Source organism: Lissotriton helveticus, chromosome 9, assembly GCF_964261635.1.
Source record: "Lissotriton helveticus chromosome 9, aLisHel1.1, whole genome shotgun sequence".
Taxonomy (NCBI): domain Eukaryota; kingdom Metazoa; phylum Chordata; class Amphibia; order Caudata; family Salamandridae; genus Lissotriton; species Lissotriton helveticus.
Window position 1 is genome coordinate 492917357 of NC_136070.1, and position 288358 is coordinate 493205714.

The following is a 288358-nucleotide window of genomic DNA, read 5'->3' on the forward strand; positions in this document are numbered from 1 at the left end:
AGTGATAATGATTGATTTGGTATACATATAAAGTTGAAATTTCTATTTGGCAAAAGGCCGAAGAAACTGTGTTAGGTGACACAAGGTCGAAGAAATTGTGTTAGCTGGAAAAACACATTGGTGTAAGACGTAAGGTCGAAGAAAAGCTGTTAGAAAGTAGGGTTTTATTTAAACAGGGGGGTGTGTATATTTAGAAATTTTTATTTTTTATTTTTTTTATTTTTTTTGTAAGGCTCTTGTTTCAAAGTAAAGATGCCTTCTACTAATAGCAATTCAAGATGTTCTATCTGAAGAAGATGTTGTAAAATGTCTTCTATTTGTGTAATTCTATTAATCTTGGTCTGGTTAATTTTAGCTGTCATTTTTCCTTTTTGGAGTTGACAAGGAGTTGTACAAAGCTAATATGACAAGTAAAGTTGTGGCTAAACAAGATAACCATGGTGCAGTAGGCAAAACTAACAGAGTTATTGATCACAAGCCAGAGATCCACCAAGATAGATCTGTTGGTGATTTTTCTAGTAATACTTTCTCAAGACTTTTATCTGAATATGTTAAAGTGATGAATTTGAAAGATTGTTACATTTGTGTGAAATTACCTGCTTCCGTTTCGAAAGGGGTTACATATAACATGCTTCCTCTTACTTATGTAGTGTAATAGCTAGTTTATTTTATCGGACAGGTCGTTTAGAGTATTATTATTCTAATTACGACAAGATTTTTGCTAATCTTAAAGTGGACAACAGCCTGAATAAACTGAAACATGCTAAACAGATGAGGGAATTTTTCATAGTAACTAATAAACTTACTTATGAGTATGCTTTTAGAAACAATTTTACATGCAAGTTGAGGTCGGAAGAGAAATCTTTCTTAAACATGGTTGAAGAGAGAAGGGCAATTTATAAATTAAACGAAATGCTGAAACAAACCAAATCTAAGTTTTGGCAGATTGAGGATGAAAAGCTCAATGGTAGAACAGAGAATGTTGCTATTCACATAGATAAACCTGTAAGTGGAAAGCTTTGTATTAGAAGAGACAATACGCTTTTTTACAATTACTTTGTAGGTGCTAGTCAATGCGAAGATACTTATCAAATCTTAGGTGGATGGGGATTCAAAGGTGGTAAATATCCAATTTTTCCTGGAATTTATTTTGTGTGTGGGGATAAAGCTTATTATAATCTCACTGACCACTGGTACGGGACTTGTTTTGTTGGTTTAGTTTTTCCAAAAATGTTTCATGTAGGATTCATTTGAAATTAGCAATCATCTGAGCAGATTCAGAAGGGAAGGCTTTTCAGAAATTGTAGGTGACATATTTGGTGCAGTAATACCTATGGTGGGTATAACCCTGAATGCAGTTAAAATCAGAAAAATGTCTACAATTGTTGATAGATTGTCAACTGACACTGCTAGTGGTTTCCAATTAGTTAATACAGAACTTATTGCCATGAGATCGATGGTAATGCAGAACCGTCTTGCTCTTGACATTCTGCTAGCTAAAGAGGGAGGAGTCTGTGGAATTTTGCATGTTCAGCATTGCTGCACATATATCCCAGACAAAAGCCAGAACATTGAGTTATATATTAAGAATATTACAGAATTACATGCTGAAATAGAACCTTTGGAAGATAAAGATTTTTCAGAACGTTTGAGCAAAAGATTTGCAGCAATCAAAAAGTGGTTTCAAGAGATTGGTAGGTAAATTCTAGGCAAAATACTGTGTCCTTTATTAGTTATAGTCTTTGTGATACTTTTGTTAAAAATTTGTTGCATGTTACACAAGAGAAAGAAATACCTAAGGGAAAAGAAAAGAATTTACAAACTTAGAAAAGAACAGGAAAAAGAAATAGAATTGGAAGAGTTTTGTAGATCCCAATATGAGAGTTACAAGCAAACAGCAGAATTAAAAGTTTAGAAACACTAATACTGTGAATGTCCAAAACATGTTCAAGGGTTAAAATTTTTGCTAACATTTTTTGCGTGTAGTTTGGTGATTTTGAAATCACCAGATGAGGGAGTTGATGGAGCGAGATGCAGAGTGAAATTTCATTCAGACTCGCAAAGTTAAACTTCCATAAAAACTGTAACCGTGTTAACAAGTTTGTGATGAAAAGTACTAATCAACCTAGTTTTAAAATGCATTTACACAACACGAGGGACTAACTTATCTGCTCAATGTTGCAACTGCAAGTTCGTGGAAAATAGTAAACTAATCTTGTCTATTGTCTTTGTCAGTATTAAACACAGCTGTTTAATTAATGGCATGTGCTTATTTGTGTGCTTATGTTATGTCTTTTCGTAACAAAAACGCATAAAAGAGTTCCAGCAGTTCCTGAAGAAGAAGGTAGATATAAAATTCAGCTTTGTGTGCACAGCTAGGTAATATCAATTAAGGGGTTAATAATTAGCAAAGGGGGTGGGTAACAGAATGGGTCTCAGTTCTCTAATTAATTAATGTTTTGTGTTTGTTTAAATAACAGTTTCCAAGGGAGAGGCCTAAGGCCTGTATAGTTGGCGTTTAGAATCCTGTCGAGAAGAGCGTTGCACAAGAAGTGGAAACTTTTACCACATCAACTTTGTCAGAAAAACATTGTTAAATAAACTCTGCTAAACGTGCTCTTGGAGAGACAGATTCAAGGACAGGAAGCGGCAAGTTTGCCAAGCTAAGGAAGTAACGGACTGTAACTCGTGAAATGTTTCATTTTCGAGGAAGCCAAAAGTCATGAAAAATAATGGACAATAGAGTCAAAGAAAAGGCTCGATTTTGGTATGGAAACATGATGACACTTAATGAACTGACATCAGTCAGCCAATGAGGATCCTGGATGGCAAAGAAAAATTTACTTTTTAGTGGAGATTAGCTAGTTAGAAAGGTATAAAACCTAGCCCCATGGGCAGGAGGGCGCTTCTCGCTTTTGGATTCCTGAAGGGCGTGACGTGCTGTTGGACTCTTTGGAGCACGTAAGGACAGCAGTCTTTAATGACTATTCTTTTAGGTTGAGCGAGTTTTAGACAAGGAAATAGAACTTAGGGAATGGAAGCTGTTTATTTTACTTAATTCATGCTAACTGATTTGCCTTATAAGTGTCAGTCTAATATGCCTTTTCCTCAATAAAATGCTGCTTATATTTTGCTAATAAAATAAAGATTTAATCGAAAATGCTCTTTCTTTGAATAATAAAGTTAATAAATAAGATTTTGAAACGACAAGCTGGTCTTGTTTATTCATGGTCTTGTTACCATCAGTTGATCCATTTGCCTTAGTGACTTAATTAAGATGATATATATTTAAAACCATGGTAAGAAACGTTATACTGCAGTTTTATATAAATGTGTAAATAGTTTTGTGAATTTTTCTGATTAATTAGGTCACATGATTCAGTCGCTCAAAAATTGTCTTAGTTTATGGGCCTTGGTAAGTGATTCATGATTAATGGTGAGTATTGTGGAGATAGGTAGCGTTGGTGAGACAGTTTTTCATTAGGAGCGCTGGATCACCCCAAATGTCCTGCCAATGGCACATCTTGAACCAGCCCCAGTAGGAAGGCTCTGAAACTCTAGGGTACCACCAGCACATGGGCTTACCCAGGCTCAGCAACCTTAGGCTCTGAATACAGAGAGAGAGAGAGAATGACTTAGTAGTACATTACATTAGTTTTAAAAATAGCAAAGAAAGTTATGAAATAGCTGTAGGGATGAATTTGAAGCAGAGAGTCACACTCATAGAAGTTCACAAAATTAAGTTATTTAAAAGATAAGGAGAAGTGAAGAGGAAAGGATACTGTAACTGTATGTTGTAGTTGTAGTGTTCCTGGTCAAATTGGGAAGTTGCATGAATCCAGCCATTCCTCTTATTCGCGGTACTCCTCCATTCCATCGGGCGCTCCGTCGATCAATCTTGGTGACCACTCTGTAGACTGCCTGCCTGGCGGATGCGGAATTGAGGATTGCTATGGTAAGCCTGAGTTAATGTTTTTCCCATCGCACAGGGTAAGTGCCAGCCTGTAATTGTCGATGGAAAAACAGAAAGGGATATTAAAACACCCCATAGGAAAAATATAATGTACGGCGTGTAGTGCAAAAATAACACTTTCACTTTCAGAGGCGACAGTATTATATACATGCATCATTTCTAAAATGCCTACTCTGAGTCTCTGTTTCCAGGATATTAATTAGCACACAGCAGGCCAGGGCCATGCAAATGGTCAAGGCAGGCACCACTGAGTGAACCAACCTCCATGTAGCATACCTCTTTGACACAGACAGACAAAGCAGATCTAATTTTATACAGCAAGCCACATAGCCTAAATTTCACATGAACCGCTGTCTGGACTATGGCATGACACTACACTGGCTTGACCACTCCATACCACGACTAGACAGACATGTAGTTCTGCTGTGGTTGTTGTTGACTTGTTTACCTGTTTGCCACTCACAAAATGGCCATAGTTCTTCTGTAAATCGACGATGATGATCCATCCATCCCAGAGAATGACTGTAAAGATATTATGTAACTTTGGTCATCATGACTCATCATCATCATGGTGTTGGCAAACTCAATGTTGTTCATGTAGTCACAGTCTACACACAGTGAGTCCAAGGACATTTTCCATATTAAAAAATGCAACGTAGTGGCCCCTGCAGTAGAAGTACAATTTGTATTAAACAAGGTAAACAAAGTAGACTTGAGTTACATTTAGTGTGTAAAAGATTAAATAATAACAGAACACATAGGATTCATTTCATGCACAACAAACAAACAGCAATTGCTTTCATCAGAGCTAGACAGCCAGTGTTGTCCACTGCATGCCATCTCAGCATTCATTACCTGTTCCACTGTTTGTCAGCATCTTATTCTTAAGTGAAGGGCCACAGGGCAGCCTCTCGTGTCAATTTCAGAAGTAACAGTCAGCATAGTCAGTCATTCCAGTCCCACTTCTTTTGAGGGGACTCGTCTACAAAGCGACAGTTTCTTGATTCTGCGTAATCTGCCTTGAGGGAAATGGATAGGGGGAGTCTGGAGGAGGAGGATAGAGGAGCATTCCTGAGTTGTGAACTTGTGAACTTCAGGAATGCAGACAGCGGCACCTTCAATATGGAAATAAGACAAAGACAGTGCTGCTGATGGATTTGTTGTGATTAGAGTTTTGTTGTGCTAAAAGTTGCAAAACAAAGAAAGACACACAGAAATAAAAGTGAATATGGACGAAAAAAAAAAGTAAGTATTTCAAGCCGAGGTGTCAGGGAAGTAGAGCTCGTCCTCAAACTCTGTGAATTGAAACGGGAGTAGGTTAACTAACAGAGAATAACTTCCGTCACCTAAGTCGGTGTCCTCTTCTTCCTGCGTGGATTCACGTATTTTGTAATCTGGTGGTATAAAGTGCTGATTCATCTTGTTCATTGTTAACCTCTCCACATTTTTGGGCGAGAGGCGGGTCCTTTTTGAAGTTAAAATGGCACCAGCAGAACTGAAAACACGTTCAGAAGACACGCTTGCGAGTGGGCAAGCCAAATAATTTGTAGCCAGCTTGGTGATCAGTGGCCATTGAGTCCTTTTCCCATACCAATACACGAATGGGTTCTGATCAAAGAAGACCTCTGTTGGGTCATCCAGATGGACCTGCACCATCCACTCAAGGTCCTCCAGGGGTGCTCCACTTTGCGTACCATCTGTTGCCTTTGCATCAACACTGGAACGAGCAAACCCTTGATGAGTTATCCAATCTGCTTCCGACAATATTTTGGCTGGGCCTGATGCAGGTGATGATGATACAGTTGCTGGTGTCTGTAACAGCTCTGAGGGAAAGTGACTGCCTTCGGCCACAGAAGTGGACATTGACACCGGATGGCCTGCTGCTTCAGTAATACTTGTGGTGGTTCCTTCAATTTCCTGCCGCTCTTTTTCGAACCGAGTGGCTGACAGAGTTAGCCAATGTTTAACTTGGAAACATCTGCTTCAGAAAAAGGAATGAATGTATTGCTGGCCAGTGCCTTTTTGTACCGTGGATCCAGAATAGTGGCACAAATGTAATGTTGTTCTGAATGTATTGATTTAAGCCTTGCATTGTCAACTAGGCCGCTTTATAAGCTCTACCCCAACTGATATGCGTCTTGTTTTTCAGCATCAACTCAGAACGTTGAAGACACTGCCTTCAGTTGGTGCTCTAGCATGCACAACAATGGGATAGCTTTGCCCAAAGGACAGTCCTCCCTGCTGACTTCACGCGTGAAGACCTCAAAAGGACGAAGCATGTCTGTCAGGCTTTTAACTCGGTCCCATTCCTCCACCTCTAGCCTCATGTCTTTCATAGAAGCACCCCGTGCGTGAAAGACATACTCATTGATTACCAAGTACTGCTCAAACAGACGTCAAGCATGTAGAAGGTTGAGTTCCAACGTGATGCCACCTCCTGGATGAGTCCTCTGACTGGCACTCTACGGTCACGTTGAATGATCCTCAGCTGCTTCCGGGCCTTAAAAGAATGGCTGAATTGTGTGCAGATTCTTCGGCAGGTGGTCAGTAACTTGCTGACTGTGTTTTCTTTTTTCAAGAAATCTTGAACAATAATGTTAATACTGTGCGCCAAACACTGCACTCTGAAATAGCCACCATCAGCCATGGCCTTAACTATATTACTGCCATTATCCGTGGAAAAATAACCAATCATGTGCCTTCGTGGCTGCAGCCATTCAAAGGTCTTACTGTTAAACTCCTCCAAAATGTTTACTGCAGTATGAGATTTCTCCATGGCAAACATGGCTACTGTTGCCTGTTTGCGAGTAGCTTGAAAAATTGTGACACTGTCAACACCTGCAGCTATCTTCTCTCTAACCCCCGCAAAACAGACCCAGTGTGCAGTGATGCACATGTAATCAACAGCTTGGCAACTGGTCCACATGTCTGTTGTCAGGTGGATAGTGTGAACAGCACTCTTCTGCAAAGCTGCCCCAATCACGTCCAGCACATCTTGATGTAGTGCTGGAACAACAACTCTGGCAAAATAGGACCGGCTAGGAACCTTCCATTTAGGGGAGACTGTTGCCACAAATTCTAGAAAACCCACCCCTTCCACGAAAGAAAAAGGGAGAAGGTCCAGCGCTAACATTTTAGCCAGCATTGCATTATACAGACGTGCCGTTGGGTGGTTGCGTTCGAATGGCGCCTCCGACCAAAACATGCTTTTAATGGTGGTCTGGACCGTTTTCATATGTGATGATGATCCAGACTTCTTCAACCCAGTTAGGCTCATTGATGTACTTTTTCGCATTGGTGTCTCTACCAGACTCTTACTGTGCCACCTAGAAGTTGCTGGGGTAGAGGGTGTGGGCGCTACCACTGCAGTGCTGCTGCTAGGGGTACTGTGTGTACCAGAAAAAATGTCTCTCGCTTCTTCACCTCCTCCCTGCACGATCAGCTCCTCGTCATCAGATGCAATATCAATGGCTACATTTGGATTTCTACTTTTGGCTTTCCGGATGTTACTTCGGTGCGCCTCCCAGTGGATGCTGTGGTGTTTTTGGAGATAACCGCTCTGGCCTCCAGTACCATAGTTGGTACCAAGCCTACCCCGAGTAACTACTTGTTTAAGAATCGAACAAATAACTTGGTTTTCTGCCTTTTTGCTAATACTAAAGAAGTCCCAAACTGGGGAGTTGAGATTTCTGATGGTGGTGGTGGAGGTGCCACTTTCAATGCCAGATGAAGTGGAGGATGGGCGTGGCGGAATTTGACACTGTTGTGCACTTAAAGCACCACTACTTGAGATAATGGAGGTCGAGCTGGATGGAGGTCCCTGCCGGCACTACTAAAGAGAAAATATGAAAGCTGTAGGTCGTGTTGGTGAAGTAGTTACCTGTGTTATAATATTAATAATAATAATAATAATACATTTTATAAAGCGCATGGTTATGCCATCTCGGCCTGTCCCCGCGCTAGGTGAGAGAACATCTGCAGAACAACAACAAGTGCTGTGGACTAACCTGAGAGCAGGTGGGTTTTCAACAGATTTCGGAACTTAATTTCAGAACATTCCAACCTCAGGGGGGTCGGGAGTCTGTTCCAGTTCTGAGCAGCTAGACACCGTAAAGAGCGACCACCCATCTTAGCCTTCTTTATCTCTGGGATTGCCAGCTGCCCCATCCCACTGGATCTGAGGCATCTACTGGGAACATACTTGGTCACTAAATCTTTCAGATAAGCCGGGCCCTTGTCATGGACAATCCGATGGCAGATAACAAACATTTTAAACAGTACTCTTTTTTTGACTGGGAGCCAGTGCAACGAGTCAAGTGCCTTTTTTGAAGCCACTCTCCTAGGCTGCATAGGAGTCAGCCTAGCGGCGGCATTCTGCAAAATTTGCAGTCTCCCAAGGCCCTTTGCAGATGCTCCCAGATAAAGTACGTTCCCAGAGTCCAGGCGAGACGTGATTCCTGCGTGTATCAACGTCTTCCTGGCCCCTAATGGGAGAAGATCCCGCGTTTTTCGTAGTTTTGTTAATACGCCAAAGCATTTCCCCACAACTCATCGAATGTGACCCTCACACGAGAGGGTAGGACCCACCCAAATCCCCAGGTTTTTTGCCACAGTACAAGGGGTAGGACCCAAACTCAGAGGCCACCATTCTGAGGTCCAGCTAGAGTTGTTACCTCCCACCACAAGCACCTCCGTCTTGTTTCCATTCAATTTCAGGCAGTTTTTATCCATCCAGGAGGAAAGCTCCTGCATGCAGGCTCTGAAATTGGAAGCCGCCACGTCAGGTGCCTAAGATAGGGAAATCAATAGCTGGGTGTCATCAGCATAAGAGACTACATCTACTCCGAAGCCCTGTACAATCTCCGCCAACGGAGACAAGATAAATTGAACAGGGAGAGACTGAGGGCAGAGCCCTGAGGGACTCCCTGCTCCAATCTCATATCTGCGGAGTAGTGTACACCCTGCCTGACCTGGAAACTGCCCCCATTTCAGGGACACACCTGAGACGCCTCCCTTGTTCAGACACTGTAGCAAGGTGTAGTGTGCCACCGTGTCGAACGTGGCACTGAGATCAAGCATGATCAGTGCCATGGTGTGTCCCACGTCTGCCCCTTAGCTAAGGGTTTCCGTAGCGCGTAGTAATGCAGTTTCTGTGGAATGGCCTGCCCGAAAACCGGACTGTGAAGGGTGAAGGAGACAAGCAGCTTCCAAATGTGCCACCAGTTGATGATTGACCACCTTCTCCGCCACTTTAGCCATATAGGGCAAGAGGGAAATCGGACGCAGATTCTCTAATATGTCCAGGCTTATATTCAGTTTCTTCCTGATGGGAGGACCACCGCTCGCTTAAAACTGTCATGCAACGTATGCTGCATAAATGAAATATTCAGTACGTGCCTGATGAATGGGTCAAGGGCGTCCAGGCTGGCCCCCATCACTTTGGGTGGAGCGGGGTCTCTTGGGGATCCAGATTTTACGCTTAAACAGATGCTCTTTAAGGACTCAGGTGGGGGGACCACAAAGTTATTCAGTCTCAACCCAGAACTACCGTCCTGCATCTGTTCATAAAAATCGGCCCCACTAACTATGCTTCCTGAGAAGGATGAATAGATTTTTTCCACCTTCTCCGAAAAATACTCTGCTATCCGATTGCATTCTCCAACAGATCAGCCGCTCGGTGCTGTAGCCAGGGACGATATTTCTTTAAAAATTTTAACCCCTTCCATGCTCATGACCGAACGGTTCCGTCATCAGCGTCGGTGCTCCGGTGCTGATGACGGAACATTTCCGTCATGAGCCAATATGATTTATAACCCTTCAGCACTGCAGCGAAATTCGCGCAGCACTGAAGAGGTTAAAAAGTTCTTTGGTAGAATTCTCAGCCACCCCAATTCTATCTTTGTAATGAGTGGTTTTAGCCCGTCTGAGCATATTTTGATAGCTCCTCTGCTCCAACCTGTATAGCCGTCTGTCCTGGATTTAAAAACCTTTCCTCCACTGCCTATCCAGGTGCTTTACAGGCCGCTTTGGCCTCCTTTAGGGCGGGAGTGAACCAGGGAGAGGTTTTGCGCCCTCTGCCCCCTATTTTACTCGGAAGCAGAGGTGCCACCTCATTGAGGGCCAAATTAATGCGCCTCTCCAGGTTCTCACATGCCGTGTTAATATCAGACACTCCCGGCGGGCCCCCCCTCGTCAGTTCGTTGTTGAAGTTATCCTGTGCAAAATGTTTCCACTTTCTACACTGGTTACCGCTAGAATTCCCCTCCTGTCCGACATTCGTGGGCAGCGATATTATAAACGGGACCAGAAAGTGGTCAGACCAGGGGATGGGGAGAGGAGTCAACACCTCAACTTCCTCCCAGCTAGCAAACACCGGGTCAAGTAAATGACCTAGATGATGTGTTGGACAACAGGATTTTAAGTCCAAGTGTAGAGAATGTAAGTCATGACGCAGTTCGACTGCCTCCTTAAGTAAGGGGCTCTCCAAATGTAAATTAAAGTCCCCTAAGACTAAGAGTTTACTGTGTCTTATCACTAGATGGGCAATACTCTCAAGCAAACTCGGCCTAAAACGGATACTCTAAAGCAAACTCGGCCTAAAACGGATAGAGGAACCTCGCGGCCTATATAACAAAATCCCAGTCACCGAACAGTTGGAATTAATCTTTAATGTAAAAAGACCCACCTTACTGTCCCATATAGAAATAGGCTCCATAATGCACTCCAAGGGAGGTCTGGTAATGATTGCAATCCCACCCCCTCTGCCTATTGCTCTATCAATTCTGGTCATGGAATACCCCGGTGGAAGTGCCTCTATGATATCCGGATTGGAATCATTTCCCACCCACGTTTCTGTGAGGAACAGAAGGTCTAAATTCGCGTCCATGAGTAAATCCAAAATCTCAATTTTGTGCTTGGTGGTGGTATCAGTGCCACGCCGCCCACATCTCACGCAGCATTTCGGGATAGGGCAAAAATGTCTGTCTGCTGCATGCCCGCTGGGGCTGGAGTGACGACTGTGATGACTGGGTTGCCATCGTCAGACTCTTCATCAGCAGCAGAATACACCACTTCTACTTCTTCTTCGTCATCATCACCCATAACTGAAAGCCTTGCGGGAACCTTCCTTTTACCTAGCTTTGTCGGCTCATGGCGTGTCTCCCTCTCAGACTGAATTGGCGGGTGCCAATCAAGATCTAGATCATCAGAAGGAAGGGGGCTTGAAGAAGAAGTTGTACTAGCCCTCCTTGACCTTTTCCTTGCTGGGGATCTGGAAGACAATGGATCATCAGGAGTGGTTGCTCGGCTGATACCTCTGCATGAATCTCGATTTCCTGATATGCCACCACTTGGAGGAACAAGTATTGTGGGCAGTTGTGCCTCTCCTTGTGCCTCTCCTTGTGCCTCTCCTTGTGCCTCTCCTTGCGCCTCTCCTTGTGCCTCTCTTTGCGCCTCTCCTTGCGCCTCTCCTTGCGCCTCTCCTTGCGCCTCTCCTTGTTGCACCTGTGGTTGTCGTTGCGGCTGTGGTTGAACACTAGTCAGATGAGTTACACCCTGCGTTGATTGGATGCTACTTTGCGATGAGTTAACGCCAACATCACTGGTCGATGGTGAAAGAGCAATTAAAGCGGCTGCCTCTGCGGCACTCATGGGATTGGGCTTAACTTGGCGTAGTGGCACTGAGACCAATGAAGCAGAGGTGCTGCTCCCAGCTTGGTCCCCGGCGGACACCGCTGCTGCAGGCATAGTTTTTTTTTCCCAAAAAAAGTGGCGGTTGGCACACCAGTCTCCTTGGTAAGTGGCGCCACTTGCTTCTTCTGCTCCTTCTTACTGGCAGTGGCACTGGCAAGTTTCTTGGTAGATGAGCTACGGCCACCTTTCTTTGGGCCCATCTTCTTCAGATGTCAGAACAGCAGGACCACACGTGACGTCACGTGACATTGTGCACACACCGCAGCAGGACTTCTTCCTGGCACTACAACAAGTGATGATGATGAGGATGATTTCAGGTTCTCAGTCTTTGTGCACCTAAAAGCAAAGAAGCCGGATGAACATCAGTTAAATAAATGTTGCATATGTCTTGTTTCAATTAATACTATTGCAACTAGGCATTTATTATTATTAACACAACACACCCAAAAATGGAAAGACCCAAAATAAAAATTGCAATTCTAATCAAAAATGGATGTTTATATTAATAGAAGAGAGACCACAAAGAGAGAGTTGTTTCATGCACCCATTCATAAACCTAGGCCTACTGGCCCGCAAGCTTGCCGGCCTATGGCAAAAACTGCCTGACCTCAATATGCCCCCCACCCACATGGCCAGGCCCTGGACCAGGCCCCAACAACACCCAAAAAATCGAAATACACACAAAAACACCCCAATCCAATGCCATCCATGCCCTAAATGATGTTTAAATTCAAGAGACCCCACAGAAAGACTTGGTCAATGCACCACTGAGTACCCCTGGGCATAATGGATACAAGCAGGGCAGACTGGTCACAGGCCTATGGCACAAACCACACTGCCTGGCCTCAAAATGGCCCCTAGACCCCCACCCACATGGCCAGGCCCTGGACCAGGCCTCAGAAGGGCCCCCCACCCAGATGGCCAGGCCCTGGACCAGGCCCCAACAACACCCAAAAAAATCAAAATACACACAAAAATCAACCCAATCCAATGCCATCCATGCCCTAAATCATGTTTAAACTCAAGAGACCCCAAAGAAAGACTTGGTCCATGCACCTCTGAGTACCCCTGGGCATAATGGATGAAAGCAAGGCAGACTGGGTGCAGGCCTATGGCACAAAGCACACTGCCTGGCTTTAAAATGGCCCCTAGACCCCCACCCACATGGCCAGGCCCTGGATCAGGGCTCAAAATGGCCCCCACCCACATTGCCAGGCCCTGGGCCAGGCTCCAACAGCACCCAAAAAATCGAAATACACACAAAAATAACACCAATTCAATGCCATTTATGCCCTAAATGATGTTTAAATTCAAGAGACCCCACAGAAAGACTTGGTCCATGCACCACTGATTACCCCTGGGCATAATGGATGAAAGCAAGGCAGACTGGGTGCAGGCCTATGCACAAAGCACACTGCCTGGCTTCAAAGTGGCCCCTAGACCCCCCACTCACATGGCCAGGCCCTGGACCAGGCCTCAAAATGGCCCACACCCACATGGCCAGGCCCTGGACCAAGCCCCAACAACTCCCAAAAAATCGAAATACACACAAAAATCACCTCAATCCAATGCTATCCAAGCCCTAAATGATGTTTAAATTCAGGAGACACCACAGAAAGACTTGGTCCATGCACCACTGACTACCACTGGGCCTACTGGCTAGTGTGGCTTTAACACACACCCCAAAATTAAAAAGAACTTCCCCATATAACAGTGAGCTATTCAATTCCATGCCATCCATGCCGTAAATGATATTTAAGTTCAACAAAACTCACAGAAACAGTTGTATCATGCACCCATGACTAACCCTGTGCCTACTGGATACTGTGGCTACCCACAATATATATTTTTTTTAAGTTGTGAAAAAGTTTATAAATTGTAGTTGCAGCAACTGCATGCCCCAAACAAACAACACCAACTTACTTGTAAAATCTCAAATCCAAAAGTCCTCCAAACAAAAAGTCCTCAAATACAAATATCCAGCAGCAGCCACAAAGAGTAATCCTTCCAGCTCCAGATCCAAATGAAAAGTGACCGGGACATGGACAAAGCACTGGGAGGAGCCTGCTGGACGGTACCAGGAAGCTGGAGACTCTGTGGCACTTCCTTCCTCCCAGCCCCCCCAAAAATGGACTCCTTGCAAAAAAAAGTGCAGCCAAATGTCAATCGGAGGAGTTATTCTGATCCAAATCATCATTTTCAGAAGGTTTATGCTGCCAGCGATAGATTTTTTTGTGCAGAATTGCAATTTTTGCGACTTCGAGAAAGCGAGCTGTTCAAATCTCCCACCGGATGTCAGCTGCGCGTCGCATCTACGTATTCGCTAGTGTTCACTCCCGCGATACGTGATCGCGGGCTCTTATGACGTATTCGCGTTCTCAAAGTCTCGCAGTGCAAGATGGCGTGACTCCATGACGTACTCGCGGTCTCAAAGTCTTGCGCAATCACGCGGCCAGATCCAAAATGGCGCAGCGCACGCAAACCGGGAGGAAAACAACTCGGCGAACTCAGAGTCACGGTAAGTCAATGCCGCGCGCGCAAGATTGTATTTTTGAAGCGCGACCGAGCAAAAAAAATTAACCAAATTGCGAATTGTTTGGCAATTTCGCGCAATTCGCGGATTGCGAAATTGCCAAAAATGTGCTAATTCCGCGAGCAGAACGAATTTTCAGCCCATGCTTAGCTCATAACTCTTTTCCAATGACTATCGTGTTCCTTGAAGAGAGGTTCCTGTTATTTTCTTTCACATGTACTGTCTATTGCCTAGAGTGTATAAGGGTGAGAACATTGATAGCTGTATGTTTAAAAGGTCCAAAATAGTAATTGCACGTTCTTCTATTTCCAGATCTCCCTCCCTGCTGTTCCCTTTCTATCCTTCCCTTGCTTGATCAAAAATCTGTGCTATTATAGGCGATGGAATTGAGACGATCAAGAGATGGACCCAATTGGGCATCGCTCCAATCCCGCGGTACAGGACTGCACATGACAGAATAATCTGCACACGGTATATAGACCTCCTGGTTGGGTCGATGACAAGATGGTCACTTTAGAATATATAATGTCAGCATTAGCACTAGTACAGACAGAATTAGCAGCTTCAAAAGCTGAGATAGCTTCCTTACAGGAGAAAGTTGAACTCATAAAAAGGAATCCTTTTGACGCTGCAGGGAGCAGAACCAATGGGGGGTTCTCATAGCCTGGGGGTGCCACATCCTTTTTGTATCCACCTATGACGGTGGTAATCCCCACCCCATTCCGTTGGCTGTGCCAGAGCGCTTTCATGGGGAAGTCAGTAAAGTACAGGTCTTTATGACAGATTTTGCTACAGTTCACGTGTCGCCCCAAAGTATTCAATACTAACCAAGCCAGGGTAGTTTTTTTGATCTCCTACTTAGCAGGGGATGCAGTGCAATGGGCTGTTCCCATAATGAGAAGATCCTGCTTTATATGATTGGGAAGGGTTTAGAGAGGCGTTTGAATATATGTTTGATTGTAGGGCCCAGTCTTTTTTGATCGATTGAGAGTTATTGGAGCTAAAACAAGGCAATAAGAACTTATTGGTATATGTAAACAACTTTCAACGATTTTGGTCAGAAACGAACTGGCCAGAAGACAAGCAGGCAGCTATTTTTTATTATGGTCTCAAGAGTGAGCTAAAAGATGTAATAGCACAGATCGGCCCCCAGCCTAAGACTTGTGTAGATCTCATCAATCGAACAATGAGAATAGACTATACGTTGAACAAACATAAGGGGACCGTAGGAAATACGAACGTCTGCCTAAACGCTACGATAAACCCTGTACTACCTTTGGGAGAACAGGGTCTGGGAAAGAACCTATGGAAATACAATCTGTAATATCCTCTTTAACATCAGAGGAGAGGGAACAACGGACAAAAACAAGGCTTGTGTATGTACTGTGGCAAGAAAGGGCACTTTGTAAGGGAATCCCTGGCTAAACCAAGGAGAATATGTTTGGTAAGGCGACCACTCCATATGTTACGAAACCGGAAAACTAAAATGCCCTGACATTAATGAAGGTGATACCATGGACTTAGTTGATATTCCTTCTACAAATGGGAATCATGAACATTTTAACATTGAGATTCAACTAGTAGTAGATGCCATCTCACACAATGTGAAGCCTTTGATAGACTCAGGGGCCACTGGTATATTTATAGATGTTGGCTTGGTGAGCAAACTAGGCATTCCACAAATCGCAAAGAAAAAGCCTGAATTGGTGTTAACGGTAGATGGGAGATATTATCTTCTGGTCCCATCTGCTTCAAAACAACCTACTTAGAGGTAATAAGCTAAAAGGATCACGTAGAAATTATGGTATTCAACAGTATTAAAGACCCACAATATGGTTTTATACTGGGATTACCTTGGTTAACTATCCATAACGCACTATTGCGTGGGTGAATAAGAAGGTGGTATTCGATTCATTTTATTGTGTGTCTACGTGTTGTTCTCTAGCTATGAGTCTTGTACAATCCCTAACGTTGGGACATTCCATAGTTACAACTACAGAAAAAGACATTGAACTCTCTGATATCTACATGGAGTTTACGGATGTCTTTAGTGAAAGACAGGCAGAAATCCTACCACCACATAGACAGTACGACTGCCAAATTGATCTGGTACCCGGAGTGGTTGTTCCCTGTGGAAGAGTGTATGCTTTATCAGTGCATGAAAATGAACACCTTCGAGATTATCTAGAGAAATCTCAAACCAATGGGTTTATCAGCCCCTCCAAATCCCCGGCAGCGTTGCCACTCTTTTTCATTTCCAAACCGAATGGCAAATAAGGACTTGTATAGACTTTAGAGCATTAAACAAGGTAACAGTGAAGAATTGATATCCGCTTCCTTTGATTCCTGTTTTAATAGATCAAGATCAGAAGGCAGTGATCTTCACTAAGTTGGATTTGAAAGGAGCATACCACTTGGTGCAAATGAGGCAGGGCGATGAGTGGAAGATAACCTTTCGAACCCAGTACCGGGTGTTTGAATACCTGGTTATGCCTTTCGGGCTATGCAATGCACCTGCAGCCTTTCAGTACTTTTTGAATGACGTTCTAAGAGAATACTTGTATATATTCATTATAGTATACATCAATGACATTCTGGTGTATTCTGCCACGCATCAAGAATACAGTCAACATGTGGGGAAGGTATTAACTACTTTGAGGAAGAACCACCTTTACTGTAAACTCAGTAACTGCGAGTTTCATGTGGACAGGGTGCAGTTCATAGGGGTAATGTTATCAGTCCAAGGTCAGGAGATGGCAGAAAGGTAGGTAATGGCTGTTCAGAATTGACCTACCCCCATTAACGTTTGAGACATACAGTGCTTTCTGAGATTTTCAAACTTTTAATGCCAATTCATCAACCAGTTCTCAAATGGTGTTGCTCCCATCACTAAGCTATTAAGAAAAATAATCCAGTTCTGCTGGACTAACGAAGCAGACCAAGCCTTTAACAAATTGATGAAAGGCTTTACGTCCGTTCCTGTTTTGGTTCATCCTGATCCTGACAAACCCTATCTGGTGCAAGCAGAAACGGTGTTGCTCCCATCACTAAGCTATTAAGGAAAATAATCCAGTTCTGCTGGACTAACGAAGCAGACCAAGCCTTTAACAAATTGATGAAAGGCTTTACGTCCGTTCCTGTTTTGGTTCATCCTGATCCTGACAAACCCTATCTGGTGCAAGCAGATGCTTCTGAGATAGCAATAGCAGCAGTCTTATCACAACGTGATTCTGATAATGTTCTTTTACACCCTATTGCATATATGTCCCAAAAACGTAACGAGACAGAGGTAAACTACACAATAGCGGAGAAGGAACTATTGGCAATAAGAAACCCCTTTAAGGAATGGAGGCATTGCCTCAGAGATTGAAACATATAACTACTGTATATACTGATCATAGGAACCTCCAGTTCATGAAATTCGCTCATTTTTTATCACCTAGACAGTTGAGGTGGATGTTGTTCTTCGAGGAATTTAATTTCATCCTCACTTATAGACCAGGGAGAGAGAATAAAAAAGCAGTCACCTTCACCAGACAGGAATCAGTGCACGTTTCCCATGACACAACAAAACAAGTAATCTTGTTATCAGCACCTTACAAACCGAACTATTTTTAGATAAAGTAGCTTGTGCGATAAGAAGCCCTAAATGGAAGGCATGGTTTTCCAATCAAGAAGACTGGAAGGTCAAGGAAGGCTTACCCATCAGGGGAACACAACTGTTAGTACCTATGAGGGAGTTGCAACATGAAGTGTTATAGTGGTGCGTCTCAGTGCCTATCGCAGGACATAATGGGTTAGCAAAAACCAAAGAGAGAGTGCTCAGGCAATTTTGGTGGCCTTCTATGACTCTTGATATTCAAAACTGGATCCATAAATGCGAAGTATGCATGCAAGTAAAGGCCAGTAGAGGACGTCCTTATAGGTTATTAAGGCCTTTACCCACTCCAGAGGTACAGTGGGAACATATTTCCTTAGACCTCATTGTGGGGTTACCAAAGGATCAAGGCTGTATCACGATACTGGTAGTGGTAGACAGCTTTACTAAGATGGGACACTTCATCGCATGCTCACAAACCCCCAACATCAGGACAGGTCGCTCAGCTATTACTTAAAGACATTGTAAGATTACTTGCGCTTCCGAAGGTATCTGACAGGGAGACGCAGTTCATGGCACAGTTTTAGAAGCTGTGGTGTTCTGCCCTACAGATATCAGGTTTATCCACAAGCTTTCATCCCCAAACAGATGGGCAGACTGAGCACTTAAATCAGACTCTTAAGAAGTATTTAAGATGTTATGTGGACAGAAACACTAAGGAGTGGGTGGAATGGCTGTGGATTGCTGAAGTGGCGTCCAATAGCTCGCAGCATAGTACCATTAAGTTTGCTCCTTACTTTAGCACCTATGGGTTCCATTCTCGATTCCTTCCTTTAATGCATCCTGGAGCAGGACAAAAGATGCCTGCAGTACAAACAAGAGGTAAACACATTCAGGAACTCAAAAGCACTCAACAGAACATACAAGAAATACACAGATTTACATAGATGACAAGAAACCTCATACCAGGTAGGAGATGGGGTCTGGTTATCCACAAGAAACATACGTGTACGTAAGTATAGTGTGTTTAATCCACGCTACACCGGACTGTATCAGATCATCAAGATAGTGAACCCAGTTACGGTAAAACTTGCTTTGCCCAAACACATGAAAATACACCCAGATTTCCACAGTTCACTGGTTAAAGCTTCATCCAACTCAGTGAAAAGACTGTCCTCTCCGGTGTAGGTGGATCAAGAACCTGAATGTGAAGTATAAGCAATTGTGGATTCCAAAAAGAGAGGGAGCAGGTTATGGGATTTGATTGCATGGAAAGGCTATGGTCCTGAGGAGAATTTGTGGGATCCTGCTACAGGGGTTCATGCTCCCCGTTTGGTAAAAAGTTTCCATCTACAGAACCTGTCCAAGCCTAAACCCTGACACCATACCTTGGACGGGGTGTGCTGTTAAGACTCCCCCCTTGCGTCCGCTGTCAGATGCTAGAAGCATCATGCGGAACTACAAGTCCTGGCATGCTTCAGCCCTTCCGGGACATGCAAAGAGCTTTCGGGTAGGGCGGAGAAAAGGACAGCCGATGCGCTGGCTGGGCGCAGATTATTCTTGGTCATGGAGGGAGACGCCGGGTACAGGAACCAGCCGGGCCAGTTGAAGTTTATGCCTTTTCCTTCTGGAAGTCTATAAGGATGAAGGAACCCTTATATTGAATATCATTTTTGCTCTGGTGCCTGTGCTCATTTTCTGGGATTTCTGATTTGACAATTAAGGCACAGACAATCTATTTTGTGGTGATTATAATAATGACAGTGACAACATTTGGGCATATACTCTTTTACCACTCATTGAGGCAGTAGCCTACAACATTAAATTCCTTGTGAATGCTTTCATAAACTGCTCATGTTCCACTCAGTTATTACTTGGAATGTTCTTGAAACTGGCGGAAATTACCAAAAGCAAGTATGATGTTAAAAGTACAAGTACAACTAAAACCAATGTGATATACTTGTCAAACCTTGGCTTCATTACGTTTATTATTTATATGTTTCATGCCTAGCGATTTAACAGGGGCATCCTAGGAGTGAAGTCCACACCCTGTGATGAGTGTAAAGGCAATTCATATGGTATGTAGGGAAACCAACCAAACTGTTTTGTGACCATGGTAAATAACTATTTGGGAGTAACACTATATCTGTTCCATAGATGCAATGCACTGTGCAGTTCTGCCGGATATAGAACAACGATGTTCATAACTCTTTTCCAATGACCATTGTGTTCCTTGAAGAGAGGTTCCTGTTATTTTCTTTTACATGTACTGCATATTGCCAAGAGTGTATAAGGGTGAGAAGAACATTGATAGCTGTATGTTTAAAAGGTCCAAAATAGTAATTGCACGTTCTTCTATTTCCAGACCTCCCTCCCTGCTGTTCCCTTCCTATGCTTCCCTTGCTTGATCATATCAAAATTCTGTGCTATTATAGCAGAAGATCAAGAGGTGGACACAATTGTACATTGCTCCAATCCCGGGATACAGGACCGCAGATGATAGAAATAATGCCTCTAGATCTGTATGAATATATAATTTACATTGATGGATCTGCGCAACCGTCCATGGGGAGTAAACAGCAATACAGCGCTGCGTGTGCTATCGTTAAAGGAAGCATGTGGGATGGAAAGTTTCATCCGAAGTGTACAAAAACACAGTCTCTCTCATCTCTCATCCACCCTCACCATACTACATAGAGCAGTCAGCGCTCTAGTTGTCTCGGGATGGTTGAGGATTTAGCTCTGCCGCCCGAAGTATTCTATGTCCACTACCCGGAACACGAAGACGCCAGACTCACACACCGCCACTGGAGCCCAGGTTAGTTTGGGTTCCTTGAGATTCCACGCCTGACCCTGCATCGCTTCACCCCGAGGAGTTTGATTCCTTCCCCTCAATTTCCCTCTTATTCTCCTCAGATCTCCGCTTTGGACGGACCCGTCCCCCAGGCTACTTTATACATTCACCTGGTCTACACCGAACCGGGACCAGTTTGGAACTTTGCGGTGAGTACATCATTTCACTCCAGGCTCTATTATATTTTATATCTTTTACATGTGCGGCACACACTGACCTCCATAATCTTTCACCCCACACAGAACCACCTGATCCCATCTCAACCACCTTCAGGTAGGATTGGCAGCGTACTTTTCAGTTCCCCACCACAAACTGTTTTCCATACGTACTTGTATTCTGTCTCTCTTCTCTTTCTCATTCTTTTTTATTTCTATTCTGTCGTCTTAGGCACTCGATTTATCATTTGATGGTATTTACTTTGTTTTTACTGGACCATTTTGGCTCTTGCTTAAATTTGACTTTATTTACGCATTGATTTGATATACATACTCGCCCTATGTTAAACTTCAGCAGGGCACCTCTCATTGGTTCTAGCATCACTCCGAGCGCTTTTTGAATGTTCCATCGTGTCAATTGACCACATATATTGTACTCATGTAAAACACTTAAGCCATACTGGTCTTTTTCTCCTAGTTATAGACACACTCATTCATAATTAATATGGACCCACTTCTCCTTTTTTTCTCTCATATGTCCTTCGAGATTTTGATCATTCTACTGCACTGCAATTTCTGATTGACTTACCGCTTTGACGATGTTTTCATCGGCAAGGGAACACTTTTCTCTCGCAATTCAGTATCAATCATGTTAATATATACAAATAATTTTCCCTATATCTCTGTTTTGTACTTTACCCATTCGCTACAATGCATAATATCTTTGTCTGAATTTACAGAATGTAAGTATATAATTTACAGTCGTGTATACACATTTTAGCGCTACTCATCCATTCTATTTTGTGTTTTTCTAAATATGCTTATCACCTGATCTTTTTATGAATTTTATTGTCACTATCCACACACGGTGCATTCAGTACAGTCTTTGCCCAGTTTGTCACAACAATACTGTACTTTTGGACACTTAGGGTCTCCACATGTGCAATGGTGTTTCTAATTTTAGTCACTTCATTCACCCGAGTTATTTCTGTTTCTTTGCTTTTTGTTTTATTGTTTTGCATTGCTCTGGCATCTCTGCCTCGCTTTGTTTTCAGTTGTTTTCCATTTTGTCCTTCCCAGCCCTGAAGAGTCACATCTAGGCATGGTGTGACGAAACACGTGTCGGATGATTTAATTTGTGTTGTACTGATCAAGTTGAATATATTGCTTTTTACATGAAACAATTGATGTCGACCTCCATCATTTTCTGAGAATATGAACAGTGAAAAAGACGTTTCGTTCATCTTTTGACCCTCATTACACTATATACGTGTGCACAGGACTTTGAACAATTTCATTTGTATGGGTTCGACCCACACTATGGCAGGGGTTGTTTTTTCCTTTGAGTTTGTTTCCCCTGACCTGTCTGCACCGTAGCCTCGATACATGGTGTTCTTTTGACTCATGTATGCACATGCTAGAGCGCCATTTCTTCCTGCACCCAATTCAAACCCATTACATTGACAAACCTTGTGTCTTCAGGAAGGGCAGCTGCACATACAAGTGCACACCGACGCACTAACCTTCACCCTGCATTTTGTTAACCTGTCCTGAGTACTACTTAGGCACTTGATACTGATATGGATAGAGATAAGGTCGCTTCAGAGCTTTTTGACAATCTGGCAAAAGATACCCCACTGATCAGTAAAACTAGTACTAGTGGTACACAACGTAAGGAAGGATTAAAAGAAACATTTATCAAATTGGAAAAACTAAGAAAGACCGAAAACTCACGCTGGTGGGACAGCGCTACTCTCAAACAATATCTAAGGCTAAACAGGGTACCCAGAGGGTTACGCTCACAGATATTTCCCACTTTTGATGACCTCCTTGGCAAATGGGAGGAAACACTAACCACTAATTCCAACACTTTAATAAAAATACTAATAGAAAACGCAGAGAGAAAGGTAACTAAGCTACAATTAGAAATCACCACCCTAGAAAAAGAAATAGAGGAACTCAATCTCAAGGACACAACAGAGAAAAACTACACCATTTTGAAGGAAATACTTGCCAAAGACCAGAATGACATTAAAGAAAGAAAAACGAGACAACTAAAAAGAGACGAGGCAGATTACAAAGAAGGCCGTGTTCACATTCGCCCGAAAATACGACCGACTAGTTCAGAATACAACTAAGCCAAACACTACGGATAGAGTCGAGACAGCCTCTGTCTCCTCCAGCACTTCATCTCTGAACATGATACAAACAAGTGACAACGATTCTGACATTCAAGCACAATCCAACTCCAGAACAACGTCTTCCAATTTTTTACGAGAGGTACAGACAATCAGAAGAGAAAACAGAACGCAGCAACGACAAGGTACGGGAGACACAAGACCCGTAGAGGGAAATGAGCTGGAAAAAGAACAATACAAGAAGAAACTGAGATCCGGGAACAGGAAACAATGAGAACCAACACAGAAGAGGTCCAAGTCATCAATATGTCATCTACACCTCTAACCAATGACATGATCTCCCTATTAATCAATATATCATCTGCACCTCTAACCAATGACATGATCTCCCTATTATGTAAAGGGCTGAGCTTCAATCCCTATGAAACAGGTGACCTGTGCAGTACCGAAATTGATCTGTTCAAATTTATAAGAAACCTCAAATTGAGAAAACACTTTGCCAACAACACTGTTACCATCATAGATAGCACCATCAACGTATTTGACACTAATATATCAAGTGTACAGACTATTAACAACATCAAGGAGACACATCTCCTTTTATCCATAACGGATACTGACGATCCCCCATGTAGCATAGACCTTCTATTACAGGACCTGGATATAGATTCTAACTCTACTACCCCAAGCGGACTTAGGAGCAAGTCCAAGTGGACACCCACACTCGCAGGTGGTAGTGCCATTGATATCTTCCACAATCTTGTGTTGGATGACCTAGACAAAAACGAAACCATATCCCTTACGAGGAACCGCCGAGGCAAAGACAACATGACAAGAGGTGAAAGACAAGCACTGAACTCACTCAGCAAAGTCAGTAACATTATTATAAAAGAGGCGGAAAAAGGGTGTAACGTGGTTATCATGAACCGTCTAGATTACCACAACGAAATTATGAGCCAACTAGAGGACGAATCTTGCTACGAACGTCTCAAAGGTAACCCTATGGGTCCACTTACCATCCTGATCAATGAGAACCTTTGGAACTGGCATTCACTAGGCTTGTTGAATGAAGAAGAGGCACTGTACATGAAAATTGTTAGACCCACCTACCCTTGTCTTTATACTCTTTCTAGGGTGCATAAACAAGCGCCTTTCCCACCTGGTGGGCCTTTCATCTCTGGCATAGGGGGACCGAAAAAAAGATTATCCCAATTTGTGGATTTATTTCTCAACCCGATGGTGAAGAACTTACCTTCACACATCCAAGATACCAAGCATATGCTCGGAATTTTGGCAGATGTTGGGTGGCAACCCAATATGGGGAGAGGAGTTGGCCTAATGGCTAAGGCGCTCGACCTCGGAACTGGGGATCTGGGTTCGAGTCTCGGTAACGACGCCAAAAACCTCCTGTGATTCTGGGCAAATCACTTAATCTCTCCGTGCCTAAAATGAATGCGTGTCCTCATGTAACGTAACTGGTGCTATGTAAAGCGCTCTGATACCTGATTCAGTTCGGGTCTAGTTCGCGCTATATAAAAACTCTGCAAAAAAAAAATATATATGATAATGACCACCCTTGACGTGGTGTCATTATATACCTCTATAAAACCGGATCTAGGTCTCAAAGTAATCACACATTTCCTCCATAACAACCTGTCACACTATGGTCCCACACCAATATGATCATTGCCATGATAGAGATCATTTTGACTAACTATTGCTTTATCAACAACCATCATTGGTACAAGCAAACAAGGGGAGTAGCCATGGGCTCTAAGTTCTCGCCGTCGTTTGCGAATTTATATATGGGCGCACTGGAAACAGAATGGATATGGGGAAAAAGAGGCTCACAATGGATGGAATATATCATCTACTGGGGGAGATATATTGATGATTGTCTCCTCCTGTGGTCCGGTACACAGGACCAACTTGACTCTTTCTGCGCACATTTGAACTCAAACGATATGGATATGAGATTCACCTGTCACAACAGCTCCTCGTGTATATGGTTCTTAGATGTTGAACTGTACATCAAGGATATCATTTACTCAACAAACTCTATCGAAAAGAGACGTCATGCAATGCTGTACTGCATGCTGAAAGCTCGCACCCCCTCCATCAGATACTGTCAATTCCATATGGGGAATTCACCAGGGCCAGGAGGAATTGCAGTGAGGAGGGTGAATTTGACAATGTCCGTGTGACATGAAAAAGAGATTTGCGAAAAGAGGCTACAAACACGGAACCATAAACAAAGCAGCAAACAGGATTGGCAAAGTCAAAAGATAGAAGACATTACTGACCAAGAGCAAAGAGACTCGATCCAAACAGTCTGTTAGACTCATCACCAACTACAATGAAGCCAGTGTCATAATGAGACAAAGCTTCAATAAACACTGGAAGACCTTACTCGCAGACAAAACACTTAACGAATACATAACTACACGATCGCAAATCACATTCAGGAGGGGAAAAACCTTAAGAAACAGACCCAGTCCCACAATCCCAGCGCCTACGGTTGCACCATCCTGGCTTACCACCCAGACAATAGGCTTTCACAAATGTGGCTGCTGCGGAGCTTGCAAATGGGCTCTCACTGGAACCAAAGAATTCAGAGACTGGAAAGGACACAAATACAAAATCAAGAAACATCAATTGCAACACCAAATATGTCATATAAAGACTGGAATGCACATGTAAAAAATACTATGTGGGAAGCACTATCCGAGCTCCGAAGGATCGCATCTTGGAACACATCAGGGCAATGAGAAATGGAGATGCAAGGTCCTCGATGGCCTCACATATAGTCACATGCCCCACACAAGGACTGACCAAAAAACTGTTCTCCTTTGGTATAGATGTCACTGAACCAAATGCCAGAGGAGGGAACCGCGAACTGGGACTCAGAAAAATGGAAGCAACTTGGATTTTGTGTCTCCAGTCTGTCAAACACGGTCTCAACATCAACCATGAACTGCAGTATTTCTTGGGATCCTGATCTTTCTCTTTAACCTGCTATTCGCATTAGGTTACTTTGCACTCCTGATGTATATGTGCCTGATTCCCTCTGCACACACATAGAGTGTTACCACGCAGGCCTCCACCTTTTAGATTTGTTGGAATTCTGGCCGCAAATAGGACTTGTGATTATGTTTAGACCAAATAATATTGTTTACCATCTGTAGACAAAACAGCATTACTTTCATCTTGTATTGTATTATATGTTATTCAATTTTGATGAACTTGGAAAGTTGGCAGTTGATGGCCTTCTTGATGACCTTTGCTGGAAAGAGAAGAAGCGAGATGGATCTGAAGTTGTTGAGGTCCTTTGGGTTGGCTGAGGGTTTCTTCAGCAAAGGGTTAATCTCTGCGTGTTTCCAGTCTTCCAGGAAGGTGGCGGAGTTGATGGAGCCATTGTTGGTGCAGCAGAGTTTGGGGGTGATGGTGATGCCTACTCTGTTGAAGATGTGATACGGGCAGGGATCTGAGCATGCTCCAGAGTGAATGCTCTTCATGATCTTAAGGGTGTCCTCCCTTGTGAGAGGGGTCCAGCTGAGTAGGTCTGTTGGGGTCCTGGCTTTCTTGGAGTGTTGATTGTTTTGGGCTTTCTTCAGGGGAGCCAAAGTGTCGGTGCAGTCTGAGATCCGTCAGTGGAGGTTGCGTGTTGTGGTGTTGGCATCTGTACATGTCTGTGGAGGGGTTTTGCTAAGGGCAGTGATTAGCTGTTCTTCAGTGACCTTGTTCCAGCTTCACGAGGGTAGTAGTGGGCATGGGTTTGGTGAAGGCGAAGGGGACACATGGCTAGTTAGTCCACTGGAGCCCCTTGGTGTGGCTGAAGGTGATGTTGTTGCTGGCGGAGAAGACAATGTTAATCGTGTGTCCTGCTGAGTGGGTTGGGAAGCAACCAGTTGTGTGAGTATGATGGTGATGAGGTTCTACTGCAAGAACTAGGTGTTTTTGTCACTGGAGTTGTCCAGGTGAAAGTTGAGGTCGCCGGGGAGGATGTAGTCTGTGGAAGTGAGAACGTGGGGTGTGATGAAGTCTGTGATGGAATCGTTGAAGGGTGGGCGGGTCCAAGGGTGGCGTTCAGGTTGGTCTGGACCTGGAAGTGGAGATGCTCCATGTTGGCTGAGAGGCTGTCTGCGTGGGTGTTTAAGTCTTATTTGCAGCTGTTTACAAGGAGTCAGCTGCATATGCAATAAAGCAAGGCAGGTGTTTTGCAGAAACATGATTTATTTTAATCCACTAATAGGTATTTAAAATTTAAAAGCAAGTCTTACAATCAATATGCATCCTTTAAGAAGTGTTTTTATTGTATTCTCCAAAAACAATAATTACTTCTTCATGCATGGAATATCATATACATCTGCTTTGCTTGCTGCATTTTTATATGTACGATGTTTACAACACCCCTTGCAAGATTCTTTAGAGAAGATCAATGCAATCTTGGGAGATGGGGTTCCAGGGAGAGTAGCAGTTAGAAGAAAGGCAATGAGAGCTTGCAATGAGGTATCTAGGCTTCACAGCATTTATAGGGTACACAAAGCCATGGATCCAGCAGTACAGGAATAGTCAGGTCCTCCACCCATGGACCCAGCCTGTGGAAGGCAGAGGTAAAGCATAGTGCTAGAAGAGAAAACCCGGTGAGGGCAACAATTTAAAGAAACTACATCTCCTCATTGTAGGAGATCTAGGTCTGATCCCAACTTGCTCAGTGCCCTTTCAGGCAAGATGCATTAGAAGCTTTAGGATCAGCATCGACCACAACATGTAAAGATGCACAAATTAACAATCTAGCCAATATCAAATCACTAAGTTGACACATGTTCAGCTTATAGGGTAAACATGTAGGTTGTGTGTGCCTGGAGTGAGTGAGTCACTCTTGTATATAAATGCTTTTTTCTTTCTAACTGTAGCTTTATGACTCTGTGAGACTTGACGTCACTACTGGGGCCAAATGTGTACCTTCCCCAACTGGGGCATATTTTCAAAGAATTGCATAAAGGTAGCAACGCGCGTCATTTGGTTTCACTGCCCTGCCAATTCAAAAGGGCAGGAATGCACTGTATTTACAAGATACAATTCATTCCTGTCCTTTTATCCAGCGCCGTCGGACAATTAGCAGCCGTCCATCAACGCAGGCACTCTTGCACCATGGTGCAAGGGTGCTTGTGTGTTGGCATGATTGTTTTTGTGCAGGAAGAGACACCTTCCTGCACAAAAACAACCATTGGATGTGTTTACCCCTTTCCATGTGTGCTGCAGCATACAGCACACATGGAAAGAGGAAACAACAAGGAGTAATACAAGTATTTCTCCTCGCTACACCACTGCTGGGGAGGCGCACATTTTTAATGCATTCCCAGATTTACCCCATGTTGTAAATCTGGGAATGTGTCAAAACCTATGAACTTTGCATGGGAACACACACTGCAATGCCCATAGCAGGGCTCTCTGATGCAGTGTGAGGCAACGCAGCGACTTGTGCTGCATTGCCTTCCTCCATATCTACAAGGCCGTAAAAAGCCACGCAGGGTGGCTTTACATGGCCTTGTTCATACGGATGAGCCCTTTACGCCACCAGAACGTCACAAAAAGGCAGGGCTTGTAAATAAACCCCCTGGTCTATAGGCACAATGTCCCAGGGCGATGTGGCAAAGTCTCAGAAAATTCACCTACTACTAGCCAGAGACCATAGAGGGCGGAAAGAACAAGAACACAGAAAATTTCCCAAGTGAAGATCTGGTAGTCATATCAAAGCATGTGCAGTAGAAAAGAGGCCATTTTCAGCTGAGGTGTACTGACCTAAATGATTAATTAGAGGGTTTTTAGAGCAGACTCCCAGCTAACAAAAGGGTAGTAGCATTGGGTTAAAGTCAGTTCTGTATGGCAGAGACTTCCAATATGTGACTTACTCTGTCTTAGGCCTCCTAACATTTTAGAAGCACTAATATGCCAGTACCCTCAAAACCTATTGGACAGTCACTGTCAGGGTTAAACAAAAATTCAGAATACAAGTGCCAATGCATACAACTTCTTTGATACCCCAGACCTCTCTATCTACAAACCTGATATGCTTCACACTTTATCGACAGAAATTTAAGGAAAGAGATCAAAAGACCTTTTTTACGCTTTCTCCATCACTATCCCTTGTCCACAGGTGTCTGGTTTTGTGACTCTTAAATCATTCCTCATCCATGAGTGACAAAATAATTGTGGCATCTGCTGGTTCATAACATGTAACTTTATAATGCTAAGGGGCAGTGGGCAGTGGGCAGTGAGCAGGAGAAATAAATAAATAGTCATGTACTTCACTATAATGGAGACATTTATTTTATATTTCTATCGATTCCCTCATGGTAGTTTGTCATATCACCACACTCCCCACAACAACATTTCAGGAGCATAATCTCTCAGGATATATTTACTAATTCCTAATGCACTTAGTGAGAATGGATGTGTGGTTCAGGTGAAGATATGTACCAGGAGCTGGATGGATCAATCTACTTTCTCGATTTCAGATGGAAATAAATGGGGAAATTAAAGTAGAACTAAGAAAATGTAATTGTTTTAATGGCTTGGTGTAATTCTTGCCACTAATCTCAAGGTCATACGCTGGCAACACCATTTCTCCTCTCACCGTTCCAAGGAGGAGGAGCTTGGGGTACTAGGCCAGTTATAAACAATGACTTCTACTTAATGTTGCTCTTTCCCCCTCGCAAAGGAAAGAGAATTGTCGGCGATATTCTCTGAGTCCAACCCAACTAGTGTCTAGTGGGATCTGGTGGATGTCTGTTTGTGAGTGACATGGACCGTAGACCATTCGGACGGTCTACATAAGGCTGCTCCAAGGTTAAATTTAATCAGTGCAGCTGGAGAACAGTATTATTAAACTGCCAGACTCTCACTCAGAGCAAGGACTATCCTCTGATTATATTGCATGAAACTGCCTTACAGTAGACAAGCTCCAGGGGGGCTGAGTGTATGGAATCCATGCTGGCTGCTGTCCTGGATGGCCAGTGCTTTATTCAAGACTCTAGTTACGCACACTCTGGTTAGGTCCACTGCAATCAATTGATTCAGATTCATAGCCTAGCGATGGAAGTTATTTTAGGGCCACTTTCCCCATCCTATTTAGGTCTCCATTCTTTACCTACCGTGTTTTCTAAGTACTGTCCTACCGCTCATACAGTCAAGGATCTTTATTTGATCTTGCAGTTTCAGAAACTTTCCCTATGCAAGCAATGTGCACATTACTATGAAACTTGCTAAACGTGACCTGTACCCTCCCTTTCCATTATGAATATCGTTCTGCCTTACAATGGAAAATGTGCAAAATTATCCCAAACTGAACTCTGACAAAACTGAGATTTTGCACATACTGGATGAGGAGGGAGATAGCAATTGCTGATTTTGAAAGGTATCTTTTGGTCTTCCTCCTAACCTAGACAAAAATATGAAGAACCAACTCTTATTTTCGGATAATAACTACCCAGGTCAATATGGGTGTTTCCTCCTGCTTCCATCAGCAATTTTTCCCAAAGAAACTTTTTCCCATTACTTTTGCCTGGTGTATACGTGCTGCTTGCTAGTCAGTGATGTATATTTTCATGATGCTTTACCTAGACCTCAGAGTCTTGGGAAAAGTTGCAAAACGGTATTCTGGTAATATCTGTTACCTGGGTGATAGACATGCTGTCAGAGAAGGTAAGTGGCATAATAGGACCTTGGGTATTTTGTACACATAACCAAGTCTGGTACCCTGAGTGATGCCTGAGTCAATAAGCACGGTGAACACACGTTTGCTCTCCCCAGTGGGGAACAGACCAACCAATTCAGACTCCCTTGATCTCTTGATGTGCATCTCTTTGACAAAAGTGCTTCCACTGGGGCAGCGGATGGAATTTCAGCACAACTGACAAGTAGGTCACAAAATGGTTCTTTTTTTTCAGACACAGACCCCCAAATCAAGGGGTTGGCTCTGAAAAACAAAAAATAACAACCTCCATGTGCAGCGAGTTATTTTCCTTGCAGGTGGGTGCCAATGATGATTTTCCCTGTCTGGCATTGCAAACCCTGGCGAGGCTTTGCATCAGGTAGCTCACCTAAAATCAGACATCCTAAGGTACTAACACCAGTAGCCATGTGACGGGTAGACCACCACCTAGGATTGTGTGCAACTCCCACAATCAGTGGTTGTTGTTCTTCTTTAAGCCATTGATTAAGGCTATGTAATTCCGATGGGGCCAGTAATCTATGGGTGAAAAAAGAACTAGGGAATTAGGTTTTCAATGACCAATTTTTCATTAATTCTTCATTTTTAAGAGTCCCATTTGTAGTAATCTTTACGTTCGTTATCCAGAGTTGCAAGGACAGCTGATAGTGACTGGTTTGGCAGAACAAGCGTTTCTCCAATTTATGATAAGGCTGCTCGCTTTGAAAAACTATAAATGATCACCTTTTTATGGATAGATTTTATTTGCATGTGCACATCCCTTACAAACATACTCCTTTGTATTAATGTCAGCGAGGGGCACATACAAACAGCTCCAAACATCAATTTTGAAAATCAAAATAATAATAAATATTATTTTTATTGTGAATATAAACACAATTCGGTTTTTCGTCCCTCACTATTCCTTAAAGGGCTGTCCTGTAACATTTCACTACACCACGACGTGAGCCAGACAGGTCTACAGAAGGTCTTCTAATTGTTACATTGATCAGCAGTGGACTTTAGTTAATGCACTGAACGCTCTTCTCTGATAACCGGAGGCTCACCACAGAAATTGCACAACTCTTCAGCAAGATAGGGCTCGCCAAGCTCACAACATTTAAACAGCAAACCTTTTGATATTTCATTGTTGCTGCTACTCATATTAACAGTGTGTCAACAAACAATAATGAAAGTTACTTTAGTATAACTAAACACAGAGAAAACGGAGCCGTTATATAACCTGCATTTCACTGAAGCGTGCTTAAGGTGCAGTCAGAATGAATAAAAGCTGCGGCCTCGTCGCCAAGTGTGGTGCAGAGTTCAGAAGCAGAAATAGCTCGCATTTCCTCTCCACTCAATTACTGTCTTTCACAGCCCCTGCTTCCTGTGCCAAGAAGCACTGCGACGCCCCAACGTAAATTTACATGTCACGAGCCTGTTGGTAAGTTTGACTGGAAGTCATAACAATATATATGACGAGGCTCTTTAAGGGAGAAGGAAGCACAGCACTTCAGAAAAATGACATTGAGGGACATATTTACAAGGGGATATCGCCACCAGAACGTCACTTTTAGCAACCTTCTGGTGGCATTAGCCTCTTCTCCTTAACCCCTTCGGGGCTGATGACGAGCTCAGCTCGTCATGGGCGTAACCTGCGCTACGCTGATGACGAGCTGAGCTCGTCACGTAACGCGGGTTTTTGTAAATCGCAGCGCGCAGCGGGAAAACCGCTAGCGCGCATGCGGTTAAGTACAAAGCAGTGTTAAACCACATAACGTGTTAACACCACCTTGTAAATTAGGCCCCTTTTCATGCTTCACTTTGCGTGAAAGGGGCGTGAAACGGCTGTTGCAGTGTGCGTTCTGCCGCAACACCCATTGCTTTTGCCGCTGCCCCATATTTACAAGGTTGTGGCAGCACCAAAAACTAAGACCAGGGAATACTTGGTCTTAGACTGGCGATATGAGGAGAAATTATTAATTTCTCCTAGTTTTTTAATCTTTCCATTTGTGCTGCAGATGTATTCTGAAGCACACATGGAAAGAGCAAATGGCCTTTCAAGATTGTTTATGTGCAGGAAGGTGTTCCTCCCTGCACATAAACAATTGCCCCTTTATCACAGGCCCGTGTGCAACATGACGCAAGGGTGCATGCACTTCTGCTAGGCAGCTTTATTAGCGCCATCACTAGGGGAAACACAAGGGTGCGCCATATTTTTGTAAATACAGCACCTCCCTGCAATATAAAAACGTTGGAGCGCGGCGTTACCAATATTGAAGTAACACCCCACTCTGACATTTTGTTGTAAATATTTCCCCATGTATGTTTTCTATTGGAATGACCTTTTATACGCAGTTAGAAAGTCAAGGGTACCAAAAGTATATTTGAAAAGCTAGATGTATTTCCTGCATGAATGATAAGATATACCCATAGTAGTTCATTTGTCTAGGGCGGACAAAAACTTTAAGAATTCATTTATTACATTTCGTGTGAAGTATTTTGAAGTACAGAAACGGTTTCAGTTTTTTAAACAATCATTATGCTTAAAACCATTGAGGCCTTCAGGTATGAAAATAATATCTTGAAGCAATAATTACTGATTAGTGAGATAAGTGAAAACGTTTTATCTTTAGTGGTGCCTAGTGGATGCTCTGGATCTACCAGTTTGCACATGAATGTATTGTACGGTTAGCCAGATCAAGGGCAGTAGGCTAGAGTTATACAACAACGTTAACAAACCTTTAGAAACAGTTTGAAGGGTGAATATCAAAGTAACTTTTCAAATAAGAGGGTTTGCTTTTGAAGGGAGTTTATTTTAAGGTTGTGTAATTGGAGGAATGGCGTAATGGCAAAATTGGGGACATTTTCAAACAATCATAGCGCATAATTCCCCAAATTACACAAAATGATGCCTGACGAAAAGAAATTCCACCTGGGCCTAGTTTACTCCGCTTTTAGATGTATACCTACCTATGTAACTAAGCACCTTGTACCTAACTACCTCAAATATTACTTTGTATATACTCCTTATTACTTTGTATTTTTATCCCCGTGTCCTTGTAAAGCGCTCTGATATCTGCAAAGATCTTGTTCGCGCTATATAAAACTTTCAAAATAAATAATATGATGTACAGAAATATAGGTTGCCAGAAATATTGTGTGCGAAATATCTTTTAGAAAAATGCTGTCCTGTTGTCAATAGATTTTCTATTATTTACTCCAATGAGGCAATCTTTTTGTAATTGATATTTAGGACACAAAATGTATGCCAATCGACACTCTATATATTTTGGAACAATACTACGCTCCTATCCACGCTACAGCTGAGGTCAGTAGTTCATTGTGTCCTAGTATTTCGCACCATGGGAACACTGAACTTTTGCTCCTGGGTGTTCCCTGCATGTTCCTTTTAAACCAGAATCTTGTGTGCTCACAGATGAAGTGCGCCCATACTTTAGTGAGTTGCAGAGAACAGAGGTAATTATGTACTACATAGCATCTTCCCTAAACAGTGCTTAATTTGTAAATGTTTCTTCAGTAGCCTGCCACCTGTGTTAGAGAAGGTCAGGGTGCCGAATTCCAAGTATGTGTGGTCCTGATTGCACCTCGTGCCTCTTTCATTCACCACCAGAACTCCCTGCACTTTTATTTCACACTTGCAGGTTATTTTTCATACGTGCATTCTCTTGCTGCCCCTGTTTTTCCGTCTTTCACTTCCACTTTATTTCTCCCATGTTTGCCTTTCTCTTTTTTTGAGACTCCTGAAGAATAAGTTCCAGTTTCTAACAATTAGTGATAGTGGGCCCCACTTTCTGCCACCAGGTAAAATTAAGCACTGGCTTTACCCCTATCGCCTGCACTTATGTGCTCGATTTCAGCAGGCTCTGAAAATAAATTCTGGAGTTGAATCTTTCATAGAGCGACCTGGGGTTCACATGGGTTATAAAGAGCACTATATAAACCCATGTAACATATGACTTCTAAAAGTACAGCTTTACCATTTCAAATGATTGTATTTAACAAACAAGGAAAGGCGCTCAGAGTGTAACTACAATGGAAATAAGATACATAAGAATTCAGATAGCTAGCTTTGGTGAATACCTCCATTTTATTCCTGGGAGACGTCTTTTTTTCTGCTTCTTTTGGCCATCACATCCCTCTTTGCATAAGGTCTTCTGTCTTGCGTATTTTCCACTGATAGCCTGAGTGACAGCTCAATGAACCACGGGCACCCATTGACATATCTGTATACGGTAACAGCACGACCAAAATTCCCCATTGTGAGACTCGAGCGTTGTATTAATTTCACAAATCAATTGATGCATTATCCCGAAAATATTAACCTCCCATTAAAATGAATGGTCCATTGGGGCTAAGTTGATAAAAAGAAAAGGAAAAATTGACATGCGTCTTTCCTTTTGGTGCCGCCCTGACCAGGCTGCATATTCATGCCCCCAGGGGTCACATTGTGCGCAGACGAGCACCCTGGATGGTTATTCTTAGCAGCAATGAAATATGTTAGACTGCCCATTTCTATAGTACCCACCATCAAAAAAACTGTTTCTTGCTGCTTAATAATGAATGTTACTTTTCCCGTCCAGTGATGCTCATTTTATGAACCAGCACAAAAGGCTAAAACCCCTAGGTCGAACAGCAGTCTCATTTTTCACATTTTATTCTTGTTCCAAAGTTTTGAGAAATAAGCAAGTGCATCTTGTTCCGGCCAGGTATTACCTCAAAATTCTCTGCCAGCAAAATGATGCCACAAACACCAGATTAATTAGCACAAATTAGGGAGAGGTGTTCGGTCCTGCCAGTGCGCCTTCCCTTAAATACCGGAAATGTGTGTAATGTTGACGAGGGAAAAAATAATGTGACAATTCAATTCAATTATTTATTATGATTTGTAACTTCGAAGAGTTCCACATAAAAACATATATCAAAGTTATCAATACAACCAACACTTAGAAAAGAAAGATTATTTTTTCTTAAAATAATAAAAGATTAATCATTACACAATAAAAACAAGGAGAAGCAATGAAGGCACAGAATCAGTACAGAGTCCTTTCAAATACAAGACTATCAGGGGAGGATTGAGAATTAAAATTTTGGTTTCAGAGGTCAGTTTGCAATAACTATCAGCATACAGGGATTCTACACATATACAGAACTATGCACAGGAAAACACGACCTCAGTGAATAGGGATGTACCAACCTACCACATTAGTCCCCAAAATCCCAAACCGACTAGCTATAGTGTCTCAATCTTTTTCCGTTTACAGCGAAGCTACCAATGATTAGACAACGCAGAACACGTCACTCTATCTTGAGAATTGTGGGAGCCAGACACTCTTTCGCTCACTCACTCGTACTTGCCCAAAATGCAAGTAATCTGAACGCAGTATATATTAAAATGTTTATTTCAACTAACGCACTCTATGATGCAGCAGACGCACCAATACTAGCAGCAAAATGTATAAACACAATATAGTCAGCATTGTTACAATACCATAGAATACAAACGGGGATATACATTTATAAAAATCAGGGAAAAAGGACTTAACCACCCTCCCCGTGGTAAGAGATAGTTTATTATAAAGAAGAAGACCTCGGGCTTTGTCAGCAGATCCCCATACCTCAAGGCCTAGATGCAATGTTCACATCTCAGAACAAGCACAGCTCCTCTCTCTGGAAAAGAGTCTCTCCAAGTGTGTGAAAACATGTTGCGCTTGCAATATTAAAGCACACGATTTCCAGTAGTGCAGCAGTGGGTAGCATGTTCTCTCTAGGTGTGAGGGACTGACCAGAACGGAATAACAAGGGGCATTGTTGTTTAACAATAAACTGCATGTGCAGACTAATCCTCAGAGCACAGCAGAGAACATGCAAGGTAGACAGTTTTTGTGTGAATGGGGCACATACAGGGTCTTACAAAATATATGCATGCAGTGTTGTGCGCAAAGGCAGTCTCATGGCAGCGAAGCTCATGCTAAATTAGCAAATATCGACAATGGACCTATAAGGCATACTACACCCACCCCTGGTAAGTCCATCGTAAGTAGGCATAGAAGATAACAGAGTGCAAAAAGCGGGAGCAGATATTTTTGAAATGTTATTCAAGTTCCAAAGTTTTGAGAAATAAGCAAGTGCATCTTGTTCCGGCCAGGTATTACCTCAAAATTCTCTGGCAGCAAAATGATGCCACAAACAACGCTTAATTAGCACAAATTAAGGAGGGGTGTTTGGTCCTGCCAGCGTGCCTTCCCCTAAATACCGGAAATGTTTGTAATGTTGACGAGGGAAAAAAACTATGTGGCAATTCAATTCAATTATTTATTATGATTTGTAACTCCGAAGAGTTCCACATAAAAATATATATCCAAGTTATCAATACAACCAAAACTTAGAAAAGAAAGATTCTTTTTTCTTAAATAATAAAAGATTCGTCAGTACACAATAAAAACAAGGAGAAGCAATGTAGGCACAGAATCAGTTACAGAGTCCTTTCAAATACAAGGCTAACAGAGGAGGATTGAGAATTAAAATTTTGGTTCCAGAGGTCAGTTTGCAATAACTAGCAGCATACAGGGATTCTACACATATACAGAACTATGCACAGGAAAACACGACCTCAGTGAATAGGGTTGTACCAACCTACCACATTAGTACCCAAAATCCCAAACTGACTAGCTATAGTGTCTCATTCATTCTCTGTCTACAGCTAAGCTACCAATGATTAGACAACGCAGAACACGTCACTCTATCTTGGGAATTGTGGGAGCCAGACACTCTTTCGCTCACTCACTCGTACTTGCCCAGAATGCACGTAATCTGAGACGCAGTATATATTAAAATGTTTATTTCAACGAAAGCACTCTATGATGCAGTAGATGTGCCAATACTAGCATCAAAATCCATAAACACAATATAGTCAGCATTGTTACAATACCATAGAATACAAACGGGGATAACATTTTATAAAAATCAGGGAAAAAGGACTTAACCACCCTCCCCGTGGTAAGAGATAGTTTATTATAAAAAGAAGACCTCGGGCTTTGTCAGCAGACCCCCCATACCTCAAGGCCTAGATGCAATGTTCACATCTCAGGACAAGCACAGCTCCACTCTCTGGAAAAGTGTCTCTCTAAGGCCCAGATGTAGGTAGAACTTATTTACCGATTCTTAATTACCGAATTTTACCGATTCGGTAATTAAGAATCGGTAAATAAGAAGGGGGGGTATGTAGGAACATCCAGATGTTCCATTTACCGAATCGGTAAATATCTGTATTTACCGATTCGGTAAATACCGACCGGTAATGCTCCATTCATTCCTATGGGCTTTGAAGCCCATAGGAATGAATGGGGCATTACCGGTCGGTATTTACCGAATCGGTAAATACAGATTTTGACAAGGGTGCAGGGGGTGTCACTTTGACACCCTCTAGCACCCCCAAAAAAGGTTCGGGGGCCATGTGGCAGGCATACCTGCCCTAAGGGCAGGTCTGCCTGTCATATGGCACAGGTGTGCATGCACACATGCGCATGCACACCTGAATCGGTATTTTACCATCAAATTGAATTTGATGGTAAAATACCGAATTTGTAGGGCTTGTGGGACTCAGAAGAGTCCCACCTACATCTCAATTTTACCGATTCTGTAAAAATACCGGTCGGTAAATTTACCGACCGGTATATTTACCGAATCGGTACAATTACCGAAATGCCCTGTTGCAATCCCCCTACATGTCGAAAGCCAAATACCGGTCGGTCACGGCCGAATTCGGCCGTTACCGACCGGTATTTGGCTACCTACATCTGGCCCTAAGTGTGTTAAAACATGTTGCGCTTGCAATATTAAAGCACACACGATTTCCAGTAGTGCAGCAGTGGGTAGCATGATATCTCTAGGTGCCAAGGACTGACCAGAATGGAATAACAAGGGGCATTGTTGTTTAACAATGAACAGCATGTGCAGACTAAACCTCAGAGCACAGCAGAGAACGTGCAAGGTAGACAGTTCTCGTGTGAAAGGGGCACAAACAGGGTTTTACGAAATATATGCATGCAGTGTTGTGCGCAAAAGCAGTCTCATGGCAGCGAAGCTCATGCTAAATTAGCAAATGTAGACAATGGACCTTTAAGTCATACTACACCCTCCCCCTGGTGAGTCCATCGTATGTAGGCATAGAAGATAACAGAGTTCAAAAAGCGTGAGCAGATATTAATAGGCGTGTCCATAAATTTGGAAAAAGCAAAGACTAAAGTCTTTATAAAAAAAGAAGTTCTGGAAGATGCAGGGAAGAAGATCAAAAATGTAGTGGGAAAAAAGGCATCCGAAACGCAAAGGATGCCAGCTGGCCATGTTCATGATTAATCCATCAAGATGTAGGTGCAAAAGAATGCAATAACCTCCAAAAGGACATCATTTTTGTCTGTGGAAAAAAGAAATGCCATCCAATTTAGAAAGCTGAGGGAACAAGAGTGTTCTTCATAGTCTCATGCCTCTATTAGCATTGCAGGATAACTTGCGTGATATTCAATGTAACTCTGAAGTAGGAGATTCTAGGTAGCTTCAGAGATATCCCATTGTGCCAAAATTCCAGGTGCAGCAGCACGAGCCATTAAGGCAATCCCAGAACAGTCCTGCTCATGAGTAACTAAGGAGCTCATCAGGTGGTCGAAATCTGGGTCCGGGCATGACGTATTGAAAGGCATACATACAATGCCCAAGTAAATTGACAGTGGAGGCATAAAAATACGGGTTGCACACAAGTGAAATATGCAAAACAGAAGGATAGTCCATAAGACACGCTGAGTGTTGGAAGTGACAGTGTACTGAAGCATGCATGCATCCGGTCATGAAGCAATTGCAGCCGGCCTGGTCTGTGCAGCACCACAAGAGGAGCAGCCATTGCGTAGCAGGCACAGCAGAAGCACAATTCCAGCCCCTAATGCCCATATTAAGGGAAAACCCAAGACGCTGGAAAAGATAGAATGAATAAATGCAGGTATTACACAAAATATAGTCTGAAAAGAAGGCACGAGGCCAAAACACACAGCCTTAAAAAACATGTGCTTGGCCTTGAGTAGTCGACGCATTGAAAATGCGATGTATTAACTCCCCAAAATGTGGTGGGAGGTTTGTATTTAAAAGTGTTTGAATATCAGTGGCCGTGCTAGCCACCTGGAGATTGAAGGTTTCTTGTGCGGAGGTCAGTGCATCTTCTTGTTGCGTTAAAAGTGCTGGTAAACTGCTCAGCTTTTTGAAATCTGCTTTCAAAGTTGGTATCAAAGGCCAAACTGAACTATCCAGTGGCCCACGCGGGGGTGGAAAAAGCACATTATTGCAACAAATCACGCGCTGGGAAACCGTTACAATGTATGCCATGCCAACAAGCAAGCTGCAGCATTCCTGGTTATTTAAAATAAGATAGCTACAGTTAGCAAGCAAAGTGAACATGGGAATGATTTCGGGCACTGGTTTACCTTTCAAAACACATGTGAGGCTCGGAGCTGACAGATTACATGCTCCATGCAGTTGTATGTTTTGGCGTACTAGGGAATGCTCTACTGTGGAATCAAAATCCTCCCCGCTAAGGTAAACTTCTGTATCTTCCCTTAAACATCGATACGTAAAAGGCAAGGATCACAGTTCATGTAGAAAAGCACTTCCAATGGGTTCAAAGTGGCCTACAAGGTAATGTTTCATACAGGAGTTAAATTGAAACATAGAGAAAGGTAAATATATCACCCCATGGATTAACCAAACACCAGAGTTAGATTCTGCTACAGAAAAAGGTAAAGGGTCTATTTTTTCAAGGTGCAGAAGCGTGTAGGATGCATCTTTCATGGACATGAATTGCTATTTGTCTGTTAAATTAAACAGAGAAAACAAAGCAGTTGCATTCAATTAATACCACAGTACTTTTCCCAGTTTGCAAAGTCCATGCAAATTGCATTACAGAACGCAATTGATTCTGACCATGATATAACAGAGGCACATCTTCTGGTAAAATGTCAATAGCAGAGGAAACCATATTATCTACTGTACTACTGTAATACTGTTGTCGACAACAGCCAGAACTTTTTCTAAGTTTGCCTGGTCTATTTCCCGCAAATGAGATGCTGCTTCCATTTGAGAATGTTTCCAAATTTCATTGTATGCAGCGTATATCCATCATTTTGTTCTAGGAGCTCTATGTCCTAAGACAAAATCGGCCAAATTAATATTGTAGGACAAAAAAGACACGTGTTGTTTAACGGACGAGAATGTAAAGTGCTGCACCCACTGTTGAGACAATTTACCCACAGAATAGATTGTGACAGTATGAGAATCAGAAAATCTAGGGTCGGGTTTCTCTTACATAAAACCTAAACTAGAGTAAAGCAAGCAAAGTTGGCATGCATTCAAACTAGTTTGCCAAACTAGCCAATCTAGGGGGTCCATGGTAGATTCATTAAATAATTATTTTGAAATAAACTTTGTAAAGCTTCAATGGTATAATTAGTATTTGCACGCCAATCAATATATTCAGCTAATGGTGGAATGGCCGGGGCATTCATTTTCATAGCAGTAGCCAAACCAAAGCATGTGGTTTGGTATATTGTATTATTTAAAAATACAATTTGTGTTGGGATGAGGCAGGCACAATGTAGGGCTTCAGAGCCTAGCACCTGCCAATCCTCAGAACCCCAAATTGATTTTAGATCAATGGTCATAACCCTTTATGAATCAACCAGACAACAGTTAAACAGAGGGTCCAAGGGATGTATGGTTTAGAGACCCACACCTGATTAAATCCCCAGCAACTACTCAATTAATAACACACAAAAAACAGGGGGTCTATCAGCTAAATTCTAAAGCTAAACTGTCAAACGAGTCCACATATCACTAAGGACAGCGTATTTCAGAACGAAGAGGAAGAAGGGTGAACACTAATTGCATCAAGTAGACCGTCACATCAATGGGTGATTCGTACATGGCCAACTAGTCCGAAACAATTTGAAAAAGGTTTTCCATCAAATTGACTTAATGATCAGTCATATCATTTGGCCAAACCCGGGTGCATAATGGGCCAGTCCCCTGATCATTGGGACGTCAAACACCGCACCTTATTGCTGTTTTAAGGATTTGGTCCACCAGAATGTACAAACCGTCCATGACGACTGATCTTTTGATGGTAAAGATAACAAGTGCAACAGAAAAATAGTGAGTTAAAATAGGATGGAATGTCCTCCTTCTGACAACTTTATTCTGTGGACAAGACACGCCTCCTAATTAAAAACCAGAACAGTACAAGAGAGACAGTAACAAATATCCGTCTAGAAATGGGCCAACATGTTTCTGCCTAGTGGGTATTTAAATCCCTTGGCATTCGTCAGGGCCTCTGCTCTTCTAATGGTTGCACTCCTAGTAGTGGAACAAAACAATCACCACCATCACCAGAGAATTAAAGTATAATAAGGTATAATAAAACTAGTTGAATACGGTACAACCTGTATCAACCGTGGACATTACCCCTCCATATCACTGTAGCTACCGTGAATTCTGTGGAGGAAAATGTTGCATCATTAATGCTGTATTTGATATGTCAGTCAATCATGCATAGTGTATCTCCCAAACAGATTTATATAAAAAGAAGTAAATGAATAAATTGCTCACCCTTATTGGTAAGGGAATGGACCTCACCTCACCTGGACCATGCTCAGGTTAAAAGAGGCCCGCACTACAAAGACAAAGGGAGGACAACAGAAATGTTGCACAAAAAAGCAGTAGAGTATGAGCTTATTAATAATGCCATTCCTGTATACAGTTTCCCTGTGTCTAGAGGTACACATTTGAGGAAGGACGAACTAAGCCTAAGTGGGATAGACCTCAAACAACTCAGAAAGATTAACTCTGACACCAAACAATCATGGGTGCACAATTTACTATGTCACCCAGTTTAAAACCACTAGAATTGTACACCAAAACTAACAAATTAAAATCTATATGGTATTCATACTGTGTAATAGCCTATTAGCTCACCTTTCCGTCGGTACCTCAAGCTATCTTCTGAGGCTTTGGGGAGGCACCGACGTATAGGAGATCTCCCTATTCATAGTCTTGAGGGGGTTTATTAGTCTGGTAACCCTCCACCTCCTTGATCTATACTGACACCATGTATTGCCAAATTACTATGTCTTAAGTCCTCCCATCCTTGATATTATAAGTAAAGGCAGGGGAATATCGAAAGATCTGCTTTAAAAAAAACTTGAAAAGTTTGTTTTAATCAGGATACAAAGCGCACTACTTTGCGCTAGAAAAAGCGCGAGATCACGCGCTGAAAACTCCTCAGTGACGTCATCGCGGCCATTTTGGTAGTTCAGAACCGCCGCCCTGTATTCTTGTTCAACCGAAGGTCACACTCCACTACTGTTTTGAAAAAACAGGGTATTTGTGAAATATCCCAAAGGTCTCACTTGCAGGACTATCATGAATCTTAAAAAAAGGTCGTGTTGTTACACGCTCGAAATAGCGCAAGACTTGCCCCTTATAACTACCAAGTGAGGTCATAGCGGCCATCTTAGCAGTTCAACACTCAGTCTGGTACTAGTGCAGCCCCTAGGACTGGCTACGTTAATTCAATGGCATAATTTCTATAAGAGGAAATGTATAGGTTGTTCATGGTGACAAGAGCGCTTTACAGGGCAGCTACTCTCAGAAAAGACAACTCTCAAAAAGACAACTGCTCTCAAAAAGAGAAAGTCACCCATATTTACAGGTTGGGTTTCAGAATTACAAGATCTTAAGGGGACAACCATGCTTTTGGTTATTTCCTATGTGGTATTATAGAGCCTGTGTGTACACATAGTGTAATGCAGAGTAACAGTGTTTGTGTGCACAACCCTAAACTCAGTTGGAATGCAATAGTGATAGTCATACTAGGGCAACCAGAGTACTTAGTATTGAGTAATAACATAGAACTACGCTTGTCACTCCAAACATGACCATCGGGGCCATGTAGGGTAGGGCTATGTTAATACTTTAACAGAACACTATAAAAGAGTCCAAGGAATATCATCATGTAATCCCCATTTGTCAGACTGAAGCTTGTAAATCCACTTCTGTTCCTTGGAGAAGAGGTATCCCGACACATCACTGATGTGGCCTGGTATATGCGGCTTCTCCAAAACGGTCCATTGGAAATCCGTTTCTAGATGTGCCTGTTCCAAGAAGTGTCTGGTAAGTTTGGTGTGACTTTTTTTACACCGGAAAGAGCTCTTATGCTCTAACATTCTTGTACGGATTTCCGAGTGGTCATACCCACATATCGTGTGGAGCAAGGGCATGTCAGCATGTAAATTAAGTTGGTACTATTACAGTTGCTGAAATTTCGCTGTAGCCACGGTCTGTTAGTACCTATGTCTATCTCCCTTGTATGTTTAGTCCTTAGTGATATGTACACTACGAGATCCGGTGGACTCGTTTGACATTTTAGCTTTAGAATTTAGCTGATAGACCCCCTGGCATAACCCTTTATGGACAGAACCTGTTGCAAAGAATTGGAATATATTAATTTACTATGGGTTAACATGACTTTCTGAGAGGAAGGGCTACTTAATTTGAAATAATATGACTCAGGCTTTGCTTTATCAAAATCTGTAAAGTTGAAAACTTTTTCTTAAGTGTTTTTGAGTTGCCTTTTAATGGTGTAGGGATATTTTCCCAATGAGTGGAATTTACGACAGGAGGTAATATATTGGTCCTGTGTTTGAAATGATGCCCATAATGTTGATAACAGAAGAGTTCGGCATCATTTGCAGAATTCATATACAAGTCTTCAGCATCAAAGGCAGCATAATATTTTAAATCTGAAAATAAGACATGTTTTGCATGCATATCCCAATCATCAGAACTTATGTTTTGTGTCACCACATCACCCATAGAGACACGAAAGATGTATCGCACATTAATGAACTCTGTCGGACCATGAACTTTGAAACCCAATTTATCCCAAACGATACCATCAGAAACTGGGAATGCAGAGATGTTAACAAGAGTCTGGTCACACTTCATGATGTGGAAAGATGAATGGGGATCCAAAATACCATTAACAGAGTTCACAGCAGAGCGTTCAGGCAAATAGTGACCATTGATGAGTAAGAAAAAAACAGTTACAAATCCAACTGACATAAAAAGAAAAATCATAATTAGTATCAACCACATGTATGTCCACGGAGAAACAAAATAAGTGTGCTAAAAGCAGGATACAAAAATTGACAATTTTGTCTTGTTCCTAGAGGAGGTGGCGAATGATTCAAAAAGAAATTGTCATGGTTCAAAGGACTATCCGGCAAATCATGTAAAGACCCACTTGTGGGATATGTGTATACAGCCTCCACGTTGCAGGAGGAGGCTGGGGGAACAGAAGAATGGTCAACAACAGGGTCCATCTCGATGACAGTGTTGTGTGGCATATTGGATGGCGTTCCAATTCCACGAGTCCTCGAAATTGTGTGACACAACACAGCAGGTCTCACACAATTCAGGATCAGTCAGATGTTGTAGCTTGACATTGTCTACTGAGATGTATCTGTTGCCTTTGCGACCAGGAAGAGGATGTAAAATGACTGTTCAAGTACCCTTTAGTCCATGCACTGGAACCGGTGCACTATAAGAGGAACCAAATTCTTTTTTGTTCTTCACCTTTTCTCGGACCAGATCTCTAACTTTAGGAAGCCAGCCGACCACCAGATACTGGAGTGCTGCTTCAGCTGCTGAGGACAAATGTTCAGAAGCAAGGCTGGCACAACTATGTTGTAGGTTCTGTAACATAGTAAAATGATTATCTATGTCAAATGTTGCAGCAGCCGCCTCAACGTCTAGACCATCAAGGTCTGGCACAAACATTTTGATGCCAAAGAGCATCTTGTATGGGGTCCGCCCACCCAGAGGCCTTCTAGGGAGATTATTAAGTGCACGTTGGATGTCATACAAATGGGCTAAACAGTTCCTGCCAGTACCTAAGACTCTAGCTGTCAAGGATTGCTTTAAGTCACGGTTCATTCGCTCCACTATTGAGTTGCCCTCAGGCCTGTATGGAGACGAAAACTGCACCAGTACCCCCATAGACCTCATCGCATCCCTGAAAGCCTTAGAGGCGAACGGTGGACATTGGTCCGAATGAAAGGTGCCATAGGCAAAAATCCCTACAAAGACACGCAAATTCTCTGATGACAGTTTGAGCTTCAGCACTGCGCTGTGGCCATACCCAAAGGAATCTAGTGCACGAATCCACCGCAACTAAAATATATTTATATGCAGTATCTGAACAAAAGGGACAGCAGTGATCAAGATACACATAAGCAAAAGGGTGATTAGCAATGCAAAGCGGTGTTTGTGGTGGACATGTTACCGCAGAAGGCTTGATTTGTTGACAGATGTCACAAGAAAGTACATAATTACGGGTCTTTTTATATAAACCACGCCACCAATAACATTGCTGCACGATAGAAGAAGTCGCAGACACACCGGCATGTGCCGAAGCCATGCCTTCATGTGAGGTTTTGATTAAAGTGCAACTGCGGTCCGCATTGGGTATCAGCCTATCTCCAACGTCTGGTATTCTAGCAAAAGGAACTTGTGTGGGAGTTAACTGATAAGAATATTTAAAAGGGAAACCTTGTGAGTAATTGAGGCCTTCCTTAGTGGCAGCTATTGCTGCCAAAATGTCATTATCATCTTTGTTTTGGATCTAGTAACGGCTGGTACGGAACACGTGGCTACTGCAGATTTGGCTGCTTCATCAGCCAAACAATTCCCAAGAGCATGTGCTCTCACACACAGGTGTCAAAAGTATGTATAACATGTGTGAGCCGCAGACACTTTTTAAGATCTGCTACTCGAGCCCAAAGTGTTTTATGCTTAATTGTGCTGCCTTTAGAATCTCAATAATCATTTTATGACCAAAAGAATAAGTTGTCATTGAAGGACTGAACACAGTAAGAAGAGTTGCTGACAATGAGAGTTGAAACATTTCGATCAGCAAACTCGAAAGCAAGACCAGAGCGCGCAGCTCAGCCAATTGTGCAGTACAGTCTCCCAGTGCTGAGTATGCACAATGGAAGATTTGAACCCTCCATTCACCATTGTACCTGCTACAGTGGCACAAGCCGCTGAGCAAGCATGTTTAGAATCCGTGCCGGTTGCGCCAAACCATCGGTGTAAATGATGCATGCCTACTCCTCCAAAGGAAGCAAAAACAGGGGAGGTGGATGAACGTGTTCATGCTGCAAAAACTCCTGCGTCTGAAGAGAGGGGTCAAAGATAAAGGTGACATCCGGAGACATCAAGGAAGTATCCCACTGTATCCAGCAGGGATGCAAAGCCTTTGAGTTTGACACACTAGCCTTTGTCACTGCTTCTAAAGCAGGGTAAGGTGTAACCACCAAAATGTGTTTCGCTGTGCCAGTGTGCATTCAATTAGGACCGCCATTTGCACAACTGTCAAAACTTTTTCAACAGTCGAAAACCTCATCTAGGCTGATGTGTACAAATGTGATTTGTATGCAATAGATACTGTGTCTCCTTCATTGTACGTCAAGTAAGTGAAACCCACTGTGCCTGGCATAATTCGTATCACCTGGTTAGTGTGGTTATCACACGTCAACAAGTACTTAGATTCAAGCACATCAGATTGCAAAGAAAGTAAAATGGCAGAAGGTTCCGGTAACCAGCTGGCTTTTGAAAATTTAGGTTGTATCAAGGCATAAAGCGGCTTGATGTGCTGGGCATATTCGGGAATATAATAATGACCAAAATTCGAAAATCCCAGCAAAGACTGAAGTTTTTTAAGGGTAGTTGGAGACTGCAAACGTGCTCATTTCTCCAGAAATTGGGGCACCAAGCCCCGACCTTCATTGTTGAGCTCATAGCCCAAAAAGAGCACCGCATGACAAGTGATGTGAGATTTGGCAAAATTGAATTTGTAGCTGTAGTTCACAAATTCCAGAATTATGCGGTCAACGCGGCACAGATGTGGCCATAATTCGTCGTCTGTGAGATAGCTATCATCCACATACGAGTATGCATCTGGGTCTATGCTGTCTAACGGAGAGACAACATGTGCATCCCCATAGTCAAACGCCGGTATTTTTTCTGTTTTCCACAGGCCGTGAATGCGGTACATTGACTACATTCAGGGGACCGGTTGTGGCTATAAAAACCATTGGAAATATCAAGTGTTGTTTTATATTTTTTACGAACTATGCTGTCTACTAAAGCAGAGCTACGGGTATTCTGTACCGCAAAGTTCCGACAATGAGAATTCAAATGCCGTTAATCAAAAACTATGAGGTAAGACCCATCGGGTTTAGATACAGTAAAAAGCGAATTATTCATTGGTGACAGACAAGTTTCAAACATTCCTTGATACTCTAACTGGGTGAGAATATCAGCATCGGGACCTTTGGCTTCCCGCGTATGGGATGTTGGGGCTGTGGTTGAGGCATTGACAGCAATGTAATATCAAGTGGCAGTGAACCTTTATCCCAACCAACTTGATTACGGTACAGTTCCGGTGCCAGGGCCAAACCCATCTCAGCTGCAAAGGCCTCTGCATGCTCTTTGGGGACTTAACTTGAAAATCTCTGAAGTATCACATCCTCCCGTGAGCCGCGAGTGGAAGAAAATATGGGGGCCAATCTGCCTCCGCTGGCAAAATGTCATAGGAAGCTCTTAGATTCTCCAAAAAAATCCCTGTGATTACACGCTCAACGTCACCCTCTATACGAAAAACCATATTGTACAGTTGATCCGGGGGGGGGCAATCCAGGTGTCAGCTGTCTCCACAGTAATGAAAGTATCAATTGCTCTAGCCCACAGACTTGAAAGCTTACTAAATGGCCCTTGAAATTGGCAAAGATCATATCAGCCACCACGTCGAGCACTCCCACCAGACGCATCCACAGTTCCACAGCCGCTTCAGCACCATGCTCATCTTGAACACGCTTAATCACGGAGGGGAGGCCTGTCATGGAGGGAGTGCGGAAACAATTTGAATACACTGCTGCAAACACTTTGCCTGGGGTGTTACAATCAGGTAATTTGGGAATCAAGTCTTTAGGCAAACTGATAGTCAAAATTCTGTGTTTTTCTACAGGAGAGGTATTAGGAAAAACAGCTTCAAGCTGTCCAAATTTCTCGGCAAGCCAATAAGGCAAATCGTCCTTATTTGTTGGGTGCTTGCCCATTGCCAAATTAACCATAACGGGACTGATAGTCACCCCACCATTCCCCGTAGGTTGTGCAACAACTTCAGGTGGAGCCACCTGGAAATTAAATGACACAAACTGAATAACAGCTCTATGTACTTGAATCAGAAAAGTATGCAACACGCGTAGCTCTTGTAGTGTAGCTGTCGTTAACCCATGTGGATTAGGTGCATACCCAGCCAACACCGAACATGTGGCCCCCTCAATTGATAAAGGACCTAAGTGGACCAGCATGAAAGTGTGAGGAAGGGTGCCATGAAACCAAATTAGATGTTGCCAAGCTGTTAGCGGAACCTCAAGGGTCCGTTAGGGTTGATACGCAATCGGAACAGCCGCGGCGGTGTATTTATGAAACAGATATGTCGTCACCTTTTAACGCCGAAAAGGTGACCCAAGAGTAAAATACCTCGAATGGGTACGCAGGATCTGCTTCCACTACAAAAATCAGATCAACAACAGCTTCAGGGACACCATATGTTCTCAAGTAATCCCTGAGCGGAGCGCAATGGTGAATAGCAATAATACGCCCCATCACAAAAGAATATAGTACAACTTAAAAGTCCACAGCACAATAAGGACAAATAAGAGAGAGAGAAACCCTTTTTTTTTAAAACTTCAAGCTTGAAACAACCTATTAAAATGTCAATATAGGAGGTTGCACCATTACAGCCCGAGGCAGAAGTCAGGGTATTGTGAACAAGCACAAGCACTACTCAAGCATCTCGCAGATAAGAACCAGACCAAACGTTGGTGGGATTCTGCACATACACAAAACTATGCACAGGAAAACAGGACCTCAGTGAATAGGGGTGTACCAACCCACCACATTAGTACCCAAAATGCCAAACCGACTAGCTATAGTGTCTCATTCGTTTTCTGGCTACAGGGAAGCTACCAATGATCAGACAACCCAGAACACGTCACTCTATCTTGGGAATCGTGGGAACCAGACACTCTTTCGCTCACTCACTCGTACTAGCCCACAATGCGAGTAATCTGAGATGCTGTATAGTTGAAAATGTTTATTTCAACTAACGCGCTCTAAGATGCAGTACACGTTCCAATACTAGAAGCAAAATGCATAAACACAATACAGTCAGTCCTGCTCACCCCCTTAGTAGGTTGGCATGAGCAGCCAGGCATATCTCCAAGGCACTAGTGTACAGTATATGCAACCACACTCACAGCAACCCAATGATGTCAGCACAAATCGACTCCACACAAGTTTTGATAAAATAATAATAAGAAGTTATATAATATGACCACACGATACAAAATGAACATATAAAAATGGGTATTATTCTTTCAGGTGGTAGGTTCTAATCCCAACCACCCCTTCTAACCAACAATTAAGCTCACTTCTAACCATTTCCAAAAGGTTAGGCCAGTCGTATTGCTAGAATCACACATGTTGCAAAAAAAACCAAATACTGCAATGTGTAACGATATTCTCTTGTACTGTGCAACAGAGAAACAATGCCAAACGTAGCGCCACAGTCGTGTACTTTGCAATAGAAGGAATAATGCAAGGCGTATCACTACCAGGAAGACACAAAGCAATGTGTCACACTGCAATCCTGTACTGTGCAAGGAAGAAATAATGCACTGTGTCATGTTATAATCAGATACTGTGCAATGAAGAAATAATACAATGCACCACATTACAATCAGGTAATCTGCAAGGGAACAATAATGCAGTGTGTAGCACACCAAGCATGTAGTTTGTCAGGCACAAAGAAGGTCAGGCATCATACAACAGTTTGATAGTTTGTTAGCAGCAATAATACAAAGTGTAATACGACAGTTGCGGTGCTCTGTTAACAGTGCCCCCAGTATGGATCAATGATAACACAAAAGTACTGCTTCTCACTCCGGCCCCAGTACGGCCCCTCCATGGGTGAGCACAGGCCGAGATCCGAGCCGAAGCAACAGGCTTGCATAGCTGACAGAAGCAATTGGCTGAGAGAGTCTCCTCTCCGACTTCAGTGACTTGGGCCTTGATCCAGGACTCCATCACGGGGTGCGGCGAACTCAGGCCGGTTCCTCAGCTCCTCCGGGGCTGCCGGTCTGGGCCACTGCTCTTTTACTCCTAGGGCCCAATGACTTGGCTCTCCTTCCAGCAGTCCCGGTGAATACCGAGAACTGCCCTCAGCCTCAAATTCGGTGCACACCCTACCCAGGCACTCCTCACCAGCTCTTCAGGTTACACCTCGACACACACACTGCGCATCCGAGACTCGCCTCTTCTCTGGTGCTCACGATGACCCGGGGCTCTTCACCAGCGCCTCTGCTTGCACCTCGACAGGCACCCTGCACATCCGAGTCTCTCCTCTTCTCCTGGTGCACATGATGTCCAGGTGCTCTTCACCAACGGTCTGGCTGCACCACGACATGCACTCTGTGCGTCCGAGCATCACCTCTTCTCCCGGTGCACACGATGACCAGGCGCTCCTCACCACCATCGCCTTGGCTGCACCCTGACACACACTCTGCTCGTCTGAGACTCACTTCTTCTTTTGGTGCGCACAATGACCAGGCGCTCCTCCCCAACTCCCTGGCCTGCACCTTGATATGCACTCTGCTCGTCTGAGACCCACTTCTTCTTTTGGAGCACACAAAGACCAGGCGCTCCTCCCCAACTCCCAGGCCTGAACCACGACACGCACTCTGCGCATCCGAGTCTCACTTCGTCTCCCCATGCACACCACGACCAGGCACTCCTCACCAACACCTTGGCCTACACCACAACATGCACCCAGCTCGTACGAGACTCAGCTTACTCCTGTATGCCCACGATCACAAGGCACAACTTCTGAGGGTCTCAAGCTGCAAAAGCACATGCACACCACGTTGCTTTGGACTTCTCCAGAAACTTTTATGATCATGTATTTTCAAACAGAGAGCCCGCTCACCTTGGGCCCTTGGGTTTACAAGACACAGCACAGTCTTCTTCAATCAGGGGCATCCAGCGCCTCCAAGCACAATCCCAACAGCCACTCCCTTGGTTAAAACAGTAAGCTGCAGACCAGCCCCAGACCACAAAGCAAGGATTGGCCTTTCCACTGCCTTTCCACTGCAGTCTCTTCAGTTGGTCCTTCTTTAGCAAAGGTTCCTCTTGACCACAGAATGGGTCCAAGCCTTTTCAGTCTAAATCTATTTCTGTTTCATTCCAATGTTCAAGGGTTTCAGCTCTCATAGTTATACCCCTTACTGTAGTTGAAGTTCATTAGTGCTCAGGGGTCCCTGACCCCTCCCTAAATCAGTGTTGGGTGTCTCCCTCCAAGTGTCACCTCTCTCCCTTTGATACTGGGGGTCTAGATCCTTAATCACTCAGCAGGAGATGGGTCAATTGGTTTATAGCAACAGCCCAGGCCTTTTCACCTCCCGGGCTTCTTCTCCCCCTACTCGCCAGATGCAGGGCAGCCTGGTGCCATCTCAACCCCTCCCTGGGTCAAGACCTCTCCCAGCTCCTCTCACCTTTCAGATCTAGACAGACAATCCACCTTTCAGCAGAGACACACATAAATGCCTAAAGCATAAAACTCCACTTTCTAAAAGAGTCTAAAAGAGTGGTTTTTGAACACACAGTGACAAAACCACCTTCATAGAAATATGTTGTATGACACTGTGAGTTCATACATGCTAAACCTAACCTCTCCTTTATAAACTTACAGGAAACTAGGCTAACAAGCACAACACCCAGCCTCCACATTCTGTCCTATGGGCAGGATGGTCAGTCAACAGTGAAAATCGAAATGGAGTGTTTTTTACTGTCAGGCCATAACACCTTAGTATATGTACTGCCTTTTACCTACACTGCACCCTGCCCAGGGATTACACGGGACCTACCACAGGGGTGCTCAATGTGTATGCAAAAGGGAAAGTCAGGCCTGACAAGTGGTTGCACTTGTCAGGACAACATGGTAACTTAGCAAACTGCACGCAGGCCCTACACTGCAGGACTCAGTTCCTTTTTCCGCGCGCCTTTGCATTACTAGCCCTGGCACACACAGTGCACATCACTAGGGACTTTACTAGTAAGGCAAACATACCAATCATGGCCAACCAATTACCATTACATTTTACATAGGGAACACTATGTCAGGAAAACGGTCTAGGGGGAAAGCAAAAGGTTTAGGGAACTTTAGCCAAAAAGGCCAAGTCCTACACAATCCCCTCCCAGCCAAAAGCCACGGTAGACCAATCATTACTCAAAGTCACGAGATGATTGTGTTGCCGATTCCATTGCATTGTTAAATCATTTGGCTGATGGAGGACATAAGGTGTCACCAGAGAAATTAAACTTTTGTCAAAAAAGAGGTAAATATTTGGGACATCAATTAGAAAGAGGACTGAGAAAAGTGACACCTGAAAGAATAAGAATAAAACAAATGCAGTTACCGAAAACCCAGAGAGTAATCAGAATGTTTCTGGGAGTGGTAGGGTATTGTAGGCAATGGATTGTAGTATTTTCCTTGCTGGTCAAACCACTCATACAAATGACAAAAAAACGAGCAAGAGACCCTGTAGAATGGGATGATGAAAGCATGGAGGCATTTGTAAAATTACAGAATTGTTTGTGCTAAGCTCCTGCTCTTGGTATGCAAGACTATATAATTTGCACTATTTTGTTGTGAACTAGATAATTGTGCTTTATCAGTACTAACTCAGCGATATGGTTTGATGCGACGTCCGGTGGCATATTTTTCTGCTACTTTGGACCCTGTAGCATCAGCCTTACCTGGTTGTTTGAAAGCAGTGGCTGCTGCTTGTACGAGTTTGGAACAAAGTGAGTTGGCCGTAATGGGACATTCTGTAAAAGTTGATGTCCCATATTCAGTAGAAATTCATTTAACCAGAACAGGAACCCAATACCTTACTCCAAGTCGAATGACTAAATATGAAAGAATCATATTGGGTGCAGAAAACGTGACAGTAATCAGATGCACAATCCTAAACCCAGCTACCCTATTACCTGATGTACATGGAGAAGAAGTGAGAGTTGCCATTGAGCATGATTGTCAAGAAGTTACTGAATATTACACTCAACCTTGCCCAGACATACAGGAAGAGCCTTTGAAAGAATGTGTAACAAGCTTTTTGTAGATGGCTCGTACATGAGGCATGAGGAAGGAGGGTTAGGTGCTTCTTATGCTGTCTGTACATCGGCTGGAATAGTCGAAGCATCCGATTTACCAGGAGTCAAGTCTGCACAAGTAGCCAAATTGATAGCCTTGATTAAGTCATGTAAAATTGGGAAACATTGGAGAGTATCCATTTACACTGACAGTCAGTATGGTTACGGGGTTGTGCATGACTTTGGTGAACTCTGGATGCAAAGGGATTTCTTTACTTCTTCAGGACCTCTTATAAAAAATCGAAATTTTGTGAAAGAGCTTTTAGAAGCAGTACAATTACCAAAAGAAGTGGCAGTGGTCAAGTGTGCTGCACATCAGTCTGGAAATGACTATGTGACTGCTGGTAATTGATATGCTGACCAAGTTGCCCAGTACTGTGCAAAAACCAAATTGGCAGTAAACAAGAAAATTGAAATAAGTGGAATCAGATGCCAATTTATGTTAATATCAGCATTAGAAACATGGGATGAAGTACAGCATTTGCAAGATGAGGTAGAAGTGAGTGAAAAGGAAGGTTGGATAAAGACAGGGTGTTACAGGAGAGCAGAAAATGATGTCTGAATTTATCCAGATGGTAGACCGGTCATGCCAGACTGTTTGCTCTCACAAATGGCCAGGATGTATCATGGAGATACTCATATCAGAAGAGATGCTATGATCGGACTCTTTAGACGGGATTGGAATAATCCGAAATTTATGACTGTTGCAGAGTCTTTGCCAGAGATGTTTAATTTGTCAACAGAATAACCCAGGCAGGAAAACTGTGGTCAGTTGGGGAAGGATTAGAAAGGCAGAGGGACCATTTGTTAGGTTGATTTTAGTCAGTTACCACCATGTAGAGGATTGAAGTACATTCTTTTCATAGTATGCTTATTCTCATGATGGGTGGAGGCACATCCTACTAAAGGAAATGACAGCATAACAGTTGCCAAATTACTTTTAAGAGTACTGATTCCACGTTTTGGTATTCTAGTAACTGTGGAAGCAGATAGAGGATCTCACTTTAATAATGAAATAATTTGTTTGCTATGTGAAGCATTTAAAATTGAACAAAAATTGACTGTGCTCACCATCCAGAGGCTTTTTGAGTGGTAGAACAATTGAATGGCACAATAAATTCAAGATTGGCAAAGGTGTGCGCATCTACATCCCTGTGTTGGCCAGATGCACTACCTCTTGTTCTGATGGGACTCAGAAACAATCCTGAAAGAAACACAGGATTGAGTCCCCATGAAATACTCATGGGAAGAACAATTATATTAGCCTTTATACCAGGACATAAACTGTTAAGAATAACTGATGATCTGGTATTAGACTATTGTAAAAGATTGGCTGACCTAGTGCGTTCTGTCTTTCATCAGGTTGGAGAAGACGCAGTTGCCAGGTAGCCGGATCAAGCACATTATCTCAATCCTGGAGATTGGGTGGTGGTGAAGAATCACACCCGAGAGACGTGCCTAGCACCAAGGTGAGATAAACCAAAACAGGTCATACTGGTTACAACAACAGCAGTGAAATGTGCAGGTTTGCCCAACTGGATACATGCTAGTCATACCAAAAGGGTACCAGCTCCTGATGAAGCAAACCAACAATTGATACCGATAGTTGGGGGTGCTGAAGGTTGTGAAGCTGAAGAGCCTAGAATAACAGGCCCTGCAGTAGCTGACCAAGAACAACCAAGCACAGGTCAGGAAGATTAGATACCAGTGATTGACGTACCTGATGAAAATATCAAAAGAAGAAGTAGAACAAAGATTAGAAAAGCAAGAAACTAGAGAGGACCAGACAGGTATAGAAGAACAAGTTCAGAATTTGAGATTGTTGGAGACCCTGAGCAGGAACAGATAAGGAAAGATAAAAATACTCTTATAGAGGTGAACCAAAATATTCACAAATCTGTGTAAGGACAGATAGGCTTAGAAGAACACAGTCAGGCTGCAAGAAACGTGCAGTAAGACCTCAGCAGGACCAGTTAGGAGAAGAAGAACAAGTTGGGGAAGAAGAAGAAAAAGTTAAAGCAACACCTGAACAGGATCAGATAGGAGAAGCAGAACACGTTCAGGTGAATTGTTCTACATAAATAAGCCCTGAACCAGGACAGATAGAGGGACTCCAAAGAAATTTAAATTGAGCTCTTGAGAGCGATGGGGATAGTGAAAGTACAGTGCACGGTAAAAGGGTAAGAAAAGGTGATTACTAGCCAAGTAATGTCAAAAGATTAAAATATCACCTAAAGACAATAAATGAAGAACCTGAACAAGTGAATGAAGGCACAAGTCAGTCAGGACCATCAATTGAGAAACCAAGGCGAAGACATCATGAGACTAAGAATACTAAATAATAAATTCAAGGGCCCTGAATGGACCTAGGTGATTCTTGAAGAATTTGAAAATTTAGATTTAAATGACGAAAGTGATGAAGAACTAATTGCTGAACAGATTGACGAAGGAGAAGTGAGACCCCATTGAACTAAAGGAAAATTTAAATTTTCAAGATAAAGTAAAAGAAAGAAGAGAAATGTTCTCAAAATGGCTGGAGACAAAGTTGCTGAAAGACCGAAATCAAATTGCTTTAAAAAGTGCTGTAGAATATGTATATGTAGCATAGTATTAGTAATGGTAGTATGGTTATTTTTAACTATAGCAATACCTTACTTGATGAAAGAAGCGAAAAAGAATAATAGAGACACTAATGGGAAGTTAGCTAACATGAAAGGAGATAGAGTAGGATTAGAAGCATCAGATGAGTCAGAAATACACCACACAGTAACAGATAATAACAGTGCTTTAAATGTATTTACCAAGTTATTGGTCCAATACGTAGACACTATGGAAATTAGTGATTGTTATGTATGCATGAAATTACCAGCTTCAGTAGCAGAAGGTGGTACATATCAACATTTACCATTAACATATGGCATATCATGTAACGTATTAACAATTCTATTTTGGTACATGCCTTTAAGAAAGTATAATTGGTAAAGTTAGTTAGAATAGGAGTCCGGTGGTGCTGCTAAACGCTGAGAGACCGAGATGCTGTCTGAATGATGATCGAATACCTGAAGAAGCAGACTTAGAATTTCAGAGCAAAATAGAAATTAGAAGAAGATTGTGGTTGAATAGAGGAGGAAGTTAGTGTCAGAGAGGGGTGAGACGCAGGCGTCAAATCCAGAAGAGGTCATCTATCCTGTCCTATCCCGTCCTGAAGTACCTGTCACCTGAACTTTAAGGGGCCCGTTAACTCTTGGTCAGGGGGGTCTGATTTTCACACCATCCTAGGTAAATATAATCTGTGCTTGTGTCAATATACTTCTCTTTCTCTCTACCCTCTCTCTCCTGGGTATTTGTCATTGTGAAATCTCATTTAATAGAATATTAAAAATTAATATAATGAACGCGTTTCCTCAGGATATGATGGAGTTGACACTGTAATTTGTTTTGCACATATGAAACAATTAGATAAACATTTTAAAACTTCCAGAGTCTGTTATTATTTAGAATTAATAGGGTAAACAAATTTAGCTCATATCATCAATTACTTCTCAACTAAAACAAAGATCCATTGATTAAAGGGAGGGTTTCGGATCAGTAATAGAATACGGAATTGATAAACCTTTTTATCAATTCCTCATTTTTCCCTCCCCCCAGCGGTGTTGACCAGCCTATGTGAGTCAGTGTGTTGTTGGGCCCAGATGATTATATGGTATTTGATTAAGGCAGGTTGGTAACCCCCTGGATCACCTCTTCTCCTGGTGCACACGATGACCAGGCACTCCTCACCAATGCCCTGGCTGCACCACGACACGCACTCTGCACGTCTGAGACTCACTTCTTTCAGTGCACATGATGTCCAGGCGCTCTTTATCAATGCCCGGGCTGCACCAGTACACACACTCTGCACGTCTGAGACTCACTTGTTCTTTCAGTGCACACGATGTCCAGGCGCTCTTTATCAATGCCCTGGCTGCACCACGACACGCACTCTGCGCATCCGAGTCTCACTTCTTCTCCCAGTGCACACAATGACCAGGCACTCCTCACCAATGCCCTGGCTGTACCCAGACAGGCACTCTGTGCGTCTGAGACTCACTTCTTCTTTTGGTGCACACAACAACCAGGCGCTCCTCCCCAACACCCTGGCCTGCACCACAACACGCACTCTGCGCGTCCAAGTCTCACTTTGTCTCCACGTGCACACCACGCCCAGGCGCTCCTCACCAAAGCCTTGGCCTGCACCACAACATGCACCCAACGCGTCCGAGACTCAGCTTACTCCTGCATGTCCATGATCACAAAACACAACTTCTGAGGGTCTCAAGCTGCAAAAGCACACACACACCACGTTGCTGGGACTTCTCTGGACATTTTTATGATCCTGTATTTCCAAACAGAGAGCCAGCTCAGTTCGGGCCCTTGGGGTTACAAGACACAGCACATAGCACAGTCTTCTTCAAGCAAGGAGCGCCACCAAGCACACTCCCAACAGCCTCTCCCTTGGGTAAAACAGCGAACTGTGACCAACCCCAGATCGCGAAGCAAGGATTGGTATTTCCACCACAGTCTCTGCAGTTGGTCCTTCTTTAGCAGAGGTTCCTCTTGACCACAGAATGGGTCCAGGCCTTTTCAGTCTCAATCCATTTCTGATTCATTCCAACGTTCATGGGATTCAGCTCTCATAGTTATACCCCTTACTGTCTTTTAAGTTCATTTGTGCTCAGGAGTCCCTGGCCCCTCCCTAAATCCGTTCTGGGTGTCTCCCTCCCAATGTCATCGCTCTCCCTTTGATAATGGGGGTCTGGATCCTTAATCGCTCAGCAGGAGATGGATCAATTGGTTTATAGCACCAGTCCAGGCCTTTTCACCACCCAGGCTTCTCCTCCCCCTACTCTCCAGATGCAGGGCAGCCTGGTGCCATCTCAACCCCTCTCTGGGTCAAGACCTCTTCCAGCTCCTCTCGCCTTTCAGATCCAGAACAACATGCTTACTTAGCAAACTGCACGCAAGCCCTATACTGCAAGCCTCAGTTCACTTCTCCGCGCGCCTTTGCATTACTAGCCCTGGCACACACAGTGCACATCACTAGGGACTTTACTAGTAAGGCAAACATACCAATCATGGGCAAACAATTACCATTACATTTTACATAGGACACACTTGTACTTTGACACTGATCAGCGGTGGCAAAGTACCCAAAGTTTCGAAATTGGCAACTCTGGGGCAGATTTACAAGCCACTGGCGCCACTTTTGTGTCACTTTTAACATGGGAAAAGTGATGCAAAGGTGGGCGCAAGGGGCTTGTAAATCTGCCCCTCTATGTCAGAAAAACGGACGAGGGGGAAAGCAAAAGGTTTAGGGAACTTAAGCCAAAAAGATCAAGTGCTACACATAGAATACAAACAGGGATATCATTTTATACAAATCAGTAGAAAAGGACTTAACAACCTAACCACCCACCCCATTGTAAGAGATAGTTTATTATGAAAAAGAAGACCTCTGGGCTTTGTCAGCAGACCCCCATACCTCACGGCCTAGATGCAATGTTCACATCTAAGGACAAGGATAGCTCTATGCCCCTGCAATATTAAAGTACACGATTTCCAGTAGTGCAGCTGCGGGTAGCATGTTATGTCTAGGTGCGAGGGACTGACCAAACCGGAACAACAAGGGGCATTGTTTGTTAACCTTGAACAGCGTGTACAGACTAAACCTCAGAGCACAGCAGAGAGCGTGCAATGTAGATAGTTCTCGTGTGAAAGGAGCACAAACAGGGTCTTGCGAAATATACGCATGCAGTGTTGTGCGCAAAACCAGCCTCATGGCAGTGAAGCTAATGCTAAATTAGCAAATGTCTACAACGGACCTATAGGCCATACTATAGTGCAAGTGCTCAGATATCAAAATCTTGAATTGATAGATATACAATTGTAGTTGACGGTAGAAGTAAACAAAGGATGAAAGTGCAAGGATGCAACAATAGCACGCAATAGCATACAGGGAAACAAGAAAGTGCAATTGCTCAAATATCCAAATCTTGGATTAATAGATATGCAATTGTGCATGATGGTAGCAGCATACGAGAAAAAAAACCTTTTCAGATGTAATCATGACAAGATTAATAACAAACATTATAGCAAACACTTTAACAATTATAACCCTGTGTTAAAAGCTGGGCAGAACACTGCCTATAAAATTTACTAAGATTAGCACTAAAGAGAACCTAAACGGCATACTACGGCTAAGCGAGACAAGCCAGTTGCTACGCTCGTATATATTTAAGAATTGTTTAAAAACAAATAAATTTTTTAAAACAGACCAGTTCGGAGGAGGGGTGATCAGAACACAGTTACGGGCCCCCTCGGCTATGACAATGTTGTACTTTAGGGAAAGGTCTTAAATATCTACGACGTAAAAGTTTTAGTGTCAGACAGACAAATAGGACATGATTCAAGTCATGTACACAAGTACCACATAAGTGACAAAGCCTTTCCTGCCTAGGAAGAACCCTCCCGAGCTCCTGTTACAATTTATAAGGGAAGTAAAGTCAACCGGCGCAGCAGGATTATTCTGCGCACTCCGTGTTGGAGATTCCATATAACGTAAGGTTGCGGCTTTTTATAAATTCTACTCCCCACTATAAGGTCGTTATTACGATGCTCTGCACACAGTGCTGTATCTCTTTTACGTGATACGCTGTAAATTGATTTTATTAATTCTGAATTTCAAAACTTGTTTAGGAAGAGCCCCCGTACTAACAAACTCAAAACTGTACAATTTTAAGGCTTTCTGGTATTTACAAAAAAATTTCCACACACTTTGCTACCCGTAAGGGATTCTCAAAACTGTTCAGTAGTACATTGCTCCATCTTATGCAGGCGGCCATAGAGAACACCTAAGTGGAAAGAAGCCCAAATTAGTTCCGAATCGCCGCTATGGGAGCTGCACGATTCAAATTTCACATTTGGCACCAAATACGCCCCTCTACTCTCTCGAAAACATCCCAATGCTTGGCATCTACCATTTCATAGGAATAACTCAATGCTGGAGGTATTTTAAATTTATAAACTGATAAAACATATGTGAAATGCCTTTTCCCACAAAGCTTATAAAGTTTGTTAATTGCGGAAGCCTCAGAGATTGCCTTACCTCTGCATTGGTTAATGTGTTTGCTACTGGAGCAAGTGTTTGTGAAAATTCTCCCTAAATATGGGTATAACTTCACAGCAGAAAGTTTATCATTCCCCAAGAGCCAATGAATATTTTTCCTGGCTCGGCATCCCCGATATCTAACAACCATCAGTTAGCTTTTTGAGATATTTATTTAAAAAATAATAATCTTCTAAATACTTTAATAACTTAGTGAGTCGTCTTTGGAGTCCAATTGGCATTAAGCCTAATAAAATTACATCATCCGCATATAGCAGGCAGCTCAACTTCATGGTTTCGGGGGGTCCGCTTTACAAAGCCCTACCCTACTCGGCAGATCATTAATGTAAAGAGAGAATAGAAGCGAGGCCAGTAGGTACTCTTGCTTCAGCCCATTATGGGTCTCTATTTTACTTGACAAGCCCTGAGTTCCACCCAATAGAACCTGAGACCAAGTGGAGGAATGCAATGTGTTAATTGTTCTAAGCAGATTCATGGGTATCCCCACAGTGGCCAATTTTCTCCATAATGTCCCATGGTCTTCCTGGTTGAAAGCCATGGAGAAATCTATAAAAGCCACGTATAACGGCATACCCCTGCTCATTGGGTATTTTTTCAATTATTGTTTGCAGGGCGGTGATATTATCAATGGTACCACTATGCTTACGGAACATGGCTTGCTCCACAGGGACAAAACCGTTTCCTAAAACCCAGTCTTGGAGGTGTGTATGTATGTTCTTGGCAAACAGTTTTCCAGTCGCAACCAGTAATGCAATCTGTCTGAAGCTAGCAGGGGAATTTTTTGGTCCCTTTTTATTTATATAGATGGACCACAATACTACCCTTCCAACGGAATGGGCCCATGTGTATTGCAGTAAACGAATACCGGACACAAGAAATGTGCCCATGCTGCGTCGTCCTGTTTAACTATAGTTATTGGTACATCATCAGGACCCATTGCACCTTTATATCTTGCCCATTTAATGTAGCTCCCTATTTCGGTACATGTTGCTGAGACATAATTGCTCCCCACCGGGGAGTTGGGGTCAATGTATGGATTCCACCCGACCACGGGATTTGGTGCATATAACTGCAAAATGTATATGGTCCATTCTACATCAGATATCAAAATGGGTTTTGCCTTAGATCTGCTGTCAAAAAAGGTGACTATTAAAGCCTATTATTAGCGAGTATCACCAGACTATGCAACCTCTCTTCATTTTAACCAATTTGCATCTTCCACCCCTCTATGCTCCGATGCCAATGTTCTTTTTCTTGCCTGTTTCATTAATTTCCCTTTGTCTAGACATTGACGACTGCTTGAATTCTTCCCTGATTATGGTGTTAATCTCCCATGATTTGGCCAACAAAGGATTAGTGCTACGGACTTGCTTTTTGTTTCTGCACAGTCTAATTAGGGCCAATATCCTCTAAAACCTGGAAATGGTGTTTTTCTGACCTAGGCAGGATACGCATTTTCAGCAAGCCTTCAAAAACAAGGGAGGTTTTTATTGGATCAGAAGGTTTGCCCATTAGTTCTACTATATGTAATACTTGCATCCCTTCGATTCCAAGGTTCCAGCAACTCTAATTCCATGTTAACATCTATGGACAGAATTCCATGATCGCTCATGTTTGTAGGCAGTACCTTAAATTGCATGCATGCACCAAAGAACTGGTAAGATACTATGATATAGTCAATCAGTGAGTTCCCCTGTGAGCCATGAAAGGTGAAAGAGGCAGAAAAATCATCTGGTATTCTCCCATTCAGCAGAACAAGATCACGGCATCTCAGGTTATGCAAGAGAGATAAACCTCACCTATCTGATCTGACAAGGCCAAGAACCAAGGATTCAGGGATGGGCCATACGTCCTTCAACTCAGGGTTAGAAAAAACCATAGAGAAGCAATTCGAGATGTTAGCATTAAAATCACCCACCATCAGTATCAGAGTGCACTCTTCAGAGATACTGATAATATGCACAATGGAAAAATTTATTCAACCAGTGAGTCAGATGCTCTCCCTGGTGGAAGGTATACATTTACCAGAAGAAGTGATGCAGTCTGGCCACATGTACCTTTATCTAACATAAATTTCATGCCCAGTCAAAGCTTGGAAGAATGGAGAAAAACCACAGCATTCCAGTTTATAGTGCAGCTAAGTAAAATTGCTAGGCCGCCACTAGCGCAACCTTTAGTTGAAGGAGCAAAACAATTCTCAAAATTATAATCCTTGCACCTCCATGTTTCCTAGAGACAAAATATTTTGGGGTTGTGTGCTAGTAAGGAGTTTAACTTAAGATTAGAATTTCCAACACCCTCTAGGTTCCAAGACAAGATTTTTCCCAAGGGGCTACCTCCAATGCATGGGGAGTTTTGTGTTTTCTTTAGAGCCATTCAGCGAGCCAGCTACCCAACTCCAGTTGGCCATCGCTTCATCCCCTATGAATTTGTTTGATCTTTGGACATCAGGACCTATAATATTGATCTCTCTTTTTCCTGAAGAACTACCCACCGAAATGTTGATAACTTTTGGAATTATGGAATCCCTAGTGTTGAGAATCCTACTACCTGGATCCTGGCAGTACATCCTGTGAGATTCAAACGGTGCCACCAAGGGGTCCACATATGGGAATACATCTTTCCCTTTTTTACTGAAGGAATCAGCATTAGCCAACAGTAGCATTGTAATTATCCCTGAGCTAAATGTGACTCTGGTATTTGGGGGACCGCTACTGAAATCTAGATAGACCAGCTCAATATCTTTGCTTATTACTAATCTTAAATCCTCTATTTCTGCAAGCAGCTGCAGCAAAGATCATCTACTGATTAAAGCTTCTTCGGTATCAAACAGGAAACCGAAGATCAAAATATTAGTTGGTTGCCTAGTTCTGTGTTCAGCATATGTCGTATCACTCATCCCTGGGTTGGACCCCAGTTTAGACAACAGCCCAGTGCAAGAGGCAAGGTCGGGACCCCCCTCGATAAGCCTCCCCTGGCTGGGAGCAGTCCGTACTGGACCAGTACCCGGGCCAGGGTGGATGGAGGGGGCATTAACCATGCCTAACCAAATTCTGTATCAACTGCATTGGTTTGTGTTATTATATTCCCTGAGTTGTGGGCTTTAATAATTCCTCGGTACACTAAATCTGTGTTAGAATGTATTTTAAAATTCTCTCGTGAATTTTCTACTCCACCTCATTAGATGTTGGAATTTCTCGACCTTCCTGCCCTTCCAGCTCCCCTAATTCCTTCAAGAGGGGCCAACTAGGGAAAAGATATAAATTGTACATGCTCCGTCAGACGCGCAGCGGACGTGCGCAGCGAGCGCGCCGCCGGCGCGTCGGAGGCACACCAAAGGCAAGCCCATCTGCGCCCGTCCGCACCCCGGGAGTGCCCAGTGCCAGTCATGCTGCTGGTTTGAGACCTGCTGTTTTGGCTGGCAGGTGTCACTATAGCCGTGATGAACTGCTGACTCTAGACTCACTTTCCTGCGCTGGTAACAAACATTGGGCCGTCCTGCACAATCTTTCTAGTATGTGCCCTGTTTGAAACTTTTGTTTTAAATTTAAATGGCCCTGCCCAGGTCCTCAAGCTGATAGTGGGCATAGAGTTTTTGCGGCTCTTATCAATGCTCGATCTATGTCTAAACATGCTCTTAACATCTATGAGCTTATTATGGACAACAAGTTAGATGCTCTTTTCATTACTGAAACCTGGCTAAGTTAGTCATGTGCGCCTGTGGTTGAGCTCGCTGTCCCTCAGGGTTATCGTATTGCCCGCGTCGACCGCACTTCCGGGAGAGGGGGTCGCACTGCAGTGGTATTCAGGGAGGCTTGGGCTTTCACATGTGAAACTGCTAAGGAGCTGGTGGAGGGGGAGGCCCTGGACTTCACATTCATCCTCTCACCCCATTTTATGTTGGGGGTACGTTGGTGTATCGCCATCCCGGCCCTCCTGGAGCTTTCCTGAGGTCACTAGATGAGGCTATCGCCCCACGTGCTCTTCGCTTTCCCAAGTTTCTTCTCCTGGGTGACTTTAATATCCATCTAGATTCACCAGCAGCTCCAGATTCCGTAGTTCTGCTGGATCTATTCGACCTGTCTCAGTTGACTCAGTGGGTCAAGCTGCCGTCACATACCAGGGGGCACCTGATCGATCTGGTGTGTTCTAACTTTGACATCTCTGTCATGGATGCACTTCCAGTTACATGGACTGATCATTTTCTGATAAGGTTTTCATGGGACTCGGGAAAACCCTCTTCCTCTTTGGCTGTTACTCAGGGCCCCCTTCCCAGAAAATCTAAATTCCCGCGATATCTGAGGCTCTATTACACACTCATCTGGCTCCCGCTTATGATCTCGGACAGGCAGTGGATTGTTTTAATGCCTGGGTTTGCCAGGGGGTCGATTCTTCTTCTCAACCTCATGCTTACAAGAATCTCCGGTCCTCTCCTTCCAGCCCTTGGTTTTTGACAACTTTGAAAGAGTTGAACTGGACTGTAAAAAACTGGAACGCCAATGGCGGGCGGAGTATTGTCCTATTGCTAAATCTGCACTTCGCTTGGCTCAGAGAGATTACCAAGCAGAAGTTAGGAAAGCTAAGAGCGACTTTTATGCTGATCGAATTGTGAAAGCCAACAACAATAGTAAGGAGATTTTCTCTATTGTTAGAAGTTTTATGTCTCCCAGTGCGGAAAAAAGACTCTCCCAGTTTCCACCCAATGGTGTGAAAAGCTATTCTCCTTTTTTATTATTAAAATACAGTCCATCCTGGACAGCTTGGGACCTCCCTCGGTAGACCAGAGGTTCTCCTCATCCACAACCCCCCTGCCATGCAAGCTTTCCAGTCTCACATTTACTTAGTTTTTGCCAGCTGAGGACTCTGACATTCTAGCTATTCTTGAATCTCTTAAATCGAGGTACCCATGAGACCCATGCTCTGCAAGAATCTTAGCTGAGGTGGCATAGAATGTCTATTCGGAAGCTGCTGCCATTATCAATCTTTCCCTTCAGTCTGCTTAGCAGCTTAGCAGCTCTTCAAATTATCCAGAAGGGCTTCGCACCCACGCACAATAAAGGCCATCTGTTAGATGCTGTGCTCAGCAACGATCATAAGCTTCACGTAGGTCCCCCAATTCCTCTTCCCTGGACCCACCATCTACTGGTGCCATTAGACTGGGAAAACTTAAATCCTCCTCCGGTTCCAACCCCAGCCTCGCTGATGGGGAGGAACTGGTCGAAGGTTTCCGCCAGCCAATGGGCGCGTTCCCTCACAACCACCGACTCACCGACAGGTGACGACCTGGACTCGAATAACAGGAATTTCAATGCATGGATTCAGACCTCACTGGAATCAGTAGCCCCCCTGAAAACCCTACACAAAAAAACCAAGTCTAAAGAAGCACCATGGTACACCTCTAAGTTGAGAGAGCTTAAACAAAGGTGCAGGAAGCTCGAGAGGGATTGGAGGCAGACACCAGGGATAGAAAGTAGAACTAACTATAGAGAAGCAATAAGGAAGTATAAGGTGGAAATAATATTGGTGCAATCCTTGTTTTATGAGCAAAAGATAAGGACGGCAGCCAATACCCCGAGGGAAATCTTCTAGATCGCTAAAACTTTTATTAAAACTCCACTAAATCTCCCCTACCCCAAAGAAGCCCAAAATCGATGCAACAAACAGGCGAAATACTTTTTCCCAAAAATTCTGAGTATTTCCCTTTCTTTCACCTTAACAATGAACGAATCCAACCCCCTGGGGGGCGAAAACTCCCCCGCAATTACAAACTATCATCTAAAGGAATTCCCACTGCTTAGTGAGGATGCACTGAACGCTTTGATGTTAAAAGTGTCATCTGGCTCTCCTACTGACCCCGCCCCTCCGCGCCACCTGCTTCTAGTTGCTGATATAATCAGACCAATTATTCTGAACATCCTGAATGCTTCGATTACCACAGGAACAGTACCATTGGCATGGAAATGTGCCCAGGCCAGAGCACTACTAAAAAAAACAACCTCGACCTGGCAATTATGGCTAATTACTGCCCTATCTCCCTTTTGCCATGGCTGAGCAAGCTGTTAGAGAAGCATATCAATTCCACTCTGGTCAACCATCTGGAGTCTAACAACCAACTCCATGACTCTCAAGCAGGCTTCCGCCCGAAGCTCGGGACGGAGGTTGCCCTGTTGGCAGTAACTGAATCAGCTCGGAGGCACATTGACCAAGGCAGCACTACAGCAATTATTTTGCTGGACCTCAGTGCCGCCTTTGACACAGTAGATCACAACATCTTGCTCTCACGCATAAGACACCTCGGAGTTACAGGTATAGCCCTCACCTGGCTGCAATCCTTCGTAGAAGGCCGGGTGTTTCAGGTCTCGGAGGGTGCCACTCAATCCAAACCTTGGTCTCTCAACTGTGGGGTCCCCCAGGGCTCTTCCCTGACCCCAACCCTTTTTAATATCTATATGGAGCCCTTAGCAGAGATAGTGCGCTCCTTCGGTATTGAAATCATCACTTACGCAGACGATACCCAACTGGTGGTAGCACTCAACCATCCCGAGGGCGCGTCTAGCACTCTGGGCAGCTGCCTGGAAGCAGTATCCAACTGGATGGCACTCTCACATCTGAAACTAAATGGGGACAAAACGGAATTGATGTTCTTGGGAAAGACTCCATCGCCAAGAGCTACCATTGACTGGCCGACCTGTATGGGCATTCCACCAGAACCCAAAGACCAGATCAAAAGTCTAGGAGTATGGCTTGACAACACCTTAGGCTTCTATCAGCAAGCCACCAAACTCTCTGCTACCTGCTTCGGCCTGATGAAGATGTTGAGGAAAATTCTGCCCCTCCTCCCCTTTCAGGCTCGGAGGATCATGGTGCAGGCTATCATCCTGTCCCGCCTCGACTACGGAAATGCCCTGTACTTGGGCGCTCCGGGGAGTTCCATCAAAAAACTTCAGGTCACCCAGAACGCGGCTGCCCGACTACTACTCGCATTGCCTCGGAGACAATCGGGGTCAGCGGCCCTGAGGAAAGTCCATTGGCTGCCAATACAGGCCAGGATCCAATTCAAGGTGATGTGCATAGCCCATAAAGCTATGTGGCAGAAAGGCCCTGCTATGATCTGTTCCCTAGTCACCCCATACCACCCCCCGAGATCGCTTCGCTCCAGCTCAACCTTTCTGGCATCAACTAGGAAAATTAAACAAGCTAGATGGGGGGCCGTTCATTCTCTTGGAACGCTGCCTCCAACTGGAACTCCCTGACCCTCACCCTACGCAGCGAACCAGATCTACTCAAATTTCACAAACGTCTGAAAACCTACCTCTTCCAGTAACATCTCAGCTGACGGCAGCCTTTCCCCCCCCCCATCCTCAGCTCTACGAGGCCTCCGGATAGAAGTGCGCTTTATAAAACTCCATTTCGTTTAATTTCATTTCTGCTACGGTTCCGGCGCAATGGAAACAGGCCAAACTTCTTCCTCTTCTCAAAAAACCCACTGCAGACCCCTCGGTACCCTCTACCTAACCGCCCGATTTCCTTGTTGCCAGCATTGGCCAAAGTGTGCGAAAAGGTGGTCTTCCGCCAGCTTGATACCTTTGTCGAAACCTCGGGGCCCTTCATCCAGCCCAATCGGGGTTTAGATCAGCCTACAGCACTGAAACCATGCTGGTCGAAATGGTGGAGGCAATCAGAGAGTGCCTGGACGGGGGCAGAAGAGCGGCTCTGATTTTGTTGGACCTCTCTGCCGCTTTCGATATAGTGCCTCACCAGCTCCTTCTCGCCCGGCTCTCCTCCATTGGCATTGCTGGTTCTGTGTGGGCTTGGCTAAAATCCTTTCTGGACGAGCGCACCCAGCAGGTCTGGATGCCTCCCTTTTCATCCTGCGATAGGAAGTTATTGACCGGAGTCCCTCAAGGCTCGACCTTGAGTCCTTTGCTTTTTAATGTCTATCTGACCCCCTTGATCTTCCTGGCAGAGGAGCTGGGTGCGAAAATCATGGCATACGCCGATGACACCCAGCTACTATTCACTTGGAAAGGACCCGATTTAGACACAGACATTGCCCAGAGGTGCCTTTTAGCTCTTTTTACATGGCTGCCACGGGCCCAACTCAAGTGCAACAAGGAGAAATCCGAGGTATTGCTGTATGGCCAGTCTCCCCCCCACTATAGAGAAGCCTTATGGCCTCCGGATTTTCCATGCCCTTGCTCTGAGAGTGGCCCAGCGAAGAACCTAGGGGTATGGTTCGGCGACGATCCCAGGTTCTCAGAGCCCATAAAAAAGCTTACAGGTGTTTGTTTTGGCACTCTCAAGACCCTGAGAAGGTTCTTCCCTATGCTTCCAAGGCCAACTAAGCAAATGGTCGCTCGGGCCCTTATCCTCTCCCGGCTCGACTACGCCAATGCTTTATTCATCGGTATTCCCGGCTATCTGATGAATAAACCTCTGATTCAGAATGCGGTGGCCAGACTCATATTTAATATCTTTAAGAGATCGAGTGTGAGGTCACACCTGTGTGATCTGCACTGGCTTCCTGTGGCCCAGTTGGTTCAGTTTAAGGTTCTCACCCTGGCTCATAGGGCCCTGCATGACTTGGGGCCTTCTTACATAAAGAAGCGCTTCGCTTTCTATAATCCCATGTTAAATATTGCAGGGATTTGTTAGCATGATCTGAAAGCCATTTTGTATTTTGGCAGCCATTTTAGTTAGCCATGTGCTCGCCATGTCCTGTTTCCCTCTTCAGAGCCTTGCACATGCTCAGAAGGGCCTAGCTAGTAGAATGCACCTGCTCTTCCTTTACAACTGTCAGGCTATCATCAGAGAAGTGGCTATCTAATGGAGTGATCTTGTCAGGAGACAGAAATCTACTGAGGAGGACAGGACAGGACTCTACTAAGGAAGGTGGAGAAGTGTGGCTCAGGGGTTAGAGGCGGCAGACCCGGAAGCTGAGATCGGTCCTGGACCAGGGTTCAATTCCCCACCTCGCCGGGTCTTGGGCTCAAAAATTCCACGGACTCGATAATTCTCGTTCCGGTGCCTACTCGACTCACGGGTTCACACTCTGCGACTCTGGGCAATAGCTTGCTTAATCTCCACTACGGCCCCTCGCGGCGGGATGCCTGGCTTTCACCTTGTGGATACCCTGCTGGGGTTATCTCACAGGGGAATACCAGGACGGGTTCCCAAGGCAAGCGCCTTGATGCCTTCGGGTGATACGTGCGCTATATAAATCGCAATACATTTACATTTACATTACTCTGTGCACGGAGATTCTGGGGATTCTCTGTCTCTGCAACCCTGTATATTTCTGGTCTTCCTGATTTTGATCCTCCACATGATGTTTACCGCTCCTGACTGAGAACCTTTTTGGCGTGAGTATTCTCAAAAAAGACCGTTAGGTCATTCAGAACTTGGCAGTTAGAATTTGGACACCATTTGATTGGTAAGAGTCGTTCTGCGGCACTTGCTGTTGGTTTTTGATGCCTTGGATTGGTAAGGTAGTTTAGTAACGGTTACTGTGGCTTTTGATTTGTATGATTTGCCAATATTTGGATTTGGATTTGTAATATTTGAATTGCAATTTGTATAGGCAGGTAATGAGGAGACTTTTCTCTGTTTTGAATTGATTTGAATGGCACATAGTACAAGAGTACCTTAAGTGCTACTTTGATTAGAATATTTGCATATGTTGCAATATTTTTGGCATGCCTGTTTCAAGCACACATTGAAGAATGTGTTGCTTTTTGGAGGTACCATAGTGAGATGTGAATTAAATTAGCCGGGTCCCCATAGGTTTAGGTATAAAAACATATTTCTTCCTTGGTGACTTTGTATCCCCATGGAATTAAAATATGACAATAATACAAACAAGTATCCGTTTCTGCGCACTTTTAAAAATGGAGATGAGCAGAGCGATTTTTTTAATGTTCTGTCAGACAAAGCTAGTGACTTGAGTGTATTTTGGCTACTTGAAAATGAAACAGTCTGTTGGGATGTTTTTTGCAGTCTTTTGGAATACTACTGAGAAGGTCTTCTTGCAAATATGACTTACAACTAGTATTTACAAATGGTTTGGTTTAAGTACAGTCTGTGGGCTGTCCTTTGTTTCTGTCCTAAGTGTTGATCTGTGGGTTAATGTGTGTTTAAATGTCTGTGGTTTGTGGTTTTCCCATTAGTGATACTTCTGTGAGTAAATAGCGATTGCGCTCTTTGTGTAAGGATTGCTAACCTTAAGCGCGCTGTATCATGTGTTCTGAGTGTATGACCCCTTCTGTATATGTCTGGAATGAGCTCAATTTGTTTGTTTGTGTTTTTTTGTTGTCATCAGTTTGTTATGCAAAATGTCATTTAATTTATATTAAATAAAAAATTAAATACACATCCAGAAATGAACCATATGATATGCTAAATAACTGCTTGTTACTATTAAATTTATAGAGAAAGCAACTATGCTCATGTACAAATTGCCAATGCTTGAAAGATAAAATTAGAATTCACATTGAATAGGAATAAAATAGGCCTCAAAAATGAAATTGTGTGTTTTGCAATAAATAAACAATTATAAAATGTTACAACATTTTCCTTAGATACATTGTGTTAGATATAAACAGGCAAACACTGAGTACATTTTTGCTGAACTAAAACACATATTATAGAACATGCTTTGAAATGCCTCCGTTTTAAATAGACTGTCACTGTGCTTACATTTCAACACTAAAAAAAGCTTTCCAACAGCTGTGTTTTACTGCCCCTGAGCAGCAGCTGTCATTTTTATTGTAGGCCATGGAAAGACAGGAATGTTGATTCACCTAGGATTTTGTCAGTTAAACACGGGGTAAAATCCTGCATTTCAGACTGCTTTTTTAAAAAGTTACAAAAATGAGGTTCATTATTTTGGATAACAGGAAAACATTTAAAGTAAGGAGTTCCTTTCTTAAAGCCCTTTTTATAAGCATATTCGTGGTTCTGATGTTAAATAATTGTCCTTTTAGAAAGTGGCGCAAAATTTTTCATGTTTCAAGTTAGGTTTCTGTGCTTAGGCTTATGAATGAATGTGTCTAAATATGATAGGCATGGGATGCAGCTTGCTTTTCATGTGTGGAATTATAAAAAATGATTGGTTTTATTAAAAAAGAAATTATGATTTAAAAAAAAAAATACGTGCTTTTAAATTTGTTTTTTAATATTTAAAAAGCTTAATACTCATACTGTGACCTCCCAGCGTTAAAATTCAATTTAAGTTGTGTTGTACCACATAATGAGGAAATTTGCATATGAAATATCACTCTGTGCAGGCATAAAAAACTCATTTTTATAAGGGTTTACATGAGATATTTCTGATGCCCTCTGGAATTTGTAGAGAACATTCTGAGGATGACTATTATGCAAAACAATGATAGTATATTAATTTTTAAGTGCCCCAAATATCAAAGTCGAAATTGGGCAAAATTCACTAATTTAAAAACAAATTCTGCAATTCAGAGCAGCTTTTAAAATGCCTTATGCTTCAGTAAATGCATGCATTTAGGTATAATACAAATAGCTGACTTCTATATAGTTAGACAAGTATAGTGCACACTGCTTATAATTGAAAAATGTATAAAACCAGCAGCAGTTATTAATGACAAATAGGGGTGACTTTGAATTGGGCAAGCCACATGAAAACCATTGCACACAGAATAGGACAGCTGGGAAGGGTTAAATATCAGTTCTATATTTAGAAGCATGGCAGGGCTCCCAGAGCAAAGTCTGCTTTGACATTTTGACCTCTGAAACTTTTTGAAAGACGACATGGGAGAGAAGGAGAAGTTTGACTTTTTTTGGCAAAAGCAAGCACATTATGGACTCATATGATAGAAAACTATATAATGGTATATGTGAACTTTGATTAACAGATTAGCTTTGCCATATATATATATGCAGCACTAATGCTTTTAGTTTGGCGCTTACTAGGGCTGAGGCAATTAAATTTAATTTGACTTCATTCGCCCTCATGTTACACTTGTACATTTGCTAAAAAGATTGGGAGTTGAGTATTTATATTCTTTACCTCCTCCAAAGTGCTATGTACCTCCTATAACTTTGTTTATGCCCAATTGCTACAAATAGGGGTTGATAGTGTTGGCAGAAATGAAACCTGTTTCAGGTTTCCTACTGTGAAATCGGGGGAAGGAGGCTAGCTCCTCTACACATTAAGGCTAGGTAAAATGTATGTTGCTCTCTCTTTTTCTCAATTTTTTTAGCCTGTCTAAGCTGTCTGTGAAATAGCAATGAGACATTTAATTGGCAATTCAGTAATACTGTTTTAAACATTGTTAGCATTAATAAAATGAATAGGAATATATGTTATATTACTGCCCATCCTGTTTGATGAAATTATTACAGGATCAGTAGTCTAGATTGTTGTTCCCTTATTTTGATCTTTAAGGGGAACTGGATGTGGGTAGTTTTTGTTCTACAAGTCTTAGGTCATAGCACCATTATTGTATGTTATTCCCATGCTACATAGTTTTGCAAGGGCATTGCTAGCTTTTATTAGCTAGTCTGTGTAAATAAACTGACAGTCCTTATTAGAGCTGATGTTGCAAAGTTTCGATCATGAAAAGAAGAACGCAGGGAAGATGTCCATGTGATCCTTAGCAAAACATATTTTGAAGGAAATATTGTTTTATAGATAAGAACTCCTGTTAAATTAGCAGTTTTAGATGTTCCTGTTGTTCCTATAACATGAGAGAATGGCCCTAAGCATACAATGTAGGTGCTTTTATTAAGAAGAATCCTTTTAGAAGTGTCTGCAGTCCTGTACAAGTAATGTAAAGTTTATGAGCAAAAGTGTAGAACATTTCTTTTTTTGAGGGTTTTCAGATTAGTACACAGGAATACACCAATGTGAGGATTTAGGGTATGTCTGTGTTGTTTTTCTCTTTTCCTCACAATTTAGTAAATGAACAGACTTCCTTGGCTGCTTGGGGTTGGGTGATGTATTACTCTTGTCAGTTCACCAAAGAGTTCCTTTTATACTTGCCAATAGGTCCAGGCTGTTGTTTTTTTTTTTAACTCTCACATTGATAAATGAAGTGGTACTTGGGTGCCTTGCTAATATATGGGGCGTCCCAAGACTAGGAAGTATTCTGAGACTATCCTCTCTGTTGATAGATTGTTTCTGTGCCTTGTCTAAAGATCTTTTGTTCTGTCCACCAATAGATATTTGCTGCTTTACAACCATTGCCAGAGGGGCCCGGACATCAGATTCAGCCTGGGGAGTCAGTGTCAGTACCAGCCCAGCTTGAAGCCAAAGTGAAGATAACCAGCACATGCATTGCTGGCAACTAGGACCTCAGTGACGGCCAAAGCCCTGAGATTAATTGTGTACCCCTGCCACTGTCTTGGGCGAAAGACGGGGTCACAAATCAGAAAGGAGAAATCGTGGATCACCTTTTGATGTCCAGCTGAGAGTCACAGATCGACCAGAATGGTGAGGTGAGGAGAATGGTGAGGAGGCTTTGCTTGAGGTTGCTTCAGATATCCTAGCATCAGGCCTCTGAATCCTGGTCCTGCATTGAATGCAAGTTTGCTCCTTTGTTTTTTGGTCAGGAGATACCTGAGCACACTGGATGCAATGTGTGGCCCAACTAATGAGCAGTGCGCCACCAGAGCAATACAGGTGTTAGGGAAGGACTTGAGTTTAGGGTACAGGTGCTGTGTCTCTGGTGCCTGTTAGATTGAAGTGAAGAAAACTGGCGCACTGACTGAGACACTGGACAGGATCACTGAGAGCATTTGCCCTGGTGGGTGACTGCCCTATCCTGAAAGAAGAGACTTTTTCCTTGAAACTGGGCTGTGATTATTGAGTTGCGAGTTGTGCAGCTCCACCGTGGAAACAACAAGAGCCTGCCTGTGAGGCTCAAACGGACACAGGGAGAAGACTCCCCTCTGGTTGGTTGTACAGCAGCTTCAATTTCTCTAAGGACTTCTTCTTTTTCTATTAATAATGTACCCCTTTAGTCATCCCGTTTTTGAGGAGGAGTAGCCCTTTGCAGCTCTTTGTCCCTTGGAGATAGTATTGTTTTTGTAATAATCTGTTTAGTTGCTTTAATATTTGCATTAGTTATATTTATTATGCACGAAAAACATTTTTCTGAGCAATTGAAAAATGTGACTTTGCCCTTTCCTTGACTGTATTAAATTGATGTTCTAGCCCTCATAAAAGGAAATTGGACAAGTAGCCCTGAAAATGTTTACTAGATGATTTTAGGATTTGCTTTTGCTTAGGACTAGGAAAAATGATAATTCTGTTTGTAATAGTGGTCATTACTCTCTCCCGCAATCTGAATGCTAATTATGACCCGATGCTTTGTTCCCTTTGTTTTCCTGCTTATACCTCATATATACCCGCTTAATGAAATGTTTAGAATGGAAAATGCCCACCTAGCAATGAATTAGGATATTAATAAAATGAGGCAAATTAATGTGCAAATATTTTCTATGTTCCTACTGGATCATAGGAATGTCTTTAGCTCATGCTAAAAGGACTATCTTTTAAATATTGCAGGGACTTGTTAGCATGAGCTGAAAGCCATTTTGTATTTTGGCAGCCATTTTAGTTAGCCATGTGCTCGCCATGTGCTGTTTCCCTCTTCAGAGCCTTGCACATGCTCAGTAGGGCCTAGCTAGTTGAATGCACCTGCTCTTCCTTTACAACTGTCAGGCTATTTTTGCTGCTGTATGGAGAAGTTGCTCTCCTCCCACTTTGTTGAGCAAGCAGATCTTCTATGCCCATATTAGGCATTTTGCATGCTTACATGAGCCAGGACTGCCCCTTGGTCTTATGCTGACTGTATAACCCTAAGCATATATAAGGTCCCAGTTTTCTGTACTCCTTAGACTGCCTCATTCATTTGGGAAGGCTTCTGTGTGATGTAGTCTCCCTCATTTAAGGTTATTAAAGATGTTACTTTTATATTTCAGCTTTTGTGCCAATTTATTCCTTGTTGGTTTAAAAGGACCAAGTATCAGTGAGACCCCTGAGAAGGTTTCTCTGTCCTTCACCCAGTCGTTCTCTGTGCTCGGCCTCTCATCGCCGGATGTCTGCTCCCCGATTCTGTCGCACCAGGATGGGGGGCCTGTCTCTTTCGGTTAAAGTACCCACTCTATGGAACAATCTCCCTGACAGGCTGTGGCATACACAGGACTTCCGCATTTTTAAGAAAATGCTTAAAACGCATCTCTTCAACCAGCCCTCCTAATTAATCTTTATTCTCATAGCCACAGTCTGCCTACGTGCCAGGACACTCCAGAGTATTAGTGTGTGCTATAAATCATCTATGACATAACATAACTACTATACAGTAGAGTGTGGGGGATTTGTCTCTGATGATCCTAAATTTTGTCCGTCCTCAAAGATTGGGGGTGTAATATCCTTCCTACTTTGTGATGAAATTGGACTGACTAGCACCTGAGGTGCCAAAGAAAACTGCAATTTTTGTGCTTCCATTTAGGAATGCGCAGAATCCTATTCTTCTTCCCCCTCCGACCTTTTAGACCATTTCTTTCTTCCAGTGGGGCAGCCTTGTTATGTTATGTTGTTATGTTATTTATTTCTTCTATAGCGCACGGCTACTCCAAAGGAGCATCCCGGCGCTTTAGCGAAGGAAACTTATGCAGAGTAACAAACATAACAACTAAAAGCTGAAAGAAGAGAAGGAACCAAAAAAGAAAAAAAAAACCCTATACAGAAAAGAGCCAGGTCTTTAATTCTTTTCTGAAAACAAGAAGATTACTTGCCCTTCTTAAAGCCAAAGGGAGCTCATTCCAGCCTCGCGAGTCCAGGTAACGAAAAGCCCGGCCTCCAGTTCTGGAGCGTTTAATGACCGGCACAGCCACTTTGGCTAATGAAGCGGAATGTAGAGCCCTGCTAGGCTGGTAGAAGGAAAAACGTTTCCCGATATACTTGGGGCCAATACCATGAAGGGCTTTGAAAACAAGAGTGAGGCTTTTAAAGAGGATCCTCTTAGAGATGGGCAACCAATGCAAAGCTCTTAATAGCTCAGCAGCGTTGGCCCGTCTCGGAAGTCCAAGAATAGCTCGGGCCGCAGAATTCTGCACCACTTGCAGGCGGGTCAAAAGATATTTGGGTAGACCCAAATAGAGGGCGTTCGCATAATCTAAACGCGACCCTATTAATGCCTGCACGATGGTTCTTTTGTGGTGAAGTGACAGCAAAGGAAGAAATTTCCTAAGCATTCTAAGAATGCCAAAGCATTTCCCTGAGAGCCCAAAGACATGGGGCCGAAAGGATAGGTCACAATCAATCAGAATTCCTAAATTGTTAGCCTTCACAGAGGCAGTGTCCGGAGGAAACAAGTCCTGTGGCCACCAGGCCTTCCAGTTGGAAACAGGAGTGCAGCCAAAGAAAAGCAACTCCGATTTGTCGGAGTTGCATTTAAGACCCTGACGGCGGAACCACTCGAAAACCGCCTCGAGACAGTCCCTAATCCGTACGCCATCGAAGACCCTGCCTCTGTCACATGTGAACAGAAGCTGGGTATCGTCAGCATAGGATATGATCTGGGCACCGAAAGATTCCGCAACCGCCGCCAGAGGGGCCAAAAAGATGTTAAACAGCATGGGGCTAAGAATGGAACCATGAGGTACCCCTACCTCTAGCGGCGGCATATCAGCGGAAAAAGGGGGCGCCCAGATCATTTGCCGGCGGCCGGTCAGAAAGGATTTAAACCAACTCAACACCGTCCCCCTTAGGCCAATTTCCCAGAGTCTTAACAGGAGGCCTTCATGGGGGACGGTGTCAAATGCCGCCGACAAATCAAGCATGACCAACACGGCCTTACCACCAGAGTCTAAAACCTCCCTGATGGCATCGGTGACCTCGAGAAGGGCAGTTTCCGTGCTGAAATTCGCACGGAAACCAGATTGAGACATATGAAGAAGGTCGTTCTCTTCGATGAAATTGGAGACCGACCGATGTACATGCTTCTCGGTTACTTTAGCCAATGCCGGGAGGAGAGAGATCGGCCTGTAGTTGGCATGAATGAGAGGGTCAAGGTTTGGCTTTTTGATCAATGGTAGGATCAAGGCACGTTTCCATGGCTGAGGGACCACACCGGTGGACAGAGAGGAGTTAAGAAGTGGGTTCAGCAAGATGTTGACAGCTGGCGCCACTCTCCCCAGACACTTCGCCGGACAAGGGTCCAGCGGTGAGCCCGATTTCAAGCTGGACAGAAAGTACAAAGAATTACTAAGGGTCATAGGAGGAAATTCAGACATAGTAGGCCCATGACCATCCAAGAAAGGCAGGGACAAGCCACAACTAACAGCTGATAAAGAGCCATCAGGACGGAGGGAGTCCTGGATAGATTTAATTTTATCCACAAAGAACTCGGCCAATTGCTTAATCCAAGTTTCTGAGTGCGTGTGAGAGGGGGTATATAAGGAGGGAGAAGTAAAGTCCTTAACAATTAAAAAAATCTCCCTACTCACATTGTCGGCCTCATCTATTCTACGCTCCAGAAACTCCTTTTTCCCGACCCAGATTTGCCTGTGGTATGATCTTGTCACCACTCTATATCGCAGTCTCTCAGCTGAATCGTAGCCTCGCCGCCAGGCCCTTTCCGCCTTCTTGCACTCCTGACGTTGGGCTTTTAGATGCGGGGTAAACCAGGGAGCGGAACTGCGTCTGTCAGTAGATTTGGTCTTCTTCTCCGGAGCTAATACCTCCAATCTGTCCGAAAACCAGTTTTGGAAGAGAGCAAGATCCTCCTCCACATTGCCAGAAAATTGGCAGGGGGAACTGAGAAGAGCTTCGGATAGCATATCGGCAGAAATCAGATGGAAAGGCCGCGAGGTCCTCACGATGTTTATAGAAGGCCTCGTCCGAAATATGGTGGTAGAGAGCAGCGCAAATCTAATTAAAAAATGATCAGACCACAGGACAGGCTGCGGGGGAGACATGTTTATAGATTTTGTAGAAAAGACTTGGTCCAAAGTGTGACCTTTGTTGTGAGTCGGCCCCAGAACAAAAGGTGCCAGCCCCAACGAAGCCGTAATATCAACAAGCTTTAAAACCTCAGGGTCTAAGTTGTTGTCCATATGCAGGTTAAGATCACCTAGCAGAATACACTGCTCGGATCTAAGACATGGCACCGAGAGTGCTGCTTGCAGATCATCAAAAAAGGATCCGAGGGGTCCCGGTGTTCTGTAAAGAAGAATCCCGGTACAGGCTTGGGAGGGGGAAAGATGCAGGGTAAAACCTAAAGCTTCACAACCTTGAATATTATTTACAGGAAAGGTCGTGCAACGGAAGCGATTGTCCACAATCAAGGCCACGCCTCCTCCTCGACCAGTCACTCTGTCCCTCCTAAAGATGTTATAATTAGGAGGTAAGGCAGTCGCCAGATCCGGGGCGGAGCCTTCCCCCAACCAGGTCTCGGTAAGGAAAAAACAAGATGGATTTGTTTCATTCAGGAGATTCCAAATGTTGAGGGAATGACAGCTTAGTGATCTGGTATTGAGAAGGAGACAGTGGTAGTGGCACAGAGGAGTAAGCGGCAAGGAAGCACGCAAAACTGGGGGACGCCAACCGCACTCCGTACATCCCTTCCTGAAAGCTCATCTCCCGGGAAAGATGTAGTGACAGGAACCTCGAGGGTTCCGTAAGGAAAGAAGATCCGCCGGGGAATAAGAGAGCATACTTGCTGTGGCAGTAGTGACAACAAGCCAGGTCCTGCCGTCGTGCCCCGACCGCCTCCGAGACGCGGACGGGCGCAGACGGGCAGGACTCTGGCACGACTCAGGCGCAGGGAAGGCGCGACCGCTGCGCGTCACCGCTGCGCGTCACCGCTGCGCGCTAGAGGAGAGGTTTAAGTAGGGCGGGCGAAGGAGGTCCGCGAGACTGGAGCGCTCGATCCAGCGCTTCCAGAGCGGGACATCCACAACCAAAATGGCGGCCACAAAAACGGACAGGGAGCAAAAGCCCACGGACCCGGACCCGCTAAGTAGCGGTGAATACAACAATTAAAGTGCAAGTAGGGGCCAGAAACCCTGATAAAAACAGGGGAGAAGAAAATTATTTTTAACCTAAATAAAAAACGGGCGTTTTTAAAAGCGCGAAAGCGCTAGCGTGTAGTTCTTCGTGCAGGTCACCAGCAATAAGGATTTCCAGTTTTCCAGTTGTTAATTCAAGCTGCCCCGCTAGAGGCCAGCCTTAAGTAGGGCGGGCGAAGGAGGTCCGTGAGACTGGAGCGCTCGATCCAGCGCTTCCAGAGCGGGACATCCACAACCAAAATGGCGGCCACAAAAACGGACAGGGAGCAAAAGCCCACGGACCCGGACCCGCTAAGTAGCGGTGAATACAACAATTAAAGTGCAAGTAGGGGCCAGAAACCCTGATAAAACAGGGGAGAAGAAAATTATTTTTAACCTAAATAAAAAACGGGCGTTTTTAAAAGTGCGAAAACGCTAGCGTGTAGTTCTTCGTGCAGGTCACCAGCAATAAGGATTTCCAGTTTTCCAGTTGATAATTCATCTGCCCCGCTAGAGGCCAGCCTTAAGTAGGGCGGGCGAAGGAGGTCCGCGAGACTGGAGCGCTCGATACAGCGCTTCCAGAGCGGGACATCCACAACCAAAATGGCGGCCACAAAAACGGACAGGGAGCAAAAGCCCACGGACCCGGACCCGCTAAGTAGCGGTGAATGCAACAATTAAAGTGGAAGTAGGGGCCAGAAACCCTGATAAAAACAGGGGAGAAGAAAATTATTTTTAACCTAAATAAAAAACGGGCGTTTTTAAAAGCGCGAAAGCGCTAGCGTGTAGTTCTTCGTGCAGGTCACCAGCAATAAGGATTTCCAGTTTTCCAGTTGTTAATTCAAGCTGCCCCGCTAGAGGCCAGCCTTAAGTAGGGCGGGCGAAGGAGGTCCGCGAGACTGGAGCGCTCGATCCAGCGCTTCCAGAGCGGGACATCCACAACCAAAATGGCGGCCACAAAAACGGACAGGGAGCAAAAGCCCACGGACCCGGACCCGCTAAGTAGCGGTGAGTACAACAATTAAAGTGCAAGTAGGGGCCAGAAACCCTGATAAAAACAGGGGAGAAGAAAATTATTTTTAACCTAAATAAAAAACGGGCGTTTTTAAAAGCGTGAAAGCGCTAGCGTGTAGTTCTTCGTGCAGGTCACCAGCAATAAGGATTTCCAGTTTTCCAGTTGTTAATTCAAGCTGCCCCGCTAGAGGCCAGCCTTAAGTAGGGCGGGCGAAGGAGGTCCGCGAGACTGGAGCGCTCGATCCAGCGCTTCCAGAGCGGGACATCCACAACCAAAATGGCGGCCACAAAAACGGACAGGGAGCAAAAGCCCACGGACCCGGACCCGCTAAGTAGCGGTGAATACAACAATTAAAGTGCAAGTAGGGGCCAGAAACCCTGATAAAAACAGGGGAGAAGAAAATTATTTTTAACCTAAATAAAAAACGGGCGTTTTTAAAAGCGCGAAAGCGCTAGCGTGTAGTTCTTCGTGCAGGTCACCAGCAATAAGGATTTCCAGTTTTCCAGTTGTTAATTCCAGGGGCAACAGCATCAGAACTGTAAATGGACTGTTTAACCTGAACGGGGTTGGTTAATAATTCAGTAGTGCACAATACTTTTGTGTGCCTTTTTTAAAAAATTGGGTACACCTTTAATGGATGCATAAGTGCAATTGCATTTGTATTGCCCCCAGGACTGATGTACAAAGTATCCCATGTGCATTGTTTTTTAGGGGACTACCTGTGAGTGGAGAGATGGGGACCACCTTATCTTCCAGAACCTCCACCTGAATTCCCAAACTTAACACCCCAATACACATCTGGCATGCCTGGGATTTTACTTCAATGCCCTTTCAGACTTGCTTATACTGGGATTGGCAGAGTTGAAGATCTGTACCCCTATTAAAATTGGTGAAAGGACATCCCGTATATGATCGGAATTCATAGTTGTTTTCTCCAATAAGGATAACATTGACGAGAGAAGCCTCTCTAACACATCTAATATCTCAAGATTACCCCTCCCCCAATCTATTATCTGCTACATTTAATACATGCAGAAAATCGTGTGCCCCTTTATCTGGGTACACCTCTGACACCTCCAGATTAGACAAATCTAATGGATTCATACGAGACACCCTGAAAGGGGGAAGTACTGGACAGTGTTAGCATAAGAGAACAACTGGCATGAGTGTCCGATGACAGTCTCTACACCCTCTCCCTGATACTTGGCTTTTTCAAGTTGACCTCAAAACATTGTTTTTTTCCAACGGTAGGGCAATTTCCGACAGGGTATAATCCTCCAGACCCCCAAGTTCAAGGCTGCAGTCTACAGTTTGTGGCATTTGTTGACCAGAACTCCTGCTCAATATTACTCATGGGGCCTCAATTTACCAATCAAGGCAATCCTGCTAATGAGGATAACCCCTTTCCAGTGGAATTTGTTTCGGAAGAAACTTCAACATTTTCTAGAGGCATATCCATTTCCATCTCGGTATCTTCCGCCATTATCGGTATAACAGTTCCAATATGACCTCAACCTGATGAACTACACTGGAGGCCAATCCCTGGGCCTTGAGCTTTGCCAAAGTGCCTCTTAATGAACTCCTCACGTAGTTCTTGAGCATTGACATCACAGAGGGATAGGATTTCAGGTGTAAGAGGTGACTCCGGGGTTTCCTGCACCTGATGGTCTTAAATAAATTGAGAGGACTGGTATGATCGGAAGTGCGACTCGCTGGCCGTAGGTGGAACCCTGGCGATCCCAATGTGGGCTTACAACCAAAGAAAGAATGCTGCAGCACCAAACAAGACTGACAAACTAGTTGAGCTCAGCTGGATTTACTGGTTGTGCTGATTAAACTTGATTAAACTTGTCTCAGCTTGCCAGATCAACCTCTGCCACCGAGTGGGAGACACACCGGTTCTACTCACAAGCCACCCCCAGACCTAGCTGGACCACTTCCGCGAAGAGCCTGGGCTGATACTTCCCGGTACGGGCATAGAGCCCCCAACAATTGGTATGATCTCAGCTCACCTATTAGGAGGTAGCTCTTCTTTTTTATGAACAAAAATATGCCGAATTCCTGGTGACCAAAGCTGTATCTACACCAGGAATGTCACCTGGTATGCTGCTTTACTGTTTCTCACCTTTGACGCCCTTACCGGTAGTGGAGCATTAGAATCCTGGTGCTGGTGCTGAGCACCACGGCCACAACCCTCTGAGGCCTGTGGCCTTTGTGGACTTCGGGGCCTCTTCAATGGCCTTTTATAATCCCAATCCAAAATGAGATGTACGATGTGCGGCAGTATAATCTAAACTGATGGAAACTTCATTCACTCAAGCTCGTGATCCGGGCTTCCTCTGAATTGCTCTGAATTTCAGTGAATGGCAGCAGGGATCTTAGGCAGGAACTTGCCATACCCCAATCCCCCTCTTACTCCAGCTCTGACCCTGGGTCCGAATCTGTGGCAAGGGATGGCAGGTAAATAGTGTCAGTGAGGGGGGCAGTGAGGTGGGCAGTGGGCTGAGGTTTTTTTCAGGTGAGACACCGGGTCCCTTACTCACCTTACTCCCTTTTCACACTGGACACTGGTGAAAAGAAGAGCAGAAGGTGTCTCCAGTTTCCACATGTGACAAAATGGGCGCTCACAGACAGATCCAGGCGAAGGAGCGCTTCACCACCCGCCCGTCTGCCCGCTGCCTGCAACTCAGAGCAGCCGGCAGGCTGCTAGCGGGAAAATCTGGGAGAGCCGGTAAAGAGGGAAAACACTGCGGTACAGAGCCGAGCTCCTCTGTGGATCCTCCATGGCTCCTCCTCCTCTGCTGCACATTCACATGCTTGCTCTTGTCACTCTCGCCTGACACTCTTGTGGCAATTCGATTATTAGAAATTAAACACTTGGGGCACATTTCCAAAGTTTAATGCAATGTCCCTATAGATACAGACAGGTAAATGACCTTCCCAGTGGAGGGCCAAATCTAAAAGAGTACTTTTTATTGGACAGTCCTTTACAGTGTACTCCTCAGTGATTTGTGGCCAAGATGTTGAGATTTCATAGGAACCCTGTCAAATCAGTAGTGCACAAAAAAGAGAGCAATCTAAGATTACTGTCTATATTCTTCACTCCTATCTTGACTTTGGTCTTTTTTTATTTCATTTTGTTATTGAAAAGTTTCATATAGCGCTGGCTAGACCCGGAGGTATCAGAGCACTTTCCATGAGGATGAGCATTATTTCAGAGCATAGTTACAAGATACATAGTTACAAGTTACACAGTTTCAGAGCACAGTTACAAGTTGCTGGAGCGTAGTTACATGCGTTAAAAACATGTACATAGGGGGCGTGGCCAAGATGGCGGCGGAGTAGGACGTGTTTTCAGTCCCCTCCGGCGCCGGGCCTTTCATAGCATTGTCCAGCACCTATCCCCGGACTCCTGTATGGCTTTTTGGACGGCCTTGCGACCCCTGGGGGTCGTGTCTGATGACTGGCCCCGAGCGAGCGGGGGAAGTGCCTGAGAGCGGCGCCGAGACTGGAGCGGCCGGGCTGAGAGGCCGATCGGTGGCACTGAGAGGCTGTGGGGAGCTCCGGCCGCGCTGAGAGGAGCGGTGGGCTGCGGCGGGCCTGGAGAGCTGACCGGGACCAGCGGACGGCGAGGTACCCCCCATCGGCAGGGACCATCGCAGCAGCGGCCTCCAGCGTCGGAGCGGAGGCGGAGCTTTGGCGGCGCGGAGAGGGCGACTCCCGGCCTCCGGCCTGCAACCTACGCTTGCTGGGGTCGATGCGGCGGGGCCCTACCTGAGCCTATTCGGTGATCCCTAGAGGAGTGAAAGTGGCACGGACCGCAGCGGAGGGATCCTCGACACCCGGCCTCGCGACCTGCCCGGGCGGGTGCACGGCGCCCCGGTTGCCGCATGGGGGGAGGACCATGCCCCGACAATAGCCGTGGCCCTGGGCTCCCTGCACCGCCAGCGTTTTGGTGGCACTGACTGATCGAGGAACCCGCACGGCACACAGAAGTGGGGCACTTATAGGCACGGGGGTCCCCTGACGATCCCGGGACCACGTGGTAGGCCGCCGGGGACCGGGCGAGGAGCCTTACCGGGCACGCGGAGGTGGAACAGCTAGGGATGTGCGTGCCCCCCAGGACCCGGATCATGTGCTGAGCGGCCGGGGAGCGGTCGGCCTCCGGGGGTAAGTCGTGTCCCCCCCAGCTGAAGGAGGAGAACTGGTTTGAGCGTGGAGGCACTACGCTTGGGGGAAACAATCAGAGTGTCACCGCGGTGTCCAGCAAGAGGCGATTGGGGAGATGCAAGGTCGAGTCCCATTCCCAACGGAGGATTAGCCTGAGCCGATAGCCCGAGTGGACCGGAGGCTCTCTGACCATCGCATAACTCCCTGCTTCGGAGCTTTGTGGCCGCCTGGTTGGAGGTGTGGCTAAGCCCGGGGATCCATGTCTGACTAAGGTGGTCTGCCTTCTCGGGGATCCGACCTGTCTACATACTGAAGCTACGGAGTGGTGACGACACATACCGCCTGGATCTTCCACGTCCATTGAAGGGTCATTGGATTAACTTGTGGACACTGGTGCAGCGTCCCCGCTTACGACAGTCTGCGGTCATACCGACGGGGTTCCGCTTTATTGCGCAGTGGTTCCCGCCTTGCTTTCCTGACGGAGAAGAGCGGCAGCAATGGCCTCCTCGCAGCGCAAAGGGAAGCTTGGTAAAGAGGGACCGTCCAAAGGCTCCCAGCCACCAGCGTCTCCTGGCCCTAGTGCCTCGCCCGGGCGGAAAGATGATGAGGCCCCGGCAACCAAGGCTTTCATGACGGAACTCTTCACTTCGATAAAGGAGGATATCTCCGAGCTTCGCTCTCAACTGGCATCAGATCTCCGCGAGGTGCGGAGGGATGTCGACGGACTTGGAGAGCGGGTGGCTACATTGGAGGATCACGCCTTGAGCATGGCCAACGATGTCCACCAACTGCAGCAGGACGTGCTTCGGCTTATGGAGCAGAACATAGACCTACAGGCCCACGCGGAAGATCTGGAAAACCGTTCCCGTAGGAACAACATCCGTATACGGGCGGTGCCGTGGGACGGCGAAGCGGGAGACCTCCGAGGCTATGTACAGGCGCTTTTCCTGCAAATACTGGACGAAGAGGACCTGCAAGACATCAGGATGGATAGGGTCCACAGGGTGGGGCTGCCCAGGCGTGGTGGTGGACTGCCCCCGGACATACTAGCCTGCGTGCATGACTTCCAGCTAAAGGAGCGAATCCTGAGAAAAGCACGGGACATTCCATCCTTGCAATTCCGCGAACATCGTCCTCAGCTTTACCAGGATCTGGCTGCCACGACACTCCAAAAGAGGCGCGAGTTCAGACCGGTAACCGCCTATCTGCGAGAACATAACATTTCCTACTCGTGGGGTCATCCCTTTCGCATTGTCTTTCGGTGGCAAAATAGGCTGGCGCAGATTTGTTCTCTCCAGGAGGCGAAGGAGCTTCTGGGTATTGACGACACAACTCCTGCGCCTGAAGCTGGCAGCCCTTCGTCGCGGAGGTGGCGACGATCCTCATCATGGCACAGAGTGGGCTCAGAGGCGGGTCGCTGCGGTGGCGTCCGTGGCTTCCGTGACGTTGACGTCTTCCCAGCAGAGCTCCGGGGCAGCCTGATCTTCAGGCTGCTAGCCTACGGTGCCGGAGGGGCACGTGAAATCAGGTACCGAGGGTATATTTGTACTTTTTGAGAAGACACCCCGGTTCTCGGCCTTGGGGGACCCTTTGTGGGGTTCCAGACCCCGGCCCATGGGAAGTCCTACGGACTATTACACTCAGGGTTTGTTTCCTCTGGGACTGTTTTGTTTTGTTCTATGGGTTTCTGGGGTGTTGGGGTGGAGGGAGGGGAGTGGGCCTGAGGGGGGGGGCTGAAGGGAGGGGTTGTTGGGGTGGGCGGTGGGGAGGGCTGTGTGGTGGTGGTGACTGCTGGATACTGGCTGCGAGTCGTACCTTTCCTGGAGGAACGGCTCATTGGCGTTTGAATAATGTGCTGTTTACGCATTGCGCTCTAAGGTGTGGCACTCCGATTGAGAACTCCCCCTATTTGCTGTGGGTCCGGATCTGGTGGACACGAGTGACTGGGAGCGGGAGCGGACGACGGGAGGGGGTGGGGCTGGTCAGGTGTGTGCGACAAGAACCTGTGGAGGGAGGGGGGGATTGGATGTATGTGGTATGGGAGGGACGGAGGTGTGTTGCTCTAGCGGCTATGAAGCGGTGGGGTCTGAAGTTTCCTCATGCCTCTTAGCATTGACACGTGGAACGTGAAAGGTCTCAACTCCCCGCAGAAATGCCAAAAGATATGGAAATACTTGTTAGACCATCACCTGGATGTGGTGGGCCTCCGGGAGACCCACCTAGCTCGCAGGGATGAGCTCCGGCTCCGACACAGGCAATTCCCCCTCATCTATAGATCTTCTGCCTCTACCAAGCACAGGGGGGTGGCTCTTCTTTTCCGGGTGTGCCTCCAATTCCAACCTCTGGGAGTGAGTTGTGATAAGGACGGCAGATGGTTGATGGTTAAGGGGTTGCTGTATGGCCGTTTGTGTACGTTTGTGGTGGTGTATGTCCCCAATGTTCAGCAGAACAGCTTCCTTCAGGGTCTGTTAGATAAAGTGGGGGACTTTGTGGAGGGACATTTGTTTGCCTTGGGGATTTCAATATGGTGTGGGACAAAACCTTAGACAGCTCCCGTGCCCAGAGGATGGACTCTGGCGTCTTCTCCACTGCGACGAAAGATCAAGTGGGCGAACTGGGGCTGATAGATGGCTGGCGCACCGTACACACCCAGGCCCGAGATTATACATTCTTCTCCCACGTGCACCACACCTACTCCCGCATAGACCATATTTTTTTGAGCCAGGCACTCAAGGGGGATGTCCGTGATTCCAAGGTTTTTCCGCTCTCTGTCTCAGATCATAGCCTACTGGTACTCCTGCTGCAGTGGTCGGTGAGGGGGGATGGCTATAGGAAATGGTACTTCCCGGCGGCACTAGTCAGGGATGATACCTCTTGTCGGGAGCTTCGAAAGGCCATCAGGGAGTTCCTGACTCTCAACCCGGCTTCGGACACGTCTGTCTTCAATGCTTGGGACGCTTGCAAGGCCTCACTGAGGGGCACTTGCATAGCCCTCAATGCGAACCTTAATGGATTGAGGAGGGAGGAACGGGAGAAATTGGAGGCAGAACTCGACGGCCTAGAACGGGCGCACAAGTTGAACCCCTCTCGAGCGACGCTCCAACCGCTGACGGCTGTCAGGGGGAAATTGAAGGCCCATTACACCAATCGTGCTGAGTTCACCCTCCTGAGATTGCGACGCGTATCATACTCGCAGGGGAACAAGGTGAGAAGGCATTTGGCCCGTCAACTCCGTGAAAAAAGAGAGAAAGAATATATAGGGGGGATCCAGGACCCGGGGGGATCCGTGCGACATCGGGACGAGGATAAGGCGGACATCTTTGGCAGGTTCTATGCAGCACTATATGAGGGTGAATCCCTGGATCGCGACGCTCAGGACGCGTTCCTGACTGGCCTCCCCATTCCGCAGGTCTCTGGAGAGTGGAACGAACGGCTGACGGCCCCCTTTTCCAGTGCAGAGGTACTAGAGGCGATTAAGGCCCTGAAGCCTAACAAGGCTCCTGGGCCGGACGGCTATGATGCTCTTTTCTACCAAACGTTTGCGAATGAATTGGTTGACTGCCTGGTCTCCCTTTTCAACAAAGTGGCATCCACCGGGGAGACCTCTGGAACTATGGCCGAGGCCCTGATCACCGTGATCCCCAAACAGGGGAAGGACCCCTCCTAATGCGCGTCGTACCGCCCGATAGCCCTCCTGAATGTGAATGCTAAATTGTACTCCTCTTTCATTGCCCGCCGGCTCCAAGATCTGATGCCGGCCATTATACACACGGACCAGTCCGGATTCATTAAGGGGCGGCAAACGCATGACAACTTGCGACGTGTGTTGCACTTGATAGAGAAGGCCACCAGATTTCGCATTCCGGCGATCCTGGTGGGACTAGATGCGGAGAAGGCGTTCGACCGTGTCGATTGGGGGTTCCTGTTTCGCACCCTGACCGCCTTTGGCTTTTCGCGCCAGCTCCTCACGATGATCCGAGCCAATTACAACAGCCCTAACTCGAGGGTGCTGGCTAACGGACATCGGTCTGCTTGCTTCCCTCACACCCGTGGTACGAGGCAGGGCTGTCCCCTCTCCCCTCTCCTCTTTGCCTTGAGTATCGAGCCCCTGGCGCTTGCGATACGGGAGAGGGAACAGATCAAGGGCCTTCCCTTTACGGTGGAGCAGTATAAAATATCCCTCTTTGCGAACGATGTGCTATTGTCGCTGGGGGACCCGGCTCACTCCTTGCCGCATGTTCGTGTGGTGCTCTCCCAATTTGAGGCAGTGGCGGGGTTCAAGGTCAATTTTGACAAGTCATACATACTAAACCTGACTCTCCCCCCGGCGGAAGTGGAGCGTGTATGCTTGCTCACGGCTTTACCGTGGGCGTCTGCCTCTTTATTATACCTGGGAGTACGCCTGACACCTACTGTTGGGTCCTTATTCGCGGCTAACTTCCCCCCAATGCTGGCTACGGTACGAGCAGACCTGGACCGGTGGAAACCGAAATTCCTTTCATGGCTCGGCAGGATCCATGCCCTTAAGATGGTCCTCCTGTTTAAGTTCCTTTATCTCTTCCAGGCCCTCCCCGTTCCTATAGAGATGGACTTCTTTCGACGCTTAAGAACTTTGATGCTGAAATTTGTCTGGCAGGGTGGACGGGCCCGTATCCCCTTCACGACGCTGCGACGACCGAGAAAGGAAGGTGGAGTGGGGTTCCCTGACATGCTTTTATATTATAATTCAGAAAAGGGGGTGGTGATGAACAGAGTGCCTGAATTAAGCAGACCACTCTTACCCAGTCCAAAGATCAGGGCTTGATCCATCACCGTTTTTTAGCTCACTGCACCATCCCAGCTCAGAACTTGGCTATATGCAAATTAGTCTGTTCCTGTCCCAGTGCATGATGGGAACAGGGCAAACCAAACTACTAAGCCAATTCTTGTACTGGGAAGGAAACAAGCTTCCGGGGACCGGTTTCTGCCATTTCAGACGTCGTCGGCCCAGCTTGCTTGAATCCTGATGGTGCAATGAGCAAGGGACTCACATCTGAGTATACCCTTCCACGCTTATGGTGGACAAAATGATTCAGAAAAGGGGGTGGTGATGAACAGAGTGCCTGAATTAAGCAGACCACTCTTACCCAGTCCAAAGATCAGGGCTTGATCCATCACCGTTTTTTAGCTCACTGCACCATCCCAGCTCAGAACTTGGCTATATGCAAATTAGTCTGTTCCTGTCCCAGTGCATGATGGGAACAGGGCAAACCAAACTACCAAGCCAATTCTTGTACTGGGAAGGAAACAAGCTTCCGGGGACCGGTTTCTGCCATTTCAGGCGTCGTCGGCCCGGCTTGCTTGAATCCTGATGGTGCAATGAGCAAGGGGCTCACATCTGAGTATACCCTTCCACGCTTATGGTGGACAAAATGATTCAGAAAAGGGGGTGGTGATGAACAGAGTGCCTGAATTAAGCAGACCACTCTTACCCAGTCCAAAGATCAGGGCTTGATCCATCGCCGTTTTTTAGCTCACTGCACCATCCCAGCTCAGAACTTGGCTATATGCAAATTAGTCTGTTCCTGTCCCAGTGCATGATGGGAACAGGGCAAACCAAACTACCAAGCCAATTCTTGTACTGGGAAGGAAACAAGCTTCCGGGGACCGGTTTCTGTCATTTCAGGCGTCGTCGGCCCGGCTTGCTTGAAACCTGATGGTGCAATGAGAAAGGGACTCACATCTGAGTATACCCTTCCACGCTTATGGTGGACAAAATGATTCAGAAAAGGGGGTGGTGATGAACAGAGTGCCTGAATTAAGCAGACCACTCTTACCCAGTCCAAAGATCAGGGCTTGATCCATCACCGTTATTTAGCTCACTGCCCCATCCCAGCTCAGAACCTGGCTATATGCAAATTAGTCTGTCCCTGGCCCAGTGCATCATGGGAACAGGTAGCAAAAGAGGTTGTACAAAGTTCCCCTAGAATTGAGTCTGTAATAGAGTCTCTCTCTCAGAAGAAGAAGTGGAGGAAAAGGGAGTTTGGGAAGTCAGCAAGTTCCTTGTCGGAACTAAGAAGCCTCATACAACTAATGGGCTGGATGACATGTTTCGTTCAGCCTTTTGTGATGTTGTTTGCATCATCGGCTTCCTGCTCCTATGTCAAGCCAGCGCTGCAATGCCTGACGGGTAACAACGCGTGTTACTCTTTTACGGAGATCTTTTGTTTCTTGCCGTGATTTTCTAGCGTATGAGGTATGAGGACCAAAATAACCATTAGTATGGCCTCATTTCAACCCTCAGACATGGTCAACATGTTTCATGTCCTAAAGGCAATTCTTCAGGACCAGATAGTGCTCATAAACTCATTGGGTGCCCAAAGGTGAGCTCAGGAGTATGATTTATACAACCTGGTTGGTCTATGACTGGAGCAAGCTAAAAGTACTGCCACACCGTCAGACCTAAGGATTAAAAACAGAGAACATAAACATTGTATGCCAAAAACGCTTATATGTTGTGCGTCAAAAGTATCCCAAGTTTCAATGAAGCACCCAGGCATCAATTATTCACTCTGTGCTGAAACCATTATTTACATGTGACTTCGACAGACTAATTTGCATATAGCCAGGTTCTGAGCTGGGATGGGGCAGTGAGCTAAATAACGGTGATGGATCAAGCCCTGATCTTTGGACTGGGTAAGAGTGGTCTGCTTAATTCAGACACTCTGTTCATCACCACCCCCTTTTCTGAATCATTTTGTCCACCATAAGCGTGGAAGGGTATACTCAGACATGAGTCCCTTGCTCACTGCTCCATCAGGATTCAAGCAAGCCGGGCCGACGACGCCTGAAATGGCAGAAACCGGTTCCCGGAAGCTTGTCTCCTTTCTGGTGAAGAATTGGCTTGGTAGTTTGGTCTGCCCTGTTCCCATGATGCACTGGGCCGGGGACAGACTAATTTGCATATAGCCAGGTTCTGAGCTGGGATGGGGCAGAGAGCTAATTAACGGTGATGGATCAAGCCCTGATCTTTGGACTGGGTAAGAGTGGTCTGCTTAATTCAGACACTCTGTTCATCACCACCCCCTTTTCTGAATCATTTTGTTCACCATAAGCGTGGAAGGGTATACTCAGACATGAGTCCCTTGCTCACTGCTCCATCAGGATTCAAGCAAGCCGGGCCGACGACGCCTGAAATGGCAGAAACCGGTCCCCGGAAGCTTGTCTCCTTTCTGGTGAAGAATTGGCTTGGTAGTTTGGTCTGCCCTGTTCCCATGATGCACTGGGCCAGGGACAGACTAATTTGCATATAGCCAGGTTCTGAGCTGGGATGGGGCAGTGAGCTAAATAACGGTGATGGATCAAGCCCTGATCTTTGGACTGGGTAAGAGTGGTCTGCTTAATTCAGACACTCTGTTCATCACCACCCCCTTTTCTGAATCTTTATATTATAAGGCGGCGCAGCTACGTGTGATAGTGGAATGGTCCCAGCAGCTTTCAGAGAAACACTGGCTGCATATGGATAGGAGCGTGTCTGGGAGGTTGATCTGGGACCTGATCTGGAAACCCAAAGTAAACCGGCCTAAGAATGCCTACATTAGCACTCCTACTAGCACAGTCTTGAAGGTATGGGACACAGTCACTGGCGATGACCGCTGGACCACGTTTCCATCCCCCTTCAGCCCCATTCACTTCAACCCGGACTTTCCGCCGGCGTTGCAGGAGGGACCCTTCAGGCTGTGGAGGGAGGGTGGCTGTAGGGCGCTGACACATTTGTTCCATGGGATGGCTCCACTCACGTTCCACAACTGCATGCGTGACTATGGGGTTCCGATCACTGAGCGCTTTCGACATAACCAACTTCTCCACTGGGCTACATCAGCGGGGGTGAGTGGGGCCGCTACCCGACCGCTTTCCCCATTCGAGTCCTTTCTTCTCCGCACCTCTACTATGAAGGGGACGATCTCCTTCTTATACGGGCTGCTTCTGGCCACTGCGGTCTCTCCTCGCCCCCGCTACATGGAACACAGGGAGGTCCTTCTGGGCGGTGACGTTACTGACGACGCATGGAAGCATCTTTGGAATGACGTCATGACGCACAATCACTCGGTGAACCTTAGGGAAGCCCACTTGAAGACCATGCATGACTGGTATCTTTACCCGTCGAAGCTCCACCGAATATTTCCAGCTTCTTCGGATAGGTGCTGGAGGGGTTGTGTCCTACTGGGGGATTTCCGCCACATCTGGTGGGATTGCCCGATCATCCGCCCTTTTTGGGCTGAAATTCTGTCCCACATCAAGGATATCTTGGGGTATCCGATCTCGGACTCCATGGCTCATGTCCTGTTGGGACTCCGTGATCCGATGTTGGAACATCAAACTAAAGCGGATAAATGCATCTTGTGGCTTTGCTTGGGGGCCGCTAAGCTTACGTTGGCGGCGGCATGGAAGAAACCACATGCCCCGGCCTCATCTCTGTGGCATGCGAGACTCTGGGGTTTGCTGAGCATGGAGAGAATGGCGGACATCTTCCTGGGCAACTTTAAAAACTTTCTGTTCCGTTGGGGTCCTCTGGTCCGTTTCTTGTCACGTGGCCTACCGTCTGCGGTCTGCCCACCTACGTTCCGCGCGCTCCACCTATTCCAAGTTTAATCAGATTGCATGCTTGTGAAGCTTTGTATGGCACGAGAGTGTTACTGTTGCCACCACCAGGGGGGGGGAGGGGGGAACTAGTTGGGAACGGGGTTTGTTAATTGTTGCGACGCTACTTAGCCTCTGGGGGTGTTGGACTCCTGAATCATTTGCTGCGCTCTTCCTCTGCCGGCCATCGGGCCGCGCTTGTATTTCCGCCTACGAACTCCTTGGCATGCACTGGACTTACAAACTGAACTCTGTTATCATGTCATGCCAACCCACCCTGCAACCTCCCGTTTATGTATTTGAATGCTCGTTGCAGCTTCCCCTGTGAGGGACTTTTGGCAGAATTGTCGCTTGTATGACTCTTTTTTCTTTCTTTCACTTTCCTCTCTTTCCTTTTCCTGCAAAAATTTTAATAAAAATAAATTTTACAAAAAAACATGTACATAAGGGATAAGCAGGTAAGGGGAGAGATTCAGGGGAGAGGGAATGGGATCAGGGGAGGTAGACAAAGAATGAAAGAGGGAAAGAGGTAGGGGAGGGTGAAAGAAACAACCGGCAGATGAGGAAAACAGTGTCCAACGTCCGGTGGGCTGTGATCCAAGTGGAAATTGTGTCATTCCTTTAACTCCACTGTATGTGGCTCCCTTTACGCTGTGGACTCTCTCTGAGGGGTCTCTGAGACTACAGTGCATACATACTGGATCCCTCCCCAACAAGGGTTGAGGTAGTGCTTTGGCAAGGAGCGCCATTCCCACACCTCCGCTAGAGATGCTCCTTTCCATTTAGTGCCAGTGCTTTCTGTGCTATTTTGATCTCAACACCTGCGTCTCTGGTTAGTTTGTATCTTTAGTTCTATTTTAGTCTTTACCTGACTTTTGTCTATGTAATGACCACCTCTTCTTAATTTAAGCGATCGTTGCAGGATTGGACTGGCCTGTAGAGCAATCTGGTAGTGCAAGAAGAACTGGTCTGACAGTACAGTTTGTGGATCGTGTTTTTGGCTGTATGCAGGCCTGTTTAATAGAATGGCGGCCCATTTTTTTATGTTGGTTTTCCCAATATTACCACAATCATTGCATGTAGCAAGCACAAATGCTTGCAGTCTCCCATACCTTCCAAAACACCTATACAGGGGTTACCTTACGAGTTAGAAACTGCCCAGATTTGCAACTGTAGAGCACTTTTTTAAACTACATCATTCACTATTTGAGGCAACTTTTATTTTGGTACCAGTCCTACTCTGAATCTTTGCTTTCGTTGCTCTGTGATGTCGAGAGATATCCGTCTCAATTAAATGTCTGGGTGCCGGTGTGTGATTGTGTGATAGGATAAATCAGTGGTCCTTTTACAACCTGTCAAACTAGAGAGAGTGATTGTGAAAAAGGTTTTCCAAGGGGATCACTGACATAATATCGAGTACCAAAATATAGACTTAGCAAAATGTCGGTGACAAAATATAGAATGCAAAAATATCGAATTCCTATCTACAAACAAGTAAGTACAAAAATATCGAATCAAAAATATCATTAAAAAAAATTAGAGTTAGTCAAAATATCGAATTTTGTTAAATTTCTTAAAAGTAATTTAAAATTAATGAAATAATAAATATAATTAACTAAAACATACTTAAAAATACTTACATAACCTTAACCTCATCGCTGCTTGCGATATTCCCCTGCTGTGCTGGACAGCAATACAAATGGGTGTGGTCATGACGGGAGGGTCACAATTACTATTCCCACTCCAGAGAGTGCAACAGTAGGGAAGGCGTTGGATAGCAGGGGTAACAATTACTATTCCCACTCCGGAAAGTGCAACAGTAGGGAAAGCGTTGGATAGTGTAGGGTTAAAAATTACTATTCCCACTCCAGAGAGTGCAACAGTAGGGAAAACGTTGGATAGCGTAGGGGTACAAATTACTATTCCCACTCCAATGAGTGCAAAAGTAGGGAAAGCGTTGGATAGCGGGAGGGTAAAAATTATTATTCCCACTCCAGAGAGTGCAGCAGTAGAGAAAACGTTGGATAGAGTAGGGGTCAAAATTACTATTCCCACTCCAGTGAGTTTAACAGTAGGGAAAGTAATGATTTAATATATTAATAAAAATAAATTAAATATACCAATAAAACATTAATCAAAATGAATTACCCATGTAATATTATGTAATAATTAATTATTTAGACTTACAAATCAATATTAGTTATTAAAAATTAATTACCTATTCATAATTAATTAACAACTAATTAATTTGCAATAACAAAAACTAATTAATAATAAAAATTAGTACCCATTAATAATTAATTAGCGGTAAATTAATTATCAATGCAAAAAAATATTTTTAATATGTAATTAATTACAATTAAATTACTTCCCTCCCTATTCCCTTATAAACCCACAATCCACTACAGAAAATAAATTAATTCAATTACCGTAATTATCAATTAATCAATGAATACAAATTAAATACCAAATAATAAAAATTAATTACCAATTCAAAATTAATAAGCAATAAATTCAAAATGAATACCAATAAATAAATAAAAATATTCAATTAATTACAATTAAATTACTTCCCACCCTATTCCCCTATAAACCCACAACCCGCTACAGAACTAAAACGCAAAAATAAATTAAAATTAATTAGTAATTTCTAAACATTAATATTTAATGTAATATAGTGAAATTACTTCCCACCCTTTTCCCTTATAAACCCAAAACCCACTACACAATTAAATTACGCAATAATTAAATAACATATAATTAATTACTTAAAATAAATTACAAAATTAATATACACTTTTCACACATATACTAACATATGAAACACTTTAAAAAATTTGATATTATTACAAATTCGATATATTTTAATACCTATATTATATACTTCGATATTTTGACTTTCTTTATTTTGAAAATTGATATTATATTATTTACCTTCAATTCGATATTTTTCACCACTATATTGTGTCCATTCCATATTTTGTCCATTCTATATTTTTACTTCGATATTATGGCTATTCTATATTTTGAATTCGATATTATGTCTAGTTACCGTTCCAAGGTACAGTGAGGTCCATTAGGATGGGGACGGACAAAGTTCGTCCGCCATCCTGTCGGGGGCCGGTACCGTCCGCCACAAGGGCGGAGGAACCGTGCCCCCAATTAGGATGCATCCGCCACAGTGGCGGGTGCATCCCGCATTTTTTACATTGCGGCGGACGGTGCTTGAAGCACCGGCCGCCGCAATGCAAAAAATGCACATTGTACAATTCAATGCACAACATGACAGGCACTGTGCGGTGCCTGTCATGGTGTACATTGAAATGCTGGGGGGTACCATAGGTACCCCCCATGTGCCCCCCCATCCCCCTCACCCTGGGGGCCCGCAACGGACCCCCAAAGCAAAGACCGTATGCCTTTCTGTGGCGGCAATGCCGCCACGGAAAGGCATTCCTCACCGGCCATCCTAATATGGCTGGTGGTGACTGATAGACACCGCCACCATATCAGGCATTTTCCGCCGCGGTCGCAAGCCGACCGCGGCGGAAAAGCGGCGGACGGTCTTCCCCTCCACCACGGTCCCCCCGCCATCGTAATATGGCGGGGGAAGAAAGGTGCGTGACAGACAGGGATGGCGGACGGATCGCCACCGCCTGCAAGGCGGTGGCGATCCGTCCGCCATCCTAATGGACCCAGTGAACAGTAAAAGACTACAAAGAATTTTTTTTCATCTAGGTTGTGGAAACCTAGATAGAGAGTGAAATAAAGGATGAATGAATATAACAGAAAAAGTGAGACGATAAGCAGAAGTGAAACGCAGATAAGAGAATGAATGAATGAGAGGGAAATAACTAGGGAGAAAAAATTGAAAAGAAATAAGATGCTGATTAAGGAGCAAGAGAAACTGCATAAAGGGCCAGATGTACGGCCCACATTCTTTGCAACTCGCAAATTTCGAGTTGCAAACAATGATGTACAACAGTGTCTGAGACACTTTTTGTGATTCACAAATGGTTCACAAATGACATGCCTCATTAATATTCATTAAGGCAGGTCGCATTTTGAGACCCTTTGGGCATGACCAGCACTCCCAGGAAAGTTGCCTGATGGGGTCAGCAGACTACCATGTCTGTGACTGCTTTTTCAATAAAGCCATTTTTTTGGTCGAGCCTGTAGCGGCAGCGCGCATGTGCTGCTTGCTTTGCGAGGCATGCAGTATTCAGTGCAGAGTGGAAGCTCTGTAGAATCTCTGCCCACTCTCCGCCCATGTTTTTAATTGGCTTGCTACAAACCAACACGAGCACCACTATTGCCTACCTATTTCAACTAGGATCCTTAATGATCACTCGAATTACTGAAGAAAACAGTAACTCTCATAGAGAACCAATGGGTTTTTCATGACGTCGAATCACCAGTGGAATAAAAGTATTTCCATATTCATCCTTAAATAAATGTCAATAAATAAAAAAATATTGCATTTCTATCGGCCTGTTGGGAGTGGATTTGGAATGTCTCCTGAGAGTTACTGTTTTCTTCAGTAATTCGAGTGATCATTAAGGATCCTAGTTGAAATAGGTAGGCAATATTGGTGCTCGTGTGGTTTGTAGCTATACATTGTGAGGCTTGTCCTTATTGCCAGTGAGCCCAGACCCTGTTTTAATTGGCTTGCGTCATTGTCTTTCGTAAATGTGCCATCTGATTGATTATGAGGCTTATTAGTCCCTCCTTATTAAGGCCATTTCATTTGTACCCTCCCATGGCTACTGGCCCCTTTCATTTGAGTGTAATACAGTACGGTATGTTTTGTTTAGACTGAGCACTATTTTTTTCACCCCTGCCCGCACTCCCATTGTCCCTGCCTTCTTTCCCCCTTCATCCCCCTCCCTGTCTGCACTCCTGTTGTCTGTGCTTCCCCCCCTCCAGTTGTCCGTAATGCAAAGCATTAGGTCTCACGCAAATGAGAGTCCTAATGCATTGCAAATGCTTTTCTTTTAAATGCAGCCCATTTTCCTTAAAGGAAAATGGGATGCATTTAAAAAATAAAAATGAAATGTTTCTGTTAATTTTTCAAGAGCAGGCAATGTTCTGTGGGACCACTGCCTGCTATTAAAAAAAATGCTGCCAATCAAAAAGAGGAAGGGGTCCCCTGGGGACCTCTTCTCTTTTATGACTGGCTTATAGTGAATGTAGTAGTGAAATTGGTGGTAAACGTGATTGCTTTGCAACCACATTTGTGCTCCCAAAACAATCTTACATCCCGTGCGACTCGCTATTAGGAAGGGATGCTCTTGGCATACGTCTTCCTGATAGCAACCCGCAAAACCTATTTTGCGAATTGGTAACAGGTTACCAACTCACAAAAGAGGTTTGGTACACGCTACAACCCTTTTAGTGGTCACAAATGGGCTGATTTCCTGCTTGCGACTGCTAAAAACGGTTGTACATGTGGCCCAAAGTGCAATGGGTTTAAATTAATCATACTATATTTACGTAGACCATCCTTCAAAAGGCAAGTCCTAAATCTTTATTGCCCTTTTTCAAAATTGGCATGTTTTTAGTGTTCCTGGAAGAATTTTCAGAGTGATGGTGCTGCCATCAAGATTTCATGACTGAAGGATTGTGAAGTATCCAAGCATGAAACACACAAGTATAGCTAATGAGCCAGTGGTGTAAAGAAACTTGAGGGGGATCACCCGCAAAGTGCAGGGAGGGCCTCCCTCCAGACTCAGTCAAGAGATCTCAAGTCTGGCTCCTATGCTGAAGGTGCCCTCTGGAACTCGGGACCCCCGCACAATGGGGACTGCAGGGGCCTCTGCCACTGAAATGAGCCACTTCCATTCCACAGTAGAGTACCAGTGGTGTACTATGTAACTGGCGGTGCCTTTTGGAGCACATTGTTGTTAGTAAAGACAGGAGTGGTAGTGCCATTTACAAACAGAACATTTTAATTTATTTTTATTGTTATTTTATTCAACAACAGAGAAAATTGCAGTTCAGTACAATGTAAAACATCACCCCAGCCAACCCGTACCACACAACATTGCTTTTGTTAAATGTTCACATGTACAGCCGTATAGATTCTTCCATTCATTTACACCAGGGCCAGGCACTTAATCAGTATTGTCTTCAGTTTCAGTGTCTCTTTCCCATAAGTATTTGGTTACCGGCCCACAAATGTCTTTCGGCCTAGACATTGTTGGAAGTTCTTCTGCATATGTGGCCAATGTCCCTTTACAGTATACCAGGTCTTTTACCCATTGTGCCATTTTGGGAACAGATCTTCTTCCCCAGTTCATTGCCACACGTCTCATGGCCATTAATAACGCTATTGCTAGAGGAGGAGCTTCGCGGGCATCCAAGATGGTCGCGTGAGTGAGGAGCTCCCGAGACCCGTGCCGCCCTTCGCATCTATCCTTTCTAAATCCTGATTTTACCGATGGGCTTTTGAAGGCAGACTCCGGCTGACTTCAACATTCTTCGAAAAATCGAAATCGGACGCTTGGGTCCATTTCTACATCGTCTGGACCTTTCTCGGCCCGCTCCGAGGCGACACCGGAGGCACAGTTGATTTGCTGGCCGGGGAGTAATTGAACAACATCGGCCGAAGGGGTTCTCCCCCTGGACGGCCTCTGTCTAACTTTCGGTTTCACTTCCTACTCCCGGCGCGGATTGCCTGGACTGTGGCTCAGATTGACTCCTGCCACAGCCTGGTCTAGCAGCTGTCTCTGGCCTTCCATTTGACCACCGTGTCCTCTACATTGTTGACATTTGCGCCCATTTGCGCCCATTTGGCCCAGTTTCGTGGTCTTTTGGCCTCATCGCATTCGGCCATTTTCACCAGGTCGCGCGGGCCCCTCCGGGGTCCCTATTCCATTATGGCCGCTAGACACGAGCCGGAGAAACGTAAGACCAAGGCACCGCTTCGTGGGGGCCCATCCCAGACGAATATTATGGATCATTATTCTCAATTAAAGGGATCCCCCGGCAGTGCTGGCCGTTCGCCTGATGATCCTAAGGCGGTACCTGCCTCGACGGAGATATCGTTGCAGGATGTCATGGGCGCCATCACCGGCCTTCAGACCTCCATGGGACAGCAATATGAGGCGCTTGCCTCCAAGATAGACACGGTGGCTGTGGATGTTACGTTAATCAGAGCTGACTTGGCAAAGACCAATGAGAGGGTCAAGGAGTTAAATTTGAAGACTTCCAGTCTGACTGCTGATGTTAATGAGATCCAAACGGAGATCGGGAACCTGCGTTCCTCTAAGGACATGATGGCCCGTCGTCTGGAGGATTACGAAAATCGGTCCCGTCGCAATAACGTGCGCATTATTGGTGTTCCAGAGACTCCCGAACCCTCTGCTACTGACCTCCTAGTGGAAGATCTGGTCTCGAATTATCTTGCTCCCCCCGGGCTTACCAAATTCTTCGCGGTTGAGCGAGCTCACAGGGTTCCGGGGGGGAAGGCTCAGCCCGGGGCTCCCCCGAGACCTATTGTTGCCAGATTGTTCCACTTTAGGGACGCTATCCTGCAGACTTCCCGGGACAAGGGCCCGGTGATGTTCGAAAATTCTACTGTGAACTTTTATCCCGACTTTACTCCATTTGTTCAGCGGCAGAGGATGGGGTTTCAGGGAGTTAAGAGACGGTTGCGGGACCTGGGACTCAAATATGCCATGTTGTTTCCAGCCAGACTTTGTGTGGAACGTGGTGAATGAACGTTTTTCTTTGATCGCCCGGACAGTGTCAGTGACTGGCTTGACTCTTTGCCCAAAAGTGATGATCGAACTGAGCACCCTGGTGGTGCAGAAGGTGGCTTGTCCGAGCAGGAATGATGCTGTGGGCCCTGGCGTCTGAACTTCTCTACTTTCTCGGCTGAGTCTGGTTTTTGGTTCTTTTGTTTTTATTTTATAGCTTCGGCCTGAGGGTGGCGGGGGTTACTGGGGACTCTTTCTCCTCCTTGGTTCTTTGTGTAGAGTAGTTTCACTATGGGGCGACAGGCACACTGCAAGTTGGGGTGGCTTCTGAGTCATACGCAGGGGTGCAGGGTGGGGGGCGTTGTAACGGGTTTCTGTTGGGGGGTGGTGGGGGGGACTGTGTGTGTTTTTTTCTTGTCACAAGGCTTCATATTGATTTTCCTTTCTGCTCGTGTCATTTGGGTTCGTGTGTGGGGTGCCCTGCTTCGTTCTCGGGGATGGGGGGTGGTGAGGTGAGACTGTTGTCCTGGAATGTTAATGGGTTGGGAGACAGAATAAAGCGGGGGTGGTCTTGCAGTTCCTCAGACGCCATTCTCCCGATGTTGTTCTCCTACAGGAGACGCATCTGATTGGTAACGTCTGTCAAGCCCTGAATAGGCGTGGTTATCGCTTAGTCGCTCACTCTGGTTTCACTTCTGGCTCCCGGGGGTGGGCATTCTCATCAGGTCGTCTCTCCCTTTCGAGATCGATGAGGAGATACTTGAAGATAGGGGGCGCTATGCTGCCCTCACGGGTAGATGGGAAGGGAAGACTCTCTCCATTCTCTCGATCTATGTCCCTCCGGGCCTACAGGCCCCTACTTATGCCGATGTGGGTAGGGTTATGCTGGAGTTACCCGAGGGTCTTCTTATCCTTGGTGGGGATTTTAACTCTGTTGTCTCTGGTACTGCTGACCGTTTTCCACCCCGGTAGTTGGTCAGATCTCAGATGTGGCTAAGTGATTTGCTGGAAACCTTTGGGTTCATTGATAGCTGGAGACTGATGCATCCCACACAGCTTCAGTACACCTTCCACTCTGGAGCGCGTGGTAGTCTCTCCAGGCTAGATTATTTCCTGATGCCCTCAGCCCAATCTTCCCTCATCGCTGAGGTTTGTCACCTTCCCTGGGGTATATCGGACCATTCTCCTTTGTGGCTTCGGTTTCGGGTTGGAGCTGGCAGTGCGGGTAGAATGGCCCCCATCAACCCTTGGTATTTCCGTAATCCTACGACCCGTTCTGAAATTGTTAAAGCTATTGACCACTACTTCAAGGACAATGTGGGGTCTGTTTCTTCTTCTGTTTCGCTGTTTCCTCTGTTTTTATATGGCATAGTCAGGGTTTCCAGCTTCACCCGTGGTAGCTTCCCAGCCCATATTAATCTAAGCAGATAAGAGCGCATACTTTGGAACATCACTCCTGGAAGGGGTATAGGCATGTTTGTAAATAGATACAAAAACCTCGGGAGTATTATCATTTTTATCAGTGCTATTCTGTCTGCCAGCGATAACTGCATTTTTATCCATCCTTCCACCCTGTTTCCCAGTTTGGTGAGTGCTCTGCCACAATTTTCCCATATAAATATCTCTTGGTCCCTTGCACCCATATTCCTAGGTATTTCACAGGTTGTGTTGACCAGTATAGTTGGTATTCGAGTTCAAATGATGTTGTGCGCACCGTGATTGGTATTATGGTTCATTTTTCCCAGTTCATACTCAGCCCTGAGAACCGCTCTAATCTAACGTATTCTCGCAGCACTCCTGCCAGGTATGTTTTAGTCTCTTGCACGTAGAGCAACATATTGCCCATCTACTGGGATATATTGATTGGTCTTTGACTAAAATGTAGCACCGAGTTTTGATGCCGTTACCTTATTGTGCATGCCAATGGTTCAATCATCAGAGAGAACAGTAACGAGGACAGTGGGCACCCCTATCAAGTGGCCCTGTTTATTTTAATCAGGTCTGAAGTATACCCCTCCATCCGCACACTTGCCACTGGAGCCCTGTATAACAGGCGTATCCACATCAAAAAATCCCTGAGAAGTCCCATTCTTTGAAGTATCTGGAACATATACCCCATTCAATTGAATCAAGTGGCATTGGTCCGGGAGCACTATCAGAGTCATGAGGGGTTGTAACCTGATGGCCAGACCTGAGCCAGAATCTTGGCATCTATATTAATTAGAGAGAGCGGCCTGAATGAGTCGCACTTCGTTGCAGGTTTATCTTGCATGAGCAGGGTTATTATTAGGTTATTAGGGCTTCTCGCAATGATCCCAGTAAAATACCTTTGTCGTATGCTTCCCTATACATCTCCAACATGTGCGGGATTAGCAGGTCTACATATCTTTTGTAAAATTCACTACTTAATCCATCTGGCCCAGGTGTCCTGCCATTAGGTAATGCTTGTATCATCTCCTTCTGTTCTGCTTCTTCTATGGGCTGGCTCAGATATTCCCTCTGACCGTCCGACAGCCATGGGAGTGCTATGTTGGATAAGTAATTTACCAGCTTGTCAGATTGGACCTGCCTGTGCCACGCATATAGGCTCTTGTAAAAACGTTTAAATTGCCCCATTATTCCTTCTGAGTCATAGTGACTGTTCCATTCCTTGTCAGTGATCGGCGTAATGGGGTGATGATTTTTATTAATTGCTATTTTGGAAACTAGGTTATGGCCTGGCCTCCCTTCCTCACCGTATACCTTCACTACATGCCTTTTTGTCATGTAACTCACCTCAGTTTGAGCCGGGTCATTGTATTCTGTAACTCACTCTCTGATATCGGCTAAGGTGGCCTGATTCAGGTTTATTTCATATTCCTGCTCTAAATAAGCTAGGGTCTTTTCTGTGTGCTGCACTTGTGTTCGAATATCTTTCAGTATGCCCGCATTAGTGCTCATGTATACCCCCCTGATAGTGACTTTGAGTGCCTCCCATAGGGAGGAGGCCTCAGCAACCGAGCCCTTATTGCTTGTGAAAGTGTTCGTTATTGCTCTTTCAACCGTTTCTTTAAATACCGGGTCCAGAAGAGCCTTGCTCTGAAACGCCATGTGTACTGTCGTGCAGTACTTTCAGGGATCTACAGGTTGATCCTGACCCTGTTATGGTCTGAGAGCGTCCTTGTTAAGTGTTCTGCTTCCTCCACCCATGCATTAAATCCAGCTGTCACCAGCCAGGATCCAACCTGGACGATGATCCATTAGCCATCAAGGCATGTGATCCTTCAAAGCAGTCTGGGTATCGGATCCTCCATGGATCTAGCAGCCCTATCTCTTCCATCCCCTCCCTGATGGCTTTCGATACCCTAGGGTTTTGCCCCCCGTGTTGGCTTGCTTTGTCCTTACTGGGATCTAAAGGTGTGTTCAGATTTCCCCTCATAGTATCTCTGATTGTGGCAGCAAATGCAGCATATTAAATATATCTATATAGAAAGCTGGATCATCTACATTTGGCCCATATACGTTAACCAGCGTTATCAATTTCCCATGCAGACTACCCTGCAGTATAGCATATCGTCCAGCCACCTCCGTGATAGAGTGTGTTTCCTTAAACGGCGTTCCCTTTCTCACCAGCATTAGCACTCCCCTCGCCTTTGAGGAATACAAGGAGTCTAATCTAGCCCCAGCCCAAGTGTTTCCCACCCTGGCCTCCGTGTGCTTTGTTAAATGCATTTCTTGCAAGAATGCTACTTGCATGCCATGGCTTGGGAGATAAGCTAGAAGCTGCCTTATCTTCATAGGGTTGTTCAGCCCTCTGACGTTCCACATTATGCATGCTATTTTGACACTGCCTGCATTGCTAGCTATTGCCATCTAAGCGGTGGGGGTTAGTTACAGTATTGTACACGCTACTACATGTTCGTACCTTGTGTGTACCTTGTGTGTTTTGTGGTGATGCGGAATTGGAACTCACTTCCCAATGCCCTGCCCCCCTCCTACTTCAGCATACCAAACATGCAAAATACACTTTTCTATTAACTCCCTATTATAACTATTTGTGGAACAATAACAAAGTACTTATCAGTCCGTTGGGTGCTCCTGCATGGAGGTCTGACAGGAGGTTGTACACCCTTCGGACTTGGAGGGGGGCCAGGTGTTCAGATGGTCCATTCTGCGCTGTCTGCAACATGACCAGAAGTTCCATTGGTGTGTATGTACCGCCTCCGGCAAGCGTCTCCGGTGGTGGTTGTTTATAATGACTCCTTCTGCCCCTTGGAATATTAATCTGTATCATCTGTGTCCTGCGTGCATGGGTTGCGCCTCCTTCTCATGATGGATCTTAAGATCTCCTGTGCAGCTTTCAGGGTTGTGCATACTGTCTGCTTCCCAACATGATCGATGCGCAGCCGGGCAGGGTACAACATGGAGTAAGGTATTCCTTTTTTCTGCAGCTGCTTTTTAATAGCCTGAAATTCCCGCCGTGCAACTTGAGCTGTTGCAGTGAAATATGCGTACACAGCAACCCGGTATACTTGGTAGTTTAGCTCCTGTTTCTCTCTTGGCAGCCATATTATCATGTCCCGATCCCAGTGGTTGAGTATATTCACTATTATGGCCTTGATGATGCCCCAGACAGGGGTTTTGGCATCAATGACCTGTGCGCTCGCTTAACCACCATTATGGGGGAAAATTCTACCGGGCCAAAGAGCTCCTTGAACATTTGTTCCACAGAGATTTCCATCTTTGCGGTATTCGCTGATTCTGGTCCTCCTGTAATGCACACATTATTGTGCCTTGATCGATCCTCAATATCTTCATTTTTCGCTTGGATTACGGTCAGGAGTTTTTCTATGTCAGTACACTTAGTCGTTGTTATCTGAATTGCGGCTTCTGCCGATGAAATTCTTTGCTCTGCCTCTGTAATTCTGGAGGCCTGCTTATCAAGCTTGGTTGTGAAATTGTCTATACGCATATTTAAGGTGTCTATTTTGCTGTTGATAGATAGAAGGCTCTGTTGCATGGCCTGTAGGGTCAGTTCTAGTTCCGAAGCCCCTTGTGTTTCTGGTTCTGGCTCCAATTCCCTTAACTCATCTGACATTGTTTTGGTGGTTCTCGTTGCCTCAAACGTGAGGCTGGGCTGATTCTTGTCCGTTTTCCCCATAGTGCCAAGCCTTTGTGTCACTAGGCCTTCTGCTGGCAGCTTTCCTTCATCCAGCAGTGCACCTTGCCTCTCTAATCCGCCGCAGTTATTCCACGTGGTAGTAGAGCACAGGTTTGACCTCTGCCTGCTACCTTTTTGCTGTGCTTTTGCACCCTGCACACTAGGGACCAGGCCTTTGCTGTACAGCCGAGTTTGAAAAGGGCCCTCTCCCTAATGGGCAACCAATGCAAGTTCTTCAATACAGAGGTGGCATGATGGAATTTAGGGAGGCCATAAATGAGGCGGGCCGCTTGATTCTGAACCAGCTGTAGGCGTCGAAGGGCGTAAGCCGGGACGCCGTTGTATAGGATGTTACCGTAGTCCAGCCGTGATAAAAACATTGCCATCATGATAAGTTTGAGGGCGGGAAGGGAGAAGAATCTAGAGATTTTCCTGATAGTACGAAGAGTGAAGAAGCAAGAAGACACCACCATACTAATCTGAGAGTGCAAAGTAAGATTTTGGTTTAACGTGATCCCGAGTGTTTTAACAGAATAAGAAGGTGAAGGAGAGGAACCAAGTGAAAGCGGCCAAAACGTAGAGGTCCAGGGACTGGATGCACCACCAGTCAAAACCAGCTCAGTTTTGTCTGGGTTGAGTTTGAGGTGGTTAAAGTTCATCCAGTCCCTGATGAAAATCATGGTTGATTGGAAATTAGAGATAGATTCAGGAGAGTGTGAGAGATTGAAGATCAACTGGAGGTCATCTGCATAATTGAAGACAGTGACCTCCAGTTGTTGTAGAGCAGAAATTAGAGGGAAAATATAAAGATTAAATAGAAGAGGAGAGAGGGAAGAACCTTGGGGGACACCGCACTGCACCTTGCGTGGGGGAGAAGAGAACCCTTCTAAATGGACGGCCTGGGTACGGTCCCTCAGGAAGGAAGTGAGCCAAGCCAGGGGAGGCCCCCTGATGCCCGCTGCCCTGACACGGGTGAGAAGGATGGAATGATCAACCGTGTCAAAGGCAGCGGACAAATCTAGGAGGACCAAAGCCTGAGGGCGGCCCCCATCCATTCCCTCCCTGAGGCTGTCCAGGACCGAGAACACGACCTTCTCGGTAGAGTGGCGGGGGCGAAATCCAGCCTGACAGGAGGCCAGGTAGCCACTGTCCTCCACAAAGGAACTGAGGATAGAGGTGACGTGGCATTCCAGAATTTTCCCCAAGTAAGGAAGAAGGGAAATGGGACGATAGTTAATCAGGGAAGCAGGGTCAGCACCAGGTTTTTTCAGAAGGGGGATGATTATGGCTGATTTGTGAAGGTTTGGAACTGTACCATTCCCGAGTGAATCGTTCAGGAATGCCAAGGGAGGGGAAGGGCAAGCCCGAAAGATTTCCCTCAGGATGGGCGCTGGGCAAACATCTGAAGGGGAGCCTAGTCTCATTTACATATGTAAATTTGAGCACTATGACATCTGTCAAAGTGTTACCTCCTGTCTAGTTCATGGGGATTTCCTGGGTTATCTTTCTTGTGGTAAAAGGAGTGATTGCTCTTCTAGTTGCAGAAGGACACCGGAACAGAAGAACATTAGGCACTTGATGTTAAATTGGCTGGAACCTTCTATATGCACCCTCTCTCAAAAATCCACGCAATAGATGGCAGGGAACCAATTCACAACGGAAATGCATCTTCAGTTTGAACAGAGGAGTTGTGAAGGGCTGCTGCATCTAATCTTCTTCCTGGTACCAAATTCTTCAAGGAACAAGGCAAGGGAGTCAGAAGGCTGTATTCCCTTTCTTCGTGTCATACCTGGATAGAGGTGATTTGGAAGGTGACCCATTATATGCCCGGCGTCAGCATTCATGTACCACAAATACCTTACTTGCCATGTGGCTTCTGCAGATCATGTTGCCTTAGGGTCTGCGATAACTTTGTGGACAGTGAGACTTAAGGGTGCTTCAAGCTGAATACCCTTGATGACATGTGAGTAGTGAGGGTCTGGGTGAAGAGATGTTTCCCAAATACATTTGAAAATCCCTTAAGGGGTTAGAATGCCGTAAGCGGCTCTATCCTTGATAGTCCTAATAAACTCAGAAAAGCGAGATTTCGGGTGGATGATATTTCTTAATGCCACCAACAATCCCTTGAATGGTATGCCTCCATGTAAAAAATGTACCTTTGATAGCCCTGATATCAAAGAGAAAGCTTCACTTGTTGACACAACTGAAAATCAAGGTACACAGTAAGAACAGAAACAATTAAAACCTTAATACGGAAAATACAAACTGAAATATTTTCAATGGTAGACATATTTCTGAAACAGCCAAGGTCTTTTTACAGAAATTGGCAATCGTTCTTTTCATTAGGTTTAGGATCAGCGCTAGGGGTCCTAAATGTAGAAGACCCTTTATTGAACTTTCACAGCCATGTACTAAAAGTATTCCGTTCTTTCCTCTCTCGTCAAACTCAGCAATGCGGCGCACCACAAGCTCAATTTGGGATTTCACCATGCTCAATTTGTGTATCTCAAAACTCGCAGCTCACTAATGATGGACTGTAGTGTCACCACATACCAGTAGGCAAATGACGCTCCTCTAGGTGCAGGCCTCAACCCACAAGTACATTCTCGCCCTCGAATTTTGTGTCACAAAAACTCAACAATGGTTGTCAGAATATGTTACCATATTTAACACCCATAAACCAAACGTTATCCTTATCACATCCAAAATAATAACATATTTGATCCAACCCTATTGATTAGTATATCTGGAAGGTTTTCCTCCCCTCACGCCTCAGCAGTGAAATCCCTGGGTTTCACTTTCGAAAACACCTTAACTTCATCACCCAACATCAGCAGGACTGCACAATCTTCCAATTTTTTCTTCTCTTTCTTATGAAGATTAGGCACCTTTGGACAGCTGAACAAATGATTATTTCCTTACTGTTAGTGGCAATTACATTTTGGTGGTACTTAAGCAAATCCCTCACCCTGATTAATGGTTTTTTTATGACACAATCTGCCTTATCCTCCGACGGGAAACATTGAACACATCTTGCCACTACTCAAGAATCTTCACGGGCTACCAACTGCGTTCAGGATCAAATTATACATGTTCTGCCTTCCCTGTAAAGCTCTTCACGAAGGAGGTTTGCTCTATCTAATCAAACTCGTGGCCATTTGTGGGAGACAACTCGTCCACAGGAGATAAAAAAAACATGTCTTGAAACTCCAAAATCAAAAACAACACATGCATTTCATCAATCATTACTGGGAGCTGCATCCATGCTCTGGAACTCACCTCCATTGACTGCGGTACCTAACCTGAAACTATTCTCCTTCAGAAACAAAGGCTGAAATCTCATCTCTCACAACCATACCTGAAAAACAACCCTGAGCAGCATATTCTTCACCTTATCCCTTTAGCTCTATCTTGGATTTCTCTCACTTGCTTGTCTTAGTTTCAACATCCATCACCCCGCATTCATTTGTTGCCCAATCTGTGCTTTCCATCTCACTTCATTAGTTTGATTCAACTGTAGTTGCTTGAGACCATAGTTCACTTTATATGGTACTTGTCTTTATTTTCCACGAGGTGCATTAATGTCTGTTGCCACAGCTTATACTAAAAACACGCTAAATAAAAATAAAAAATATAAATAGGAGTATAAGGGCTAGAGTTAATTTTAGATTTAGCATGCAGCTTAGAGCCTAACATTAGGATTTGGTTCAGTTCAAGGGGCTGAGTTATGGATTTAAGATTAGTGCTGGGTGTAGATTCAGGGCTCAGGTGAGTGTAAGGATTAGGTTGGGCATTGGTTCATTAAACTTGTATTTTAAAATGTGATGTACTTCCGGTTTACTTTTTCGTGACTGTGATTTGTTGTAATCAATTCAGGTTTTTAATTTTTGGGTAAATAGCTTACAATATGATTTTTTGAAGTAGAAATGTTTTTATTGTGTATTTTTATATAGCATATATCAGGTCCAGGATGGCTAGCAGAGTGCTTCACATAGAAAAGTGAAGATGATCAATTACATAATTTTTCGCATGATACGCGGGGCACTATATACATCAGTACAAAAAGATAGACAATAAAAGAGAACAATAAGGTACAAGGTGCTGCTTCAAACAATGGTATACATCCAGTAGCAGGGAGAATCAAAGCAGAGGAGCAACATCAACAAGACACTTGGGGCTCCATTAGGATATCGGGCGGATTGCCTCCGCCAGGGTGGCGGTGGCCACCGCCACCCTGGCGGAGGCAATCCGCCCGACAACCACTCTCGTTTACCCCTCCGCCAGATTAGGATGGCGGAGGGGACAGCGGCGGACGGAAAGACCGTCTGCCACTTTACCGCCGCGGTCGCCTTGCGACCGCGGTGGTAATAGATGTATATGGTGGCGGTGTCCATTGGACACCGGCAGCCATATTACAATGGCAAAATGTGTGGGCCTTTCCGGCATGCGGTGATTGCTGTGGGGGCCCCCTGCAAGGCCCCCAGGTTGGTGCCACTGTCGTGGGGGCACATGGGGGGTACCTAATGTACCCCCCCACATGTACATATGCTAAGCGGCAGGCACCGCGCGGTGCCTGCCGCATTGCATGTCTGAATGCTGCAACTTATGTTTTGCATGGTGGCGGGCGGTGCAGAGAGCACCGCCCGCCACAATGTAAGACTTATGGGATGTGCCCGCCACTGTGGCGGGCACATCCTAATACCCACAACGGGACCCCCGCCCTTATGGCGGGCGGTCCCGAGCTCCGTTAGGGTGGCGGGCGGACAAAGTCCGCCCGCCATCCTAATGGACCCCATACTGTTGTTTGAAGTGCATATATGCTTTGAGCAAGCCATATATCCCCACCACAAAAACACTGTTGGCACATTTGTTAGGGGAGTTAAAGATGGCAGTGCAGTTGAAATAAAAGATTCATCAGCTCCTCTTCGAAAACTTCAAAGCCGGGATTTTTCTGACTGACAAGTGAAAATCACATCGGTATTGTGATGCCAGCGAATGGACTGCCAGTAGGCAAAAATGTCTCCTATAAACCGCTTTCTGCTCTGCCAGTGTCCTGCGAGACATTTTCCACCTGATCCAGTCCACTGTTCCCAAACATTGTGAGATATTCACATTTTGCTAATTTTAAATAACACACATTTTGCAAACATCGCAAGTGTGATAAAAACAGTCATGGACAATTCAAAGTCAGTTTTGGGATCCATGGAGATGGAAGAAAATGCCAGAGCAAAAGTAGTTTGCAAATCAGTATGGCGTGAAGAACTGTTGAAGAAGTGGAAAGTGGAAAGAGGACCCAAACTAGGAGAAATGTAAAGATTTCTCCTCGTTACGCCTGCTATGGGGAGGCATACATTTTTGGCGCTGCCCCAGGTTTAAGTGATGTTGTAAATCTGGGACAGTGTCAAAATCCATCGTTGCAGAGCGGGTACACTCACAGCAACACCCATGGAACACCTCCTTGATGTAGAGTAAGGCAAGGCAGTGCTTTGCGCTGCATTTCCTTACTCCATATATATGAGGCCATGTAAAGGCTTAGCTTTGTGTTGCCTTATAGATATGATTGAGATGCCTGGGCAGGTCTCTTGTAAATGAGGGCCTAAGTCTTAGGAAAAGTAGGAGCACAGAAGTAGTCAGGGAAAAACAAGACTGTACTGACAAACATTGTTAGGCTGTGTCACAGCTGTTCACTAGGTGAGTTAATTCACCTGGAGAATTATTTAGGTCTTTAGGTCCTAGCAATTGCTTCATCAAAAGCAGCTTTAGATTACTGCTTGAGCCATTTAGTTTATAGAGCATGCCTGCCAGCAAAATTACCTCCGGTGAAGCTATTACTTTGATGCCTTCCGTGTAGAGTTCCTTAAATTTCCGCCTGCACAGCACAGAAAAAGCAGTTACATGGCATTAGCACAAATAGAACAGCAGAAGACAGTCTTTAAGAAATGCAACAAAACTGCACATTTTTTAAAATTGTTAGAAGTCGAAGTTCCAGCATATATTTTAGCTAGTTTTCTTTTCTGATTTTAGTAAACATAAAAATCATTTGAACAAAGCAGAAAAGCCAAGGCAGAGACAGACAAATTGATTGGATTACTGCACACACAGGAGAAACAGCCTTTACAACACATTATTTGCCACACATTGATTTACAATGCAATGCCTTTATTATGCATACCTTTACCGTGTAAGGTAGTGTATTTAAAATAGGTACGTGTGTGTATATATATATATGTGTGTGTATATGTGTGTTTGTATGTCTATATCCATATATCTATATATATATATTCACTGGAAAAAACAAAGGTTACTGGGATGTTATAGTTAGGCTCAGATTATACATGAACACAACCATAGAAATCCAGCTAACTATAACTTAGGCCCCCGCAATGCACTGCTTATGACCTCACATATACATCACTCATGACATGGTCAGTGACATCAATGATGACATTTCAAATGACATCACTGAAGACATCACTCATGACATAATCCACAGAAGCCCTCACACACCAAGTCACACACACACAATCACTCTTACACCCTCTCACACACCCATACAACCACTCACACACCCACTCACTCATCCAAAGAGCCACTCACGCACCTACTCACTCACCCATAGATCCACTCACTTAACCATACACCGACTCACACAGCTACTCACTCACCCATACAGTCACTCACCCAGCCACTCACTAACCAATATGTGTGTGTAATCTGAGCCTAACTATAACATCCCTGTAACCTTTGTTTTTTCAGTGAAGGTCAAAGGTTTTTAAAATTCTATTTTCAAAGTAGTAGGTGCCTGTAATGTTTGTTTCTTTTAGTTAATTTCTAAAGTTTATGTTTAGTACTAAGTATACTACAATTTATGTTGCTTTTTAATGTAGTACTATTTATGTTAACTGTAGACTTTTTTTAAATAAATATAATTTGTTAGAAATGGGGGTCTCTAGTTGGCAGGGGGAGGTACCTTTATCCAAGTAGGGACCCTGATTCACAGTCAGGGTAAGCGGGATACACTTCTAAAATAACCCCTGCTCACCCTCTTGGGAGCTTGACAGTAGCCGACAGGCTTATCTCAGAGGCAGTGTGTAAAGTATTTGTGACAGTACTCAATTTGAGATTGTGGTTTTCAGTGCTCAGCACCAGCACTTAATTGCCAACACCGGCACACTTATGACAGTCTGCCACATTATGGCACTGTAGATCTAATTCAGAGATTAGCACAACAGCAGTTGTTTATTCATTTAATATACAATAGTAAACATGACATACCTGCCTCCCAAGCCATTCTCATAGCTTTGGAGGCACGAAATAGTGTCAGTTGACACATTTGTAGGTGTTTGATGGCAGCAGTTGTGTTTGTACTGTCATTGGCAGCGCTGACAAGGGCAATGGGTTTGTGCAAACTGCAGTGATCTCTTCTCGAGGGCCCCAGCACTAATGCTTTTTTTACAAATTAAATACTGGGTACTCTGAACTTGAAAACCTGGAAGTGAGCACAAGTACCATTGCAGCTGTGATTTATTGTGTTGCAGTTCAATACTTGGACGGGATAGATTTACAATAAATAAGTGTACATTGTAGAGACAATATACTAGAATACCTGCTTGTTTTGAAGGTGCCTTGCAACCAATGAGCAAGGCAATAATGTTATAAAAAACATTAGCGGCTAATTGCATTGTGGCGCCACCACACACCTGTTCAAAGGCCCACAACACTGCGTGGTAAGACAGCTTGGATGCTTCTATTTATTCCCTGACTAGCTGTGTTCACACTACACACACCAATTACTGTTGTGTCTTGGCACTGAATGCAATATCTCCTGGCCTCTTTTTGTTATCCTTTTAGATAGATGATACCACCCTGAACATGATTTATTGAACTATAAAGACCTTCTGCTAGATGATAGATGGAGTCTTTATTCTTGTTCATGTTGCCACTGTTGGCCCACCCCCGAGGTGGTGCTTTAATTGGACAGTGTCTAAAGTGTGCTCTCTGCAGAGGCACACATTTAACATGTGGTGCCTATACATCACTGCTGCAATAAAACAAGCAACGGCAATGCCAATCATGCTGGCATTTGTATAGGGAAAAGATGTTAGCAAGCTTGAATAATACACAGAAGAGGTTGCACGAGGTTAGCAGAAGTCGATAATAATTTCACACTAAAAGAAAATCTTGTTCGGCACCTCTACATGCTTGCTCTGTTTTCTGTGTATGAGGCCTTGTTTTCCATGTATGTGAAAGCACACACTGCTGCCACCTATCCTGTATTTTTTGTTAGCTGTTGTTTTACTGTACATCTGTTGTATGTTAGTAAAGTGTTTGCCACTCCTAGGGGACAGGGAGAGATTTTAAGATGTAAGCGATGCAAAGGGTGGAAGGGTGGTGGGCAATTGCAAGGTGAAGTGCTTGTGAAAAGGTGAGGACAATATAGTTACAAGAGAGGGAAGGCACACAGAATTGGGGGGACAAATGTGCAAGAGCCATTGTGTACCGTTGGCAAAGGTAAGGTATGCAGAGGTCAAAGGGGAATAATACAGGATGCAAGGGGCAGGTGTAAGGGTTGCTGTGGAAGTAAGTGGTGAAGATGAGAAGACAGGGTACCAGCAGGTAGGGAAGGGTGCAAGTTTCACTTGCAAACACAGAGAGGATATAGCACATAAATCAGCTTAGGAATCAGCCCCAAAGTCTCCCACTGAACACACAGAGCAGGTTTTGCACAGGCAGCAGACGTGAATTCTTCTCCCACATAAGCAACAAGTATAACACAGGAGGTTTCAGTTCATGCTTCTCACACACACTCTCACACATGCACACCTGTACACAAAACCACACACACACACACACACACACACACACACACACACAACAACAACACATTAATATGCACACATAAAGAGGAAGTGTAGTCCGGGCAACAGCACTGCAATACTCTCACACATTTTCAAAGTACAGCACAGAAAATGGCATTGCAAGCATTCCACACACATAACAGGAGCAGCATAAGCAGAATCAGTACAGATTTAATACACAGATTTCGCCTTCCTGACGGAGACCTGGATGAACCCCTTCTCTGCACCCGACATTGCCATCATGAACAGACATGGGACAGTTACACAGCCCACAAGAACACCACCCGCAGACACCATCACCTCATCATATCCGCCAAAAGGTCCTCCTTCAAAGACTGCCTAGACAACAATGCACACAACAGCAAAGAACTCTTCAACATTGTGAAGGCACTCTCCAACCCCAGATGCAACAGCAACGACATCCCACCATCGTAAGACCTGTGTGACTCCCTTGCCACCTTCTTCCATCCCAAGATCGCAGACATCCATGACAGCTTCAACACCATGACCGCCCCGACAGCCACTGAGACCTCCGGCCCCAGGGCCACCATCCGCACCAATCCCCTGCTCACCTGGACCAACATAAATGACCACAACACCATCAAAATCATGAACACCATCCACTCCGGCTCTCCGTCAGACCCATGCCCACACCACATCTTCAACAAAGCCAGCACCACCATCGCACCCCATCTCTGCAAAGCCGTCAACATCTCCTTTGAGACAGCGACCTTCCCGGAGAAGCATGCCGAGATCAACGCCTTACTCAAAAAACCCAAGGCTGACCCTAAGGACCTCAAGAACTTCCGACCCATCTCCCTTCTCCCGTTCCTGGGCAAGGTCATCGAGAAGACCGTCAACAGACAACTGACCCACTACCTCGAGGAGAACAGCAACCTGGACCCATCCCAGTCCAGGTTCCGCAGCAACCACAGCACCGAAACCGCCCTCATCGCCACCACCGATGAAATCAGGGTCCTGCTGGACTACTGAGAAACCATGGCCCTCATCCTCCTGGACCTGTCAGCTGCCATCGATACCGTCTGCCACCGCACCCTACGCACATGCCTCCACGATAATGGGATCTGAGACAAGGCTCTGGAATGGACCACCTCCTTCCTCTCCGGCAGAACCCAAAGCGTCCGCCTCCCCCCTTTTCTGCTCCGAAGCTACGGGATCATCTGCGGCGTACCACAGGGCTCATCCCTCAGCCAGACATTGTTCAACATCTACATGGCACCGCCCGCCCACGTCCCCTGACTGGGCAACCTCACCATCATCTCCTATGCTGACGAGACCCAGCTGATCCTCTCCCTCACCAAGAACCCCCTCACCGCCAAAACCAACCTCCATGAAGGAATGAAAGCCGTTGCCGAGTGGATGAAGAACAGCTGCCTGAAGCTGAACTCGGACAAGACAGAAGTCCTCATCCTCATGTCCCCCGACTGCACAACCTCACCATCATCTCCTACGCTGATGACACCCAGCTGATCCTCTCCCTCACCAAGAACCCCCTCACCGCCAAAACCAACCTCCATGAAGGAATGAAAGCCGTTGCCGAGTGGATGAAGAACAGCTGCCTGAAGCTGAACTCGGACAAGACAGAAGTCCTCATCCTCGGCCCCACCCCCTCGGCTTGGGATGACTCCTGGTGGCCAACCACACTGGGAACAGCACCAACACCCACTGACCACGGACGCAACCTGGGGTTCATCCTTAACTCTACTCTCTCCATGACAAAACAGGTCAATGCCATCTCGTCCTCCTGCTTCAAACACCCTTCGCATGCTCCGCAAGATCTACAGATGGATCCCCACCGAAACAAGAAGAACGGTCACCCAGGCCCTCGTCAACAGCAGGTTGGACTACAGTAACGCCCTCTATGCAGGAGCCTTGGCCAAACTCCTGAAACGACTACAACACATACAGAATGCCTCTGCATGCTTGATCCTCGACATCCCTTGCCGCAGTCACATCACACACCACCTTTGAGACCTGCACTGGCTTCCCGTCAACAAGAGGATCACCTTCAAGCTCCTTACCCATGCACACAAGGCATTCCACAACACCGGACCAGCATACCTCAACAGACGTCTCACCTTCTACACCCCCAGCCACCAGCTCCGTCTTGCCAACCTCGCCCTCACCACCGTCCCCCAAATCCGAAGAGCGACCTCAGGCGGCAGATTGTTCTCTCACCTCGCTGCCAAGACCTGGAACACCCTCCCCCTCCTCCTACGACAGACCCAGGAGGACCTGCTAACCTTCAGGAGACTACTCAAGACCTGGCTATTTGAGCAGTAGCAGCATCCCCCCCAGCGCCTTGAGACTCTCACGGGTAAGTAGTGCGCTTTACAAATGTTTGATTGATTCATTTGATTGACACACACACACACACAAAGAAACACACTTAAAAGTTACCACTTGGCCATTTACAGAGCAAGCTCCCATTACACTCACCCAACAAGTACCACTTCAGCATCAACAGTGCAAGTCAGGTAGAACAGAAACTTACCTCACACACATCATACATGAGCCGGTGACTAACATGACAGAAGCAACAATGGTGTTTACTTGAGCCAGCCTCAAAGAAAACACGACAGCTGTAGGTCAAAATCTGCCTTCCACCGATGATGCATGCAAAAGAAACAATTGATGGACCGAAATGCAGGACAATGCAAACATTCATCCCCAGTCACAAGGATCTGGTTTTAATCCATCATTCTTTTGCTCACCACACCATGCCAGTTTGGACCCAGCCATATGCAAATCAGTCTTGACCCTGCTCCTTGTGGGAACAGTACAGCCAGAACTGCCTAGCCAGGTCCTCCCTGGACCGGAAAAAAGCATCCTGGGACCGGTTTCAGGGCATCACCCTTCATCAGCCAGGCTAGCTTGAATCCAGTGATGTGGTGAGCACGGGACCCATGCCTGGGCATACCCTTCCCACTTAGGGTGACAGGGGGAGAATGTCTGAATCATAGAGCATTCCGTCCATCACTTGTTGCAGATACACTTTTCGCCCTAAGTGGGATGGGTATGTCCAGATGTCGGTCCCTTGCTCACCGTGCCACTGGATTCAAGTTAGCCTGGCTGATGAAGGGTGACATATCCTGAACCCGCTCCCAGGATGCTTGTTTCTGGTCCAGGGAGAACCTGGCTTGGCAGTTGTTCAGTCTGGACTGTTCCCATGAGGCACAGGGTCAGGACTTTTTTGCATACGGCTGGGTTCAAACTGGGGTGGCGTTGTGGGCAAAAGAACGATGGATTTAGCCCAGATCTCTTGACTGGGGGAGAATGTCTGAATCATAGAGCATTCCATCCATCCTTTCCTACAGATACACTTGTTGCCCTAAGTGGGATGGGTATGCCCAGACATGGGTCCCTTGCTCACTGTGCCACTGGATTCAACTAGTCTGGCTGATGAAGGGTGACATACCCTGAAACAGGTCCCAGGATGCGTGTTTCCTGTCCAGGGAGGACCTAGCTTGGCAGTTCGGTCTGGACTGTTCCCATGAGGCACAGGGTCAAGACTGATTTGCATATGGCTGGGTCCAAACTTGCGTTGCGCAGTGGGCAAAAGAACAATGGATTTAACCCAGATCTCTTGACTGGGTGAGAATGTCTGAATCATTCCACATTCTGTCCATCATTTGTTGCAGATACAGTTTTCACCCGAAGTGGGATGGGTATGCCCAGACTTTGGTCCCTTGGTCACTGTGCCACTGGATTCAAGCTAGCCTGGTGATAAAATGTGGCATACCCTGAAACCGGTCCCAGGAAGCTTATTTCCGGTCCAGGGAGGACCTGGCTTGGCAGTTCGGTCTGGACTGTTCCCATGAGGCACAGGGTCAAGGCTCATTTGCATATGGCTGCGTCCAAACTGGGGTGGCATAGTGGGCAAAAGAACGATGGATTTAACCCAGATCTCTTGACTGGGGGAGAATGTCTGAATCATTCAGCATTCCTTCCATCATTTGTTGCAGATACACATTCCACCTACCATGAGCAGACACTGCTCTTCACAGTATCAGTGGAGGGTAGAGTTCAGCACAATTCATCCTCACATTCCCCATCACAGTGGGTATTCGCCTTTCATCAGTTGTGCCAATCAGTTCTTTTCTCTTTTATTTTTCTCAAAGCCACATTCCAAACCCAATGTGGTGTAAGAAGAATGCCAGGGACAAGCTAATGACATCTCTTAACTATTGGTTCACTGCCGATTGGCTCCTAAGAGACAGCAGTCCTTAGAAAAAAACAAATCTTTTACTTTGGTGGCCATGCCAGCTTTAATGGCATTGGCATATGACTTTGTACAATGTTAAAAGGGGGAAATCAGCTGTTGGGCCGTGGAGTAGGACGCTTAGATCAAGCAACATTTTGTTTCGATGGTACCACAATTTCAGTATAAAATCTTTTTGGTGAATTAATTTACAGCTTGGCACAAATTCCGTGACACTTGTTGCTGCAGCTATTTTGAAGTCGACTAGTTACAGAGGAATGATGTCAAAGGTCTGAATCAAATGTACAAAACTGTTTTTCATGGAAATCTGAATAAGACTACTAGTCACATTGATATTTTTATTGACAGCAATGGGAAAAACAATAAAATGAAACCATAAATTGAGTAAGTCTTGTGCATCAATCTTTTGGTTGGGTGGACGTTTGCTCACCATGAAGTTTATTGAGACACATAACAGAACCATCAGAAGGGGGTGTTATTTATAGATCTCTTTGTACTATGACACGTGATCCTTTGCTTTGCGACAACCCACCATCAATGTTTCGTGTATTGTTCCACTATGTGTCCTCTTCCTATTTCTTTCCTTGCAGTCTAGTAAGCAAGAAAAGAGCGTCCCAAATCACTGATGTGCACATTTATCAATCAGTTTATTTCGGTTAATAATTAACTATAAAAACACAAATTCAAAATTGCTTTAGTTAATATAATCATAGCATCCAGCTTCTTAAATTTTAGCAAACATTAAGCGTTACAATATTTTAAAAAAACTATAGTAAAGTTAATTTAATGTATGTCTATAATTTTGACGGCTGCACATGAAAAAACAGTGATTGTATAACTAACAGGTGGGATACCTAGCTGTTGTAAAAAAAAAGCTGGTCTTCAACTTCTAAAATTCGTGCGCTTGGGGAACGATATAAGAAATTTGATGCACATAACTTTATAATGGCAGTAGAATGGCAAAAGGTACTCTGAAAGGAATTATTATATCAGGGAAAAAAGCGGGGTGTTTCAGAAAATGATCATCACCTAAGAAAGGACAGCGTCTAATTCACTATCTTCAGCCTAAGATTTCTTTTGTGCAAGGAGGAGACTCAGTATAAGTAAGGGTTCATTGTAAAGGCCATTTATTTTAAACTGCTATCTAACTGAGGTTTTACTAAGCTTACTTACTTCCTCTGTAATTCACTTTTGATTAAAATGAAAAAAGCTCTTTTGGCCCACTTTGTATCGCCTTTCTGAGTAACTAAGGAAGTATCACACATTTCTGGACATACTAATTCAACACAGGCACTATTCACATTATTAAACCACTGAATTTATCCTGTGGCTTTTATATTCAAAGAAACCTTAATGGGTTTTTCCTGCAACTGCCTAGGTGCCCTTTCAAACTGGACCTGACCTGTACCATGCTGCTGACATCTGCTGGATTGAGTAATGGCCCCCAAATGCAAGTTCCTTTATCCTTGGCTGGTGTGAAAGTGTATTCCTTCTAGCTTTTCCTGAAAACTAGGACTTAGAAATGTTTCCCCAACTTTCTGTCCTGAGAACCAACAGGGGACCAAGACCAACCTGTCAAGACGATCTGAAGAAGGCTCATCGTCCCTCGGCCAAGGATTCAGGTTGCTTTCTCTATGTTCCTCTGAAACAGGGCCTCACTGAGAAGGTGTCCAACCACGTGGAGGTCTCTTCATCTACAGCCTGAAGACTTGCCCTGTGGGTAGAATCCAAAATCAAAAAACCTGTCTGAGTCTGAAGGTGGAATTCTTCATCAGGCAGAGGCACGAAAAGTATTCCGCCACTGAGGAACTTTCTCTGGGTGTGAAATTCAAATTTTTCCTGCATCAAGCTTTTCCGCCAAAAGTCAATAGCTTCACCAAGACCTTGTCCAGTGGATATTAAATGAAGTGGAAGCATCTTCCTGCTTTTCCTCACTGAGGATTTTTTGCTTCCACTCCAGAAACGAAGTCCAACAGTGAAACATTTCACCGGGTAGAACCTGGTCCCAGAATCTGACCACCGTTCCATCGCAGTCAGCCTTAAACCTCACCCTTGTACCAGACAAACACAAGTAGATGAGTGTGGTTGGCACTTAATGCATTTTGGCAGTCTTTAAACCGCAAAGTTTAAAATGACTGATTGAATTTTTGTTGTTTTTCATTTTAATTATAAAAATGTACTCTCTTTTTCTAAAAAAAACTCTTTATTACTGTTTGAGTAGTGTATAAATGTTTTCCACATTGACTATAAGCTAAGCCTGACTACTTTGATGGCAAACTACCACATGCCTAAGCGCTGGTTTATTTGGCGACTTTTGTAGTTCAGACTGACAATGATTGTGGTTCATATTTGAGGTGGTTTCTTAGCCTACTGCGCTAATACCCCAATTTCATACAGTTAATGAACGCTTCTACATGTTGGCGCCAAAGGATCACATGCTTTGAAAGCTCCTGTGGCAGGCAACCATTTACCCCTCTCTTAAATGGTAAAGTGTGCAGCTTTTCAACTACTTAAAACACCAATCAGCCAAAAACTGTGGCAGGGAATGTGTCTTAACTTAGCGCTACCGATGCCCACTTTAAGCAAGACTTTCCTGTGTCTTAAAATAGAAGCTCATAGTGCTCATTTTCTGTGATATAGCCTTTGGTTTATTATAAAGTATTATAAAGTATCATAGTATAAAGTATATATTATAAAGTATAAGTATAAAGTATAGTTTTTAATGGCAAGGGTGTTGGCAGATCTGCTGGCGCAAGTGGTTCCGGAACTGGTCCATGCAGACCAGAATGGCTTTGTGCCCGCTCGCAGTACCTCCCGCAATCTGCGATGGTTCTACAGGGTGGCCGAGAGCGTGGTGTCTCTAGCTGGACCTAGAAAAGAGTGGCCCTACCTGTTTTCAGTGCTGGAGAAATTCGGTCTTGGCCCAACTTTTATACAACTAACGCGTCTTCTTTATACTGATCAAACTGTCAGAGTGAAAGTAGGCCACTGCATTTCCGATCCCTTCCCCATACAGAGAGGTACATGTCAGGGATGCCGTTTATCCCCACTTCTGTTTACGCTCATCGTGGAGCTCTTGGCGGAGTTGCTGCGCACCCAATTGGGGGATGGAATACCCTTGGGAGACGCTACCCATCAGGTTTCGCTATATGCGGATGATCTCCTCATCTATGTCAGGGACATCACACCCGTTCCTGCCCAACTGACCCAACTACTGGAGAGGTTTGCCGCACTCTCCGGTTTGAAAGTAAATGTGGAAAAATCCTGCCTTTACCCATTCAAAGATGGACTCACTGACTCAGTATTCACCATGGGTGGCAAACTAGTGCAGTGGAAGCCTGATACGTTCCGCTACCTAGGGATCCAGATCTACTGCCAACCAAACAACCTTTTTGATGGAAACCTAGAGAGGGCGGTGACATCCTTTAAGTCGCAAATGCGATACTGGAGTGCGCTGCCGCTGGCTGTGGCAGGTAGAATAGCACTTGCCAAAATGGTGATACTCCCACGGCTCCTATACTACTTCACGATCTTGCCACTCTACGTGCCGGCCTCCTTCTTCACCACCCTTGAGAGACAGCTCAGAGACTTCATTTGGGGCAATACCAAACATAGGTTGGCACTTAGCATACTGTACCTGCCGTCGGACCAAGGTGGACTGGTGGCCCCCTGCCTTGGACACTACTATTTAGCCTCCCAATTACAATGGATTGCGCGATGGTTGTCGAACTGTCACTGTGCAGATACTGCATCTACACAGCCACCCTACCTTCAGGAGCATATTGGCATGCTTTTCCACACGGGATCACGCCCGTGTCCACCAGAACCTTTGATACTTGCTGTGGCCACAAATGCTTCCCCAGGAGCTTATATATAACACATAATGTGATCCCTTATGCACTGGCGATACCACTGGAGGGCACTCTAGCTGGGCAGGTGGTTCTAACAACACTTGCACTCAGGGAGTGGCAGGAAAAGGGCGTCCACACTCTTGGAGACCTGTATCATGAGGGGGCGCTTATGCCATACACAGTGCTTGTGGATGAGGTAGGATTCGCGCCTGGACAGTTTCTCACTCACCGCGCACTGGTGGCCTCAACCATGGCAAAATGGGGGGATTTCAGTACAGAGCTGCAGACACACCTCACTGTACAATACCTGCATGTCATGGGTCAAGGTAGACACCTGATACATTGGTTTGCAATTTCGGTCAGGGCCCAAGCAGCAATCAGCCTTGATACACTACGCCGTAAATGGGAACAAGTTCTGGGTCATCAGTTCACTGATAAAGAGTGGGTCCAAATACCTGAAAGTCCGACCCGCATCCCCAAGAACATTCGCTTCCGTCAGATACAGTTGTATATCATACACACGGCATGCCTCACACATGCAAAAATTAATCAATACTTTAATCATGGTGATACTGCATGCCCAAGATGTGAGGAGCCAGGGGCTGACCTGCTTCACATGTTCTGGGGCTGTCATAGAGTGGGCACATATTGGAGTGAGGTAACAGCATTGCTACACACTTGCACCGGTCGGGAGTTGCCATTTGAGTGGCCTGCATACTTATTACACAAGTTCCGTAGGACACCCACCACGAAAGTCACGGCCAGGTTCCTAGATCTGGGATTAATAGTGGCCAAGAGGCTGATCAGTAGAAGGTGGAAATCACCTGACCCTCCTCACATGCGCGCTTGGCGTAATACCATACTTGCATGGGCCAAAGTGGAAAGCTTTGCTATTAAATGCAAAGAAACCCTGGGGCTACATAAGATCCCTATTGCCACATACTGGGACACTATATGTACTGAGTTACAATATAATGCAGACACACCACCAACAGATCTGTCCAACACCCAAGCTGTAGGCCACTAATACATACACTGGTCGACGCAGCATGTACAGCACACCACTTTCTTTGCAATATGCACATACTGGTTGACCCAACATCTGTATGCACATCTAGGAAACTGGGTAGCAGTTGACAATTGTGAATTACATCGACCTCATAAGCCACTGTCCATGCAACTGTATGGGGGTTGCAGGTCATATGTTCTATATGTTCTATGCTTTGTTGCACGCATTTCTTGTGTAGTTAACTGTGAATCTTATATTGTCACTTATCTGTGCACGAGCGCTAATGCAACCAAAAGACCCTGCATGGTCACATATGCACACACATGCTAAGGCAAGCATGAACTAGTACCCAAGTTCCATTGGACACTTAAGACTTAGAGATGTAGCTGGACTACCAAACTCTTATGTCCCCTTTTCCCTCCTCTCCCTTCCTTTACCTATATATTGGGGATATATTGGAAATTATCCTATTGACTCTGTTATTCCAGATTCTCTAAGTTGCTACGAGACATGTACTGATACTATGCAAACATATATATGTGCCGTGATTTGTACCAACTGTAATGCCCGACAGGGGGTCCTCATACCAGGAATTGCCGAGATTAAGCTAACATCTTCCAGGCTCCCAGGCGTGGTGCTGCTGGAGGCGGAGCCCCTGTGGGTGTACCGCGCCGGTCTCCCTCTGCGGTTGTTCGAGGAGCAGCCGCCGAGAGGGGGGGAGCGAGAGGGTTAGAAAAACTACCCTTCCCAGCTGCCCCGTGACGCGGAAGAGACCGCGGGACGAGAGACCGCGCCTGCTGGCGCATAAAACAGAGCAGCCCCATCGGTGGAGCGGGGTCCTCATACCATGTTGGTCCTGGCAGGCGATGCGGCATCCAGTGTTGATGGCAAGGAGGGTGCTGGCATCGTTGTGGTGGAGTGGTCGAGAGGAAGGTTCCTTGGTGCTGAGCGCGGTCCAGGGGCAAACAGACGCAGACGGGCTTGCCTATGGCTTAGCTTTGGCACAGGAGACGTCCATTACAACACAGGCATTACATCGTAATGCCTGTACAATGCAACTTCAACAATGCAGGTGCCTTCACATCGCATGCCATTCCAACGCATTGTGAGGTTAGTAAGGGAGATTTTTAAGTTTCTGGGGTCGGAGATGAAATTTGAGGTGTATTATGGAGTCAAATATGACATTTTGGGTGTGTTTTTGAGTCAAATATGAATTTTAGGGTGTGCTTTTGGGGTCAGAGATGAATTTCAGGGTGTGTTTTGGGGGGTCAAAGATTATTTTTAGGGTTCAGGGTGTGTTTTGGGGTGCAAGGTGTAGTTTTAGGGTTGCACTCACTGAAGTGGGAATAGTAATTTTTTCATCTCCGCTATCCAGCTCTTTCCCTACTCAGCCACGGCCGGTAGTGGGAGTACCGGCAGGGCGGTGATGTGGGGAGGGGGAGGGGCAGGGCAGGGGGTAGTAATGTATGGAATCTGAACCTTAACAGGTAAGTAACCATAAAAATAAAGAAAATGAATTTCGCTGCGCGCACTGCATCAGATTTGGCGATGCAGTGTGCACAACAAAATTTGTTTTATTCATTTTTATATTCACCAGCCTGGGTATAGTAGTCACCGCAAAGTCCACTGGAGAACCTCCTGATGCAGGTGATGCAGCAGGGCCTCCTTAGGCATTAAGTTGCAGCGCTCCCGCCACACAAGTTCAGTGCAGCTCAGGGGCATCACCCTCCATAGCTTCCTGCCAGTGCTACTTCATCCGGCCTGTGAAGCAGAGAGGCGCCGCCCACCATTGGTAATCCCCTCCGTGCACCCCGGTGTAGCGGTGGATCGTAGTATGCAATGCAGACCTCCCTACGTTGGTGCGCAGGAGCATCTCTACCATTCACTACTACAAGGAGCTCAAGGTGGTCTTCTCACACAGGTCTGCAACATGTCTCCATGCGACCTGTCACACTTCACCATCAGGTAAGGGCAATCGCCGTGCCTCAATGTCTACTGACACAGCTCATCGACTCCACAGCACCTCCGCATCCCACTCCAGGCTCCAGATGTCAGACCATCGAGGTATCCAGGCTCCAAACGTGGGACCAGCGAGGCATCAAGGCTCTAGATGCAGGACCAGCGAGGCATCCATGCTCCAGATGCAGGACCAGCGAGGCCTCCGGGCCCCGGGGACTGTCTGCGCTTCCAAGGTTTTGGATGCCATGGTGCTGTGAATAGTGCGCAATGAGAAGTGAAGCATCACTGATGTTGCACCACGATGCGCCTCTTTACATGGATGTAGCCCTGCATTTCCTCTTCCCCTGTGACTCTAGCTGGTCATCCTGGATGTTGGCGGGCTTGAGGGGGTTGTTGATCTGTGCTGCACTTGGCCCTGGCTGCTCCATTCTGCATTCCATTCTTATTCGCCTTTTTTCGTTGGAGGTCAACTGATAGGCTATTTTTGCCTATAGAGGCCAAAAAAACTCACGTTGGGAGGACTAGCATGCGTTTTTTTGCTGCTAAAGGGCCTTTCATTAGTTTTTGCCTGCTAACGCCGGGATTCCTATCCCAATCACACTAATGTTACCGGCAGTTTTCACCACTGATCCCTGACACTTTCGCCAAGTAGCGACGTCTTGTAAATACGTAGCTAACAAGGCGATAGTTTTCAGGGGTACACGGCGGTGAGAAAACTGCCGCTAACTAGTGTTAGTGGTAGTTATCACCAGTCCTTGTACAAATGGTCCCTAATGCTTTATTTTCAAATAGCACAGCTCGAAAACAAAAACAGTCAAGCTTTTCTAACTGTTTCCAAGCTGTATTGTCTGAAAATGAAGGACTAACTTAGACAAACATAGGTTTAACTGAATTTCCTTTTTTGTTTTGCAATTTTATGTAGCACATACTTTGTACAAGGGAATTTAAAGCACTTTACATTACACACTGTTAGAGTAAATATTTTGTATTAAGCATGAAGAGATTAAGGAATGTTCCCATATTCGTGGGATGTTGAGCAGACTCTGTGATATGAGCCTAGTGTTGTATTTCTCTGTATGTATAACTTTGGGCGAGTGCTTGTTTCTAACATCTATGCTCAGAAAAGGGGCACATAAACTGAGATTATTGTTGCGGTAGTGGAGGGGCCAGACACTGACTATTCGCAGGATCTGGTGTTATACTTTTGTCGTCAAATCGATATCCAAAGAAGCATATTTCCTCCTTAAGGAACTCACATTTCTCCCTGTGGAGAGTGAGCCCATTGTCTTTTATCAAGGTGAAGACAGCTCATAGCCTTTGGAGGTGCCCTTCCAGGGTAGGGGCATGTACGAGGACATTGTCATTATCATTCAGTATAATCGGGAGGCCTCCGAACACCCCTCTTATTATGTCCTAGAATCAGTGGCGGCTCGCATAGGGTGTGCTGCAGGCGGGGAGGGGTAGGGTGGGGGGTTGGTAAACCCGGACATACGACGGAACCCAAATTGGGGAATTCCCTCCCCTTACAAATCAAAACCTCTGACACCCTGTTAAGCTTCCGAAAGAGCTTAAAGACCTGGCTCTTCTCGAACTCCCTCTAACCCATGGTCTTCACCTTCAATCTCAATCACAGCGCCAGGAAACCTCCGGTGTCAGTGTGCTTTATAAATGTAGCTTAAGATAAGATAAGATAAGTAATTATTACATTCCTCCGGTCCGTCGTTTGTCTGAGTTTACTACCCCCACCATGCCCCTCTCCCGCCCGCCCCCCCCCCAGGAAATATGGCAGCGTTTTCAAACTTGTGGGGTCTTTTCCCCTAGCCCCTCTGGCAGCACACCTTCTGGTGCTAGTGTATGTGCGCCTTGGAGTCCCCAAAAGCAACGTTTCAACTGACATATGCCAAAAAATATGAATTTCTCAAGAAGTATCTTCCTATACCCTGGGCAAAGCTTTGACAGTCTTCATCATACCTTTGTAAAGATAATTGCTACGTTCATTGAATCAAGTTTTGTTTTCTAAAAATTGCAATTTCTTTGTTGCATCATTTTCTGGTTTAGATGGCTCAATAATGAAAAAGATAACCTAATTTGTTTATAATCCTAGTTTTAAGCAAAGAAGCTGGCATGGTACAATGTACTTGTGTGTCTACTTTTTTTTGTTAAACTAACACATTGGGCCTGATTAACAAAAGTAAACTTATAGGTTTGTGTATTCACAAAACTGCAATTTAATAGTAAGTTTATGCCTGGGGAGACTGCAGTCAGGGCGGAGAACTCTGCACATAAAAAGATATGGCAGACCTATATTTTTTTGTGCAGAGTTCTTCTCCTCAACTGTTCAGTCTCTGCAGATGTAAACATACTAGTAAAATGCTGTATAGTGACTATTGAAAAAGAATAAACTTACACAAAAGTGTAAGTTTACTTTTCTAAATAGGCTCATTGCCTTTTGTCAATTACCTGCTTCAAGGAGGTTTTAACGTTTGATGCAAAGTCCAGTCTGGCTCTCTTAGTAGATTGTGATTTGCATCAAAACCTATCAGTATGAGCGCTGATCCACCCAAGTATCATCCTCTTTATGTAACAAGACATAAAGCAGCAAAAAGAGGGGATCGTGCTGAGAAAAAGGCACCTTTTTCATCGTAAAATGTGCTGGATATTAAAGGCCCTTGTGAGAATCTGGGTTTTTCCATTCTAGCACTGCCTATGTAATACATTGAACTTTTGCAATTACTGATTGGAAAAACTCAGCACATCATTCTCTTTAAATGTGTCATATTTGTAAAGTTAGTGGAGTTCCAGTTTTTTCTCGCCCAACGGTAAGTTGGCGAGCGCGAGCAAGGAAAATCCAATGCTAGCCCACTTCCCTGCGAGATTTTTCAACATGGACGGTCGCAGATGGGTGCTACTGCTTGCGTTGAGAAACCTTCTGTTCGCATTAAGTAAGCTGCCGCTCGAGTAGAAGTCCTATTCGAGCAGCAGCAGAAAGAAGCAGCACCCTCCTGTACTGTGTGAGATGACGTTGGAGCTTATTTACAGTGTGGAACTTCGCTTAGCTTGGCAGAGTTTTTTTGTCACTTCATTGAGTACACACAGAACTCTGTGAACTCCAACCAGGCTTGCATATTTGTTATGAATCAGATTTTTTGCTGTCTCTGGGAGGGATATTGTTTCTAGAAAAGAATCATGTGTCTTATTCACATAGGTAAACTTACATCTTTGTATAAGTTTACGATTGTTCTGAAATTCACAAAACTGCATTTTAATAGTAAGTTTACCAGTGCACCGAGTCCCAGAGGGGAAAGAGAAATCGCAAATAAAAAGATAAAATAGACCTATCTTTTTATGTGCTGAGTTCTCTGCCCTAATTGTGGAGTCTACTCACTCACATCCTTACTAATAAAATGCAGTTGGGGAATTCCAAAGCAAATGTACACTTACACAAAACAGTACGTTTACTTTTGTGAATCAGGCCCACAATATTTTGTGATTTTTACTAGAAACCTTTTAGCAATAACATAACACCAATATGCAGAAGAAATGCTATGAGCCTGATTCACAAACTGCATTTTGTAGTATGTAAAGCAGTACTGCAATAGTACTACTTAACACCAAATAATATTCAAAAACCTTCACCGCTCATATTTTTTCAATGGTGAGATTCTCACAGATGTAAGTTCAATACTTAGGGGCGCATTACGATGCAGTTTGGAAGGCCTCCTAACGCCATTTGTTCCATCCTGATTGAATTGGGAACGTGTCTTTCCGACCAAATCAGAAAGATTGCTGACTCACCAAATACGATGCGAGTTAGGCGTTAGGAATATCCTAATCTGAACCTGACGGCATTTGGAATGACCAAGCCTTATGGAGCAGACTCGAACGTCTGTACGGGCCAGGTTTCCGAATGACCAATTACGGTGCTGGATTCAGACAGCCTTTCCAAATCTTGCCATCTGACTCGAATCATCAGTCGGAATCAGACTTTGGTGGCCCATAGCGGGCCCTCCTACACCCAGAGCCACTCAATCAGGACCGTGAAGGTACCCATGGGTACCCACTTACCAGCCATGCACAGTGGGGCGGCACCAGGGGGTGGCCACCAAAGGGTGCCAAATTTTCCCCTGCCACCCCTTTCTTCAATGGGAGCCTATGCATTCGGTCTGAACATAGGGTCCCATTGATGTCAATAAGAGTCCGACCGACTCCTATCTGGAAGCATCCAGATGCATCGTAATCGTTCTGTCGGACTTTACCAATCCGAGTCAGTCGGAAACCATTCCCAGACCGATTCGGCCTGAATGATTTCTGAACTGCCTCGTAATCGGGCCCTCAGTATAAATGTTGAGGGACATGGTAGAGTGGCTGGAAAAAGGGTCATATTTACTACCAAATGAAACAGGTTTAGGAAGGAGTAAGGAGGGGTTTAGGAAAGATTAGGGAAGGGTTTAATGATGCACCCACCCACAAAAGAGTAAGCCCATTCATATCTACAGATTACAGGTCTAGAGTAACTACAGCCAAGAAAGCACTCAAAACAGTATTAAATGGACTCAAGGTCAGAGCTGGGGTACATTTTACAAGACACATGGCCAAGCACAGTAAGTACAACACTTCCATATGAATGAATTTCTTTATTCAATTATAAATATATACAATCATAAAAGAGAAAAACTGGATAAAAAAATGCTCTTTTGGGATATTATATATAATTACAATAAAAAGTTTTTAAAACCAACATTAAAAGTAGAAAAATGAAGTTTTCTCATAACCCTCTTTGAGTTCTGGTACATGATCTTGTATTATCAATATATACATGTATTAATTTATTGTTGTCTTGTATCCAGTGAGGGACTCCACCATTTGGTTTGGTTTAATATATGGCACTCATAGGAACAATCTGCTACCTCTTCTGTTTTAGACTATATAAGATGCTGGCAAATACTTTCTGTGTTTTCCTTTTTTTCTTCCTTTCCTTTCTTTCTTTAACTATCAAGGTATAGAGGTTAGTCTTAGTAGTGATATAATGGCGTCAAAACCTCAATTTCTGTTTTATATTCTTGAATTGTTTATTTTATATGTATACGGCATGCTAACCTTGATATGTTATTTATCTTTTTGGAGTGTTCACTTCTTTTTCCAAAAAATGTCAATAAAGTATTTGAAAAAATAAAAATTAGAAAAATGAAAGAAGAGATAAAAAAGAAATAATGGATAAAAAAATAGCCAAACATCATATCATTGCCCTTTAGCAAAAATCCTGCAACACAGCATGTGACTCAACGCAGGCATATGTCCGATAACAGATGAAGAGCTTCAATATAACATATGAACCCCCAAAAAAATTGACAAAAGATTTTAAAAAGGGAGTCTATAGGAAAAGAGACTTTCACCAGTAGAGAGAGCACGTTTTAAAAAGGCTCCCACAAAATAGCATACATAGTGGTCAGGGGGCATTCGGAGGTAATAAAGTTTACGCTTGTATTGATAATACTCCCCAATTTAGGACAATTGGGACAAAAAATTGATGGCTTGACATTTGGTAACATTTTTTTTTAATTATCAAAGGTTTGGGAGAGGATTCATCACAGGGGCAAAGTAAGATAGACTTAGAATCAATTGGCCCATGCCAATAGGTAAGCATATACAGCATCCTATGGCCCCCCAAGCTAAATTTTATTAGGGGTAAACCTGGGTGGAGATCGCGGAGTTCCACTAACTCTGCAAAGTGACCCTAAAAACTCCACTGTGCAACGCAGAGTCTTGCAAGGGCCGATGTGCACTTGGTCATGCCTGTTCGCTTTGTTTTTCAGCATCAGGTGTTTGTCCTGTACTTGAAAATCAACTTGAATGCCACCATGCATAGCGCAAGAGGGCTCTGCTTCTTTTCAGCCACTCAAGTAGATTTTCTACTTGAACTGCAACGTTCTCAATCCGAAAAGAAGGTTTCTCAATGGAAGCAGTCGCGACCACCCATGACCACCCGCATTGAGAAATCCGACTGCCCGTGTTGAGAAATCTCCGGGAAGGTGGATTTTTCTTTCTCCCACTCGTTAACTTGAAATTGGGGAGCAAGGAAACATCTCAACCGGGAGGTGGATTTCCTTCGCTCGCGCTCGCAAACTTGTTGTTGGGGAGTGCGAGTGAGGAGAAACACTCTGTAGGCGGAGATTTTCGGAACTCTGCATGGTCCACTGAGGGCGGAGTGCATAAAATTCTGCGAAAAGACCGGAGTTCACAGCCCAGGCTTAGTTAGGGGTGTCCTTTCTCAAACATCATTTACATATGAGAGATAAGGCTTAAGATCTTTGACAGTTTGGAATCTAATCAAATTTCCCTAATGGTGGGCTTCATAATCTCCCTGCCTTTTCTATTTGCCTGCTGCCCTGCACAGATATAATTCTTTAATCTTTCCTAGTTCCCCCTTTAGGATAGCACAAGATTTGGTGAACATATCTGGTCTGCCCAGATGTTCCATAGTTTTCCATATATAATTAAGCCATGGGATCCTAATCCCGCAGTCGCCAGCCAGACAACCATCAACGATTTCTCGATTTAAAATTGCATCAGGGTTACTTTAAATGGAAACCGAGAGCGACAATGGTGCAAGACCCACAAGAACATTTGTATAAATCAAGCCCAATTCTTCATGTCAAAAATACTGGGAGCTACCTGGGCCTATGCCTAAGAGATGCCAGACGCCTGCAGAAGCGGTTCTCTTCCCTCTGAAGGCTGATGCAATTTTGAAATCCCCATATACCAACCCCATATATAAGCACCGGTAGGCACTTTAGTTTGTAGATTTCCAGTAAGGGTAGTATGGGATTGCTGTCAAGTTTAACAGGGTCCCAGTAGCATGGTTAAAGCAGGAACAGTGATTGGTGATAGCGGGCTAGAAACTTTTGAGGGTGTTGGATGTCACACTTCAATAAGAGAATTCTTTGACCTGAGTAATGTTCTTGCCCTGAATAGTGATGGGTCGAACTTTGCTATGCTGGGATACACATTCCATGCAATGTGTCTTGGTGATATTAGTGTCTAGGTTCAGGTTGTCCATAAATAATACTAAGTTCTCAATCAGTACCCGTAAGCCATTAGATGTCCGGGAGAGCAAAAACGCACATCCGCGTATAAAAATGCTGGTGCGGAGTTGGAATTCATCACTGGTACATCTTTGCATTTAGTAATAAGAAATTAATCTAGGTTGGTTGTGTACAGAAGAAACAGAATCAGGGCCAAGACATGCCCTTGGGCAGATGCCATGAGACATGGGAAAAAGAGATGAGCATTCCCCATCTATGCCATATCTCAGCTCAGAGCTGGAGTAAATCTAGCTAAATACACAGCCTAGCACCAGAAGTGCAACACTCTCTCATATGAAATAATGGAGGTAGGGACTTAAACTAAAATCCCATAGGAAATAGTATTAGCTTAATTAACTAATTAAAATTATAAATAAATGTGTTGGGATGTTAAAATATATAAAAAAGAAACTTTGTTATTTTATTTTAAAATACTTTAACCACCTTTCATAACGTAAAAATGAATGTAACATTATTTTCTATTAAACTTGGAATAACTTACTTTTAATGAATTCTATACATCACTTTTAATAATTATTAATTATTTTTTTAGTTTAGCTGTTTATTAAATTTAAACTTCAGAAAAATATTTTTATTTATTATAGTCAAAATTAATACATTTAAATTGAAATTAAGTAATAGTGCTACTGCATTTTTATATTTTGTTCTATATTTAAATAAATATTTAAAATTACGTTTCATTGATATGTAACATAAAAGTAACATTGATATTTAACATAAAAGTAATTTACACATTTTTTTAATGTTCAATAAACATTTTTACTTTTCCCTACACACCAAATCCTTTTTTATTTATCGCACCATTGGCATGTTCCTACAACTAAAGGCAAGGGCTCTGTCCCACAAACAAAGAAAGGTCAACAGTGCGGGAACTCCCTCAGTTTTTGAGGCTTGAGTATATGCTATCAGACACTGTGACCCCTTACAACTCGCCAAGATTTACATTTATCCTTGGAGTTCGGCCTAATCTTGGAGAGTCTTACAGTATATCTAGAATTCCTGTTCTCGCTAGACTTAAGCAATCACATGATACCAGCAATCATCTTGACGACCTCTCAGTATGAAAACAACACCCATTCTTAGAAACCTTGACAGTTTTGGAGAACTATGAGAGGCAGAAGACCCATCTCATCTGAGTCTTGGTTGCAAAAGAGTACCTACCTCTTTTCAGCAGTTGCAGTGCAGCCTGAGCTACAAGTTTGGCTCATCTTCTCCTCACCTTGGATGAAAGTCACTGTTTCTTCATCAGAACAAATAAATGCTTTTTTCCCCCTCTGTGGCTCCCCGGTGTCTGATCAGTTTCAAATGATTCAGAGCTGCCCTGCCCTACTGAGGTTTTGGCGTACTGTCACTTCTAAACTCTGCCATTCTACTAGTTGAGAGGTTGGCACGCTTGGCCGTTTAAGTGTACTAAAAAATAATCTGGTTGTGTGTTTTTTAGATCTCTCCCTACTGCTAGCAAAGCACGCTATAACGCAAAACTGCTAGCTATTCCCCAATGACATCCATCTGGCGGCATTCAGTGAGAAAATTAGCTTATGATGATAGTAGGGCACCGAGAAATTAAGTAGCTCAAGGCCTCAAAAAGCACCCTTTGTCAAATATTTTGGATGACCTATTGTTCAGTTTCAAAACCAGTGCAAAGATTATGTCTTCCCAGCATAGACATGCCACCAGCCAAACACAGTACCGCCACCTGAGGGAAATGGCCCAATTAGGATCATCCAGGTCACTAATGATCACCTCTCAGCCTTCCATACAAAATGAAGAGTCGGTCATACAGTAGAGAATACAAACCAATAACTGTTTATTCAAAGTACACTCAGAGCAAAGCCCCGTCTGCCCAATCGCTAAGAGTGCTGCAGAGGGACTGACATCAGCAAGCATAAAGAAACATTATGTGCATTTCAGAACCAATGAAGGAACGCCCACCATGGAATTTTCCAAGCAGGTGCAGCAAAACAGTGAAGTACAAAGAGTAATTTTCGATTCTGAGGCCGGGCAAACATTATCTACTGCTCAAAGTCGTTCTGCCCGTCCCTGCCACTAGACAAGTGGGAGAAGGCCTCTATCTAGTGGGAAAGGTATGCGCTAATAGGAACAGTGTATTCATTAGTAAAGCAAAACTCAACCTTGGAGAAACGCAACTCACTGGAGGCCTTTTTTCAGAAATAGCAAAGGATTGGTTTTAATCATGATTCAAAATGGTGCCTAAATAGAAAATGGTGCTGCGAATGCTAACCTACATGGAACAATGCACAAACATGAATTTTCCTATTCTAACACACCTACAGCCTCAAATCACAATAAGCACAATGTGTTTAGGTTAAGGCTGGCAACATGTTGCTGTAATTTCCTTAATAGACATCTACGGATGTACTTGCTATGATTTAAGGATAAATGTAACATACCAACCAGGTTCGGTTGCCAACACTAATGTGGTGGGAGGGGCAAATGGGTGGTGGGTGGGTGACTGCTTTGTCATCTTGTTTGGCTGCCTTTTGCAGGTGGCAGACAGTCCCAGGGGTTCCCTGTGCCCACGATCACGAATGCTGCTATGTCTCTGTGTGTGATCTTGTTCCTCTTGCAGGTGGCAGGCAGTCCCCAGGGATCTGTGCTATCTGCTCCTCTGTCAAGGATGCTTCTTTGTCCCTCTCTGTAATCTTGTTCCTCTTGCTATAGACTGGCAATCCAAGGGCCTGCCTATTCCCTCGGTCCCTAATGCTGCTGTGTCTAGCCATGTGCTTTTGTGACTCTGCCTGTTGCTGGTTGCAGTGTTAGGGTTTCCTTTTGTTCACAGCCTACCCAGGTGCTGATCAACGCTGCCTTCTCTTAGCACAACAACACTGTCAGCCTGTTATCTGGAGAACATCTGAAGCACTGGGCAGGGCTGGATGTGACCTCAGCCCCTTGAACTGGCAGCACGGTGCCAGAAAAAGAGAGCCCTTACTTAATCCGAGAAAGTCCTAAAGTGCTTCCCTCCTTGCGGACCAGGAAATGTGCCTTGTGCAGAGAGCTAGGATAGGCTCTGAGAGTAGGGAATGCACCAACGTTTGTGGCTTGGCAATGCATCCATACAATACTTGTTCTTATACAGTACTTTTATGTTAATCCTTTATACACATTAAATAAAGAAAATAGGCACATACCTGCATAAACATCCTCCCTGCTCTGGTCCGGCAGTTTTCTTCTCATCTCTGGCTCCAGAGCGGGATCCTCAACAACTCCCCTTACCAATACTGGTGCTGCTCTCAGGCTGTTAACCAGCATGAGTGCAGCACCAGGATTGGAAGGAGTGGCCTCTCTCAGTGCTCTTGAGGGCACTGGAGGCCTGGGCTTGGTCTAACCCAGCAATCTTAAAAGAGCTGGCTTAGAGCTTTCAAAGAGCGCACATATGGCTGGCCTTTGCAAGTCGGCCGGCTAAAGGGACTTGCGCACTTTGTACTGTAGTGTCCAGGCATCTCACCCCCCTCTCAGCTGCTTTCCCTCAGCAGGTCCCGCCCCGTCTTGATACTCAGTTCGGTATGGGTGGATGAATAATAACTTGGTAATTAATTAACTTTATTACCATTTTAGCTTTCATCTCTGGGTTTTTTTTGGGTATTTTGGCTGGTGGGGTGATGTTTCTCTGCTCAAACTGAGGAAAAGTTATGTTTAAGCATATAATTTGAGGAGGTCGAAGTGAGTTCCCCTTTGGAGAAGTCTACCATGAAAATCTTCCCTCAGTTTAAGACGGGTAGAATGGGGGGTGCCAGAGAAATTGAGAAAATCAGGGGCCATACCAAGCAAAGGGGAGGGGGAGGCGTTAATCTCTCCTTTTACTCAGGTGCACTCCCCCACATTGTCAGGGAAGGGAGGGCGGAAAGTAGGTAAGAGGGATAGTCTAGCTTCAAAACACAAGGGGGAAAATATGAAAAAAGGAATATAAAAAAGCAAGACAATTTTCCAAACGGAAAGTGTCAAAATTGCACTTTTCCTGGATTTTGGAAAGCCAGAGAGATACCCATTTAATAATGGAGAAGAGAGGCCCTAAAACAACGTTAGCAGATGGAAACCCAAGAGAATCCCTTAGAGCACCCATGGCATCGACTGGGAGTCTGTAGGACTCTGGACCGGGAGTATTCCCTCTAACCTGGTTGTTGCAGTCACTCCATCTCTCCTCTAATGAGTTAGTGGATCCATCCAGAGGGCAAATGCAAATGGGCTATGGGGTCCCACCGTTACAGATAGGGACTGGGGCCATTCACTCCTCTGATCCCAGGGTGGACAGTAACCTAGAGGGAGGGCCTCAAGCTCCAGTTATTTTGCAGGTTGGGCCGAATAGATCCCATATAGGGACCTTATCTCCGTCCGATGGAAATATTGTGGCCCCATCTCCCAATACTGTTACATATTCTAATATCCAACACCATGGTGGTACACAAGTTGCCAGATTTATAGTCCCTTTATGGATTCCCTGGAGACACGCTCCAAAGAAAACTAGCCGGGTACAGACCAGTCTATCTCCCATGGTGGATTTTTTCTGGTTATTCAATTATGAATCCACTCCGGTAAACCGAGGATACATTCTCAGCTTATTCTCAGAACTAGAGGCATTAAAGCTGATAGCAAGCAAGGATATTTTAAATGTGATGATTAATGTACATGACACCGTTCCATATTCTAGGATCACTTTTTTCTCCCTGATAGTGGCTAATTTGGTTTTTATAGAAGAATTGTGAGCAGTTTTTGAAACGAGGGCTTGATTTAACATCTGTTAATGAATATGAGGAATACCAAACTGCGGGTCCCAAAACCCATCATTTGAAAGTTTCTAGGGCTACTAATTCAGTGGTGCTAGATGCATTGGGCCCTGATACTGAGTATTCTGTGGGCAATTCTAAAGATATAGTGTGATCTGTGGACTGGAGGGGGCGTTCAATAAATGTTGTGCCCAGTGTGGCAGTTGCCCCTAAGACGCAGGACATAGAAGATGAATTTGCCCAGTGGAGTTGGGTTGCAAAAGCTTTAAAAAACATGCATCCGGCAGCAGTAAGGAGTGCTCCATCGAGGTAGCCGGGGTGGGCTACTCTTGTCTTTGAATATGACCGGTCTGGGACCCAATGAAACAAAATTGAATTCCCTGAAAATGATGAATCCTTTAATTATATGCTTACAAGAAACGTGGTCCTGTAAAGAGTTTGAATGTGATGGCTATTTTGTTTACTCTTGCTATGCCAAGCATTCGGAAAGGGGAAACGCTAGTGGGGGGCTCTCTATTTTGCTTGAAAACTCCATTAACTGGAATCAGATTGTTTTTGCCACCCCTCAAACCTCTGCATCTGTGTGAAGTTGGCATGTCTAGGAGATTCGGGCAGGTCCACTTCTTTCCTTGTGGCAAACTTGTATATCCCCCCTGGGAAAAATGTTGATCCTCTTTTGCATGCATTAGTCTCTTTTATTCAGGATATAGCTCCCTAGTGACATTAGTGGGGGACTAAAATGCTAAAATCTCGAACTATGCTTCACGGATTTATGCCAATACTGACAAAGAGGAAATTTGGCACATACCCGAGATTTTACTACCAAATAAATCAAAAACAGATAAGCAGGGGTTTCTTTTGCTTGATAGCATCGGAAACCTAGATCTTGTTATTCTAAATGGGAGAGTGCCCACTGATAGAATAGCACATTTTACCTTTAACTCCCAACACACTCAGACCCTTTTAGACTATGTGATTGTTTCTTACCAAATGTTTGGGGCTTGTAATAGCCTCTTTGTCTGCCCGTCGATATGGAGCGACCATAGTATAGTGGGTATCACAGTAGTTTTTTATCTACCCACATTGGAGTCGGGGAATGCTGGTCAGGGCATGGCCAATTTTAACAAAGCGAATGGTCGGACCTTTTGGACGGAAAAAAACATCTTTGAAGTAGGCTTGAGTATGAAGATGGCTCATGTAGAAAAGCAGGGTATTACTCCAAAATGACACCCTTTTTTCAGGCTCAAATGGAGAAGATTTGTAATTTAGCCTCTTCCGTGCTCATGACTGCCCTCGGCCGTCATGAGTCACGGTGGGTGTGTGCGCACTACGGCCGGAAGCTGTCCAAGCCACTCCCAAGATTGGAATGTCCCAGCACAGTGGCAGAATTCGCGCCGCAGCAAAGCGGTTAAGCTCTACATCTTCTGAACCTCGTCTGTATAACCAGGAAACATCCCATCTGACATCTTCAAAACAGGCAATCAACCATCTTGCCCGAAAACAGCATATACATTTCCTCACTGGTCCGCAGCAGGAAATCAATTGCCTTAAGCGAGTGAGAAGACCCTTTATGCTCATTGAAAAAAGAAGGGAGCTTGATGCTAAGTGGATTGGGCTGAGGGAAGCTGCAAGGGCCAAAGACTCAAGAAAGTATTGGCACTTGATCGTGGAATACTGCGATTCAAGGCAGAGGGCTCTACCCATACCGATTCCGGAAAAGGACTGGGTGAATTACATTTCCCTATTATATGGAAATAATAGTCCAGTTTCTCTCGTGCTGACGGATGGGGTTAAACCTGCATTCACTGAATTTACTGAATTTGGCCCCCCGTCGGGAGAGGAAGTGGTAAGTTATATGAAGAGTGCTAGAACCTCCGGCGCACAAGGGCCGGATGGAATCACAATTGCACTAATCAAAAAGGAGCAAGAAGCGTGGGGTGATTTTTTAGAGCCACTTTTTAAATATAATTTTTTTTATGAATAAAATCCCACCCCTCCCCACTTGGAAGGGGAGCATTATAGTCCCCGTGTATAAAAAAGGACCAGAAATGGTGCAGTCTAGTTTTAGACAGATTGCCCTCTTGGATACCTCAGGCAAACTATTTGCAAAAAGCATATTTTGTCATCTACAACAACGGGTTTATGATCTGAATATTCTTCCACCGGAACAAGCTGGTTTTAGAAAGAACCATGTCACCCTGGATAACATATCGGTTGTTCAGACAATCGTAGAGAAATATGTTTTCTCCCGAGGTGTGCCAATATATTCAGCTTTTATTAATTTCTTCACGGCGTTTGACAAAGTGGACCGCCAGACGCTGTAGAAAAAGCTTGTCCTCCTTGGCATACCATATCATCTTTTGGGTCTAATTATAGAATTGCATACAGACACCTGGTGCCAGGTTCTCATGGGAGGTTCGCGGGGGTTATCTTGTGAAATTAGAACGCATAATGGGCTTAAGCAGGGTTGTCTATTAGCACCACTTTTATTTTCTTTGTATATTGCTGATCTCCCCGGCGCTCTGAATTCTGTAAGGGGTTTGCCTCCAAAATTGGTACATTGCCTGTTGGCTCTCTATTATATGCAGATGATGTTGCAATATTCGATCTAATGCCTATTGGCCTGCAACATCGGCTGGATGCCCTAAGTAAATATGCAGAGGCTCACTTCTTGAAAATTAATATTTCAAAAAGAAAGATGTTGGTTTTTCGTAAAAAGGGGCTGAGAATAAAGAGATGTTGAAAATGGATGCTTGGCTCTGAAAAACTGGAACTGGTTGACCTGTACCTCTATCTAGGGAAGGTTGTTTCTAAAACAGGCAGAGATTTGGAAACTTATTAAACACTGTGTTAGTAAAGCTGTCCCCCAGGCAAGTACATTAAACAGATTCTATAAAACTTGCGGGAGATGTCATTTTGGACATGTTTTATCTATTTTTAAGGTCAAAATCCCTCCCTCTTTAATATATGCTGCCGAGGTGTTGGACATGAATTATTGGCTCTCTTTCAATTAGGTGGAAGGACGAATCCTGCGCCAAATTAAACTCTTTGGCCGCCCCACATGTATTGCGCCTTGAATTTGGATTAGTCTTGTCTTTCATTTTATCCCTGGCAGCGGTTCTTAGGTGGGGTAACTCCCTCTTTTGGGGTGAGGAGGGTACACTCAGGTCTGCCCTGAGAATAGAAATTATTGGCACTCTAAAAGAACTGTCAGGCTCCACTGTATGATCCTCAGGATGGTGTTGATGTAGTATAAGGAGCCCACCTCTAGATCGCCCCAAATCTGGCTTGAGATAACAACACAGACTTAGAGGAAATCGAGCGAGGGGCAGGAAAGGGAGGGAACAGCGGGGAGGGAGACAAAAGTCAGTAAGTGCCTAAGTACGTTCAACATATGATACACAGCATAAACAGTGCTACAAGGGCTTTCGTTTTCCCCTCACCTGAAAAGCAAAATATGATGAACTTAGGCCATAGAAGAGAGAGGAGGGCAGTGGTAAGGCTGTTTCACACACCATTGTGGCCCCCAGAGTTTCCCAACCCTGGCCAGCCGGTAAAAACAGATCGTAACTTGGGGGTCATATTTGATTGTAACCTCTCCCTGGAGGCGCACGTGGGGAAGGTGGTGAGCTGCTGCCTGGCGCTTATTCGCTCTTTAAAAAAGATGTTTCCTCTTTTACCCCATCAAGCCCGCGTCCTGATAGCATGGAGTACAATACTTAGTCGGGCGGATTATTGTAATGCCCTGCTCCTTGAATCCCCTAAATTCCTACTAGACAGGCTACAGCGGATGCAATCTGCCGCTGCTAAACTGGTACTAGGATGGTCAAGGAGGTCCTCCGCCTCTGGAGCATTGGTGGAGTTGCACTGGCTCCCTGTGACACAAAGAATTAAATTCAAATCCTTGTGTCTAGTATTTAAAACCACTTGGAGTCAAGCTAGCCGGGCTGAAGAGAGGTGTTACCTCGAAACCGGTCCGGTCCTCGGATGCTTGATTCCGTTCTGGGAAGGACATGGCTTTTGTAGTTCGGACTGGACTGTTCCCATGGGGCAACAGGGTCAGAGCTGATTTGCATATCGCCATTGTCTAACCCAGGGTGGTGTGGAGTGCAAAAAAACGATGGATTTGGGCCCAGATCTTTTGACTGGGGGAGTGTGTGACATTGATCCACATTCAGTCCATCACTTGTTGTTTTTGCAATTGCCGCCCTAAGTGCGCTGGGGATGCCCAGACGTGGGTCCCAGGCACTCCACACCACTTGGAGTCAAGCTAGCCGGGCTGAAGAGAGGTGTTACCTCGAAACCGGTCCGGTCCTCGGATGCTTGATTCCGTTCTGGGAAGGACATGGCTTTTGTAGTTCGGACTGGACTGTTCCCATGGGGCAACAGGGTCAGAGCTGATTTGCATATCGCCATTGTCTAACCCAGGGTGGTGTGGAGTGCAAAAAAACGATGGATTTGGGCCCAGATCTTTTGACTGGGGGAGTGTGTGACATTGATCCACATTCAGTCCATCACTTGTTGTTTTTGCAATTGCCGCCCTAAGTGCGCTGGGGATGCCCAGACGTGGGTCCCAGGCACTCCACACCACTTGGAGTCAAGCTAGCCGGGCTGAAGAGAGGTGTTACCTCGAAACCGGTCCGGTCCTCGGATGCTTGATTCCGTTCTGGGAAGGACATGGCTTTTGTAGTTCGTACTGGACTGTTCCCATGGGGCAACAGGGTCAGAGCTGATTTGCATATCGCCATTGTCTAACCCAGGGTGGTGTGGAGTGCAAAAAAACGATGGATTTGGGCCCAGATCTTTAGACTGGGGGAGTGTGTGACAGTGATCCACATTCAGTCCATCACTTGTTGTTTTTGCAATTGCCGCCCTAAGTGCGCTGGGGATGCCCAGACGTGGGTCCCAGGCACTCCACACCACTTGGAGTCAAGCTAGCCGGGCTGAAGAGAGGTGTTACCTCGAAACCGGTCCGGTCCTCGGATGCTTGATTCCGTTCTGGGAAGGACATGGCTTTTGTAGTTTGGACTGGACTGTTCCCATGGGGCAACAGGGTCAGAGCTGATTTGCATATCGCCATTGTCTAACCCAGGGTGGTGTGGAGTGCAAAAAAACGATGGATTTGGGCCCAGATCTTTTGACTGGGGGAGTGTGTGACATTGATCCACATTCAGTCCATCACTTGTTGTTTTTGCAATTGCCGCCCTAAGTGCGCTGGGGATGCCCAGACGTGGGTCCCAGGCACTCCACACCACTTGGAGTCAAGCTAGCCGGGCTGAAGAGAGGTGTTACCTCGAAACCGGTCCGGTCCTCGGATGCTTGATTCCGTTCTGGGAAGGACATGGCTTTTGTAGTTCGGACTGGACTGTTCCCATGGGGCAACAGGGTCAGAGCTGATTTGCATATCGCCATTGTCTAACCCAGGGTGGTGTGGAGTGCAAAGAAACGATGGATTTGGGCCCAGATCTTTTGACTGGGGGAGTGTGTGACATTGATCCACATTCAGTCCATCACTTGTTGTTTTTGCAATTGCCGCCCTAAGTGCGCTGGGGATGCCCAGACGTGGGTCCCAGGCACTCCACACCACTTGGAGTCAAGCTAGCCGGGCTGAAGAGAGGTGTTACCTCGAAACCGGTCCGGTCCTCGGATGCTTGATTCCGTTCTGGGAAGGACATGGCTTTTGTAGTTCGGACTGGACTGTTCCCATGGGGCAACAGGGTCAGAGCTGATTTGCATATCGCCATTGTCTAACCCAGGGTGGTGTGGAGTGCAAAAAAACGATGGATTTGGGCCCAGATCTTTTGACTGGGGGAGTGTGTGACATTGATCCACATTCAGTCCATCACTTGTTGTTTTTGCAATTGCCGCCCTAAGTGCGCTGGGGATGCCCAGACGTGGGTCCCAGGCACTCCACACCACTTGGAGTCAAGCTAGCCGGGCTGAAGAGAGGTGTTACCTCGAAACCGGTCCGGTCCTCGGATGCTTGATTCCGTTCTGGGAAGGACATGGCTTTTGTAGTTCGGACTGGACTGTTCCCATGGGGCAACAGGGTCAGAGCTGATTTGCATATCGCCATTGTCTAACCCAGGGTGGTGTGGAGTGCAAAAAAACGATGGATTTGGGCCCAGATCTTTTGACTGGGGGAGTGTGTGACATTGATCCACATTCAGTCCATCACTTGTTGTTTTTGCAATTGCCGCCCTAAGTGCGCTGGGGATGCCCAGACGTGGGTCCCAGGCACTCCACACCACTTGGAGTCAAACTAGCCGGGCTGAAGAGAGGTGTTACCTCGAAACCGGTCCGGTCCTCGGATGCTTGATTCCGTTCTGGGAAGGACATGGCTTTTGTAGTTCGGACTGGACTGTTCCCATGGGGCAACAGGGTCAGAGCTGATTTGCATATCGCCATTGTCTAACCCAGGGTGGTGTGGAGTGCAAAAAAACGATGGATTTGGGCCCAGATCTTTTGACTGGGGGAGTGTGTGACATTGATCCACATTCAGTCCATCACTTGTTGTTTTTGCAATTGCCGCCCTAAGTGCGCTGGGGATGCCCAGACGTGGGTCCCAGGCACTCCACACCACTTGGAGTCAAGCTAGCCGGGCTGAAGAGAGGTGTTACCTCGAAACCGGTCCGGTCCTCGGATGCTTGATTCCGTTCTGGGAAGGACATGGCTTTTGTAGTTCGGACTGGACTGTTCCCATGGGGCAACAGGGTCAGAGCTGATTTGCATATCGCCATTGTCTAACCCAGGGTGGTGTGGAGTGCAAAAAAACGATGGATTTGGGCCCAGATCTTTTGACTGGGGGAGTGTGTGACATTGATCCACATTCAGTCCATCACTTGTTGTTTTTGCAATTGCCGCCCTAAGTGCGCTGGGGATGCCCAGACGTGGGTCCCAGGCACTCCACACCACTTGGAGTCAAGCTAGCCGGGCTGAAGAGAGGTGTTACCTCGAAACCGGTCCGGTCCTCGGATGCTTGATTCCGTTCTGGGAAGGACATGGCTTTTGTAGTTCGGACTGGACTGTTCCCATGGGGCAACAGGGTCAGAGCTGATTTGCATATCGCCATTGTCTAACCCAGGGTGGTGTGGAGTGCAAAAAAACGATGGATTTGGGCCCAGATCTTTTGACTGGGGGAGTGTGTGACATTGATTCACATTCAGTCCATCACTTGTTGTTTTTGCAATTGCCGCCCTAAGTGCGCTGGGGATGCCCAGACGTGGGTCCCAGGCACTCCACACCACTTGGAGTCAAGCTAGCCGGGCTGAAGAGAGGTGTTACCTCGAAACCGGTCCGGTCCTCGGATGCTTGATTCCGTTCTGGGAAGGACATGGCTTTTGTAGTTCGGACTGGACTGTTCCCATGGGGCAACAGGGTCAGAGCTGATTTGCATATCGCCATTGTCTAACCCAGGGTGGTGTGGAGTGCAAAAAAACGATGGATTTGGGCCCAGATCTTTTGACTGGGGGAGTGTGTGACATTGATCCACATTCAGTCCATCACTTGTTGTTTTTGCAATTGCCGCCCTAAGTGCGCTGGGGATGCCCAGACGTGGGTCCCAGGCACTCCACACCACTTGGAGTCAAGCTAGCCGGGCTGAAGAGAGGTGTTACCTCGAAACCGGTCCGGTCCTCGGATGCTTGATTCCGTTCTGGGAAGGACATGGCTTTTGTAGTTTGGACTGGACTGTTCCCATGGGGCAACAGGGTCAGAGCTGATTTGCATATCGCCATTGTCTAACCCAGGGTGGTGTGGAGTGCAAAAAAACGATGGATTTGGGCCCAGATCTTTTGACTGGGGGAGTGTGTGACATTGATCCACATTCAGTCCATCACTTGTTGTTTTTGCAATTGCCGCCCTAAGTGCGCTGGGGATGCCCAGACGTGGGTCCCAGGCACTCCACACCACTTGGAGTCAAGCTAGCCGGGCTGAAGAGAGGTGTTACCTCGAAACCGGTCCGGTCCTCGGATGCTTGATTCCGTTCTGGGAAGGACATGGCTTTTGTAGTTCGGACTGGACTGTTCCCATGGGGCAACAGGGTCAGAGCTGATTTGCATATCGCCATTGTCTAACCCAGGGTGGTGTGGAGTGCAAAGAAACGATGGATTTGGGCCCAGATCTTTTGACTGGGGGAGTGTGTGACATTGATCCACATTCAGTCCATCACTTGTTGTTTTTGCAATTGCCGCCCTAAGTGCGCTGGGGATGCCCAGACGTGGGTCCCAGGCACTCCACACCACTTGGAGTCAAGCTAGCCGGGCTGAAGAGAGGTGTTACCTCGAAACCGGTCCGGTCCTCGGATGCTTGATTCCGTTCTGGGAAGGACATGGCTTTTGTAGTTCGGACTGGACTGTTCCCATGGGGCAACAGGGTCAGAGCTGATTTGCATATCGCCATTGTCTAACCCAGGGTGGTGTGGAGTGCAAAAAAACGATGGATTTGGGCCCAGATCTTTTGACTGGGGGAGTGTGTGACATTGATCCACATTCAGTCCATCACTTGTTGTTTTTGCAATTGCCGCCCTAAGTGCGCTGGGGATGCCCAGACGTGGGTCCCAGGCACTCCACACCACTTGGAGTCAAGCTAGCCGGGCTGAAGAGAGGTGTTACCTCGAAACCGGTCCGGTCCTCGGATGCTTGATTCCGTTCTGGGAAGGACATGGCTTTTGTAGTTCGGACTGGACTGTTCCCATGGGGCAACAGGGTCAGAGCTGATTTGCATATCGCCATTGTCTAACCCAGGGTGGTGTGGAGTGCAAAAAAACGATGGATTTGGGCCCAGATCTTTTGACTGGGGGAGTGTGTGACATTGATCCACATTCAGTCCATCACTTGTTGTTTTTGCAATTGCCGCCCTAAGTGCGCTGGGGATGCCCAGACGTGGGTCCCAGGCACTCCACACCACTTGGAGTCAAACTAGCCGGGCTGAAGAGAGGTGTTACCTCGAAACCGGTCCGGTCCTCGGATGCTTGATTCCGTTCTGGGAAGGACATGGCTTTTGTAGTTCGGACTGGACTGTTCCCATGGGGCAACAGGGTCAGAGCTGATTTGCATATCGCCATTGTCTAACCCAGGGTGGTGTGGAGTGCAAAAAAACGATGGATTTGGGCCCAGATCTTTTGACTGGGGGAGTGTGTGACATTGATCCACATTCAGTCCATCACTTGTTGTTTTTGCAATTGCCGCCCTAAGTGCGCTGGGGATGCCCAGACGTGGGTCCCAGGCACTCCACACCACTTGGAGTCAAGCTAGCCGGGCTGAAGAGAGGTGTTACCTCGAAACCGGTCCGGTCCTCGGATGCTTGATTCCGTTCTGGGAAGGACATGGCTTTTGTAGTTCGGACTGGACTGTTCCCATGGGGCAACAGGGTCAGAGCTGATTTGCATATCGCCATTGTCTAACCCAGGGTGGTGTGGAGTGCAAAAAAACGATGGATTTGGGCCCAGATCTTTTGACTGGGGGAGTGTGTGACATTGATCCACATTCAGTCCATCACTTGTTGTTTTTGCAATTGCCGCCCTAAGTGCGCTGGGGATGCCCAGACGTGGGTCCCAGGCACTCCACACCACTTGGAGTCAAGCTAGCCGGGCTGAAGAGAGGTGTTACCTCGAAACCGGTCCGGTCCTCGGATGCTTGATTCCGTTCTGGGAAGGACATGGCTTTTGTAGTTCGGACTGGACTGTTCCCATGGGGCAACAGGGTCAGAGCTGATTTGCATATCGCCATTGTCTAACCCAGGGTGGTGTGGAGTGCAAAAAAACGATGGATTTGGGCCCAGATCTTTTGACTGGGGGAGTGTGTGACATTGATTCACATTCAGTCCATCACTTGTTGTTTTTGCAATTGCCGCCCTAAGTGCGCTGGGGATGCCCAGACGTGGGTCCCAGGCACTCCACACCACTTGGAGTCAAGCTAGCCGGGCTGAAGAGAGGTGTTACCTCGAAACCGGTCCGGTCCTCGGATGCTTGATTCCGTTCTGGGAAGGACATGGCTTTTGTAGTTCGGACTGGACTGTTCCCATGGGGCAACAGGGTCAGAGCTGATTTGCATATCGCCATTGTCTAACCCAGGGTGGTGTGGAGTGCAAAAAAACGATGGATTTGGGCCCAGATCTTTTGACTGGGGGAGTGTGTGACATTGATCCACATTCAGTCCATCACTTGTTGTTTTTGCAATTGCCGCCCTAAGTGCGCTGGGGATGCCCAGACGTGGGTCCCAGGCACTCCACACCACTTGGAGTCAAGCTAGCCGGGCTGAAGAGAGGTGTTACCTCGAAACCGGTCCGGTCCTCGGATGCTTGATTCCGTTCTGGGAAGGACATGGCTTTTGTAGTTCGGACTGGACTGTTCCCATGGGGCAACAGGGTCAGAGCTGATTTGCATATCGCCATTGTCTAACCCAGGGTGGTGTGGAGTGCAAAAAAACGATGGATTTGGGCCCAGATCTTTTGACTGGGGGAGTGTGTGACATTGATCCACATTCAGTCCATCACTTGTTGTTTTTGCAATTGCCGCCCTAAGTGCGCTGAGGATGCCCAGACGTGGGTCCCAGGCACTCCACACCACTTGGAGTCAAGCTAGCCGGGCTGAAGAGAGGTGTTACCTCGAAACCGGTCCGGTCCTCGGATGCTTGATTCCGTTCTGGGAAGGACATGGCTTTTGTAGTTCGGACTGGACTGTTCCCATGGGGCAACAGGGTCAGAGCTGATTTGCATATCGCCATTGTCTAACCCAGGGTGGTGTGGAGTGCAAAAAAACGATGGATTTGGGCCCAGATCTTTTGACTGGGGGAGTGTGTGACATTGATCCACATTCAGTCCATCACTTGTTGTTTTAGTATTTAAAACCCTACACGGAAAAGGACCCGTCTCTTTCCAGCAAAAATTTGAATGGTACGTTCCGGGCAGAACGCTCCGCTCCTCTGGAGGCAAGTTAATAAAAGTCCCACGTTTAAAAAAAGTTAGAGCTGGTGGTAGATCATTTGGGGTGGCTGCGGCCAGGCTGTGGAACACTCTACCTACTGAACTGAGACAACACAAGGATCTTCTAGCATTCAGAAAGAACCTTAAAACGTGGTTATTCCCTAAGAACTAGGCCTGTGCTTTAGCCCCCTTCTGTGTTGACATGGTCTTTGAGTTACTAGCGCCAAGATGCCTGTCGGGTGATAGTGCGCTTTAGAAATTGTATAAATAAATGTATAAATAAATTTGCAACCAAAAGACCAAGGAACACAACGTCACCTATGTACATTCATACAGAAAAAGTACATCACATTTCCTACGATAAGAGGTTAGAGCATACCAATATAATTGCCTCGAAGTTTGTCAACCATAGGCTCCCGTGGGTACTTGCCCCCTATACTCTCTCCTGAAATTAGAAGCAAAGAAAATACTGAGGTAATAATTCAAGAGCCTCCTGAAAAGTTGAGTTCACGCCACAAGTATAAAACACCCCTAGTTATCGCCACTAGGTATGTAATTGGCGACCCTCTGTGCTGGCAATGTTAGGGTGAGGATCGTTCTTATCCATATAGTTTATCCCACTCTTTCTGCTGTTGCCATTGCCAGGAAAAGTACTTTGCAAATAAACCCCAATGTGCCTCTCTGCACGAAACTGCTGCGGTGCAATCTCTTCCAACAGAGAAGCCAAGATCTGGAATAACGATTTGAATCAAAATATAGATTTCCTCTGCATGAGAACACAGTCTCATCCAACAGAGGAACAGTCCTGTAAATCGGACTTCAAGAGAGCGTAATACCGCTCACTGACAGTCTCGGAACAGCTCGATAAATACCGAATCCTAGTTACCTCAAGATTGGCGATCCGTAGAGCGGTGTAAGTGCACCCTTACCGCCTCAAGAAGAATGTTTGTAGAGCCTCCGGCAAGGAAGTCCGTAACACAGAATTATCGGCGCTTTCTCATCCGGTCGCCGCCATTATATCGCGGCATCGGAATCGACGCAGGACACGTGACCCGCAAAGGTTCTGGGAAATGTAGTTTGCAGTGTTTTCCCTTCCGTACTCTGTGCCATAGCGCGGCAGGCAGTGATTACCGGTTTACGGCACACATGACAAGAACAATCAACGTTTTTTAGGTCTTTTGTATGTGCAAGTGATACATTCGGTCTTAGTCTGAACCCCGCTTCTCCTATGCCTAAATCTGTACTGAAACAGCTTTTAAAGAAGTCTAGATCCCCTATTAGTTTGGCGAGAGACGCTGCCTGAAGTCATTCCAGGTCCAGTAATTAGGCGGTCAGTGGGAGTGCTTTGGGGAATAAACCACGGCCTCATTTAACTTGGAATATCCCACATGAGATTAGAAGGCTGATAAGCCTACTGAGATTTAATTTGCTGCCTCTAAGAGAAGTCACTGGTAGCTGGGATTAAACACCAAGAGAGAAGAGAAATTGTTTTTAAAGTCACTTTTGATTAAATTTAATATTCCCTCTGCCCAGGAGGCACAATCTCTGGTTTTGTCCCCTCCTAATGAAATGTTTTGTTTTTAGATATATCAATTTTTGAAATATTTCTGTCTATTTACTAAGACATTTTTTAACAGTAATTCTATTTTCATGACATAATATTGATTGGTTATTTGATTGCTTTGTGTATTTATAGCACAAATTGCACATTTCTCAGTATGTTTGATATAATAATTTTTACAGCAGTGTATGAAGGAATAATTTTGTATTGTACGTTAAGTTTGTCTTTTTTTAATCTGTTGGTGTGTTTTTGTGGACCTCAGTAGGAGTTCCATATCAAAATAAATAAATAAATTGGAATTGGAGGAGCCGCTCCTGATACCAATGTAAACATCAACCCTATTACACTTAATGCTATAAATATGTAATTGATCTGGCAGTTCATAACAAAGTATAACTTGAGTCAGTAACACTTTCCAAGGTTTAAATCAAGGTTTTTTGTTTTTTCAGTCCTGAGAAAGGCCAGAATAGAATTTTGCCAAACTAAACATTAGCAGACTCTAAAAATCCATTTAACGGCAGGGGGTGGCACAGAGCAATACCTGAGATCAAGATTGGGCTTTAATTTCTCTCTCATGTCCATTTTACTTTTAACCACTTGGCAGTGTGTGACTGTGCTGTGGTCCAGGACTCAATTGTTGAGTGGAGGCATGCAAGTGCATTCGTCATTTCTGCCTGGAGCATTAATTTGGTAGGTTGGCAGGAAAAGTCCCTTGCATTTTAACAGCTGCCCTGAGTTTCCCAACTGCAACAATGACTGTCTCCCTGGTGCTGGTTTTTGTAGTCATGGCGAACATGGATTGTGTGTGTGTGCGCCAATACAATGGACAGACTCATGGATTGTACTCTTGTAGGACCAGGAGGGGCATCCAAATCACTACCTCATAGAGATAAAAGGTTACTGTTTTGCCAGGAATTGAGTAGCACAAGCACGGTAGTGGCAGCATACTGGGTAATGAACAGTAGATGTGTACAGCCCTTTTTACCTTTGTTCCTACAGTGATGCCTACAGGCTCACTGATGTAAAGTGTTGCTCCAGTGTGCTTAACCCACCCTTGGCCTACATCAAGTTAGTATGTAGTTCTGTGCAGTATGTGTGGGTTATATGCATATGTTGGCTGGATGTGGGCCTGTGGATGGTACAATACATGGAGGATGATGGGTTCCATTTTGGGATATCCAGGGCAGACTGAAGAGGAATTCCCCCAGGCAGATCTGTTGACTACTGTATTCCTGTGAGCGGGGTGGAACAAGGGAGGAAGGAGAGCCAGGTCCTCCAGCGCACTTCTAATTGTGCTATTTGATTCAGTGAGAAGTCACTGGATAGGGGCCTAGGCACATTTCAGGAAGGAGATGGGGCTGATAAGTGAATCATACAGGGTAAGGTCAGGGCTCTGAGTTAACCTTTTGATACACCTATCACTGTGTTTGACATTCAGGTGTGAACCTCTAGTCACTCTGATGGCTTGGTTGTGGGGCTATCAGATGTGGAGTCACTCCTGCTGTGACAGACTGCTTTCTGGAGGAAAGCCATGACAGAGGAGAGAGCACTTCAAAAGGAAGCAGACCCTCAACACAGAATTCAGAGACTCAGACCCTAAATCGCATATGTTGTCTGGAAATGGACTATAAGAAGGGGAGTTTGGGGACCCCTAAATTGTCAACTGTCAAGCAGCCAGACGGGCTGTGCAATGTGGAAAAGCTCTGCAAGACGTTTGCCTATAAACTGGGTTAGAGGCTAAGGTCACCTTCCCCTGGAGCCTGGAGCATAAGTACCTTCCTTATTGCTAAGACCAGTGTGCCCTGTGAAAAAGAGGAGAGGACTGGAAGGGAGAGAGGCCCAGTGGATGATACTGGCCGGTGGATGCCTGAAGTGAGGTGTAAGGATAAGGCTGCTGCACCAATCCGGTTATTGCCCGTGCTCAGGTTTAAGTCAGTGACCCTGTATGCTAGAGGGGGCTGCTGCAAAGTTAGCCATGGTCATCTGCACAGCTGTACTGATCAGGCCATCGCCTGTGTGTGGTGTGTAAGTCACTGACCCTGTATGCTAGAGGGGGGCACCACGAAGCGGAACCTGCTGCTGTGCCGATCAGGTTGCACGATTGTGGATCAGGTGTGGTAAATGTATATGCCAGAGGATGCAACCGGAGCAAAACAAGTATTGAAGCCTAGGGGATGTCATTGTGGTGAGGAAAGGCCACTGTTTTGATTTGTGAGAACAGAGACCCGACTGAGGACAGGAACCAGAAGCCATCAAAATTGCCCCCTCCACCTTCTTTGAGTGGAAGAGCAAAGGAAACTTAAAGTTGCATCAGAGGAGTGGCAAGGACAACCATACGCAGCCCCTGAAGAACAGCATGTGTGATAATATCCAGAGAATCATATTATCCTTTGGGAGAATTCAATGAAACACGTTTGTTCCATTATCATTAAATGCCTATTGAATAAAAAACGCATACATTTTCACACTTTCATGACCCTTTTCTTGTAATAGCAACGAAAAGACCAGAGTTCAAAAGGAAAACATTGAAAAACTAGGTAGTTTAAACAAACGGTAATACCAGAGTCAAATAGCACAACAAGTACCCAGGATAACCTTGTGCTCAAGGTTCTTAAAAAAATTCCAATGTTGGCAGTTGAGCATTTAGAACTAAGCTCCTATAACAAAACACATCCGCTCCAGGATCATGCCAAGAAAGATGGTGCTTCGGAACTGAGCGGTTCATTTTCCATAGTCATTTAACACGCAGAGAAAGGGATTATGTGACATCCTGCAGTGCGTTTCAGTGTTTAGTTATGTCTAAGGTAGAGACAATGCTTTGCTATATTTCTTTCGTTGTCAACAGCAAAAAGCGTTAAGGTTTATTTCATGCTTGAAGGAAGTGTGTGACTGCAATATGAAAAAACTTTAAACATGTCATGGGCGATCTATCTCCACCATCTTTGAACTTGAGTTGACCTCTGTTACTTTCCTCTGGCCTGACTATAACTTGCATCCTGATTGAAGGTGTAATGTGTGGGCGTTGTTGTCTAATTATCTCAGCAGAGCAGCTTGTAGAATATGTTCAGTAATGACCAGACAGATGGCAAATTTATTGTTTAAAATATTACTTTTGTTTTAACTTTAGCATTGCAGCACAGCGTCTCTTCACACTAAGATTGTGCTATTTGCCTTTTAATTGAATTGAATATGATGTATGCAATGCTTTTGAAATCCTTAATTACATTATGGTACTTCGAATTCAGATTGTTAGCTAGATGTTATGTATGCAACAGCATGTCTAAACCCATGGCAGAGCTAACTTGGGGCCTTAATAAGGGGAGGGCAGTCAGGGATCTTGGCATGGTCCTCTGCATTTTGGGGCCCTTCTCTCCTGTTACATCTTTCTAAATATTAACAGAAAAGGCCTTACCTCGCCCTTAGGAACACTATGGGCCCAATTAAGACGCAGGTGGAAACTGCTCTGCCGGTTGGTCGGAGCCTTTCCAACCGTATCTTAATATGGCAATCGGATTCCTTTCTGGTCACCTAATTACGATGGATGCGGTCGGAAAGGAATCCTATCGGTCAATCCGACTGGGTTCCGACGGGCTCAGAGAGCCCATCAGCCAGTCAGAATGTGTCCAGTAACCCTAGGGCGGCTCTTTCAGCCTGAGGGATTATGATGTCGGGTTTTGACAGCCTTTCTGTGCTCGACTTTCAGACACAGAACTCAACATTGAGGGGCCCCAAGCAGGGCCCCCATGGTGCATGGCCTCCGCTTGGAGGCCGACTGTTGATTCCTGCACCCTGTGGCAGGCACCTTGAAGTGCCTACCATGGGGTGCAAGGGTGAACTGCACCTCTTATTTTACAATGGGAGCATGTATTCCGGCCGGGATACACGCTCTTATTGTAAAGTATAGGCATGCGACCGAACAGTGTTCAGTCACATCCTAATTAGTCGGTCGGGATCGCCGACTGGGTGGCGGTTTGTCCCTTGACCGAGATGTCGGGCAGAGGAAACTCCACCCGACATCATAATGAGACCCTAAAAACTGTGTCTTCTCTTTCCCAAGAGTTCATGTCTACTTAATTATGAGCCGATCCTTAGTTCAGCAATTAAAGAGAGAAATTCCCCAAAAATGTGTCCTCTTGGCCTCCACGGGGTGCCTGCCACAGGGTGCAGGGATGAACTTCACCTCTTATTTCATAATGGGAGCATGTATTCTGGCCGGTATACACGCTCTCATTGTAAAGTACAGGCATGCAACCGAACAGTGTTCAGTCGCATCCTAATTTGTCGGTCGGGACTGCTCACTGGGTGTCGGTTTGTCCCTCGACCGAGATGATGTCGGGTGGAGGAAACTCCACCGACATCCTAATGAGGCCCTAAATACTATGTCTTCTCTTTCCCAAGAGTTCATGTCTTCTTAATTATGAGCCGATCCTTAGCTCAGCATCTAAAGAGAGAGAGCCCCCAATAATGTGTCCTCTTGGCCTCACAAAAGCTAGTGATATGCCTGAGCTAACTTGAAATTTACCACTTTACATACCAATGGGGTAAAACCTATAGACCATAGCACCTGAGTACTGTGCAATAAAAAAAGGAGTGGTTCTAATGGGTGATCTAGAAATATATAGCAATTCAATTAGCCCATCCTGACTCTAAACTAGTCATCGAATGACCCCAATCCAAGTGACAGGGAAACATTACTAAGTAGCGGAAAGAGTATACCACAATTACAACACGAAAACACAAACACTCAATTGAGATTAATTCAAAATTGAATTGACATTAAATACATATATATCTGCATTATTATTGTATAGAGGCTCCTCCATAATGTGTAAAGCAAGTGCTAGAACGAAGTGCTCATGCATAAGTGAAAAGAAATCAGAAAGAATACAATACAGTTACAACAAATTGAAACCACATAAAAGTTGCATCCTAACCTGTCTGACACCCTTTGTCTTTCGGTTAAAAAACTTTCCATCCAGAATGTACAGGTACAGTGAACAAATCAGTACTGACCCTCTATGGATAGTTAAGTCAGTCCAGGCTATAGAAATGAAGATGTTGACGGTTCGACCCAAGATAGCGAAAGGTCAATTAAAACCTTAATAGTGGGTCTTCATCAGGACTGTTGGGAGCAACCTAGAAAAGGGGGAGAACATTGGCCAAAGGTATATTGCAGTTGTTTGGAACGTGAAGATACACCCTTCTCTAATGATTATGCTCACCTGGAATTAAAATTATTCCAGTGAGGAAGTTAACTTGGTTACACAGCTAAGACCTGCAGGCTCTTTATCTGTTGGGGATCGATGTGCTCATAACCCCCAACATATTAGTCTTAGAAAAACCCAATAGACAAGTGTGCTGTAAAAATGCACAGAAGCTAAGTTAACTGGTGGTCATTATTTAGAGCTCTTCCTAGTCGGGAGTACTGGGGCTGCGAGCTAACTAGTGTTCTGCCATCATTCCTGGTGCACTATTGAATTGAATACATCGTTTTTTAACCTGTGAAATTTTTATGTGTGAAATTCCTTGGGGGCTTTTTAATTAGATTGTTTTTAAGGGGAATCGAGGCTAGGCACACTGACACCTTTCACGCTTGGAATATCCTCTCTTTGCCTCGCCTAGCCGCTTTTGTTTGCGCGGAAGGCGGCGGCGGGCGCCATCTTGGGTGTGGGCTGGGGCTGCGCTTCAGTCGCGCCGGCCTCCCGCCCTCCCTGACTATTTAGTTGGGAAACATTCACCGCTCGCTGCCTTTAGAGCTCTCCCTAGTCGGGAGTACTGGGGCTGCAAGCTAACTAGTGTTCTGCCATCATTCCTGGTGCACTATTGAATTGAATACATCGTTTTTTAACCTGTAAGAAATTTTTATGTGTGAAATTCCTTGGGGGCTTTTTAATTAGATTGTTTTTAAGGGGAATCGAGGCTAGGCACACTGACACCTTTCACGCTTGGAATATCCTCTCTTTGCCTCGCCTAGCCGCTTTTGTTTGCGCGGAAGGCGGCGGCGGGCGCCATCTTGGGTGTGGGCTGGGGCTGCGCTTCAGTCGCGCCGGCCTCCCGCCCTCCCTGACTATTTAGTTGGGAAACATTCACCGCTCGCTGCCTTTAGAGCTCTCCCTAGTCGGGAGTACTGGGGCTGCGAGCTAACTAGTGTTCTGCCATCATTCCTGGTGCACTATTGAATTGAATACATCGTTTTTTAACCTGTGAAATTTTTATGTGTGAAATTCCTTGGGGGCTTTTTAATTAGATTGTTTTTAAGGGGAATCGAGGCTAGGCACACTGACACCTTTCACGCTTGGAATATCCTCTCTTTGCCTCGCCTAGCCGCTTTTGTTTGCGCGGAAGGCGGCGGCGGGCGCCATCTTGGGTGTGGGCTGGGGCTGCGCTTCAGTCGCGCCGGCCTACCACCCTCCTCACGCTCTATATAATGAGCACCGTGTCCAGACGGCGCAGCGGGCTGGCACAGCGGGCGCGCGCCGAAGCCGCGCCAAAGCCAAGCCCGTCTGCGCCCGTCCGCGACCGGACACGGCCCAGGGCCATAACCCCTGTTCCCCGACTGATGTACTCTTCCCGGTACTTAATAGAGCTGAATGTTGGTAAGATCTGTCCGACTTGTACTATTGCCCCCCTGAAAGCTGCGACGGTCACTCGATTATTTGTGTGTCCGGCCTGTGGATATCAGCTTCCCCAACCTAGTATTCCAGCCCATCGTGGACTACAGGATGGCAGGCCATATGCTGTAGTGAACAGAGCTTCGCATGGATGTCGAGCTGCGCTCATCAATATGCGCTCACTCCCATGTCATAGCTTTTATATTAATGAATTTATCGTCACCCATGATTTGGATCTACTGTTTGTCACGGAGACCTGGGCAGATGCCGGGTCGGGTCCGGATTTCTGTAATGCTACCCCGGAGGGATACAGTGTCGTTAGACATGATAGGCCTGTGGGGAGAGGTGGCGGCCTTGCCATTATCTTTAAGGATAAATATCGTACCACACTTGATCCTATAAACTCGGCTAACTGTGAATCAGCCGCCTTTGCTATTAGCATCTCCCCTAAGCAGGCACTAAAGGGTGTCATACTTTATCGTCCCCCTGGCCCCCGTAATTCTTTTCTTTCCTCCCTTTCTGACCTAAGTGACAATGTTATATGTTCTGATACATACACCATATTGGGAGATTTTAATTTCCATTTAGAAGAGCAGGACAACTCCGACACTGCCCAACTTATAGCTGACTTTTCTAATTTAGGGTTGCACCAACTAGTCAAGGGCATTACGCATCAAGCTGGACATTCCCTCGATGGTCTGTTCACAAATGACCCTGGCATATCTGTATTAGACATCATCCCAATCACTTGGTCTGACCACAGGGCTATCATCTTTCAAATAGACATACGATCCGTTGCCCCTTTAGCTCCCAGGCCTCGAATTAGAATGGGCACTCGTGCCTGGAAAACTGCAGATTTGCCTCAGATGCTACATTCCCTGGTTTCCTCCCGTCCTCAGGGTGAAAATACTTCGGCACTATCGGCCTCAGCTTTTCAGGACTGGATCCGAAGTGCCGCTGACCTAGTGGCCCCAGAGAAAATCACGAAGCCCAACAGAGTATCCCCCTCGGCCCCCTGGTACAATGAAGATCTTCGACTACATCGCCAACACTGCAGAAATCTAGAAAGGCGCTGGAGGAAGGTCTACTGCCCCATAGCCAGACAAACTTATAAGGATGCCCTTCAGATTTATAAAAAGGCAATCTTGGCCCGAAAAATTGAATTTTTCTCGGCACAAATCAAGACTGCTGCTAATTCGGCCAGAGAACTGTTCTCCGTTGTCAACACCTTGTCTTCCCCCCCCGTTGGGCCTGAAGTGGAGCCCTCACAGGTTTTTTGCAACGAATTAGCAGCCTTTTTTATCACAAAGGTTGCAGATATATATGCTTCTTTTGAAGATAATTCCAGAACTGAATGTAGAGGTGGTAGCGGGGAAGAACTATTGTCTCTCCACAACCATGACCATTTTTCATGCTTTCTACCCGCCCCACATGAGGATGTGATCAAAATCATCTCTACTATCAAATCGGGCTCCCCACTGGACCCTTGTCCCCCATCTGTGATGTCAAAACTCACAGAAGTGATTTCTCGCCCTCTCATGGAGATCTGCAATATTGCATTTTCGACAGGCCAATTTCCAAGTATATGGAAGAACGCTGTCATAAAACCCCTTCTGAAAAAACCTTCCTTAGATCCCACAGCTGTTGCAAGCTACAGACCGATCGCGTGCCTGCCCTTTCCTGCCAAAGTATGCGAATACCTGATGAATAGACAGCTCTCAGAGTTCGTCGAGACTCACCATCTTCTCGACGACACACAGTTTGGTTTTAGGAAAGGGCATGGAACAGAGACTGCCTTGATAAAGGCCTCTGACGAGATCAGGGTGATCATGGATCAGGGAGGGGCGGCTGTCCTTATCCTTCTGGATCTGTCAGCAGCTTTCGACACGGTCGACCATGCCACCTTAGTCGACCGTGTCACTGCTTTGGGGATCAACGGTCGTGCCAAGGATCTTATTTCATCTTTCCTGGCAAACCGTACCCAGACAGTAAAGTTGGGAGATTTCTATTCCCCTATCTCTGCACTCCCTTGTGGAGTCCCACAAGGCTCCTCGCTAAGCCCTATGCTTTTCAATATCTATGTAGCAGACTTGGCGAGGATAATAAAGGCCTATGGGATACAGCTTACATCGTATGCAGATGATACCCAGCTGGTGCTGGGTATCCACATGGATGGTCACACTGTAGCAGCCAACTTCCAGAAAGCTATGCTTGAGGTCAGTAGCTGGATGGCCCTGAACTGCCTTCGCCTCAACTCGGATAAGACCGAGATTATGACCTTCGGAAGACTCTCCCCTGAATGGTCTTATGGTTGGTGGCCAGAAAAGCTTGGCCCCCCACCTGTCCCAGTGGAAAAAACCCGAAATTTGGGAGTGATCTTTGACAATAAGTTGGTTTTCGACCTTCATACCAACAAGGTTGTGTCATCATCTTTTTTCATTCTGAAAAAAATTAAGAAGTTGCTGCCTTATCTCCCGCCGTCAGCTGGGAAGACTCTGGTTTCTACCCTAGTCTTCTCCAGGATAGATTATGGGAATGCACTCTTCCTTCATACCCAGAAGCGTGTCACAACGAAGCTGCAATCTATTCAGAATGCGGCTGCTAGGATTCTTCTCAACATCCCTCGTCGCAAATCCACCACTCTTGGTATTCGTCAGCTTCATTGGCTGAGAGTCGAGAGCCGCGTTAAGTTTAAGGCCCTCTGTATTGCTTATAAGGCTGTACATGGCACGGGACCTAGGTTCTTGGTTGAAGCCTTTCAACTGTATACTCCCAGGAGGCAATTAAGATCGGCCAATATCAGTCTCCTCCCTGTGCCACGCACAAGATCGGTCACCTGGGGAGACAGGCGCTTTCTTGTGGCCACTCCAAAACTCTGGAACCTCTTGCCACTAGCCATCAAAACCGCCCCGAATCTGATGAGCTTTCGCAGGCTCTTGAAAACATGGCTGTTTAATCAGTAAGAGGATGGTTTGATGATAGATTCCAGTTGCTCTACAGCGCCGAGACACCTTCGGGTATTTGTCGCGCTATAAAAGTTGCGTAAATAAAATAATAAAATAAATATTTATGAATAATCAGCAGTATCTAAAACTGCATCTATTTACATTTACTTATTATCACAATAATAATGTGTATGGATATGTGTATGGATATGTATTTAATGTCAATACAATTTAGAATTCATCTGGTATACTCTTCCCTCTACTTAGTAATGTTATGCTCATCTGTCCCTTGGATTGGGGTAATTTGACTACTAGTTTAGAGTGACGATAGGCTAATTGAACAGCTATATCCCTAGATCACCCGTTAGGACCACTTCTTTCTGCATACCTTGAAATTCACATCACAATATCACAGCACAATATATTTAATTAATGTTTATCCGCTAAAGAACTATTATTTCAAAGTCAAGCCTTCCCCCATAAAATAATTACAACCTCTTAAAACATAAACTATTTTTAAAGGAAAGTTCCTCTGGCACTCATCTGGAGTCTCAAGCTTGTCTGAGACTACTGTCTCTTTATACTACCATTCATGAGTCAGAAATTAAATCTCCATTCCTGGGAGTGCTGTCTGCCAAAAATACCATTTCTAATCCTGCCCTAATGTTCTTCCCATCCCTTGTGTGTCTCTATACAAGTCATGACCTGGGCTTTTGCCCGAGTCATGACCTTGTATCTTTCCAAATTATGGAAATTCTGCTGTATGTTAGAACCTCGTTGCAGCAGATCACATTTTCAAAGATTTTTCACTATGGTGTTATTCTTCTCTGTGAAATACACATATTTACTGTACTTGTAACGTGTGTGTGTGTGTGTTTGCTGAATGAACAGTTTGTACTGTGCAAACTCTGGCATCATTTGAAATTAAATATCAATCTTAAAGGGCATGCGGTTAGCCTCTTTTCAATCTAATTCACACTGTTAGTGGTTTGCCCATATTTAACTATCACGACCAAATTAGAGTGGGAATTTTTTTTAATTTAACTAGATGTGGCAGCCATGTTTTTAGGCCATCTATTTCCAAGAACCCTCACTTGTGAACTGAAATTCTACCTCTTGTAAATCTTCCTCCCTGTCCTGGCTCATCTGGAGTCATAATAGACCAAAGACAAAATCTTTGTGAGAGTGCTCCAGCAGATCCTTTTTGATGTGCAAGCAAGGTAGGTGATAGCTCCTCACTCTCGTTAATTCAGAGTGGCCCATCCTGCGAACACCTATCTTCCCTTTGTCTCACTATCTGGGAGCAATACACAAAGACCAACTTCTAGCGTCCCCTATTCATGTGACCCAGAATCAGGCCGCAAAGGGCTAGGACAAGAAAATGCCAACTTTCTAAAAGAATGTAAGAGTATGCAGATGGAATGCACTCAATTAAACTTCTTCAAACAGAATCATCAAATCTATTAAAACAAATAGTCACAATTGCGTGTGCACCTAGTCGGGGGCTCTGCCAGCCACCTAATTCATAAGGTGAAAACTCCAAACCCAGATACCTATCTAGAAATACCAAGTGCTTTTAAATTGTCCCATCGACACATATAATTTTTGATTTTACCAATTATAGGGGTGAGGTTTATATCAATGATATCGTTGACTTTAGCTTTTATACGTATACCTAAATATGTGGCCTCATCAACCAGCCTGCTATCGGCAACAGTAGTGTATCTGTTTGCTAAGATCTGGGTCTTGGCTCTGTTCAGCCGATAGCCTTAAAGTAAGCCAAAGTGATCAGCAAGTAATTCAACTTCAGCCATTGCTTTATCGGGTTGGGATGTGATTATTGCTACATCGTCGGCATATGCCATAATTTTTACCTCCCAGCCATGCAGCGTAATAGGAGCGATATCGGGAGAAGACTCAAGACAACGCAGAAAAGGATCTAGATATAATGCGAACAGCAGGGGAGAAGAGGGACAGCCTTCCCTAGTTCCTCTTTCTATAGAGAAGGGTTCAGATTCCCCTCCCATCATTTGTAAACTGGCTATAGGTTTAGCATATAATACCTGAATGGGTGTAATAAAACCTGAACCCAACCCGTTAGCTTCCAGACACTACCAGAGAAACTTCCATGACACACAGTCGAAGGCTTTCTCAGCATCTAAAAAAGCCGCCCCTATGGGTTTTCTTAAAACATCTGCCGCATCAAATAGCGCAATAAGTCGTCTAATATGATCATCTGTCCCTCTTCCTTGAATAAAGCCATGTTGCCAAACTGTCACAAGTTGTGGCATAACCTTATTAAGACAGGATGCAAATATTTTCGAGTATAGCTTTGTATCGCTGTTTAGCAATGTTATAGGTCTATAAGAGCCCAAATTCAGAGGATCCTTCCCCTTCTTTACAAAAATAATAATGTTGGCAGTCCCCCATGATGCTGGTGGTACTGCCCCATTTCTGACCTTCTTGAATAACTCCAAAACCTCAAGCCCCACCTCATTAATGAAGATCTTATAAAATTCTAATGGTAGACAATCCGTGCCAGTGGCCTTGCCTGATGGAAGATCTTGCAAAGCCGAATAAAGCTCCTCCTGCGAGATTTCAGTACCCAGGGGCAAAGCTTCCTCTGGGGATAGTTTTATATTAGGTTGAAAATCACGCTCATACATCGTCCCTGTCTCCTCTGGTCTAGCTGCAGCTGAATATAATTCTTCATAGTACTCTTTAAAAGCTTCCCTGATTTCTATAGGATCCGTAACTAAGTCTCCCTTGAGGTTCCTGATTTTCTTAATGTGTCCTAGAGCTATCTGCTGTCTTGTCTTCACAGCTAGTAATCGGCCAACTGTCTCACTATTTTCATAGCATTGTTGCTTCTAGGAGAGATATTTCCCAGCTGTCCTGTCCAAGTAAAATCATTCAGAGCAGCTTTAGTAACCATTATTAAATCTGTAACCATAGAAAACTCCCTGCCTCTATTAACCATCTTTATTAATTCAGTCTCCAAAAGGGAGATTTTCTGATAGTAGTTTTTAATTTGTTCTGACCTTTTTCTTTGCTTAATCAAGCTATAGCGCAGTGTCTCCCCTCTCACGAAAGCTTTAAATGCATCCCAAATCATTCCAGGGGGTGCACTATCTTTATTAAAGCTAAAATACTCGGTAATCCAACCTTTCATATAACCCACATAATCCTGGTCAGTAAGTAATGCTCTCTCAAAGGTCCATTTATTCTGTGCACTTCTTGCTCCCGACATAGGAAATTCAAAAACCAATGGATTATGATCTGACATAACTCTAGGAATTATCTCAATACTGGCATCCTTCAAGAGATAGGGAGACACCAAAAAATAATCTAATCTAGCAAATTTAAGATGAGGTGCAGAAAAGTAGGTCTATCCAGGCTCTGAACTTCTCAAACAAGGCCAAGCATCGACTAACCCTATATCTTTAATCAGGTTTTTAAGTGCCTTGGATGATTGGGGTTTCCGATTCTTACTTACACCCGCAGGTTTATCATACATACACTTTGATCCGTTAATATTAAGGTCACCACAGATTATATAAGGCTCAAGCCAGGAAGGGAGCTCCCTAACAAAGAAGTTCAGCACAGAGGGATCAATCATTGGCAGATGGAACTTGATTAAAATGACTATTCTGCGAAATTATTATACATTTTTCACACAATTCCGCTTGAAATTACTAATGATTGGTTTAAACAGATTGAGAGGGAGGTTTCCAGATTGATATGGTCGTACAAGCGGACACGAAGATCAAATGCTTTCCTATCCCTTCCCAGGGAAAAGGGGGGTTTGGGATCACCTAATTTTAAACTCTACTACTTAGCAGCTACTTTACAATATTACTGGCCTCTGTTTGGTATTAAAAGGGAGGAAGTAACTGATTCTAACTATGTACCATCAATCTATGAGTACCTAATTGGTTCATGCGCCAATGGTTGTCTTTTAAAAATATGTGAACCTAGCTATTCAAGAAAGCTCGGTTTAAGACTTTGATAGCGGCATTTCGAAACTGGTCTGGGATTAGGAACAAATTTGGGATTGACAGATACAATAGGTACACACCATTGATCAAAAATGCACAGATACTGGATGCGTTATCAGATCGGCTTTTGCAGAGATGGGAGAAAGCAGAGGTATATAGGTATCTAGGATAGGTGATCTCTTAACAGGCGATCACATTGCCTCTTTCGAAGAATTTATGATTAAATTCAATATTGATCGCCACGATTTTTGTAAGATTTTACAAATACGAAATTTTCTTCTCAAAAAAGCTGGTGGTGCAACAGGATTTTCAGTAGTATTATTGATGGAAGCCTTCTGTCATACATCCAAACTCTCAATGTCTTCTCTCTATAGCCTATTGCTGGAAGATGCAACAGATGATCTAGAAAAACATGCACTGAAATGGCAAATTAGGGTGGATGTAGCAGATTCATGCTTTTTAAAATCTATAGAATTGGGCAATCGGGTACTATGCACTGCCAATTTGCGGGCACAGCATTTTAAGACTTTGTTTGACTTGTATATAACGCCCGCAAAAAATTGTAAAATGGGGGGGATAGAGGGAACGCACTGCTTTAGATGCAAGGTTTACGATGCGGATGTAACTTATATTTTTGCAACACAAAACAAAACTATCCCTCTGGATGGAACACCGAGACCAGGAGTAAAACCAGAGTCTAGCAAGCTGCTCATCGCAGACAAAGTATTTGATATTGTTATTCTCTGCTGTGGATCTCGCTTCCTTATGTGCACCTCTACTGATCTCACCACCTCTTTGTTGAACTAATATGGTCTGGTTGAGTTTGATGGCAGTTTAGGTAACAAACATAGTCACAAGCAGTGTTAGTGGTGCTGTGCTCCGGCGTTAGGCAGGGATTATTTTGTCCAGACCTTCCTCACCTCGTGCAATTTGCTGCTGTAAACACAAAGCAGGCAAAATAAGGGTGCTGCTAAATGTTTCTGGAAAACTGCACTAGGACATGTTCAGCACAGGCTACATGGGTGAGGGTGAATGAAGGAAGGAAATCAGCAGCAATTCACGGGGAAAGCAACAATGAAGGAATCTCGGAGAGTGTTTAGAACAAAAGAAAAATGTACAAGCGTTAATACATTTATCCCCCCCCCCCCCCCGCCGGTTATGATAGCTGCTAAAAATTGGGGTTAGGGAAGTGTCTTGAAAGAGCCTCAAAGGACAAAGTAAACACAATTTACAAACACTGGACAATGATGTAATTGGGTATGTTTGAGATAAGGCGTGATAACTCAGCCAGTTACGCTTTATACTGTGCGGGTTTTTGCAAAGGGTTAAGGGTTGACGTGTTCTCAGTTGGCTTTTTGCTGAGATAAAACACAAAGTGCAATTGCGTTTCTCGTTGTCCCTCCTGCTGTGTTTTATGTCCAACATGGAGAAGGTTGGCCTACTAATGGAACTGTAAAGAAATTGAACTTTCCGATTTGGTAGTTGTTGTATTTAAGTATGCAATATATAGAGCAAAGCGTCAGTGAACATCGGTGCGCCCTGCAGAGAACTTTTCATCGTAGCAACAGAATGTCTCGACAGGTGATGACGCAGGCAGAGTATGCAGGGCTGCTAACATCAGAGTGCAAAAAGCAGGGTGTAAATGGGAAGAGCATTTATGGCAGAATGCTAGACAGTTCAGATTCTGAGGAAAAGGATGAAGCAACACATTGCCCAGAATCACACTGACTGGGTGCCAGATTAGAAGCCAAGCCCCGAAGCACAAGTAACTAACAAGTCGCAGCCCGGCTGACATGACGTGGAGGAGGTTGGGGGGTCGCACATAGAGGGGGGTTATTTTAATTATATTTAAAAAAATAAATACCTTACCTTAGCCACCCGATCCTGTCTTGTGCCTTCTCTGTTCCTGGGCCGGGTCCAGCGCTACCTCTGCTTCTCCTGATCAGGAACAGGAACAGGCAGGCATGCTCCCTCCCCTCCTGTAGCCAATCACAATGCTGCAATGGCAGCGTTGTGATTGGTGCAGAGTCGGGGGCAGCGCTCAGCGGGCACCTGTAGGGAGGCCATTTTCTTTATGTAGGTTGCATGCAGCCTAGACAGAAAAAATATAGAGTGGGCATGACTGCTTTGGTCGGCCCCAGGGCTGACCAAGCAGTCAGTGCACTCAGAGTGGTGCAACCCACTCATCCTTGACCCACCCGCCCACCCGTCCGCCCCAACCAGGCAGGCATATCCTCCTGCCCTTCCCCCAACCAGGCATACCACTGTATTCTGCTTTCTCGCAGCGCAAGAAGCCGAAAATAAAATAGGATTTAAAATGCCAATTTATTTTCTGCTTCTCCCACTGCGAGAAAGCAGTGAGGCGGCACTCCTATGCCCTCATGTAGCAGCTGCCTCTGTGCCTGATTCTAGTGAATTGCGAATATGGAAGATGCCGCTTGAGGGACCAAGGGTGAAAACTATGATACAACAAAGCATTGTTACGGTCATTAGGTTTCCTAAAAACACTAGTGGTGATAGTGGTACCTTTTAGCTTTATGCAAACGTCCAAACTCTTGTTAAACAAGATTTGTCCAAGCTACCTGTTAAACTCTCCACGCCATCAAATTTGTCTAAAAGCGAGAGAGTAGCATTGAAGTCCTTGAAGTCGAACCACACTTTACATTTTACCAAGGCTGATAAAGGTGGTACACTAGTGGTAATGGACCGCAGGTTTTATGAAGACAAAATAGAGGTGATCTTACAAGATTCTTCAACTTATTTACCTTTGCTTGAAGATCCTACTGAGTTGTTTCAAACCTTACTTGGATCGATTTTGTCTCATACTTTAGAGATGCAATGGATAACAGAAAACACCAGAGAATTCTTGTCTGCTCGTCACCACCGTACACCAGGGTTATATATGCTACCCAAGATACATAAAGATTTATGAAAATCCCTCTTGAGACCTATAGTATCAGGTTGTGGCTCTATTCATAAACCGTTAGGTCAGTATCTTGATGCTTTTCTTGTAGAGGCAGGTCCTTCATACTTGCAAGATACTTCTCATTTATTGCAAATTCTCAATGAGGTCCAAATTCCAGTCACAGGAGAGGTGTAGTTATGTACAGTAGATGTGGTGGCATTGTATACGTCGATCCCCCATCTTTCGAAAAACTGCTTAATAAACAGCTGACAGATTTCATATCATCTAGAAACTTCTTGGACCAATCACAATATGGGTTCAGGGAGGAGCATGGAACAGAGACAGCCATGGTCATAGCAGCAGAGGGACTCAGGAGTATACTAGATGCAGGAGGGAAGGCTGTCTTGATATAGATTACTATCTGCGGTTTTCGACACTGTGAATCACGGGATACTTTACGCCCGTCTAGCAGAACTGGGGGTCCAAGACTCTGCACTCACATTGATGTCATCATTTTTAATGGATAGAACCTTTTCAGTCAAATTGGGAGATTTTGCATCCAAATCCTTTAAGTCGTCCTGTGGAGTACCTCAGGGCTCCTTGAGCCCTACTATTTTTAATATTTATGTGGCTCCCCTGGCATCGATTGTCAGGCAGTGTGAGTTCTTGCCGGTTTCGTATGCCGACGACACCCAAGTAGTGGTGTTGGTTTAGAAGAATGTGGAGGAAACAGCGGACCGCTTCAAGGACTGTATGATGCAGGTTAACCAATGGATGCAGCTTGACTGCCTGAAACTGTATAGTGACAAACCCGAAGTTATGCTATTAGGATCAGATGCAGACTTTTGGTCTCCTAAATGGTGGTCTGCTAGTCTGGGCGATTGCCCAAACCCAGTGTGCAAAGTTAAAAATCTGAGATTCATATTTGACTATAAATTAACATTCAACACCCAGATAAACAACCTCTCTTCAACTATCTGGTACATTTTAAAAATATTCAGAAGAATATGCCCATTCATTTCCCTGGACTCACGTAAAACACTAGTTACGGCATTGGCCCTGTCCAGATTGGATTATGGCAATGCTCTGTATGTGGGGATTCAAGCCCAACATTTAACAAAACTCCAGCATCTGCAGAATGCTGCAGTTAGGTTAGTGCTGGATATTCCCAGATCTGAGCCAGTGGCACACAGAATGAGAGCCCGCCACTGGTTATCGATGGAAAAAAGGATTATGTTCAAATCAGTATCTTTGGCCTATAAGGCCCTTCATGGTACAGGACCACAGTTTTTGAGAACATACCTGAATTGGTATTTGCCGGCAAGAAGCTTGAGATCAGCTCACACTAAACTTTTACAAGTTCCGAAGTTCAAGAAGGTTAGCTGGGGAGGGAGAAGCTTTCTGGTGCAGACAGCCAAAACCTAGAACTTTCTCCCTATCACGATAAAAAGCAGCCCATCACTTCTGTCTTTTAGAAAAGCCAAAAAATCTTGGCTCTTCACCTGTTAAGTTCAGCCTACCAACATATCAGTAATCCTCTGCTCATCGGACTTTAGCGCCATGACGCCTCAGGGCATTCGAGCGCTTTACAAATTTACAAATTAAATCAAATCTTGAAGGAATTGAGTCAATTGAATGGGCACTTTTGAGTCATGATGGATTACAAGCCAACAAGGTTTTTCTTCTTGAACACCTACATTTTTGTTTATTTCATAGTTATTTTCAATGGAAGGACCGTTTTTTTCTTCAAGCAAACGGAACCTCTATGGGTTTTTTAGGGGCACCTAGCTATGCGAATATTTTCATGTTGAAATTTGAGATGGAACACATACTTTCGGATAACAGTTGGACTAAACATATGATTATCTTTCGTCGTTTTATAGATGCCATTTTAATCATCTGGAACGGGTCACGCACTGATTTAGAAAATCAGATTATGCAATTGAACAACAAAAACCCTAGAATTCAGTTCACGTGCAACGTTGATTCTCAGCGCATAGCCTTTTTGGACGTTTGCATAAAGCTAAAAGGTACCACCATCACCACTAGATTTTTCAGGAAACCTACTGACCGTAACAATGCTTTGTTGTATCATAGTTTTCACCCTTGGTCCCTCAAGCAGCATCTTCCATATTTACAATTTACTAGGATCAGGCGTATCACTTCAGATCTGGATTTGAGTAATCAGACACTTCAAGAGTACAAACAGAAATTTTTAGCAAGGGATTATCTGAGTGAGGTGGTTGACCAAGCTGAAAGTCGGGCATCAGCCCTTGACAGAAACAATATTTTAAAGAAAACCCAAAAGAGTCAAGCCACATCCAGGGAGGTTTTTGTTTCCACCTATTGTATTCATTCTCATTTGATCAAAAAGATTGTTTTACAATATTGGGATTTGCTTCAATCTGAACCGGATTTTAAGGGTATTTTTTCTAATCCCTCTTTATTTGTGTATAAATGATCACACAATCATAAAGAGATTTTGACTAAACCTACAGTCATTATGCAAACCCCATAAAAAGGTATGTCTGAATGTATGAATTGTTCGCACTGTAACAATGTTATTTTGGGCAAACGTTTGTCACATCCAAGATCAGGGAAAAAGATTATGCTCAATTTCTATGCTAATTGTAACAGCCATCGCGTAATATATGTGATTAAATGTCCATGCGATTTGCACTATGTCGGTAAAACAGAGAGGTCCCTACGAACTCGGATTACCAAACATAAGAATAGAATTAGGACGAAGACAATGCGCTCCCCATTAGCACAACATTGGTTGTCACATCACCACATGATCGCACAATTAAGATTCTGTGTGTTAGAAATGATTGACATTCATCCTGACAGAGATACGTCTAGAGTATTATCTCAACATGAGACATACTGGTCATGGTTTATGGAGACTCTGTACCCAAAAAGATTGAATGATAAATTTGAATTATCCGGCTTTCTGTGAACTGATTTCTGAGATTGCATTCTTCCTTTGTCTGACTACAGAGCTCGTCATTTAAAAAATAAAAAAAGAACCTTTTTTTAAATAACTCTTGTTTTATGATTAGATTATGTTATCAATGTGTCTGCTTCTTTTTAGAGACGATTTCCTATGTATTAGATTATTTTTTCATGTTCCCACATTGATGTATAGGCAATAGCATATTGATGCTTTATATATTGTTTTGCAATTAGATAGGATTTATTGCTGTATTAGCCCAGGTTTTCCTCTTGTATAGACCGGTGTGGTATACTTGTATTTCACCGAGCAGTGACGTTCTTTCTCTTTTCATTCTTTTTTAAAACTCTTGCATGCCGATTTCATTTCAGCACTTTTTTCCCATTTTCCTTCTTTTGTCCTTCGGTTCCACTTCTAATTTAACTTTATTCACTCACATGGGTCAGACACATTCACAATCTCCTATCTTTATGGCCATTATGGACATTAGTGACGTCTCGGCCGGCGTTGTTGAAATGTTCGAAGTAACGCACTGAGAATCACACGCTGTTGGCCTTATCATTTAGATGTATCCTGAGTTTGGAGTTACGTCTTTTGGATTACACACCCTGGTAAGAGATTGATTCAGTGCTAACATTTAGTTGTTTTGCCACCTGACTTCGTAGTATTGGTAGCTGACAGGTTTTTGTAATTTTCAGTCGTTGCAGCTGGCATTGTGTTTTGAGATTTTGTCCGTATTCCACCGCTAGAGGTATGTCTGGTTATTTCCATCTGCACTGGAGGCATCGTTCTATTGAAGACCTTGCACATACTAATAGGAATAAGAATTTTAGTTTACGTGGGAGATAGGTCACCATCTTTGGGCCCGAAATATATTTTGGTTCAAAGGGAACTCCATCGGAATGTCAACGGATTTCTTTCTCTGCCAGCATAGTAGTCAGCTCGCTAGATTTATATGTGGGTGGACCTTAAGTCTGACAGTGTGCCTACGGAATCTGACACTACCCCAGGAGTGACTTATATGTATTAAAAGGAAGGTCCAGGCATGGCAATAGGTTTATTTAGAATCTGTGTTACCCCCGTGCACTCGTGTTGACTATTATATTTAGGAATTTTTTTGAGCTTCTGGTTGGCGCTGTGTCTGTTGCACGTCGTCAATCCGTGCCTTGTAACAACAATGATATGGAGTGAGAAGCGGTTTCCTCACAAGATACGTGCTCAATGTCACATGGAACTGAGAGTTCCTTTAACTTTCACCTAATTGTAATCCAAATCATTACTCGACTTTTGGAGATTTTAACATTTTATTTTCATCTCTCAAGTATACATCGTGTTCATCTGATGCTTTTTCATCTTTTAATTCATTTCCCAATCTTCCAATGAAACCCAATGCATTTCGGGTCACCACAACACTGGACCCTTCCTCAGGGGTCTGTAATGAAATCATACAGGACCGGGTTAGTCACCTATATTATATCTAATCAGATCATCATTATTGGATTAGATGTAGACTTAGTGCGAATTGCTGCCCGGGGGCGTCCAAGCGCTGAGAACAACCAGAACCCACAAGGGACCTGTACAGGAAGCTAGCTGGAGTTAATGGGGTAAGTTAAAAAGGAAGGTTTTTAACTGTTTGCGAAACGCAAAAAGATTGGAGTTGGCTCTGAGATGCAGTTAAAGGGCATTCCAGGTCCTAGATGCATTGTGTGCGAACGACCTGCCGCCAGATCTGGCTCTTTTTATTCTAGGGGCCACTGCTAGGAAGGTCTGACTGGAGCGGAGGCTTCTGCTAGGACTGTAGTGGGTCATTAAGTCACGGGTAATCCTAGGGCCTGTGTCCCAGAAGGCCTGATGGGCTATACACATAGCCTTGAAAAGAACTCTCTGGCGCACCGGTAGCCAATGAAGGCTGACCAGCCCGGCCCTCACAGATTGTCTGCGGGGGAGCTTGAGTAGTATACGGGCTGCGCAGTTCTGCACTGTCTGGAGCCTGCGCAGGGTGTACTCTGGGGGGCCGAGGTAGAGCACATTGTTAAAATCAAGGCGTGACTGTATTAACCCCTGTATAGCCACCTGTTTGGCTTCCATGGGGAGGAGGGGGAAGATTTTTTTTAGCATCCTCATGATGCCGAAACAGGTGGCTGAGAGTTTTGTGGCCTGAACGTTGATGACAAGGAACTGTCCAACCAAACTCCAAGGCTCTTGATGTTGTTTTTAGGGGTTGGAGGAGAGCCCAGACAGGGGGGCCACAGAGAGGCGGGGAAGCAGAGATCTGGGGGGCCTAGGAGCATCAGCTCCGTTTTGTCCCCGTTCAGTTTGAGGGATGATGAGGACATCCAGGTCTTCACTACTTCTAGGCATTCTCTAAGCCCACCTGTCGCAGGCAAGTTGGCCTCCTGCGCCAATGAGACCACCAGCTGCGTGTCGTCCGCATAAGAGATAATCTTGACCCCATATGGACGGACGACCTCAGCCAGTGGCCTCATATACAGGTTGAAGAGTGCGGGGCTTAAAGAGGAGCCTTGGGGTACTCCGCACTTCAGAGGTCTACTGGTGGACACAGACTCACCCTCAAAGACTCGGAAGGATCTGTCCTTTAGAAAGGATTTAAACCATGACCAGGCTTTGTCCTTGATCCCGGCCCAGGACATACGGTGCAGCAAGGTGTCGTGGCTGACCGTGCCAAAGGCCGCGCTGAGATCAAGGAGGATCACTGCCACTGATCCTCCTTGATCCAGGATTTTTCTGGCTTCCTGGTCATGGTTTATGGAGACTCTGTACCCAAAAAGATTGAATGATAAATTTGAATTATCCGGCTTTCTGTGAACTGATTTCTGAGATTGCATTCTTCCTTTGTCTGACTACAGAGCTCGTCATTTAAAAAAAAAAAAAAGAACTTTTCATACACATACACAACAGGTGAAAACATAATAGTGTAAACAAAACTCCGATGTGTGCAACATGAAATAAACCGCTAGAGCCTTCCCGTGCGGCGTCCCTCCCCAAAATAAAGCAAGAACACAAACCGTCTATTGGCGGCAAATACTTAAATGAGTTCTCAACATATTACATAAGTTGGACATAAGAATATTCCACCAAAGCTCAAACCATCAAGAATACGCGATTCCAGTCAACCACGCTCAAACACATTGGTGTGATCTAAAAATATGTTATGCCACTTACTCGAAGACTAACCCGGTCCTGTATGATTTCATTACAGACCCCTGAGGAAGGGTCCAGTGTTGTGGTGACCCGAAATGCATTGGGTTTCATTGAGAGATGAAAATAAAATGTTAAAATCTCCAAAAGTCGAGTAATGATTTGGATTACAATTAGGTGAAAGTTAAAGGAACTCTCAGTTCCATGTGACATTGAGCGCATATCTTAATAGGTTTATTTAGCCACATCTGCTACTGCAGACTGCCCGTTCTATTGAAGACCTTGCACATACTAATAGGAATAAAAATTTTAGTTTACGTGGGAGATAGGTCACCATCTTTGGGCCCAAAATATATTTTGGTTCGAAGGGAACTCCATCGGAATGTCAACGGATTTCCTTCTCTGCCAGCATAGTAGTCAGCTCGCTAGATTTATATGTGGGTGGACCTTAAGTTTGTCCACAATGGAGTCTACATCTCCGCCATGGCTAAAATTTCGCAGAAGTCCCTGCAGAATAAAGACTAATGGAAGATGAGCTGTCATTCTGTCCACTTAATTTAAATGAGCAGAATGACAGGTCAGCTTTCCCTGCCTGTCACTGCCAGGAAAACCCAGTTACTAAGGGGATGTGAGAGGACTTTCATAGTAAGGGGAGTATTGCATTTTTTTTCAAAAAGAAAATTACATTTCAGGATTTTGCATTTGAAAATAAAAACAGAAAACTGGTACAGGGCCCCATTCCACTGATGGAGCGCTGTACTAAACACAATAATGAATTGACAGGAGCCAGGACGACGTGCTTATTTATGAATCTGGTGGGTGGTCCACCAGGGCAATGGAGTAATTTACTCCATTGCCTGGCAGAATAATGGACCGTCATCCTGAAAATAAACAGGCCCTTAATGTGAGCAGTGAATGTGTTGCTTAGCACCACCCAATCCACATTAATCTGATAATCAAAGGCTAACTAGTTTCAGTGAGAAATGTCTATCTCACTCTAGGCTGCTTGACTGAAGCAGCAAGGCTTTCATAAGAGAGAATGTATGTTGTTTGTGTACAACTGTAATGCCAAACAAGCATTCAATGAACTTAAAAACGTCCAAACTAAATCATTTTAAGGAAGAACAGTTCCCGGTGTGCTCAAGGGCGCAGACACTTGTGACATCCTTATACCTCTTAAAAGAGGAATTAGCACATATGAAAGAGCTGCATAGGTGTGCATACACCTAGTTGCACACCTGTTTGGGTCTGTTGAAGCCTTAAAAGGACTTAGAGAAATGGCATACTATTCATTACATCTACCATTTAGGAGAAAGGTAAAGCACAGGGTTGTTGGAAGATCTAAGGACTTAGGGCCAGATGTAGGGAATTCTATTTTACTTCTTAAATACCGAATTTTACCGATTTGGTATTTAAGAAGTGGTAAAATAGAGGGTGGGTACGTAGGTGTTTCAGAATCGGTAAATACCGAATCGTTAAGATTCGGTATTTACCGATTCTGTAAATACCGATTCGGTAATGCACATTGATTCCTATGGGCCTTGAAGCCCATAGGAATCAATGGGCAATACCGAATCGTTATATACCGATTCGGTAAATACCGATTTCAGCAAGGGTGCAGGGGGTGTCACTTTGACACCCTCTAGCACCCCAAAGACAGGCATGTGTGCCATGTGGCACTAAGGGCATGTCTGTCTGTCACATGGCTAGGTATGCATGCACACATGTGCATGCACACCTGGATTCGGTATTTTACCACCCAATTGGATTGGGTGGTAAAATACCGAATCTGTAAGGCTTTAGGGACTCTGAAGAGTCCCACCTACATCTGGCTGTTACCGAATCGGTGAAAATACCGATTCGGTATTTTACAGAATCGGTAAATTTACCGAATCTGTAAAATGATGCCCCTACATCCCAAATATCCATTTACCGGTCGGTAAATGGCCTCCTACATCTGGCCCTTAGTGTGTCAGTGTTGCCTCCTCCACAAGATTAGAGTGTGCTTTCATGATGTTGGTTTTAATGGAGTTTTCACTAAGCGTATTACTTATGTGAATCAGGATTAAGAAGCTCTCTTTTAGAAGGAGACCCTCCCAACTTCACACACACTGCATAAAGACAGGGAAATCTCCTGCCTCAAATTAATCAGCTGTGAGGCTGATAAGAAACTTCAATCTGGCATTGCTTGACAGACAGTCTTACAGATATGCAACAGTTTCCTCTGTCCCATGGCCTTCTAGCTCCTCTAGTCTCAAGAGGGAGGTTCCACAAAGGCTATGGTAGAATCTTAACCTCTTCTGCCAATGCTGGTCATCAGTGACTAGAACCACCACTAGTTGAGAGAACTGCAGACAGTACAGTTCTGGGCACATACAGAGATACCTCTCTCTGGTAGTAAGGCAGAAATCCCTAAGCGCACCTAGCAGGCAAGTCTTTTCTCCTTTTCAGATCAAGGTAGAGTTTCTTCTTGGATTCGGAAAGCAAGAAGAGTACTCTGGCCAGTCATGGGTGCTGAGATCAACCTACACTTCTAAAATTCCAAGGAATTGCCCTACAATTTTAGCATCAAAGTGTTGCACTTCTTTATCTGGATACATGCGTTGTGGCATGTCCATGTACAAAACATTCTAAATTATAAATCTTTGTATGAGCTCTGCTTAACTCTCCCATGCCTACCAAATCCACCATCCTACTTCAGCCTATCAAGCTTCAATGTAAATCTCATACCCGTAAGCTAATATTTGGGCCAAGGCACCAGCAGGTTCTAAGTCTACTGGATCTCCTGTGCCTTATTTAGTGTTGTATTGTATTGTACGTGCATTTATGTAGTGCTTACTACTGTTAATGAGGTGATGAAGAGCATTTTCGTGGGTAGAATGTTACCCTAGAAAACCAAGTTTAGTGGTTAGTCTAGCAGTTTTTGCTTATTGATGGTTCATGAGATTTTGACTTGTGATTTTACTAAACTTTGTATAATATACTTACATATAGGACCTTTTAGCTACGTCTCTTCATCCATTGGTCTGTTGTTGTGCCGTTCACATTTTGCTCACACCCACTACAGCGTATACCTTGGGGCATTGTGTCAGCCTACTAAAGCAACTAGTTAGTTAACTTAATTTTGAGTGGCTGCATTTTCTTCCTTAACAAGGAGCATATCTGCACACATGATAGTTCCCTTCAGGGCCAGGATTTTTGTTTCTACTTTATAATTACTTTAGTACTGCCTTTGTGTTTAGATCCTAATATGATTGCAGGGTGCTTGTTATGCATACTCCACCTCTGTCAGATCTCATGCCAATGCTGTTGTAAATTCTTCTTGGATTGTTTGCCTTCTGATTACTACTATTTCACAGGATACCAGATTGTACCCATTTGAAACTGTTCTGTCTAAAGTTATCCTCTTTATTCATTTTTCTTTCTTTCTTTCCTAATTTCTATCCTTCCTTTTTTCTTCCTCTTACAATCTTCCTTTCATTCATTCGTTCTTTCCTTAATTTATATTTAGCTTTAAGGGGCATATTATCAAGGACAGGCGATAAATTATCGCCGCTTTTATCGGCAGGAAACTGCCGATAAAGCGGCGATAATGGCCTTGATAATATGCTCTATGAACACATCTAACATGGGCTTCGATTGGAATTCATAGAGCATATTATCAAGGCCATTATCGCCGCTTTATCTGCAGTTTCCTGCCAATAAAAGCGGTGATAATGTATCGCCTGTCCTTGATAATATGCCCCTAAGTTTTTATCTTTCTCTCTGTTCCTTATTTCTTTCCTTTTCTCTCACTTCCTCTTTCTTTCGTTCTTTCTTTCGTTCTTTCTTTCTTTTTTCTCTCTGTCTTTCCTTCCTTCCTTCTTTCATCCCTTCTTTGATTTTTGCCTTCTTTATGTTTTATTCTTTCTCTCCTCTCTGTTTTCTTTCCTTCTTTCTTTCCTACTCTTTCTTTTTCTCTCTTTCTTTCTTTCTATTTTATTCCTTTTATATTTCTTTTCCTTCTTAATTTTTCTTGCCTTTTTTCATTCTTGTGTCTTTCAATCCTTTGTTGCTTCTCTCTTTTTTCTCTTTCCTTCTCCTTGTCTTTCTCTTCTCTTGATCTTTCTCTTTCTTTTTTCTTTCGTTCCTTCTCTCTTTCCTTCTTCTTCTTTCTTTCCATCAGGCCTTCTCTCCTCTCTTTCTTGCCTTCTCACTTTTAACTTCTATTTCTTTCCTTCTTTCTTTCTCTTCCCTTTTTTCATTTTTGCATTCTTTCAATTGTTGTCTCTTTCCCTTTTTCTTTCTTTCTTTCGTTCTTTCTTTCTTTCTTTCTTTCTTCTTTTTTACTTTCTATGTTTCTCCTTCCTTTTTCTTTCTTTCGGTTTCCCCCTGTCTTTCTTTCTTTCTTTCTTTCTTTCTTTCTTTCTTTCTTTCTTTCTTTCTTTCTTTCTTTCTTTCTTTCTTTCTCTCTTTCTTTCTTCCTTTCTTTCTTTCTTTCCTTCCTTTTTTTCTTTCTTTCCCATTCCTTCTTACTTGCCTTTTTTCTTGCTTTCTTTCTTGCCTTTTTTCTTTCTTTGTTTTCTGCTTACAGCCAATGCCAGAGTAACTGATTTTTAAGCAGTTACCTTCAGTGCCAGGGACTACTGTGGTAATGTGTTTTGCATGTAGCAAATGAGTTTTTTTTTACGTTGATGAGGGCCTGGCATATTTCAAAACAATATGCTTTTGCAAAAACCAAGAGAAAACAAAACAAGAATTGCCAGAAAGTTGTCAGCTAATGCCCGACCTGTTGGCTTTACCAATGCTTTTTTTACTTTTGCTGTTACAAATGTTCCTTTACTCCACTCTGAAATTGTTCCACTCAATAAAGCTCAAACTAATAGTTAAAAAAGGCTTAATAAATTGCTGAAAATTGTTTCACTGTCTCATACTAGTATTAATCCATCTTTTTGATGCACTCAAACAATGATTACTCCCTAGATGCTAGTGTCATCCCTGTAGTTGCATTATCTCAATTGCTTCTTTTACTTCTGGCCATATGATTCTTCTGTGTTTGTTATTCATAACTGTGTCCAGTGCTCTGAAATCTAGATGGGTAGAATTCCCACCCCAGACACAATATACAACTAAAATAAATAAACACGGGCCAACGAAAGGAACTAGTAAATATCACTGTGAGATTTACAACCTGACCCTTGTAATAAATGGTCCATCTGTAATGGAAGTAGCTCGCTGTCTGTGGTAATTCAGTATTATACACATAATGACCTTTACGTGATCCGACTGTAGTGTTTAAAGATACATTTAGTGACTACCTAACCACTCTAGACTATGTCTTTTGCATAACGGGGATGTGAACAAACCCCTTATGCAATAGAATTAGTCCATAGTTTAAGAAGTATATCTGTTGTATTGACACACCAGAATCAGCGGAAGTGAAGCTGGACAAGATACTTGCAGCCATCTCAGACACCGGCGGGATCTGTGAGGCTGGGTGGACGCAGTGGCAGTGGAACGAAGTTTGCTGTGAGATGACCATCACAGACTCTGTAACAGAGTCACACAGACTGAAACGGCTATACAAGTTCTTCAGCCAACAACTGAGGAATTCGCCAGCAGGGTCATGTATCTCTCCAATACAATCCTGGAAAGCAGAATGGAGGATGCAGAGGGAAGATTGCACCATAGCAACCTGCACATAATTGGCTTCCAAGAAGGTGCAGAGGGAGAGAATCCTCACTGCCTTCTTTGATAATTTATTGTCTTTTGCCATAGTGCCCATGGGATTGTACCCCTTCTTTAAAGTGGAGCACGCCCACCAAGTGCCCACATGACAGCACCCGCCAGGCATCTGTCACGTCCTACCTTGTCCAAGCTGCTGAATTTCAGAGAGAAAGACAATCCTCTAAGCAGCAAGGCGACAGGGTCACATTGTTTCCCTGCCCATGCAGAGATGTTCTGCACCGGCTGATGGCCTCGCTCTGGCGGTTAGTAGGCATCCTAATGGTGAGATCAGATGCCCACATGCACCTTACTATGGGGTTACATGTGGAACTAGCCCCACATGTATGGATCATACTCCGTAAATGCAATGTTAGCCCTCTCTACCGACTTCGTCTTCCACCACATTGTGAACCCTGTGGTTCTGGAAAAAACGTGCTACCAGGCACACACCAGTGAGAAATGTTGTTAACTGTTTGGCAGCCAGTTGTTGCTCTGCCAGTGACCTTCAACCCTGCTCAAGGGCCGGGTCGCTCCCTTGCCGCCACAGCACCACCTGTGCGCGCTCTTCCACGCTGCTGCTGCTCCTGACGGGGGTTCGAGCCTCCTGTGCTCAGCTCAGCCGGTGGTTCGTTCTACGTAACTGTTATCCCTGACTGCTGCTTCTATTTTGTATTCCCTGCTCGCTCTGTACTCCTTTGTTGCACCCCTCAACCCCCTCCTATTCCCCCACTCTTGCCTGCTGTGCCCACTGTTCCCCCACGACCACGCCCCCTCGCCGCCCCACTCCCGCCTCCCAGCTGCTCCTCCCTCCCTCTTCGCCTCTTATGGCGACCACCACCCGGACACGCAGCGGACGAGCGCAGCGGGCGCGCCGATGACGCGCTGAAGCCTGAACCACGCCCAGCGCCAGGACCCCTGGGTCCCGCACACTCCACGACGCCAGACTCCGATACGAGGCCAACACCCTCCGCGCTCTCAACACCGGCCGAGACCACCGCTGCTTCCAGGCTGCCCCGAAACGCACCTTCGGGCCCTTCTCCTGCCACACCTGCAGCTTCACCTGCAACAGAACCACCAAGCCTCCAAAGACCAGCCCCAACCACCTCTGATGCATACTCCTAAACACCCGCTCAGCGCGCAAACATGCCGTCGAGCTCTGTGACCTGCTCGACACCTCCGCCCCAGACGTCGCCTTCCTGACCGAGACCTGGTGGAATGACTCCTCGGCACCTGACATCGCCATAGCCATCCCAGACGGCTACAAGATCTCCCGCAGAGACCGCACCAATGGAACCGGAGGAGGATTAGCCATCATCCACAAGTCCACCCTCCAGGTCCACACCCTCACAAACGACACCCTCAACTCCGCCCAACACCTGCACTTCCGGATCCACACCGACCCCAACACCCCCCTCAGAGGAACACTCGTCTACAGACCCCCCCGGACCACGGGCCCTGTTCAGCGGCTCCATCGCCGACCTCGCCAGCACCCACGCACTCGCCTCCACGGACTACATCCTCCTCGGGGACCTGAACTTCCACCTCGAGAACAACAACGACGCCGACTCCGCCACCCTGATCGCCAACCTTGCCAACATCAGACTCATACAGCTCGTCACTGAACCCACCCACGCCGCCGGCCACACGCTCGACCCGTCTTCTCCACAAGCACCCACGTCACCTTCAACAACACCACCAAACTCCACTGGACTGACCACCGATGCATCAACTTCACCTTCAAGAAACCAACCACGCACCACCGTGCCCAACAGCTACCCCGCCACTGCTGGAACAAAGTCACCGAGGACCAACTGACCTCCACCCTCGCCCAGAACCCACCCACCAACCCCACCAACCCAGACACCGCCTGTAACCTCAGACAGTGGATCGACGACTGCGGCAACACTCTCACCCCGCTCAAGAAACCCTCCACCAACCACCCCAGCAAAAAAGCCGCCTGGTTCACCGAAGAACTCCAGACCTCCAAACAGACATGTCGGAAGCTGGAGAAGAAATGGTTCCACGACCGCACACCAGACCAGACAGCCACGCAGCCCACAAGGACGCCATCCGCAGACATCACCACCTCATCAGAACAGCTAACAGATCTTCCTTCAAAGCCCGCCTGGATAACAACGCACACGACAGCAAAGAGCTCTTCACCATAGTGAAGGAACTCTCCAATCCCAGCGCTAACACCAACGACATCCCACCCTCGCAAGATCTGTGCGACTCACTGGCCACCTTCTTCCATCGCAAGATCGCCGACATCCACGACAGTTTCAACACTCCATCCACTCCAACCACGACAGACTCCACCCCATACGCCACCTGCACCTACCAGCTGACCTCCTGGATCCACGTCAACGACAACGAGACACGCAAAGTCGTGAACTCCATCCACTCAGGATCTCCATCTGACCGCTGCCCGCACCATGTCTTCAACAAAGCAAACTCTACCATCGCACCCCAACTACGAAAGGTCATCAACATCTCCTTCAACACAGCGACATTCCAAAAGCTAGAAGCACGCCGAAATCAACGCCCTCCTCAAGAAGCCCAAGGCGGACCCCAAGGACCTCAAGAACTTCTGACCCATCTCCCTGCTCCCCTTCCCGGCGAAGGTCATCGAGAAAATCGTCAACATACAGCTGACCCACCACCTCGAGGACAACAACATCCTAGACCCACCGCAGTCAGGTTTCAGATGAAACCACAGCACCGAGACAGCCCTCATAACCGCCACAGACGACATCCGGCGCCAACTAGACAACGGCGAAACCTCAGCCCTCATCCTCCTGGACCTGTCAGCCGCCTTCGACACGGTCTGCCACCGCACACTAAGAACATGCCTTCAAGAAGCCGGAATCCAGGAGAAGGCCCTGGACTGGACCACATCTTTCCTCTCTGGCAGAACCCAGAGAGTCCGCCTCCCACCCTTCCGATCCGAAGCCACTGACATCATCTGCGGCGTATCCCAGGGCTCATCCCTCAGCCCGGCCCTGTTCAACGTCTACATGGCGCCCCTCGCACAAGTGGCCCGACAGCACGACCTGAACATCATCTCCTATGCCGACGACACCCAGCTCATCCTCTCCCTCACCAAGGACCCGCACACCGCCAAAACCAACTTCCATGAAGGAATGAAGGCCGTTGCTGAGTGGATGAGGAGCAGCCGCCTGAAACTGAACTCAGACAAGACGGAAGTCCTCAACCTCGCCCCCACCCCCTCTGCATGGGACAACTCCTGGTGACCGACCTCACTGGGAACAGCACCAACAACCACGGACCACGCACACAACCTAGGATTCATCCTCGACTCCTCCCTCTCCATGTCGAAACAGGTCAACGCCGTTTCCTCCTTCTGCTACAACACCCTCCCTCCGCATGCTTCGCAGGATCTACAAGTGGATCCCGACCGAAACCAGAAGAACGGTGACCCAAGCCCTCATTAGCAGCAGGCTGGACTACGGCAACGCACTCTACACAGGAACCCCGACCAAACACCTACAACGGTTGCAACGGATCCAGAACGCCTCCGCCCGCCTGATCCTCAATATCCCTCAACGCAGCTGCATCACCTCCCACCTTAGATACCTGCACTGGCTCCCCATCAACAAGAGGATCACCTTCAAGCTCCTCACCCACGCACACAAGGCACTTCACAAAACCGGACCAGCCTACCTGAACAACAGACTGAACTTCTACACCCCCGCCGCCAGCTCCGCTCCACCAGCCTCGCCCTGGCCACTGTCCCGCGCATCCAACGAACAACCTTCGGTGGCAGATCCTTCTCCTTCCTCGCCGCCAAGACCTGGAACACCCTCCCCACCCATATGCGGCAGACCCAGGACCTGCTCACCTTCAGGATGCTTCTCAAGACCTGGCTTTTCGAGCAGTAGCAGCACACCTCCCCTCAGCGCCTTGAGATCCTCACGGGTAAGTAGTGCGCTTTACAAATTTAATGATTGATTGATTGATTGATAAAGTGGGAGTTAGGTAGTTTGTTTTATGTTCATGACCAAGCCTGAATTATACGCCTGTATGTGGCATTCCTGGGTATAGCCCATAAGCCTACCTTCCCCATCCCTTGGTCCTTGTCCACAGCTCTTCTTTCCTAAGGACTCTAAATAGGTAAGTTGTTATTTCTAAACTGGCACACATACAAGGCATTTGCACCATCGAGTCTCAACACTCCATACACCAGTATCTCGATTGGCGGGACACCCACATGACCTTCTTGGAAGAAACCCACCTGGCCAAAGGGGAAGATTTCAAACTACAAAAACCCTACAGGGGTAAGTGCCTTAGCATGACTTATTTGGGCAATGCAAGCAGGGCACTTATATGGATCCGACCGATGGTGCTCCAATCGACATGATCTCCATGTTAGATTAGATAGCTTCCTTTGCCACCACACCACACAATTCCTTGTTACTGATGCAGAGTACCTCGGGAAAACCCTGTTGAATCATAACCTACTCGTACCACAGCTGTCATGGGGGACCCCACTGCCCCAGTGCTCACCTGGAGATTACTGCCAGAAGCCCTAGTGGACTCTGTATTTTGCAAATCCACCCAGGAAACATTACCAATTACGTTACCGAAAATATTAATACAGCCAATTCCCGCCAAGCAGAGTGGGATGCTCTAAAAGTGGTGATGTGGGCACATTGCATTCACATAACCATTGAGGACCGGGATACGAGTTGGACAGTGTAGACAAATCTTTGCAAAGCCTGGAGAAAGTGGTGCTTGAGCCGACTCTGGTCATGATGGCCTACTTGAGACGAGAGATCGCCATGCCCAACTGCTTGAATCACTGCAATGCATTGATTACAGGTCGTACCAAGCCAAGATGCAAGCAGCAGGGGACATGCCGGGTCATCACCTAATGTGGCTACTTAAGAACTAGTCTGCTATTGAACCAGTGATGGTCATCTGAACTTTCGTCAGTAACCAAGCCAAGATACATAGAGTATTCTGTACACAGTATCAAACATTGTATAGCCCCACACCGGTTCAGCGACAGACCAAGATTGCAGACTTCCTTGCACCTCCCACACTGTAGGGGCTGGCTACAGAGCTGAATTAGGCCCTGAATGGTCCCATCTCGGAGCAGGATTCTGCACTGCCATACGTGACTCCCCCCTGCAAGACCCCAGACCTCGATGGCATACCTATAGAATTATATAAGATGTACAAATCCCTCTTGACCCTTAAACTAACTGATCTCTATGCCATGGCTCTTGCCAATGGCCGTCTGCCCTCATCCATGAGGAAACCACCCCTGGTTTTGCCCTCTAAGCTTGTTTGAGACTCTCTGTAGGTGGCCTCCTACAGGACAATGTCCATGATGGGTGGCGACTATAACATTCTCAGCAAAACACTGGCGACAAAGTTGATGACACACATACATGTGCGAGTGCACCCTTACCAACATGGCTTCATACTGGGCTGATTGACAACTCTTAGTATCCATTGACTGCACCCTCTGTTTGAGGAGGCACCACATCACTGGCACTACTCTGCCTGCCTGGTTCTTGACTTCAAAAAAGCACTCAACACCCTAGACTGGGAATACATGTTTGAGGTCTTAAAGAGAACGGGCATCAGTGGCCGTATGAGAAGGGACCTTTACACGGGCCCATCAGCGACAGTTAAAATATGCCAGCTAATTTTGAAAAGTTTTCCAATCTGCAGAGTCATGCACCAAGGATGCCCCCTGTCCCTGTTGCTTTTTGCAATGGTATTAGAGCCCGTTGTGAAGCATCTCCACCAGTCTGGATGCCCTCTGGGTATATCAACAGATAATGCGATCCACACTGCCTCAATGTATGCCAACTACATCCTACTATATATAAAAGATGTGCGGGAGGGCATAGGTGACATAGCAAACATCCCGAATGATTTTAAAACAGTTTAAGGACTGGGGTTCTAATCGGCCAAAACATATCTGTCCTTGTTACAACTCAATTGCCCTCCATATGCAATTACAGTTGGCATGCTTGATGTTAAATGGGAGCCGCGCACCTTTAAATACTTGGACATAAATATCTACTACACCACCCAAGACCTGATTGTTGGTAACCTTATGAAGGTGATTTCATCCCTTTGCCCAAAGATCAACGTGTGTTGCTCCCTCCCCCTTACAGTGCAGGGACAAATCGCACTTTCCAAAATGGTAATGCTGCCACAGTTATTATATTTCTACATCTGCCAGTTCTTATCCGCATGGCACATTCCGTCTACTGAATAGAATGCTAGGCAACCTACTATGGTATAAGGGGGGGCGCAGTGTGTCTCTGAATAAGCTGCAGGTCCCAACAGATCATGGAGGACTGGGGCCTCTATCTTCAGGCATTAATATCTGACAGCACAACTCCGATGGCCAGACCGTTAAATATCCAGTCACAATCTAACAGAAGTGTGTGCAGAGACGGAAGCCCAGACTCTATGTCTTGTGAGGAAGCTGTTTCTCCGGAACTCTGCACTAACTTCATCCCTCAGTGGCCCACTCCGGGTCATGCATGTGAGCCATTGTAGAGCATTGCAGGCCTTCTCTGACATAGCACCCTATGCACCAGAGATACCCTTAAGCTCTATACAACCCTTTATGTTGACATGGGCCATGAAGGGGCCAAACTCTGGGAATCCCTGGGAGTGTAAACTCTGGGTGACTTATTTTACAATTGAGTCCTTATCCCATTTGATCTATTGTCTGAACATATGGGACAACCAGCGGGCCAGTTTCTGACATACAGGTGCCTTGCTGCGCCATTGGAACGACTATGAGGAATCACTGCTTTGCAGCCCGCTTCTCACACACTGACACAAGAGCTATATACCATGGGCACAAGGCAGTAGATCATCTGTTGGCTTGTCAGAGCCCTCCCACATAGATCATAACACCTGCTAGCTTCCCTCCGACAAACATGGGAGCATGATATTGGCCGCTCACTCACCCCAAAAGAATGGGCTTCAGTGATGGCATATATACAAATCCTCTACACACATTTAAAAGTAAATACAGAATGGTTAATAAAATATCACAATGATGCTTGTCTTTGTATTTTTAGATGTCTTTAAATCAAGATCTTAAGCCTTCTTAGCCAACGCGTGTTTCGTCGCTGTTACAGGGGACTACCCCGCAACTTCTTCAGGGCTAAGGGAATATATAAACAAGTACTTGTTTGTGTATGCAATGGTAGTAAGGAAACTTTATCTTGCAAATTATTGACAAAGTGAGTTCGGTGACTTATGTGAATGATAAAATAGTGAATATTACTGTGTGGACATCCAAGTGAAACTGGTGTTGTGTGTGCTTTTTGTACATCTTATTTTGTGTATCAATTTATCAATGGGTGAAAGAAAGAACAGAAAAAGGCCCCCTGTCGATTATGTTATCATTATAAGACATACAAGTTCAGTTGGTATTCGAGACTCCATTATATGAGTAATCCTGTGGTTGGCAAGGTGTGGGCATGTAATCAACCCATTTGGTTTTATAATCCTGACTTTATTCATTAATTCTGTTTAATTATATTCGTGGCAAAGTAGTGCTCCCTCATGCTGTCACACAATAGTAATAATGCTGACTATATTGCGTAGTTAAACATGTGTATGGGAACGTATTGAAATACGATACCAGAGGTCAGTTTCAATTAGTCTCTAAATAACAGAGAAAAGGGCACATAAACTAAAGAAAGGCAATCGGTATATTCTTATATGGTGTACTTGGTAACCATGAAGGAAGCCCCTACCTTAGTTCCGGTGATAATTCCAACCCGGAAGGGGTTCCTATCATTTCTGCACCTGGAGAGGTAGACTATTTAGTCTTGTGTCTGAATATCTTAATGTGCTTGCAAGTGTAAGGGAGTTGCTTTTAGAAGTACTGCCCCATCCTAAAGTGAAATTAACAATCTAGTAATAATATTATCACGTATTTGTCTGTTTAGTATTTTGACTATAATGTCTGTTTTTCACTCCTTACCGGCAGGTTTAGGTAGAACCCCTTGGATCTCCAGGCTGGGGCGTGTTCGCCGTGCAAATCAGCAGTCTGCAGCCGGCCACCCCGGCGTTGTCTTTAGTAATGATGTGCAAGGGCAGACTAAACCGATTCCTAGACCCATTTTGGGAGCCATCTTAGAGTGGCGTGTTGGGGCCCCCGGGGGTACTGAACCCATTTTGGGGGCCATCTTAGAATGGTGTATCGGGACCCCCGGGGCACTGGAATCGAAAGTAGTGAGAATTAGCGAAATGTCAGTAGCAAAAGGCCAGTGGTATGCCCAAATGCTAAAAGCTATTTGCTAGAAATCCTGTCTGTAGGGGCACATGACAGCATTGAGGTGCACTTCCATACAAGTGTGACATTCGTGGTAGCATGCATGCAGCGTTTATACATAAGTACATCCTTATAAAGAGATTTCACATGATATCCAAGTGCTTTGTCGTTCTGACCCTAAATAATCAACATGATAGTGTGTTTTGTGACATGTGACGTGTGGCACTGTGATAGTGAATTTTGTGACATAGTTGGGTGAACCTCAAATTTAACTTCAAATTCTTAGACTTATTACGGACAGTGGCAGTCGGTCTCAATTCTCACTAGTATCAGATCCAAAGCATATGCCGAAACATTTTGCAATGCGAATGTGAATTCTGTGACATAGCTAGGTGAGGACAGTGGCATTATGTTCCTCACTGTACACAGTGTACAACATATTAAGTGTCCAGGTCTCAAGTCCTCACTGTACATAGTCTCCAACATTTCAGGTATCGAGTATGAGTAGATCACTACATTAGTGTGGAAACAGTCATGTATTACAACAATATGTGGTCTAACAAAATACGCAGGGATGACAGTGGGAGTGCTCTATAAACTATGATCATGACATGGCGTTCTTAGAAATCCTAACTCAACATAAAGTAGCTTCTAGTAATCTATTCAGAGTGCGAGCTTAAATTTAACATGGTTGCTTGCATTCAGATAAGTAAGGATATGTAATCCAGCCAGTGTTTCAGTTCCTTTGGAAGTGGGTCCTATCATCTCTATCCCTAATCAAGACCTAATTATTGTGCTCAACTCAGGGGGCAGCGCATCAGCCAATACCCCTGGTAATCCAGTTAATCCAGTTAATGCCGTCAATGCCAGCACCAAACATACTGACCTTGATAAAGAAGCTAGTGATTTTTTTTCCTTTTCCGATGAGGCAGAGCCGGATGAGGACTGGGGGGATTCCTCGGCGTCATATTTAACTGATGAATCCGACAGTCTGACAGACGGGGTACCGGAACCCCTCACTGTCAAATCAAAACAAAAAACGGCTACCAACCAGGGCAAGAAATCCCACGGAACTGGCTTGGATTGGGATCATTCCCATACTGAACAGCTAACTGAAGCAATTCCGGCAACTCCAGTAAATCCCGCAACTACGGCACCTGCCTACATTGACGTAGTCCTACAGGCGATTGCTGCGCATCGTGAAGAGACCTCGCAAGATGGGTGTAGGGCACAAGCAGCACTTCGCAAAGTCCAAGGAGTGGTACGCAAGCTTGTAAAAACTTGCAGCTCCTTCGGGGATCGACTGACGGAGGTTGAGGCCAGAACTCTTTCAAATGAGGCTGAAATCGTCGCAAATCAGGAGCGGGTTGAGTCAAACGAAGCGCAGCTAGGTGATATCAGATGGAAGCTGGAAGATTTTGAAAACCGTCAGCGCAGAAACAACTTGCGCATTTTGGGGGTCCCCGAAAATACCGAGGGGGATGACACCCGTACCTTCATGGTAAATCTCTTCCGTGACTCCCTGCCTGAGCTTTCCACCTGGAATTGGGACACTGAAATCCAGCGCGCCCATCGTATGCCATTTACTTTAAAAACCCCCGCAAAACCTGGAGCGTACCCGAGGGCTATATTAGTATATTTTGGAAACTTTTTGCTTAGACAAGCTGTGTTTGAGAAGGCCAGGCCCGAAGCAAAACGTACCTCCAAAGATATTTCCTACTTTTCACGTCCCGATTTCTGCCATACCACCGTGGAAAGAAGATGGAGGCTTTGCCAGCTTATAAAACCTTTCCAGGACAAAAAAGCGACGGTCTATCTCAACAACCCAGCTAGACTCAAGGTCATCTACGGGGGGCAGACAAGATTTTTTGTTTCTGAGATCGTAGCAAAAGAATACCTTGATGGCCTAAAATAAAACTCAGGAAATAGCGCAATAATTGCTTTAACTGCTACCTTAAGGCCCTCTACTAAAAATTAAAATAAAAATATCTAAAGACATGTTAATTAGAATCCAATTCCGAACTGATGAAAAAGGAAAAAAGAAAAAAAGAAAAGGAAAAAAAAAAAGTTGGAAAAGAGAACAAAAAAAAAATACAAAAACATTGAGCGGGGAAAGAAAAAAGTGGAAAAAAAATTGAAAATACTGTTCTAAGCCTTTCTAAGCTTTTCTAAACTAATATGACTTGCGAAGTGACATAACTTCAGTCTAACGACCAAGTAACTATTGATCTTATGGGATGCTGTCCGTCTGGCTTAACACTTTTAGGAGATGTCGGGGCGCAAGGGCACATAACGTATTGCATTTCACGAGGCGCTGGAATTACTGCTACCGTCTACGGTATTAATTACACAAGGGGGCTCTATTTGATTTCTCTTTCTTTTCTAAATTTTTTGGAAAAATGGTCAGGACCTGACTGCGTGTTGCACCCCCATCACATTTAGACTCTGATGGAGTCTTTTTGCCTTATTTTGGGAGCAGGGGGGGAGGAAACGGGAGGGCAGAGCGAGGGGAGGGCGGGTGGGAAGGGAAATAAAACACTGAAAACGCAACCAACTCCATACCAAGTAATTAGAGAACTGAGAACATCTAAAACACTTTTTTACACAAATAGGAGCATGAGAATCATGGGTGCAGGATTTCGATCGAACAAAATTAATACACACGATGACGAATTGACGTGTGTAAAGTACTCAGCCTTATGGGGAAGATAACTATCTGCAGTTGGAATGTGGCAGGGTTACACAATAGAGACAAACGGGGGCGTTTGACTGAGATAATTAAGTGGAATTCTTTTGACATTATATGTCTCAAAGAAACCCATCTACCTTGGGAAAACAGAGACCTACTTAAAATACAGGGGTATAATGTTCTGATAACCACTACCCAAACTACAAATACCCGGGGGGTAGCCATACTAGGCAAGACTCATTTAGGGAAGCCTATACGCCAAACTGCAGATCAACAAGGTAGATGGGTCATATTAGAGTTATCTCTTGGACTAACCCTGTGCTCAGTCTATGGCTCAAACCTAGACGATCCTTTGTTATTTGAGACTCTAGAATTGGAATTGGCGGGATGGTCGGGACCACTCATATTTGCCGGAGATTTTAATATTGCACTCTACTCCACTTGTAATGATCTAACTAAACACAAATACATCGGTCGAAAACCTAGAGTTTTTAATGCAATTAACTCACTTACAACTAGCCATAATTTAGTTGATATCTGGTCCCTTAAACATCAGGGTGATCCTGGCTACACATTTTTTTCACACCCCCACAATAAATATACCAGAATCAACTATATTTTTACTACCTGAGATATCTCGGGCTTAGCTACTATTATGAAACACCCCAAACTAATTTCTGATCATAACACCTTGGCTGTCACTATCAATCTAAACTGCTCCACTAGAAAGCCGTTTACCTGGACTTTTGACAGGAAACTGTTGGTTAATAGCGATTACACAAACTTTATTAAGAATTGGGCTGAGGATTACTTCGACATGAATCGATATAGCGCACCCAGAAACGTTGTTTGGGACTGCTTTAAAGCTGCTCTTAGGGGAGAAACCCTGAGCTATGTAGCCAGAACTAAGAAGCAACATACTTCGGAGTATAACAAAAAAGTAGGGGAGCTAGCTAGATTAGAAGCGGAACACACAACGTTAATTGCACATGGGGCAGATGGGACAAACCTACTTCGCCAGATTTTAACTCTCAAAACAGATTTAAACAAGGGGCTCACTAAGAAATCTGCCGAAACTTTTACAGCACACCAGAGTAATCTCTACGAAAACGGAGAAAGGGTCGGCAAACAACTAGCACTACGAACTAGACAGAAGGCCTCCTTTAATACAATCTCTTCAATAAAGTTAAATGATCGAGAATACACACAAACTAAGGATATAGTGGATGTTTTTCAACACTATTATCAGAACCTATATCAGAACGATATTACCCCTAACGGGGAAGAGACGAAGAAATTCTTAAACGATTTCCTAACCTGTACAGATAATAGCCTCGACAGTACCACTAAAAATGATTTGGAGAAAGAGATCTCACTAGCAGAGGTCGAACTTGCACTTTCAGAACTAGCTTCTGGCAAAGCAGCAGGCCCTGATAAGATTCCGCTGGAACTATATAAAATCCTAGGCAAATTTATATTGCCATTGCTACTTGATTTATTTCAAGGGATACAGTGGAATGGCATTACACCTGAATCGTGGAAGTACACTAACATCATTATTTTCCCAAAAAAGGGCAAACCCTCCCACTCCCCTTCATCATACCGTCCAATCTCACTCATAAACTCCGACTCTAAACTGTATGCAAAAATCGTGGCCAATCGGCTCAGGGGGGTCATTGCATATCTGGTCAGCCCGTGGCAACACAGCTTTATCCCGGGAAAGGGTACCACTAATCATATCCGGAGAGCAATTTCACTATTTGATATTGTGTCAGTGACGGGCGGCCAGATGTCAATGATCCTTCTCGATGCGGAAAAGGCATTCGTTCGAGTATCGTGGGAATTTATGTGGGCTATTTTAGAGCATTACAACTTCGGCCATAGTTTTATCAAATCAGTTAAAGCTATGTATGTTGATCCTAAGGCTAAACTCCAAATTATGCGATCCGAATCGGGAAGTTTTAATGTATCAAGAGGAACTAGGCAGGGCTGCACGTCTTCACCAATTTTGTTTGCCCTTTACATCAACCCTTTAATACTAAAACTCCTAGGTAACAGCAGAATTAAACCAGTTATGACAGGAGTATTCGAAACCAAAGTTCTAGCTTATGCGGATGACGTCGCAATCTTAACACCCGACCCCGATACAGCTATAATGGAGATCGAGGCGATCACACATCTGTTCAGATCCCGATCTGGATACTCGCTCAATCGAGGCAAAACCGTTATATTATGTACTGAAAACACACTCTGTATGGACAACAGAAGAACCAGAAAAGCCACATATCTAGGGGTTTGCATAACTGATGAGGTTCAAAAGATTACTAAAATAAACTATGAACCCCTTATCAACTCTATCAAACAAGACTTAACCAGAGTAAATAGTCTACATCTGTCTATTATAGGGAGGGGGAACTATGTTAAAATGAATATTTTCCCCAAGGTACTGTACTTATTTTGAGCAATTCCTTTGTTAGTCGAAGATAACTTTATTAAAGCTCTTGACTCCCAGATTTCCCAATTTGTTTGGCAATACGGCAAAATTAGAAGATCGCTCAAATTCCTATCCCTACCACATGATAGGGATCACAATTCCCCAGTTACTCCTATACTTCTGGGCAGCCTGTCAACAACAATTTGCACCACTGATAAATCCAGTATGCAACGCAGGAGAATTTGACATACCATCAATATATGAACTGGCACTTGGTCATAAAGCTAGAGGACTACTATTAAAACAACTGGAACCTAGCTATTTAAAAAAAGCTAAATTTAAAGTTATCACTAGCGCACAGAAAGTCTGGTCCAAAATCACCAAACTTATGCAAATCCCTAAACTGTGTCGCTATACTCCACTCTGGCATTCATCTTTGCTTCCTCAAAATGTTAATGCTATGATCTCTGCCAGCTGGGAAGAACGGGGAATCATTTCCCTTTTCGATTTCTTAGGCACAGATAGGAAGACGGATGGACTATCTTAAATTTTATCAAATAAATACTATTGTCAACTCTAAGATGTCCGGTATTAGCTGGGACAGAATTCCCCTTATTGAAAGTATAATTAGGACTTCCACCAGAATCGGTACAATTTATACCCTCCTTCCACCAGAATCGGTACAATTTATACCCTCCTCCTTGAAAAATCACCTGATGACATGGAACACACCGAAACTATATGGGCAAATAAACTTGAAAATCCAGATGTTGACATCGATAAGATTTTAGCCATGACTTCCCAACTGTTACTATCCTCTAATTTAAAAGCACAACTCTACAAAACACTATACAACCTTTACTTCACTCCAGCTAAATTGCATGCATGGGGTAAAAGAGCTAATGACCTATGTCCTAGGTGTAATAGTGGCCCTGCCACGTTACTACATATGTTCTATGACTGTGACAAGCTGACACTATTTAAGAAAATGATATGGGAATTTTGGGTGGAGGTTTTTGGGCGGGAGCTACCCGAATCCCCTACCATCTATATGCTGGGGCATGATAGCACACTAAATTTAAATCCCAGTGAGGAAGCTATTCTTTTTATTGGAACTGCGGTATACAGAATCATACTTGCTGCACGCTGAAAAGATGACGATCCTCCTAGCTTCCAAATGTGGCTAGCCCGCTTTCTGAGTGTATATAATTATGAGATAGCAATATATGCCACCAGGTGTCTGAAGTCTAAAAGACGAGGTAAAAAGATTTGGCACCCTATTACAGTTTGGAGCGCTGCAGTAATTACTGCAGTAATTACGAACTGAATGTCTAAAATGTCTAAATTACGTGTTTAACTATCGTTAGAATATGAGTCTAATTATTCACCCATATGTTTCGTTTATCCTTTAAACTTATATTTTACTGATTTCTGTACCCTCTCCATCTTCTTTTTTTTCCTGTGGCTTCCTGTTTGCAATTGTTACTCTGTTTGTAAATTGACTATCTCTCTTTGTTAAATTGGAGTTGTTTAATTAAAAAAAAAAAAAAAAAAAAAAAAAGAAGTGGGTACGGGCTAATCCCCAAGGAAGTATTGAAGCTCATGGTGGGTGTTCAAGCCCTGTTCGACACTTTTAAATCTCATAACACGTCTCTCCTCTGTTAGTTCCCTGTTACTTCCCCTTGGGTCTTTGTGTGTGACATCAAAACCATAGAAGGAGAACGTTCTATGCCTGCTTTGAGAGTTACATTCTGCTATATGTGTGGCAATCGGATATCTGGTGTCCCCTTGCTTTACAGCCCTCATGTGTTCACCAATACGCTCTTTGAGGCTCCTGATGGTACTTCCACTGTATCTTAGTCCAAACTTACACTCAATAGCATACACTACATATTTTCTGTAATCAGGAAATATTGTTGTAAATTTTGTGCACCCTATTGTTAGGTCCTCTAAATTCTTGTAGCCCATCTGCACATGGAGCAGTGGCCACATTTGAAAGAGCCCAAAGTGTGTTGGGTAAGCCAGTTTGATGTTTGTTCCACTTTTGGGTAGCTGGGGCTGAGAATTTTTTTTAAGCATACACTCCTGCGAAAGTTAATCTCAAGCCTGATGTTGTAAATTCCTGCAGTGTCTTGACTGCAATGAGTAAATGCCAATGTCTACACATACTGCGTGTTAGTGTGGTTGTGTGCTTGTCAAAATCCGTAATTAAATAGACTGTTTTGTTCTCTCTCTTTTCTGGTTTGTTTTTTAGAGTGTTCTGTCAACTGATCTTAGAGATTCTCTCTTTGGCCCTATGTATAGTTCCCTCAGCATACCCTCTGAGTGAAAATCTAGTGGCCATGCTCTCTATACAGTCCTTAAAATCCAATTCCGTACTGCAGTTGCATCTGGCCCGTGTAAATTCGCCATATGGGATAGCATTTATTTGATGACCTGGATTCGCACTTGAGGCATGAAGGGTTGCATTAGAAGCTGTTGGTTTCCTAAATAGTCTGCTTTTGATCTTATTGTCTTGAATTAAGAGTTCAACATCTAAGAATGTAATGTTCCTCTGACTATACTGGAATGTAAATCTGATGTTTTTGTCATTAATGTTAAGGTGTGTGATGAATTCAAGATGTTTTTCAGTGGAGCCTGTCCTAACCATGAGGCAGTTATCTATGAATCTGCCCCAGAAAAATATCGAGTCATTCCTGTTCCTACCCCACTTGCTCCTAATTCATTGTTCTTACAGTCTACCCATTAATATATTAGCATACGAGGAAAAAAACGTTGAGCCCGTAGCCAGCCCTTGTTTTTGTTTGTACCACCCTTCCTTAAACAGGAATACATTGTTGTTCAGAAAAAGTTCTGTCATCTCCAAAAGCATTTCAGTGTGGTCTCAAAGGCTGGCCGATCTACGGCCTAGAATGTGACGTAAGGCCGGTAGTCCAAGGTCATGTTTGATACTTGTATATAGTTAAATGACGTCTAGTGTTACGAGTGTCATACCCTCCTCCCATGTAATGTCTGTGAGCGTGCTCAGAATATGCTTGGTGTCCCTGATGTGAGATAGTAGGTTGCGGACAAAGGGCTGTAAGTAAGTATCCACATACTCAGAAATCCTTTCAGTCGGCCCCCCTTACCGCATATTATAGCCCTTCTAGGGGGAAAAGGAAGATTCTTGTGAATCTTGGGAAGAGTGTATATGCAGGGCTATCTGGGACAGTCTAGCATGAGGTAGGTGTATTTATTTCTGTCATGGAGGCATTGGTCATGTCATCCCTTAAGTTTGGTGTTGATGAGTTGTATAAGGGACCAGATAGGATTACAAAGTAGAGCTTCATAGCATGTTATATCACAGAGCTGAGATAATATGTCATGCTCATAGTCTGCACTGTTCATTAGGACCACGTTGCCCTCCTTATCCGCTTCTCGTATGGTGATCCCTCATCTGACTATAGTGGAAAGAGTGCCTCTCTTTCTCTTTTGGTGAGATTATCTCTTCTGTTGGTGTTATGTGCTTGCGTGTAGGAGTACTTGTCTAGGTCTAGTAATACCAACTTATGAAAAATGTCCAAATTGCTGCCTGCGGGCAGCTGCGGTATCCATTTTGATTTTTCTTTTAATCCACTACTTATGTTGGTGTCCATATGTACATTTAAATCACTTAGTACTCTACTCATAGGGTAAGGGGCACCTTCTTGTTCAGATATTGATAATTATATTCTCGTGTCATATACATCTTGTACAGTTAAATCACTACAAACTAGGTCAGAGTAATTTGTCTCAGGTGCTTTATTCATTACAGGATTGAGTGTCAAGATTTTTTTCAATTTCATTCTCTGTGTATTTGAATACATCTACTTTGGTTTTGCATAAGTCTCCTGCATTTGTAGGAGAGAATCCCATCCCTTTTTGTAAAAGTGTGCTAATTTTTACACTGATCAGTTTCCTCGTCAGGTTAAAAACAGTTACATAATTCAATTCTTCTTGGTCCAACTCCTCCTTTTCATGTAGCCTCTCTCTTCCTGCTCCTCTCCCTCTCTTGCCCTGCCTCGTCCTCCTGGTGTAAATGAACATTTGTTTATTTCCTGATTCCCTCTCTTCATCCTCATAACTTCCTTTAAAAAAGGATTTTCTCACTGTGGGAGGCATTTAAGACGGTCATCCGTGGACAGGCACTATCGTTAATCGCTGGTGCCAAGAAAAGTAAAAATGAGGAGGTGGTCCGTTTAGAGACTTAAATAGCTGAGCTTGAAAGGGAATTGGAACTGGGAGTGACTCGTGATAAGCTTCATACCCTCAGCCTCAAACAACTAGATTACAAAGCCCTGGTTACGGATGCTGCGAGAGTCATGAGTAGAGAGCAACAGGGCAGACTGTATGATGTGGGAGATAAGGCAGGGAAATTGATTGCCTGGCTAGATAAAAAAGAGAGGGCGAGTCGTGTGGTTCCAGTGATTGAGAAAGCTGATGGAGTGTGTGTGACTGATCCGACTGAGATCGTTGAGTGTTTCGCGGACCATTTCCAAACTGTATACTCCCCAGTATCTGATAGACCTTGAAGAAATGAAAATCTTCATTCTCAGGGAATACTTACTAATATAACAAAGAACTTGGCACAGAAGCTGAAATATGAAAAGACATCTTTATTAAACTTAATTAAGTGAGGCCACGTCACACAGAAGCCGTAGCAACTGAATGAGGTAGTCTGAGGAATACAGAGGACAGAGGCCTTTTATATGTTTTAGGGTTACATGACTCAGCACAAAAGTAAGGGGCAGTCCTAGCTTTTGCAAGCATGCAAAAAACCCAACATTCCTTCCTACACAAGCTGAACAAACCCATAATAAAAGACCACAACCCATATCGTAAACAGGTCATAAAAAGAAGGAACAGAAACAGATGAGAAGCAAGATAGAAGGGTGTGTGCATGTACCATAAACTCAGCAATGTCCTGCTCTTTGATCTCCATCTTGATCAGCTACTGGGCAAGGAACTGGTCTAACAAGGTCAGCTTCAGGCAACAGGGTCAGTTCACTCAAGTCATTCAAAAGTCAGCTAAAGTCATCAGCCTATGTGAGGGCAACTACAAAATGGCTGCCATGCACAAAATGGAACCCAAGCTTTCAGAACGAAATCTTCAAATACACAGTGAATCCATCGGTGTAACATGATGAAAACACTCATACTTGCTGAGCTCACTGTTTACGGTTCGCTGTTACCAAAACCGTAACAGAACCACGACCTTTATGACCCAAGTTCAGAATTCACGGAACCTCAGACCCTCCTATTGTCCTTACATAGGCAATAGCCTAAACTCACGTCAATCTGAATCCAGGTCTATATTCATCAAATCATCAAGATGTTGCTGGAGCATAAGCCTATTACTTAGCAACTCTCTCTGGACAGGTCTCCTTACACACGTAGTAGCACAAAGGCCGCATATGGCAGGACCAAATAGGGAATACCTCTATCTGTAGTATGTGGCATAAGACCACACACCCAACAATTAGTGATGTTCACTACTAACTGGTGTTGATGCAGAAGCGGTACAAAGGAATTATTAATAAACTCTGACCTCCTAACCAGTTCATGTTCAGGTAAAGTATGGAAAGAATGCAAAGAAGTAGTAGTAGGAAGAGACATAGGTTGGGAGGTGGATACAGATGTGAATTGGGTAGCAAAAAACAATCCCACCCATAAAAGACAATGTCATGTTTAAAAACACCAAAACACGTTATTAAGAACATATAGACAACAGGAGAAAGTAGTGACCACTATTACAAACAAAATTATAATGTTTCACAACTCTAAGCAAAAAAAAGCAAATCCTAAAATTATCTAGTAACATTTTTAGGGCTTCCTATGCATTTCAGTAATTTATTGTATGTTCAAGTGAAACAGTGGTGACCCTCATTAGTGCTCTGAGGTGAAAAGGGGATACTCTTCCACAGAGAATGGACTTTATTCTGCTTTTACTAAACAGAATAGTACCTTAAAACAATGCCAGCAAAACAATCGGTCTCCTAACACCCATTCTATGCACTCGCACGGAAACCATTTGTATAACCAACTATGCCCAGAGTCCGTTCAAAAAGCCTCTCTGGCAGGCTTCTATTGTTCATCAAATCTTCTTTTGTTGTTGCATGGGCCTCTTCATTCAGGTATTTCATGATCAGTTGGAGTGCCCTCCTGGCAAACACTCATAGCTCATTCAAAAAGTCTCAATGTCTCAAGGCAGTGCACCAGTATCTCTCCTCTGCGGCAGACACTACAGATAGCATGATCTTCATTGATCATGGGCACAAATCATCTTGTGCAGACCCGGGATCATTCTCAGGCTCCAACACTCATCATTCAGTGTCAGAGGCTGCTCTTTCATGGGCACCAGAATGTAGTGCCTTTTGCCAATTTTGGATCCTCCGGTGCACTGCACTTCCGTTGAAGCAAAGGAAAAGGGGGGTGTGTGTGGCAAAAACTCAGGCCAAGGGGCTCAAGGGACTGCACACTGTCAGATGTTACCTGTACATGACAGGCGCTCTTTTGCACTGAAATTCTGGTTCTGTGGCAAAACCAGCTCCTCCTTCTTTTCTGATGTTGAACGCCTTCTGATGAAGCAAGTGCGATGCTTTAAACAGTTCATTGTATAACAAAAGGACTGAAAACAGGTGGCCTGCAATCTTCAAAGGAGTGGCCATACGCCATGGGACAATTCTGCGTTGAAATACACTGTCATTCTCAAAGGCAATACAAAAACAAAGGCAGTAGGCAAAACAGTGCCTCTAGGCTCTTCAATTGGGTTTCCGTGTGAGAGCATATCCTCCATCATCTAAGGGTAGATAGCGACATGAGAATTCTATCTAAATGGATGTCTTCACACATAGTGGCATCGTCTAATGGGGTAAACACATTTTATCTCAATGATTACATATAGGTGTTCCTAAATTCCTTATCTAGAACATCTCAAAAGAAAAATTGCATAATGCAGATTATCAGGGAAAACAGTCTGGTTATGCAAAAGGGAAGTATACAGAAGATGGGGGTCCATGGTACATTACTACAATCTGAAAGTGTGAACCTGAAAAATACACTAATAATAATAAAAGCTGACTGGTGAAAGGAATACGGAAAAGAGAAATGGGACTAGGACACAGCTAAAATGCCCAATAACTAGGCACGATGCGCTTGGGTGATAGTCAGGCATGTGACACAATACCAAGAGTATGGGTGATACACAAAAAAAAATCACAATAGTTTACAAATGTAACTCTACCGCTGGCCGCTACACCATATACGGTAATCTCAGCTAATGTTCCAGTTCCTTCTTCAGGGAAAAATTAAACCTGGTTTCCTTTATGGTACACAGCCATATACTACTTAGGAAGCAGAATAAAACTGACTAATGTAATATAGAAATTAGGTCACCATATACAAGAGTCACGAATCTATAATTTATCCTTTCGTCCAATCAGGATACATAATTTTAGGGCTGCCTGTTCCTTACAGGAAAGGGGGCAGTAATGTGACTGTAGGTGAAACCTTGTTTCCTGTATATCTTTTTTATTTTCTTTCAAATACCATTAAAGCCAAATTTGACATACACTGATGAAGTGTTGTCTGTCTTTCTGTGAAATTTAGTGTCAAAGCAAATCTACCCAACTGTTTGCAGGATACACATCGTCATGTATATCCCTTCACAACACAGGTACACTTGTAATAGTATCATAAGCAGCAACATAAAACATAAAACATGCAAAAAAAAAAGCGGACATGTCAAGCCATCAGATATACTCGCTGTAAAACAATAGCATATATAAATGAGTGGTGACGCATAATACCGTGTCAGGTTTAAAATCCTTACCCTCCTTTTTGACAGTAGATCACCAATTAGTGGATATCTGCTGTCAAATACAACTTTCAGACACACAGAACCAGCAAGAACAATTAATGATAGAACCAAATACACAAATATGAAAAACGCATGGACATTTCTTTCCGAAGGAGTTACGCAAAAAAAAACACATCTCATTTCAACCAACCAAACTCACGTGTCTTGTCAGCCTTAAAAGCCCCCAGAGCAATCCATGGATGATCTGTGAGCAGAAGCAAGGGAAAAAAAAATACACAACACACAAAAGAGAGACATTTCTCTTAACAAACAGACATCAATTATAACTTTTAATCAGAAGACAAAACATAATACACATTAACAGACACAAAAATAAATTTCCATTACTTAACTGTTACCATCTTGTCGGTCACCTTGCAACATGAAGCCCTTTTAACTTTCCAAAAGTACAATTCTTTCACTGACACTCCATGTTAGCCTTGCCCCACAATTCGTTCTCACTTGGGCATGTAGCCTTCAACATTTGAATAAAGAGCTTCCTCTTATTTTCTGTCTAAAACTTAATGCCTATGCCTCATTTTCTGTCAAAAAAAGCAACTAGCGGACATCATTTTTTAGAGCAGAAATACAAATGTATCATTTCTGCAGAGCATTTAGCATGTGTTTTGACTTTCAAAGAAACCTTTTTCATATTTTTCCCTTTGGAAATAAGTTCTTTAATTTTGTGGAGAAACCAGAAACCTTTCCTGTTAGAGGCCTGTTTAGCAAGGTCATTCTGCATTTCACAGAGACAAGTCCTAATTTTAAAGGTCACAAATGTCAACATGACAGCCTCCTTCCATTGTTTACAGGAAAACTAAAGATAGCATCCTAGCGCAACTTGAGCAGCCTGTTCTCCTAGCCCACAGCTTCTTCTAGCCCCCACTCTCTGCTCATTCTGAGGCTGACAAAGGCAAAAGGCCTACTACATTTACTATGAATGATTCACAAAACCTAATAACACACATACCAGTTTTTAGAACAAATGCTTGTTGCAATGGTACTCATTTCAGCAACTTTAATTGGATCTCACTGGGCCATTTAAAAGTAAACCCAAATGGGGACAACCTGCAAATTTGTATTATACGTAAATGTATGCATTTACTGAAGCCTAAAGCACTTTAAAGCTATTTTAAATGGCAAAAATACCCAAATTCGACTTTGATATTAGGGGCACTTAAAAATAAATATCCTATAATTATGTTACATATTAATCATCCTCAGAATGTTCTTTACAAATTACAGAGATTTTTAATCAGACATATCCCATGTAAATCTTTAGAAAAATGAGTTTTTTACGCCTGCGCTAAGTGAAATTCTATATGCTAATGTTCTCATTATGCGGTATAGCACAACTTAAATTACATTTTAATGCTAGGATGTCATAGTATGAGCATTAAGCTTCATGGATAGTAAAAAACGAATTTTGTAGCACTTATTTTTAATAATTATTTTTCAAAATGTATTAATTATTTTTAATGAACCCAATTATTTTTGATAATTCCACATATAAAAGCAAGCTGCATCCCTTGCCTATCATTTTAGACGCATTTATTTATAAGCCTAAGCACATAAGCCTAACTTATAACATGACAAAATGTTTGCGCCACTTTTATCTTTTTTTAAAAAAACAGGACAATTTTATTTAGCAACAGACCCAAGAATATGCTTACAAAATGTTGCTTAATAGACTGAAAACATCAAGAAAAACCACAAACAGACATTGAGCTCATTTCAGACATAAACAGAAAGGGGTCAAAACACTCAGGACACATAATACAGCGCGCCACGCATTTCGTGAATAGCGCCATCGCTATTCACTTACAGAAGTTGCACTAATGAGAAAACCACATAGACATTTAAACATACATTTAACCCACATATCCATACTCAGGACAGAAATAAAGGACAGCCCACAGACTGTACTTAAACCAAACCATTTGTAAATATTAGTTGTAAGTCATATTTACAAGAAACGCTTCTCAATTGTGTTCCAAAAGACTGCAAAAACAGTCCAACAGACTGATGTATGTCCAAGAAGCGAAAATACACTCAATTCACTAGCTTTGGCTAGCAGAACACCACACAAAATCGTTCTGCATATTTTTGTTCATAAAACTTCGCAGAACAAAGGATACTTGTTTTGTATTATGTCATATTTTAATTCCCATGGGATACAAAATCACCAGGTAAGAAATATGTTTGTAAATCTAAACCTATTTAGATATCCCCTTTAGGGGGGGGCGGCTAATTTACTTCACATTACACTATGGTACCTTCCAAAAACGTAACACATTTTTCCATGTGAGCTTACAAACAGGCATGCCAAAAATACTGCGGAAAACGCAAGTATTATAATCAAAGTGGTGCTTAAGGTACTTTTCGTACGTGCACCGTTCAACTAAACCAAATGGAGAAATATCTCCTCATTACCTGCCCACACAAATTGCAATTCGCATATCCAAACCTATACAAATCCAAAGTTGGCCAACACAAATTCCAAAGTTCCAAAGCTACATTTCCAAATTTGCTAAGATCAGGCATCTTATAGCTCACTAATCTAGCGTCAAACTTCAAGGGGTTATCTCTACCAATACACTCGCAAATATACGAGACCCTCGGCTATGGTAATTGCAATGACCAAATCAAAAACCAAGAAACCAACCCCTCGGCTTTGGTAATTGCGATAACCAAATCAAAGACCCAAAGAACCAAAGGACTGGGAGCGACCCACTTATACTTAACTCTTACTTTTACTAATCAAAAGGTTATCTAAATTCTAACTGTCAAGTTCTACATGACCTAACGGTCTTTTTAGAATACTCACGCCAAAAAGGTTCTCAATCAGGAGTGACATCATGTGGAGGATCAAAATCAGGAAGATCAGAAATATACTGGGCTGCAGAAAAAGAATCTCCAGAATCCCTGTGCACAGAGTACCTTCTTAGTAGAATCCTGTTCTGTCCTCCTCAGTAGATTTCAGTCTCCTGACAAGATCACTCCCACAGATAGCCACTTCTCTGATGAGCCCCTAGTTGGCTGTGCCATTTGAAGAAATGTAAATCTTCATTCTCAAGGAATACTTACTAATATAACAAAGAACTTGGAACAGAAGCTGAAATATGAAAAGACATCTTTATTAAACTTAATTAAGTGAGGCCACGTCACACAAAAGCCGTAGCAACTGAATGAGGTAGTCTGAGGAATACAGAGGACAGAGGCCTTTTATATGTTTTAGGGTTACATGACTCAGCACAAAAGTAAGGGGCAGTCCTAGTTTTTGCAAGCATGCAAAAAACACAACATTCCTTCTTACACAAGCTGAACAAACCCATAATAAAAGACCACAACCCATATCGTAAACAGGTCATAAAAAGAAGAAACAGAAACAGATGAGAAGCAAGATAGAAGGGTGTGTGCATGTACCATAAACTCAGCAATGTCCTGCTCTTTGATCTCTATCTTGGTTAGCTACTGGGCAAGGAACTGGTCTAACAAGGTCAGCTTCAGGCAACAGGGTCAGTTCACTCAAGTCATTCAAAAGTCAGCTAAAGTCATCAGCCTATGTGAGGGCAACAACAAAATGGCTGCCATGCACAAAATGGAAGCCAAGGATTCAGAACGAAATCTTCAAATACACAGTGAATCCATCGGTGTAACATGATGAAAACACTCATACTTGCTGAGCTCACTGTTTACGGTTCGCTGTTACCAAAATCGTAACAGAACCACGACCTTTATGACCCAAGTTCAGAATTCACGGAACCTCAACCTGAGGAAGACTCTCATCTGTTGCTGCGTGACATTGCATTGCCTTGCCTGTCTGAAGCGGACAAGGACCTAATGGACGCAGCACTATCAGCGGAAGAGGTGGCCATTGCAATTCGCTTCGTGCGTTTGGGCAAAGCCATGGGTCCTAACGGTCTGCCCATCGAGCTATACAAGTTGCGTCCTGATAAAATGGTGCCGTACCTCCGCGACATGTTTCTAGAGTCGCGGGACATCGGCTCCCTCCCTCGTGATCAGCGTCTCGCTACCGTCGTGGTGATCCATAAGGAGGGGAAACTGAGGGATCGCTGTGCGTCCTACAGGCCCATTTCGCTTTTAAACGCCGAACCAAAGATTCTTGCCAAGTTGTTGGCAAACCACTTGATAAAAGTAATTGGTGACTTGATTCACCCGGATCAGTCTGGTTTTATCCCACACCGCAATACTGCACTCAACCTGAGGCGTCTGCACGGTGTTCTCGCAAGGGCCGCGTTTCTGCGCGAGCCGGCCATTTTGGCTTCCTTGGACGCTACGATGGCCTTCGATACACTGGAATGGCCATATCTCTGGGCCGCTCTTACGAAATTCGGCTTTGGTCCCGGGTTCATTGGCTGGGTGAAACTTTTGTATGAGGAGCCATGGGCGCAGGTGGTAGTGAATGGTCGAGCGTCTAGACCCTTTGTCCTCGGAAGGGGCACGCGGCAGGGCTGTCCGTTGTCCCCACTTCTTTTCGCCCTGGCCCTGGCCCTGGAACCTCTGGCTGCCTGGTTGCGATGGGAGCCTTCGATGAAGGGTATTCAATGGACCCCGGAATTCGAAGATCGCATATCGCTCTACGCAGACGACATTCTGTTGCACCTTACGTCCCCTCGAAAAACGTTGAATGTTTTGATTGATGTGCTCACCTCGTTTGGTAGAAATTCTGGCCTAGTGATCAATTGGGCCAAGTCCTGTGTGTATGTGCCTTCGGGTGGTGACCCCTCCCTGCCGCGCGGGTGCCCCGTCCAGGTCTCGCAAACCGGATTTAAGTACTTGGGGATTTTTATATCTTTGGATCCAGTGGCTCGCTATGAACGTAATCTGCTCCCTCCTAATAATAATAATAATAATCTTTATTTAGATATTACACAGATATCTTTAAAAGAAACTTACAAAGTACACATTATAAACAAGCTTTTAAAATTGGGAGAAAGCAAGCAAACGCTTCAGTGGCTATTAAAAAAAATGGAAGTCTTCCTCATCCTGGACCTCCTAATTCTGTGACATTTTAAAAAGGAACAAGCAAGAACTTAAAAAAGTTATGTAAAAAAGCTGTTCACCCCTTTTTAGTTACACTGACTGTCAAAATACCGCATGCATATCGAAGACAACTGGAATTCCTAAGGAGCAATTCGATGAATTAGACTGTCAGGTTGCACAACATAATATCATTTCGTGTCTCTTCCCTTAAGTTTTATTAGCGGGCCTCTTTTGAGTTAAGGGAACGGTATGCTTGTAGGATAAAAGTTGTTAATCCTAGATTTAAAACCGTATTTTCAGGGTTCAGAGCCACGATAATGGCTTGCCTACGTGTCCGCACACCCAACCTATTCCATTCTGCTTTGAGTTTAAGCTTACCCTGGGAATTAAAGGCTGGGCAGAGGAAACCACATGTAACAAAGTTTCAGATGCCTTACTACACCCTCTACAGGTTAGGTCACCCATTCTAATTGCCATTAAACTTCGTTTTATGAACAATGAATATGTGCAAGGCAGATAGGTGGCCGGTGCTACCCGCTCGTAAGAATTGACAAGGGCCCAAGCATGCCTACGTTTGGAAAAGAGTGCTTTGTCTATTGCGAGGGAACTAATTCTCACACATTTTTGAATGACTGTTTTGAATGCAGTCCGACTGGGGTTGAGAGCCCAAAGGTCGCTCGCCGACAATTGATTAATATAGTCCTTGAAAAGTCGACCAAACGTACCTCCTGGATTTTTCTGGGTAATTTCTAGCAGACTAAGGATTCCAGTGTGCCAATGTCCGCCTGTATCAGTTTGTGGCAGAGATTTAAGTATGAGCCGATGTTAGAGGCCTCATAATTTAATAGCCCAAGCTCTAGTCTTACCTGAACTGCAGATGCAGAGTTTGGGAGATGGAGTACTTTTTTATAGATTTTTGTTGTGTGTCGATTTAAGGCAGTGTTTAATTTGCTCCTGAATAACTCAATTCCATATGATAGAGTAGGGCCAATTTTTGCTCTCAAGACTTCTAAGAGTGGCAGGAGAGTTGGGCCAGAAAGATTTTTTGAGATCTTGGCTAATGAGACTGCAAGGGTCATAGCTTTAACTGCTATCTCATTCCGATGTTTGATGAGGTTACCCCTAGAGTCCAGATGGACACCTAGGTACTTATATGATTGACCTATAGCGAGGCGTATGTTGTTATATGACCATCCTCCGCCCGCATGATATTTACTACCAAAGGGGACAACTTGGGTTTTCTTTAAATTAACCTCTAGTTGATTTATGGTCGTATAAATGAGCAGTTTATCGAGGAGCCTTTGCAGCCCAACCCTCGTAAGGCTGAAAAGTGCCAGATCATCGGCATATAAAAGATTGCTTAATGCCGTGCCTCCTATTTTTGGGGAATGACTGTTGGTTTCGTCCAGTGTAGTTGACAGATCTGCTATAAACAGATTGAAAAGCATTGGGGCCAGCACGCATCCCTGCTTCACACCTCTGGTTGTCAAGATTTTCCGCGAGAGATGCGTGCCGGACCCCAGCTTCACCCTAACCCAAGTATTCGAATGGAGTTGAATAATTGCGTCCAATAGTCTATCAGGAATCCCCCATTTCCTCAACCTTTCCCACAAAGCCGCCCTTGGGACCCTGTCAAACGCGGCTTTAAAGTCGACAAAGCAGCAAAGCACTGGCCTAGATGTTGAGAGTGCTTTGTCGACAATAGTTGACAGTGCTAATAGATTGGTCATTGTCCCAGAGTTGGCAACAAAACCTGTTTGGTTCATTGGGATCAGTTTTTGGTCCTTTGCCCATGTCCTCAGCTCCTCCAGGAGGAGGCCAGCATAGTGCTTCGCCTCTATATCCAAAAGTGCTATAAGTCTATAATTGTTAGGAGAGGCGCGGGGTCCCGATTTATAAATAGGTTGGATGATTGCACCCCGCCATGAGTATGGGATTGTTGCAGTTCTTAGAGCATAATTGAAGAGGTTTGTCAACAAGCCTGACCAGAGAGCTATATCAGATATAAACAGTTTCTGTGGCAGGCCATTTGGGCCCGGCGCTCCATCTGATCTGGCTCTTGACATAGCCGTAGCAACCTTTTCTTGCGACATCTGGAGGTCCTCGTTGGCAGCGTGAGAGCACTCCGGGGCTGTAATCTGCATATTACTAGTTTCTGTGTCATTCTCACTTAGAGGGCTGTTCTCTGTTGTTCCTGAGCATTCTGGAGACCGAAAGTGCTCTGTAAGGAAAGTTACCCAGTCCGATTCCTGGATGTTTGCTGATCCAAAACTTGATGTACTCTGATATGAATGGTTGACTAGGGCCCAGAATTTTCGTGAATTGCGGCTCTTGCTCTCCCAAACTAACTTGCACCAGAATTGGTTTTCGTGCATCCGTTTGTCATTGGTGATCGCCAGCTTAAATGACTTTTGAGCTGCTTGATATACGTTTAAACATTCGCTATTCCCCAGTGCCTTTCCGAGTAACCATAGAGTTTTATTTCTCTCTTTCTTAAGTAGCTTTGACTGTTGTGAGAGTGTAAACTGGCGCGAGGAGGTTCTCCTTGGGGGATGCGAATTTGCTGGAAATAGGTTAATAAGGTGCGTGCATAGCGTTGTCCATGTCGCAATCGGGGAGACATTCTGATCACTTCCATCACTAATCAGGACCATGCTTGCTTGTAGAATATTTGGACTAATATCCTCACTCCATCTGAGGCGCTTTAAGTTTTCAGAATGTATTCCCCTACAGGTTGGGAGTGCTGGTTTATGCTTCTCTGAGTTATTGTTGAAGGATATAACCTGAGGTCGGTGATCGCTTTCAGATCGTGGATGGATACAGAAACTGACCAAGCAATGGAGCAGAGCTGAATTACAGATGGTGTAATCCAGGTAGGATCGTTTGTTTCCGTTTGTCCAAGACCAGTTGGGGGGGGTATCACCCTCCGATCTACCATTCATTACCAGATAGCCTGCACTATAGAATCGCATCACACAGAATTCTCCTAGACCGCAGTAGGCTTGATTAGGCGGATTTATTTGGGTTACTGCTTCGGTCAGGGGAAATAGGAAAGGCCCCTCGGTTTCGGCTGTTTTACCTTGGAATAAGTTAGTATTAAAGTCACCTGTGGCAATGCAGTCTGAGTTGGGATGTTCTGCGGCTAAGTCACTCATAATTACCGTTAGATGTGTGAGATGTTCTCTTTTTGTGCGTGTACTTGGGTTGATGTACACATTTAAGAGGAAGAGTGAACGTTGTTCCCGCCACGCGTTGATTTTGACCCCGATTAGCCAGTCTTCATCCAATTTTAGTTGTGTAATTGGGCCTTTTAGATTGTTTGATATATATGTTGACAGGCCGCCTTTTGGGTGACCATAGCGGCTAACCCTGAGTGCTGGTTTCCATAGTTCGGTGAAGCCAATAACCGGGCATCCTTGTGTGGCCCAGGTTCCCTGCAGGGCTATTACTGCATGCTTACAAATGAAGGAATGGACTTCTGAGTTCCTTCATTTCTGCTGAAGACCGCTGATGTTCCACGAACACATTAAAAAAGTGGAATCTACTGCTAGATTAAACGCTGTAGTGGGTCAGGCAACTAGAAGGCTTATATTTTCCTCGGATTTCCGGGTTTGATCCGCGGGGACTACTCCTTGTGGTCAGTCTGAGTTTTTTGTTGACAGGGTGGCTGGAAGCCAACTCCAGCATTGACTTGAATCGTCATTAATGACTGCTGTTAGAAAGGGTGTTTTCAGTACTTCAGATCCTAAGGCATTTTTTAAAATTGAAAGCGGTCTAGTGTTAGGGGCAGGCATACGAGTACCAACTTTTGCGTGTGGTATTTGTTGGTTTAGTAGTGCTGGGGGGTACCCTGGGGTGGAGTATGGATAGACTCTGATGCCCCAGTCCCGCAGGGTAGCCTTATGATCTAAGAATACTCCTGCCCAATAGGCCGACTTGAATGACACCAGGGTTACCTCAGAAGGTTGTGTACCTCTAGGTGGAAGGAATACGATTGATTCAATATCGTCCGATGCCAGACCTTCAAACCCCGAGGTGCCATTCACTAGTTTTATGATATTAGATCTGTTAAGAATGTCATGCCGCCCTTTTGATGTGTAGTCAGGAGCTAATATAATATGGGTGAGTTGCAAGTTGCTTTTGTTCTCTTTACTGCATAGGCTTGGGTCTGTCTTATTAATTTTAGCGATCGGTGGTCCTGCTTCTGGTTCCTCCTTCTGTTGTGTCTGGTGTTGAGGAACCTTCCTCACTGTCAGACTGTTTTTAAGCAAGGGTGTTTTAAGATTGTAAATTGTTTTTGTTAAATTCGGTCTGGTCATTAAGTTGTCCGTCCAAGATGGTATTGAATCTGGCGCTGGGTTAGGAACAACTGAAATTGCTGTAGTCCCTGATAAACTTGGTTTGTTAGCTTCCACCCTTTGTATTTCTTTAACGTTGCTTAGATCTTCTGTCGCTGTTCCCGCGACTGACTCAATTAGAACTTGTTTGCAGCCCTGGGTCTGTTGGATGACAGCTGAGTCCCCTTTTTGTTGGATTGCACTAAGGTTTACTAGGGGTTGTGGTGTATTAGTTTCACTTACGACTTTTTTGTTGGCTGCCATTGCAAAGAGAGGAAAGAAGGTTGTAGGGACAGTTGTAACTTTTGCCCTTGTTTTGTTTCTATGTTTGCGCTGGTGTTTGCGCTCTCTCTTGCTACACGGTGGTAGAGGGGCTAACTGCCTTTCCGGTTTTGGTGGTGACAAGGCTGATGAACCGGCCTCTGGCGCTGGCTCGATTTGGGCTTTATAGGTTGTGCGCCCGCTTGGGGACCGGGCATTTTCGGTTGTTGCTTCAATCAGCTCAGAGACCATTAATTCGGTTTGGAGTCGATCAGCTATTAACTGCTCGCTTGGCTGGTTTGTGGCGAGGACTTTCCCTTCACTCTGCTGGGTTCCTTTTTCCGTGATAGTCCAGGGATGAGCTGGTTCTTGATTCATGCATGGCGGTACGTGCGATTGCGGACAGAGAGTTATAAGTGAGTTGCCTCCCTTCAGCAGTTTGACTTCTTCTATGACATTTGATTGAAAAGCTGGAAGCGACGAAAGGGAGTCGATTATTGGAGAGCAACAACAGACCGACTGGATGAGCTTTGCAGAGGATTGCGCTCCTACTATTAGGTTGTTCAGTTTATCCAGTTTGTTGTCAATGCCTGCAGTGAACAGCGCTAAAGTATTCAGAAGGTCGACCTGCACATCCAGTTTGTCAGAGTGATAGTTTAATGCATTGACAGGTTGTTGAAAAGTTTGTAGGAGCTGAGGCCTGACACCTGTTGCTGTGGGCTCCTCTTGGTTAGGCTTTGGATTTGATGTACGTCTAGGTGAGTTTTTAAGAAAAAGTGACAGGTCCGCTAAAAACTGGTCATTTGAGTCGGATTTTTTTGATGTTTTTTTCGGTGATGTCATTACTACCAGTGTTGGTGAGAATACAATTTGCTGGGGACTGGACACGGCCCGATGATCCTTTGGAGCACTTATAGTTTGGGGCAATTGAGCAGAACCTACAATTTTGTTACAGACGTGAGAGTCTTGCACGTGAATTTGTGGGAAGATTAATTGGCGATGAGGGACCGTTATAGGTTCCTTTATTACAACTAAATCTTGACATGACGATGATACTGATATTTCTGGTTCCTGGGCTTGGTCTTTAAGAGGGCTTGAGATATGCGAAGGGCTTAACTGAAGGGTTTCCGAAAAACAGGCTTCTTGCTTGGACATAGAGATAGACATAGAAGTAGGCGAAGAGACCTGGCCTGAGTGCAGTTGTTGATGATGATTAGATTGAGGGGTTTCTTTTAGGCTGATCCCCCCAGGCCGGGGTGCGATTGAAACGTTAAGAGCGGAGCCAAAAGTAAAAACATCCGAGAGTAGTACCTGATGTAAAGAATGCGGTTGAGATGGGAGCATACTTATTTTGGCCAGTTGGTCCTGTGCTCCGACCCTGGTAGCCTCCGATGGCTGGAACTGTGGAAGAGTGTTCGACATAGATGGAATTTTTTTATAATAGTCCAACAGATTCGAAGGTTTTGAGGTATTTGATGTAACCATACTCTTGCCGTTGTGAATGGTGTTACTGTTGCCATTGCTAATTGGCGACGTTTTTACTGTGTTCCCTGTTTCATTGCTTCCTTGGTGGGGCTCCCCACCCATTATCGACTGTTTTGGTTTCCTCCGTTTTGGAGCGGATGCTGTTTTTCTAATTTTCCCAGATCTCATGGCTTCTGTTAGTTGAAACGGATCAAGGCGAGCTGCGATGGATGACCTTGTCAAGAAACCGAGAAGGTGCCTCTACTGAGCTCTTTCGGAGTTTGAAAGCTGGTGGATCTAATAATTCTGGTATCTCTGGTGGGTCAGAATGTCAGAAGGTGTTATCTCTAGCTAGCTGATGTTGGCCTGAGATTTGAGTCTGTGCTGTCAGTATTATCCTGCGAGATTAATTTATTCTCGCTACCAGGGCAGCCAGGTCTATTAGTAACTGGCGTTCTTCATAAGTTGCTTTTGGCGCTTCGATGGGGTCGCACCAGTGCTTTAATCAATACTTTGCTAGTGGCACCCCCCGCACTTTTGTATTCTTTTGAATTCCGAGCCCTTGTCCTCCCGCCTGCGCCTGCTCGCTCGCCGCACCACTCGCGCCCCAGGCCCGGAGACCAGATCCTGACCCTGTGTTCCCCCCTCCCCTAACTGAAGCCACACAGGTACTGGGGCAAACACTGGGGAGGTGGAATGGGACAGGACGACTCAACCAGCCTGTGACGCAGGTCGGCAGCGAAACTAGTGAGCGCCGGGTGGATTCGAGGGGGAGGGGCGGGGTGAGCAGCCCCAGAGCTGGGTAAGAGGCCGAGTACCCCACACGCCCGAGGGGCCAGGCAGGGGGTGGAAGCTGCGAGGGAGAATGGACAGGCCACAGACACAGGAGACAAGAGCCAGGGGCCAGGGGCCAGAAGAGCGCGGTGAGCGAGAAGGGCACCCTGCAGTTTGAAAAGCAGCACAGGGAAGGAGGGGGGTTAGGTAGGCTGCAACGATTGGCACACCGGCACACCGTGCGGCACCCGGGGGGGCGGAGGGGGGCTTAAGGCGCGGAGCCAGGGGCCGGGATCTGGGTCAGGCCCGTTTTCACCCAGCCGCCAGCCGACCAACCAAATGCCCTGCTCACTCCGCCAGCGGTGTCAAAGTTGACCCTTGCGCCTCACTGCCACACACCCGCTTCTGCCGACTTACCGGTGCGTGGAACCACTGAACCGCTGCAGCCTCCCCCCTGTACTGGCAATGCCCGAGAGGAGATGGAGGCCGACTCTCTCTCAGCTCCAAGCTCTCCCAGCTCTCCCAGCTCGACCCCGACATGGCTCTCGGCTCACGGCCCATGCCGGCGTCCAGCTCCACCCTCCGCTCCAACGACTCCCTCGCCTCACCTGACGGCACATCCAGAAGCACTGCGACTCCTCCCGTTAGTGGGGCGCGGCCTTGACAAACCCTCTTCAGAGGTTAAAACTTGACGGTGTGGGTTGGCGCAAGCTGCCGCTTTCGCCATTCGGGCGCGCAGCTCTTTTTAAGATGATGTCCCTACCGCGATTTTTATACGCTCTCCAGAATACATTTGATATTATTCCGGCGAGTTACTTTCGAGAGGTGGAGAGTCTTCAGAGGCAATTGATCTGGGATGGACGCCCGCGTATTGCCGTTCCTAAGCTTACACTCCCCTGGTATGACGGGGGTATAGCACTTCCGGATATCAGGCGATATTACTGGGCCTCTCAGCTGGGAGCGATTAATCATGGAACGTACGCGCCGGCCTCTAACCCTGCATTTGAGATGGATACGTTTTTGTTACCGGGCGGAAACTACAATAGGGCGCTTTATTCCAAAGCAGCGGGTAGGGAACTATCGGGACCCACCAAGATTGCGGTACGAGTGTGGCACAACGCGAATGCGGCAATGGGATGGAGGGATTGACTGACCCGAGCGACTCCGTTGTATGCATCTGAAAGACTGGGATGCCTTTGGAAGACGAAAGGATTTGAAAAGTGGGATATGATTGGTATCAGTAGGGTGAGTGATCTTTGGGTCAAGGGTAAAATCAAGACCTTCGTGGCATTGAAGGCAGAGTATGAGTTGAGTGACAGGGAATTCTTTCGTTATGCACAGATTCACCACGCATTGAGTTCGGTTTTTCCTGGGGGCACTAACATCCCCGAATCTTTCCCACTCGAAGATTGGGTGCTTGACGGCTACATGCCCGACAGCACTATTTCTTTGATATACAAGAAATTGATTAATGATCAGTTGGATTTGTTGGTGCGTCTCAGGGAGGTTTGGACCAGTGACGGCTTAGAGTTGGACGATGAGGACTGGCAATCTGTGCTATCCTCGCCTAAGGAGGTCGCGATTCCGGCCAGTCTCCGTCTCGTGCAGCTCAAAATCCTACATCGTGTATAAGTCACTGGCCCGCGCTTGATTCGTATGGGTTATTCCTTGGATGAGTTATGTAAGCGTGGATGTGGACTGGTCGGAACCTTCCTCCATATAATTTGGGAGTGTCCGGAGGCAGTGGTGTATTGGAATCGTGTCCACATTGTGATGGAAAGGGTCACGGGAGTGGCATTATTGCCCGAGGCCAGGCGCTGCCTGTTGAATGTCTGGGAGCCGAATGATTACGGTGTGGCACAGAAGCAGTGGGCGACCCTTGGGAATATGATTGCTAAAAGAGACATCACACAGTTGTGGGGTTCCCAGCGGCCGCCCACGGTATCGGTATGGAAGGAAAACATGGACTGGTGCATGTTTAGAGAGAAGACGGTGTATGTGGCTAGGGGCAGACCTAGGAAGTGGAATAAAATTTGGAGCCAATGGAACTCTTACCGTGGTAACATATGTACACCTCCATTCGTTGAGACTCCAGAGGTTCCCCTTTCCCCCTGATCCGACATTCCATGTCTTGTGTAACTCATGTGACTACTGCTCTTGTTTCCTCACTGCCCCCCCCGCATCAATGATTTCTGTATTATATTGTACTGCAGTTTTTCCCCCTTTTGTAGCACATGTCCAACTGTACAATTTTATTGCCTTGTGTATAATTTCTTTTTCTTTAATAAAAAGTTTTTAAAAAAAGGATTTTCTGTGCATGTTTTGTTTCTATCGCCATCTATTTCTTGTTCCCTCTCACTAGTGTGTGCAGTGTCTAGTGATGTAGACCTAGAGCTAGCTGAGATCACCCGCTTGTTTTTTCATTTGCCTTGCTAGGAATAAGATGATCATATTTCCTTGCAAACGTGAACTCCCTGCCAGTGATGTAGTCTATTTCATCCCTTCGAAGTTTCTTCGCTTTTCTAAATTTAATCTCATACTGATGTTTCTTGATTATATCATTGAGGATGGTATAATTATTCTCTGTTGCTTCTGGGATGTTAAGCTCCCTGATCTCTGTCTCTAAGCAAGTAATTTCCCGCCGCAAGTTTCTGACCTTCCTGTCTGGGGTCTCGATAAGGATATACATTAGTTTATTTGAGTTGTCCGAGAGCTCTTTTTCCCATGCAGCTAATAAGTCCTCATCCAGATGGTCAAAGGTGGGGCATGTCCACGGAAGGTCTACAACGCTGCAAAATTCCAATACATACAACAAAATATACAGCACAGAGTATATTTTACACTGGACGGGATACACTTAACATAGCCTACTGCCTTGCCAGAGTGTCCCCGATGTCAAGCCCCTACGGCAAACATGATACAAATGTTTTTTGAACTGTCCGAATGCCTGTGCAACCTTTATGGAAGTATGTGCAACCCTTGAACATGTGACAGGCCAGCAGGGTCTCAACTGAAACAGAAGCGTCGCAGACCTGGGTGTGCAACTGCTTCACTGATCTGACCTTACTGATTGCTCAAAGTGGGATCACCATGCATTGAAAGGCTCAATGCTGCAAGTGCAGCATGATGGAGAAGCACAACTCTAGGAAAGTAGGATCTGCTTCTTATGGTTACCCCCACGTTTTGCTAAATGTGATACTGTTTTGACTTGTCTGACTGGGATCCTGCTAATCAGGACCCCAGTCTATCTGCTTTCTCCCTAAACTGTTATGTCATGTACTTACGTACACTCCAGATTGGATACTGGAGTACTCTTGTCAGTACCTAGTATATGGTACCCATGTACCCAGGGCAGAGGTACCCCAGCGGCATTACATGGGCTGAAGCATGTATTATGCTACTCATGAGAGGCCTTGCAAAATGGAACAACAGGCCTGCCATTGCAGTCTGTGTAAGAAGGTGCATGCACCTCTTACTTTAGATATAGGTTTACTATATCTAAAGGTCACTGCACTTAAAATCTATTAGTCACCCCTATAGCAGGCCTTACCAATCCTGAAGTCAAGGTGCTTCGTTCTAAGTGAGAGCGTGCCACTGTATGAGCAGGAAACCCCTGCAGTCTTCGGAGTCCATTCTCCTGCGTTGTCAGTGTATTGGCCATTTACGACATATAGAGTGGCATTACGCGACCGCTTGATGGCCAACCCTATTGTGTTTGGTGTCAAACATTGTGGAATCATACCCCCACACTGGTAACCGGTATGGGAGGTATGATTCCACCCCTCAGAAGCGAGCTTTGTTGGGTCCCTGGTGTTCCTGGCACCAGCCTTCTAGTCCCAGGCAGAGCAAAATGGTTACTGCTGACCAGAGACACATTTCTGGCCACCAGCTACTGAGCCAAGCTTGAGCAGAGGAAGGTGGAACAATAGGCATCTTGTCACAGGGATGTGTGACCACCTCTCAGACAGGATTTAGTGTATTAGGGCTGGGTGGGTGCACTTGCCAGCAACCGAAAGTCTGCTTGAGGGGCACATTTGGTGTCCCTGTGCATAGTCCAGTTCAAACCAGTCCTGGAAGCCATTGGATTCTGCTCTGATGCAAAACTGGACAAAGGACATGTGAGTAACCTCCCCACTGTCTGTGCCCTCCCCTGGGAGGGTCCCCTGTATCTGTCCAACCCTCTCCCATGGGTACAAAAGGGCTTACCTGGCAGTAGGACCCTAAATTCGACATGGGCAAGATTCTAAACCAGAAACTACTGAACTTCGACTGTCTGGACCCTCTGGACTTTGCTAAACTTTGTTTGGGCCCTACTTCCTCTCCTTCCCAGTCTGAAGCATGTCTGTGCCTGTGCACCATACAGACTCAGTGCAGCACCTCTGGAGCATCAAGGACAACCCTGCAACCGCAGGCACCATATCATGATTGACCAGTCTGCTTCTACTGAGCTTCTACAGACTCCAAAGGTTCCACCAACACAGGAGGTGGATTTCTATATTCCTCAAGGTCCGAGCTGCCCTCTCACTGAGTTTGAGGTCAGAATCCCTCATGGGGCAGCAATACCTGTACCCCTGTGCATCTCGTTCATTTGCAAATGCATATGCTTGTTGGCATTTCCTGAGCAAGTGCTCTGGGCTCTGTGTAGCCTCAACCTCTGGCATCATTTTTTACCAAGAACTCTGGCATCCCCATACCGAGTGCTCCATGAGCTACTGTTTGTTGAAAGTGCTTGAGGTCCTCTCATTACTCCTGTGCCTCCTCCCTATGAGTCCCCTTGAGGGTCAACTTTGCAGCACTCAACATCCTTTGTGGGACAGCTCAAAACCAGCTCCTGGTCATTATCAATGCCTCCTGGTCCCTGTGGCTGCAGAGTCAAGAACCCCCTCAACGCTTCTGAAGCACCCGACATCGATGGCCACTCGTCTACCGAGCCCCTGGTCACTCCTGAGTGACCCAGACTCTGTACCCTCTGCTTTCAGGTACTCTTCAACAAGAATCCCCCTTTGGATTCCAACGGACGCCTTTTCTTCCTTCCAACAGTGCCTCTTCTTCAGAGTCCTTCATTAGGTTCAACGGCGGTTTCCGACGCCACTTCAGACCTATGCACCCGGCTTCCCTGAGATAGGTAACTCTGGTACTAAGGTATCCACGGGTGTGGTGGCTCTCCAACCTTCTAAGTTCCATGGGGTTTCTTTGAAGTACACTGGGAAGGGTCCTTAAACTTTAAAACTTCAACCAAAACTTCACCATAGAATTGCACAGAGAACGCAGTCGTGTTCCCACACTGCACATGTCCTACATGGGGTCCCTACTCACTCACCTTGGGTGGTTCCTTGGGGTCCCAGTGATTCGACATCCTCTAGACACTGCCTTGACTCGCGTTGTGGTTCTTATGACACTATTTTAGTATATGCTCTGGTCTCACCGTGGAACCCACTGTGTATTAGTGCTATTTGCTATTGTGTGCTTTGTGAGTATCTTCATGTAGAAGATACTATGTCATACTAGATAGTGTTATATTAATAAAGACATATTTTTATAACTACTGTGTGGCTCTCCTTTCATTTAACCAATACTTTAAGGTTGCATTCTGGTAAAACAAGCTTCTTAACATTCCTTCAAGACTAAACCTGAAGGCTGCTCTCCATAGCTACCACTTGGATAGCTTGCTACGGTTATGTTGACCTCTTAAATCACCATAAGCATTGTTTAGACTGGTGCAAGGTGCCCACTTTAATTAGTGGACAGCATATACCAGGCCAACTTCTCACAACAACCATTTACTGGACCATTGCAGAATCGGTGGCACTTTGTCACGGGGAATAAGGAATTGAGTATGCATCCCACGATTGCAACTGCATGGGACAACTTACCGTTTGCCTTCCAGGGGGACCCAACAACGTCGGTAATAAAACATCTGATATAACACCTGATACCTCATATCTCCCCTCCTTCCTCTTCCCCATACTACTCCATGGAAATGCACCTGCAAACTAGAGACAGTCCTGCAACAGGGCGTCTCCCTCCCCCAGCCAGCTATCAGGGACCACCATGGCATACACAAACACTGTTAGGGTTATTTACAAGCCCCTTGTGCCGCCGTTAGGTCACTTTTTACCATTTTAAAAGTGTCGCACTAGCGGCATAAGGGGCTTGTAAATATAGTGGCAGCTCCTCTGCAATGGCGGAGGACCATTCCCACTGGCTCAGAGCCAGCAGCTAAAAAATTAAACAATATTTTACAATTGCTTTATTTTTCAGCCGCTGGCTCTGAGCCAACGTGTGTAGGGAGGGAAGGGGCTGAGCCATAGAAGGGGGAGTAGGAGTTTTGTGCACTGGGTTAGAGAAAGGTACAGAGTCCATGTGCCTGATCGGAGCATAAAACAAACCCGCTCAGGCCACTCCCTATGCTGCTCTCATACTATGAGAAACGGGTCTGGATTGGATGGGGAGTCTGTTGTCCCAGGGACTTCCAAAGGCAGTAGAACGGAGAAGCACTAAAGAACAAGGCTGCTGTAGGAACAGGTCCAAGGCTCCTGCTACCCTATCTCCCCACCACTCCATAGTGGCCGTCGCCACGACTGTGTAAATGAGCTCCTGTGTAAATGAGCCCCTGTGTAAATGAGCGCCTGTGTAAATAAGCTCCTGTGTATATCGGCGCTTGTGGTTTTGTTATTATTGTTGTTTTGCTTGAGTAACTTTACAATGCTTTGATTGCATGCTACCCGCTAACCAAGAGCCAAATAAGCAATATAAGCATCATGCGTTTATCTTGCACATGCTGTGTACTTACTGAAAAGTTCTTAGTAAACGGAAAACTAGTAGTATTTAAATGAATTGTGCTGGCGGTATTTTATGTAGGAGAAAAAAATTACAAATGTAATTGTAAAGTGCCAAGCATCTGTTTGAAAGGGTTGGCCCTTTGAGCCATTATGTATTGAAACCAAGATATGTATTGAATGCAAGGTGGTTTATAAAAGAGAAATCCAAAATATTCTGTTGGCATTTCTGTGGGATTACATGTTTGCTTTTGTAAAGTACACTTGTCATAAAAAGGCCAGTACAGCGCATATAAAGTGCATATGTAACTTATAAAAAGTTAAAAATTACTCAATAGTGTTATTATATTTTTGTATATTTCGAAATGCGCCCAGGAGGCTATTTCAGAGAGGTGATCACTTCATTAAAACTGTGACATGCGCTGTTACATTTTCAAATGTATTATACATAAATGCCTGTGACATAATGTGTCATGTTGTCAAATTTCAGTCTTAATCAGACTGTTTTTATACAGATAAAATCTCTAGTCACATTGTAATTTTTAGAAATTGTGGGGCCCTAGGATAGACATATTTTGGCGCCCCATTTTTCCAACAGCTTTCATTTTTAATGTTCTGCTATTTCAAGGACAAATGATGCCAACCAATATTGAATTATTTGATAAGCTTTCAGAAGCGGGCCAAACTGAAATTTGCATTCCTCAGGCTCCAAAACATCCTTAAAAAAACACAAAGTGGAGAAAGTCTGAAGTAGAGAACTGAAGGTAGTATGGAGAAAAATCACTTTCCCAGGGGAATCCCTTGGAAGTTGAGGGCCCAGGGCAATTGTCCACTTTTCCCATGCTTTAAAATGCCTCCCTCTAGTCACCTTATTTGCTGGAAATGCAATGCTTTGACTTGGACATGCAGCGGTTTCATTGTTGGTGCCCTACACACAATCAAATGTTTAGTATACAAGGATTACAGGATTACACTTTAAATGTAGAGTTTCTTTCTGCTGAAAACAATCGCTGCCTTGTATTCACAGACTAAAATTCTATCCTGTACATTTGTTTTAGATAGGAATATTAAATTGTCTATGCATGTTTATGTTCATGTATAAAGACAGTAGCTCTGTACCGCAGGCCTGTTCTCTTTTAAGTTAGGACTAAATTGACGTTGTAACATAACTTGCTCTGATCTCATGCAATGGGATGTTATTTCAAATTGCCTATGCTAAAGTCCCACGACTCTTTTATTTAGGTCATTTGCCCTGATATCAATAAATATAGGTGAAAGATCGGAGTAAGTGCGATGCCTGATTTCGCACGTATAAACACTCAGCTGAAGAATCTACCTCTGCATCAGTTTTGGACAGGAGCACACGATGATATTTCTGTGCCACAAAATGAACTTCTTTTTGTTTATCTCATATACTTCATGGGAAACTATCCTCATGCACCACTTTTGTTCTGTCATGCTCCTTTTATGAGTCTGCATATAAGCAGACACTTTGCTCAACCGCAACATGGCAAGATCGGTGCCACGCCACGGAGCGGTTGTTTTCCCTGTTCACCGCATCTCACATTTCCATCATATAATGTGCATTTCCCATCCGCGAAAGGTGCACTCCATCATCCCTGAACAGACATGACTCCTCCTCCTTCAATCCCACGTGAGTGATCAAGTAAATATCATGCGTCTGGCAAAAAACTCTCATTGTCCTGTTCAATTTCCTACGGGGCATATCAATTGCTGCATATTTTACAGCCCCCTCCCAACTCTACGCAGTACGAGCTGAGTCCACACGACACATGTGCCCGAGAAATTCCTCCTTATCACTTTCAGATCCCTCTGCATATCGTATAGCAATGTAAGTCCAGAGAGTCGCACAAGATCATTTTCTCCCAGATGAATCAATAACATGCCTGAGGTAACAACTTTGTCAGATATGGGAGCAGCGCTCCCCAGCGCATTCCCCTTTTACCCCACCAAAAAACCTTGTGGTGGCTGCTTCTCAATCCCTGTTACGTCTGTACACCTGTTGGTCTGCGTACTTTGCTGCTCAGTGCACAAAGTAGTGTCCAATGATCAAGGTAACCGTCTTGGTTCCTGGCCCTCTCACACATCCTGCGGTAGAAAATAAAACAATTAGATCATGTCCACCTACCGCCCCTGATTGTTATCCAGTTTCCCCCTACTTGTGCACATAGCATTTGCAGCATTTCGACCTCCATCTCCCAGTCTTCTGGATTATACCCTAGGACCACCCCAGGTGTGCTGCCACCGTTGTCGCCCTATTCTAAAAGAGTGTGTACCAAAACTTGCAGGCTCCCAACCCAGCTTGCGCAAAGCCATTCCTAAGACTGACAGTAGCTGGTAAGCAGTTACCTTGCTGCCTGTTGCATGACAGAACACTCCTGTTGTGCACCTCCCTGGTAATGAAATTAAACTTAACCACTCCTTGACCGGACACCCCTTACTACAACCATTCTCAGCCAGCCATATCCAGTAACCCTTCCCTGTCTGATCCATCTTGTATCACTTCAGCCATATCCCCAGTCGACCTCAGTCCGAACGCACCTCCTCATCCCATGCTGTTGAGCTGTCCCCACCAGCTCGGAGACTTGGAAAGCCCCAAAAAACATCCAACTCATACAAAGTCTAAACAGCGCAACCTCAAAAGGATCATAATAACGTAACCGTAACACTACCAACACTACTGTAGCATTTCAAACATGATTGCTTCCCGCAGCGCAACCTTCCCCCCTGCTCCTTACCTCATCCCTTTAACATTCTGCTCAAAATCTCATCCTTGGCAGGGTAAAAACCCAAACACAGCTTACCATAGATTGAGATCCTGGCTAACCTGCCCGCAATATCCGTAAGCAACAAACTTTTATCAATACAACCAAGATCAAAACTCAACACTCCCTGCTCTGTGTCTCACCATTTAAAGTGCATCCCCTCCAGCGAAATGCCCATGAATTTCCCAAACTCGCTCCAAGCCAGTCTGTAACTCTTCCTGGTAGACTCAGCCAGAGACAAATCACTCTCATTCCCCCAGTCCCAGATGTCCTCCCGCAGCTCTGTCTTGCATTCTTCTGCTTCTGGCACCAGGCTCCGGAAGCGGTGCCACTGTGAACGAGATAAGGGATCAGTGATATCATGCCTGGCCCTAAAAACCACATTAAGATGCCGACACACTAGCATGAATATCCACTGCCACCTCAACACCCTCAGCTCCCTTGCTCGTCAATTGTTCACTAGTTCTACCACAGCCATGTTGTCAACATGGAAAAACACCATCCTGTTCTTCAAGTCATCTCCCCATACCACCAACACTACAAGCAATGTGAAGAACTCCACAAAGGCAATGCTCTGCACCTGCCTCAGCCAGTGCTCAAGTCAAATATCCGTGCCCCTTCTCCCACCCCAGAAAAGCCCGAAACCCTTGGCCACAGCTGCATCTGAAAGAATTTGAACTTGCCATACTGTATTCTCTTCCAAAAATTCAAAAGGCACCCCATTGAAATCGTCAAGGAATGTCTGCAACACCCCCAAGTCTGCCCTGACTCCCAGAGAAATTCACACTCTGTGGTGCTGCTGTACCACTCCGGACATGGCCATGCAGAACCTTCTGCAAAAAGTCCTCCATGCTCTCATAACCCTGCATGCAAAGTTCAGAAATCCAAGCAGCTTCTGTATCATTCCCAATCCTTCGTTTGCCCATCACTTGTAATAGGAAATTCTGTATTTCTTCAACTTTAGCCCTTGGCAAACAAGCCACCCAATGCACCGAGTCTAACTCGATGCCCAAGAAAGTCAGCACACAGCTGGGCCCAGCTGTGTTCTCCGGTGCCAATGGCACCCCAAATTCCTGCATCAGTTCCTCAAAATGGTTTAGGGCTTGCCCACACTCTCCTGTCTGTGTGGACCCCACAAACAAGAAATCATCCAGGTAATTTGATACTACCGGTGACCGAAACTCTTGGTGAAAATCCATTGCAAAAAGGTACTGAACAACTCAAATAGGGCACAGGAGATGGCACAACCCATTGGCAAGACTTTGTGCATGTAAATGGCACCCCTGAATTGCATCCTGAGTTGTTAGGGTTTGTTCGATACAATGAGCTTGCCCTCTCTCTCTGCATTAGTAGAGCCAGATGTTTTGTATGCACTGTTAATCCCTCTCTTGTATATATGCATTATGACATGACTGATGCATGAAGGTAATACGATATTATTTGTGAGTTTGCGTTTGCTTTTGGCTTTCAAGTAATAGGTATTGTTTTTACCAAGGTTTGTGTATTCCTTTCCAGGCGCTTGCTGACTGTTTGTATAATACTGTAAACGATTGTTTCCTCAGTTCTGGGCGTTCAAGAGAATCCTTGGTTGCATACATAATGAAGGGTTGCACGTTTCTCAACGAAAATCCTTTCAACGTGCATCGCGTATGAGACCCACCCGCCTCCGTCTATAAAAGCGTCCCTGGAGCGCTCACAGTTGCTTGTGCTCGTCGGAGGCAATCCCGCTTACCTGAAGATCCTGCCCCAGCGTTTCCTCCGCGTCCTCATCCCCATTCGGCTGCAAGGCATCTTCCTGCTTTTGACTCCCGGTCCAGCGCCGACTCCGTCCCCCCTCATTTCCGGCACTCCAGCTTCCATTTTCCCCGCAGTGCGGAACAACCTGCAAAGAGAAAAGAAAACAAACAGTAAGGTTAGCGAGCTAACACAGCATTACCAATACAAGTAAGTGTCAAGACTCTGGGTAAAGGATACCTGCAGAAATTCTTTAAAGGCATAAGGCACAGACTATTTACTTGGAATTCTTGGCGCATAAAGACTGTTGTTCCAAAGACTAATTTCCTTGGATTATTATTTGCATTGAAACATTGTGTTGCTGGGACCGTTCCCTTCACGTGAATTCTTGAAAAGACTCTGAAGTTAACTTGTTATTTATACATGCTGTGAATATAACAGATAAACGTGTTTATAGCTATTGGACCATTACTAAGAAACAATCTGAAAGTGAGTGGAAATGCAGGTTCTTCTGCTCATGTACATGTTGTGAAACATACATTGTGATATATACTAAGCGCAGTTGTTTTATTTTAAGGCAGAAAATCGTTTTCATCGCAAGACAGTTTAATCTGGTGAACAGAAAGACCAGAATCAGAGAGGTATTTGATGAGTCATGATGTGTTGAGACTATTCTTAGTTTAGGAGAGCTAACAATGACACAATAGAAACGGACAGTAATGTTATGTTTGTTTTTATGTTTTCGCTAGGTACAACAGCCAGTTATCTGCACACCTCCAGTTGACGCAAGCTAAGTAACTGTGCTTATCTCTCTTTTATTATTTTATCCACTTCCCCCTTCCCTTGAGCTTCTTTTCGTTGCGCACTGCTTCTCAGGTCAGTGCAGCAAGATCCGGGGCTTAAGGGTGGGTACGAACTGTCTTCAGCTTCCCAACAGAACCATCTGGATATTCAGGTGAGTCGGATCTTGACAGAAGCACAAGCCTAATCCACCCAGGTTCTGTTGGAAAGATGAATACAGGGGACGAAATGGACGCATTAGACACTGCCGATTTGGCACAGGCTTTAAATGAGGATCTGGTTGATAATAAATCTGCGACAACACTCTTAAGCAAATGCAAACTGAATTGGAGAAATAAAGTTGGAAAATGCTGCTTTAAAACAGGATTTAGTATGATACAAACCCCGGGAAAACTTGTGGGGAACAACTTTTACACCTTCGTATAAGGATTCATCTGAAACAGGTGCGAGGCCTAGAACAACCACTACAAACTCCTCCCCTGTGGAGTTAACTGTTAATGTCCCTAATGTGGTGCCCTTAGCAGCTCCCGAACGTTTCCATGGAGATAGTAACAAATTTCATGTTTTGCTGAACCAGTGTCAATTACATTTTGTTTGTAAGCCACAACAATTTCCCTCAGATGCTGCTAAGGTGGCTTTTGTACTTTCTTATTTAGGAGGCACAGCGGCAAATTGGTCTATCCCCTATGTTGATAGAGATGACCCGATGCTTCATATCTGTAATCTATTTAAGAGAACAATGACTCGTTTATTTGCTAAACATACTTATATGCAGGCAAGTGATAACAAATTATTAAACCTCAAACAAGGGAATAAAGATCTGTTAACTTACCTTACTAATTTCAATCGTCTACTAACTGAAACAGTGGCCAGAAGAGAAATGTGTCTCTCTCTTTTATAAAGGATTGAGAGATGACTTAAAAGACGCCCTAGCACATATAGTGGATTTACCAGAGGCGTACTCTGATTTTGAGGACCTGGTGGTAAAGTTAGATCACCGTTTGGGAGAAAGAAAAGGTGATAAACCCAGGCTAGAAACTAGATTTACTTTTCTGAGACAAGAAAAGAAAGACTTGGAAACGAAATTACCAGAACCCGAGACTATGCAAACAGGGACACTCAAAGGTTCATTGTCCTCAGAAGAAAAAGAAAGAAGAAGAAAGCTACAATTATGTCTGTACTGTGGTAAGGCAGGTCATTTCGCTATGGAATGTCCCATTAAACCTAAGACCCCTAGGAAAGTTCATGTTTTAGCTGCTCAACCTGTGGAGCCGGAAAACGAGTAAACTCGACAAGGGCAGAGGTCACTTGTTCGAGAAAGGTTTTACCTCAGACCTCTCATTCTGCAGCATATACTGTACCACATATTCCTAGCATTTTTTGGTTCTTGTGATTTTAATTGTGAGCACACAATTAAGACATACTCTACCAGTGCTTCTGGATTCAGGAGCTACAGGAAATTTTGTAGATAACGCTTTGGCCACAAAATTAGGTTTACCCATCATTCAGAAAACTTATCCTGAGGCCGTTTGTGCCGTGGATGGTTCTGAATTGACTTCGGGTCTCATCACGAGACAAACAGGACCCATCACTATGGTATGTCAAAATGGACATACAGAAGACCTTAGCTTTGATTTAATAGATACCCCGAACTTCGGTTTGATTTTGGGAGTACCCTGGCTCACAACTCATACCCCAAAGATTGATTGGGTATCTCGCACTGTAACTCTGGATTCTTCTTTTTGTAGATCCAGTTGTTATCTAGAAGCAGGACATGACCATTTATTGGTTATACATTGTGCTAATATAACAAAAGAAGAGTGTAGTATCCCGTCTGAATATTTAGACTTCAAAGACGTCTTTGATCCAGTCAAAGCAAGTGTTTTGCCCCCACACCGGTCGTATGACTGCCGCATAGACTTGATCCCTGGGGCTCCTTTGCCAAACAGCAGAGTGTATGCCTTAACAGAAGAAGAGACTAAATAAACAGAAGAAGAGACTTATTACTATCTGATTTCATTCGACATTCTACATCTCCAGTGTCGTCTCCACTTTTTTTTATACCGAAACCGGATGGGTCCCTGCACGCGTGCATCAATTATAGGGGGCTCAATAAAGCAACGATAAAAAACAAATACCTACTCCCTTTCAAACCGGTCCTCCTCGACCAATTGCATCATTCCACCATCTATACGAAATTAGACCTACGAGGTGCATACCATCTAGTAAGAGTGAAGGAAAGTGACGAGTGGAAAACTGTGTTTAAAACTAGGTTTGGGTTGTTCGAATACACTGTGATGCCCTTTGGGTTGTGCAACGCCCCTGCGGCGTTCCAGTTTTTTATTAACAAGGTTTTGCACGAATTCTTAGATGTTTGCGTCATAGTGTATATCGATGATATCCTTATTTATTCAAAAGAACTAGAAGAACATACACAGCATGTTCGAGCAGTCTTAGCCAAATTACAAGAACACCATCTGTTTGCTAAATTGGAAAAATGTATTTTCAATGCCACCTCTGTAGACTTTTTAGGATACTGTTTATCACCGCAAGGTATCACCATGGACTCAAAAAAGGTTAGTGCAATCAATGATTGGCCAGAACCCACTTCCTTAAAGGAAGTACAGAAATTCTTAGGTTTCGCTAATTTTTATAGGAGGTTTATTTCCAGGGCCTCATCCAATCCCGACTCGACTTCAATAATGCCCTTTACCTAGGAGCAACTCCAGCGCACACAGAATTGTGCAGCCCGCACGCTTCTCCAAATCCCGCGTAGGGAATCGGCTAAACCAGGGATCAGGGCACTACACTGGCTCCCGATCAGGGACAGAATTAAATTTAAGACTCTGTGCATATCGCACCAAGCCTTCCACAGAGCCAGACCTGAGATCAACCACACTCTTCTGACTCCCTACTGTCCCGGTAAGTCACTTCGCTCTGAGAACGCATTCCTTGCTGCAGTTCCCAGAGTAAAAAGATCTAGAGCAGGAGGTAGGTCCTTCTCACTTAACGCTGCTAAATTATGGAACTCCCTTCCTTTTTCACTCAGGTCCAACCCTATCCTGTCATCCTTCCGTAAAGAGTTAAAAACACATCTTTTCAGCAATTAGTCCTCCCACCTGGATACCTCCCCCCTCCCCTTAGAGTTCTGTTATCTTTACTTAGCGCCTGGACGCCCTTGGGCAACAGCCGCGCTTTACAAAACTCCTTTCATTTCATTTCATTCATTTCATTTCATTTCATTCATTTCATTTCATATTTCTCATTTTGCAGACATAGTGGCTCCTATTACCAAACTCTTACAGAAAGGCCAACGCTTTATGTGGGATTGTCACGCTTCCCAAGCCTTTCAGCTCCTAAAGCAAACATTCACTTCAGCGCCCGTGCTGCAACATCCAGATCCGGACCTCCCATTTTATGTGGACGCTGATGCTTCACAGTTGGCACTTGGAGGAGTCCTTTCGCAGCGAAACCCAGTGGATGGTCAGTTACATCCCATAGCTTATTATTCCCAAAAATTACTTCCAGCAGAACAAAATTACACCGTGGCTGAGAGAGAATTACTGGCCATAAAGGTAGCTTTTTCAGAATGGCGACATCACTTAATGGGGGCTAAGTTCCCTGTCACCATTTTCAGTGACCACAAAAACCTACAATTCTTTAGTTCCATTAGAGCATTGACACCATGTCAAATGCAGTGGTTAAATTTTTTTAGCACCTTTGATTTTGTCATAACATATAGACCAGGTACACAACAAATTGAATCAGATGTATTGTCTAGGTATGGACATACTGAAGACTCAAAACAAGAAAAGAAAGGACAACCAATCATAGCACCACAGAACATTCTAGCACCTATACAACATAAGGATTTTATGAAAGAAATGTATGTAGTACATTTACAGGTTAATCCACAAGAGTGGTTGAAAGATTAATTAAACACTATTCACCGAGGATTGTTATATCACAATTCCCTGCTATATGTACCCACCATAGATCCGCAAACACAAATTTTAGTATGGCATCACGCATCACCTTTAGCAGGACACCCTGGCTGGGTAAAAACTTTAGAAAACATTCGAAAACCTTTCTGGTGGTCCACTGTGAGTACTGATGTTAAACAGTATGTTGAAGCCTGTCCAACATGTGCCTGTCAGAAAACATCACACCAGGCTCCTGCTGGTTTATTGCTCTCAATGCCAACTCCCACTAGTCTGTGGCACACAATAAGTGTGGAATTCCTAGTGAACTTACCATCAGTACAGAAATTTACCACAGTCCTTGTAATAGTAGACTATTTGTCTAAAATGGCACACTTTATACCTTTAACAAAACTACCCACTGCAGGAGAATTTGCAAACATCTTTTTGAAAGAAGTGGTACGATTACATGGATTGCCAAGCAAAATTATTTCAGACCGAGGTAGTCAGTTCAACTCCCAATTTTGGAAAACACTTTGTCAAAAATTAAAGGTAGAAGTAGCGTTGTACTCTGCTTTTCATCCGGAAACAGATGGACAAACTGAACACTTAAACCAGGCATTGCTTCAAACCTTACGATTTTTATTAGCAGAATATACCAGTGACTGGGTAGAGGCATTACCAATCGCAGAATTTGTGTATAATAATTCAGAACATTCAGCAACTCACTGTACCCCCTTTTATTTTATGCAGGGATATCATCCAAAGGCTTTGCCTGTCGCTGTGGATGAATCCCTTATCCCAACTGTAACTGAAAGGTTAACACATTTGCTTGAAATTCAAGAAAAGGCGACAAAACATCTGACTGTGTACAAAGAGTGCATGAAGAAACAAGCAGATAAGCATAGAACCGAAGCGCCACTCTATCGCATTGGAGATAAGGTTTGGCTCTCCACAAAGAATCTAAACATAGAAGGGCCTAGAAAGTTACAACCACGGTACATCGGACCTTTTTGTGTTACAGCAGTAATCAACCCAGTAACTGTAAAATTAGACCTCCCAGATAAGTATCCAGTACATCCCACATTTCATGTATCCTTGCTTAAACCTTATAACACTCATCCTCAATCTGAACCCCCACTTCCACCCATCCCAATTAACGGACATCTTGAATACGAAGTTCGCAGCATTTTAGATGCTAATCGGATTCGTGGACATTTGTTTTATTTAGTAGCCTGGAAGGGATATGATGACACAAAAAATTTGTGGGAGCCAGCTTCCTTTGTACATGCCCCATGGTTACTTAGATTGTTTTACTTGAAAAATCCAGGAAAACCGCACCCAGTAAGGGGGCCTTTGAGGGGGGTTTGTTCGATACAAAGAGCTTGCCCTCTCTCTCTGCATTAGTAGAGCCAGATGTTTGTATGCACTGTTAATCCCTCTCCTGTTTATATGCATTATGACATGACTGATGCATGAAGGTAATACGATATTATTTGTGAGTTTTCTTTTGCTTTTGGCTTTCAAGTAATAGGTATTGTTTTTGCCAAGGTTTGTTTATTCCTTTCCAGGCGCTTGCTGACTGTTTGTATAATACTGTAAAGGATTGTTTCCTCGGTTCTGGGCGTTCAAGAGAATCCTTGGTTGCATACATAATGAAGCGCTGCACGTTTCTCAACGAACATCCTTTCAACGTGCAGCGCGTATGAGCCCCACCCGCCTCCGTCTATAAAAGCATCCCTGGAGCGCTCACAGTTGCTTGTGCTCGTCAGAGGAAATCCCGCTTACCTGAAAATCCTGCCCCAGCGTTTCCTCCGCGTCCTCATCCCCACTCGTCTGCAAGGCACCTTCCTGCTTTTGACTCCCGGTCCAGCGCCGACTCCGTCCCCCCTCATTTCCGGCACTCCAGCTTCCGTTTTCCCCGCAGTACGGAACAACCTGCAAAGAGAAGAGACAACAAACAGTAAGGTTAGCGCGCTAACACAGCATCAGCAATACAAGTAAGTGTCAAGACTCTGGGTAAAGGATACCTGCAGAAATTCTTAAAAGGCATAAGGCACAGACTATTTACTTGGAATTCTTGGTGCATAAAGACTGTTGTCTCAAAGATTATTTTCCTTGGATTATTATTTGCATTGAAACATTGTGTTGCTGGGACCGTTCCCTTCACGTGAATTCTTGCAAAGACTCAGAAGTTAACTCGTTATTTATACATGCTGTGAATATAACAGATAAACGTGTTTATAGCCATTGGACCATTACTAAGAAACAATCTGAAAGTGAGTGGAAATACAGGTTCTCCTGCTCATGTACATGTTGTGAAACATACATTGTGATATATACTAAGCGCAGTTGTTTTGTTTTAAGGCAGAAAATCGCTTTCATCGCAAGACAGTTTAATCTGGTGAACAGAAAGACCAGAATCAGAGAGGTATTTGATGAATCATGATGTGTTGAGACTATTCTTAGTTTAGGAGAGCTAACAATGACACAATAGAAAAGGACAGTAAAGTTATGTTTGTATTTATGTTTTTGCTAGGTACAACAGCCAGTTATCTGCGCACCTCCAGTTGACGCAAGCTAAGGGGCTGTGTTTATCTCTCTTTTATTATTTTATCCACTTCCCCCTTCCCTTGAGCTTCTTTTCGTTGCGCACTGCTTCTCAGGTCAGTGCAAGATCAGGGGCTTAACCCTATCTATGCTGCCATCGGCCATTGGCCGACGGCAGCACTACCTTGCTCGTGCTGCCGTCGGCCAATGGCCGACACGGCTCCACCCGTTTTAAGGAAGTGCCGCACTTCCGCAAAATGGGCGGCGCAGCCAACGGGTTAAGGGTGTGTACGAACTGTCTTCAGCTTCCCAACAGAACCATCTGGATATTGAGGTGAGTCGGATCCTGACATGAGTAGAGGGAAATCCACCTGGTACATAGGAAGCAGCCGAAAAGCTGATTTAACATCGCATTTTGCCATCTCTGCTTCCCACCGGCACCGTCGCACCCGGCAGATGGCATCATCCAGCGAGGCACACAATACCCTTGAATCCTCCTCTGCAATAAAATCAATTACTGAACCGCCTTCCGGCCAGGATAGGTTGTGAATTATCCTGTATTCCCGCCTCCTTTTTCGGCACCACCCCCAAGGGAGAAATGACTAAATCATCCAAACACCAATCGAAATATGGCCTTGCCGTCTTACATTCCACCACTCAACTCGAGCAGTATTGTCCAGTCTGCCCCCTACCTTGTGATGCCTTCCAATGTTCTGCCGGGGTAGCCAGTGTGAAATACTCCGTGATGGGGTGTCGCCCACCGCATTTGGAGCACTCATGTCTGAGTTTGCAGGGATGTTTGGAACAAAATCCCTTATTGAAATTCCAGCAGGCCCCCGTAGTGGGTTCCCACTGCTTCAGGGAGTATCCTGCTCCGCTGCCCCCTGTTGTCCTGCTCCGCCCACCCCTTGTGTGGGGGGGCACGGCTGAAAGGCCTAATAGGTCACAGTCAGTCCGCTGGCCCAATGAGTGGAAGCCGAAGATTGTGTTAACGACATCCACTGCATCCAGAGCTCCGAATCCAGCTGCCCCATGGCTTAACCAGGCCTCTTGCTGACCCTGGCTCTAAACCCCTCGTCTTAGCTTAACCAGGCATACACCCCAAAATGTAAGTCCAATTGGTCGCACACAGCTTTTCCTACCAGCGTGTTGCCCCAAAGCATTGTGGTCCATGAAGTAAACATCAGCGGGTGCGCCTCTGCCAGAGTCTTGAGCAAAAAATCACTGTCGCGTTGGCCATCCCTGGACACGTGTTTCGAGGTTGTTACCTCTCGTCAGCAGGGAATTGACATATATGTAGGGGTGCTGCGTAGGCTGCCAAAAAATATTCTCAGGTCCGGTACCGCTCGTGGCACGCAGGTGCGTGAACCGGGGCTCATCAGCCCCACCAGCTCAAGGGAGCTTGAATATAAAAGAAATTCCTATTGGTCGCACACTGCTTGTCCTACCAGCGTGTTGCCCCAAAGCATTGTGGTCCATGAAGTAAGCATCAGCGGCTGCGCCTCTGCCAGAGTCTTGAGCAAAAAATCACTGTCGCGTTGGCCATCCCTGGACACGTGTTTCGAGGTTGTTACCTCTCGTCAGCAGGGAATAGGCATATATGTAGGGGTGCTGCGTAGGCTGCCAAAAAATATTCTCAGGTCTGGTACCGCTCGTGGCACGCAGGTGCGTAACCCGGGCTCGTCAGCCCCACCAGCTCAAGGGAGCTTGAATATAAAAGAAAGTCCAATTGGTCGCACACTGCTTGTCCTACCAGCGTGTTGCCCCAAAGCATTGTGGTCTATGAAGTAAGCATCAGCGGGTGCGCCTCTGCCAGAGTCTGGAGCAAAAAAATCACTGTCCTGTTGGCCATCCGTGGACACCTGTTTCGAGGTTGTTACCTCTCGTCAGCAGGGAATAGGCATATATGTAGGGGTGCTGCGTAGGCTGCCAAAAAATATTCTCAGGTCCGGTACCGCTCGTGGCACGCAGGTGCGTAACCCGGGCTCGTCAGCCCCACTAGCTCAAGGGAGCTTGAATATAAAAGAAAGTCCAATTGGTCGCACACTGCTTGTCCTACCAGCGTGTTGCCCCGAAGCATTGTGGTCCATGAAGTAAGCATCAGCGGGTGCGCCTCTGCCAGAGTCTTGAGCAAAAAATCACTGTCGCGTTGGCCATCCCTGGACACGTGTTTCGAGGTTGTTACCTCTCGTCAGCAGGGAATAGGCATATATGTAAGGGTGCTGCGTAGGTTGCCAAAAAATATTCTCAGGTCCGGTACCGCTCGTGGCAAGCAGGTGCGTAACCCGGGCTCGTCAGCCCCACCAGCTCAAGGGAGCTTGAATATAAAAGAAAGTCCTATTGGTCGCACACTGCTTGTCCTACCAGCGTGTTGCCCCAAAGCATTGTGGTCCATGAAGTAAGCATCAGCGGGTGCACCTCTGCCAGAGTCATGAGCAAAAAATCACTGTCGTGTTGGCCATCCCTGGACACGTGTTTCGAGGTTGTTATCTCTCGTCAGCAGGGAATAGGCATATATGTAGGGGTGCTGCGTAGGCTGCCAAAAAATATTCTCAGGTCCGGTACCGCTCGTGGCACGCAGGTGCGTAACCCGGGCTCGTCAGCCCCTCCAGCTCAAGAGAGCTTGAATATAAAAGAAAGTCCAATTGGTCGCACACTGCTTGTCCTACCAGCGTGTTGCCCCAAAGCATTGTGGGCCATGAAGTAAGCATCAGCGGGTGCGCCTCTGCCAGAGTCTTGAGCAAAAAAATCACTGTCGCGTTGGCCATCCCTGGACACGTGTTTAGAGGTTGTTACCTCTCGTCAGCAGGGAATAGGCATATATGTAGGGGTGCTGCATAGGCTGCCAAAAAATATTCTCAGGTCCGGTACCGCTCGTGGCACGCAGGTGCGTAACCTGGGCTCGTCAGCCTCACCAGCTCAAGGGAGCTTGAATATAAAAGAAAGTCCAATTGGTCGCACACTGCTTGTCCTACCAGCATGTTGCCCCAAAGCATTGTGGTCCATGAAGTAAGCATCAGCGCGGGCGCCTCTGCCAGAGTCTTGAGCAAGGTCCGGTACCGCACGTGCACCTTGGGAATAATGTCTATGTACTTCAGCAAAGCTATTGCCCTATCTAGGTGTTTCTCGCAGTAGATGCTAGCATAAATCAAAAGGCCGAAGTCCAGTTTTCCATATTAATGGGCACCCTTGGTCATCTGGTCAGTTCCCATTCCTCTTTTTTAGATCCTTTTTGGCCTTTATAGCCCTATGGACTAGCTTGAAAACATCAACATATTCAATTTTTCGTCTTCTCTGACAAATGCGATCCCAGAGGCATCGCTAACCCCATGTATGGCAATTTACTGTCATGCTTCCCCTCTGATTTCTCATCCTTCTCTTCAGACCCCACAGCACTGTTTCACATCATCCCCTTTCTTGTGTTCCACGGGCGCCGCGAGTGCACCTGCTTGACCTGGTCTTGTGTCATCCACCCTCCTGTCGCCAATGACATGCTAGTTTTCATATTTTCCCCTATGTCCCCCTCCCATGAAGCCCACCAATAATTTTTATCTGGCAGCCCTCTGCCACCGACAGCCTTTCCTTGCGTCTTGGTCCACTACTCCGGGACCCCACGTGCTTGCTGATCCCTGTGCCCACGGTATTCCCCTGCAAAACACCAACAACTCTGGTTGTCCTCTTGGATATCCTCACTGCATCATCATCATGCACCTCTCCTTCCCCCATTCGTCACACTCCTCCTCATAATCCAGCACCAGCTCTGCATCCCTTTCCAGCTCTGCACACACTTTCTCCGGCATCACAAGCACTCTCCCCTGTGCCACCTGTTCCGTCCCTGCAGGGCCCTCCTTGGCCGCAGGTCTCTGTGCGTGAGACCTCATCGGAGGACAGGTTGCCATGGACTCTCCCTGCTGATTTGGGCCAATGTCCAGTGGCTGTTTTGTGCCCCGTTGGCATTGCCAATTTCCTACCGACCTCTCGCTTCCCCAATCCCCCAGGCTGCTCCAACCTGAGGGGTCCTGAACACCACTGGCCCCATCAGCCATCCTGGCTGTCCCTGCATTCACCTCTGTGTCCCGCTCCTCTGGGACCCATACCCATTGCCCCTACCTGTGAAACCCACCTGCCCCAGGCACTGCTGCCCTGGTACTAGTGGATGGGTGGCTTTACTCTCAAGCAAGAAACCTGCTGCACTCTCCCTGCCCTCGCACAGGCATGCCCAATGCTCTTCTGCCTGCTGTTGCTCTATCTGGGGGATCCCTCCTACCCCAGACCCAGTTGGCCAGGTGTCCTGTGCGTGGGTGGTTTCCCTCACAAATAAGAGAGCCACCGCCCTCTCCCTCTCCTCACACATACATTACCATTTCTTCTCAGCCTGCTGTATGAAGAGGCAATGCTCTTTTATTTTTGCCTCCAAATCAATACATGGCCCCAGGCTCTTCTGGGTAACCAGGCCCCGCAGCCCTCCCCAACCCCACTCCCCCTCCACCCCCTCTAAGGGCCTCGTTGTCAACCACCCAGCACCTCATAGCTCCCCCCCATACACCTGGCACAGAGGGCCCAGTCATAGCCCATTTCAACTTCTTAATGTCTGGCCCTGAGATCTCTCCCACACCTGGGTTGCCCTGAACAGACTTGTCTCTGGAGGGCCTCACCGTTAAATCAATCAGTCCCTGGCCCTCCGCATGTTCTTCTCCTTCTGCCTCATTCTGCACGAGGCACTCTGCCTGCTTGGCCACAGACCGCACCACTTCGCTCACACAAGCCCCGTCCCTGGTTTTCTTCACACGTTGGCAGAGATTGGAGCCTTGTGGGGATGCTTATCCTCCTGCCTCCACGCTTTGCTCCTCCAGTCTCTTTCTTTGTGCCCAGCCCACAGCCCACCACAGACTTTTCTTGGGGCAGCTTGCCACCGCAGCTGCGACCCCGCCTGATGCGTCGGTCGGCTGATCCTGATGCAGGCCTGGTCGAGGATGCCTGTTCATCGCACATCAGCCCTACCTGCCTCGCCAAGGGTGACCAGCGCTGCCGAGGCTGCATCGCTGTCCGGTCCAGCCTTTCCAACACTTTTAACAACCATCACGGAGGTAGGCCGCACTTTACCCTGGCTACCACTGAAACCTGTGATTGTTCGATGGGCTAATCAATATTATAAGACTAATATATTGTAGTATACTGATCTTTAATGTAATACACCTTTCATGCCTCTCTGCCTTGCTGCTCAGCCAGTGTGGAGGTTCTGTGGAATGTTGGATGTGTGGTGAGGTAATAGAATGCTGGGATGCCTGTGTGTGGAGAGTGTCAGTTGGGAGTATGGGCTGAGCAGCAAGGAAGCTGCTCCTGGTGGGGCTCTGTAGAAAAGACCTACTCTACATCTAATTCTGTACTACTCCTTGTTATGATTCCTGGTCTACATTATCTACAATAAATCTACATTAAAATCCAACTGGTCTCGGTTCTATTCACTTATTACATATATATATATATCTAAATCTGCTATTAATCCTCACTAGAAAGACCTAATTAATCAAAGAACTGAACTAATCTGCAATAACTTGCAAAAACTGCACAGCCCCTCCCAGTGGTGTTAGGTGTCAGGAAGAAGCCGGATCTTCCTCTCCTGACACCTATGTAGCCTACCTAAAACCCTCCCCTTCCCCTAATTAGCCCTATCCCTACCTTGTCCTTCCGGTCCCTGCATGAAGCACCCCGGGAGAAGACTGGTCTGCGATCCTCACGTCCCCCGAGGGCCAACATTGGTAAATGTTAACGATTATGTCTTTCTTGAAGGGAGTGTGTGGCTTCATTAGGAGAAAACTTCCAATGTGCCATGTTTAATGTCTCAGCGCCATCTTTGAACTTGGGTTGGTCTCTGCCGCTTCCATGTTGGCTGACTGTAACTTGCATATTCATTTAAAAAAGAATTAGTCCTACAGAGCAGAAAGCAATGTGTTCAACAGTGACCAGGGTGTGGGCAACGAAATTCATCTGGAAAGTCGTCCTATTCTCCTTTAAAATGACACCGTGTTTTAACTTTATTGTCATAGTATGACGCTTGTTCAGACTAAATATATGGTATTTGGTATCTAATTAATCAATCAAACATTTATAGAGCAGGGCAAATCACCCATGAGGGTCTTTCGGTGCTGGAGCTGTTTGCAGCTGGGTAGAGGTTTGATATTTCAGATTCAGATTCAAAATCTTTATTCGGCCACCACAGCCATAAAAGAATAACACATAATACAAATTACAGTACATTACATCCAATTAGTCAGTTAGTACAGTGTCATAATTCATCACATTTACATAAAATAACCCCAGGCCCAAACATCATAAAGGGAATGCTTAGCCATAACATTTCCTAATATAAAGTGCTTTTATAATGAAACTTATATTAGCATTTCAGCGGTTTCAAGATTAATTAAAAATCTAAAAGCTTCTTGAAATGAGTTAAAACTGTGCCCATTCAGTAAAGGAGCTATAAACGTCACTCTTGATGTTTTATAAAGAGCACACGATAATAGAAAGTGCAGAGTGCCTTGTCTAGAAATGTTGTCACATGGACATGCTGACAGGCTATCAAGCCATCCACCTAGAACGGGAAATGACACTTGGAAATGTACAATGTTTAATCGGGTCCTGGTTAGGTACAATCTGTATTAAGAGCTTTCTAAAGGAGATAGATAAGATTTGATCTCCTGATTAAATACTGATGGAAATGGCATCCATGTTTAAACTGAGCATGTGTATAATAGGCTTTCTTAATAAAAGCTCTAGGTATTTGTATTATTTTAGCTAGATCCTCCAAAAACTCCATAAACCCCAGCTCCCTAAAGCTACGCTGTATGTAACTAATCTGAGAGATGCCTTCAGCATTGTCCGGAGCCAAACAGACCTGGATGCTATGTTTACAGAATTCCAATTCCGGTGTTATACAAAGATGGATTAAACTCAGATCAGTTGACTGGGGGTGAGTGTTTGATTTGCTCAAACTCTTGTCCATCATCCCCTTTTGTATCGCTTTAAGCAAATTTTTATCCACATAGTCCTATAAACATTTCTGACCCACCTCAGAATGGCAAACAAATTTTGAAGCTCCCTGCAGAACCATCAAAAGCCTATGAAGAAAAACAATTTCTATAGTTTGGAGTCTGGAACAACGTTGATACCCCCAAACTCCAGCCCCATAAGTAGCAATAGAAAGCACTTAGCATTAAAAAGAGCTATCAATTCTTTCACATGTCTATGACCCAATTTAGCTAGAAAACGGAAAATTGCTTCTACAGGTTTATTTGCTTGATCATTCAAACATTTAGGCCTTTAGTTCTCTTCTGAATTGCTGGAGCTACGGTGCAATCCTGAGGTGCAGGGGGAGGTTGTTCCAAGCCATGGCCAGGTATGAGAAGAAGCGTCTTCCAGTAATGGCTCCACTGAATTAATTACATTCTACATGGAGTGCGACATGCCAAAAATGATATTATAGCCTTATAGCCCGCCGTAGCGGGCTACACTGGCTATTAAAGACCCGCTGTGGCGTTAAAAGCCGAGCCGAAGGCAAGGTACTTTAACAAGGCAGGCAGACTTTAAAAGCCGGTATAGCCCTGCTACGAAGGGCATAGGGCTATTAGAACATTCTGCCACTAGAGGGCAGAATGTTCTAACAAATCAAACAAAGCCTTCAGGCAGCGCGAGGGGATTGAAATCCCCGCAGGCTCCCTGAAGCCTTTGTTCACAGCCAGAGCTGTGAACATAGAAACATTGGAATGTTGGAGCTCTGGGCTTATGCCAGCCATTATAAGCCCAGAGCACTCCATTGTCTTCAATGGAGCTACCAACATTCCAATGTTCTAATATCACAAGTCCACTGTTGGTAATAGCACCAAATAAAGTAATAGTAATAGTCACCCGGATACTCTCAAGTGGAGTATTCCATACGGGGAACTGCTGAGGGCAAAACGGAATTGTAACACCAATGAAGCATACCTTTTGGAAAGTAAGGTTATCTAGAAAGATTCAGAGAAAGGGGCTATCCCAACTGGGTGCATCAGGGCCAGACTGGCTACTGGGCAGTTTAGAAAGCTGCCGAGCTGAGGGGTGATTTAGTTCATGGAGACCTGCGTGTGCTAAACGAAATTCATTTTGCATTAATTATTTCGAAGCACACGCAGGTCTCCATGTACGAAATCAGCCCCCACCGCAGTGAAATCAGCCAGCCGTTCGGCAGCTTTCTAAACTGCCCGGTAGCCAGTCCAGCCCTGGGGTGCATAAAACAGCTTTTGACAGAGCAGAGAAGCTAGACAGAGCACACACCATTGCTGATAAACCTCCTTCTACTGCGGAAGACACTACCAGACTTATACTCACGTAAAGCAGTGATGCACAGGCCATAAAGAAAATTGTCGCTAAGAACTGGGGGTTGCTGAAAAATGACAATATGATTGGTGACAGTATCCCAGACAGACCAAGCATCACCTATAGGAGAGGGAGAAACATTAGGGATATGCTCGTTCACAGCGACATCACAGTTTATCCTCCAGCCAACTTACAGGGACTTGAAGGTTTTTATCCCTGCGACCACTGCAAGGCCTGCACTTACAGCAAAAGTTGCAAACAGGTTAACTACAATGGAGAAGAGAAGACCATCACCCAATTCGTCACCTGTAGTTCCACATTCGTTATCTATGCCATCATATGCACCTGCAAGAAGTGGTATATTGGAAGCACCACATGTATGTCAAAGAAACGCATTTTGGGACATACCAACTTTGACCCTAAATACCCTGTGGCGCGTCATTTTAGGGAAAGACATTTCTCTAATACTAGAGACCTTAGTTACATCATCCTCGAACAAATCATCAAAAATCCCAGGGGTGGGAACAGGGTCCTTAAGTTGAGACAAATGGAATCTAAGCTGATAATTGATTTCCAAACCAAAAACCCAGGCGGACTTAACCAGGAGGAGGAGTTATCAGTTTACCTGAAAGTTTAAATATTCACCTGAAAGTTTAATTGTTGCCTGTCTATTGCATGCATCTTCATCCAATCCCTTTATTACGTTTAGTAGTTCTGTGCCCTAGAATTTATTGAAATGTGTATTTGTTGCATTCTGAGCAGGTGCATTTTATCCTGTTTTTTAACTTCTGTTCTTTCTTCTTTTTTTCCAGGAGGAAAGGAAGGGGCCCTAGTCACCAGCACTTACCCTCACGGGCTTCCTACCCTTTCTCTTCTTCTTTTTGAGCACCAAGACGCTTTTTGCAGTCACCATGACTCACGATACGACATGAGTAACTACACTTGTCATAGACTTGCTACTGACTTTCCGCCAGCCTAGGCACCTCCTAGTCACTGTTTTGCTGCAAGTGAAATGATTTGGCCACTTGGCAATACGTTAACAGCTTCTCCTCAAGTACCTTTATTGGGACAGGCACTTACTACTGCCGTAGGTGCATTCCTCTATCTAGTGACTTGTGTCGACTCTGGGCATACCCTTGTGCCCAAGCACCTCCTAGTCACTGTTTGGCTGCATTTGAAGTGATTTGGCCACTTGGCAACATGTTAGCAGCTTCTCCTTAGGTGCTTTAATTGGGATAGACACTTACTACTACCACAGATGCATTGCACTACTTAGTGACTTGTGTCGACTCTGGGGATACCCTTGTGATATATATTGTATTTTGTTCAATGACAATAAGGGTAGGGCAACTTGTATATATATATCAACATCTTTGCGCATCTTCATGAAATACAAGCACCTAGAAGCACCGCCTTGGGCAGATAAGTTTGGTCATAGCACGTTAATCCGTGCATGGCAACTGACTTCACCCTTCTCTGCATGCTTTCAACAAATCTTTATTGAGATACCCGAAAGCATTCGCCATGAGCGTTACACTCAGCAGCCGCGACACCTAGGAGCACTATTTTGGGCAGTTTTCCTCTTTTTGGCCCGGCATGTTATTTTTGCGCTTGCCATTTGGCTCGATTCCACTCTGCATGCTTTGAATATAACTTTATTGACTATCCCAACAGCACACGCTGCTGTGCACCGAGCAGCCGTGGCTTCTTCCCTTACACGTAGGAAGTTCTATTGATACTCCTCGACGCCGAATCATTTGTCTAGGTGCAGATATATTATGCAGGCTTTTCTGGACTTAACAATGATTGTAGCAGATTTTTTTAATACTTTTATATTACCAGCTTCAATTGCATTAATTGCATGTATTGTCCATATTTGTTTGAAATACTATTTTCAGTAAATTCACAATGTTATTTTGACTTTAAACATGTATTTAAATTATTGTAATTAACTCACCGTGAAATGTAAGTTATGAGTAAGTCCTATTTCTATGTTTTCTACTTCGTGCCGTATTTATTTTCTGTCATGGTGACTGCCATATTCACATGATCAAGCCTTTGTAGGTGAAACGCGTTGTGAATTAAACAGCAGGACACCTTTACGAGTTGCTGTGTGTTGTTTCCGGAGAGCACGCTGATCTGAGGATTTTTTGTGTAAAAAAGGAAGCAGAGAACTCTGTGTAGTTTTAAGTTTAGGTGGAAAGCAGCTCCTGTATAGAGCACTCTCAATACCAGTAACACTCTAGATCTGCTCACCTCAAATGTCTGCTTTTCTATCAAAGTATTTAAGCAGAGGATTAGCACAGTGCCATCCACGCCGAGATAGAAAGGGACAAAGTATTTTGCCATTTCTACAGCAAAGTCTTTAAGCATAGGACTAGCAAAATGCTGTCCATGCCAGGCTGTAAAATGACAAAAGCCATTGACCACTTCAGGCACAGTTTTACAACTTAGAATTAGTAAAATAACAAACAAGCCAACCTCAAATGAGTAAAAGCAACCCATGGTGTGGTAAATTACTTTTTTAGACAACTGTGGGACGAACTTTGTGAATTGGGTCAATTGATAAATAACCTTTGGAATTTAAATTGATTAACAGCCCAAGCCATATTAATATGATTTATCAATGCATGACGTTAAGGTGAATTTTCAATCATATGGTTGAAACCACGCATAATACCCTTAATGGCAGGGTTTTCATCTATCGCAAGCTTTATTTTGTTTATTAGTTCTGACGCAAAATTGTTGAATGTGTTCAGAATAGGAGCTTTCTAAACTCAAAGATTGGTGCAAAAGATGTGGTGCAACCTCTAACACTGAGATCGATAGAAATTAAATTAATTTCGTGAAATTATGTATGCAATTTTGAAATGTTAACCTTAATAATGATAATGTCTGTTTTAACTATGGGTTTTTGTAATAGAAGTAGGACAAAATCCTGATTTTTAATTTTTTATATCTATGCACGATGCACTTTTATTTGTGTTTGGATTTCTATTATTTAATTATTTGTGCACTACGATTTCCACAATACATAGCGGCGGCAAAACAAGAAGTGATGTCGTAACACACTAATTGCACTTAATGTGTTTTGTGTTGCCACTGTTGCTACCCATGCTCAAGGTCTTGGTAAGACCAAAACTCTTCAGGACTTGCATTGGTTCTGGCTCATATGGTTTCAAGAAAATTAAATAAGGATTGAGAGTGAGACCCTTGAGGGGTCGAGTACCAATCCAGATGAGATAACTGGTGAAAATATCATACACCACCAACCTCTCTTTTTCCAAGGAAAAATATGGTTACTGTGAGATACCAATATAAAAAGAGCGGAGAAACCTGTGCTATCTGTTTGAAACCTGTGGAGATGATGAAAAATGTCAAATGAATAAAATAGATTTTCTTTCACAGAGGATCCAAGCCTGGCTATGTTGAACATTGTTGGTTTCTCAGATTACCAGATTCATATTACATGGACATGCAAGAATACACTGGTGGGGTAACCAGTGATCTGAGAGAAGAGCGCCGGACCACAATTCCTGTTACCCATTGCTTATTTTTATCTATTAGCCATGGACAAAGGAGTTTGGATTTTCTGATTTTCTGTTAAAAGACTAAATATTTATGGTCAAACATCATTGTCTTGAAGCTATTACAGAAAAAGAAACATTTCCCCTGAGTGTTGGATCATATGGTCAATGTTAGTCTCAGTGTGAAGCTTTTGTAGAATTTACGATTTACTTTGCTTTCATTAGTGATCACTATCCCCAGAAATGGAGACAGTTGTTGCCTATCGAGATAGGTACTACTAACTTGGGTGGTTTGAATGAAGGAGAATCAGCTCCAGAGAAGAAAGCCATGAAGTAAAAGGGCAATTCTAAGCTTAGGTTAATTAATTTTATGAGGAGCTGTTGTTTGTCAATTGGAAGGGGCAATACTAAACTCAGAGCTATTTAATAAGGGTAGCTGTCTAGCATTAACATGTAGATCTGGTCCGTAATGAAATAATGAGATACCATAATTAAAAAATAAAAACATACATTAGGTCCCCAATGTCCCTGATTTTTTTGGCAAGCGAGCTAATCATTCTTATTAGATCACCTATAAAGTGGACATTTGTGCACGGACGTGGCGCTGACTAGAGGTACCGTGGCCTAATCTTCCACTGTTGAAGCACTCTTCGCCATTATGTTAATTCTTAAAATAACTGTCATTTTAATCGTTTGCTAAATGAGTTGCGCCACACCTGCTACATTAGTCAATTTCCTCTGCCTTCCTGGTCCGCCACAACTTATTAGCAGTAGCCTGTTGCGAAGAGGGAGAGCAGGTCACGTGGGCTGGCCACTTTCTGGTTGTTGCAGCGAGGTTTAGCAGGCTAGTCCTTCTAACTAGATCGCCTATAAAGTGCGGATATGCAGCAGGCGCACCAAAGGCAAGCCCAATATGCCCGTCCATGCTCGAACCGCATTCGGCGCCAGCCCCCCTGCCGGATTTGCTGTCTACTCAAGAGCCACCATTAGATATTCAAGAGAGTACCTGCTTAACCAACATTTCTCTGGTAAGAAATGCTCTGTACATTTGCTGGTTCCATGTGATGGCATTAATAGATTATTCTGCCCGACTTGTAATCTTTTCTTGAGCCATGCTAAAATCAAGGCACTCAATCCTCATGGGCCCCCAACATGGAGCAAGCTAAAATCTCGCATTTGTACCACAGTACTCCTATTAATGCCAGATCTTTGATACAAAATCAATTTAAATTTGCTGATTTCCTAGAGGCCTAAAATTTGGACATAGAATTCATTATGGAAACTGGGGCTGAAGCCACCTCAGGGCTCACCTGGTTTCGGCGATTCCAGACAGGTCTTCCTTTTTTAGGCATGATCGTAGTGAGAAAAGAGGGGAAGGTCTACCAGTTATCTACCACAACCATCTTGAAGCTATCTTACCTGTTCTTCCTCCCTCATTTGAATGTGAAGCACTATCATTCATACTGGGAATAAATAAAAATTACTCCTTTGATGGCCTACTTATTTATTGTCCCCCAGGACCTCGAGCTGTCTTCTCTCATGCCTTTAGTCAACTATTGGAAACCACATTAATTTTACAGATTCTACAGTTATTGGAGACTTTAACCTCCATTTAGAGAATAGTCTGGACAAAGACTCAGTCTGTTTTTTTGTTATATGATGGCCAATCTAGGTTTATCTCAGTTAGTCTGGGGTCCCACACATCAAGCGGGTCATCTACTTGATGGCATTTTTTCAGATAACGCCTTTCTTCATCCTACTAATTCTCTTCCACTTATATGCTGTGATCACTTAGTGGTCATGTTTGAAGCAGTAAAGTTTTAGGCTCTTATGTAGCTGCCAGCAGTTCAAATTCAGTGCTGTGCTGCATATGGAAGCCCATCTGAGTGGGATAAAGACGATGATTGTCTTCCAAAAAATCAGACAGCACCTGATTTACATATTTCTCTAAAAGCTTTCCTATGAAAGGTAACAGTGAGATAGGCAGGTAATTGATAGGTAATAATGGATCTAAAAGCAAATTTTTTTTTTGTTGCAGCAGTCTGATGATTGCATGGTTGCATATTTTTGGGACCGTTCCTGACACTAATGAGCGACTGAGAATTTCAACTGTCGATGGAAGAATAGCTTCTATGCCTTTATATAAAACATGGGGGGGCTGAATCTACGGGAGATCCAGATTTAGTCTTACTCATAAGGGTTCGTACTGTATCTTCATCCAGAGATGAAAAGAGGGTTAAGACTGGAGTAGGAGTCACCAAAGACTCCGTTGCATGGTTTGGAACTGTCCCTGTCCCTCCTTGAAATGAGTCGTAAAAATTTGTGAACTTTTCATAGAAAAAGACAGCTAACTCATTACATCTTATCTTGGAGGGATGTGAAAGGGAGTTACCCTGGCTTAAGGTTATCAACGATTTAACAACTTTGAAAAGTTCCTTAGGGTTAAGAGTTAAGTGCCTCATTTATCTTTTCCTTAAAATATATTGCCTGGGCCTTTTTGATATCATTATGGTAAAGCCTAATGGATGACTTATAACTAGCTTTTCAGAAGTGGATCGTAATCCTTCGTCCATTTCCTCTCCAACTTCTTACAATCCTTTATAGAGAGAAACTAGATGAGCATTACACCAAGGTGCCCTTTTGGTGTTTGTTTATGACTTAGGTGCAGTGTTAGGGATACCCTTATCTAGTGACTGAGTAATCCAGCTTTACCAGTGAGTTTAAGCCTCATCCAGATTTCCTTTCAGGATTGGGGTAGAGGTTTCCAAAGTTTCCAACAATACTTCCAGGTTGAGTTTCGACCAATTCTTCATTTAGTTGGAGGTAGTATTTTGGTTTATTTTTTGGGCTGCTATGTTAATCAATGTGAAAGGGATAAAATAATGATCCGAATATGGCACGGGTATTAGAGCAAATACTGGATTCTTTGGATCATTGGAGATTAAATGATCGAGTATATCGCCTTTAACGTGGGTAGAGGTGGTTACATGTTGAGTTAATTGCACCGCCACCAGTTCCTGCGACAGTCTTTTTATGTAAGTGAGGTTAAGTTCATCCATATGAATGTTAAGCTCCCCCAGGATACCGATGTGCATTTTTCTCACTACTTGACTGGCTAGGGTATCTATCAAGTTGTCAATAAAGTTTACAACATGCCCTGGGGATCTATAAATTAAAAGTCCAGAAAAACTGTGTGTAGGGGAAAATGAGATAGCAAATTGAAAGCTTTCACAGTCTAATAATGGGAGGGAAGTAGTGGTACATCTAAGTTCATCATTTAGTAAAACAGCTACTGAAGGAAGTTAACCGTTTACGGTCACCCGGGTCACTAATGTCCACCTCTCAACCTTCCATACCAAAAGAAGAGTCGGTCAGACAGTAGAGAATACAAACTAATAACTGTTTATTCAAAGTACACTCCGTCGCTAGGAGTGCTGCAGAGTGACTGAAATCAGCAAGCATAAAGATACATTATGTGTGTTTCGTAACTGGGCATAGTGGAATTTTCCAGGCAGGTGCCGCTTAGTAATGAAATACAAAAAAACCCTATCTCAGCACTCATATCTTACACAAAGTTGCAAAGTCCAAGGTTGTTCCAATCGGGCCCATCACCAGACAAGTGGGAGAGGGCCTCTATTTAGTAAGAAAGGTATGCACTAATAAGAACAGTCTATTCATTAGTGAAGCGTAACCCAACCTTAGAGAAAAGAAACCTAACAAAGGCCTTTTCTCAGAAATAGCAAAGGATTGGTTTTGATCATGATTCAAAATGGCACCTGAAATAGAAAAGGGTGCCGTAAATGCTAACTTACATAGAGCATTGCGAAAACATAAACTTTTCTATTCTAACACTATTCTGCCCAATACCTTTCCTATACAATCATGTATGTGTATTTGGAATCAAGGGGTAAGGGCCATTAAAATGTCCAGAATAGAACTATTGTTAAGCCAACTTTCCATAATAAACAGAACATCTAGGTTGTTCTCTTCTAACAGAAGCCGTATTTCTATTTCATGTTTTATGTAGTGTAGATTCTTTTCACTGTTTTCCTCATCTTCAACTGCTTCAAAGCAGCTGGATCTGCGCTCTGACTCCACATACATGAAGCGTTGATTCTGTACTTGGAAAGCGACACATGTGGAACGCACGAGCAATCTGCCTGGACCACGGCAAACTCTCTGGGAGAGCAAGATCGTTCTTTGAGTTTCTTATCCCCTATCTTGTTGCCAGTTGTAGCGTCTACCCGAGCATGGGTACCCACCAATGACTACGCCACACACTGAGAATAATATTACACCTCTGTATTCTTCTACGTTGAACCACATGCTCAACATTCTAAACCAAGCTTTCAGTGCATTTCGTTCTGACATCTACGTCACAGCTCTACAGGAACCCAAAAGCGTCCTTGATAAAAACATGTAAAACACTACAATACATAAAAAAGCCTAATTCAGTAACAGGTTCAGGCTTATTATATCTAACGACTCAAAGGTTTTTGTTTTTTTGTTCTTCTCTGGAACACTCTTTTGTTCATTATTATTTGGATATCTTTTTATCATTGTTTTAGGGTTATACGGTTTCACTGCGGAAACAATAGACATGTTTGGTATTGTTCTTTATGTATATTGCACTTACTCCATAAAATATAACAACATTTGGAATTTGGAGTGTTGGTTTCCTCTTTTGCAAAGGGCCTTAATTGTTTCCAGCCATTGTTGCTGACCAAATTGACATTTTCGTGAATAATGCTGCCAATGAGAACCGCTCTGTTTTGAATTCATTGTATACCCGGGTTCCCATGGAGTAAGGGTTGCCCTTGAATGATTAACTTGAGCTTCATACAATAATTATTATTCTGTTTCCGAGTGCTGGAGTGTTACTATGCCTCAATTTAGTTGTATTAAAATTATTCAACCTCCTGAGAATGAAAAGCTGATATGACCTTCAAAGAATTTGAAGTTGTGACCTGGACATAATACCAATGGCAAAATTGTATGTGTTGTTCTATGTGTGAAAAGGAGCTGAACAGTCCCTACTGTAATTAATGACTCAACGGTATTTACATCAGTCACTTTACAAACACTGATGACAGCATGTGCTGCATTTCAACACACACAACTTCCCCAGACTATACTGTGGGAGTGGACCACACAACCACATGTCACAGTTCTACACTTAATTAATTACTGCATTATTTTAGTGATACGCTGCAAAAGGAATTGCCATATTAGACTGCAGTAAAAATTACAACCCCATACCTATATTTTAATCACTGATGATTGATTTATTAAGCTGACTTTTGTTCGAAAAAATTTCACCACAACCTCATACCTCCTGAATGCACTGTGAGGAGGGATGCAGGCTGTAAGGAGACAAAGCTGGTGTGGCTTGAAAACACAGACTGGTGGTTATTTCTCTATGCTGCTGGCAACCATACAAAGCGATACCAAGGGGGGATGATGGACAGAGCGTTCGAGCAAATCAAACACTCACCCCCAGTCAACTGATTGGGTTTAATCCATCATCATTCTTTAGCTCACTCCACCACCCCAGTTCAGACATGGCCATTTGCAAATCAGTCTGACCCTGTGCCTCATGGGAATAGTCCAGCACCAAACTGCCAAGCCATGTCTTCCCTGGACCACAAACAAGCATCCTGGGACTGGTTTCGGGTTCATAACCCTCATCAGCCAGGCTATCTTGAATCCAGTGGCAAAATGGCAAAGTGTTCTCCATGCCACTGGAGTCAAGCTCTCCTGGCTGATGAGGGCTGAAAGCCCGAAACTGGTCCTAGGATGCTTTTTTCCAGTCCAGGGAGGACCTGGCCTGGCAGTTCAGGCTAGAGTGTTCCCATTGGGTGCAGGGTCAAGGCTGATTTGCATATGGCTGGGTCCAAACTGGTATGGCATGGTGAGCAAAAAGACTATGGATTTAGGCCGAGATCTCTGTACTGGGGTGAATGTTTGGCATTGTTCTGCATTCGGTCCATCAATTGTTCTTTTTGCATTTGTCACCCCGAGTGGGACGGATATGCTCAGACGTGAGTCCCGTGCTCTCCATGCCACTGGAGTCAAGCTATCATGGGTGATGAGGGCTGAAAGCCCGAAACCGGTCACAGGATGGTTTTTTACAGTCCAGGGAGGACCTGGCAAAGCAGTTCAGGCTGGACTGTTCCCATTGGGCGCAGGGTCAAGACTGATTTGCATATGGCCGGGTCCAAACTGGAATGACATGATGAGCAAAAAAATTATGGATTTGGGTCCAGATGTCTGTACTGGGTCGAATGTTTGGCATTGTTCTGCATTCTGTCCATCAATTGTTCTTTTTTGCATTGGTCACCCCGAGTGGGACGGGTATGCTCAGACATGAGTCCCATGCTCTCCATTTCACTGGAGTCAAGCTAACCTGGCTGATGAGGGCTGAAAGCCCGCAATTGGTCCTAGGGTGCTTTTTTCCAGTCCAGGGAGGACCTGGCCTGGCAGTTTGAGCTGGACTGTTCCCATTGGGCGCAGGGTCAAGACTGATTTGCATATGGCAGGGTCCAAACTGGAATGGCATGGTGAGCAAAAAAACGAAGGATTTAGGCCCATATCTCTGTACTGGGGTGAATCTTTGGCATTGTTCTGCATTCTGTCCATCAATTGTTCTTTTTGCAAGCGGCAACCATACAAAGCATAGCTGGGACTGGAATGTTGCCACTAAAATACAATGTTCAAAATCCCAACAGTGCAAATGTAATGCTAAACCTCTCCTCAGCCTTCTCTACAGAAATAAGATTTGAGCAGAATGTAACCAATAAGCACTGAACTCACTGAGGATACATTTTACCATAAGAAACATCACAAAATGTAGCAGAATACAAAAAGGGAGTGTGAAGTAATTGGTAATTCGGTGGCAAAGAGTAGTGCGCAAGCGCTGAAATTACTCAGATTCAGGAGCAGTGCCTCCAGTAGGAAATTGTGGCTTTGCCCCACTTATATTTCGCCCCGCCCCAATATTAAATGTGAGTTGAGTAATGCTTAAAACTGTTTAAGTTTTTCTGCCGAGGCCGGGCCGGTTGCACTATCGAGGCCTGAGGCTGGTCCTGACTCCTGGGGAAGCCAGTGTGGGCCTGACTACTACCTCTCTCCGGCCATCTCGACATGCGCGCTAGAGCCCGTTCAAAATCTCTTCCACACTGGATCAGGAGTGGCTCAAAGCCACAGCCCCCGTGCTCAGTAATGAAAAGAGCTTCCATGTACCATCCGGCTATCACACAGGTAAATTAGTGAGTTTGGTGACCGTGGAAAATACATCAGCACTACACTGGCTAACACCTTCCCTGAAATGTGCTGTAAAACCCGTAGTAAGAAGTACTGTGTAGTAGAAATTCCCTTGTCACTGCATCCGGTGCTATAAAGCGGCTTACAAATTGACTTCTCAATTACTGCTTTCCGGGCGGTAATTTTTTGTTTCCATCAGGGCTTTCGGCCTTATTGTGGTTTCCATTCTGCCGTTTTCCCCGGGCTGCAGCCAGAAAATAATGCAGTATGATTTCATGTTTCAGTTTCACAGCTCTTTAATCAGTTGATTGGCACTCACCTTGTGAGGATGACAGTGAGTGGGAACTGAAAAAATGCTAACCGTGATATGTTCCCACTCATCCATTTTACTAGGTAAGACATCTCTGTATCCAGCGCCTCCTGGCCTGGTCACCCCCACGCTCCTGTGCCTGCCTGCTCAGCCCCAGCCACCGAGGGCCGCCGAGCACTCCAGCCTCCCGCCACCCGAGGCCCGCCGAGGCCGCGCCAGATTTTCCCGCCACCCCAGCCACCCGAGGCCCGCCGAGGCCGCGCCAGATTTTCCCGCCGCCCTACCCCGCGGCCCCGCCCCCCCGCCAGCCGATTGGCTCCCGCTCCCGCCCTCCCGCAGACCCTCCCGACCGGCTCCCTTTTTAAGGGGAGCCCGACCAGAGCCAGGGAGTGACCACTGCGCCTCCTGGCCTGGTCACCTCCACGCTCCTGTGCCTGCCTGCTCAGCCCCAGCCACCGAGGGCCGCCGAGCACTCCAGCCTCCCGCCACCCGAGGCCCGCCGAGGCCGCGCCAGATTTTCCCGCCACCCCAGCCACCCGAGGCCCGCCGAGGCCGCGCCAGATTTTCCCGCCGCCCTAGCCCACGGCCCCGCCCCCCCGCCAGCCGATTGGCTCCCGCTCCCGCCCTCCCGCAGAACCTCCCGACCGGCTCCCTTTTTATGACGCCCCCAGAGCAACCGCGCAGCGGACGCGCGCAGCGGGAGCACCGACTGAGCGCCGAAGGTGCGCCAAAGGTAAGCCCGTCTGCGCCTGTCCGCGCCTGGACCGCGCCCAGGGCCAAGACCCCTGGCCCCCGCCGGACGTACGACGCCGCCACCCTCAACGCACTCAACACCGGCCGAATCCCGGGATGCTACCGAGCCACCCCGAGACGAACCCACGGACCCTTCAGCTGCCACGCCTGCAAGTTCACCTGCATCCGGACCTGCCCCGCACCAGCGCCCGCCATGCCGAACACCAGCAGCAACCACCTCAAGTGCATCCTACTCAACACCCGCTCCGTCCACAGACACGCCATCGAACTCTGGAACCTCCTCGCCACCACAGCTCCTGACGTCGCCTTCCTCACGGAAACCTGGATGAACGACTCCTCAGCGCCCGACATCGCCATCGCCATCCCAGAGGGCTACAAGATCACCCGAAGAGACCGCGGCAACCAGACTGGAGGAGGCATCGCCATCATCTACAGAGACACCATCCGCATCGCGACCAACACCGACGACACCCTGACAACCGCCGAACACCTGCACTTCCAGATACACACCGACCCCAAGACCACCCTCAGAGGCACCCTCATCTACCGACCCCCGGGACCACGCACACAATTCAGCGAAGACATCGCCGACTTCATCAGCCCGCACGCCCTCCCCTCCGCTGACTTCATCCTCCTGGGGGACATCAACTTCCACCTGGAGAACAACAACGACCGCAATACCACCACCCTGCTTGACAACCTCGCCATCCTCGGACTCAAGCAGCTGGTGACCACCCCCACCCACCTCGCCGGACACACACTCGACGCTGTCTTCTCTTCCAGCAAGGACATCGTCTTCAGCCACGCCACCGGACTCCACTGGACGGACCACAGCTGCGTCCACTTCACCTTCAGAAGATCCACGATCCACCACCACCAGCAACAGGTTGCTCGAAGAAACTGGAACAAGATCACAGCAGACCAGCTCACCACTTCCCTGAGCCAACACCCTCCCGCCAGCTCAGCGAACCCCAGCCAGGCCGCCGACAACCTCACGAAGTGGATCAGCAACTGCGCAAACGACCTCGCCCCACTGAGGACCCCGCCTAGCAGACCCGGCAGCAAGAAGGCCCCATGGTTCACCGACGAACTCAAGAGCTCCAAGAAGAACTGCCGAGCCCTCGAGAAAGCCTGGAGAAGGGAGCCAACACCGGACAACATGACCACCCTCAAGCTCGCCACCCGGAAGCACCATCAACTGATCCACGCCACCAAGAAAGCAGCATTCAAGGACCGGCTGGACAACAACGCACACAACTGCAAGGAACTCTTCAACATCGTGAAAGAGCTCTCCAACCCCAACGCCGGAATCAACGACATCACCCCGTCGCAAGACCTCTGCAACTCCCTCGCCTCCTACTTCCACAACAAGATCGCTGACATACACAACAGCTTCAGCCCACAAACAACGCTCCCCACGACCGCACCAACGCCCCCCACCACCACCCTCAGCGCCTGGACCCAGATCAACACAGAAGACACCATCTGCACGATGAACTCTATCCACTCCGGATCTCCGACAGACCCCTGCCCTCACCATGTCTTCAACAAGGCCGACGCTGTCATCGCACCCCACCTGCGGGACATCATCAACACCTCCTTTGACACCGCCACCTTCCCTGAGAGCTGGAAGCACGCCGAAATCAGCGCTCTACTAAAGAAACCAACAGCGGACCCCACCGAACTCAAGAATTACCGCCCCATCTCGCTCCTCCCGTTTCCAGCCAAAGTCATCGAGAAGACCGTCAACAAGCAGCTGGCCGCCTTCCTCGAGACAAATGGATCCCTCGACCCCTCGACCCCTCACAGTCTGGCTTCCGAGCCAACCACAGCACCGAGACCGCCCTCATCGCTGCCACCGATGACATCCGAGCCCTGCTGGACAACGGTGAAACAGCAGCCCTCATCCTCCTAGACCTCTCCGCGGCGTTCGACACCGTTTGCCACCGCACCCTAGTGCAGCGCCTCAGCAACATCGGAATCCAGGAAAAGGCTCTGGAGTGGATCATCTCCTTCCTCGCTGGAAGGACACAGAGAGTACGCCTGCCATCGTTCAGATCTGCAGCCACGGAAGTCATCTGCGGCGTTCCTCAGGGCTCCTCGCTCAGCCCCACCCTCTTCAACGTCTACATGAGCCCCCTTGCGGCCATCGCACGCCAACACAACCTCAACATCATCTCCTACGCCGACGACACCCAGCTGATCCTCTCCCTGACCAACGAGCCCGCCGCCGCCAGAACCAACCTCCACGAAGGGATGAAAGACGTAGCCGAGTGGATGACGACCAGCCGCCTGAAACTGAACTCAGACAAGACGGAAGTTCTCATCCTAGGCTCCTCGCCCTCCGCCTGGGATGACTCCTGGTGGCCCCCCGCCCTGGGCACCGCACCCAAACCGACAGACCACGCACGCAACCTGGGCTTCATCCTGGACTCCTCCCTCTCCATGACCAGACAAGTCAACGCCGTCTCCGCGTCCTGTTTCAACATCCTGCGCATGCTACGGAAGATCTTCCGGTGGATCCCCACCGAGACCATGAAGACTGTCACCCAGGCCCTCGTCACCAGCCGACTGGACTACGGCAACGCCCTCTACGCCGGAACCACCGCCAAGCTCCAGAAGAGACTCCAGCGGATCCAGAACGCCTCAGCCAGACTCATCCTCGACATCCCCCGACGCAGCCACATCTCCGGACATCTGAGAGACCTGCACTGGCTCCCCGTCAACAAGAGAATCACCTTCCGTCTCCTCACCCACGCACACAAAGCCCTACACGACCAAGGCCCGAGCTACCTCAACAACCACCTCAACTTCTACGCTCCCAAACGCCACCTCCGATCGACCAACCACGCCCTCGCCGCCGTCCCCCGCATCCGAAGAGCGACAACAGGAGGAAGGTCCTTCTCCTACCTGGCCGCCAAGACCTGGAACACCCTCCCGACGACCTTCGCCTGACCCAAGACCACCTCTCCTTCAGGAAGAAGCTCAAGACCTGGCTGTTCGAGCAGTAGCGGCACCCCACCCCCCCCCCAAGCGCCTTGAGACCCTCCGGGTGAGTAGTGCGCTCTATAAATGCCTTGATTGATTGATTGAGTGTCTGTAAAATACAGGTAGCTGTGTAAAATGCTACATACATGTCTGTGAACAGTCAGTAGATGGAAGTGAATATTTACATCTAGGGTGCCATTGTCAATTGTTTTTGTAACTGATGACTGAAAATCAACAAAATTCAACTGTTAGTCATATTTGATAAACAGAGAAGACAGAGCACCCCAAGATATTATTATTATTATTTTTTACCAGGTATATATTTTTATTGTTGAAGCGCTCAACGTGTAGTACCCTCGGTAGCTGAATGGTACTGCTGTGTTCTCAGCACAGCATGGTGTGGATGGAGGGGGGTGTCTTTCCCAGCATCAGCCCTACCGCTCTCTTCAGGGATTGTTATTCTAAGGCGCAAGGCCCAAATAAGACAGAAATGGGACAAAACTGCAGCCCCACCTCATCATTATACATGTAAAGAAACAGGCTCCTGTGACCCATGGCAAATTGCGTGAGCTGAAAGACACTATGATTAGTTTATTTTATTTGGGGTATTCGGGCAGTCTGGTGCAGTCTGCAGTTTCTTCTGTCTTGTCAGACGGGCTTCCCAGGGTGTGCAGTATGGCCTCCCATCCCCTCAGCATCTCCGATGCAATTAGTACCACATTAACTGATTAGTCGAAAGCCACTAGGAGACAGGGCAGGGAGTGTGGGCAGTCCACTCATTAGTATGGAAGGAGTTAGACACAGGGCTGGGCCTGTTTTAAGGACTATCCTGCAGGGAGTCACCGATGTCTCTTGCCAGTGTGGGTAGATCCTCTCATCCTGGCTCCCTCAAATCCTGTCTACATGATTCAACACAAATCTTGAGTTAGTTGCAGAGAGAAAAATACTTCCCATTTAATATATGTCTTCAGGAATGTGGAGTAATTCAGGTTTTCTCCAGAGCAGAATTGATAGCCAATATCTCATAACACCTAAATTCTATTTAATAGGGGTATAAAAGCCAAAATGTATATTTACCACTAAATTACCTGAGTGTAACAAAGCGTATTTCCTTAGAAATCAAATGCACGTTTGGTCCTCGAAGTAAGAGAGTATGTAACCCCTACCAGGGGGCGAGTTCACCCCATTCCTCTTAATGCCCTAACCGTTTGCATCCCGTTCCCCCATAAATCAATCCAGTGACGACATGATATGGTGAAAAGAAGGCCGCAGTTTATTTAAAATAAGGATTATACATCACGCAACATATTGGTTGGCCATTCATGAACATCCATGTTAATTTACATCATGAATCAATTCACATGCTTGGCGTTGTCCTTGACAGAAATACCTTTGCTCAAGTTGCCCCCTATGCAAGTGCCTCAGTGTTTGGGCTCCAGGCTTCCCTTGCTACTGATTTTGTGGGGGCGTCCGTTAGGTCCGGCCAGGGCTGCAAGTGCCATTCCGCCCGCCATGGACACTTGCTGGCCACTCGCCTGCTCCTCAGTGCCCCTGCCATGTGGCATCCCAAGGACAATGTGTGAGCATCTCTTCTACTCTGGGCTGTGTGCTTTCCTTTGCTCACCCTTTGTCCGTGCAGTGAAGCATCTCAAGGACACTGTGTGAGCAGCTCTTCTACCTTTAGTACTTTCCCCTTTTGATCTTTTTTTGGGTTTTTAGGGGTCCATGCTGCAGATGGTTTAATGATTGGAGGAAGCTCCCCACTTTGCTGCCTCCCTTGCCCTCTCTCAGAGAGAAAATCCAGTTGCTCCAGAACCCCCACTGTATTGAGTATGAACATGTACAATGCCTACCCCGGTTAGGTGCACCTCATCCACCAAGTGGTAGCCCGGGGCCCTAAGGTTAATCAGACTGTGTCTTTCAAAACCCCATCTGTTGGCCCCGCATATCTTTACCATGGTGATGTTAAATTTGCATCTGGACTTTTCAGCTGACCCTGGTCTATGGCTCCCCTCCATGCCCTGCAGGCTATTATTTCTGACATATTGCATCTGCCGGGCGGGTTAACTTGCCTAGTGATGCTAGATCAGTGATCATTTTTTCAAGCAGGCTTCTCCTCCCAATGGGCGTTCAGTTGTTGCCCTCTTAGGTGAACCACTACCGCGTCCAGCCCTGCTGAAGCACCATTCGCACCATGGGAAGCAGCTGGTCCCATTTCATCCCAGATTGTCTCAGCCAGGTCACCCCGTGTTACGGAGCCAGATCCCTCTGAATTCTTGCTGTGCTGCCGCCCACTGTTATTTCCCGGTTATGTGTGAGTGCCCCACGATCCATACTTTCTTGCAAACCACCGGCGGACCTAAAGGGGGAGGGGTAGAAACCAAAGCATTGTACCACATGGGGCGTATGTATCTTTTAAAGGTGCTCAATGCCCATCACCCCACAGCCTGGATTTGTTCAGAGCCTAACACCAGGTTTACCTCCATGGTTGCGCCCCTAGGCGGAAGGAAGGTGACCGCAATTCCCCTGGTGGAAAACCCGCCCTCTCCAGGGACCTCCATATAACTGCTATGCACTGAAACTGGCTGAGACAGGACCCATCCCTATCTGTAAATACCAGCCCCGCGCAAGCCCTCCTTGGAGCATATCATCTTGGATGAGGCATACTGGGCAGCAGGACTTGTCTTTGATATATTCAATCATGGTATACTTCCTTTTGCCTGCCTGGTCTATTTTTGATTGGCGCAAGTGTGCCGCCCCATGTGAAAGTCTGTTTTGCGTATGCATGCCATACGTAGGTTCTCTTTTGCTGGTGCAACTAGCTCGCTGATTCTGTACGCCCCTAAGAAAGTCAGTGCGAATGCTGCCCAGAATAATTTTAACTCATGTTCCCCAATGCATATGTCTGTTAATACGCAGACTGACTTTTTTAGGACTGCAAACTCAATGGGCTTCCTCCTGTCTCTTGTCTGGGCTACCCCATCCTTTCATTGCCATTTTTCAATTTCCAAGTGGGATCCCCCCCCTGTCGCAAGCTTGGCGTAATAGGCGACCGTGCTCAGGTATGCTTGAGCCCATGATCAGCTTTTCCCGCTCCGGAACATCCACTGGATGAATATTGTCACCTCATCCTGACTTACATCCTGCACCCCCCTATCGTCTGTTATGACACTGAAGGTAGCCCAGCACTTATGATATTGTTTCTCTGTCTTGGAGGCCAGTACGTTGTCAACCAATGTCCTTATCCTGTGTCCACAACTCCCATAGATCCCTTGGCACTCTTGTCATGATCTGGTCAGCATTTGGTGCCAGCTCCCTGAACCTGCTCCACTGAAAACGAGAAATTGAGTCAGCCATTGAGTTGTCCAGACCTGTAATGTGTCTTGCCCTAATAATTATGCTCATATTCCGCTGGCAACCGACTAATTTCCTCAGTAGTCTGACCACTGCCGGGCACTTTGCTGTTTCTAAGTTGATCACATGTACCACCGCGTGGTTGTCTGACCATAGGATTATCTGCCTAGTGGCTAGTTTGTTGCCCCATATAGTAAAGGCACTAAAATGGGGAAGAAACCTAACAATGTGATGTTGCTTGTGATTCTGCTCTGGTGCCATCTGTATGGCCACTTTGCTGCTACCCATGCTGTCTCCAGGATGGCCCCAAAACTGTGGCTGCCTGATGCATCAGTGTAGAGTTCTAGTTGTTCTGCCCGCATCCAGGGTTCCCGACACATGAGGGTGCCGCTGCAATTGTCCAAGAAAGTGTCCCATTGCCCCAGGTCCTCCTTCACTCCTTGTGTAAGGGGCACCATGTAGTCTTTTTGTGAGATACCTCTAGTCAGCCAGACCAGGCCCCTGGCGAAGGGGCGCCCTGTGGGGATTACTCTGGTGTCGAAATTAAGTTTACCCAGCAGCTGTTGTATCTCGCCCAGTGTCGCCTTTTTTGCTGCTGTAGCTGCAATATGATTTGGCGCAGCTCAGATACCTTTTCTGTTGATAGATTGCATATCGCGCCCACTGAGTCCAGCTCTACACTGAGGAAAGATAGCTTGGTGGTCGGACCCTCTGTTTTGTCTGGTGCCAGTGGGATTCCTAACTCCTCTGCCACGTCTACAAAGAGGTGAAGGAGGTTTGCACACTCCCCCGTTCCTTCCTTCCCAATGAACAGGAAGACGTCCAAGTAGTGGATCCACCTCTGGGTGATGCGTTCCCAGCTCCCATTCCAGCAGCCATTGAACGACTCAAAGTAGGCACAGAATATGGCACAGCCCATGGGTAGGCATTTGCCATAATAATAGTTTCCTTCTAGTTGGAAACCTAAGAGGCGATAACTGTCTGGGTGCACTGGCAGAAAGCGGAATGCCGATTCCGTATCTGTTTTGACCAAGAAAGCCCCCTTCCCTGCCTGTTTGATCAGTTCTACTACATCGTCCAGGGAGGCGTAAGCTACCCAGCAGCTGCCCTGTTCCAACAGTCTTTGATGGAATCCCTGTGTAGGTGCGAAAGGTGGTGTATGAGCCGGAATTTACCTGTCTCTTTCTTAGGTATCACACCTAAAGGCAAAACTATCAGGTTTGGTAGTGGGGCGGAAGTGAAGGGGCCAGCCACCCTCCCTATCTGAACCTCCTTACCCATCTTCTTTCTAGCTGCATCTGGGTTGTCCCTTATGGATTTTAGATTGCGGCTCAGCAGTGGGGCCACAGGTCCCTTGTAAGGATTGGGGAACCCAGTTGTGAACCCCTCTGCCAACTGTTTTCTGTCCACCACTCTCAGGTATTTACTTAGCAATGTTATCAGGCTCCTTGTGTTTATGGGATTGGGCAGTGGTAGTCCCCAGCCCAATCCCCCTTTCACCCCCTGTGCTGTCTCGCCCTTCCCGCTATTTATTTGTGCTGCCCTTGCCTCTGTTGCTACCTGTCTCTTGTAACTGTCTGCATTCTATGGCAGGATGCCTGCCGCCACAAGTTCCACAGCTATGTTGAAACCTACATGAAGTCTCCCATTTACATTCATCCTTGTCGTATTTCTAACATGTTGCCATGCGTGCTTTCCCCGTTCTCCCACCTGTCTGGCCTTTGCCTCTGAAACCTTGTCCTTGAACTTCATACTTCCCTTTGAACCCTTAGGGAGGAAAATTGTGTTTTCGTGTGCCTATCCCTTCCCTAGCTGCCACCTTGTGATTCGTGAAGCCCTCTATGTACTGGTGGTCCCACTCTATTACTTGCCAGGTCTGCATCATTTCCTTGAATCCTTCGTTGTACCTTAGCAATGCCTCTCCCTGATACTTCTGTTGTGCTTCATGCACTTTCCGCTCTTATAGGATTAGAGCAGCTGCACTTTAGGGGAATTTCTCTATGATAACGCATGCCAGAGTCCTGAAAGACTGCAGCCAATTCTCTGTTGTTTTCTCCACTCTTAGCTTGTGCCTATCCCTTCTGTCGTCATCCTTCTTCTCCTGCACTGTGAGGTCTAATCCTGCCTGGTGCACCTCCAGCAAGGAGAATATATCTATGTTTTATTTCTGCCAAATCCTCTCCTTCACCGTCAGCGGGATGAGGTTTGCTAAACCGAGTAGTTTGATGGTGGTGGCTGGGTCGCCAGGGGAGTGACGTATGTACTCGCTTGCGGCCTTACCCGCCGGGTCCCGCCCTTCTATAGCTCTGGCCTTGACTGGTTGGGTTCCCTCAGGCATTGTTACACCACCCTGATTGCTTGGGTGGCTCCCCTGTGCCTGTTCCCTCCTTGTTTCCAGCTTCTTGTGGGCTCTCCTATTTTACTTCCCATTGTGTGGCCACAATGCTCTTGCCCCTTTTTTCATTCCTTGCTCTGGGGCCAGCCGCCAGCCGCCACCCGCCCTAATGCCAAATGGGGAGGCTGCCGTGGTTTCCTCAGCGGCTCTGTGCCTGATTTCGATAGGGCCGTAGATTTGGCTGCATGCCCCTTCCTACTGGGCCCTGGGGGACGCTGTTGCTTGCATCAGCTTTGGTTTCTTTCTGGCTGGCCCCTCCTCTATGTGTTCATCCATCCCATCCTTGCCTTATAGGTCCACCAATACCTTTGCTTTTTCCAATCAAATTTCGAGATCGCTGTCCAGTTCTGGCCCAGCATCCTCCTGGGGCCTTCTCAGTTTAGACTGCCCTTGAAATCCTCCGTGGGTGGCCGGTCCGCCCACATCGCCGGGTGTCCCGGAGTTATTGAGTGGGGCAGCACCAAGGTCAGCAAAGTTCCAATGGGGTCTATAGGCGGGCCCACTATCCGGTAGGCTTTACCCCCTGCTGCCTGCTCTGAAACCCTCAACCGTTGCTGGCTTCCTCCGGATAGAGGACCTGCTCAGAGCCGGACTGGCTACAAAGCATTTTGGCATGCTGCCGAGCTGGGGGCTGATTTCGTTGATGGGGACTAGCATCTACATCAATGAAATTAGCCCCCATGGCAGCCCCCAGCTTGGCAGCATGCCAAAACGCCCGGTAGCCAGTCCAGCCTTGGACCTGTTCCCACCAGTTCCAAGCGAGTCTTCCCCGCATGTTGCCAGGGCTGGTCTGCTCCTTCTCCACCCAAATTTCTTGCTGCTCGGTGCCACACTGCCTGCTGCTGTTTGTTTGTTGCTCCTTGGTAAGCGAGGCCGTCACCTCCTGCCAATGCTGGGTAACCGGCACCCCTTTCGTTCTTCCCCGATGAGAAGGGTGTGCGGCGAAAGTCTCCAGCAGTGATTCCTCCTTCCGACGAGATGGGGGGTTTTTTGTGTCCCAAAAAGGGGACACATGTCCCTTTTAGAAACCCCCCCCGCTGCTTGCCCTCCTCTGCCCCAATTGGGAGGCTAGCGGCTTGCACGGAGGTACCCAATCTGGTGCGCCCACCCTTTTTCATTGGCTTGCAGGTGTTCCCGCTATAGGGAGGCGTTCCGCAGGGGACTCTGCGGGGTCCGGCTTCGCCTCCCCGGCCCGTGTTTTATCTGTGTGCCTACTTGTTTGTGCATAAGTGATTTTCTTTTTTGCAGGCAGCATGCATGGATTTGGTCCCTGATTCTTATAAAGTAAAAGTAAAATTGTGTTGTTGAGCTGAGCTACACTTATAAAGTAGTGTAGTTATGCAGAATAAGCGGCTACCTACGTCATTATCATACGAAATCTTTTTATTGAGGTAATAACCACATTTTTTTTCACTATTGCTTTATTGACCTTCTTGCTTTCTCAAGTATGCATGAAAATTCCCTATTTGCCTGTTTTTTTGGGTTTTTTTTCTCGGAGGAAACCCTCCAATTCCCCTTATAACAGTCAGGCTCTCTTGCTACAGCCGCTCGCTGCTGGGCACTGATTACAAACTTTTACGCCTCACCACTTTCAAATGTCACCAGCCGCCACTGCTCTGATTACTCCTGCGTATTACAAGTTCTGCCCAGGCCTATTGCAAACCCATGTAGAGGTGTGGCGCGGCAGTCAGGGCGACTGATGCTAGAAGCTGGGGATCACGGTTCGATCTCCGGCAGCAGGGGTCTGCCCAGCACTCACCATGCGACTCTGGGCAATAGCTTGCTTAATCTTCCCAATGGCCCCAAGCGCCGAGATAGCCCTTGGGGGGTGATTTCTGCGCTATACAAGTACTGGATTTACATTTTTTAATGTAAACAAGCGCTTCAGCACTCCACGTAGAGGCAGTTCACGCTATATAAATGTTGTGATACAAAGAAACATACGAGATCAAGTGAATCCTCCAAAGTACTAATTTTAGTTGTGTCTAATGAAGGAAGAGTTCTTTTTTGTTCAGGATAGAAAAAAGATCCGTATTTGTATTCTGTGTGGTGTGGAGCCATTAAAAAGGTTGTACAACACGCCTGACAGATCTGACTCCATAGATGCTATCATGAACAATTCCTCCTATGTAAAGCTTTAATATACAGCTAAACGTTTCTCATTACTTTCGCAGGGCTGCACAAGTTTTCAGTTTTATTGAAAATCTTTTTTTGTCTGTTAGACTGTCACAAACCTTTACACGTAAAATAGATTAGCAAACGCAGCCTGACCATATTTAACAAGATCAAACTGCAAGGCACAGAGTTCTGTTCGGTATCTTAGATTATTAAAAACTCAAATCTTTTCGCTCAAGTCTGCAGGAACGTTGGCTATTTTTTATTTATAACGCTGTCAATATAATGCAATAATCGCATATGAGGGGAGGATAGAAGAACATTGTAAAACATTGTAATTCGGTTATAACTGATGTAACTCGGCATGCTGAGCTGTTATGTTAATACAAGTGCACAGATGGATGGAGAAAGGGGGAATTTAAGGGCCTGATTTGCAATTCAAACTCACCCAACCTATGCCCCTTAAATATCTTAGCATGCAGTATGTAGTGAAGGGACATAGCCATTTGGAAATTGAACTGGCACATCTTTGCATAAGAGAAACATGTAGGCATTAGTTACCTCATAAAATATGAAAATGTTATGTAAAATATCACGCTTTTAAAGGGAAAAAGCAGATATTCATGTTGCAGTCACAGACAAAACCGACTATCTCAAAAATACTTCAGATATGAATTTTTAAAGTTTTAAGTGAAAATATCTCCAAAAAGCGCATAGTGTTAGGGGTAGTCAATGGTTGTGATAGGCTGTAGCCTAGGCATAATGGAGTCTGGTTTGGACACACCAACCAGGTTTGACTGGGTCAGAGGTTTTAAGTTGAGACATTGGGTCTGATTAAGATCTCGGTGGAAGGGTTATTCTGTCACAGTGGTAATGGGATCACGTCTGCTCAAATATGTATCCCATTATTTCCTATGGGATTCATATTTTGGCGGGCAGGATATCCGTCACTGTTGTGACGAAGTAAGCCGTCCACCGAGATCCAAATAAGACCCCTAGTCTTTTTTCTGGAAATCAAAATCCTTCAGCTGGGCAAGGCAGTTGGCTGGATCTGAGGAAGTCTTCATGAAGTCAAACAGGCATTGGACAAGGTACCTGCGAAGACATTGCTTATGGTAGGAGAAGCTGGGAACAGTAAAAATAAAATGTCTTGCCCATCAGAAACTTTTGGTGCCTTCGTCCATTCAAGATTTATTTTTCTTTTGACCTAGTCTCCTTTTTTTGAGCTTGTAATCCTCCAGCAGGAATTGGCTTTGGCTGTATCTGATGATGAGTTCGACAAGGCTGGGTATCTTCTTGCTGAGAGTTCGCTAAATTGAGTTGCTTTGGAGAAGTTCTGAGTGGGAGAAACCCTTTTTATTTAGGCCAGCAAGGTCGGCCCTGGTCGGATAGGTTGGGTTGGTTTGTCCTGGTCATTTGAATGTGTGGAAGTCTTTAAATATTTGTATGTTCCCAGTTTCTAAGAGTGGTAGGAGAAGTCCAGCTAGACACTGCCAAGTGCCTGAGGACTTTGTGAACTGCACTTGGGGTCAAGTCCCACTCCAGCAGAGGCCACCAGCGCAGGCCAGGTCATGTTCAGTTAGTACTAGTTAACCAGGTAATTCAGGAAAAATGCATCTTTCAGCTTTTTGAGTCCCTGTAGCCATAAAGGAGGTCAGCCAACTGACCCTCGGAGTCAACTTATTTATATTGGGCCTAAGGGGGATAAGGTCCAGTCCTTATGGGCTTCTCTAATGTATCCAGTCATCGTCCGTTCTTCTGCAGGTCCAGAATGCATTCTGAAGTGGTTGCCTGGAGGTGCCCTATTTATGCCTGCCACCGGATTGTGGGTTGGGTGACTCTTGGCTCCTCCTTCTCCAATGCGGTAGGTAGTTTCCGGTGTTAACCTACTAATTTTTCTAGCTTTTTCTGTTTCTTTACTGCAAACAACCCCACATTGCACCTCACTACTAAACTCCATGCTGAGTAAACCCTTCTACCCTTGTGAAGAGTCGTTGTGCCCACCTAGAGGTGTGGTTAAGGTAATGAGCAGTCCCCAATTCTCTAGATACTCAAAACCAGTTCTGTGGTCCGTTTTTCTCTCAGTGGGGTTGGTTCATGTCTGACTATGAGGACAAAAGCTGGGTCTTCCCAGGTGTCAACTAAAATTTGCTTGTTCCAAGAGAAACCTCTTTGAAGTAAATTCAGTTCCTGTGTACACCCCAAACTAGTCTTCCTGGCAGGGATAGAGAAAACACCTCCCCATATCCAGGGCTATTTTCTCTGCTCTGGGAACAGATTTCACACTTAAAGCTAATCACTCACCCAGCTACTGCTGGGGAGCTAATGTAGATTAGCACAATAGGTGCTGCAGTCTGCAAGTGGCATTTAACTTCCAGGCCCTGGGTGCACTTTCTATAGCATGTATTAAGGACTTAAGGAAAGTTCAATGTGTCAATTAGAAATAAACCAATTCAACAATGTTTAAAGGAGAGCCCAGGCACTTTACCATGGGTTAGCAGAGGTAAAGATTTATGGCCAGATTCACAAAGGTTTAGCTTCGGGTTAGCATTATTTTTTAATGCAAACCCAACGCTGAACCTATTTGGGGATTAACAAACCAATGCAAATTGGTGTTTGTGTTGGATTGTATGGAAAAGTAACACAAATCAGTATGAAATGCTGCTTTGCATTACTTTGCATTAAGGGGGTGTTACATGGTTATTCCCATGCAACTACCCATGCTTTTTGACAAAAAACCCTATCTACTAACATTAGTACAGAGGGTTTAGTGCCAAAACATACTGCTGCTGAAAAAAAGTCATTAAAAAGAGAAAAGTTTTCATTTCTTCTTGTTTTATCAGCTTTGCATATGTGCTCTACTGTACAGCATACATACAAAGTAGGAAAAGGTTTTACATTTGTCTAGCCATAGTATATTGTACAGGAAGGGTACCCTTACTGTACAAAACCTATGAAAGGCTCAGCCATGCACCCTAGAACTATGGCGCTAAGGTGTTTGCCTGGCGCATGGCAGCATAAATCAGCGCCAGCATTAGGGAAAGAGGAGGAGAGTGCCATTTCTCAGTGAATATGGTGCAAATCAAATAGTGCAAAATCTGGGGACCTCCCGTAAAAGATGGTAATTCCCTACAGCCAATGGCAGATGTTACAGAGAAATGTACAGCTATCGGGGATGAACGCTTACACGACCTGTCAGCGCATTTCAAGGAGGCATGAGAAATATCCCTCAAACACATAAGCAGACAGGTAATGCTTCGAGGAGAAAAGGGTGGGAGAGGAACAACTCATGTATAGAAGCCTCAGGGTGCTTGGTGCAACAGCCCAGAGCAATTATGTCAGACTTTTCCCTGAAAAGTGCGGAGTGCATGACTCACTTTTTCCGAGGGCCGGTTTCAGTTTAATAACTGCTTGAGCTCTCTCTTTTACACTGAAGATATGATTTCATTCCTTTCAGAAGACCGCAAGCTACTATTATATATGAGCTTTAAAATGAAAGAGGAGGGGCACACCGCAATGCGTAGAAAAATGTGAGGTTTCCATTCAGAATGTACAGTGAATGGGATACGTTTCAATATTATTGGTCAGTGCAGTAAAAAACAGATACAATGTGGGCTGATTAATATCTCAGAATCAAAAGACCTGGTTCTCAAAGTCGATTTGGAGCACAGTTTCTCAGCCGTCCTTACTGTAATCCCGGCCTTATTTAATGATATTTTTTATTTATCCCAAACTTTTGTTAAATAATTTGCAAAAACATGGGGCGACTGGAGACATTTCAGTTCTGATTCTCTGCTAGGGAGAAAAATAATGTATACTTCTTTAATATGAATTATGGAAGTGGTAGCGCACACTCTCTACACCCATTTCTCTAACTACACTCTGGCGTTGCACAGGTTACACTCTCAGACTGACTACTGTTCAGTGAAGTAATCCACATGTAGTATATGGAAATCCCAGCAGTCATAGTATAATTATAATTTAAAGTAATGTTCCTGAAGTCAACAAGTGAAAACAGGTGATGGCTGTAGCATTGACTAATGGCATGCGTAATGTCTCAATTAATTACTGGTAATTGCATTACTCTGAGTCCTACTCCCTCGCTTCCATCACTTACGTAGTCGAGGCAACCCTGCCTCACCAAACACCCATACCACGTGATTTATCACGTAGGGCTATAAGTAGCCCCCACCCCCTCAAACCTCCTGTATTACCACGGAGACCGAAACCATACCAAAAGGTTGGCCCGGACTACCAGGGAGGGAGGAAGGGATGTAAGTAATGGAAACGAGGGAGTAGGACTCAGAGTAATGCAATTACCTGTAAGTAATTGAGACATTACCTCCTCGTCCCTCCCTCGCTTCCATTCCTTACGTAGTCGAGAAGTAAAAAGCCAAACAGGACAGCCAAAGAAGGTATGCAAATAAAAGGTATATTAAAAAACACAGACAACAGGGAAAAACCACTATTCAGGAACCATAGTGGAAAGAAACCTGTACCCAAAAACATCAGCAGGGTCAACCTCCTGGCCAATCCGGTAATGAGAGGCAAAGGTCAACGGCGAAGCCCAGGTGGCAGCCCGACAAATCTCCGAAATGGGAGGGGATATCAAAGCGTCCAAGACCAGAGACAGATCCCAGGTGGGAAAATGCCGCAGAGGGGTAAGAAGAACATTACCCAAACCCCTAAAAAGGCGACCAACCAACCCATCAGGATCTGAGAGATTGCCCCAAGAGCTCCGAAACGCCTTAATCGCAGCCCACTGTAAATGAAGGGAAGAAACCTTCAAGCCCAAAGCAGCACCTTCCTGTAGAAACAGCATCACCTCAAGCAAAGAAGAGGAAGCAGGGTCCAAACCCTTGCCACAACACCACCGACTGAAAGAACTCCAGTGCCTCAGGTAAGACTTGTTGGTTGACGGGCACCTAGCCGCCTGCAGAGTAGAGGTCAAGCCAACCGGAACACCTTTAGGCAGCAGACCTAAGCGTTCAACCTCCAAGCCGGCAAACGCATCCTGACCAGAACAACCCGCTGCAACACCGGGAACACCAAAGGGGACGGAGACAGAGGCAGCAACCATTCCACCTCCGACCTCATCTCTACCAGGAGAGGAAACCAGGAGGCACAAGACAAAGCCAGAGCCACCAGAATCACCGGAGCCCCCAAGGAACGGACCGGAATAAGGAAGCGGAGAAGAAGAGGGAAGGGAGGAAAGGGATATAGAAGCCCGCAAAGCCAGGGGCAAGAGAGAGCATCCACCTCCCAGGCCGAACTCTCCCGACTGCGGGACACAGACCGGGCCACCTTGGCATCGCCCAGACAAGCAAAGAGGTTCACCACCAGAACACCCCAATGCACCATCAGGTCCACAAACAACTCCTGAAGGAGGCAGAAATCCACAGAGGACAGGATGGCTCTGCTGAGAGCATCTGCCTGGGAATTGGACACCCTCCGAATGTGAATAGCCGAGAGAGCCACAGATGAGACTCCGCCCAACCGAACAACTGCAACGCCACCAGAGCCAGAGACGAGGACCTGGTCCCCCCTGTCTGTTCACGTAAGCCATGTCAGTGACGTTGTCCACCCAAACTTGAACAACAGAACCCCTCAGAAACCTGGAGAAGGCCAACAGAGCCAGAGGGACTGCCTCCAACTCCCTCCAATTCGAAGACCTCCTGCCCTGAGAGGGGGACCAGAAGCCCCTGGCCCGATGAACCCCAACCAGGCCCCCACCCGAGAAGCTTACATCCTTGGTGACCACTACGGGAGCTGGAGGAGAGAGAGAGAGACCCCCTTCAGCAGATGATCCCGAACAAACCACCAACCCAAAGCCGACCTGATCAGAGGGGACATCGGAATCGGAGAAGAGAGGGGAAGGCAATGGGGAGACCAATGCACGAGAACATGAGCCATCAGCATGTGCAAATGAAACCGTGCCCATGGAACCAGAAAGACCATGGCCGCCATGTCCCCCTGCACCTGGAGCCAACGACGCGCCACCTGAACCGGATCGGACAGAAGAGACAGGATGTGTGATTGAATCTTGTCCACCCGAGCCTCGGGCAGAGTGACCCCCCCAAATCCATCTGAAACCAAGCCCCAATGAAGAGACGATCCTGGGACGGAACAAGGAAGGATATCTCCACGTTGATAAGAAAGCCATGCCCTCCAACCCGGAAAGACAGCCCCAGCCACACAGGGCAGGCGACTCCATCAGCCGTACCTGCCCACTTCACCGCCAAGGGAGCACCGCCAACCCCAGATGCGGCAAGGGAAGGCACAGGGTTGCCCAGGCCGGCACCGCCAGGCCCCGCAGGCAGAAGAAATCGCGGGAGAAGACCACCCACGAAGGAATCCATCACAGATGAAATCCAGTGAAGAAATCAAGACTGCAGCACCGCAAACGGCCAGCGCATGGTATGCGCGTCTCAACCAGTGAGACAAAAGAAAAACAGGAGGTTTGAGGGGGTGGGGGCTACTTATATCCCCCGCGTGATCAATCACGTGGTATGGGTGTCTGGTGAGGCAGGGTTGCCTCGACTACGTAAGTAAAATGTTTTTAAGCAATAATTTTATAATCCTAAAGTCAAAGCTTTATTAACAATGACTTTCAGTAAAACGCTGACCTATCTAAGCAATATTGAACAATCAAAGGCAGGACTTACCTCGATTGGCTTTTACCGCTGTGATGGTTTGACATGCTTTGAGTGTAATAATCCTGGGGTGACAGACGCTAACATTAGACCAGGGGTCTTCAAACTGGAGGGGGGCCCTCAGGTGATCCCAGGGGGTCTCCAGGCTCTGGCCAAAAGAAGCATTATGCTCTGTAATGGGCCATCACTAACATATTTTGTCATTAATATCCTAGCTGTCAGTATGTGTAAAAGGGAAAGGGACTCCAAACATTCTTCAAATACCCCGCTCACACACTGTTGATACTTTTAATAAATGCAATTTAATAGAATAAATGTGAACATTTTTGAGGGGGGGTCCAATGATTTTTTTTTTATTTGGGTGGCGTGGCATTAAAAAGCTTTAAGACCACTGCATTAGACACATTCAATGAAATGCAGTGTAAGGTTTAATGGAAACACTACAGACTATGTTAAATAAAAAAAACAGCCCAATTGCTTATTTTGGGGCATTATTTGCGGCATAGTTGAAGCTACAGCAGTGCCAATCTTTGACATACCATGGATATGTTTGCATCATTGAGGCTATATTTACCTATATTCTAGTCATTGTTGCCTTTGGTGGCCCTCACATACGAGGGCACATTCTTGAAATCTTGGTTCTAATTCACGAAAGCCATTTATGAGTATAGGAAGTAGTGCTACAGGTGTACTCTTTACTTATTCTTACATACCTTCGTGAATGGGCTCTAAAACATCCAACTCCATAAATAAAAGTGTAATAACAGCCGGGGCCTTTTTTATGTGTACCACTTGTATTCCAATATTTTCTGCACATTCCCATGGTATCCCCATTGTAGTTGTTTAGGGCCAATTTGCAAATGCTTGTAAAAGTACTTCCTAATTAACAGAGTACTCCAGGGGTGCTACTTTATGTGTACCAAAATGCCTTTGTTATTAAGCCCTTGTATTTCCATTCTGACGTAGTTATAGCAATCCATTTTAAAATATTGGTTCTACCTTGATATTTTTTGAGCATTTTTGAACCATTGACCCAATATTGACTTAGTCATGCCAAGGCCTTTTGGCATTCTTTACATTACTCTGACTATTCCTGGAATAATAGTTGTGGAAAGCTCTGCAAAATGTGATGCTATTGGTCATATATGGCAGCATCTGTCAATTGCCCGCAATTAGTACATGTGAATACTTGTTGAAAGTAACAAAATGGTGTTTGGGCACCAAACTTGTATTTACTGAAAACAAAAAGCTTGTATTTTGGGACAAATAATGTGTTTTTCATAAAAAATGACAAAAATCCGTTTGGTGAATTGGGCTTTTCACAAATTAGCAAGTTGATGTTGGAGACAAAATTACTGCATATCCAAAATATATTTAATTCTGATATTTGAGTGATAATTATTTGTGAGTTTGGGAGACTTACTGCTTTGGTTCCTTGATAGGTATGGTGGTTGTTTCATGACTTGTGCTGTATCGTTTATTCTTCTATATGCCTGGGGAAGAAGAACTGAACATGCAACTCCATCTTAAATCCAGGACCCTGGAGTGCCTCAAAGGGCTGGTCAGCTGACCTCCTGGTCTGAGCCTCAAGGGCATAACAGGCTCGCAACAGCTCCTGGGCCTGTTATGAGCAAGTTCCTGACCCCCCAGGAGGAGCCTCTCAGGTCCTGGGCCCTTGGTTTGCCTCTAAAGCTTTTAAATTCAAGGTGGTGTGCTCCTTGCAACCACGAGCATGCCCATTTACACTGGAACTGCACCGCGTGCACAGAAAATCAGCCTAAGCCGCTGCAAGTTTGTCTCTTCACACAGTAAGCATCAATCACCAGCATGGGCCGCCAATGTGAGGCTCCAGGCCACCTGCAGGCAGTACCCAGCCTGCTCCTTGCCCCACGCCATCCACTGCCAGAAATGCTTTCCTTGCTCCCGGTGATTTATTTCCATGTGAATGAGTCTCTTGTCTCAAAACTTGAGCAGGTAAATCCTCAGTGGCACTAATCTGGGAATTTATCCAGCCCATGCTCCATCACTGTCGGCTTGAGCTTTTGAATTTAGCTTGGTCCAGTGCGAACAGATAGCCCAGGTTGGTACTTTATGCTTCCAGGCATTCTTTTACAAATTATTATTTAAAAATTCATAATTCTGGTTCTACTGAATGGATTTTTGTCTTTTTGGTCTGTTCTCATTTGTTAAAGTTTGTACTAATTTTCTAACCTGGTATGCGATTTTTGTGTGTGGTGATTTCATTGCTTTATTGTTTGAAGAGTTGCATGAATACTTTACACATTGCCTCTAACTTAAGCCTGACTGCTATGTGCCAAGCTACCTGGGGTTTGAAGACAATTTAATTTGGGGTTTGCGTGTGCCTTACCTTAACAAGGATTGTGGTTGCTGCTTGACCGGGGCTCCCACCCCAGTCAACCTGCATCCCAATATTCCCTGCATATTCCCATGGTATTCCCATTGTATATGTTTAGTGCCATTTTACAAATACTTGTAAACGTTTTAATTAATAGAGTACTCCAGGAGTGCTACTTTATGTATTCCAAAATGCCTTTGTTATTAAGCCCCTATTTTTCTATTTTGACATAGTTATAACTATCCATTTTAAAATATTGGTTCTACCTTGATATTTTGTGGGCATTTTTGAACCATTGACCCAATATTGGCTTAGTCATGCCAAGGCCCTTTGGAATTCTTTACACTACTCTGATTATCCCTGAAATAATGGTTGTGGAAATCTCTGCAACATGTGATGCTGTTGATCATAAATGGCAGGATGTCAATTTCCTTCAATTAGTAAATGTGAATACTTGACAAAAGTAATAAACTGGCGTTTGGGCACCAAACTTGTATTTACTAAAACAAAAAGCTTGTATTTTGGGACAAATAATGTGTTTTTCATAAAAATGACAAAAATCTGTTTGGTGAATTGGGCTATTCACAAATTGGCAAGTTGATGTTGGAGACAAGATTACTGCATATCCATAATATATTTAATTCTGATATTTGAGTGATAATTATTTGTGAGTTTGGTTGAATTAGTGCTTTGGTTCCTTGATAGGTATGGTGGTTGTTTCATGTCTTGTGCTGTATCATTTATTCTTCTATATGCCTGGGGATGAAAAACTGAACCTGCGACTCAATGTTAAACCCAGGACCCTAGAGTGACTCAAAGGGCTAATCAGCTGACCTCCTAGTAAGAGCTTCAAGGGCATAACAGGCTCCCCAACAGCTCCTGGGGCCCTTATGAGCAAGTTCTTGACCCCCAAGAAGAGGATCCTCTCAGGTCCTGGGCCCTTGGTTTGCCTCTCAAGCTTTTAAATTCAAGGTGTTGTGCTCCTTGCAACCACGAACAGGCCCATTCACACTGGAACTGCGCCGCTTGCACAGAAAATCAGTCCAACCCGCCGCAAGTTTGTCTTTTCACAAAGTAAGCATCAATCGCCAGCATGGGTCACCAATGAGAGGCTCTAGCCCACCCACAGGCAGTGCCCAGCCTGCTCATTGCCCCACGCCATCCACTGCCAGCAACACTTTCATTGCTCCCGGGAATCTTCTTCCATGTGAACTAGACTCTTGTCAGAAAACTTGTGAAGGCAAATCCTCAGTGGGACTAACTGGGAATGTGTCCAGCCCATGCTCCATCACGGTCAGCTTGAGCTTTTGAAATTGACCTGGTCCAGTGCGACCAGATAGCCCAGGTTGGCGCTTTATGCTGCTAGGCATTATTTTACAGTCTATCATTTATAAAAATTCTTAACTCTAGTTCTACTGATTGGATTTCTGCCTTTTTGGTCTGTTTTCATTTGTAAAAGTCCGTCCTGTTTTTCTAACCTGGTATGGGATCTTTTTGTGTGGTGATTTAGCTGTTTTATTGTTTGAAGTGTTGCATACATACTTTACACATTGCCTCTAAGTTAAGCCTGACTGCTCTGTGCCAAGCTACCTGGGGTTTGAGTGCAATTTAATGTGGGGTTTGCGTGTGCCTTAACTTGACTAGGATTGTGGTTGCTGCTTGACCAGGGCTCACACCCCAGTCAACCTGTAACCCAATTTCTAACACAGTTATAAATACTTTTTGCATGAATGTCTTTACACAGAATGTACTGTGAAATCTTAGTGCCTGTAAAAGAGCTCTCGCTATGTTGCTTTGGTGGTTTCTCATATTTTGGCTGAGGGTACAAATCGTGGTAGTATAGGGATTGTAAGACAACATGCCATGACTAGTACTACATCAACCTTAGCTGAGAGAACTGTAAAGTGACTGTTTGATCTGCTGAACACCATAATCATGATTTGCTTGAATTTAGTTGGCTGGATAATGGTCCTATGCACGTGTTACCAACAACAAATATGTACAAATTTGCACCATCACCCTCTTCAGGTCTCCAAGCTACTATGTTTACAACCTGTAAATTAAAATCATAAGATTGTATTGCTGTGTTATCCAAGTGTAGCCTGGGAACATCTGTATCTTTCAACAAAACCATAAAGTAAAATACCACATGTATTTCCTCTAAAGAGTTCACAAAATAGGCATTCAGTGGTAAGTCACACATTCTGAGAGCACTCATGTAGGTCACCCTGCTATGGCTATGAATGTGGGATGGTTCCTAGCAAGCAATTTAAAGATCTTTAGCTGTACCTGTGAAGCCTATAGAGGTTTAAACCCCCCTGTATAATGTGCATGTGTCTTTATGTGCAAATTACAATTTGTCATCTAGTGGTACAAATATATGATTTGCAATGTTTATGATTGGGAGTTTGCTGAAGTAGGAAGGTCTTTATAGGAAGCATACAGAATAGTGTGGTGCATGAAGAGTCATCAAAGGGCATTGTCATACTCATCTTGCAGTTGGAATCTATATAGTGTGTGTGTTGTATCTCCCTACATTATTTACACAGAGTAAACTCATATGAAAAGAGCAGAATCAAGTGATATGCACTGCTCAATGAACAGATGAGTCAAACATCACCTACATTCTATTTTCTCACCATCCTTATATGATACAAACTCCCTGCAGGGATCCTTTCCCGTCCCTACCTTGCACAGAAGGGTTCACCCTAACATAGGAGGAGCACAAAGTGGTGTGAAGAGCATTTTCTTTTTAAACGTATAATACAGGGTGTTGATAAAACAGTTGGGGACTTACTCTTCCTCTCTCTCTGCACCCTCAGGCTAAGTTAACTCGAACTAATTGGAGTACTCACGATAACGAACAAATGAGTCTGCAAATATACCTTCTAAGTTATGAAACTTTAAAATATGCTGAAGTGCCTCCACTTTGCCAAAGGGTTTGATATGAATGTTAATGTTAATGACTAGTGAACAGATTGATGGTACAACAATTCTTGTTTACTAACTCTTATTAATAACACACTGCCCAACAGAGCAAAGACGTTTGTACCACTGACATTTTTTGTTTAGTTCCAGGAGCCGGGACCTCTCTCGGGATAAGAGTCCCCAGGTAATGTTTCAAAATTAGGAGCTAGCCAAGGGTGAAAAGGCTTATTAAGGAACACTGACAATTATTTAGCTCTTGGTCTCAACCTTTCTGTACTAGCAGACGGAAATATTACCAGTACACCTGTTGCTAAGGTCAGCTGTCAGATTTTTCAAACATTTACTTTTGTGTATGAAAGCCATTAGAAAATGGATGCTGCCAGCACACCACAAGTATTCTCCTATTTCTTCTTTACCTGATCTTTGTTGGTTTTGGCAGATCGGGAGGGAACCTACATAATTGTCTGACAGAACACCCATCCAGAAAGTATACTTTGGCTTTGACATATAAGCAGGAGATACTCAATTACATTCTGGAGAAAGGACTTTCCTCAACTTCTCTCTTAGAAGGGAAAATGTGCTGCCACCTGCTTGGGTGATATTTTGAACTGCAAATATCCACTGACAGTGGGCTCACAGCTCACTGACCAGTTACCCAACTCCCTGGCATTGGCAATATAAGCTAGAGTATCTCCCTGGTAGATGGGCCCCTTGCCCTGAATCTCTAGGACACGTAAGTACTAAGAAAGTCTTCCCTCAGGCAACAGATTCCTACCAATCCTAAATCAAGGGGTAGGTGAATCTCTCTGGTCCCAGGTACTGCACACTTGAATTCTGAGACACTGTCCTCTACCTCTGCAGATACTAGATACATTGTGAATCATGAGCCATTGACTTGACTGTGATGTTGTTGAGATGCTTATGAACATTTACGATGATCATCCTTACAGGAATACAACTTGTTACAATGTACCCATTGTGGTGGGAAGATTTTATCTTCTCCTTGTTACAGTATCCTGATTTAGAAATATTAAAGTGTTGTGTTATCACAAACCTATTTTTGAACATTATTATCTGTATTGCATTTGTTATAATTGTGCTCTGCTGTAGCTAGACACAGCCTATCCCATCTCCCTTGCTAATCTATGTGCATACAGTGAGCCAAGGAAGTAAACTTTTAGATGCCAATTCAATACCAGTGCCTGTTTCTACAGAGTGGTGCATTCTCACATTTAGAGTGTTTGGTGGTTCCTGCTTCTGCATTTCCCAAAGACCAATCTTGATTGGAAGCATGCAGGCTTGCATTATTCACATAAAACTGAGTATGAACGCACCACAACCTGGACGTTACATTGGCTCTTGGAACTGCAATATCCCAGAGAATGTCCTTGTAAATTATGGAGCATAGTATTTAGTGTGAGGCCAGGTTACAAATCAATCTAAGACATCACTCTGGACTGCTAGACTGCAGACAGGGTCTGACGTCCACAGTTATGAGCAAGGGTTCAGGGAGGATTTTAAAAAGTTCTGGGATGACCTGAAGCATAGTGGACATCAGATTACAGACAATTTAATGACCGTTGCCTCCAATATTTCTTCAACATACAGAGAAATGTGGATGAACCACATTGCATGTTTCAGGGAATGTATAACGTTGCAACGCATGCACTTACAATGCAGTTTTTTCATCGCACCATCCACTACAACGCATTCCGTTACATTGCATGACACTACATCGCATATTAAAAAACTACCTTTACAACGCATTCCATTAAATCGCATGCTACCTTTACAACGCATACTATTACAACGCATACCATTATATTGCATTTAAGGTAAGTATTGGATAGTATAGGGGTACGAATTACTATTCTAACTCCAGGGAGTGCAACAGTAGGGTAAGTGTTGGTAGAATGCTGGTCTATAGACCTCCTGGCTCCAAACCCACTGAGCTATGGAATATATGTGAATTGATTGCTGACCTCTCATTGAAATACGCAAACTATTTAGTTTTGGGGGATTTCAATGTCCATATGGACAACACGGAATGTCCTCTAGCCTCCAAACTAGATGTCACACTCAAAGAACTAAATCTCAAACAATTGGTCTCTATGCCCACACATCTGGCAGGACACATACTAGATCTCATCTTTACCAATATCTCAACCTTAACAGCAGAGAACCCCATCCCTCTTACATGGTCAGACCATAGTCTGATTCCATTTAATCTAACCTCAACCACAAAACTGGGTCAAAGGGAAAGCAAGCCCAAAGTCAAAAGAAACTGGAGGTAAATCACCCTTGAAAACATGGACCCGCACTACTTAAAACCCCCCTACTACTTACTGGAGAACCAAATAATGATGCAGTAATTTTTAATCACCGGGCCACCTCTGCTATAGACACAATAGCCCCCATGAAACAGACGTAATCAGCCAGGCATAAACAATCAGCCCCTTGGTTCACGCAAGAACTGCAAGCAGAAAAAAGACGCTGCAAAAAGCTTGAGCGGACATGGCGTAAAACCTACAGCACTGAGATGAAAAACATCTACAGGAAAGCAGTAAAACAATTTGATAGGCTAAAACGCACCGCCATAATGGATCATATAGCAAACCAAATCGAACTATCAGACAATTCTACTAACAAAGTTTTTAAAATTGTCCAAAACTTCCTGAAACCAGGGACGATGAAAAGTAATGTCACCTTTCGATCTTTTTTCAAGAAAAAATTCAAGACATCTATGCCTCATTCACTGAGACAGATACCCCTAAAACAACCCCTTCCCCACCCATAAACACCTGGTTGGAATTCTGCCTGATTAGCCCTGACACGTCTCTTAGGGAGCTAGAATAAATTAAATCTGGATCCCCTATGGATCCCTGCCCTGCGAGGTTGATCCCAAATAGCTACAGTTTTGATTTAAAGTAATTCTGCAACACTAACTAGATTTTGTTTCCACAAAATGTAGGAGAATGGTAATATTGCACTGAATGGTTAGTTTGAGTTAAGTTTCACAGCCACATTAATCAGGGGATGGACCAAATGGGCTATTGATTTCTTTCAGTTATTTATTGTAACTTTCTGTATCGAAAATCAAGATTTCTCAGAATAGCGATCTCTTCGCTTCAAAGAGCTTAGGGCCTAATTTCGAGTGTGGCGGCCTTCTGACTGCTGCACCTGCGGTGGCGCTGCAGTGGCAGTCCACCGTCTGCAGGATTACGACGTTCAAAGCCGTACCAGCGGTGTACCACCGGCTGCGCCAGGGAACAGTCATTCCCTAGTGGTAGCGGAACTGCACCACAATGCAAAATGTTCAGCGGGATTGCACCAGTCATGCTGAGCATATTACGAGTTCCAGCACTGCCCGCAAGGCTGGCAGTGCAGGAACAAAAAGTGCCCTACAGGGCCCACATGCCCCTGTCATAGGGATACCTTCAGGGTGGCACTACATGTACCCTGCATTCTGTTTTCCCACAAGGTTCCAGCACGGCATGGACGTCACCATCCATGCCGTGCTGGAACTTTTTTTTGCTGTTCCCATTGCAGTGCCTGTTCTCCTGGCACCGCCATGCGAAAGGCAAAGGACCATCTGCCTTACATGAGTTCAACTCGTAATAAGGCGGGCATCCTTGTGCTACTTTGGCGCAGCTATGCTGATCTAGAGCTAACACAACTGCGCCGCATCGTAATCAGGCCCTTGGAGCCTGGAGTCAGTCCTTTATAGCGCTTAAATTATATTTCCCAAGGACAACACCTCACAGATCATTGAATTGATGGTAATTTGTAGCATTTCAGGCACTTTAGTGGCATATCAGTGGTAAGTGTGCAAACGACCCAAAATCCTTGTCAGGAGATCATCGATAAGAGCTCTCAGTCTGGAAACACCTGATGGCACACAGTTGTGAAAAATGCTTCTGAGATATGGATTGATAGGCCCAGATGAAAGGAAGAGGTCAGATGCGCCGGCACAGCCAACCCTTGTGGCTTCTTGCTCCTGTAAAAACCATAGACTTGACATTTGTCTCTCAGGCTTTATGGGATGAGCTTAGGGAATGCATGATCATACAACTACTGGATAATAACCACTTCCCTAAATGTATAGATCTAAGTCATAAAGAAGACTACTAATGCTGTGTGCAAGTAGATTCTCACGATATGGTCATACTCTCTTTATTAGATTATTGGAGACTTTGGAAGTACACCAGAGACTTTCTTAGACCAAAATTTGGACAGGGTGACACAAGGCAGATTTCTCCGTCTCACAAACTACAACAATTGGATCCTAAAGTTTGTGAACTACTTATTAGAGCGCCATATGCCTTGTACCACCTTTCTGGGAGTTATTGGGGAAAGACAAAAACTGTTTCTAGTTCGAATCAAAAAGAAAGCTAAGGGGATTTTATGACTGTCCCTTAGGTACACAAATGAAAGGGAAGGATTAGATACATTTTGTAAAGCAGCCCAGGCTACTTACTGACATGTAAAAACTTCTGGTAATTGGTTTTGAAAGGTCCAGTTGACACCGAAATAATAACTTCCCATGCCACCATTGGAGCAGAACAATAGCCAGACTCTAATTAATTGTTATGCCTCTTCCCCATCTTTTGCATCCTGCTCCTTAACCCCTTCGCTGCGGCGGCTATTCCGCTGCAGCGCTAAAGGGGAGGCGGGGCCGTGCGGCGCTCCGACGCTTATGACGGAACGGCTCTGTCACGCGCCTCGGGCGCGCTGTGCTTGTGACGGAGCAGTTCCGTCATGGCCCCGCCCGCTCAATAGAACTCCCCGTGCCGGTGCGAAATCAGCGCCGCGCAGGCGCGGCGAGCGGGCCATTACGGAACAGCTCCATCGCCAGCACAGCCCACCCGAGGGGCGTGACGGAGCGGTTCCTTCATAAGTGTGGGAGGGGTTAAAAGCAGAGCCATTTCGAGCGGGGGAAATATTATAATGATGAAATCTATAGGATTGTCAAACTCAAAGCAACCTCTCTTTTGAGAGAGAAAATAATTCTAAACTCAAGTAACTTACCGACAAGTGGGTCCACATGGAGGGGCATATTATCAAGACAGGCGATAAAATTATCGCCGCTTTAGTGGCAGAAAACTGCCACTAAAACGGCGATAATGGACTTGATAATATGCTCTATGGAATTCCAATTGAAGCCCATGTTAGATGTGAAGGACATCTAACCTTAGCTTCAAATGGAATACCACAGAGCATATTATCAAGCCCATTATTGCCGTTTTAGCGGCAATTTTCTGCCGCTAAAGCGGCGATAATTCTATCGCCTGTCTTGATAATATACCCCGGAATTCGTAGAATCTTATTTAAAATAGAATGTAATGGTTGGCATCGAACCTGTCAACGATATTTAACAAGGGTTCTTGAGAGTTGGAAAGGTAGCAACGGCGTGTTTCTCTGCACAAGAAGGACTTGCATTGAACGAGCTTCATACATGCTGATCACACACTTTAATACAGCAGACCACATTTTTGCCTACGTTTTGGTTTTATACCTGAAAAATTGGGTTCTGCTGAATAATGCATCCAAGAAGGCACCATTAGAATCTGTAACAAACGGTTCCTTGCAAAGTATGGAATTCATCATGAATCATGCAGCCTCGATACCGAACATAAACAGCACATCCTGTCCATTTGCTTCGTAGAAATCTCTTCAGCCTTTAGCAGAGTTTGCAAAGAGGACCTTTGAGGGAAGCTGCATAAAAAAGGATAGATCCCAAGGTAGTTGACCTTCCATTGTATCTTCATTCAAACACCCATACCTTTGCTCAGCCCGGAAGCAGGAGGTATTCATCTAAAATACCTACCTTAGCTGCCCTGATGTGAGAAAAAATCTAGGCAAAAAAAATGTAATATTTTTTTTTTGCGATTTAAATAAAATACTAAAAGTACGTGAAACTTTGTCACCGAAAATTCTAATAATTTATAATTTACGCTTTGCGTGGGTAATACGACCCATGTATCTGAGATGCCAAATGAAGTCCGAAAAACCCTTCCAAACTGCAACTAAGCAGCAATACAAAGAAAGGGGTAATTACCAAGTGTAGGACAAATTCTCTTAATGCTAGTTGATGACTGGATGTGAACGGGCTCGAGGAGGTGAATGCAATTGTCCGAGATGGTACTATTTGTAAGGCGCCAATGCAAAGGGGCACTAAGTGTACCATAACCAATATTAAACACTATTTTTAAAAGGAAAGGGCTTAATCCTTACCTAGGTGAAGTTATATCAGGAAAAGTACCCCCCTTTTGCTCTTTTTGCCGCTGAGGCCTGAGTGTGTGACAATCAAAAAAGTAATTCCAGATACGTACAAGAGCTGAATAAGCTTGAGGGTAAATTGTGACACATATCGTAGAAGTTAAAGCATATAATTTAACATAGGGAGAGGTGTGGCACAGCGTCCAGAGCGGCAGACTCCAGAGCACGTACTCAAGGTTCGATCGCCAGTGGCAGCTCAGCTCAGCAGAATGTAACTCTGAGCAATAGCTCACTTACAGCTAGATTCATCAATGTCCCAATCTGCGATTCCTTAATTGCGAGAAAAAGCGAATCGCAAATAAGGAATCGCAGATTGGCATTCATGAAAAAAAGCGAGAAAAAAAAGCAAATCGCAATCGGCCACAATCGCTGATTGCGAATTGCCGAAAAACGCTAAATATTCGCATAACCGGCCGAAATCCGTTCAGAAATTGCGATATCGCAAATAGCGAGATCGCAAATTGCGATCTCGCTAAGTGCGAGATCGCAAAAACGGGAAGTCGCATCTTGAGCCCAGTGATGACATCACAACCAGGAAGTAGGCAGGTTCCACCCTCATTCAGCAGTGAGAGCCTGTACAGGGAGCATCACATTCAGAGGTCCCTTCCAGTGTGCCTACAGGATTTGTGCAGGATACACCCCAGTGTCAAGCATGACTGAGGAAGCTGCCGCTGCATCTGCTAGAGGGCGACAAAAGAAAGATAAAATTTTCAGAGCAGGAGCTTGAGTTCCTGATAGAAGGAGTCTGCAAGGACTACAATCGCCTGTTTAACAAAGATTCGAGGAGGGTGGCCGAGGTGGACAAAAGGCGGCTATGGTTGCGCATCCGCGCAAAAGTTAACTCTGTGGGGGTGACCCAGCGCTCCGTGGACGAACTCAAAAAACGGTGGTATGACCTCAGAGGGAGGTCAAAGGAGAGGATAGCGGAGAGGCTGGGTGGGCGTGTGGCGACAGGTGGAGGGGAGCCCACTGTCCCACCGAATACACCACTGGAGGACCGAGTGGAGGACACAATTAATCCACAGGCATGCGTGGGTGTGACACAGCTTGACTCCTCCCGACCCACAAAGGACACACCAGGTAAGTGCCATGCGACTGCGACCCCCTGTCCCCTAACAATGTCCAATACTCCAGAGCCTCCTTATCAAAGCCCAGTCATGCAGCCAAAGCACACCACTAAAGCCCTAATGCATTGTGGGACATGTAGTCTGACCACATTTACCATCTTGCCCCATTAAGCCACACATGTTTAGTGAGAGTCAATCCTGCAGCCAGTCAGGTAATGGAGGTCTGCATGCATGTAGGAAGTCCAAATGGGTACGAAACATGTCACTAATCAACGTCCACTTTACATCACAGGTGGCGCAGATGTCCTAAGCACTGACAGCGATGGCCTGGTCATGGACATCACTGAGGACACAGAGGGAGACACAAATCTCTCCCCACAGCCCGGACCATCTGTGCAAGCTCCCGCACCGGCGCTCATCACACCACCTGCCCCTGTGGCCAGTGCCACCCCTGTGCCAGCACGCGCTGCAGTAGCACTGCCTGTCACACAGTCCCCAGTGGGACAACCTACACCAGCTCCAGTTCGCCAACCAACCCGCCGCCCTGCGGCTGTGAGGAGCCAGTCCAACGGACTGGTGAGGGGTCAGCGCTCCAACATTTCCCGTGCTGGTAGGGGGCTAAATCTGCAAGCAGGTGGCCTATCCATCGAGCGCAGGATGCTGCATGTGCACCAGACACAGGCACGTCATCTTAGGGCCATCCACCTGAAATTGGACAAGACTGCCCGAAATGTTGCTTTGATGTCTGAGCGGATGACAGCTGCCATGGAGGCCAACACACAGGCCATTAACAGGCAGCGGGAACTCAATCGCCGCAGACACCGCCAACTGCTGACTCGCCTGTCGGCGTACACGCGCTCGAATTACATCATCGGCAACGCTACCTCACAGCTCTCGCGACGCTCCTTGGCAATGCAGGTCCAAATGGTCCAGTGCTGCCAGGACGTTGCAACAGCTCTAGAGCATGTGGCTACTGCAGTCCAGGCCATGCAGGCTGCCAACCAGGGGGGGTGGGGAGGACGACACAAGTGAGGCTACATCCAGCCATAGCGGCCAGTCCATCCCTCCGGTGGTAGCACCCCGCCACAGCAGCAGGCCCTCTGCTGCCTCACGTCCTAATCAGGAGGACGATGGGGAAAGGAGGCTGGGAGCATCTGCCCGGAGGCGCCATTGAACATTGACATTGATTTGAGGGGCCATGCTGCTGGTACAAGCATGCCCTCCTGAAGGACAGGCATATGGCGCAATATGTCAGTGATGTACAAGTTACCTGATTTGCAAGTTTATTGTGATTTAACAAATACAATTGGTTTGACTACCTTAATCTGACTCATGTCATTCTTAATTTCCACAAGCATGAGTCAAGTAATGGGTGTGGGGAGTGGGTGCACTAGAAACAGTTAATAGTGATGTGGTTGCGGCGCCTGTGTCCTTCAGCAGGATTTTCCCCACGTGCATGACGCACATGTGGAGGTGGGCGGTTGTCCCCTTCCGACTCACTGCCAGAGATGTCAACAGGGATCCTGCGCTTGGTAGCAATGTTGTGAAGGATGGCACACACTGCCACGATGCGGCAGCAGACCTCAGGATCGTATTTCATGGCCCCACCTGTCTTGTGCAGTATGCGGAACCTGCTTTTCAACAGGTCAAATGTCCTCTCAATACAGTTCCTTGTGCGAATGTGTGATGCATTAAATCGCCGTTGCTGTAGAGTTGCAGGGTTGAGGTATGGGGTGAGGAGGTACTCACGGAGAGCATAGCCGCTGTCACCTATATGTAAGGAGCAGAGGGTGAGTGCATGTTCTGCGCAGCTACATGATCACAACGTACAGATTTGGGGCATGTGTACTTACCTAGTAGGTGTCCTTCCCCAAAGTCTCCCCTGGCCAGTCGTGTGTGGATGCCGCTGTGCCTGAAGATGAAGGAGTCATGTGTACTCCCTGGGTACTGTGCCACAATGTCCGTGATTATTGTTTTGGCATTGCACACCATCTGGATGTTGAGGGAGTGATAGCTTTTCCGGTTGCGGTACATGTCCTCCGTCTCAGCAGGTGGGCAAATATGGACGTGCGTACAGTCAATACATCCAATGACGTGTGGGAATTGAGCTGCAGCTTAGTATCATTGAGGTCCTGTTGGCTGGTGGGGAATGATATATAGTGGTTTAGCCGGGTCAGCATTGCCTCCAGGAAACTCCTTAGGCTGCGGGACATGGTGGGCTGGGATACCCCCCCTGCAACTGCGACCATCCCCTGGAAGCTTCCGGAGGCCAGGAGGTGCAGGCAGCACAATACCTGCACATGTGTGGGCAAGGCATGGTCCTCCTTGTAGGGTGCTGCATCAGGGGGTCTAGGTCCCGGATGAGCTTGATTATCATGGCCCCACTCAGGCAGTACTTGGCATAGATTTGCTCCCTGGTTTGGCCCAGAAGAGTGACCCGCTGGCGGAATATCCGCTCCTGTATCCTCCGTCTGTTGCGTGCAGCTCGCTGCAGCCTACGCCGCCTCACCAGCATGTAAAGTCCAGGCATTGTGGGAATCACCAGGCTCCAGCTGCATGTCCTTAAATGTGTATGATCAGCCCTGCACCTGTTGGGAGTGACCTAACTGTTTTTTGTAAAAAAACAAAATTCAGTACTGGTTACCACCTGATTTGAGTTCTTCTTAATTTGCGCGTCGCAAATAGCGATTTTCTCATTTTTCGCTTTTAGCGATTTTTCATGAATATCAATAGCGACTTTTTTGAGTCTTCGCTATTGAATTTGCAGAATCCATGGCTTCTCGCTATTTCAGATTCGCAAATGCCCATCCTCCAGGATTCAGCGATTTTAATAGCGAATTCGCTATTTTTAAATTGCGAATTCGCAATTTTAGTTGTTTGGGTTTCTTGAATTCCTTCCCTTCAAATTGCGAGTGCAATTGCGAATTCGCAGCTATTGCAAGCGCAATTTGGCTTCATGAATCTAGCTGTTAATCTCCCCAACTTCCACTAGCGCCTGAATACTCTTAGGGGCGATAAGTCATGCTTTACAAATATAGAGTTTAATTTTAATTTAACATATATCGCTTCCAGGGAAAAAATACCTAGCGAGTTTATGTTCAGGAACTTTAGCAATAGGGCAGTGTTACATCCGGCATCCTTGGGGTGGTCTTCTCCAACTTTTGACCTGCTTACCTCCTCTCTATGCTGTATTTTGTATGTTGGACGTAGGACTCTGGACATATTACAACTGCTGACCTGTGCTGAAGTGCATGTGCTTTTTCCCTTAACACAGTTTAATAGACGTATCCACAAATGGTGTTTAATCTATCTTTAAGTTATTAGTAGATTGAACTATTAATGCCCAGGGCCTGTAAAATAAATGTTAGTAGTGTGCCTGCAGCAGCCACGGCCGGCAGTGGGAGTACCTGCAGGGCGGTGACGTGGAGAGAGGGAGGGGCAGGGTGGGGGGTAGTAATGTATGGATTACGGAGTTTTTTACAGGTAAGTAAACATTTAAATAAATAAAACGAATTTCGGTGCGCGCACTGCATCGCATTTGGGGATGCAGTGCACTCAACGAAATTCGCTTTATTTATTTAGGGAAGGTTCACATCACAGAGGAAAGGGTCCCATTTTCAAGCTGGCCACTAGAAGAAGAGCTTCCCTAACAAGAGTCAGCCTAAGAACCCCAAATGCTATGAGTGTTTTGAGTATGGGCACTACATAGGGTATCCCAAATTCCCCAAAAGAGCACAACCTCCCACTGGAGGTAGGACACCAGGGGTGTCAACCATAGTGATTGGGGAGGAGTTTGTCCCAGTAAGTGGGGGAGTTCAGTGAGGTTACCCTACTGTCCCTGAGTGACAGTGAGGTGGTTCCTAAAACCCATGTGCCATCAAATACTGCAAAGTAAAAGGAATGGGTTACCATCAAAGGACAAAGTGTTGAGGCTCTGAGGGACAGAGGTGCCAGTATGACTATAGTAAGGAGTCAGCTGGTGTCCACAAAGCAAGTTATACCCAATACCTGGTTGTGGTGGTTGACAACCGCGAGGGCCCCTTTCCAGTGGTCCTTATTACATTTGAGTGGAGGGGGTTTAAGGCAACAGGTCGTAGCCCAGGCAGCAGGTTATGCCTCTGGGAATCACCACAATTACTGGAAGGTAAACCCCCTGTATAGAGAGCCTAAGACACCTGCAAATGGGGCACAAGGGCACTTGTCATTCCCCAATGCTACAGGGACTTCATACTGGTTCATGAAATACCCCTGGCAGACAAGGACAAGACCTTTGCCAGGCGTGTCTCCCACTTTTAATCGCCCTGGATGAACATTTCCTAAGATGCATTCTGGAGAACTTGCTTGATCTGCCAGGACACTAGGGAGACAGGGCAGAGGCTGAACCCCAGTAATCCCTTACCTGCTGTTGGCCCACCGTTTGATAGGGTGGGCAACAAGTTTATTGGGCCTGTGGATCTCCAGACAGCCTCTGGCAGCAGCTTTATCCTGGTACTGGTGGGTCATGCCACAAGATACCCAGACACCATACCTCTGAGGAACACAACTGCAGCTACAGTGGCCAAGTCCCTAATGGGGATTTTTACCAGAGTGTGTTTCCCCAAGGAAGTGGTGTTTGACAGGGGCACCAACTACATGTCTGCTTATATGCAGTCAATGTGGAAGGATTCTGGAATAATGCATACGTTCTCCACCCCCTACCATCCACAAACCAATGGGCTTGTTGAAAAGTTCAACAAGACCCTAGAGGGTATATTCAAACACTTGCCTGAGGCCTTGAGGCATAAGTGGGACGTCCTCGTGCCATGCCTTCTCTTTGCTTGGAGAGGTGCCACAGAAGGGGGTAGGTTTTAGCCCATGTCAGCTTTTGTATGGGCATCCTGTATCAGTTTGGGGAAGGAAGGGTGAGAGCAAGCTCCCCAGGATGTAATTAACTACATGCTAACTTCCAGAAGCCAAATTAACAAGTTGTGGAGGCAAGCTTCTGTCAACTTAGAGGCCAGCCAGGAAGTAATGGAAGTACTGAAGCATTGATAGGACCAAGTGGCAAACCCTGAGGAATTACAACCTGGGCATAAAATGTGGACAATGGAACCTGTGGAGCCTAGGGTCCTCCAAGATCATTGGACTGAGTCCTATGGGATTTATTATATTTTGTTGCATGTAGTAAAGATTTCAGTGCCATGTGCTGCCTGCATGGCTCTTAGTACAATTTTGTTCAGTGATACACATTGTTTAGTATTTAGGGTTTGATCCATAAGTGGAGTAGAGGTAATAACCTCCAGTGCCCTGGTTAACTATCACCCACCAAATTTAGAGATCTCCGGTGGCCAGGCACAGATGTATATGCTTTCAGAGGAGCTACCACCAAGGCACCTCCTCTAAAGGCAATTAATGTTTTCAGAGTGGTCAATATGTTTAAATCAGCTGTTCATCAAACATGTTTGTTTTACAAAAACAAATCTGAAAATTGAGAGCTTGTTTCTGTAAAACAAAAAAAGGAATAACCCTCACACTTGAAGACACTTCTCCAAACCTGACTGAATATTTTTTCTTTTTTTGTCTTCAGGACCACAACAACTTTTTCTGGTAGTCCCAAAGTGAAAACAAAGTACATCAGATCATCTTCTTTAAATAGGGTGGGAGGTCTCAGGTTCTTACAGCAATGGCCCCATGACCTTTAAGCAGTCAGAAAAATGTTTTTGCAGTGGATCTACCAGGGGCACCTTCAGCAGAAACCTGACAGTACACCAACTTTAAGTGGAGCGGGTAGACCATCAGGTGGATGGACATGGTACTGCACCACTTTTGTGTTAGAGTATCCGTCCCACTAAATTCTAAATTGGGTCCTATCTGCATTGACTATGAATTTTCTGCTTGTTTCATGTCTTGGTTTTTATTTCCACCTATTTTGTGCATCACAAATGTAGTGCTGTTATTTTCAATAGGGTCCTCCATCACACATGGATGTTCTGATCAATAGTATTAGGTCTTCTCACATGCTTACATGTTTTACCTTGGCGTTTCAGCTTTCATCTTTTTAAAAGGGTCTAGACTAATTCCCTTCAATCTCTCAAGTAATGAGGTCAATGCCTAGTTCCTAAATGTTTATTTACACACACTCTGGTTCCATGTTTAGGCCAAAAAAGTACAAATGTGGCTTGGTGATCTCTCTCCTACAATGTAATACTTTCTTTCAAAGAACCTATGTTTGACATCATGGTCACAAGTTCAAACAGTGGCAGGGCCACTCAGTCTTCCATACTTCTGATGGTGCTAACATGGGTGCCATTAGGTTGGGTAACAATAAGCATCTGTTATTCAGCACATGAATACCTGGAGGGATGAATGTGCAATTATCAAATACATCTATTAAGTTACTTATAACATTTACATTGGGATCACCATTTAAGATTGATTTAGCCAAAACTAACGGTTACGTGGTCAAATGGGAAAAAATTGTACCTAGCAGAATCTTTTTTCTCATTGTGTTAGTGATATTAATGTTTGTTTAGAGGAATTCGAGGAGCCCATAAACACTATGGCAGCCTTTGCTAATATTCAATATCACATGAAAAATTTGTTGATTCGCATGCCTAAAAATAACTTTACGAATCCTGAGGGGTGGTTTAATGGGAAATGTACAAAAGCGTTGAAAGCCTTAAAAAGGGCCTTGAAATTGAAACCAAGAAATCCGTCCAATATACGAGAAGCCAGGAAACTATATAAACTGGCCATTAAAGAAAGAAGATTGGCTTTAAAAAAATCTGCATGGGATTCACTGTTGGAGGCCTCTAGACAGAAAGATAGTTCCCTCTTTTGGAAGTTGGTGAAATCACTATATCAACCGAGGGAAAGAGGCAACACAATTGATCTCGCTATAACTGGGGAAAGATGGTTAACCCACTTT